Here is a 288,358-nt window from a genome sequence, read left to right on the forward strand (position 1 = left end):
GCCCCCCCCCAGCGCCCTGCACCCTCAGTGACCGGAGTATGAAGTGTGTGAGAGGAGCAATGGCGCACAGCTGCAGTGCTGTGCGCTACCTTGGTGAAGACTGAGTCTTCATGCCGCCGATTTTCCGGACCATCTTCTTGCTTCTGGCTCTGTAAGGGGGACGGCGGCGCGGCTCCGGGACCGAACATCAAGGCTGGGCCTGCGGTCGATCCCTCTGGAGCTAATTGTGTCCAGTAGCCTAAGAAGCCCAATCCGGCTGCAAGCAGGCGAGTTCGCTTCTTCTCCCCTTAGTCCCTCGCTGCAGTGAGCCTGTTGCCAGCAGGTCTCACTGAAAAGAACAAATTCTAAGACTATAACTTTCTAAGAGCTCAGGAGAGCCCCTAGTGTGCATCCAACCTCGGCCGGGCACGAAATCTAACTGAGGCTTGGAGGAGGGTCATGGTGGGAGGAGCCAGTGCACACCAGGTAGTCTAAGATCTTTCTAGAGTGCCCAGCCTCCTTCGGAGCCCGCTAATCCCCATGGTCCTTACGGAGTTCCCAGCATCCACTAGGACGTTAGAGAAATTAAATTAAGAAACAGTTAGGAGGGTATTGTCTTAATAAACATGTAAACACCTTCATTCACAAACAACACCTTTACAAAAAAACCAAAAAACATTTAAAACATCTATATTTAAAATTGAAACATTTAAATGTTGATGGCCAATTATGCCAACAAAGTGTTCTTCAGGTATTTTTTGTTGACTTAATTGGTTATGAACATTATCATTCATTACACTAATTGGATTCGTAATTGAGGTGGGCTTGTGGACTTTAAACTGAAAGGTGTAATTTAATTTAATAGCAAAAAAACACATTGTTGTGCGTTTGTCCGCAAAAGTGTGCACTTTTAAGGGAAAATGTGTAAATCTACTAAAACTTCGTATTTTTACGATGAAGTATGTGTTTTTGCAATGGTTTCGCATTGCTGCGATCTCATTTGGCGTACGCCCACTTTGTGTAATACTGCGTACGAAATAGTAAAAATACGTTGGGGGCGGATGTTCGCAATTTTACTACATTATCGCAACTTTGCGAATATGTTGTGCGAACGAAAAACTTAGCGACCAACTCGGAATGACCTCCAATAATCATGTTTAATATGTTAAGAACACAGCTAAGAATGAACTAAAACCAATACACAATACATTAGATCCTGCTTCCCTGATGTCAGCCTGCGTGTGGGGACTCTCAGATGCTGGTCAGTTTCATGCAATGTTTGCTGTGGACAGAGAATACCATCCTCCTACCGGAGACTCCTTCCAGACAGGACTTTAAGGGCATCTATGGTACTACTACCCGACTTTAAACATCCTGATGTTGCTCTGCACCTTGCTGGAATTGAGAATTCCTTGGTCTAAACTGGGCGACTGCTTGATGTGATGGAGCAGTGGTCTCTGGTTGGACTTTCTCCAGCTCCTCCTTGTCTCTCTCTGCTATGATATTGGGTGGCGACTGGCAGGCATGATCATCCTTCGGATACATTCTGTGAAGCTTCCACCTAGCTGGCACATTTGGCTCTAGGGTTGACTCCTGGGTTTTTTATGCCTTTGTATACTGTATGTAGCTTTTCTTTATGTATTCCCCCCCCCCACTTTTTTTTGGCTTGGCTGCATTATCCTGTTTTTACTTGACCTGTAGTACTACAGGTCGTTTGTCCCTTCACTTTTGGCCTGGATGAAGGCAAAACCATGATTTCTACATGATCACCAACGTCAGAGTACGGCCAGATCAGACTTTATTACATCTGGCGTAGGTTTTATTTGTTGTATGGGGATCTAGGTATGCCATAAGTTTGGGGTATGGTTATACAGGTTAGGGGGCGGTTTTTAGTATTTGGGGTTTGTTTCTTCTTTTAGAAACACGTTAGAAATGTAATTGATCTGATGATTTTCATTATTCTGTCTTGGCATATGCCTGTTATAGAGCGGCTCTGCAGCAGCGATATATATATATATATATACATACATACAGATGGAGCTACACTAGCCGTGGCTCCGTCTGTATCGCCGGGAGCGTCCCCGTCCGCCTGAGCGCGAGCACGCGCCCATGACGGAGACTCACCCCATTCACTTGAATGGAGAGCGTCTCCATCTGTGTGCCCGGACAGAGACGCTCTGATTGGAAGCGTCTCTCTACACTCCCGGCGTGACTAGACGGACAGATCGCCTAGTCACGCCTAGAGTGCCCGTTTGCGATGGAGCCGCCTCAGGTGAGCACGGCTCCATTTGTATATTTGTTAATTTGTTTAGGTTGCCTAATTGATCTCCAGTTTACATGTGACGTTGGTTCCAATACTATATTGGCTTTCTGTCACGTGCACCTGAATGGCGCCTTCAGCAGCTTGCGCGGTTATTCTTTTCATTTGTATATCTCCTGCTATGTACCATGTCTCTCCTTTATTGTCAAATCTTCCATAAAAATGACTCAACTAAAAACATATATAAACATCTTGTTAAATGGCTTTCCAAATAATACAACTGTATATCAGCCATATTTCACGGGCTAGCTTATTAGCAACGCCAGATCCTCTTCCTGGAAATAATCGGCATCATTCAAATATTCTTCAAGACAATCAACTTCCTGCAAAGAGGGAAAATAAGATGATATTAAACTGTAGCAATTAATTTATATAGGGGGCCACATGAAAAATCTGAACTGTGTTGCAGGGCCGAACCAATGATGCCGATGTTACTTGCGGTGGTTTAGACCGCCACTGTTAGAATGTGATTCCATACTTAGTGGTATGTGGTTGTACTAATAAATTTGTGGTTTTATGCACTGTGGTGCACACCCCTTCTTTTTAATTGAGTTGCACACATTACCTGACGGATACGGGAATAAGGGGAAGACGCCAACCTAATTAAGAAGGTCTTAAGTGCACCAGGTCCAGCGCTGGGTATTTATGGGAGAAAATTAAGAGACAATCGAACCTGGGACTTGTTGTTCCACAAGCAGTACTTGTGGTGCTGACTGAGCAGCGCGCTGTCAGGCAAGGAAGGATGACGGACATATCAGGAGGCGCCTTGGGAACATGCTGGCGGTGACTGACAGGGGAGGGGGGCGATGGGGAACGATTGTGTCCTGCAGGATGTGCTGTGAGTCACTTGTCCTGTGTGCGCCTCAGCCAATAGCATTTCAGTATTGGCTGAGGCACACATAGGACTGTGATTCACAGCGCGTCCTGCAGGACCCGAGCATACATGGTGCAGGGAGCCTGTGGCCGGAGAGGGGCCGGACAGGGATTGCCAAAGGGCCGTATGTGGCCCGCGGGCTGTACTTTGCCCAGGTCTGGCATACGTCATCGATATGACTTGAGATGGGGTCTGCAATCCATGGGCGTTTCGGGGTGGAGACTGGGAGGTGACCTAAAGTGATTTCAAAAAGAGGAGGTGTCATGAGCGTTTCATGAGCGTGTTTCGGCATACTGCTTAGATCTCTTTTGCAGCACCGCGCCACAGTGGTCATATTTTGGGATGGTTACGAGGGAGATGCTGCGCTAGGCAGGTGCTGCTCTAGGAGTCGATGTTGAGACTGATGGTGCATCAATGGTGGTGTGATCAGATCCACCAGTACCGGTAAGCATTGCTCCGACTGGAAAGTAGGCGGGTGCCAGAAATTGCCTCATGTGGTCTAGCCATGCGCCCCAAAGACATCACTGCACGGCCTGCACTAGGACATCAGAGTGTGATCCTCTGTCGTTAATTACTCAAAAGTTAAAAATAGTCCCTCAGAACTTGGGGGTTCCAAGAGAGGGTGCATGAAATATAAGTTATATAATACTGTATAATTAGTGTATGGTATCCGGATGACAGATAGACAATGTCTAAGTAGACAATCAATAGGTCGATACCATATGGCCGACACGCATGAGGTTTACAGGCGCAAAAAGGTCAAGATGAAAGCTCGACAATGCTTAAGGTCGACGGGTAGAAAAGGTCGACATGACAATGTTTGACAGACAAATGGTCGATGCATTTTTTTTTTGGGGGGGGGGGGCTGGGTACATGTTTTCCCAACATTTGCTTGCTTCATTATCCATGTGGACTATGAAAGGGAATAGTAACCTGTGGTAGCAGAGCGAGGCGAGCCTGCTGGGATATATGTTTTACGGATAGTGGTTACAGGTTTTTTTTTTTTTCGGGGGGGAAGGGGGGGGCGGGAGAACTTGTGTCGACCTTTTGTACCTGTCGACCTTACCCACTGTCCACTTTTTGTATACGTCGACCTAATGCATGTCAGGACGAGATTCAAATTGTATTCCGCCGGCAGCCACTAGATGGCGCCCAAACGGAGCTATTCAATTGTAGCTCCGTTCGGCCGTGATGGCTGCTGGCGTCTGCATTTCAGCTCGCACTACCCCAGGGGTGGCAAGCTGAAGTGCACGTAAAGTGACCCGTTTGGGCACCTAAATGGCACTGTCCAGGATTATGCTCAGCACTCTGGTCGGGTTTAGCCACTTTATGCAGCTAAAGCCGACCTCTATGGGCGTGATATCCGCACAATAAAAATAAACAACTGAATGGCGCCCCGCGATCTCCCGTCACTTTAGATAGGAGATCAAGAACGCAAAACATTTGAATTCCACCCAATGAGTATTGTCAGTAACTGTGTTATGCCAACAGCTGACTAACGCTATTATAGCTTCATATCTCATTGCCTATATACTATGTAAGTACTTTACCTTGTTAATAAAATCATCCTCGTCCATCTTAGATAAAGCTCGCATCACTAATTCTTTTCCAGAAACGTCCTTAGCTTTATCAAGGAATGGAGCACAGCGCAGGGACAGAAAGTATTTGTAGTGTCGAAGCTGGTGGTATACTTTGCTACGACTGGCACAAACAGCGCCGACAAACAATACCTAAATAAATATAAACATGTTGGAATGTGTGTGAGCTCTGTTATTTCTGCCCCAAATTAAGTATTAAAGACGGATTTATTAAAAGGTGATATTTAAAAGTTTTGCAAACATTCCTTCTATTATATCTTTTGATTAGGCCAGAGGTTTCCAAACGCGGTCCTGAAGGTAGCCTACCAGTCCAGGTTTTAATGATATCCATGCTAACTCACAGGTGACTTAGGGCCTAATTCAGACCTGATCGCAGCAGCAAAATTGTTCTCTAATGGGGAAACCATGGGGTAAATTTACTAAGATGGGAGTTCTATTTAAGATGGGATGTTGCCCATAGCAACCAATCAGATTCCAGGTATTATCTTCTAGAAGGTGCTAGATAAATGAGAAGTAGAAGCTGATTGGTTGCTATGGGCAACATCCCATCATAAATAGAACTCCCATCTTAGTAAATTTACCCCCATGTGCACTGCAGGGGGTGGGGGGCTTAGATATAACATGTGCAAAGAGAGTAAGATTTGGGTGGGGTGTGTTCAAACTGAAATCTAAATTGCAGTGTAAAAATAAAGCAGCCAGTACTTACCCTGCACAGAAACAAAATAACCCACCCAAATCTAACTCTCTCTGCACATGTTACATCTGTCCTGAAGGTAGCCTACCAGTCCAGGTTTTAATGATATCCATGCTAACTCACAGGTGACTTAGGGCCTAATTCAGACCTGATCGCAGCAGCAAAATTGTTCTCTAATGGGGAAACCATGGGGTAAATTTACTAAGATGGGAGTTCTATTTAAGATGGGATGTTGCCCATAGCAACCAATCAGATTCCAGGTATTATCTTCTAGAAGGTGCTAGATAAATGAGAAGTAGAAGCTGATTGGTTGCTATGGGCAACATCCCATCATAAATAGAACTCCCATCTTAGTAAATTTACCCCCATGTGCACTGCAGGGGGTGGGGGGCTTAGATATAACATGTGCAAAGAGAGTAAGATTTGGGTGGGGTGTGTTCAAACTGAAATCTAAATTGCAGTGTAAAAATAAAGCAGCCAGTACTTACCCTGCACAGAAACAAAATAACCCACCCAAATCTAACTCTCTCTGCACGTTACATCTGCCCCCCCCCCCCCCCCCTGCAGTGTACATGGTCCTGCCCATTAGAGAGCAATTTTTTGCTGCTGCGATCAGGTCTGTATAGGGCCCTTAATTAGTACCTCAGTCCGTCCATCTGTTAAGTGCTTGGGAACCACTGGATTAGGCTTTAAACTACAAGGTGTAACAGTGGTCACCAACTTTCTGATGGAAAAAAAAGAGGAATTTGGTACTTACAGATAAATCCATTTCTCTGAATCCTCTAGGGGACACTGGAGTCATATACAGTAGGGGTGTGAAGCTTGCAACCGGAGGTGTGGCACAATCTAAAAATTAGCATTGTCTGCACAGCCGGCTCCTCCCCCTTCACATCCCTCAGTTTGGAAAATTTGACAGAGAGAGCAGGACATGAAACTAGAGCACATGGCGAGGAACCGAACCGTACAACATATCAAACAGCTTCCAAGAAACTCTTAACAGAAAAAACCAACGCTGTTTGCACGAACTGTTTGAACAAGAACCTTGAACACAGCAGGTTGACAGCACCGAGGCGGGCGTCCAGTGTCCCCTAGAGGATTCAGAGAAATGGATTTATCGGTAAGTACCAAAATCCTCTTTTCTCTTTCATCCACTAGGGGACACTGGAGTCATATACAGTAGGGGACGTCCCAAAGTTATCCCCCAGGGAGGGAGTGCTGTCAGTGGTCTGCAGAACTAAACGTCCGAACTTAGAGTGTCCGGACGCAAAGGCATCAAACTTGTAAAATTTCGCGAACGTGTGGGCTGAGGACCACGTCGCCGCTCTGCAAAGTTGAGTAGTGAAAACACCTCTGATGGCCCTCCACGAGGCACCCACTGATCTGGTAGGAGCACCCGTCTGAACCGAAACCTGTTTGCCACAGGAACCCTAAGCTTGCCAAATGGCAAGTCGAATCCATCTAGACAAAAGCTGCTTAGATGCTGGTCAACCCCTCTTTGGCCCATCATAAAGAACAAACAATGGTCCGACATTTTGAAGGCCGACGTAACTTGTACGTATACCCGTAATGCTCGGACAACATCCATGGACACTTCCCCATCTGCGAGACTCTGAAAAGATGGGACCACAATTGGCTGGCTTACGTGAAACCCCGAAACCACCTTAGGAAGGAAACCTGTTCTTGTACGGAGTTCTGCTCTAACCCCATGAGACATTCAAAGGACTCTTACACGATAGGGCTCCCAACTTAGAAACCCGCCTGGCCAAAACCAAGGCAAGCAATAACGTGACCTTCCAAAAAATTTAGTTCAGCTCTGTTCTTGCTAACGACTCAAACGTTGGAGATCTGAAAAATTCCAACCCAAATTAAAGTCCCATGGCGCATTTGTAGGGCGAAAAAGGGGGTTGTATCCTCAGAACCCCCTGTAAAAAGGCTTGAACCTCTGGCAAGAATGCTAACCGCTTGTTGACATAGGATGGAGAGAGCCGAAATTTGAACGTTCAAAGAGCCCAGCCTTAGTCCTATATCTAGACCGGTCTGAAGGGATAGCAAAAGTCTGGATAAGTGGAAGTTCGTCGAATTCCACCCACGTTCTTGACACCAGTCCATGTACATCTTCCAAATCCTGTAGTAGTGCATGGCTGTGACCGGCTTCCTAGTGGTAATTATCGTAGGAACGGTCGTTCTTGGTATCCCTCTGTTTCTTACAATAGCCCCGCCGTTAAACGCAGCCTATGTAGGTCTGGTGTTGGAACAGTCCCTGAGATAGCAGGTCCTCCCTTTGAGGTAATTGCCAACGATCTTCCACCAGTAACCCTCGCAGGACTGAGTACCAACTCCTGTGGGGCCAATCTGGTGCAATTAGAAGTGCCCGTACTCATTCTCGGTTCAACCGTTTCAGAACCCTGGGTATGAGTGGGAAAGGTGGATAAATAAAAACCCTCCTGTAACACCAAGGAAGTGTTACTGCGTCCACTCCTTCTGCTGCTGGATATTTTGTCCTGGACACAGATCTGGGCAGCTGATGGTTTCGCCGAGACGCCATTAGATTGACTAGAGGTAGACCCCATCTCCTCACCACCCTGTCGAAAATCTGTGGATGTAGGCACCACTTTCCCGGATGCATGTCCTGGCAGCTGAGATCATCTGCTTCCCCGTTTTCCATGAACACTGCCGAGAGGATGATGTTTGGCCTTTCTGCCCACAACAAGATCTTTGTGGCTTCCATTAACGCCATCCTGCTCCTTGTTCCCCCTTGATGGTTTATGCAGTCGTCGTGACATTGTCCGACTGTATCTTTAAGTGTTGACCCATGACTAGGTCTGCGGCTAAGAGAAGCGCATTGTAAACTGCTCTCAGTTCGAGAATGTATTTGGGCAGGCTGCCCTTCATGTTCTAAGCCCGCAATAACTGACTGGATTTATTCCATCCTGAATCTGCAAACCGTTAGGACTTTGTACCACTAGGACGGCATCCCAACCGCTGAGACTGGCGTCCGTTGTCAGGATCCTCCAATCTCAAATGCCGAATCTCTTGCATGCTGTGAGATTCTTTTGCAACGACCACCAAATCAGTAGGTTCGTATGTGTGCTGGAAGTTGGATTCTTCGATGCAGAAGCCAGTGCGAATCCGCTCCCTGAGCAATGAGTTTCATCTGGAATGGTCGGGAATGAAGTCTGCCGTACCGGAGAGCTGTGAATGACGCCACCCTCTTCTCGAGAAGTAGCACACAGAGGTGTAGAGAAACCGTCTGTTTCCTTAGTACCTGAACCACTAACCTTTGTGGGTCCTGGATCTAGTGCTCTGGTAGGAATACTCTCAATTGTATAGTGTCCAAGATGAGACAGAGGAATTGAATCCGTTGAGTTAGCATGAGGTTGGATTTCTGGAAGTTCACAATCCACCCATGTTGAATGAGACTTTGATGAGATGCTGAGCATCCTTTATCAGCTGTTTCTGAGATGAGGTCTATATCAGTAGATCGTCTTGAGAAGGTATGATCGTGACCCTCAACTGTCTCAATCCTGTCACCACTATTGTTATGCTCTTTATAAAGATTCTTGGGGCTGATGATAGACCGAATGGCAGGAACCTGATTCGGTAGTGATCCCACACTGGCGCAAATCTTAAGTAAGCTTCAAATCCAAATCCAAATCGGAATATGAAGGTAGTTTGCATTACCCAAAGTTTTGAATAAAATCCCGTTCCTCATTGAGGGTCAGGGACTGACGACTTAAACCTTTGTATGTAGGAGTCTTGAATATGCCTTCTGTAACGCCCCTGCTCGCAACGGGCACCCTAGGCCCTCGCACTGCTAATAAACAGCCTGAGTGTACACTCTTGTAACTCTATACTGTAACCCTGGGAAATCTCTTGCTGACCCAGACATCTCGTGATGTTTTGGCCCAGACGTCCCCAAGGTGGACCCCAGGTGAGCAGGGAGACCGTCATGTCATGGGTTTGTCCTGCTTTTCTGGTGTCGACTGTCTTCTGGCTAGGTACAACAGCGATCGAATGAACTTAAACACTGGTCCGGAGCAACCTCCTCTAACGTGTGAAGTGGTGCTTGAGTATGAAATAGGTAGAACTGTAGATTTCACTGTAGTTGCCTGCAAAATCCACTTGTCGAACTCATAAAATAACATCTAACCCCCAAAATGGAATAGCCTCTACTCCCTGGAATCGTAGACCACTAGCCATTCTCTGAGCCATAAAATTCTTCTAGTGGAAATGGCCGAAATTGAGATGCGGGACGCTATTCTACTAGCGACCCTTGAAGTCTGGCACATATAAGTTGCTGATTTTCGAATATGCTCCGCTAACTGAGAAATTTCCTCCAGGCTACTTTCTTACGCCCAGCCCATGCGACAAATGTGCTGTTATAAAATAAGAATTTACTCACCGGTAATTCTATTTCTCGTAGTCCGTAGTGGATGCTGGGAACTCCGTAAGGACCATGGGGAATAGCGGGTTCCGAAGGAGGCTGGGCACTCTAGAAAGATTTCAGACTACCTGGTGTGCACTGGCTCCTCCCACTATGACCCTCCTCCAAGCCTCAGTTAGGATACTGTGCCCGGACGAGCGTACACAATAAGGAAGGATTTTGAATCCCGGGTAAGACTCATACCAGCCACACCAATCACACCGTACAACTCGTGATATGAAACCCAGTTAACAGTATGAAACAACTGAGCCTCTCAACAGATGGCTCAACAATAACCCGATTTAGTTAACAATAACTATGTACAAGTATTGCAGATAAACCGCACTTGGGATGGGCGCCCAGCATCCACTACGGACTACGAGAAATAGAATTACCGGTGAGTAAATTCTTATTTTCTCTGACGTCCTAGTGGATGCTGGGAACTCCGTAAGGACCATGGGGATTATACCAAAGCTCCCAAACGGGCGGGAGAGTGCGGATGACTCTGCAACACCGAATGAGAGAACTCCAGGTCCTCCTCAGCCAGGGTATCAAATTTATAGAATTTTGCAAACGTGTTTGCCCCTGACCAAGTAGCAGCTCGGCAAAGTTGTAAAGCCGAGACCCCTCGGGCAGCCGCCCAAGATGAGCCCACCTTCCTTGTGGAATGGGCATTGACAGATTTTGGCTGTGGCAGGCCTGCCACAGAATGTGCAAGTTGAATTGTACTACAAATCCAACGAGCAATAGTCTGCTTAGAAGCAGGAGCACCCAGCTTGTTGGGTGCATATAGGATAAACAGCGAGTCAGATTTTCTGACTCCAGCCGTCCTGGAAACATATATTTTCAGGGCCCTGACCACGTCTAACAACTTGGAGTCCTCCAAGTCCCTAGTGGCCGCAGGCACCACAATAGGCTGGTTCAAATGAAACGCTGACACCACCTTAGGGAGAAACTGGGGACGAGTCCTCAATTCTGCCCTATCCATATGGAAAATCAGATAAGGGCTTTTATAAGACAAAGCCGCCAATTCTGATACTCGCCTGGCAGAAGCCAAGGCCAATAACATGACCGCCTTCCACGTGAGATATTTCAGATCCACGGTTTTTAGTGGTTCAAACCAATGTGATTTTAAGAAACTCAACACCACGTTGAGATCCCAAGGTGCCACAGGAGGCACATATGGGGGCTGAATATGCAGCACTCCCTTTACAAATGTCTGAACTTCAGGTACTGAAGCTAGTTCTTTCTGAAAGAAAATCGATAGAGCCGAGATCTGTACCTTAATGGAACCCAGTTTTAGGCCCATATTCACTCCTGCTTGCAGGAAATGCAGAAATCGACCTAGTTGAAATTCCTCAGTTGGGGCCTTTTCGGCCTCACACCATGCAACATATTTCCGCCATATGCGGTGATAATGATTTGCTGTAACCTCTTTCCTGGCTTTAATAAGCGTAGGAATGACTTCCTCCGGAATGCCCTTTTCTTTCAGGATCCGGCGTTCAACTGCCATGCCGTCAAACGCAGCCGCGGTAAGTCTTGGAACAGACAGGGCCCCTGCTGCAGCAGGTCTTGTCTTAGCGACAGAGGCCACGGGTCCTCTGAGATCATCTCTTGAAGTTCCGGGTACCATGTTCTTCTTGGCCAATCCGGAACCACGAGAATTGTGTTTTACTCCTCGCTTTCTTATTATTCTCAATACCTTTGGTATGAGAGGCAGCGGAGGGAACACATAAACTGACTGGTACACCCACGGTGTCACCAGAGCGTCCACAGCTATCGCTTGAGGGTCTCTTGACCTGGCGCAATACCTCTCTAGTTTTTTGTTTAGGCGGGACGCCATCATGTCCACCTGTGGACGACCCCACTGATGTACAATCATTTGGAAGACTTCTGGATGAAGTCCCCACTCTCCCGGGTGGAGGTCGTGTCTGCTGAGGAAGTCTGCTTCCCAGTTGTCCACTCCCGGAATGAACACTGCTGACAGTGCTAGTACATGATTTTCCGCCCATCGGAGAATTCTTGTGGCTTCTGTCATTGCCATCCTGCTTCTTGTGCCGCCCTGTCGATTCACATGGGCGACTGCCGTGATGTTGTCTGACTGGATCAGCACCGGCTGGTGTAGGAGCAGGGATTTTGCTTGACTTAGGGCATTGTAGATGGCCCTTAGTTCCAGAATATTTATGTGAAGGGAAGTCTCCTGACTTGTCCATAGTCCTTGGAAGTTTCTTCCCTTTGTGACTGCCCCCCAGCCTCGCAGGCTGGCATCCGTGGTCACCAGGACCCAGTCCTGAATGCCGAATCTGCGACCCTCCAGAAGATGAGCACTCTGCAGCCACCACAGAAGAGACACCCTGGTTCTTGCAGACAGGGTTATCAAGCGATGCATCTGAAGATGCGATCCGGACCACTTGTCCAACAGGTCCCACTGAAAGATTCTGGCATGGAACCTGCCGAATGGAATTGCTTCGTAAGAAGCTACCATCTTTCCCCAGGACCCGCGTGCAGTGATGCACAGATACCTGTTTTGGTTTCAGGAGGTCTCTGACTAGAGAAGACAACTCCCTGGCTTTCTCCTCCGGGAGAAACACTTTTTTCTGGACTGTGTCCAGAATCATCCCCAGGAACAGTAGACGTGTCGTCGGGACCAGCTGTGACTTTGGGATATTCAGAATCCAGCCGTGCTGGCGCAGCACTTCCTGAGATAGTGCTACTCCCACCAACAACTGTTCTTTGGACCGTGCCTTTATTAGGAGATCGTCCAAGTACGGGATAATTAAAACTCCCTTTCTTCGAAGGAGTATCATCATTTCCGCCATAACCTTGGTAAATACCCTTGGTGCCGTGGAGAGTCCAAACGGCAGCGTCTGGAATTGGTAATGGCAATCCTGTACCACAAATCTGAGGTACTCCTGGTGAGGATGGTAAATGGGGACATGTAGGTAAGCATCCTTGATGTCCAGGGAAACCATGTAATCCCCCTCGTCCAGGCTTGCAATAACCGCCCTGAGCGATTCCATCTTGAACTTGAATTTTTTTATGTACATGTTCAAGGACTTCAAATTTAAAATGGGTCTCACCGAACCGTCCGGCTTCGGTACCACAAATAGTGTGGAATAGTAACCCCGGCCTTGTTGAAGTAGGGGTACCTTGATTATCACCTGCTGAGAATACAGCTTGTGAATTGCCGCTAGCACCGCCTCCCTGTCTGAGGGAGCAATCGGCAAGGCAGATTTTAGGAACCGGTGGGGTGGAGCCGCCTCGAATTCCAGCATGTATCCCTGAGATACTACTTGAAGGATCCAGGGATCCACCTGGGAGCGAGCCCACTGATCGCTGAAATTTCTGAGGCGGGCCCCCACCGTACCTGGCTCCACCTGTGGAGCCCCACCGTCATGCGGCGGACTTGGAAGAGGAAGCGGGGGAGGACTTTTGTTCCTGGGAACCTGCTGTCTGTTGCAGCCTTTTTCCCCTACCTCTGCCTCTAGACAGAAAAGACCCTCCTTTTCCACGCTTGCTTTTCTGGGTCCGAAAGGACTGAACCTGATAAAATGGCGCCTTCTTAGGCTGTGAGGGAACATGGGGTAAAAATGCTGACTTCCCAGACGTTGCTGTGGAAACTAGGTCGGAGAGACCATCCCCAAATAATTCCTCCCCTTTATAAGGCAAAACTTCCATGTGCCTCTTGGAATCTGCATCTCCCGTCCACTGACGAGTCCATAAGCATCTCCTAGCAGAGATAGACAATGCACTTACTTTAGATGCCAGCCGGCAAATTTCCCTCTGTGCATCTCTCATATATAAGACTGAATCTTTTATATGGTCAATCGTTAGCAGAATAGTGTCTCTGTCTAGTGTGTCAATATTTTCTGACAGTTTATCTGACCATGCAGCGGCAGCACTGCACATCCAAGCTGACGCAATAGCTGGTCTAAGTATAATGCCTGAGTGTGTGTATACAGACTTCAGGATTGCCTCCTGCTTTCTATCAGCAGGCTCCTTAAGGGCGGCCGTATCCTGAGAGGGTAGTGCCACCTTTTTTGACAAACGTGTGAGCGCTTTATCCACCCTAGGTGGTGTTTCCCAACGTGACCTATCCTCTGGCGGGAAAGGGAACGCCATTAGTACCTTCTTAGGAATTACAAATTTTTTATCAGGGAAAAGCCACGCTTCTTCACACACTTCATTTAGTTCATCTGATGGGGGAAAAACTACGGGTAGTTTTTTCTCCCCAAACATAATACCCTTTTTTGTGGTACCTGGATGTAAATCAGAAATGTTTAACACCTCTTTCATTGCCTCAATCATGCAGTGAATGGCCCTGACAGGCATTAGGTTTGACTCATCGTCGTCGACACTGTTATCAGTATCCGTGTCGACATCCGGGTCTGCAAACTGAGGTAGCGGGCGTTTTAGAGCCCCTGACGACCCCTGAGGCACCTGGACAGGCACGAGCTGAGATCCCGGCTGTCCCACATTTGGCATGTCGTCAAATTTCTTATGTAAAGAATCTATACGTGCACTCATTTCTTTCCATAAGTTCATCCACTCGGGTGTCTGCCCCGCAGGGGGTGACGTCCCATCAAAATGCATCTGCTCCGCCTCCACCTCATTATCCTCATCAAACATGTCGACACAGCCGTACCGACACACCCCACACACACAGGGAATGCTCAACAGAGGACAGGACCCACAAAAAGCCCTTTGGGGGGACAGAGTGAGAGTATGCCAGCACACACCAGAGCGCTATATATATACAGGGACTAACTGAGTTATGTCCCTAATAGCTGCTTTTCATATAATATATATGTATATATACTGCCAAATTTAATGCCCCCCCTCTCTTTTCCCTCTTACTGTTACTGTATATTGCAGGGAAGAGCCAGGGAGCTTCCTTCCAGCCGAGCTGTGAGGGAAAAATGGCGCCAGTGTGCTGAGGAGATAGGCTCCGCCCCTTTTTCGCGGCCTATTCTCCCGCTTTTTATGGAACTCTGGCAGGGGTATTTACCTCATATATAGCCTCTGGGGCTATATATTGAGGTATTTTAGCCAGCCAAGGTGTTATTATTGCTGCCTCAGGGCGCCCCCCCCCAGCGCCCTGCACCCTCAGTGACCGGAGTGTGAAGTGTGAGAGGAGCAATGGCGCACAGCTGCAGTGCTGTGCGCTACCTTGGTGAAGACAGAGTCTTCATGTCGCCAATTTTCCGGACCATCTTCTTGCTTCTGGCTCTGTAAGGGGGACGGCGGCGCGGCTCCGGGACCGAACACCAAGGACTGGGCCTGCGGTCGATCCCTCTGGAGCTAATGGTGTCCAGTAGACTAAGAAGCCCAATCCGGCTGCAAGCAGGCGAGTTCGCTTCTTCTCCCCTTAGTCCCTCGCTGCAGTGAGCCTGTTGCCAGCAGGTCTCACTGAAAATAAAAAACCTAAGTCTATTCTTTCTAAGAGCTCAGGAGAGCCCCTAGTGTGCATCCAACCTCGGCCGGGCACGAATTCTAACTGAGGCTTGGAGGAGGGTCATAGTGGGAGGAGCCAGTGCACACCAGGTAGTCTGAAATCTTTCTAGAGTGCCCAGCCTCCTTCGGAGCCCGCTATTCCCCATGGTCCTTACGGAGTTCCCAGCATCCACTAAGACGTCAGAGAAAATGTGATTTTAATGCAGTGTGCACCCTGCGACATGACATATCCTTTAAGGCGGTCCCGTTAGGCATAGGTGACATTTGTCAACGAGGAGAGGGATACGAATAAATCGAAAACTCTCTGGTTCCTGAACTCCTTACGTCAGGAAGCGTAGGACCTACATAACCGCTTTTATAAGGGAATCTAAGCTCCTGATCTAAGGCAGACTCAATTATCTCACCCTTTCATCTATAATAAGACCCTCATCCTCCTTCGTGTAAGATGGGGAGGGTTCTCCGAAACGCCTTGCTCACATTGCATAATGCTTGCGCAGGAGGGATTAAGTTAAATCAGAATACCTCCATGGTCTTTGATAATCCCTCAGCCCCTTTGACTGCTGTTTGCGGGATTTTGACATTTCTTTTGAAAGCTTTGTCAGAGCTTGACCTGGCGGAACCGTGCTCCCGTGTTGAGCGCCTTTAACTAAACAGGAAACGCATACCCGGGAGTCACCCAAACTAGCGCTGATTTTATTACAGTTTGTGCACGCATAATAAGCTCTTGGTAAGTGCTTTTAACATTTGAAGCCTCACCCTAGGGAGCGCTGCTTAGTGCTTTCCACCTTTATAATAGGAACAGAAAGACCGTAACGGGTGATGGATATTGAAGGTACACCGGATTCATCTAGCTGGATTTTTATTTTTTTTACATACTACAGATGGGTCCCCGGTTATCTAGACTAGTTTTCTGCGCATAGGCACAACATGACTTATTAGCATAAAACCCTTCGGCTATTGTTCTCGAACAATACAGCAGGGGATTAAATCATTACAGCAGGGAATTAAGTCCGACTGGCCAGTCTCCTAATCCTATTAAAGGTCAAGATAAATGTGGACCCATCCGTATATAAAAAAATTAAGTAATAATAATAATAATAATAATAAAAATAATAATAATAAAAATATCACCAGCCGTTGTCACCCTCGCACACCCAACTGTATTTCAGTTCTGGGGTCGGGTTTGTGATCCAGTCGTTCCCTTTATTTCGTCGGGATCCTTTGTTTAGAAGTCCCTTGAAAATATATATATCCAACTCTTTGTTAGAGTACATTGAAAATCCATTGCAGCAGAGTCCTAATATATAAAAATAAGAATTTACTTACCGATAATTCTATTTCTCGTAGTCCGTAGTGGATGCTGGGGACTCCGTCAGGACCATGGGGAATAGCGGCTCCGCAGGAGACAGGGCACAAAAGTAAAAGCTTTAGGATCAGGTGGTGTGCACTGGCTCCTCCCCCTATGACCCTCCTCCAAGCCTCAGTTAGGATACTGTGCCGGGACGAGCGTACACAATAAGGAAGGATTTTGAATCCCGGGTAAGACTCATACCAGCCACACCAATCACACTGTACAACCTGTGATCTGAACCCAGTTAACAGCATGATAACAGCGGAGCCTCTGAAAAGAAGGCTCACAACAATAATAACCCGATTTTTGTAACAATAACTATGTACAAGTATTGCAGACAATCCGCACTTGGGATGGGCGCCCAGCATCCACTACGGACTACGAGAAATAGAATTATCGGTAAGTAAATTCTTATTTTCTCTGACGTCCTAAGTGGATGCTGGGGACTTCGTCAGGACCATGGGGATTATACCAAAGCTCCCAAACGGGCGGGAGAGTGCGGATGACTCTGCAGCACCGAGTGAGAGAACTCCAGGTCCTCCTCAGCCAGGGTGTGCCCCTGACCAAGTAGCAGCTCGGCAAAGTTGTAAAGCCGAGACCCCTCGGGCAGCCGCCCAAGATGAGCCCACCTTCCTTGTGGAATGGGCATTTACATATTTTGGCTGTGGCAGGCCTGCCACAGAATGTGCAAGCTGAATTGTACTACACATCCAACTAGCAATCGTCTGCTTAGAAGCAAGAGCACCCCGTTTGTTGGGTGCATACAGGATAACAGCAAGTCAGTTTTCCTGACTCCAGCCGTCCTGGAAACATATATTTTCAGGGCCCTGACAACATCTAGCAACTTGGAGTCCTCCAAGTCCCTAGTATCCGCAGGTACCACAATAAGCTGGTTCAGGTGAAACGCTGACACCACCTTAGGGAGAAACTGGGGACGAGTCCGCAGCTCTGCCCTGTCCGAATGGACAATCAGATATGGGCTTTTGTGAGACAAAGCCGCCAATTCTGACACTCGCCTGGCCGAGGCCAGGGCCAACAGCATGGTCACTTTCCATGTGAGATATTTCAAATCCACAGATTTGAGCGGTTTAAACCAATGTGATTTGAGGAATCCCAGAACTACGTTGAGATCCCACAGTGCCACTGGAGGCACAAAAGGGGGTTGTATATGCAGTACTCCCTTGACAAACTTCTGGACTTCAGGAACTGAAGCCAAAATCGACAGGGCCGAAATTTGAACCTTAATGGACCCCAATTTGAGGCACATAGACACTCCTGTTTGCAGGAAATGTAGGAATCGACCGAGTTGAAATTCCTCCGTGGGGGCCTTCCTGGCCTCACACCATGCAACATATTTTCGCCAAATGCGGTGATAATGTTGTGTGGTCACCTCCTTCCTGGCTCTGACCAGGGTAGGGATGACCTCTTCCGGAATGCCTTTTTCCCTTAGGATCCGGCGTTCAACCGCCATGCCGTCAAACGCAGCCGCGGTAAGTCTTGGAACAGACATGATCCTTGCTAAAGCAAGTCCCTTCTTAGTATCTCTTGAAGTTCCGGGTACCAAGTCCTTCTTGGCCAATCCGGAGCCACGAGTATAGTTCTTACTCCTCTCCTTCTTATAATTCTCAGTACCATTGGGTATGAGAGGCAGAGGAGGGAACACATACACCGACTGGTACACCCACGGTGTTACCAGAGCGTCCCAGCTATTGCCTGAGGGTCTCTTGACCTGGCGCAATACCTGTCCAGTTTTTTGTTCAGACGGGACGCCATCATGTCCACCTTTGGTCTTTCCCAACGGTTCACAATCATGTGGAAGACTTCCAGATGAAGTCTCCACTCTCCCGGGTGGAGGTTGTGCCTGCTGAGGAAGTCTGCTTCCCAGTTGTCCACTCCCGGAATGAACACCGCTAACAGTGTTATCACATGATTTTTCGCCCAGCGAAGAATCCTTGCTGCCATTGCCCTCCTGCTTCTTGTGCCGCCCTGTCTGTTTACGTGGGCGACTGCCGTGATGTTGTCCGACTGGATCAGCACCGGTTGACTTTGAAGCAGAGGTCTTCCTAGGCTCAGAGCATTGTAAATTGCCCTTAGCTCCAGTATATTTATGTGGAGAGAAGTCTCCAGACTTGACCACACTCCTTGGAAATTTCTTCCCTGTGTGACTGCTCCCCAGCCTCTCAGGCTGGCATCCGTGGTCACCAGGACCCAGTCCTGAATGCCGAATCTGCTGCCCTCTAGTAGATGAGCACTCTGCAGCCACCACAGAAGAGACACCCTTGTCCTTGGAGACAGGATTATCCGCTGATGCATCTGAAGATGCGATCCGGACCATTCGTCCAGCAGATCCCACTGAAAAATTCTTTCGTGAAATCTGCCGAATGGAATCGCTTCGTAAGAAGCCACCATTTTTCCCAGGACTCTTGTGCATTGATGCACTGACACTTGGCCTGGTTCTAGGAGGTTCCTAACTAGCTCGGATAACTCCCAGGCTTTCTCCTCCGGGAGAAACACCTTTTTCTGGACTGTGTCCAGAATCATCCCTAGTAACAGCTGACGTGTCGTCGGAATCAGCTGCGATTTTGGAATATTTAGAATCCACCCGTGCTGTCGTAGAACTACTTGAGATAGTGCTACTCCGACCTCCAACTGTTCTCTGGACCTTGCCCTTATCAGGAGATCGTCCAAGAAAGGGATAATTAAGACGCCCTTTCTTTGAAGAAGAATCATAATTTCGGCCATTACCTTGGTAAAGACCCGGGGTGCCGTGGACAATCCAAACGGCAGCGTCTGAAACTGATAGTGACAGTTCTGTACCACGAACCTGAGGTACCCTTGGTGAGAAGGGCAATTTGGGACATGGAGGTAAGCATCCTTGATGTCCAGGGACACCATATAGTCCCCTTCTTCCTGTTCGCTATCACTGCTCTGAGTGACTCCATCTTGATTTGAACCTTTGCATGTAAGTGTTCAAAGATTTCAGATTTAGAATAGATCTCACCGAGCCGTCTGGCTTCAGTACCACAAATAGTGTGGAATAATACCCCTTTCCTTGTTGTAGGAGGGGTACTTTGATTATCACCTGCTGGGAATACAGCTTGTGAATTGTTTCCAATAATGCCTCCCTGTCGGAGGGAGACGTTGGTAAAGCAGATTTCAGGAACCTGCGAGGGGGAGACGTCTCGAATTTCCAATCTGTACCCCTGGGATACTACTTGTAGGATCCAGGGGTCCACTTGCGAGTGAGCCCACTGCGCGCTGAAACTCTTGAGACGACCCCCCCCACCGCACCTGAGTCCGCTTGTACGGCCCCAGCGTCATGCTGAGGACTTGGCAGAAGCGGTGGAGGGCTTCTGTTCCTGGGAAGGGGCTGCCTGCTGCAGTCTTCTTCCGTTCCTCTACCCCTGGGCAGATATGACTGGCCTTTTGCCCGCTTGCCCTTATGGGGACGAAAGGACTGAGGCTGAAAAGACGGTGTCTTTTTCTGCTGAGATGTGACTTGGGGTAAAAAAGTGGATTTTCCAACTGTTGCCGTGGCCACCAGGTCCGATGGACCGACCCCAAATAACTCCTCCCCTTTATACGGCAATACTTCCATGTGCCGTTTGGAATCTGCATCACCTGACCACTGTCGTGTCCATAAACATCTTCTGGCAGACATGGACATCGCACTTACTCTTGATGCCAGAGTGCAAATATCCCTCTGTGCATCTCGTATATATAGAAATGCATCCTTTAAATGCTCTATAGTCAATAAAATACTGTCCCTGTCAAGGGTATCAATATTTTCAGTCAGGGAATCCGACCAAGCCACCCCAGCGCTGCACATCCAGGCTGAGGCGATCGCTGGTCGCAGTATAACACCAGTATGTGTGTATATACTTTTTAGGATATTTTCCAGCCTCCTATTAGCTGGCTCCTTGAGGGCGGCCGTATCTGGAGACGGTAACGCCACTTGTTTTGATAAGCGTGTGAGCGTCTTTAATTTTCTATCGGGGGAAACCCACGCATCATCACACACTTCATTTAATTTATCTGATTCAGGAAAAACTACAGGCATTTTTTTTCACACCCCACATAATACCCTTTTTTGTGGTACTTGTAGTATCAGAAATATGTAACACCTCCTTCATTGCCCTTAACATGTGTGGCCCTAATGGAAAATACGTTTGTTTCTTCACCGTCGACACTGGAGTCAGTGTCCGTGTCTGTGTCGACCGACTGAGGTAATGGGCGTTTTAAAGCCCCTGACGGTGTTTGAGACGCCTGGACAGGTACTAATTGGTTTGCCGGCCGTCTCATGTCGTCAACCGACCTTGCAGCTTGTTGACATTATCACGTAATTCCCTAAATAAGCCATCCATTCCGGTGTCGACTCCCTAGAGAGTGACATCACCATTACAGGCAATTGCTCCGCCTCCTCACCAACATCGTCCTCATACATGTCGACACACACGTACCGACACACAGCACACACACAGGGAATGCTCTGATAGAGGACAGGACCCCACTAGCCCTTTGGGGAGACAGAGGGAGAGTTTGCCAGCACACACCAAAACGCTATAATTTTACAGGGACAACCTTATATAAGTGTTTTCCCTTATAGCATCTTAATATGTAATAATATCGCCACAAAAATGCCCCCCCTCTCTGTTTTAACCCTGTTTCTGTAGTGCAGTGCAGGGGAGAGCCTGGGAGCCTTCCCACCAGCAGTTCTGTGAGGGAAAATGGCGCTGTGTGCTGAGGAGAATAGGCCCCGCCCCCTTTTCGGCGGGCTTCTTCTCCCGTTTTTCTGACAACCTGGCAGGGGTTAAATACATCCATATAGCCCCAGGGGCTATATGTGATGTATTTTTAGCCAGCATAGGTACTTTCATTGCTGCCCAGGGCGCCCCCCCAAGCGCCCTGCACCCTCAGTGACCGTTGGTGTGAAGTGTGCTGAGAGCAATGGCGCACAGCTGCAGTGCTGTGCGCTACCTTAAGAAGACTGGGAAGTCTTCAGCCGCCGATTTCTGGACCTCTTCTCTCTTCAGCATCTGCAAGGGGGTCGGCGGCGCGGCTCCGGTGACCCATCCAGGCTGTACCTGTGATCGTCCCTCTGGAGCTAGTGTCCAGTAGCCTAAGAAGCCAATCCATCCTGCACGCAGGTGAGTTCACTTCTTCTCCCCTAAGTCCCTCGATGCAGTGAGCCTGTTGCCAGCAGGACTCACTGAAAATAAAAAACCTAACAAAACTTTTACTCTAAGCAGCTCTTTAGGAGAGCCACCTAGATTGCACCCTTCTCGGCCGGGCACAAAGATCTAACTGGGGCTTGGAGGAGGGTCATAGGGGGAGGAGCCAGTGCACACCACCTGATCCTAAAGCTTTAACTTTTGTGACCTGTCTCCTGCGGAGCCGCTATTCCCCATGGTCCTGACGGAGTCCCCAGCATCCACTTAGGACGTCAGAGAAATATCCACTAGAGGGAGCAGTGTTCTATCATAAAAAAACTCGTTCCTCTGCTATGACTGGTCTGGAAGCCTGACTATTCTAAAGGGGGCGTATACCTTCTGATAGAAACTTTTAGGCGCCTCTAATAGTTTTAAAATGGCCGCCACTATATATTTAATATATATATACATAATCACTAAAGTGGTCACTCTGCCCCCTTTTACGGCTGCCCCAGCCCGTTGTTACTGCCAAGAAGAAACTTCTATACATTCTGCCCCTTTGCTGTCCCCCAGTGCTGCCTGGCCGCGGGAGGTCTATAAAAGGGGAGCGGCGGAGGAGCTTGTTGCTAGCCTGCCAGGGATTAAGGTATAAGGCAGCCGCGTATGAGAAGCTGCTGCTGCTGTGTTTCCCCCGTCAGTTTTTCCAGCCCCCCGCGCCCTCGTACTAGCGCCGACGGCGGGAGGCGTGTGGGGAATACAGCCCGAGTCCCGGCGGGTGCAGGGGAAGCTGCGGCTGCTAGCCGCGAGAGATTTCAGCGGGAGGCGGGAGGGGACGCGCTTTTGTAACAGCCCGCCGTGTGTTTAAGCGGCGGCGTTATACGGTGCCGTTGACAGCTGCAGCGTGTCTCCCTCAGCCCTCCGTTTGTAGTGGCAGGAGGGGCGGACGGGGGAGCTGACATGAAACGGGATCTAAACACTGATCCCTTGTATAGCTGGCCAGGGAGTGTGTCACAGCGCCAGTGGAAGGAGGGGGGCGGTGGGGAAAGCTGCGCTGCTGAGTCCCAGGGCTTAGTTACTGTATGCCCTGTATCTAAAGTTTAACTATAACTAGGGCCCTTTACAACCAGTACTCACTGCTGACTCTGTGCTCCGGATTTTCTGAGGAGCACAGTAGGGATCATTGTCTCTCTATTCTTAAGACTTTCGTCCCACTTTACATTAGGTTAACTCAGTCTCAGTATTGAAATGGAGCAGGAGCTCCTTCTGTGCCTGATACCTCCTTGGCACAATTTTTCAAACTGAGGGATGAGGGATGTGAAGGGGGAGGAGCCGGCTGTGCAGACAATGCAAATTTTTAGATTGTGCCACACCTCCGGTTGCAAGCTTCACACCCCTACTGTATATGACTCCAGTGTCCCCTAGTGGATGAAAGAGAAAACCCTGAAATTAATGAGGGAGTGGGTCCTAGAATGGTGTTTTAATGTGATGCAGTCTGTCGGTCTCTTTTGTTAATTCCAGAAATAAGCTGGGGAGTTAAGAAGCCAATTAATAAAGGAAAGTCATATTCTGCATACTCTCTTCATACATTAAATAATAAGAATTTACTCACCGGTAATTCTATTTCTCGTAGTCCGTAGTGGATGCTGGGAACTCCGTAAGGACCATGGGGAATAGACGGGCTCCGCAGGAGACTGGGCACTCTAAAAGAAAGATTAGGTACTATCTGGTGTGCACTGGCTCCTCCCTCTATGCCCCTCCTCCAGACCTCAGTTAGGGAAACTGTGCCCGGAAGAGCTGACAATACAAGGAAAGGATTTGGAATCCAGGGTAAGACTCATACCAGCCACACCAATCACACCGTACAACTTGTGATAACCATACCCAGTTAACAGTATGAACAACAACTGAGCCTCATTCAACGGATGGCTCATAACAATAACCCTTTTGTTAAGCAATAACTATATACATGTATTGCAGAGAGTCCGCACTTGGGACGGGCGCCCAGCATCCACTACGGACTACGAGAAATAGAATTACCGGTGAGTAAATTCTTATTTTCTCTGACGTCCTAGTGGATGCTGGGAACTCCGTAAGGACCATGGGGATTATACCAAAGCTCCCAAACGGGCGGGAGAGTGCGGATGACTCTGCAGCACCGAATGAGCAAACTCAAGGTCCTCCTCAGCCAGGGTATCAAACTTGTAGAATTTTGCAAATGTGTTTAAACCCGACCAAGTAGCAGCTCGGCAAAGCTGTAAAGCCGAGACCCCTCGGGCAGCCGCCTAAGAAGAGCCCACCTTCCTAGTGGAATGGGCTTTTACTGATTTAGGATGCGGCAGTCCAGCCGCAGAATGTGCCAGCTCAATCGTGCTACAGATCCCGCGAGCAATAGTTTGCTTTGAAGCAGGAGCACCCAGCTTGTTGGGTGCATGCAGGATAAATAGCGAGTCAGTTTTCCTGACTCCAGCCGTCCTGGAAACATAAATTTTCAAAGCCCGGACTACGTCCAGCAACTTGGAATCCTCCAAGTCCAGAGTAGCCGCAGGCACCACAATAGGTTGGTTCAAATGAAACGCTGATACCACCTTTGGGAGAAATTGGGGACGAGTCCTCAATTCTGCCCTGTCCATATGGAAGATCAGATATGGGCTTTTACATGACAAAGCCGCCAATTCTGACACACGCCTAGCTGAAGCTAAGGCCAACAGCATGACCACCTTCCACGTGAGATACTTTAGCTCCACGGTCTTAAGTGGCTCAAACCAGTGTGATTTCAGGAAAGTCAACACAACGTTAAGATCCCAAGGTGCCACTGGAGGCACAAAAGGGGGCTGAATATGCAGCACTCCCTTAACAAACGTCTGAACTTCAGGCAGTGAAGCCAGTTCTTTTTGAAAGAAAATAGATAGGGCCGAAATCTGGACCTTTATGGACCCCAATTTTGGGCCCATAGTCACCCCTGACTGTAGGAAGTGCAGAAATCGACCCAGCTGGAATTCCTCTGTTGGGGCCTTCCTGGCCTCACACCACGCAACATATTTTCGCCAAATGCGGTGATAATGGTTTGCGGTTACTTCTTTCCTGGCTTTTATCAGCGTAGGAATGACTTCCTCCGGAATGCCCTTTTCCTTTAGGATCCGGAATTCAACCGCCATGCCGTCAAACGCAGCCGCGGTAAGTCTTGGAACAGACAGGGTCCTTGCTGGAGCAGGTCCCTTCTTAGAGGTAGAGGCCACGGATCCTCCGTGAGCATCTCTTGAAGTTCCGGTTACCAAGTCTTCTTGGCCAATCCGGAACGATGAGTATAGTTCTTACTCCTCTCTTTCTTACTATCCTCAGTACCTTGGGTATGAGAGGCAGAGGAGGGAACACATAAACCGACTGGTACACCCACGGTGTCACTAGTGCGTCCACAGCTATCGCCTGAGGGTCCCTTGACCTGGCGCAATATTTTTTTAGCTTTTTGTTGAGGCGGGACGCCATCATGTCCACCTGTGGCCGTTCCCAACGATTTACAATCTGTGTGAAGACTTCTTGATGAAGTCCCCACTCTCCCGGGTGGAGGTCGTGCCTGCTGAGGAAGTCTGCTTCCCAGTTGTCCACTCCTGGAATGAACACTGCTGACAGTGCTAGCACGTGATTCTCCGCCCATCGAAGAATCCTTGTGGCTTCTGCCATTGCCATCCTGCTTCTTGTGCCGCCCCGGCGGTTTACATGGGCGACCGCAGTGATGTTGTCTGACTGAATCAGTACTGGTTGGTTTTGAAGCAGGGGCTTTGCTTGACTCAGTTCCAGTATATTTATGTGTAGTGAAGTCTCCAGACTTGACCACTGTCCTTGGAAGTTTCTTCCCTGAGTGACTGCCCCCCATCCTCGGAGGCTTGCATCCGTGGTCACCAGGACCCAGTCCTGTATGCCGAACCTGCGGCCCTCGAGAAGATGAGCACTCTGCAGCCACCACAGCAGAGACACCCTGGCCCTCGGGGACAGGGTGATTAACCGATGCATCTGAAGATGCGATCCGGACCATTTGTCCAACAGATCCCACTAAAAGATCCTTGCATGGAACCTGCCGAAGGGAATTGCTTCGTAAGAAGCCACCATCTTTCCCAGGACTCGCGTGCAGTGATGCACCGACACCTGTTTTGGTTTCAGGAGATCCCTGACCAGAGATGACAATTCCTGGGCCTTCTCCACAGGGAGAAACACCTTCTTCTGTACTGTGTCCAGAATCATTCCCAGGAAAGGCAGACGCGTTGTAGGAATCAGCTGCGACTTTGGGACATTCAGAATCCAGCCGTGCTGTTGCAACACTTCCTGAGAGAGTGCTACGCTGACCAGCAACTGCTCTTTGGACCTCGCCTTTATGAGGAGATCGTCCAAGTACGGGATAATTATAACTCCCTTCCTTCGAAGGAGTATCATCATTTCGGCCATTACCTTGGTAAATATTCTCGGTGCCGTGGAGAGACCAAACGACAACGTCTGGAATTGGTAATTACAGTCCTGTACCACAAACCTGAGGTACTCCTGGTGAGGTGGGTAAATGGGGACATGCAAGTAAGCATCCTTGATGTCCAGCGACACCATAAAATCCCCCTCTTCCAGGCTTGCAATAACCGCCCTGAGCGATTCCATTTTGAACTTGAACTTCTTTATATAAGTGTTCAAGGATTTTAAATTCAGAATGGGTCTCACCGAACCGTCCGGTTTCGGTACCACAAACATTGTGGAATAGTAACCCCTTCCCTGTTGAAGGAGAGGGACCTTGATTATCACCTGCTGGAGGTACAGCTTGTGAATTGCCGCCAGTACTACCTCCCTTTCCCTGGGAGCAGCTGGCAAGGCTGATTTGAAACGGCGAGGGGGAGTCGCCTCGAATTCCAGCTTGTATCCCTGAGATACAATTTGTACAGCCCAGAGATCCACTTGTGAGCGAACCCACTGGTTGCTGAAGTTTCGGAGACGCGCCCCCACCGCACCTGGCTCCGCCAGTGGAGCCCCAACGTCATGCGGTGGACTTAGTGGAAGCAGGGGAGGATTTTTGTTACTGGGAACTGGCTGCCTGGTGCAGCTTCTTTCCTCTACCCCTGCCTCTGGCCAGAAAGGATGCGCCTCTGACCTGCTTGCCTTTCTGAGGCCGAAAGGACTGCATTTGATAACACGGTGCTTTCTTAGGCTGTGAGGGAACCTGAGGTAAAAAAGTCGACTTCCCAGCTGTTGCTGTGGATACGAGGTCTGTGAGACCATCTCCAAACAATTCCTCACCCTTATAAGGCAAAACCTCCATGTGTTTTTTAGAATCAGCATCATCTGTCCACTGCCGAGTCCATAATACTCTCCTGGCAGAAACGGACATTGCATTAATTCTAGATGCCAGCAGGCAAATGTCCCTCTGGGCATCGCGCATATATAAGACGACGTCTTTTATATGTTCTATGGTTAGCAAAATAGTATCCCTGTCGAGGGAATCAATGTTGTCTGACAGGGTATCAGTCCATGCTGCTGCAGCACTACACATCCAGGCTGAAGCAATAGCAGGTCTCAGTAGAGCACCAGAGTGTGTATACACAGACTTCAGGATAGCTTCCTGCTTTCTATCCGCAGGCTCCTTTAGGGCGGCCGTATCCTGAGACGGCAGTGCCACCCTTTTAGATAAGCGTGTGAGCGCCTTGTCCACCCTAGGGGATGTTTCCCAACGTAACCTATCCGTTGGCGGGAAAGGGTACGCCATCAGCAACCTCTTAGAAATCACTAGTTTCTTATCAGGGGAACTCCACGCTTCTTCACACAATTCATTTAATTCATCAGATGGGGGAAAAGTCACTGGCTGCTTTTTCTCCCCAAACATAATACCCCTCTTGGTGGTAACCGGGTTAACGTCAGAAATGTGCAATACATCTTTCATTGCAGTAATCATGCATCGGATGGCCTTTGTAGACTGTACATTTGTCTCATCCTCATCTACACTGGAGTCAGACTCCGTGTCGACATCTGTGTCTACCATCTGAGCCAGAGGGCGTTTATGAGCCCCTGACGGCCTCTGAGTCGCCTGGGCAGGCGCGGGCTGAGACCCCGGCTGTCCCAAGGCTGCTGCGTCATCGAACCTTTTATGTAAGGAGTTGACACTGTCGGTTAAGACCTTCCACATATCCATCCAATCAGGTGTCGGCCCCGTCGGGGGCGACACCACACTTATCTGCCCCTGCTCCGCCTCCACGTAACCCTCCTCATCAAACATGTCGACACAGCCGTACCGACACACCACACACACACAGGGAATGCTCAGACTGAGGACAGGACCCCACAAAGTCCTTTGGGGAGACAGAGAGAGAGTATGCCAGCACACACCACAGCGCTATATAACACAGGGATTTACACTATACAAAGTGATTTACCCAATAGCTGCATAAATATCTTATTTGCGCCTAAATTTATGTGCCCCCCCTCTCTTTTTTACCCTTTTTGTATCAGGATACTGCAGGGGAGAGCCTGGGAGCTGCTTCCAGCAGAGCTGTGCAGGGAAAATGGCGCTGGTGTGCTGAGGAAGAAGGCCCCGCCCCCTCAGCGGCGGGCTTCTGTCCCGCGTTTTATGTACTGTAATGGCGGGGGTTTCTACACATATACAGTGCTAGACTGTATATGTGTGTTTTTGTGCCAAAAGGTATTAAAATTGCTGCCCAGGGCGCCCCCCCCCAGCGCCCTGCACCCTACAGTGACCGGAGTGTGTGGTGTGCAGTGGGAGCAATGGCGCACAGCTGCGGTGCTGTGCGCTACCTTAATGAAGACAGGAGTCTTCAGCCGCCGATTTCATCGTTCTCTTCTGTCTTCTGGCTCTGCAAGGGGGACGGCGGCGCGGCTCCGGGAACGGACGATTGAGGTCAGGCCCTGTGTTCGAACCCTCTGGAGCTAATGGTGTCCAGTAGCCTAAGAAGCACAAGCTAGCTGCAAGCAGGTAGGTTTGCTTCTCTCCCCTCAGTCCCACGTAGCAGTGAGTCTGTTGCCAGCAGATCTCACTGAAAATAAAAAACCTAACAAATACTTTCTTTTCTAGCAAGCTCAGGAGAGCCCACTAGGAGCACCCAGCTCTGGCCGGGCACAGATTCTAACTGAGGTCTGGAGGAGGGGCATAGAGGGAGGAGCCAGTGCACACCAGATAGTACCTAATCTTTCTTTTAGAGTGCCCAATCTCCTGCGGAGCCCGTCTATTCCCCATGGTCCTTACGGAGTTCCCAGCATCCACTAGGACGTCAGAGAAATGAAGGTTATATATTTGAAGGTTTTCTAGTCATTGAAAGAGTCACAATACACTATCACAACAGTTTATGCCCGCCATCTATGTCACAGTTCTGCACCATACCCTTGTCACGGTCAGCGTTATAGGTTGTGCCACTTACTTTAGTATGTTTGCCTGTCAACATGGCTCTCAGGTGTTTGGAGATATTGCCCGCAAGCTGAGACAAAACTTCAGATCCTAGCACTGATTGAATTTACCTGAACATGATAAACCATGGATCTCTGCTCCTTCATACTTTCTAATGGGATCTCATCTAGCAGTCAGTGCTAAGTGATTGCTCTGAGTATCCACATCTGTGCACAGCCTGCAGACTTTAAATGAGATTCTGGCTTACTTAATTGACTTCCTCTTTGTTTGCTCTTCCACTAGAGTAATTGTGCACCGACTTTGCTTGTTTTTAGACTATGCTTCTCTGTCGAAACCTCTAACATTGTTTGTGGACTACGCTTTGCCTTAACCTTGACTGCTATTACCTCTCTTCATAACCTCTGAGCTTTAGATTGGACTACTCTTGCCTAAATCCGTGCCCGCCTCAGCTGTGTACCGATACTGGATTGGGTGACTATGAACAACCTTCTCCAGACACTTCTAGGCAGGTTGGCAACCTACCTTCATTACTTATTAGTGTGGTTGCTCACTTCCTGTTACCATATGTCTGTCTCTGTCATTTCAATATTAAAAAGGTAAACATGTGGCACGTTTTTATAATGACCTGCACTGAATAAATACAATAAGAGCACACTTTACACTAGCAGTACCAGGATCAACTTAATTTCCGCTTGTGATACCATTTGTACAAAAATGATAATGAAAAGTCTTTACCACACATCGGATGGTTACCTGTTTGTCATTTGGCAGAAAGTCGTCATTTTTTAAGGTGTTCTTGTCGTAGGCTTGCCCTGATAAGGTCACCATGAACCTGCAATGTCGGCGTAATTTACAGGCGTCACAGTACTGCCCCGCAGACCCTATGCCATTTACGTCAAGGTGAGGGTAGCAGCTTACCCGCTCCTGCAAGAACGATCAGAAAAATACAATTACGCCAAACCTGAGACTTTCACCATGTGGTCAGCAGAGACATACAATGAGAATTTACCAGCGAATCTGGCCCTGATTCAGAGACAGACGCATTACACACAACATGTGCGTTTTTGGATGCAACATCGGATCGCTCTGTGAAAACATTGATAATCTCCGTAATCCGCAGTTTACACAGGATGGCTGGTGATTTTATTCTGCTGGGGCCTGAAAATCCGCGTCGGAAGACAGAGACCACGGCCAAGGTGTGCCGACAGAACAATCGGGTCTGCATACTGCTATGAATCAGACCCTACTGTATGTCGGGGGTGATATATGAGTTTGACAGTCACTAGGGGCCTAATTCGGCATGGCTCGCTATTCAGAGAAATTGCAAATCGAGCGATTATCAAACGACTGCGCACGTGTAATGTTCACATTGTGCACGCACGAGGGGCAATAGCGACAGAAAATGCGCACAGATCATAAGCGCAATGTTTCCGCAGTGTGACTGACAGGAAGCCGGCGTTTATGGGTGGAAACCTGATGTTTTCTGGGTGTGTCAGAAAAAATGCAGGCGTGCCCAGGCGTATTTGGGGAGGGTCTCTGACATCAGAACAGACCACTTCCAGGCCGCCTCAGCCGTAGATTAGTGGAAGCCTCAGACCTACTTGCATTTGTTCAGACGGCAAAAAATCTTCGATGTTCCGGAAATTGCGTACGGATAGCGATTTGCGATGCATTAGCAAATTTGCACGCAGCGGTTTTTCTTCCTGTCGGGGCGGCGCCTTACTACTCGCAGACAACTGCAATTGAATAGCGATCCATGCTGAATTAGGCCCCATGTTTGATATTCACAATGTCAAAACAAGAATGTCGGCATGGTCTGTATTTTGACACTGTGAATGTTGACAGGGGGCCGGATTCCAACTTGTAAGGAAATGCACAGCTGAAAGGAAGCGGCTGTGCAGCTCAATACACTTAAAAAGCATCTGTATGAGATAAGACGTCTCCTGCATACATCTGCCAGATCCGAGTGCTGCGTCTGAGGACGTAGCCTCAGATCTTCATCGCAACCATTGGGACACAACTTGCAACGGTAGCAGTCCGCGGTCTCTCTGTGTAAACTGGAGATTACTCAGGCTGGCTGTAGGATCCTGACACCCGTGTCCAGGAAGTTTGCATCTGACGGCACAGACCCTGGTACCGTCACGCAAATAAAAATAAGAATTTACTCACCGGTAATTCTATTTCTCGTAGTCCGTAGTGGATGCTGGGAACTCCGTAAGGACCATGGGGAATAGCGGGCTCCGAAGGAGGCTGGGCACTCTAGAAAGATCTTAGACTACCTGGTGTGCACTGGCTCCTCCCACTATGACCCTCCTCCAAGCCTCAGTTAGGATACTGTGCCCGGACGAGCGTACACAATAAGGAAGGATTTTGAATCCCGGGTAAGACTCATACCAGCCACACCAATCACACCGTACAACTCGTGATATGAAACACAGTTAACAGTATGAAACAATAGAGCCTCTCAACAGATGGCTCAACAATAACCCGATTTAGTTAACCATAACTATGTACAAGTATTGCAGATAAACCGCACTTGGGATGGGCGCCCAGCATCCACTACGGACTACGAGAAATAGAATTACCGGTGAGTAAATTCTTATTTTCTCTGACGTCCTAGTGGATGCTGGGACTCCGTAAGGACCATGGGGATTATACCAAAGCCCCCAAACGGGCGGGAGAGTGCGGATGACTCTGCAGCACCGAATGAGAGAACTCCAGGTCCTCCTCAGCCAGGGTATCAAATTTATAGAATTTTGCAAACGTGTTTGCCCCTGACCAAGTAGCAGCTCGGCAAAGTTGTAAAGCCGAGACCCCTCGGGCAGCCGCCCAAGATGAGCCCACCTTCCTTGTGGAATGGGCATTGACAGATTTTGGCTGTGGCAGGCCTGCCACAGTATGTGCAAGCTGAATTGTACTACAAATCCAACGAGCAATAGTCTGCTTAGAAGCAGGAGCACCCAGCTTGTTGGGTGCATACAGGATAAACAGCGAGTCAGATTTTCTGACTCCAGCCGTTCTGGAAACATATATTTTCAGTGCCCTGACAACGTCTAGCAACTTGGAGTCCTCCAAGTCCCTAGTAGCCGCAGGCACCACAATAGGTTGGTTCAAATGAAACGCTGACACCGCCTTTGGGAGAAACTGGGGACGAGTCCTCAATTCTGCCCTATCCATATGGAAAATCAAATAAGGGCTTTTACAAGACAAAGCCGCCAATTCTGATACTCGCCTGGCAGTAGCCAAGGCCAATAACATAACCACCTTCCACGTGAGATATTTCAGATCCACGGTTTTTAGTGATTCAAACCAATGTGATTTTAAGAAACTCAACACCACGTTGAGATCCCAAGGTGCCACAGGGGGCACAAACGGGGGCTGAATATGCAGCACTCCTTTAACAAATGTCTGAACTTCAGGTACTGAAGCTAGTTCTTTTTGAAAGAAAATTGACAGAGCCGAGATCTGTACCTTAATGGAGCCCAGTTTTAGGCCCATATTCACTCCTGCTTGCAGGAAATGCAGAAATCGACCTAGTTGAAATTCCTCCGTTGGGGCCTTTTCGGCCTCACACCATGCAACATACCTCCGCCATATGCGGTGATAATGAGTTGCTGTGACCTCTTTCCTGGCTTTAATAAGCGTAGGAATGACTTTCTCCGGAATGCCCTTTTCCTTCAGAATCCGGCGTTCAACCGCCATGCCGTCAAACGCAGCCGCGGTAAGTCTTGGAACAGACAGGGGCCCTGCTGCAGCAGGTCTTGTCTGAGCGGCAGAGACCACGGGTCCTCTGAGATCATCTCTTGAAGTTCCGGGTACCACGCTCTTCTCGGCCAATCCGGAACGACGAGAATTGTGTTTACTCCTCGCTTTCTTATTATTCTCAATACCTTTGGTATGAGAGGTAGAGGAAGGAACACATAAACTGACCGGTACACCCACGGTGTCACCAGAGCGTCCACAGCTATCGCCTGAGGGTCTCTTGACCTGGCGCAATACTTCTCTAGTTTTTTGTTTAGGCGGGACGCCATCATGTCCACCTGTGGACAACCCCATTGATTTACAATCATTTGGAAGACTTCTGGATGAAGTCCCCACTCTCCCGGGTGGAGGTCGTGCCTGCTGAGAAAGTCTGCTTCCCAGTTGTCCACTCCCGGGATGAACACTGCTGACAGTGCTAGTACATGATTCTCCGCCCATCGGAGAATTTTTGTGGCTTCTGCCATCGCCGTCCTGCTTCTTGTGCCGCCCTGTCGATTCACATGGGCGACTGCCGTGATGTTGTCTGACTGGATCAGCACCGGCTGGTGTAGGAGCAGGGATTTTGCTTGACTTAGGGCATTGTAAATGGCCCTTAGTTCCAGAATATTTATGTGAAGGGCAGTCTCCTGACTTGACCATAGTCCTTCGAAATTTCTTCCCTTTGTGACTGCCCCCCAGCCTCGTAGGCTGGCATCCTTGGTCACCAGGACCCAGTCCTGTATGCCGAATCTGCGGCCCTCCAGAAGATGAGCACTGTGCAGCCACCACAGAAGAGACACCCTGGTTCGTGGAGACAGGGTTATTAAACGATGCATCTGAAGATGCGATCCGGACCACTTGTCCAACAGGTCCCACTGAAAAATTCTGGCATGGAACCTGCCGAATGGAATTGCTTCGTAAGAAGCTACCATCTTTCCCAGGACCCGCGTGCAGTGATGCACCGATACCTGTTTTGGTTTTAGGAGGTCTCTGACTAGAGAAGACAACTCCCTGGCTTTCTCCTCCGGGAGAAATACTTTTTTCTGTGCCGTGTCCAGAATCATTCCCAGGAACATTAGACGTGTCGTGGGGACCAGCTGCGACTTTGGGATATTCAGAATCCAGCCGTGCTGGCTCAGCACTTCCTGAGATAGTGCTACTCCCACTAACAACTGTTCCTTGGATCGTGCCTTTATTAGGAGATCGTCCAAGTATGGGATAATTAAAACTCCCTTTTTTCGAAGGAGTATCATCATTTCCGCCATAACCTTGGTAAATACCCTCGGTGCCGTGGAGAGTCCAAACGGCAGCGTCTGGAATTGGTAATGGCAATCCTGTACCACAAATCTGAGGTACTCCTGGTGAGAATTGTAAATGGGGACATGCAGGTAAGCATCCTTGATGTCCAGGGATACCATGTAATCCCCCTCGTCCAGGCTTGCAATAACCGCCCTGAGCGATTCCATCTTGAACTTGAATTTTTTTATGTATGTGTTCAAGGATTTCAAATTTAAAATGGGTCTCACCGAACCGTCCGGTTTCGGCACCACAAATAGTGTGGAATAGTAACCCCGGCCTTGTTGAAGTAGGGGTACCTTGATTATCACCTGCTGGGAATACAGCTTGTGAATCGCTGCTAGCACCGCCTCCCTGTCTGAGGGAGCAATCGGCAAGGCGGATTTTAGGAAACGGCGGGGTGGAGTCGCCTCGAATTCCAGCCTGTATCCCTGAGATACTATTTGAAGGATCCAGGGATCCACCTGTGAGCGAGCCCACTGATCGCTGAAATTCCTGAGGCGGGCCACCACCGTACCTGGCTCCGCCTGTGGAGCCCCACCGTCATGCGGCGGACTTGGAAGAGGAAGCGGGGGAAGACTTTTGTTCCTGGGAACCTGCTGTTTGCTGCAGCCTTTTTCCCCTGCCTCTGCCTCTTGACAGAAAAGACCCTCCTTTTCCCCGCTTGTTTTTCTGGGGACGAAAGGACTGAACCTGATAAAATGGCGCCTTCTTAGGCTGTGAGGGGACATGGGGTAAAAATGCTGACTTCCCAGACGTTGCTGTGGAAACTAGGTCGGAGAGACCATCCCCAAATAATTCCTCCCCCTTATAAGGCAAAACTTCCATGTGCCTTTTGGAATCTGCATCTCCAGTCCACTGGCGAGTCCATAAGCATCTCCTAGCAGAGATGGATAATGCACTTACTTTAGATGCCAGCCGGCAGATTTCCCTCTGTGCATCTCTCATGTATAAGACTAAGTCTTTGATATGGTCAATTGTTAGCAGGATCGTGTCTCTGTCTAACGTGTCAATATTTTCTGACAGTTTATCTGACCACGCAGCGGCAGCACTGCACATCCATGCTGACGCAATAGCTGGTCTGAGTATAATGCCTGAGTGTGTATATACAGACTTCAGGATCGCCTCCTGCTTTCTATCAGCAGGTTCCTTAAGGGCGGCCGTATCCTGGGACGGTAGTGCCACCTTTTTAGACAAACGTGTGAGCGCTTTATCCACCCTCGGGGGTGTTTCCCAACGTAACCTATCCTCTGGCAGGAAAGGGAACGCCATTAGTAGCTTCTTAGGAATTACCAATTTCTTATCAGGGGAAGCCCACGCTTCTTCACACACTTCATTTAATTCATCTGACGGGGGAAAAACTACAGGTAGTTTTTTCTCCCCAAACATAATACCCTTTTTTGTGGTACCTGGATGTAAATCAGAAATATTTAACACCTCTTTCATTGCCTCAATCATGCAGTGAATGGCCTTAACGGGCATTAAATTTGACTCATCGTCGTCGACACTGGTGTCAGTATCCGTGTCGACATCTACTTGTGCCACCTGAGATAGCGGGCGTTTCAGAGCCCCTGATGACTTTTGAGACACCTGGACAGGCACGAGCTGAAGACTCGGCTGTCCCACAGTCGGCATGTCGTCAAATTTTTTATGTAAGGAGTCTATACGTGCACTCATTTCCTGCCATAATACCATCCACTCAGGTGTCTGACCCCCAGGGGGTGACATCCCTGCTAAAGGCATCTGCTCCCCCTCCACATCATTATCCTCCTCAAACATGTCGACACAGCCGTACCGACACACTCCACACACACAGGGAATGCTCAAACAGAGGACAGGACCCACAAAAGCCCTTTGGGGGGACAGAGTAAGAGTATGCCAGCACACACCAGAGCGCTATATATATATATACAGGGACTAACTGAGTTATGTCCCTAATAGCTGCTTTTCAAATATAATATACTGTATACAGTGCCAATTTTAATGCCCCCCCTCTCTTTTCCCTCTTACTGTACTGTAGAATTGCAGGGAAGAGCCAGGGGAGCTTCCTTCCAGCGGAGCTGTGAGGGAAAAATGGCGCCAGTGTGCTGAGGAGATAGGCTCCGCCCCTTTTTCGCAGCGTATTCTCACGCTTTTTATGGGATTCTGGCAGGGGTATTTACCTCATATATAGCCCCAGGGGCTATATATTGAGGTATTTTAGCCAGCCAAGGTGTTTTTATTGCTGCCTCAGGGCGCCCCCCCCAGCGCCCTGCACCCTCAGTGACCGGAGTGTGAAGTGTGTATGAGGAGCAATGGCGCACAGCTGCAGTGCTGTGCGCTACCTTGGTGAAGACAGGATGTCTTCATGCCGCCGATTTTCCGGACCATCTTCTTGCTTCTGGCTCTGTAAGGGGGACGGCGGCGCGGCTCCGGGACCGAACATCAAGGCTGGGCCTGCGGTCGATCCCTCTGGAGCTAATGGTGTCCAGTAGCCTAAGAAGCCCAATCCGGCTGCAAGCAGGCGAGTTTGCTTCTTCTCCCCTTAGTCCCTCGCTGCAGCGAGCCTGTTGCCAGCAGGTCTCACTGAAAATAACAAATTCTAAGACTATAACTTTCTAAGAGCTCAGGAGAGCCCCTAGTGTGCATCCAACCTCGGCCGGGCACAAAATCTAACTGAGGCTTGGAGGAGGGTCATAGTGGGAGGAGCCAGTGCACACCAGGTAGTCTAAGATCTTTCTAGAGTGCCCAGCCTCCTTCGGAGCCCGCTATTCCCCATGGTCCTTACGGAGTTCCCAGCATCCACTAGGACGTCAGAGAAATGTGGGCAGTACACCTCCGTTGTGAAGAACGGTGCCGGTTACCATCCCTGGTCTGCCCTGTAAATACCGCAACATGACAATAATGCTGCGGATATCACAAGACTTGTTCTGCTCATGTGCCGATTGGGTCTTGTGCCTGGCAGACCCCTAAACATCGGATTTGCACGTCAACCATTGGGGTCTCAATGTAGACATTTGACAGTCCACACTGCCATTATGTCAACATTATAGTATCTTACCCTAACCATCGCCTAACCGCAGACTAACCCTTACCATGATATGTAGACATGTATAATGCTGACATTTGAAACATGTCGGCATTTTGCCAGCGTCGACATATTGCATCTCAACATTCTGAATGAATTACTTCTAACGCTGAGGGCTGGCAGTAGGTGACAAATGAATGACTGCATTCCTATCAGCCGTTCTACCTTCTATACTGCCGCAGTTTCAGGTAAGTAAAGAACATGTATAGTAACAGCGTAGTGTACAGCCAGCTTGGAGGAGAAGCAGACATTGTGACCGTGGAGAGACATTACCGGGGCGACATAGAACTGAACTATATGAATGCGGCTTTGCGTTTGAGAAAACGCCTTCTGGTATGGAGAATAAAGGCACCAAAATAACACCTTATGTAAAACCACCATTCATACACTTTCTCCGTTCAACCATAGTATATTTCATTGTCTAAACTAGCCAATGACAAGACCTTTCCATAGAGAGTAGAATTTTAAGCAGGTTTATTATCCTGAGAAAAAGCAAGGGTTAATATGAACAGTATAGCCTGATAAGTGATGCACACACCCTGCTGTTTCCCCACAAAACAAATGGGCAGTTCAAAGTCTTGTCAATGTCAGTAGGACACAACAAGAAATAGGAGTAAGTGTATAGAAAACCCAACATGCAAGGCAGTGTGCAAATACGTGCATGGTAGTAGCAGCTACTGGTGCAAGGCAGGATCCACAACTCCTAAAGCAAAGTGCAAGACAGAGGTGTCAAGGCAGGCGGCAAACTACAGGACACAACCTAGCTGGGATAGAACAAAAAAGATGAGGGAACAGGAGGGACTGTAAGGCTCAGCCAGGTCACAGAGAGAAGCTGTAACGCCAGACATGCTGGGGTGCAGTTCTGGGTAAATGCTGTGCAAAGCATGGTAACCAATCCGCTTCTGGCTAACTTTATCAAGTACATTCTACAAAAATAAGAATTTACTTACCGATAATTCTATTTCTCGGAGTCCGTAGTGGATGCTGGGGTTCCTGAAAGGACCATGGGGAATAGCGGCTCCGCAGGAGACAGGGCACAAAAAGTAAAGCTTTAGGATCAGGTGGTGTGCACTGGCTCCTCCCCCTATGACCCTCCTCCAAGCCAGTTAGGTACTGTGCCCGGACGAGCGTACACAATAAGGGAGGAATTTTGAATCCCGGGTAAGACTCATACCAGCCACACCAATCACGCCGTACAACTTGTGATCTAAACCCAGTTAACAGTATGATAACAGCGGAGCCTCTGAAAAGATGGCTCACAACAATAATAACCCGATTTTTGTAACTATGTACAAGTATTGCAGATAATCCGCACTTGGGATGGGCGCCCAGCATCCACTACGGACTCCGAGAAATAGAATTATCGGTAAGTAAATTCTTATTTTCTCTATCGTCCTAGTGGATGCTGGGGTTCCTGAAAGGACCATGGGGATTATACCAAAGCTCCCAAACGGGCGGGAGAGTGCGGATGACTCTGCAGCACCGAATGAGAGAACTCCAGGTCCTCTTTTGCCAGGATATCAAATTTGTAGAATTTTACAAACGTGTTCTCCCCTGACCACGCAGCTGCTCGGCAGAGTTGTAATGCCGAGACCTCTCGGGCAGCCGCCCAAGATGAGCCCACCTTCCTTGTGGAATGGGCCTTAACCGATTTAGACTGTGGCAGGCCTGCCTCAGAATGTGCAAGTTGAATTGTGTTACAAATCCAACGAGCAATCGACTGCTTAGAAGCAGGCGCACCCAACTTGTTGGGTGCATACAGTATAAACAGCGAGTCAGATTTTCTGACTCCAGCTGTCCTGGAATATATTTTCAGGGCCCTGACAACTTCTAGCAACTTGGAGTCCTCCAAGTCCCTAGTAGGTGCAAGGCACCACAATAAGCTGGTTCAGGTGAAACACTGACACCACCTTAGGGAGAGAACTGGGGACGAGTCCGCAGCTCTGCCCTGTCCGAATGGACAAACAGATATGGGCTTTTTTGAGAAAAAACCACCAATTTGACACTCGCCTGGTCCAGGCCAGGGCCAAGAGCATGGTCACTTTTTATGTGAGATGCTGCAAATCCACATATTTGACTGGTTTTAAACCAATGTGATTTGAGAAATCCCAGAACTACGTTGAGATCCCACAGTGCCACTGGAGGCACAAAAAAGGGGTTTGTATATGCAATACTCCCTTGACAAACTTCTGGACTTCAGGAACTGAAGCCAATTCTTTCTGGAAGAAAATTTACAGGGCCGAATTTGAACCTTAATGGACCCCAATTTGAGGCCCATAGACACTCCTGTTTGCAGGAAATGCAGGAAACGACCGAGTTGAAATTTCTTTGTGGGGCCTTCCTGGCCTCACACCACGCAACAAATTTTCGCCACACGTGGTGATAATGTTGTGCGGTCACCTCCTTTCTGGCTTTGACCAGGGTAGGAATGACCTCTTCCGGAATGCCTTTTTTCCCTTAGGATCCGGCTTTCCATCGCCATGCCGACAAACGCAGCTGCGGTAAGTCTTGGAACAGACATGGTACTTGCTGAAGCAAGTCCCTTCTTAGCGGCAGAGGCCATAAGACCTCTGTAAGCATCTCTTGAAGTTCCGGGTACCAAGTCCTTCTTGGCCAATCCGGAGCCATGAGTATAGTTCTTACTCCTCTACGTCTTATAATTCTCAGCACCTTAGGTATGAGAAGCAGAGGAGGGAACACATACACCGACTGGTACACCCACGGTGTTACCAGAACGTCCACATCTATTGCCTGAGGGTCCCTTGACCTGGCGCAATACCTGTCCCGTTTTTTGTTCAGACGGGACGCCATCATGTCCACCTTTGGTATTTCCCAACGGTTTACAATCATGTGGAAAAAACTTCTCAATGAAGTTTCCACTCTCCCGGGTGGAGGTCGTGCTGAGGAAGTCTGCTTCCCAGTTTCCATTCCCGGGATGAAAAACTGCTGACAGTGTTATCACATGATTTTCCGCCCAGCGAAAAGTCCTTGCAGTTTCTGCCATTGCCCTCCTGCTTCTTGTGTCGCCCTGTCTGTTTACGTGGGCGACTGCCGTGATGTTTTTCCCACTGGATCAATACCGGCTGACCTTGAAGCAGAGGTCTTGCTAAGCTTAGAGCATTATAAATTTACCCTTAGCTCCAGTATATTTATGTGGAGAAAAGTCTCCATACTTGATCACACTCCCTGGAAATTTTTCCCTTGTGTGACTGCTCCCCAGCCTCTCAGGCTGGGCTCCGTGGTTACCAGCATCCAATCCTGAATGCCGAATCTGCGGCCCTCTAGAAGATGAGCACTCTATAACCACCACAGGAGAGACACCCTTGTCCTTGGATATTGGGTTATCCGCTGATGCATCTGAAGATGCGATCCGGACCATTTGTCCAGCAGATCCCACTGAAAAGTTCTTACGTGAAATCTGCCGAATGGAATTGCTTCGTAGGAAGCCACCATTTTTACCAGGACCCTTGTGCAATGATGCACTGTTTTTAGGAGGTTCCTGACTTGCTCGGATAACTCCCTGGCTTTCTCTTCCGGGAGAAACACCTTTTTCTGGACTGTGTCCAGAATCATCCCTAGGCACAGCAGACGTGTCGTCGGGATCAGCTGCGATTTTGGAATATTTAGAATCCACCCGTGCTGATTGTAGCAGTATCCGAGATAGTGCTACTCCGACCTCCAACTGTTCCCTGGACTATGCCCCTATCAGGAGATCGTCCAAGTAAGGGATAATTAAGACGCCTTTTCTTCGAAGAAGAATCATCAATTCGGCCATTACCTTGGTAAAGACCCCGGGGTGCCGTGGACAATCCAAACGGCAGCGTCTGAAACTGATAGTGACAGTTCTGCACCACGAACCTGAGGTACCCTTAGTGAGAAGGGCAAATTTGGGACATAGAGGTAAGCATCCCTGATGTCCCGGGACACTATATAGTCCCCTTCTTCCTGGTTCGTTATCACTGCTCTGAGTGACTTCATCTTAATTTGAACCTTTGTAAGTGTTCAAAAAAAAATTTTTTTTTTTTTTTTTTTTTTTTTTTAGAATAAGTCTCACCTAGCCTTCTGGCTTCAGTACCACAATATAGTGTGGAATAATACCCCTTTTCTGTAGTAGGAGGGGTAATTTAATTGTCACCTGCTGGGAACACAGCTTGTGAATTTTTTCCCATACTACCTCCTTGTCGGAGGGAGACTTGGTAAAGCAGACTTCAGGAGCCTGCGAAGGGGAAACGTCTCGACATTCCCATCTGTACCCCCGGGATACTACATGTAGGATCCAGGGGTCCTGTACGGTCTCAGCGCCATGCTGAGAACTTGTCAGACGCGGTGGAACGCTTCTGTTCCTGGGAATAGGCTGCCTGTTGCAGTCTTCTTCCCTTTCCTCTATCCCTGGGCAGATATGATCTTATAGGGACGAGAGGACTGAGGCTGAAAAGACGGTGTCTTTTTCTGCAGAGATGTGACTTAGGGTAAAAAACGGTGGATTTTCCAGCAGTTGCCGTGACCACCAGGTCCGATGGACCGACCCCAAACAAGTCCTCTTCCTTTATACGGCCATACTGTGCCGTTTGGAATCTGCATCACCTGACCACTGTCGTGTCCATAACATCTTCTGGCAGTTATGGACATCGCGTTTATTCATGATGCCAGAGTGCAAATATCCCTCTGTGCATCTCGCATATATAGAAATGCTCTATAGTCAATAAAATACTGTCCCTGTCAAGGGTATCAATATTTTTAGTCAGGGAATCCGACCAAGCCACCCTAGCTCTGCACATCCAGGCTGAGGCGATCGCTGGCCGCAGTATAACACCAGTATGTGTGTATATACTTTTTATTATATTTTCCAGCCTTGTCAGCTGGTCCTTGAGGACGGCCCTATCTATAGACGGTACCGCCACTTGTTTTGATAAGCGTGTGAGCGCCTTATCCACCTTAAGGGGTGTTTCCCAACGCGCCCTAACTTCTGGCGGGAAAGGGTATACCGCCCATAATTTTCTATCGGGGGGAACCCACGCATCATCACACACTTTATTTAATTTATCTGATTCAGGAAAAACTATGGTAGTTTTTTCACATCCCACATAATACCCTCTTTTGTGGTACTTGTAGTATCAGAAATACGTAACACCTCCTTCATTGCCTTTAACGTGTGGCCCTAATAAGGAATACGTTTGTTTATTCACCGTCGACACTGGATTCAGTGTCCCTGTCTGTGTCTGTGTCGACCGACTAAAGTAAACGGGCGTTTTAAAAACCCTTGACGGTGTTTTTGAGACGTCTGGACCGTACTAATTGTTTGTCGGCCGTCTCATGTCGTCAACCGACCTTGCAGCGTGTTGACATTATCACGTAATTTCCTAAATAAGCCATCCATTCCGGTGTCGACTCCCTAGAGAGTGACATCACCATTACAGGCAATTGCTCCGCCTCCTCACCAACATCGTCCTCCTACCTGTCGACACACACGTACCGACACACAGCACACACACAGGGAATGCTCTGATAGAGGACAGGACCCACTAGCCCTTTGGAGAGACAGAGGGAGAGTTTGCCAGCACACACCAAAAACGCTATAATTATATAGGGACAACCTTATATAAGTGTTTTCCCTTATAGCATCTTAATATATATATAAGCATATCGCCAAATTAGTGCCCCCCCTCTCTGTTTTAACCCTGTTTCTGTAGTGCAGTGCAGGGGAGAGCCTGGGAGCCTTCCCTCCAGCCTTTCTGTGAGGGAAAATGGCGCTGTGTGCTGAGGAGATAGGCCCCGCCCCTTTTTCGGGCGGCCTCGTCTCCCGCTCTTAACGGATTCTGGCAGGGGTTAAATATCTCCATATAGCCTCCGGAGGATATATGTGAGGTATTTTTAGCCAAAATAGGTATTCATTTGCCTCCCAGGGCGCCCCCCTCCCAGCGCCCTGCACCCTCAGTGACTGCCGTGTGAAGTGTGCTGAGAGGAAAATGGCGCACAGCTGCAGTGCTGTGCGCTACCTTTAGAAGACTGAGGAGTCTTCTGCCGCCGATTCTGGACCTCTTCTTACTTCAGCATCTGCAAGGGGGCCGGCGGCAAGGCTCCGGTGACCATCCAGGCTGTACCTGTGATCGTCCCTCTGGAGCTGATGTCCAGTAGCCAAGAAGCCAATCCATCCTGCACGCAGGTGAGTTCACTTCTTCTCCCCTAAGTCCCTCGTTGCAGTGATCCTGTTGCCAGCAGGACTCACTGTAAAATAAAAAACCTAAGCTAAACTTTCCTAAGCAGCTCTTTAGGAGAGCCACCTAGATTGCACCCTTCTCGGCCGGGCACAAAATCTAACTGGCTTGGAGGAGGGTCATAGGGGGAGGAGCCAGTGCACACCACCTGATCCTAAAGCTTTACTTTTTGTGCCCTGTCTCCTGCGGAGCCGCTATTCCCCATGGTCCTTTCAGGAACCCCAGCATCCACTAGGACGATAGAGAAATGATAGTTAGAAGTGGATTGGTTTCTATAGGCATCTTCTCCACTTCTTCTCCCTGTAGGAGGTCAGATACATGTCCCCAGTTACTAGGGAGACCGGAAGCTACTGGGTATAAACGGCCCAGAGCTTTCTCTGATTGGTCAGTGATTAGGAACAGGTGAAGCTCAATTAGTAATTTTACAAAAATTGTATTTGAAATGAAACTGTTGTCAGACGCAATGGGCCAGCAACTTCCAGGGTCCAAGAGTACCGCTGGCCATCGCTTTATGTAAGGGGAAGGGGCTTACACTACTGACACCCTAATGTGATGTGGGCGGCTCATACGTGCCCCCTGTGTAGGTGACTCTACCCAATTCCACATTGTGCAGATAAATTCACTTGTTTCCCAGAATTCTCTGTCAGATCTCCTCAGGAGATGCCCCCTTAGGGTGGCTCTTTTCAGCTTAGATTTCAGTTTGACTACAAGGAATATTGGGGCAGATGTATTAACCTGGAGAAGGCATAAGGAAGTGCTAAACCAGTGATATGTGCAAGGTGATAAATGAACCAGCCAATCAGCTCCAATATGTAAATCAACAGTTAGGAGCTGATTGGCTGGTGCATTTATCACCTTGCACATATCACTGGTTTATCACTTCCTTATGCCTTCTCCAGGTTAATACATCTGCCTCATTGTGTACCTCTTTACAAGAATAGACAAAGCCATATCTCAGATTGTCTACAACACTATGGGGGTTATCCAATTAGCCCCGGTAATTTACCGGGGCTAATTGTCCCACCGGGGGCTATCCTATTACCCCCGATAAGCCAGCATGAGCGGTGGCTTATTTGGGGTTACCTGAAGCTGCACCGGGTGCCGTCTCCAGACAGCGCCCGGTGCAGCGCTGGTCCTCCGGTCACATGGTCGCTCCCCCATCATGTGCGAAAACGGGACTGTTTCTACCGAAAACACACAGGTTTCACTGAACCTGTGTGTTTTCGGGAGAAGGGGCTTTTTTTTTTTTTACAGGCGAAACATGGACTGCACTGCAGCCCCACCTCTGCAACGGTCATTGGTAATAATTATAACTTGTACTAAGCCTTGTACAGATAAAGTGGATGGAGATAAAAATAAGAATTTACTTACCGATAATTCTATTTCTCGTAGTCCGTAGTGGATGCTGGGAACTCCGTAAGGACCATGGGGAGTAGCGGCTCCGCAGGAGACAGGGCACATCTAAAGAAAGCTTTAGGATCACCTGGTGTGCACTGGCTCCTCCCCCTATGACCCTCCTCCAAGCCTCAGTTAGGATACTGTGCCCGGACGAGCGTACACAATAAGGAAGGATTTTGAATCCCGGGTAAGACTCATACCAGCCACACCAATCACACTGTACAACTTGTGATCTGAACCCAGTTAACAGCATGATAATAGAGAAGCCTCTATAAAAGATGGCTCACTACAACAATAATCCGAATTTTTTGGTAACAATAATTATGTACCAGTATTGCAGACAATCCGCACTTGGGATGGGCGCCCAGCATCCACTACGGACTACGAGAAATAGAATTATCGGTAAGTAAATTCTTATTTTCTCTGACGTCCTAGTGGATGCTGGGAACTCCGTAAGGACCATGGGGATTATACCAAAGCTCCCAAACGGGCGGGAGAGTGCGGATGACTCTGCAGCACCGAATGAGAGAACTCCAGGTCCTCCTCAGCCAGGGTATCAAATTTGTAGAATTTTACAAACGTATTTGCTCCTGACTAAGTAACTGCTCGGCAAAGTTGTAAAGCCGAGACCCCTCGGGCAGCTGCCCAAGATGAGCCCACCTTCCTTGTGGAGTGGGCATTTTAAGATTTTTGGCTGTGGCAGGCCTGCCACAGAATGTGCAAGCTGAATTGTACTACAAATCCAACGAGCAATCGTCTGCTTAGAAGCAGGAGCACCCAGTTTGTTGGGTGCATACAGGATAAACAGCGAGTCAGATTTTCTGACTCCAGCCGTCCTGGAAACATATATTTACAGGGCCCTGACCACGTCAAGCAACTTGGAATCCTCCAAGTCCTTAGTAGCCGCAGGTACCACAATAGGTTGCTTCATGTGAAATGCAGAAACCACCTTAGGTAGAAATTGAGTACAAGTCCTCAATTCTGCCCTGTCAGAATGAAATATTAAATAAGGGCTTTTATATGATAAAGCCGCCAATTCTGACACACGCCTGGCTGAAACCAGGGCTAACAGCATCGTCACCTTCCATGTGAGATATTTTAAGTCCACAGTGGTGAGTGGTTCAAACCAATGTGACTTTAGGAAACTCAACACAACATTGAGATCCCAAGGTGCCACTGAAGGCACAAAAGGAGGCTGTATATGCAGTACCCCTTTTACAAATGTCTGAACTTCAGGCACTGAAGCCAGTTCCTTTTGGAAGAAAATCGACAGGGCCGAAAATTGAACCTTAATGGACCCTAATTTTAGGCCCATAGACAGTCCTGTTTGCAGGAAATGGAGGAAACGACCCAGTTGAAATTCCTCTGTAGGGGCCTTCTTGGCCTCCCACCACGCAACATATTTTCGCCAAATGCGGTGATAATGTTTTGCGGTTACGTCCTTCCTGGCCTTGACCAGGGTAGGGATGACTTCATCTGGAATGCCTTTTTCCTTCAGGATCCGGCGTTCAACCACCAAGCCGTCAAACGCAGCCGCGGTAAGTCTTGGAACAAACAAGGCCCCTGCTGGAGCAGGTCCTTTCTTAGAGGTAGAGGCCACGGTTCGTCCGTGAGCATCTCTTGAAGTTCCGGATACCAAGTTCTTCTTGGCCAATCCGGAGCCACGAGTATCGTTCTTACTCCCCTTTGCCGTATAATTCTCAGTACTTTTGGTATGAGAGGCAGAGGAGGGAACACATACACTGACTGGAACACCCACGGTGTTACCAGAGCGTCCACAGCTATTGCCTGAGGGTCTCTTGACCTGGCGCAATACCTGTCCAGTTTTTTGTTGAGGCGGGACGCCATCATATCCACCTTTGGTTTTTCCCAACGGTTCACAATCATGTGGAAGACTTCTAGATGAAGTCCCCACTCTCCCAGGTGTAGATCGTGTCTGCTGAGGAAGTCTGCTTCCCAGTTGTCCACTCCCGGAATGAACACTGCTGACAGTGCTATCACATGATCTTCCGCCCAGCGAAGAATCCTTGCAGCTTCTGCCATTGCCCCCCTGCTTCCCGTGCCGCCCTGTCTGTTTACGTGGGCGACTGACGTGATGTTGTCCGATTGGATCAATACCGCCTGACCCTGAAGCAGGGGTTTCGCTTGACTTAGGGCATTGTAAATGGCCCTTAGTTCCAGAATGTTTATATGAAGAGATGTCTCCAGGCTTGACCATAAGCCCTGGAAATTCCTTCCCTGTGTGACTGCTCCCCAGCCTCGCAGGCTGGCATCCGTGGCCACCAGGACCCAGTCCCGAATGCCGAATCTGCGGCCCTCTAGAAGATGAGCACTCTGCAACCACCACAGGAGGGATACCCTTGTCCCCGGTGACAGGGTTATCCGCTGAAGCATCTGAAGATGCGACCCGGACCATTTGTCCAGTAGGTTCCACTGGAAAGTCTTGCGTGGAATCTGCCGAATGGGATTGCTTCGTAGGAAGCCACCATTTTTACCCAGAACCCTTGTGCATTGATGCACTGAGACTTGGTTCGGTTTTAGGAGGTTCCTGACTAGCTCGGATAACTCCCTGGCTTTCACCTCCGGGAGAAACACCTTCTTTCTGGACTGTGTCCAGGATCATCCCTAGGAACAGAAGACAAGTCGTCGGAACCAGCTGCGGTTTTGGAATATTGAGAATCCAATCGTGCTGCCGCAACACTACCTGAGATAGTGCTACACCGACTTCCAAGTGTTCCCTGGATCTTACCCTTATCAGGGAATCGTCCAAGTAAGGGATAACTAAAATTTCCTTCCTTCGAAGGGATATCATTTCGGCCATTACCTTGGTAAAGACCCGGGGTGCCGTGGACCATCCCTACGGCAGCGTCCGAACTGATAGTGACAGTTCTGTACCATAACCTGAAATACCCTTGGTGAGAAGGGTAAATTTTGACATGAAGGTAAGCATCCTTGATGTCCCGAGACATCATGTAGTCCCCTTCTTCCAGGTTTGCAATCACTGCTCTGAGTGACTCAATTTTGAATTTGAACCTCTGTATGCAAGTGTTCAAAGATTTTAGATTTTAGATTTTAAAATCGGTCTCACCGAGCCGTCTGGCTTCGGTACCACAATAGTGTGGAATAATACCCCGTTCCCTGTTGCAAGAGGGGTATCTTGATTATCACCTGCTGGGAATACAGCTTGTGAATGGTTTCCAAAACTGCCTCCCTGTCAGCGGGAGACGTCGGTAAAACAGACCTTTGGAAACGGCGAGGGGGATACGTCTCGAATTCCAATTTGTACCCCTGAAATATTACCTGAAGGATCCAGGGGTCTACTTGCGAGTGAGCCCACTGCGCACTGAAATTCATTGAGAACGGGACCCCACCGTGCCTGAACTTGTAAAGCCCTAGCGTCATACTGAGGGCTTGGCAGAGGCGGAAAAGAGTTTCTGTTCCTTGGAACTGGCTGATCTCTGCAGCCATTTTCCTCTCCCTCTGTCACGAGCAGAAAAGAGGAACCCTTTTGTCCGCTTGCCAACCAGGACTGCGCCTGATAATACGGCGTCTTATTTTGAGAGGCGACCTGGGGTACATCCCCTTTTTTGTTAAGGCAATACTTCCAAATGCCGTTTGGAATCCGCATCACCTGACCACTTTACTGGTATAATTGGACAACGCACTTATACTTGATGCCAGTCGGCAAATATTCCGCTGTGCATCATGCATATATAGAAATGCATCTTTTAATTGCTCTATAGGCAATAATATACTGTCCTTATCTAGGATATCAAATTTCCAGTCAGGGAATCCGACCACGCCAACCCAGCACTGCACATCCAGGCTGAGGCGATTGCTGGTCGCAGTATAACACCAGTATGTGTGTAAATACATTTTAGGATACCCTCCTGCTTTCTATCAGCAGGATCCCTAAGGGCGGCCATCTCCAGAGAGGGTAGAGCCCTTGTTCTTACAAGCGTGTGAGCGCCTTATCCCCCCTAGGGGGTGTTTCCCAACGCACCCTAACCTCTGGCGGGAAAAGGTATACAGCCAATAACTTTTTAGAAATTATCAATTGTTATCGGGGGGAAACCCACGCATCATCACACACCTCATTTTATTTCTCAGATTTAGGAAAACTACAGAAAGTTTTTCCTCACCAAACATAATACCCCTTTTTTTTGGTGGTATTTATATTATCAGAAGAGTGTAAACTTTTTCCATTGCCTCAATCATGCAATGTGTGGCCCTATTGGAAATCACGGTTGTCTCTTCACCGTCGACACAGGAGTCAGTATCCGTGTCGGCGTCTGTATCTGAGGTAACGGGCGCTTTAGAGCCCCTGTATGAGACGTCTGGACATGCACAAGCTGAGTAGCCGGCTGTCTCATGTCAACCACTGTCTTTTATACAAAGCTGACACTGTCACGCAATTTCAACAGTACATCCACTCAGGTGTCGACCCCCCAGGGGGTGACATCACTATTACAGACACTCTACTCCGTCTCCACCTCATTTTTCTCCTCATACATGTCGACACAAACGTACCGACACACAGCACACACACAGGGAATGCTCTGATAGAGGACAGGACCCCACTAGCCCTTTGGGGAGACAGAGGGAGAGTTTGCCAGCACACACCAGAGCGCTATATATATACAGGGATAACCTTATATAAGTGTTTTTCCCTTTATAGCTGCTGTATTGTTTATACTGCGCCTAATTTGTGCCCCCCTCTCTTTTTTAACCCCTTTCTGTAGTGTAGTGACTGCAGGGGAGAGCCAGGGAGCTTCCCTCCAACTGAGCTGTGAGGGAAAATGGCGCCAGTGTGCTGAGGAGATAGGCTCCGCCCCTTTCTCGGCGTCCTTATCATCCGTTTTCTTGTATGTTTTGGCAGGGGTTAAATGCATCCATATAGCCCAGGAGTTATATGTGATGCATTTATTTTAGCCATAAAAGGTTTTCTATCGATTTATTGCGTCTCAGGGCGCTGCCCCCCCAGCGCCCTGCACCCTCAGTGACCGGAGTGTGAAGTGTGCTGAGAGCAATGGCGCACAGCTGCGGTGCTGTGCGCCTACCTTTATCTGAAGACAGGAAAGTCTTCTGCCGCCGATTTTTCCGGACCTCTTCGCTCTTCTGGCTCTGTAAGGGGGCCGGCGGCGCGGCTCCGGTGACCCATCCAGGCTGAACCTGTGATCGTCCCTCTGGAGCTAATGTCCAGTAGCCTAAGAAGCCCAATCCACTCTGCACGCAGGTGAGTTCGCTTCTTCTCCCCTTAGTCCCTCGATGCAGTGAGCCTGTTGCCAGCAGGTCTCACTGAAAATAATAAACCTAAACTAAAACTTTCACAAAGAGCTCAGGAGAGCCCCTAGTGTGCACCCTTCTCGTCGGGCACAGAAAATCTAACTGGGGCTTGGAGGAGGGTCATAGGGGGAGGAGCCAGTGCACACCAGGTGATCCTAAAGCTTTCTTTAGATGTGCCCTGTCTCCTGCGGAGCCGCTACTCCCCATGGTCCTTACGGAGTTCCCAGCATCCACTAGGACGTCAGAGAAATACCAGCCAATGAGCTCCTAACTGCCATGTTACAGGCTGTGTTTTGGAAACTGACAGTTGGGAGCTGATTGGTTGGTACTTTATCTATAGGACAGTTGCACTTAGAAGTCCTCAACCAAATGTGGCTGGAGTTGCTATCACTTCCTCGGAAGCAGCAGTAATAGCGCTGTATGGCGCTGCAGCAGGAGGAGTCTATTACAAGCAGACGCCTCCTGCTGCAGAAGTGATCCGAGCTGCGTCCCAGGATGCAGCATCGGATCACTGCGACACCATCAGGCAACTAGCGGCTCCCGTGTGGACGTACAAGCCGCACGTCGCAGATCCTTGTAAAAGGCCAGGAATCTCAATCTAACCAAGGGGATCCTGGGCTCTTCCCTCCCCCTACACGGCGGCGACACGCCTCTGTTTTCACAAATCACTGACAGTCTGATGATGTCCTACATCCTGTATCGCAGGACCCGTTCGCGCATGCGCAGAAAGGGTTCCGCGCATGTACGGTACTTTGCTGCATGGGGGCGCAGGACCGACCACATCTGAATGAGGCCATTGTTGTGTTTGTAAAATGTATAAACTTATTTGAAAAAAAACAAGGAAGAGAGAGAGGCGGAGTTTAGAGCGTACCTTGTAAGATGTGCACCAGCGACAGCTGGTAGTGAGTTTCTCAAGGCGAGGCGCTATGATACGTTCCTCTAAGTAATTCAGTGATTTCAGCATGTCTTTAGCATATCTCTTTTCCCTTATTCCTTCTATAGAGAACATAAACAGAAATTATTAATATTATTGTTTATTTACTCGCTGCCACTAAATTCTGCAGAATCATACAGCGGGGAAATAGAGCATAGTACCAAGACATAGACAGTTCAGGGCGAGGTTTCATCAGTCTCACGGGTGACGTGTTGCTGCGCACAAAGTGGGCGGGAGACCTCACTTGTACCTCTATATGCCCAGACAACCCAGAACCTTGCGGCTAATTAAATCTCGCCCGCAGGAAATGAAAAGAAGGCATAAATACACACATAGAAAGACATGAAGCATGATGCTGCACGACATGTACTGTGATAGGTGGGAGATAGGAAAGTTCTGTGCAGGACATGCAATACAGCAGAACCGTAACTACGTGTGTGCCAGGTGTGCCTGGCACACAGCGCAGTCGCCCTGAGGGCGCAACGGCCAGCATTCTATGTCAGCGGCTTGTAATGAGTCAAACTGACTCATTACAAGCCGCCTGTGCTGTGTGCGCCACGCTGGAGGAGAGGAGCAGCTCTGGAGGCAGGGGAGGAGGGTGGGGGTCTAGAGCCGCAGCAGCGCTATGTAATTGGTAGCGGCGCCTCTGCAGCTGTCCCTCTCCTTCCGCATTGGCTGGCCGGTGCTGCTGTTAATGCTGAGATGTGCTTCCCTCATCCCAGCATTCACAGCGGCGGAGGCCAGCCAATGCGGAAAGAGAGGGACAGCTGCAGCGGCGCCACCACCAATTACACTGCGCTGCTGCAGCTCTCGATTCCCCCTCCCTCCTCCTCCCCTGCCCAGGATCTGCCTGACTGCATGCACCGAGGAGCCTGACTGCCAGAGCCAGCGGGGAGAGATGGTAAGTATCTGTCTGTCTGTCTATCTATCCATTTGTCTCTGTCTATCTATCTATCTATCTATCTATCTATCTATCTATCTATCTATCTATCTATCTATCTATCTATCTATCTCTCTATCTGCCGTAATGTGTAAAAGAGGGACGCTGTCTGCCGTACTGTGTAAAAAGGGGACGCTGTCTGCAGTAATGTGTAAAAAGGGGACGCTGTCTGCAGTAATGTGTAAAAAGGGGACGCTGTCTGCAGTAATGTGTAAAAAGGGGATGCTGTCTGCAGTAATGTGTAAAAAAGAGGACGCTGTCTGCTGTAATGTGTAAAAAGGGGGACGCTGTCTGCCGTAATGTGTAAAAAGGGGGACGCTGTCTGACGTAATATGTAAAAAGGAGACGCTGTCTGCCGTAATGTGTAAAAAGGGGGACGCTGTCTGCCGTAATGTGTAAAAAGGGGTACTGGCTGCCATAATGTGCAAAAAGGGGGACGCTGTCTGCCGTAATGTGTAAAAAGGGGGACTGGCTGCGGTAATGTGTAAAAAGGGGGACTGGCTGCCGTAATGTGTAAAAGGGGCTCTACCTGGTGTAGTGGCGCTACTGTGCGGCGTAATTTGAATAATGGATACTACTGTGCACCGTAGTATGAATTGGTATTATTTTGTAGCCACACCCCTTCCTCATGAAGCCACTCCCCTATATTTTTTGCGCGCAGCTACGTCGCGCACTGCCCCTATTTTACATAAGAGGGGAGGGGGGCACCAATGCCGTTTCTTGCACACAGTGCTACAATGCCTAGTTACGGCACTGCAATACAGTGCGTATGATACAAGCATCCACAGATGATGAAGTGGGAGCTGACAAGACAGGAGACGAGAGAGCCCTGATCATGTGATCTTGCAATCTGCATGATTTTGCCTTGTAAATGATAGCACTTTAAAAAGAAAAAACGTCCAAGATCGTCCGGAATCCCGCAAGTCCGGCGATCACGGACTCCATTACATCCCGCCCCTAGTGTTATGAATCTCGCAGAATGGTGGCAGTGCCTACTGCAGCCTGGGACCCTGCTGCTCGCCAGCATGGAACCCATAAACTTTGTGCTCTCCAGTAAACAGCATCACCGCCCCTCCTAAGAGAAACTAATAAAGAGTTATGGAAACTAGGCCACGTTTATTGGAAAATAGAGTTACTTACCATACAGTGTTCCCAGAAACTTACTATCAACTTTATTGATTAGTAATGCCTTAATCACTTTTTTAAGGTGAGAGTGCAGGTCACTGCAGGCAACTGAAATGCAGAATATAAAAGCATGCTTTTATTATTCAATGGAAATATAGCATTAGTTTATTTATGATTTACATAGAAATAGATGGCATGTTTGAGTAATAGCCCTGCACTTATTAAAGCGTTTATGGTGTGTGTATATTGATGTTTAGTTCTAGTTCTTTAGAGGCATCTTATATAACACTTTTGACCACCCATTCAGGATTACTCCGGACATTGCGGAAATCAGAGCATCTGTCCGGAGTGTCAGTAATCCCAAATGGAAAGTGCCGGAAGTTAAAAAAAATAAAAAATGTCCATACTGCTGGTGAAGTGACTGGATAGCCCACGTCCCACTTATAATCTCACGAGCGCCTCCCACCCATGGCCCATCTGTTAGTGACTCTTCCTTCTGTCTCTGCCCAAGACTACTCACAAACTGCAGTCACAGACAGAAAGCTCACTGCTCACTGCCTCTGCACAGAACCTGTGTAAATCAAAGGTGTCCTAGATTAAAAGGATATTATGGCAAGATTGCTTTTAAATCTACAGAGGAGTCTCAATACTACACTGGCGCCAAACAGCCCCTCTCAGCATGCCAGGTACCCTGAAACTCTGCTAGCGTAGGGCATCTGTGTGCCAGTGAGTCTGGATCTGTACATGAAGTGCTACAATGTAGCAGCCACAGCTTTTTACCAATACAAGTTCCACTGTGATCCGCATACTGACTCAGTCACACACAGATATATATAAGTGTCACATATCACATTAATCAGCACAGTCTCCCGGTGCGTCCTCGTCGCATCGCTTTGTGACTTAAGAAGGGTACACACTGGCCGATATATCGGCCATTCTCTTGAATGGGTGATATATCACGGGTCCGTCGGCCAGTGTGTACAGCCAATATAGGGGGTCCCGAGGCGCCGTGGGTGGGGGAGGGGCAGGTGCGGGTGGTGCGGTGGATGGGGAAGAGGGTCCGGAGGTGCTGCAGGTGGTGGACGGGTGGGTGCTAGGGTGCCGTGGGTGGGTGAGGGGGGTGACTGCAGATGGAGGAGGGTGTCTGTAGATGCTGCGGGTGGAGGGGGGGGGGGGGGGGGGTAGGTGTGGGGGGAGACATATATAGGGGGTGGACGGTGGAGGGGGCCCGGAGGTGCTGTGGGTGGTGGAGGGGCGGGGGAGTGGGTGCTGCGGGTGGTGTAGGGGGTCTGGAGGCACAGCGTGTGGGGGAGGGGTGGAGTGCCGCATGTGGTGGAGGGGAAGGTGCGGAGGTGTGGTGCATTGGGGAGGGGTCTGGAGGCGCTGCGGGTACTGTACCTGCCAAAAAGGTAGTTGGAGGGTATGCATAACAGGGCCAGGACAGGGGTGACAGGGTCAGAACAGGGGTGACGGGGCAAGGACAGGGGTGACGGGGCAAGGACAGGGGCGACGGGGCCAGGACAGAAATGACAGGGACAGGACAGGGGTGACATGGCCAGGACAGGGGTGACAGGGCCAGGATAGGGTTGACGGCTGCCGGGCACTGTGGTAAGGGAAGACTGGGAGTGACTGGTTAGCCCCCAGGAGACGCTGCGGCTGGAGGGAGGAGGGGGTCGGAGTCTGCAAGCAGCGCGGACTTCTGCAGCGCTGCCCACCGGCTAAAGTGTTAGAAAGAGCTGGCGCACCTCACCGCGGGCGGCAGCGCTGCAGCTAGCGGTGGGGTTGCCGGGGATGGAGATAACAGAGGCAGTACAGAAACTGCACAGCGGCAGGTGCCCCACAAAACTGCAGCTAAGAAGTGTGGAGTGTGCCAGAAAGTGACGCTCCTCCGCACCAGAGAGACCCTGCTGAGTATGCTGATGTGGGGGGGTCAAGCACACAGTGAGCCGGTGCCCGTCTGTCTGTACGGCATACCCCCTCACACACCCCCATACCTCCCAACTGTCCCGATCTTCGCGGGACAGTCCTATTTTTTGGGGTCTGTCTCGCTGTCCCACCTGCAGAGGGGGGTGGGTGGGAGGAGTTGCGAAGCTCCTGTACTCGCTGCGTCTATTTAGTGGACACAGAGGGAGAGGGGGCATCAGGGGGTACGGATTAAGGGGGGGTCCGGCAGCAGAGCCGGATTAAGGGGGGGGGGGGGTACGTACCGCAGGCCCCACAGTTTTACGGGCCCCTCGGCTGGAGTAGCTCTGTCCCAGCTCTGAAGCTCCCCCGTCCTGCCAGCAACAGCATTGTGCTACAGTCAGCACATGCTGCTGCGTGTTGGCAGTCTGTGGTGTTGCAGGGAGGCAGCAGCCTCCCTGCTTTCTTCTGCCTGTGCGGGTGTGTAGGGGAGAGCGACCACCCCCTCTGGATTTACCCCTTACTGAGGGTCCAAAATCCTATAAAAACAAAAAAAACAATTCCCGGAATTTGCATAAGGGGGCGTGGCCACAATTAGGCCACGCCCCCGACGCACAGCAGGCACAGCAATGAGATAGGGCCCCCCTGTCTCAAGTGCCCTGGGCCTCCCGGACTCATAATCCGCCCTGGGGGCATGCCAGCAGCTCACAGAGCGCTGGGCATGCCCCCTCACTGACGAAAACGGGACAATCGCGGGTCCTCCGCGAACCCACCCCCCCTTTTCGTTGGCCACGACCCTTTTTGCCGCGCGTGTGTCCCTCCTTCTGCCTGAAGAATGCTGGGAGGTATGCACCCGTTTCTGCCTGAAGAAAGCTGGGAGGTATGCACTCCTGCCTGTGCTATGCCCATACTATCTGCTTCTGCTCCTAGTCTTCTATAGATTTGCCCAGATCTGTGACTCATTTGACTAACTCCGCCCAGTGTTGTGACTCCGCCCAGCGTCAGCAAATGAGGCACAAAGTCACAGATCTGGGCTAATGTACAGGATATATATATATATATATATATATATATACTACAGTATATATATATATATAGTTACTATATGTCACATGTCAAAGACAAATTATTTCCAACTTTATCAATAGATTAACAATGAACGCTTACACTGAGAAAGGTTATGTTTCGCAAACAGATCCTGACACCCGACTTCCTCATCTGGATTCTCCTCGTCATCTCGTACTATGAAGTCTGACATATCGTCACTGTCCTCAGCTTCACTCTGCGCTTCGGAAATTGGATCCCTATCAATCAAGCTTAACTATAAGACATCAAATAAAAGATGTACAGTACAAGGGATTTAGAGTTTTGCAACAGATCACTTAGACTAAAACCATTAAGGATTACATAAAGCCACTACTGTAAGAAAGGTTCTAGAACTACAATCATACAATATAAAAAGTATTTTCTAGTTTACTTATTATCGCCACCATATTTCTTCTTAATCGTCTACAACATGTTAGGCGGGAGGTGCATCTCTCTCTGGGTCACTGACTCATCCACACAAACTCTACCTTGTGTCTTCCAGAAGGACTTTAAATGTAAAAAAAAAATACTATTAGTTGGTGTATGACTCCTCACATGGCAAATAAAAACAGGCAAGAAAGTGTTTTGATGTTTTCAATTGAACTTGTAGGAAAGGGAACTCAAAACAAATACAGGTTGAGTATCCCTTATCCAAAATGCTTGGGACCAGAGGTATTTTGGATATCGGATTTTTCCGTATTTTGGAATAATTGCATACCATAATGAGATATCATGGTGATGGGACCTAAATCTAAGCACAGAATGCATTTATGTTTCATATACGCCTTATACACACAGCCTGAGCGTCATTTAATACAATATTTTTAATAACTTTGTGTATTAAACAGTTTGTGTACATTGAGCCATCAAAAAACAAAGATTTCACTATCTCACTTTCACTCAAAAAAGTCCGTATTTCGGAATATTCCGTATTTCGGAATATTTGGATATGGGATACTCAACCTGTATGTGATTTTATTTGATAGATGTATACAATTTTTTGTGTGCAAATTATAATGAAACGCATAAAAATAGGATTTTAATTAACTACCGGTAAATCCTTTTCTCGTAGTCCATAAGGGATACTGGGCACACTTATTACAATGGGGTATAGACGAGGGGCAAGGTTGCCGGTGCAATTTCTTCAACAGGGTGTGCTGGCTCCTCCCCTCTATGCCCTCCTTCACAGCTCAGTCTATGGCAGGCAAACTGCGGCCCTCCAGCTGATGTGAAACTACATATCCCAGCATGCCCTGACACAGTTTTGCTGTCAGTGAATGCTAAAGCTGTGTCTGGGCATGCTGGGAAGCGTAGTTTCTCAACAGCTCGATGCCTGGTCTAGGGAAACTGTGCCCGAAGGAGATGGACATACTTGAGAGGTGGAAACATGACAATACACGAGGGGTGAGATTAACAAACCAGCACACAGAAAAACAACAAACTAGCAACTGCTAGTGAAAACAGAAACAGCTGACAAAAACAACTTCACACAAGAACAATAACTTGCAGGAAAAAGTTGAAGCATAGAGGGGGGCACTGAGTATCCCTTATGGACTAAGAGAAAAGGATTTACCAGTAGGTAATTAAAATCCTATTTTCTCTAACATCGATGGGGACGTCCCAAAGCTCCCAGAACGGGTGGGAACATGCTGAGACGCCTGCAACACCGTATGTCCAAATTGGACATCCTCCGTAGTCAGGGTATCAAACCTGTAGAACTTGACAAACGTGTTTGTCCCTGACCAGGTAGCGGGCCAACACAGTTGCAAGGCCGAGACACCACGGGCAGCCGCCCAGTAAGCATCCACAGACCTGGTAGAGTGGACCTTGACAGACCAAGGAACAGGTAAGGCAGCCAAAGCATATGCCTGTTGAATAGTAAGCCTAATCCAACGGGCAATGGACTGCTTGGAAGCAGGAAGACCTTTCTTGTGAGCATCATAGAGGACAAATAAGGAATCGGATTTCCGGACAGTAGAAGTTCTCTTGACGTAAATCCTCAGGGCTCGCACCACATTCAAGGACTCAGGGAGAGAGGAAGTGGCTGAAGCCGCCGGAAACACGATAGGCTGATTCAGGTGGAACGGAGAAACCACCTTTGGCAGGAATTGTTGACGAGTAGATAGGAACTCCTACAGGACAAAGCACCCAGTTCCGAAACACGCAGAAGTCAAGAGCATAACCGTCTTCCACGTAAGGTACTTGTCCTCAACCGACATCAGAGGCTCAAACTAAGAGGACTGTAGAAATTTTAGAACCACGTTGAGATCCCAAGGAGCCGTGGGAGGCACAAAGGGAGACTGAATGTGAAGGACACTCTGCAGAAACGTCTAAATTAGGCAAAGCAGCCAATTTATTCTGGAAAAAGATGGACAAGGTCAAGATCTGGACCTTTATGGAGCCCAACCTTAGGCCCATATACACACCAGCCAGTAGGAAGCGCAAAAAGCGCCCCAGGTTGAAAACTGCAGCCCGATACCCTCGGCCCTCACACTAGGAGACGTATCGTTTCCAGATATGGTGGTAATGCTTCGACGCGACAGCCTTCCTGGCTTGAACCATGGTGGAAATTACCTTATCCGGAACACCCTTCTTAGCTAGAAATGTTCCGCTCAACCACCATGCCATCAAGCGAAGCCGCCATAAGTCAGGGCAGACGAACGGCCCTTGCTGAAGAAGATCCTCCCATAGTGGAAAGGCCCAGGGGTCTTCTATGGCCAGAAGATCAACGTATCAAACCCTTCAAGGCCAGTCGGGGGCAATGAGAATTGACTGTACTCCCTCTCTTCTGTTTCTTTTTAGAATCCTAGGGAGCAACGGAATTGGAGGAAATAGGTACACCAGCCGGTAAGCCCACGGTGTTGTCAGCGCGTCCACTGCTGCTGTCTGAGGGTCCCTCATCCTGGAACAATATCACGAAAGCTTGTTGTTGAGTCGAGGCCATCAGATCGATCTGCGGACGTCCCCACAGATCCATTATCATCTGAAACACCTGCGGATGGAGACCCCACTCTCCTGGGTAGAGATCGTATCGACTGAGGAAGTCGGCTTCCCAGTTGTCCACTCCTGGAATGAAAATGTCCGACACCGCTTTCGCATTCCTTTCGGCCCAGAGAAGTATCGTGGATTCCTCCCGTATGCAGGCCATGCTCTTCGTTCCTCCGTGTCGATTGACGTATGCCACTGCGGTGGCATTGTCTGACTGAACCTGAATGGCTTGACCATGGAGTAGATGAGCCCCCTGCAGCAGAGCATTGTCGCTCTGAGTTCCAGTATGTTTATCAGAAGGCAGGCCTCGAGGCTTGATCATCTGCCCTGGAACTGTGCCCCTTGGGTAACAGCACCCCAGCCCCGAAGGCTGGCGTCTGTGGTCACGAGAATCCAATCCTGCCCCGAAGACTGGCGTCTGTGGTCACGAGAATCCAATCCTGGATCCTGAAGCTCCGCCCTGCCAATAGGTTGGAGGGTTGCAACCACCACAGAAGAAAATCCTGGCCTGTGGTGACAGACAAATGACCTGGTGCATCTGCAGATGTGAACCCGACCACTTCTTCAGGAGATCCAGTTGGAAAGTCCTTGCATGGACTCTGCCAAACTGAATGGCCTCGAAGGAGGCCACCATCTTTCCCAACAGACGGGTGCAAAGATGTACTCAAACCAACTCCTGAAGCGCCTTCGCCTTGTCCCCAGGTAGGAAAACTTTTTGAGCCACCATGGCCCTCATTCCAAGTTGTTCGTTCGCTAGCTGCTTTTAGCAGCATTGCACACGCTAAGCCGCCGCCTACTGGGAGTAAATCTTAGCTTAGCAGAATTGCGAACAAAAGATTCTATAAAATTGCGAATAGAAATTTCTTAGCAGTTTCTGAGTAGCTCGACACTTACTCTGCCACTGCAATCAGTTCAGTCAGTTTCGTTCCTGGTTTGACGTCACAAACACACCCAGCGTTCGCCCAGACACTCCCCCGTTTCTCCAGCCACTCCCGCGTTTTTCCCGGAAACGGCAGCGTTTTTTCACACACACCCATAAAACGGCCAGTTTCCGCCCAGAAACACCCACTTCCTGTCAATAACACTCCGATCACCAGAACGAAGAAAAATCCTCGCAATGCCATGAGTAAAATACCTAACTGTTGAGTAAAATAACTAAGCGCATGCGCTCTGCGAACATTGCGCATGCGCAGTAAGCGACTAATCGCAATATAGAGAAAATCGTCAACAAAGCGAACAACTCGGAATGAGGGCCCATGTCCAGTATCATCCCGAGGAACTGGATGCGTTGGGTTGGCTCCAGGTGGGATTTCAGAAATTTCAGAATCCAACCGTGGCGTGACAACAGGGATGTCGTGCAGCAGATGCTGTCCAGCAGTACTTCTTTTGACCTTGTTTTTATAAGCAGATAGTCCAGGTAGGGGACAATGTTCACCCCCTGAATCCTGAGTTGTAACATAATTTCCGCCATCACCTTGGTGAAAACCCTTGGGGCTGTGGCCAAAGGGTAGCACCTAGAACTGTTAATGTTCCTTCATCACAGCAAACCTGAGGTAGGCCTAATATTGGGACATGGAGGTAGGTGTACTTTATGTCCAGAGAGACCAAGAACTCCCTCTCCTCCAGACCTGAGATCACTGTTCTCAGAGACTCCATTTTGAACCGGAAAACCCACAGACATGGGTTTAAAATGGGCCTCACTGAACCGTCCGGTTTTGGTACCACAAAAAGGCTGCAATAGTATCCTTCATGCCGTTGCTGAAGTGGCACAGGAACAGTGACCTGGGTCTGGACTAACTTTTGAATGGCCTTCCGTAGGGTGAGGCACATGGTTTCTGAAGTCGGTAAACCCGATTTGAAAACCTTTGAGGCGGAGAACTGTCGAACTCCAGTTTGTAGCCCTGGGAGATCAGGTCTTTCACCCAGGCGTCCTGGCAGGAGCCGTTTCAAAAGGAGCTGAAGAATCTCAGACGAGCTCCCACCCTAAGATCCCTCTGGAGCAGAGGGACACCGTCATGCTGAGGGTTTTGAGGAGCCAGAGCTAACGCTCTGGTCCTGAGATCCTGTGGTAGCAGGCTTACGTGACTTACCTCTGGAACCTTGAGGCACCTCTGGCTTTACCATTAGAGCGCGCTGTCCAAAAGCAGAGAAGGTCCAGTGTAAGAGCGCCTTGCTGACGAAGCAGCAGAGGAGAGGTACGTGGACTTTCCAGCGGTCGCCTTTGAAATTCAATTGTCTAACTCACCTCTAAACAGCCAATCACCTGTGAAGGGTAAGGCTTCCACACTGTTTTTAGACTCAGTGTCCACCACCTACTGGCGTAACCACAACACTCTGCGTGCAGAGACCGCCATGGTAGAGGTACGGGCATTAATAACACCCTTTGATTGTATCACAGAGGAAGTGGGCAGATCCTGAATATGCTGAACCAGCAACACAGAGTCGGCCAGGGACTTATCCCCTGCGAGGCCCTCCTGAATGTTCCCAGCCCAAGTGTGTATAGCGTGCGTCACCCAACAACCCGCAATAACAGGCTTTTGGGATGCCCCACGCCGCAACATAAATAGATTTTAAAGTTGCTTCTATTTTCCTATCTGCAGGTTCCTTTAAGGCTGTGGCCACTGGAACTAGCAGAACTAACACTTTTTAGACAGGCGTGACACTGAGGCGTCCACTGCCGGGGGGGTTTCCGACACCTTACGCCCTTCCTGAGCAAATAGAAAAGCGGCCATCCATTTTTTTGACACCTGGAATTTCTTAGCAGGAGTAACCCATGGTTCCCTGAAAGGGTCATCCAGTTCCTTTGAGTCAGGAAATGCGACCTGTACCTTTTTCTGCAAAGAGAAAAAGGATTGCTGCACATCTGATTTAGCCTTAAACTAACAATTGAACTGCTAGGAGAGAGGCAATTTAGTGTACAGTGCGGAGCCTAATACAAGGGTCCCACAGTGGGCTCTCCCCCTTAACTACACCCCTGTACCAATGTCTGGCCGTGGAGGATCACTTGGAGGAGCTGGCAGTCCTGCAGCAGCGCTGTGAGTGCAGGAAAAGGCGTCAGGAAGCCGCTGGTCCAACTCTGAGGAAGCTCCGCCCCCTGCAATGGCGCTGGAGCTATACATATAGTTATACTGGCAAATGTCCCCAACAGTGTAAAATTAAGGTACTGACACCCAATTTCACTATCGCTGGCCAGTTTATGCGGGGTATGCCCACCTTGCGTTCGTGCAAGCGGGGTCCCCAGTTGTCACTCACCACTCTGTCGACCTTCAGGCTCTGTACCCCCAGTACAGTGTGGGCGTGCTGCGGGTGTGTGCGCGAGAGCGCAATGCCTGCGGTACACTGACCCTCAGGACCGTTGTCCTGTCAGTGGGATCCGACTCAGCACCTCCAGGAGACCGGTGTTGGTCTCCCCCCCAGTGTCCCAAGGTGCAGGTAAGCGGTTGCCCAACAGCTTTCCTGAAAATATCAAACTAGAAAAATAAGAATTTACTTACCGATAATTCTATTTCTCGTAGTCCGTAGTGGATGCTGGGAACTCCGTAAGGACCATGGGGAATAGCGGCTCCGCAGGAGACAGGGCACATCTAAAGAAAGCTTTAGGATCACCTGGTGTGCACTGGCTCCTCCCCCTATGACCCTCCTCCAAGCCTCAGTTAGGATACTGTGCCCGGACGAGCGTACACAATAAGGAAGGATTTTGAATCCCGGGTAAGACTCATACCAGCCACACCAATCACACTGTACAACTTGTGATCTGAACCCAGTTAACAGCATGATAATAGAGAAGCCTCTCGAAAAGATGGCTCACTACAACAATAACCCGAATTTTTTGGTAACAATAATTATGTACCAGTATTGCAGACAATCCGCACTTGGGATGGGCGCCCAGCATCCACTACGGACTACGAGAAATAGAATTATCGGTAAGTAAATTCTTATTTTCTCTGACGTCCTAGTGGATGCTGGGAACTCCGTAAGGACCATGGGGATTATACCAAAGCTCCCAAACGGGCGGGAGAGTGCGGATGACTCTGCAGCCCCCAATGAGAGAACTCCCGGTCCTCCTCAGCCAGGGTATCAAATTTGTAGAATTTAGCAAACGTGTTTGCCCCTGACCAAGTAGCTGCTCGGCAAAGTTGTAAAGCCGAGACCCCTCGGGCAGCCGCCCAAGATGAGCCCACCTTCCTTGTGGAATGGGCATTTACAGATTTTTGGCTGTGGCAGGCCTGCCACAGAATGTGCAAGCTGAATTGTACTACAAATCCAACGAGCAATAGTCTGCTTAGAAGCAGGAGCACCCAGCTAGTTGGGTGCATAGAGGATAAACAGCGAGTCAGATTTCCTGACTCCAGCCGTCCTGGAAACATATATTTTCCGGGTCCTGACAACGTCTAGCAACTTGGAGTCCTCCAAGTTCCTAGTAGCCGCAGGCACCACAATAGGTTTGGTTCAGGTGAACGCTGAAACCACCTTAGGGAGAAACTGAGGACGAGTCCTCAATTCCGCCCTGTCCGAATGGAAAATCAGATAAGGGCTTTTACAGGATAAAGCCACCAATTCTGACACGCGCCTGGCCCAGGCCAGAGCCAACAGCATGACCACTTTTTCTGTGAGATATTTTAACTCCACAGATTTAAGTGTGTCAAACCAATGTGACTTTTGGAACCCAAAAACCACCTGGAGATCCCAAAAGTGCCACTAAAGGCACAAAAGGAGGCTGTATATGCAGTACCCCTTTAACAAATGTCTGAACTTCAGGGACTGAAGCTAGTTCTTTTTTGGAAGAAAATTGACAGAGCCGAAATTTGAACCTTAATGGACCCCAATTTCAGGCCCATAGATACTCCTGTTTGCAGGAAATGTAGGAATCGACCCAGTTGAATTTCCTCCGTCGAGCCTTACTGGCCTCGCACCACGCAACATATTTTCGCCAAATGCGGTGATAATGTTTTGCGGTTACATCCTTCCTGGCTTTGATCAGGATAGGGATGACTTCATCCGGAATGCCTTTTTCCTTCAGGATCCGGCGTTCAACCGCCATGCCGTCAACGCAGCCGCGGTAAGTCTTGTAACAGACAAGGTCCTTGCTGGAGCAGGTCCCTTCTTAGAGGTAGAGGCTACGGATCCTCCGTGAGCATCTCTTGAAGTTCCGGTTACCAATTCCTTCTTGGCCAATCCGGAGCCACTAATATAGTGCTTACTCCTCTCCATCTTATCAATCTCAGTACCTTGGGTATGAGAGGCAGAGGAGGGAACCCATACACTGATTGGTACACCCACGGTGTTACCAGAGCATCTACAGCTATTGCCTGAGGGTCCCTTGACGTGGCGCAATACCTGTCGAGTTTTTCCCAACGGTTTATAATCATGTGGAAGACTTCTGGGTGAAGTCCTTACTCTCCCGGGTGGAGGTCGTGCTGAGGAAAACTGCTTCCCAGTTGTCCACTCCCGGAATGAAAACTGCTGACAGTGCTAACACATGGTTTTTCGCCCCGCGAAGAATCCTTGCAGCTTCTGCCATTGCCCTCCTGCTTCTTGTGGCACCCTGTCTGTTTACGTGGGTGACTGCCGTAATGTTGTCCGACTGGATCAACACCGGCTGACCTTGAAGCAGAGGTCTTGCTAAGCTTAGAGCATTGTAAATGGCCCTTAGCTTCAGGACATTTATGTGAAGTGATGTCTCCAGGCTTGACCATAAGCCCTGGATATTCCTTCCCTGTGTGACTGCTCCCCAGCCTCGCAGGCTGGCATCCGTGGCCACCAGGACCCAGTCCCGCATGTCGAATCTGCGGCCCTCTAGAAGATGAGCACTCTGCAACCACCACAGGAGGGATACCCTTGTCCCTGGTGACAGGGTTATCCGCTGAAGCATCTGAAGATGCGACCCGGACCATTTGTCCAGTAGGTTCCACTGGAAAGTCTTGCGTGGAATCTGCCGAATGGGATTGCTTCGTAGGAAGCCACCATTTTTACCCAGAACCCTTGTGCATTGATTCACTGAGACTTGGTTCGGTTTTAGGAGGTTCCTGACTAGCTCGGATAACTCCCTGGCTTTCTCCTCCGGGAGAAACACCTTCTTTCTGGACTGTGTCCAGGATCATCCCTAGGAACAGAAGACAAGTCGTCGGAACCAGCTGCGATTTTGGAATATTGAGAATCCAATCGTGCTGCCGCAACACTACCTGAGATAGTGCTACACCGATCTCCAACTGTTCCCTGGATCTCACCCTTATCAGGGAATCGTCCAAGTAAAGGATAACTAAAATTCCCTTCCTTCGAAGGAATATCATCATTACGGTCATTACTTCAGTAAAGACCCGGGGTGCCGTGGACCATCCCTACGGCAGCGTCTGAACTGATAGTGACAGTTCTGTACCATAACCTGAGATACCCTTGGTGAGAAGGGTAAATTTTGACATGAAGGTAAGCATCCTTGATGTCCCGAGACATCATGTAGTCCCCTTCTTCCAGGTTTGCAATCACTGCTCTGAGTGACTCAATTTTGAATTTGAACCTCTGTATGTAAGTGTTCAAAGATTTTAGATTTTAAAATCGGTCTCACCGAGCCGTCTGGCTTCGGTACCACAATAGTGTGGAATAATACCCCGTTCCCTGTTGCAGGAGGGGTATCTTGATTATCACCTGCTGGGAATACAGCTTGTGAATGGCTTCCAAAACTGCCTCCCTGTCAGCGGGAGACGTCGGTAAAACAGACTTTTGGAAACGGCGAGGGGAATACGTCTCAAATTCCAATTTGTACCCCTGAAATATTACCTGAAGGATCCAGGGGTCTACTTGCAAGTGAGCCCACTGCGCACTGAAATTCATTGAGAACGGGCCCCCACCGTGCCTGAACTTGTAAAGCCCTAGCGTCATACTGAGAGCTTGGCAGAGGCGGAAAAGGGTTTCTGTTCCTGGGAACTGGCTGATCTCTGCAGCCATTTTCCTCTCCCTCTGTCACGAGCAGAAAAGAGGAACCCTTTTGTCCGCTTGCCAACCAGGACTGCGCCTGATAATACGGCGTCTTATTTTGAGAGGCGACCTGGGGTACATCCCCTTTTTTTTTAAGGCAATACTTCCAAATGCCGTTTGGAATCCGCATCACCTGACCACTTTAATGGTATAATTGGACAACGCACTTATACTTGATGCCAGTCGGCAAATATTCCGCTGTGCATCATGCATATATAGAAATGCATCTTTTAATTGCTCTATAGGCAATAATATACTGTCCTTATCTAGGATATCAAATTTCCAGTCAGGGAATCCGACCACGCCAACCCAGCACTGCACATCCAGGCTGAGGCGATTGCTGGTCGCAGTATAACACCAGTATGTGTGTAAATACATTTTAGGATACCCTCCTGCTTTCTATCAGCAGGATCCCTAAGGGCGGCCATCTCCAGAGAGGGTAGAGCCCTTGTTCTTACAAGCGTGTGAGCGCCTTATCCCCCCTAGGGGGTGTTTCCCAACGCACCCTAACCTCTGGCGGGAAAAGGTATACAGCCAATAACTTTTTAGAATTTATCAATTGTTATCGGGGGGAAACCCACGCATCATCACACACCTCATTTTATTTCTCAGATTCAGGAAAACTACAGGAAGTTTTTCCTCACCAAACATAATACCCCTTTTTTTGGTGGTATTTATATTATCAGAAGAGTGTAAACTTTTTCCATTGCCTCAATCATGCAATGTGTGGCCCTATTGGAAATCACGGTTTTCTCTTCACCGTCGACACAGGAGTCAGTATCCGTGTCGGCGTCTGTATCTGAGGTAACGGGCGCTTTAGAGCCCCTGTATGAGACGTCTGGACATGCACAAGCTGAGTAGCCGGCTGTCTCATGTCAACCACTGTCTTTTATACAAAGCTGACACTGTCACGCAATTTCAACAGTACATCCACTCAGGTGTCGACCCCCCCAGGGGGTGACAACACTATTACAGACACTCTACTCCGTCTCCTCATCATTTTTCTCCTCATACATGTCGACACAAACGTACCGACACACAGCACACACACAGGGAATGCTCTGATAGAGGACAGGACCCCACTAGCCCTTTGGGGAGACAGAGGGAGAGTTTGCCAGCACACACCAGAGCGCTATATATATACAGGGATAACCTTATATAAGTGTTTTTCCCTTTATAGCTGCTGTATTGTTTATACTGCGCCTAATTTGTGCCCCCCTCTCTTTTTTAACCCCTTTCTGTAGTGTAGTGACTGCAGGGGAGAGCCAGGGAGCTTCCCTCCAACTGAGCTGTGAGGGAAAATGGCGCCAGTGTGCTGAGGAGATAGGCTCCGCCCCTTTCTCGGCGTCCTTATCATCCGTTTTCTTGTATGTTTTGGCAGGGGTTAAATGCATCCATATAGCCCAGGAGTTATATGTGATGCATTTATTTTAGCCATAAAAGGTTTTCTATCGATTTATTGCGTCTCAGGGCGCTGCCCCCCCAGCGCCCTGCACCCTCAGTGACCGGAGTGTGAAGTGTGCTGAGAGCAATGGCGCACAGCTGCGGTGCTGTGCGCCTACCTTTATCTGAAGACAGGAAAGTCTTCTGCCGCCGATTTTTCCGGACCTCTTCGCTCTTCTGGCTCTGTAAGGGGGCCGGCGGCGCGGCTCCGGTGACCCATCCAGGCTGAACCTGTGATCGTCCCTCTGGAGCTAATGTCCAGTAGCCTAAGAAGCCCAATCCACTCTGCACGCAGGTGAGTTCGCTTCTTCTCCCCTTAGTCCCTCGATGCAGTGAGCCTGTTGCCAGCAGGTCTCACTGAAAATAATAAACCTAAACTAAAACTTTCACAAAGAGCTCAGGAGAGCCCCTAGTGTGCACCCTTCTCGTCGGGCACAGAAAATCTAACTGAGGCTTGGAGGAGGGTCATAGGGGGAGGAGCCAGTGCACACCAGGTGATCCTAAAGCTTTCTTTAGATGTGCCCTGTCTCCTGCGGAGCCGCTATTCCCCATGGTCCTTACGGAGTTCCCAGCATCCACTAGGACGTCAGAGAAATAAACTGAAGAAAAAAAACTCAGGAGCTCCAGCGTGTGCATCCTCTCCTGAGGGAACATTTTTCTAAACTGAGCTGTGAGGGAGGGCATAGAGGGGAGGAGCCCGCACACCCTGTTGAAGAAATGTAAAGTGCACCGGCTCCTTTGGACCCCATCTATACCCCATCGTAATAAGTGTCCCCAGTATCCCTTACGGATGTTAGAGAAATCAGGATTTTGGTACTTACCGATAAATCCCTTTCTCCGATTCCACAGGGGCCACTGGAGTGTAGTTACAATGGGGAAATAGTAGGTAGTAATTGGGAGCTGGCACTTTAAAAATTCTCACACTGTGGCTAGCTCCTCCCCTACTATCTCCCCTCCAAGCCAGTCTACGTAAAACTGTGCCCGAGGAGAGCTGTAATAAACAAACCTTAAGGTAGAGGAGGTTAGCGACACCCTGTAAACCAGGCGATGTCACAACTGAGGGCCTGAGCTGACGGAAGGCAGCCTCAGTTGTAGGGGCTGAGATGTACCGGAACCTGGGAGGTTGTATCAGACCCCTGGACATGTAAGTAACATGAAGAGAAACCGCCCGAAGGCGTGACCACGACAACTTGAGTAAAAGTCAATGATATTTATTTATGACAAACTCCATGCATCACAGTAGCAGTAAAAAGTAACATAAAAATCAGCAGAGAAATAATAATACAGTTCCTGGGTACTACAGGGTGGCAGGGGCCACAGAGCTCTGGTGGTATGAGACAGTTCTTATTATCTGCAAGTTGGAAAGTCCTTACCAGGCTCAACTGTAGCAATGAGGAAAGCCCAGGGTCGTACCAGCTGGTGTTCCAGGGAAAGCTGGACTGCTGTAGATAAAATGCTGCTGTGGGTACTGGTTAGAACCAGACAGGTGTTGGCACGGAGTGGATACTGGCTGGAACCAGTTAAATAATAAATAAAGCTTGAGAGCGATGCAATGTAGATGAAATGTAGAATTTGAGAGCGGAGAAATAATAATACCGGTGGAGAGTGGTAAACTGCAGAAAGGACACCGGCCCTTTAAGAGAAGCTGTACACTGCTGGAAGCTGAGCTGGAAGCAGGTGATGTTGTAGCTAGAAACAGGTGAGTCCAGAACGGATCGGAGAGTCAGGCTACACCGCAGATGGAATGCTGGTGCGGGTCTCTATAGCAGAAGTCTGGAGACAGGAGCTGGAACCTGGAAGACATTCACAGAAGAGAGACAAACTGGAACTAGGTTTGACAACCAAAGCACTGACGCCTTCCTTGCTCAGGCACAACCTATTTATACCTGCAGCAAGGAAGGCATTGGCTAGGCAATTATGCAAATTAATAATACTGACAACGGATTGGTAGGAAAGATCAGCTGACAGAATCCAAGATGGCTGCGCCCATGCAGACACTTGGAGGGAAGTTTGGATTGTAATCCATGTGGTCTGGAAAACAGTAATGGCGGCGCCGGCCACCGGAGACAGGAGACGTCAGGCTGACAGATGCACATCCGACCACGCGGACACAGCGGAGGCCGCGGCTGACGTAATCGCCACTCTGAATGCAGAAGCTCAGGGACGGCGGCGGAGGCCGCGGGAGACGCCATGCCAGATGTATAAGGCGTTACTGTGACTGCGTCCAGAGAGACAGGAGAGGATGCGGGAATGTGCACATCAGGATAACAGATGGGATCCGGTCCTGGAGCGCTGAGCCAGCCTTAGGAGGCATCTGATAGGTAAGAAATGGCGTCCAGATACCCGGATCGTGACAGGCGAACACAAACTAAACCTGGAACAGAACCTGACAAAAACCAGGCTAGCCTGAACTCAACAAGCAGTCGTATGGTGATCTGCAAACCGTTAAGCAAAAAACCAGGAGGAACAGCGCTGGGCGGGCGTCCAGTGGCCCCTGTGGAATCGGAGAAAGGGATTTATCGGTAAGTACCAAAATCCTGATTTCTCCTTCATCCACTAGGGGCCACTGGAGTGTAGTTACAATGGGGACGTCCCAGAGCTCCCAAAAACGGGTGGGAAAGCGCTGAGAGTCCTGTAAAAACTGCTCGGCCAAACAGTGATGCAGAGGCCGTAAAAGTGTCAAACTTGTAGAATTTGACAAAACGAATGTCGGTTTGACCAAGTAGCCGCCCGACAAAATATTCATGGAGACCCCGCGGGCAGCTTCCCACGAAGGTCTTACAATGCGCGTAAAGTGCGCTGAAATGGAAAACGGAGGCTCCCTAGTAACCGCCAAGAAGACCGTCTGATGGTCAAATGTATCCAACTGCCCAGCGTATGCTGGGACCCCGGCTATTTAGTACGGGAGCATCGTACAGAACAAAGAAGAAAAACACTTCATCGAATAGCCTGAGACCTCTGTAGAGAGAGTTGGCGAGCCCTGACAACATTCAGAGAGGACTGAAAAACACTAGTGTCAGGTTTATATGAAAAATGGACATCCCCTCTGGAAGAAACGACCGCTGAGGCCGAAGCACAGCCAGGGGAGTTGCCAATAGAGTACTCCCTGAAAAAGAGGCCGAACTTACGGCCGCTAGGCTAATCTCATTTGGAAGAAAACCGAAAAAGGCAGAGACCTAAAATTCCGGTCAGTGTGGTTTGAAGCGCAGCAGAGCAAAACCTCCCAGAGAAACCAAAGATGAATGGTAACTGGGAGAAGGGGGAAAAACCCCTTTTATCCTTATTATGTCCCATAAAGTTTTCCAAAAGTGGCAAAAGCGAGAAGAGGTAACAGACTTCTGAAATCGGGGCCCAGTAGGCCTAACCGAACTAGGGAACTCCTCCCTTCGGAGGTCTCGTGAACAGTCACACGGGTAAACGAAACCAGTGTAAGATTGAACAAGGAGAAAAAAGGAGCCTGTTGAAGTAGACAGTCCAGTCGAGGTAGGAGCCAAGGCTCCTCTACTGACAACAGGCGTATCTGTATCTTCAAGTCATGCGTGGCCCAACCAGCGCCACCGAGAGGACTAGCACGCATAATCCCCTCCTGTGTTACTGAACATGAGGTAGAAATAGAAAAGGAGGCAGGATAGAATAACCAGAAAACTCCCCGGAGCCCTGAGGGCCTCCTCGCCTACTGCCGCCAGAGCTCACGTCCGAGAGTAATAAAGGGTTAAAGAGTCAGTCAGAACGCCCTGAGGTCGATCCGAAATTTCCGCCCACAGCGGACCAGCTGACAAAACTCCGGGGAATGTTCCCTCACCCAGGAGTCTGACCTGGTGGCTTGACCTGGAAAGAAGATTGTTGTCCTCCGCTCAGAGAGGAATGGAGGCGACCACTCATTGCGTCGCAACTTGACTGAAGGAATAGAGTACCTGGTGCCGAGGAATGAAAAATCCTCTGACGGACCGTGTTGAGAAACGTCTATGCGGAGCATAAAGTGGATCTGTGTCGAATCAGAAGCTCCTGGATCCTCCGGATATTCAGAAGCCACCTAATGTACAGAGTGGGATAGTAGCAGTAAATTGTCCCATTAGGGAACCAACGTCACCCACTGCCCTTGAAAAAGATATTCTGTGATCTTCCTAAACTCTGTGGGAGCGGAAGAGAGACCGAGAGGAAAGGACTGACAGTGAAAATGAGAATCCTGTAATGCGAATCTGAGAAAAACCTGTCCAACGGAAATCAGTAAACAGGCATCTCTGAAGACAAGGGACACGTAAAACTCCCTTTCTTGTTCAAACTAGCAATCACAGACTAAAAGGATTGTAAGGCTAGAATAGGCCTGTCCGAACCACTTGGCTTCGGAACCTGAAAAGAAAACAAAGGCCTGAGAACTGTCCTAATTCAAATGATATGTGAAAAACAGGGATCAATACCGTTTGCGGTTAGAAACTTATGGAGCGCAGCCTGCAGTATGACTCTCTTGTCATCGTAAATCGGCCGACCCATGCCGAGGGACTCCTGAGACGGTTGTAACCGCCCAAGCCTTCTCCCATCGACCTACGCCTACCCTGGGACCCTCCAGGTGGTAGGAAAGTCTGTGTAATGGGTGTATAGGATGACATAAAATCAGACTGGACCGAGGATGTTGAACCTCTGCTTCAGCCTTTTTACCCTGAAAACCCCTGGCGACGAAGATATCACCCGTGTGGAGTCGAAAGCCTGAAAAATCTAAAGGAAAGACCAGTAAAGGTCTGTCTTGGAGCTGGGGCAGTAGTAGGAGAAAGCAAAGTGGACTTACCTCCAATGGTTCAAGAAATCCTGCAGAAAGTTCCTTCCCCAGAACCATCTGCCCCGTAGGATTTCATGTTCACCTGTCACTGTCGCAGCCCCAGAGGTCGTCGGGTTAAGACAGCCAAGCGAAGATGCAGGGTCCGAGTCTGCAGACGTGGAGACCTCCAAAGAACATAAAGCAGAATCGTGATTCTGACCTGTACCAAAGTATCAATTGATCCTGATGCGAAGCATCCTGTAACCTAGAGGGCAATTGTACCCCAACCTACCTGCTCCGGACACGGTAGAACCGCGCTGCCGCATATGTCGATGAATCCCTGAGCAAGGTTGCCTCAGGAAAACGGCGGCTTGTTGGACTGGCGATACATCGAGGGGTATACCCTAGAGAGGTTCTGATACCATCTCCTGCCATCTGCGTGGAAAGGATAGGAAAACAAACATTGTTTGATACCTGATATTGTGTATTCGGGTGTCTGTCGGCCACCTACCGGAGTCTGCCCAGCTCATCCGAAACTGGACCAGTCGCTGTCATTTCGTCATTGGCGTGGAACCCTGATGGACTTGACGTGTCCGCCTCCTTTACCTGCAGTATCAGATGAACTGCTGTATAATGCACCTGGATATTCTGAGACACTGGTTCAGATCCACAGAAAACAGACATCATCAGTAATGCATGGAATGTTAGCAAGGTTCCCTTTGGAAAGGTGAAATGACGTACAAGGTCTCTGGTTAACAGTGACATTACCTGCATAATCTGAGCTGTTCAAACAGGAGTGTCCTGCAGGTGTGTGGAGGGCTAAGCAGATGGCTCCACCGCATACTTCACACCTAAGAGGGAATTCTTTGACTATCCCAGGTGAGACAAACGAAAGGAGAAAAGGTGGGTTAAATAAACACAGCCCTACGTAAGGTCTGCACTATAATGTGTGACCGACACGATTCAACTAAACTTTCTGGAGCAGCGGAGACCTGAACCAGTAGCGCTGCGCTGTGGGACAGGAGTCTTAGCCCTAGGCTATAGGAGCTCTCCTTAAAGTTTTGTTTGGATTCAAACCCCTGTTCAGATACCCGCTACTAGCATACTGAGCCACAGCGCTATTTGTCTGATGCCTTACACACATTCCCCAATTACAAATAGCATTAGTAACTAGTGACACCCAAGAATAATAAAGGGAAGGCAACACCCCGCCCTGTATGTAGTGTACCGCTAATTAAGGTGCACCAGATGATTCTCTGAGGTTCCGCTGGCTTTTCAAAATGGTGACCAGCCTGTGAGAAAAGATGGGGGAAAATGTTATGTGGCAAGGTGGGGTATTCTGTTTCTAGAAAACATTGCGGAAGTGTGCATAATCTGTTTTATCTGGTATTTTATGGATATATCTATATACATTCCCACACGCACTTAAATATATATATATATACACAAACATAGCTATATATGTATATATATACACACACACACACACACACACACACACACACACCACCGTGAAACCAACCGGGTAGATAAATACTGTCTATGTGAACCCAATAGGGTAGATAAATACTGTGTATTTGTAGGTAAATAAATACTGCACAGTAGATTTTTAAATTATTAATGAGCTGAGTCCCAGCTACTGTAATAGAGCAGGTTCCCTGATTTGCCTGTAGGAAAATGCCGGGTAGAGGACTCTACTGCAGGGAGGAATGTAGCTATATTTCAGCAGCATGAAGTATGGAAAAGCTAAAAACCCCAGAGACAGGGTTTGTTGCCTAGCGACAGTGAGACCTGGGAGCCCGCTGGGTAAAGCGGGTTATAAGCCTTTACTCACCCTTCCTTGCAAATAAATCCTCCCTGCACAGCCAGGAGAGGAATGAGCCTTCAGTGTGAGACCCCACACACACTGGAGCGGCGTGCTGCAGCGGCGCGGGGAGCGGAGAGAGCCCGCCGTACAGAGCGGGAGTTAGCTCCGCCCCCCCTGCCAATGTATCCCCCGGCCGCCTTGCTGCGGTCGGGGTGCGGGTACATGTAACCCCCGGGCGCCTGTTTGCTGCTGCCGGGGAGCGCCTGTATATTGTGAATGTAACTCCCCGGCCGCCTGTATGCTGCGGCCGGGGAGCGGTGTGTAACCCCCGGCCGCCTTGTATATGCTGCGGCTGGGGAGCGGTGTGTAACCCCCCCGGCCGCCTGTATGCTGCGGCCGGGGAGCTGAGAGTCTGAGCCCGCCGCCGGACGGAGCGGGAGTTAGCTCCGCCCCTCTGTTCCGGCGCCACTTTTAAATTTAAAAACCCGCTATGTATTACCCGGCTGCTTGTATGCCGCGGCCGGGTAGTGTAAATGTATCACCCGGCTGCCTGTCTGCTGCAGCCGGGGATTGAAGAGCGCTGAGCCCGCTTACAGAGCGGGCTGAAGCTCCGCCCCCCACATAATGGCGCCAAGTTCAAACTAGTAAGTGCGTCTCTTCTGCTGATGCACTGCAGCGTTATAATAAGAATTTACTTACCGATAATTCTATTTCTCGTAGTCCGTAGTGGATGCTGGGGACTCCGTCAGGACCATGGGGAATAGCGGCTCCGCAGGAGACAGGGCACAAAAATAAAGCTTTAGGATTAGGTGGTGTGTACTGGCTCCTCCCCCTATGACCCTCCTCCAAGCCTCAGTTAGGATACTGTGCCCGGACGAGCGTACACAATAAGGAAGGATATTGAATCCCGGGTAAGACTCATACCAGCCACACCAATCACACCGTATAACTTGTGATCTGAACCCAGTTAACAGTATGACAAACGTAGGAGCCTCTGAACAGACGGCTCACAACAATAACAACCCGAATTTGTTTGTAACAATAACTATGTACAAGTATTGCAGACAATCCGCACTTGGGATGGGCGCCCAGCATCCACTACGGACTACGAGAAATAGAATTATCGGTAAGTAAATTCTTATTTTCTCTAACGTCCTAAGTGGATGCTGGGGACTCCGTCAGGACCATGGGGATTATACCAAAGCTCCCAAACGGGCGGGAGAGTGCGGATGACTCTGCAGCACCGAATGAGAGAACTCAAGGTCCTCCTCAGCCAGGGTATCAAATTTGTAGAATTTTGCAAATGTGTTTGCCCCTGACCAAGTAGCAGCTCGGCAGAGTTGTAATGCCGAGACCCCCCGGGCAGCCGCCCAGGATGAGCCCACTTTCCTTGTGGAATGGGCCTTGACAGATTTAGGTTGTGGCAAGCCTGCCACAGAATGTGCAAGTTGAATTGTGCTACAAATCCAACGAGCAATCGTCTGCTTAGAAGCAGGAGCACCCATCTTGTTGGGTGCATACAATATAAACAGTGAGTCAGACTTTCTGACTCCCGCCGTTCTTGAAATATATATTTTCAATGCCCGGACCACGTCCAACAACTTGGAATCCTCCAAATCGTTAGTAGCCGCAGGCACCACAATAGGCTGGTTCAGGTGAAACGCTGACACCACCTTAGGCAGAAAATGAGGACGTGTCCGCAGTTCTGCCCTGTCCGTATGGAAAATCAGATATGGGCTCTTATATGATAAAGCCGCCAATTCTGATACTCTCCTGGCTGAAGCCAGGGCCAGTAGCATGGTTACTTTCCATGTAAGATACTTCAACTCCACCGATTTGAGCGGCTCAAACCAATGGGATTTGAGAAAATCCAAGACTACATTAAGATCCCACGGTGCCACTGGGGGCACAACCGGGGGCTGTATATGTAGTACTCCTTTTAAAAAAGTCTGGACTTCAGGAACTGAAGCCAATTCTTTCTGGAAGAAAATCGACAGGGCCGAAATTTGAACCTTAATGGACCCCAATTTGAGGCCCATAGACAATCCTGTTTGCAGGAAATGTAGGAATCGACCCAGTTGAAATTCCTCCGTGGGGGCCTTCCTGGCCTCACACCACGCAACATATTTTCTCCAAATGCGGTGATAATGTTGTGCAGTCACCTCCTTCCTGGCTTTTACCAGTGTAGGAATGACCTCTTCCGGAATGCCTTTTTCCCTTAGAATTCGGCGTTCAACCGCCATGCCGTCAAACGCAGCCGCGGTAAGTCTTGGAATAGACACGGTCCCTGCTGAAGCAGGTCCGGTCTTAGAGGTAGAGGCCACGGATCCTCCGTGAGCATCTCTTGAAGTTCCGGGTACCAAGTTCTTCTTGGCCAATCCGGAGCCACTAGTATCGTTCTTACTCCTTTTTGCCGTATAATTCTCAGTACCTTTGGTATGAGAGGCAGAGGAGGGAACACATACACTGACTGGAACACCCACGGTGTTACCAGAGCGTCCACAGCTATTGCCTGAGGGTCTCTTGACCTGGCGCAATACCTGTCCAGTTTTTTGTTGAGGCGGGACGCCATCATATCCACCATTGGTTTTTCCCAACGGTTCACAATCATGTGGAAGACTTCTGGATGAAGTCCCCACTCTCCCGGGTGTAGATCGTGTCTGCTGAGGAAGTCTGCTTCCCAGTTGTCCACTCCCGGAATGAATACTGCTGACAGTGCTATCACATGATCTTCCGCCCAGCGAAGAATCCTTGCAGCTTCTGCCATTGCTGTCCTGCTTCTTGTGCCGCCCTGTCTGTTTACGTGGGCGACTGCCGTGATGTTGTCCGACTGGATCAACACCGGCTGACCCTGAAGCAGGGGTTTTGCCAGACTTAGAGCATTGTAAATCGCTCTTAGCTCCAGTATATTTATGTGAAGAGACATCTCCAGGCTTGACCATACTCCCTGGAAGTTTCTTCCCTGTGTGACCGCTCCCCAGCCTCTCAGACTGGCATCCGTGGTCACCAGGACCCAGTCCTGTATGCCGAATCTGCGGCCCTCTAACAGATGAGCACTCTGCAACCACCACAGAAGAGACACCCTTGTCCGTGGCGATAAGGTTATCCGCTGATGCATCTGCAGATGCGTGTCCAGCAGATCCCACTGAAAAGTTCGTGCGTGGAATCTGCCGAATGGAATCGCTTCGTAAGAAGCCACCATCTTTCCCAGGACTCTTGTGCATTGATGCACAGACACTTTCCCTGGTTTTAGGAGGTTCCTGACAAGTTCGGATAACTCCCTGGCTTTCTCCTCCGGAAGAAACACCTTTTTCTGAACCGTGTCCAGAATCATTCCCAGGAACAGCAGACGTGTCGTCGGGGTCAACTGAGATTTTGGAAAATTCAGAATCCACCCGTGTTGTTGCAGCACTAGTTGGGTTAGTGCTACTCCGTCCTCCAGCTGTTCTCTGGACCTTGCCCTTATCAGGAGATCGTCCAAGTAAGGGATAATTAATACGCCTCTTCTTCGCAGAAGAATCATCATTTCGGCCATTACCTTGGTAAAGACCCGAGGTGCCGTGGACAATCCAAACGGCAGCGTCTGAAACTGATAATGACAGTTTTGCACCACGAACCTGAGGTACCCTTGATGTGAAGGGCAAATTGGGACATGTAGGTAAGCATCCTTTATGTCCAGGGACACCATAAAGTCCCCTTCTTCCAGATTCGCTATCACTGCTCTGAGTGACTCCATCTTGAACTTGAATTTTTGTATGTACAGGTTCAAAGATTTCAGATTTAGAATAGGTCTTACCGAGCCGTCCGGCTTCGGTACCACAAATAGCGTGGAGTAATACCCCTTTCCCTGTTGTAGGAGGGGTACCTTGACTATCACCTGCTGAGAAAACAGCTTGTGAATGGCTTCCAATACCGTCGCCCTGTCTGAGGGAGACGTTGGCAAAGCAGACTTTAGGAACCGGCGAGGGGGAGACTTCTCGAATTCCAACCTGTAACCCTGAGATACTACCTGCAGAATCCAGGGGTCCACCTGTGAGCAAGCCCACTGTGCGCTGAAATTCTTGAGTCGACCCCCCACCGCCCCTGAGTCCGCTTGTAAGGCCCCAGCGTCATGCTGAGGGCTTTGCAGAACCCTGGGAGGGCTTCTGTTCCTGGGCAGGGGCTGCTTGCTGCCCTCTCTTACCCCTTCCTCTGCCCCGAGGCAGATATGACTGTCCTTTTGTCCGCTTGTTCTTATAGGACCGAAAGGACTGCGGCTGAAAAGACGGTGTCTTTTTCTGTTGGGAGGGGGTCTGAGGTAAAAAGGTGGATTTTCCGGCAGTTGCCGTGGCCACCAGATCCGATAGACCGACGCCAAATAATTCCTCCCCTTTATACGGCAATACTTCCATATGTCTTTTGGAATCCGCATCACCTGACCACTGTCGCGTCCATAAACTCCTTCTGGCAGATATGGACATCGCATTTACTCTCGATGCCAGAGTGCAAATATCTCTCTGAGCATCTCGCATATAAAGGAAAGCATCCTTTAATTGCTCTATAGTCAATAAAATACTGTCCCTATCCAGGGTATCAATATTTTCAGTCAGGGAATCCAACCAGACGACCCCAGCACTGCACATCCAGGCTGAGGCGATGGCTGGTCGCAGTATAACACCAGTATGTGTGTATATACTTTTTAGGGTAGTTTCCATTCTCCTATCAGCTGGATCCCTGAGGGCGGCCGTATCAGGAGACGGTAACGCCACTTGTTTTGATAAGCGTGTGAGCGCCTTATCCACCCTAGGGGGTGTTTCCCAGCGCGCCCTAACCTCTGGCGGGAAAGGGTATAATGCTAATAACTTTTTTGAAATTAGCATTTTTCTATCTGGGTTAACCCACGCTTCATCACATACATCATTTAATTCCTCTGATTCAGGAAAAACTACAGGTAGTTTTTTTACCCCCCACATAATACCCCTTTTTGTGGTACTTGCAGTATCAGAGATATGCAAAGCCTCCTTCATTGCCGTGATCATATAACGTGTGGCCCTACTTGAAAATACGTTTGTTTCATCACCGTCGAAACTAGATTCAGTGTCTGTGTCGACCAACTGAGGTAAAGGGCGCTTTACAGCCCCTGACGGTGTCTGAGACGCCTGGGCAGGTACTAACTGGTTTGCCGGCCGTCTCATGTCGTCAACTGATTTTTGTAATGTGCTGACATTATCACGTAATTCCATAAACAAAGCCATCCATTCCGGTGTCGACTCCCTGGGGGGTGACATCACCATTATCGGCAATTGCTCTGCCTCCACACCAACATCGTCCTCATACATGTCGACACACACGTACCGACACACAGCAGACACACAGGGAATGCTCTTATCGAAGACAGGACCCCACTAGCCCTTTGGGGAGACAGAGGGAGAGTTTGCCAGCACACACCCAAGCGCTATAATATATATGGGAACAACCTTATATAAGTGTTGTTCTTTATAGCAGCTTAAATATATCAAAATATCGCCCAAAAAATGCCCCCCCTCTCTGTTTTACCCTGTTTCTGTAGTGCAGTGCAGGGGAGAGTCCTGGGAGCCTTCCTCACAGCGGAGCTGAGCAGGAAAATGGCGCTGTGTGCTGAGGAGAATAAGCTCCGCCCCCTATTTCGGCGGGTTTTTCTCCCGTAGTTTTAGATAACTGGCATGGGTTAAATACATACATATAGCCTCAATGGCTATATGTGATGTATTCTTTTGCCATAAAGGTATTAAATATTGCTGCCCAGGGCGCCCCCAGCAGCGCCCTGCACCCTCCGTGACCGCTTGGTGTGAAGTGTGTGACAACAATGGCGCACAGCTGCAGTGCTGTGCGCTACCTTCATGAAGACTGAAGAGCCTTCTGCCGCCTGTTTCCGGACCTTCAATCTTCAGCATCTGTAAGGGGGGTCGGCGGCGCGGCTCCGGGACGAACCCCAGGGTGAGACCTGTGTTCCGACTCCCTCTGGAGCTAATGGTGTCCAGTAGCCTAAGAATCCAATCCATCCTGCACGCAGGTGAGTTGAAATTCTCTCCCCTAAGTCCCTCGATGCAGTGAGCCTGTTGCCAGCAGGACTCACTGAAAATAAGAAACCTAAAAAACTTTTTCTAAGCAGCTCCTTAAGAGAGCCACCTAGATTGCACCCTGCTCGGACGGGCACAAAAACCTAACTGAGGCTTGGAGGAGGGTCATAGGGGGAGGAGCCAGTACACACCACCTAATCCTAAAGCTTTATTTTTGTGCCCTGTCTCCTGCGGAGCCGCTATTCCCCATGGTCCTGACGGAGTCCCCAGCATCCACTTAGGACGTTAGAGAAAAGGGGGTTAGATGCAGGACACAACACAGTAAAGACCATCACATCTAAGTGCACATATTATGTAAAATCACACATCAGTCTGGAGGGGGGGAGATTGTACTCACCACTGTCCTTCTTCTGATGGAGTGGCCCCGACACGCGCCGCACGCAGCGGTGTCCGGCCTGAATCTTCTGTGATGGAGTGGCCCCAACACGCGCCGCACGCAGCGGTGTCCGACCATTTTTGATACTCACCGCTGCCATGCTGCCGGAATCTTCTGCTGGATGGAGTGGCCCATACACGCGCCGCACGCAGCGGTGTCCGCCAACTCAGGAGAGCTCAGTGTCTCCCTCAGCCGGGGCCCATCCCGAGCCGCACGCAGCTGCGATGGGACCCCGCCGGCAGCTCCCGCGGTGCAGACTGGCAGTGGCAGAGCTGCCAGTCTGTGAGTGTGTGAAAGAAAAATAAAATAATAAAGAAAAAGAAAAAAATCTTCAGCTAAACCCAAGTGAACCAGCTCACCTCGGGCACTAAACTAATACTGGCTTGGAGGGGAGATAGTAGGGGAGGAGCTAGCCACAGTGTGAGAATTTTTAAAGTGCCAGCTCCCAATTACTACCTACTATTTCCCCATTGTAACTACACTCCAGTGGCCCCTAGTGGATGAAGGAGAAATTTATAGAAATAAAATGATAGCCCAATAAAGCATGCCATTTTAAAAACGAATCAACCTGCTGCACGGTAAGAGCCTCCTGAGGCTATGGATGCAAGGACAGGGCAGATCTTGGCATTAGACAGCACCCGTCTATGGACTCCTTAATGCTTTCTGTAGCATATGGTGAAATTGTCTGATGATCACTAGACAATAATTGCTAAGGGCATCATTGTTAGAAAAGGCAGAGTTCCATTTTTCCAAACAAGAGTACTCCCAAGTATGTATGCGCCAGGATGGGGGAGATCTGGCACGATTAGTTCCATCGGCCATACCATGGCAAGGTGATCATCAAGGGGATCAGGATTTCAGTGGACTACACTCTTACAAATCAGGGTGCCAGGACGGGGAGGACGTCCCCATCCATGGACTTCATTATGATGTCTGTAGTGCGGGGGTTATTTTTTCACACTAGGGTACCCCGAGTCTTTAGGTGCCAGGATGGAGAACTCAGGGATTAATGTTAACCCCTCTACCCCATTCCCAGCCCTCTTTTGTGAGCAGAGCACTTGCTGGATCAAGTGTGCGCTTAATGAAATCATCCCCTCTGTAAGTGGAGTCATTAAGCCCCAACCCAATGGCAGTAAAGGGAGCTTTAATTAGCCCCCCCCCCCCCCCCCCCCTTCCTCCCCTCTCATTTAAACCCCTGCTGTGGTTAGAAGCAGTGTGAATATTGCTATAGGAGAGGAAAAGTACAAACCTTAAACTACAGCACATGGGGGCAGAGTTATCAACAAGTGATATTCTCACTCGTTATGAATGATAAATGGTGCTTCAGTCAATCAGCTCCTGTCATTTTTCAAACACATAACAGTTAGGGGCTGATTGGCTGGAGCACCATTCATAACGAGTGATAACAAGAATATCACTCATTGATAAATATGCCCCACGGTATTTAGAGCCCATGACACTTCACATTTCTGCTTTGTGGGATAGAAGCTTTGGCACACACATCGAGGCTTATCCAATCCTGTTATCCTATTAATATTTATTTCCCATGTCCTACACCCTGCCCGTGCTTTACCGCGTAACTCGTGTGCAACATTTTAATTAACACATTTTTTTGGAGGGGGGTAGGGGATTATAATTTAATAATGCAACATTAGGTTCCACTTCTCGATTTACGGAGAAGTGGGATCGGTGGTGTGGCTCGCGGCTGAGTAGACCTCTATTAAGCACATACATTTTTTCTTTTTTTTGTATTCCATCATCTACCCTGGAACGGTATGAGTAATGATTCGACATGCACACAAAATTTATGTGTATTTAATCTGTCTAATCTGTCTGTTTATTGATGGCATTTGTTACAGTTAGTATTGTTGTTAGCGTTTTCTTTAGGTAATGTTTATTTTGTTTACTGTAAAACTCAATAAAATAATACTTGATTTAAAAAAATAAATAAATAATGCAACATTTTATCTTCCCTTGATTATAGCTGTAACGGCCCATTCTGTAAATACACCTACTGTACTGTAAGTCCCATTTAGGGGCCCATTTATCTGTTTTACTAGTATGAGGGGCCCATTTATCAACAAGTTCTTGTTAAAACTCGCTGCGTATGATAAATGGTGCTCCAGCCAATCATGTCATTTTTCAGACATGGAGCACCATTTATCATACGCAATGACTTTTAAATACCTAAAACTCATTGATAAATGGGCCCCTTAATTATGTCATTATGTCCATATTAAGAAAACAAGCTGACCTTTCCTATATATCCATCCAAAAACAGGATTTTGGTACTTACCGATAAATACCTTTCTATGAGTCCATAGGGGACGCTGGAGTTCTGTACCATGGGGTATAGATGGGGTGATCAGGCGAGCTGGCACTTTAAATTTTTTAATGTGTGTGTGACTGGCTCCTCCCCAGACCAGTTAAGAAACTGTGCCCGAGGAGAGACGGCAACCCGACCAATAGACAAGGAAGTAAGCAAGACAACCAGGTATTCTGCAAAACAGAAACCCCTCTGAAACACACAGATATACCCTGAAACCTGCGTGTGTGTGCAGAGAAAAATGTATATATATATATATATATATATATATATACACATACACATAGGATTGACATATATACAGACATATACACAGGAGAGCGATATACCGTAACACACCGGTTTTAGCAGTCACACCCATGAATAGAACCTATGACCAGTAACACTGAAGGCAGACACCGTATACGCTTGAAAAATAACCATACAAAGGAGAAAAAGAAAATTACAGTAATAACAACACCGCTGAAAAAGAGCAGCGCAGGGTGGGCGGCCAGCGTCCTCTATGGACTCAGAGAAAGGGAGTTATCGGTAAGTACCAAAATCCTGTTTTCTCTATAATCCATAGGGGATACAAGAGTTCTGTACCATGGGGACGTCCCAGAGCTTCCCAAAATGACAGGAGAGCGGTGAGAAATCCGGAAAACTGAACAGTCAAACCGAGACTCAAGGCCACAACCAAGAGTACTCTGGAACATGACAAAAGAATGGCAAGTAACCTAAGATGCTGGATGACCCAGAGGCAACTGATATAGTGACCCACCCAGACAACTGGGATACATACAGGTTGAGTATCCCTTATCCAAAACGCTTGGGACCAGAGGTATTTTGGATATGGGATTTTTCCGTATTTTGGAATAATTGCATACCATAATGAGATATCATGGTGATGGGACCCAAGTCTAAGCACAGAATGCATTTATGTTTTATATGCACCTTATACACACAGCCTGAAGGTCATTTTAGCCAATATTTTTTATAACTTTGTGCATTAAACAAAGTGTGTCTACATTCACTCAATTCATTTATGTTTCATATACACCTTATACACACAGCCTGAAGGTCATTTAATACAATATTTTTAATAACTTTGTGTATTAAACAAAGTGTGTGTACATTGAGCCATCAGAAAACAAAAGTTTCACTATCTCACTCTCACTCAAAAAAGTCCGTATTTCGGAATATTCCGTATTTCGGATATTTGGATATGGGATACTCAACATGTATATCGTACCAATATCCCTGCTAGCAAGCCAGACCTCATGGGAAGGTTAGCCAGGCGGGCATCGAAAGAAAAATGAAGTTGTCATGGTTTCACAAAAAACTAAAACCACAATAGTGTCCTGAAGGCATACATAAGGGTGGTCATTCCGAGTTGATCGCAGCCAGCAACTTTTTGCTACTGCTGCGATCAACTAGTCCACGCCTATGGGGGAGTGTATTTTAGCTTAGCAGGGCTGCGATTGCTTGTGCAGAACATGACTAGCCCTGGACATACTTACCCTGTGCGACAATCTCAGCGATGCTGGAGCCGGCTTTGACGTCACACCTCCGCCCTCCGTTGTCCTGGACACGCCTGCGTTTTCTTCATCACTCCCCGAAAACGGCAGGCAACGGTCTGGTGACGCCCAGGAACGCCTTCTTTCTGTCAATCTTCTTGCGGTCGTCTCTGTGACCGCTTCCTTCGTTGTCCGCGACGTAACCCGGCGACAGGCGATGCACATGCGCAGTGCGGCCGCCGCGCTTGCGCATTCCAGACCCGAAAAAGAACAAACGGCTGCGCTGAATATCAGGAACGAAACATAATGTACAGAGAGCCAACGTAAAAAATAACAATGTTTATTAATAAAACATATAAAAAGATTATTTATCAAATAACCGGTGAATAATATATATAAATATATATAAGAACAATCACTAGACGTGAACTAGTGGTATATTGTAATAACTCAGCTTATTGGGGTGAAAAGTTCCGTGATTCACTTGTTAGATAGTTGATAAATACCAGGTGTGTTGGTAGGACCCTAATGAATTAAAAGTCCCTCAGTTGAAATTGATATTCAATACCTTTCCAAAATGGGCTGGTAAGAGCCGAGCGTCCTCGGCTTCAATGTCCTGCAATGCCCATATACGCTGTGCAGCGGAAAGGAATGGACCGTCTCTCTCACAACCCGGTCGTGGCGGCGTGTGCGCTGAAGCCGCTGATGTCGGATGCTGTAGACGGAGGGTGCAGCGGGGACCAAGGAACACCTGGAAGATTTCACCTGAGCTGAGTGTGGATAGGGGCGGGTCCTGACGCGTTTCGTCACGTTCACGTGACTTTCTCAAAGGTAGATACCTGCCTCCTAGGTCATCCGGTATTTAAAGGCTGAGTTGATTAGTGTGGACAGGTGAATGTCATCAGCAATGTTAAAAGCAAAAAAAATGCATAAAACGAAGGCTCTCATGTACTAACACATAACATTATATATAGTTGGCAGAAATGACTAGAGAAAGATACATTTATAATAGACTTATTGGTGTCAGAGAAAGGTGTAAATTTAATGTGGTTATACTTTATATTGTAGTAAATAGTAAGCCATTGCAGATCATGGTTTCAGTTCAGGTGTCATGACAGGTGTATTGATTCACCACAAATTAGATCACCTAATAGCTTCACCTATAATGAGTAGCAGACATTTATCACAAGGTTCACTGGACAAATGTTATTATCCGTGTATATACTAGTGGTGCCGTTTTAGGTTAAGAGAAGTTTAATCAAAGGGAAAAAAAGTATATCTATTTATATAAATCACCTCTGCATAAAAAATCGGACCAAGAGGGAAAACTTTTTAAATGTTGGTATAGACATGATTCGAACTCTAGGATTCAAAACTAATGCTGGTCTGTCCTCTAACCTGATGCACCACTGAGTCTGATGATTATATAGAGGACAGACTGAGAGATAAACACAGTAATCAGCTTGTTTCAATATATTGTAACAAGGGTAAGAGTAGTCTAACAAATGGATATCTCATATAGAAGGACATATTCCTAATTCTATAGATGAATCTGATTAGTGATTAGAACATCCTTTGTATGCAACATCGTTATTAGACAAACTGCTGCGTGCAAACGGGTCAGAATGACCCCCATATACTTCAGAGGCTAGCCAAAACCAAGGCGGAACGTTGAACACCCACAACGCTCTGAACCAACAGTTGAATGACCGGTAAGGTGCGTCCTAGAGAAGACTGACACGGGAAAATCTTCCTTTAAGAACATGGCGAAACCTGTTGTGCTCCTCAGGCAACCTATGCCACCCAATAGGTGAGGGATACCTGGACTAAAGGAGGTCTGCGTCCACAGATGCAGCAGAGAAACACCACGGCATACCATATGCCCGCCCTAGGAAAGTACACTGTATGTTGTATAAAATGAGAGACCCCAACATGCTGAGCCACCAGAGTTTACACTGCATGAGTAAACAGGGAAGAAGCAGAAAATAAGATTTTACTCACCGGTAAATCTATTTCTCGTAGTCCGTAGTGGATGCTGGGAACTCCGAAAGGACTATGGGGAATAGCGGCTCCGCAGGAGACTGGGCACAACTAAAGAAAGCTTTAGGTCACCTGGTGTGCACTGGCTCCTCCCACTATGACCCTCCTACAAGCCTCAGTTAGGATACTGTGCCCGGAAGAGCTGACACAATAAGGAAGGATTTTGAATCCCGGGTAAGACTCATACCAGCCACACCAATCACACCGTATAACTCGTGATACTATACCCAGTTAACAGTATGAAAACACTGAGCCTCTCAACAGATGGCTCAACAATAACCCTTTTGTTAACAATAACTATGTACAAGTATTGCAGACAATCCGCACTTGGGACCGGTGAGTAAAATCTTATTTTCTCTAACGTCCTAGTGGATGCTGAAAACTCCGAAAGAACCATGGGGATTATACCAAAGCTCCCAAACGGGCGGGAGAGTGCGGATGACTCTGCAGCACCGAATGAGAGAACTCAAGGTCCTCCTCAGCCAGGGTATCAAATTTGTAGAATTTTGCAAACGTGTTTGCCCCTGACCAAGTAGCAGCTCGGCAAAGTTGTAAAGCCGAGACCCCTCGGGCAGCCGCCCAAGATGAGCCCACCTTCCTTGTGGAATGGGCTTTTACTGATTTAGGATGTGGCAGTCCAGCCGCAGAATGCGCCTGCTGAATTGTCCTACAAATCCAGCGAGCAATAGTCTGCTTAGAAGCAGGAGCACCCAGTTTGTTGTGTGCATACAGGATAAATAGCGAGTCAGTTTTTCTGACTCTAGCCGTCCTGGAAACATACATTTTCAAGGCCCTGACTACGTCCAGTAACTTGGAATCCTCCAAGTCCCTTGTAGCCGCAAGCACTACAATAGGTTGGTTCAAGTGAAAGGCTGATACCACCTTAGGGAGAAACTGGGGACGAGTCCTCAATTCTGCCCTATCCATATGGAAAATCAGATAAGGGCTTTTACATGACAAAGCCGCAAATTCTGATACACGCCTGGCCGAAGCCAAGGCCAATAACATGAATACTTTCCATGTAAGATATTTCAGATCCACGGTTCTTAGTGGCTCAAACCAATGTGATTTTAGGAAATTCAACACCACGTTGAGATCCCAAGGTGCCACTGGAGGCACAAAAGGGGGCTGAATATGCAGCACTCCTTTTACAAATGTCTGAACTTCAGGTAGTGAAACTAGTTCTTTTTGGAAGAAAATCGACAGAGCCGAGATCTGGACCAACATATTTTCGTCAAATGCGGTGATAATGGTTTGCGGTTACTTCTTTCCTAGCTTTAATCAGCGTAGGAATGACTTCCTCCGGAATGCCCTTTTCTTTTAGGATCCGGTGTTCAACCGCCATGCCGTCAAACGCAGCCGCGGTAAGTCTTGGAACAGACAGGGCCCCTGCTCTAGCAGATCCTGTCTGAGCGGCAGAGGCCATGGGTCCTCTGATATCATTTCTTGAAGTTCCGGATACCACGCTCGTCTTGGCCAATCCGGAACCACGAGTATTGTTCTTACTCCTCGTTTTCTTATTATTTTCAGTACCTTTGGTATGAGAGGCAGAGGAGGGAACACATAAACTGACTGGTACACCCACGGTGTCACTAGAGCGTCCACAGCTGTCGCCTGAGGGTCCCATGACCTGGCCCAATATCTCTCTATTTTTTTGTTTAGGCGGGACGCCATCATATCATGTCCACCTGTGGCCGTTCCCAACGATTTACAATCAGTGTGAAGACTTCTGATGAAGTCCCCACTCTCCCGGGTGGAGGTCGTGCCTGCTGAGAAAGTCTGCTTCCCAGTTGTCCACTCCCGGAATGAACACTGCTGACAGTGCTAGTACGTGATTTTCCGCCCATCGGAGAATCCTTGTGGCTTCGGCCATTGCCATCCTGCTTCTTGTGCCGCCCTGTCGGTTGAAATGGGCGACTGCCGTGATGTTGTCTGACTGGATCAGTACCGGTTGGTGTAGAAGCAGGGGTTTTGCCTGACTTAGGGCATTGTAAATGGCCCTTAGTTCCAGAATATTTATGTGTAGGGAAGTCTCCTGACTCGACCATAGTCCTTGGAAGTTTCTTCCCTGTGTGACTGCCCCCCAGCCTTGAAGGCTGGCATCCGTGGTCACCAGGACCCAGTCCTGTATGCCGAATCCTCGGCCCTCTAGAAGATGAGCACTCTGCAGCCACCACAGCAGAGACACCCTGGTTCTTGGAGACAGGGTTATTAGGCGATGCATCTGAAGATGCGATCCGGACCATTGGTCCAACAGGTCCCACTGAAAAATTCTGGCATGGAACCTGCCGAAAGGAATTGCTTCGTAAGAAGCCACCATCTTTCCCAGGACTTGCGTGCAGTGATGCACCGAGACCTGTTTTGGTTTCAGGAGGTCTCTGACTAGAGATGACAACTCCTTGGCTTTCTCCTCCGGGAGAAACACTTTTTTCTGGACTGTGTCCAGAATCATACCCAGGAACAGTAGACGTGTCGTCGGAACCAGCTGTGACTTTGGAATATTCAGAATCCAACCGTGCTGGTGTAGCACCTCCTGAGATAATGCTACTCCTACCAACAACTGCTCCCTGGATCTCGCCTTTATTAGGAGATCGTCCAAGTACGGGATTATTAAAAACTCCCCTTTTTCGAAGGAGTATCATCATTTCCGCCATTACCTTGGTAAACACCCTCGGTGCCGTGGACAGTCCAAACGGCAGTGTCTGGAATTGATAATGGCAATCCTGTACCACAAATCTGAGGTACTCCTGGTGAGGATGGTAAATGGGGACATGCAGGTAAGCATCCTTGATGTCCAGGGATACCATGTAATCCCCCTCGTCCAGGCTTGCAATAACCGCCCTGAGCGATTCCATCTTGAACTTGAATTTTTTTATGTATGTGTTCAAGGATTTCACATTTAAAATGGGTCTCACCGAACCGTCCGGTTTCGGTACCACAAACAGTGTGGAATAATAACCCCGTCCTTGTTGAAGTAGGGGCACCTTGATTATCACCTGCTGGGAATACAGCTTGTGGATTGCCGCTAGCACAGCCTCCCTGTCTGAGGGAGTAATCGGCAAGGCAGATTTTAGGAACCGGTGGGGTGGAGACGCCTCGAATTCCAGTTTGTACGCCTGAGATACTATTTGAAGGATCCAGGGATCCCCCTGTGAGCGAGCCCACTGATCGCTGAAATTTTTGAGGCGGCCCCCCACCGTACCTGGCTCCGCCTGTGGAGCCCCACCGTCATGCGGCGGACTTGGAAGAAGCGGGGGAGGACTTTTGCTCCTGGGAACCTGCTGTTTGTTGCAGCTTTTTTCCCTACCTCTGCCTCTGGACAGAAAGGACCCGCCTTTTCCTCGCCTGTTTTTCTGGGTCCGAAAGGACTGTACCTGATAAAACGGCGCCTTCTTAGGCTGTGAGGGAACATGGGGTAAAAATGCTGACTTCCCAGCTGTTGCTGTGGAAACTAGGTCCGAGAGACCATCCCCAAATAACTCCTCACCCTTATAAGGCAAAATTTCCATGTGCCTTTTAGAATCTGCATCCCCTGACCCCTGCCGAGTCCATAAGCCTCTCCTAGCAGAAATGGACAATGCACTTATTTTAGATGCCAGCCGGCAGATCTCCCTCTGTGCATCTCTCATGTATAAGACTGAGTCTTTTATATGCTCTATGGTTAGCAGAATAGTGTCCCTGTCTAGGGTGTCAATATTTTCTGACAGGGAATCTGACCACGCAGCGGCAGCACTGCACATCCATGCTGACGCAATAGCTGGTCTAAGTATAATGCCTGAGTGTGTGTATACAGACTTCAGGATCGCCTCCTGCTTTCTATCAGCAGGTTCCTTGAGGGCGGCCGTATCCGGAGACGGTAGTGCCACCTTTTTAGACAAACGTGTGAGCGCTTTATCCACTCTAGGAGGTGTTTCCCAACGTGCCCTATCCTCTGGCGGGAAAGGGAACGCCATTAGTAACTTTTTAGAGATTACCAATCTTTTATCGGGGAAAGCCCACGCTTCTTCACACACTTCATTTAATTCTTCCGATGGGGGAAAAACTACGGGTAGTTTTTTCTCCCCAAACAGAATACCCTTTTTAGTGGTACCTGGGTTTATATCAGAAATGTGTAACACCTCTTTCATTGCCGCAATCATGCAACGAATGGCCTTAGTGGACATTAGATTAGACTCATCGTCGTCGACACTGGTATCAGTATCCGTGTCGACATCTGCGTCTGCCATCTGAGGTAGCGGGCGTTTTAGAGCCCCTGATGGCCTTTGAGACGCCTGGGCAGGCACGAGCTGAGAAGCCGGCTGTCCCGCATTTGGCATGTCGTCAAATTTTTTGTGTAAGGAGTCGACACTTGCACGTAATTCCTTCCATAAGACCATCCACTCAGGTGTCTGCCCCGCAGGGGGTGACATCACTTCTATAGGCATCTGCTCCGCCTCCTCATAATTTTCCTCATCAAACATGTCGACACAGCCGTACCGACACACCGCACACACACAGGGAATGCTCTAAGAGAGGACAGGACCCCACAAAAGCCCTTTGGGGAGACAGAGTGAGAGTATGCCAGCACACACCAGAGCGTCTTTCTAGAAGCTCAGGAGAGCCCCTAGTGTGCATCCAGCTCGGCCGGGCACAAAAATCTAACTGAGGCTTGGAGGAGGGTCATAGTGGGAGGAGCCAGTGCACACCAGGTGACCTAAAGCTTTCTTTAGCTGTGCCCAGTCTCCTGCGGAGCCGCTATTCCCCATGGTCCTTTCGGAGTTCCCAGCATCCACTAGGACGTTAGCGAAAAGACAGTGAACACCCAGGCTGACAAAACTTTGGAGCAGACATGGTCACCGTGGCTATGGTCCCCTAATAAAGCAGATAAATAATATATGAGGAGGACCCCAACTCTAGAAAAACCCTTGCCACGTAAGGAAGGAGTTTGACTGTTGGAAGGACTATGGTCGCTAAGACGTCCTGTGGATAAAAACCTAAAGTGGTATAGTACAATAAGTCAACTTCTTACTGTTATAGGTATGCTCTAGCAGAAGAGTAGAGCCTAATCTGTGTATTCCTACTTCTAAAAGTATGGTACAATAGGGGTGTTGACTAGCCAGACTTAAACCACCCCTCTCAAAAAAGGGAAGCGAGATGACCCAACACCGTTCAAATATTCCCGGAAAACAGGGCATCGATGGCCAATACCGCATCCGAAGGTGATAACTGCACCGGATAGGAGAAAACGAACCAAAGCTCACAGAAGGAAGGAACACAAACTGATCCGAGGACTCAGCAACGCGAAACCCTTATACTCACGGAGAGTACCCATTGAGTCTAAATGTACCAAACTAAAATCTCCGTATGTACTGAGATTCGAGGAATACGTCCATCATTTATACTTGTGCGTAAAGAGAAACATTAATCAAAAATCTCTTCAGATCCTGAACATTGTGTTTGCATCTATTTATTTTGCCTGGAGTGCCAACTACGTTCTTTTTGTTTTTATATATATATATCTCCGATATAATAGCCCAGATCTGTGACTTTGTGACTCATTTGCTAACGCTGGGCGGAGTCACAACACTGGGCGGAGTTAGTCAAATGAGTCACAGATCTGGGCAAATCTATAGGAGACTAGGAGCAGAAGCAGATAGTATGGGCATGGCACAGGAAGGGGTGCACACCTCCCAGCTTTCTTCAGGCAGAAGGAGGGACACACGCGCGGCAAAAAAGGGGCGTGACCAACGAAAAGGGGCGTGGCTTCACGGGAGGGCCCCCGTTTTCATCAGTGAGGGGGCATGCCCAGCGCTCTGTGAGCTGCTGGCATGCCCCCGGGGGCGGATTATGAGTCCGGGGGGGGCCCAGGGCACTTGAAACAGGGGGGCCCTATCTCATTGCTGTGACTGCTGTGGGTTTGGGGGCGTGGCCTAATCGTGGTACGCGTGACCACGCCCCCTTATGCAAATTAGGGAGGTGTTGTTTTTTATGGGATTTTGGCCCCTCAGCTAGGGGTAAATCCAGAGGGGGTGGTCGCTCCCCCCTACACACCCGCACAGGCAGAAGAAAGCAGGGAGGCTGCTGCCTCCCTGCAACACCACAGACCTGCCAACACGCAGCAGCGTGTGCTGACTGTAGCACAATGCTGCCGCTGTCTCTGGCAGGACGGGGGAGCTACAGAGCTTGGACAGAGCTACTCCAGCCGGGGAGCCCCCTAAAACTGTGGGGTCCATGGTACGCACCCCCTGCCCCTCCCCCCTTAATCCGGCTCTGCTGCCGGAACCCCCCCCTTAATCTGTACCCCCTGATGCCCACTCTCCTCCTGTCTCCACTAAATAGACGCTGTGCACATCTATTCACCGCGAGTACAGGAGCTTCCCAACTGAGAGAGTCAGCCATGCCAAGTCTCCACCAGCAGCAGATCCCAACAGCAGCAGTGACTCCGGTAAGACACATATGTCTGTCACCACTGTTTTGTCCCTAATACCAATCTCTCCCGTGCCCTGTGTTCTGTCATGTCCCTGTCACCCCTGGCCTTGCCCTGTCACCCTTATCCTGGCCCTTTCACCCGTATCCTAGCCATTTCACCCTTATCCTGGCCCTGTCACCCTTATGCTGGCCCTGTTACCCCTATCCTGGCCCTGTCACCCCTATGCTTGCTCTGTCAACCCTATACTGGCCCTGTCACCCCTGTCCTGGTCCTGCCGCCCCTACCCTGGCCATGTCACCCCTATCCTGTCCCTGTCATTTCTGTCCTGGCCCCGTCGCCCCTGTCCTGGCCCCGTCACCCCTGTCCTTGCCCCGTCACCCCTGTCCTGGCCCCGTCACCCCTGTTCTGACCCTGTCACCCCTGTCCTGGACCTCTCACCCCTGTTCTGACCCTGTCACCCCTGTCCTGGCCCTGTTACTGCATACCCTCCAACTACCTTTTTGGCAGGTACAGTACCCGCAGCGCCTCCAGACCCCTCCCCAATGCACCACACCTCCGTACCTTCCCCTCCCCCACACGCTGTGCCTCCAGACCCCCCTACACCGCCCACGGCTCCCACTCCCCCGCCCCTCCACCACCCACAGCACCTCCAGGCCCCCTCTACCATCCACCCCCCATATATGTCTCCCCCCACACCTGCCCCCCCCTCCACCCACAGCATCTGCAGACACCCTCCTCAACCCGTGGCCCCCCCCTTACCCACCCACGGCACCCCCACACCTGCCCCTCCACCACCTGCAGTGCCTCGAGACCCCCATCCGCCGCACCACCTGTACCTGCTCCTCCCCCACCCATGGTACATCCGGACCCCATACCCCACCCCCGCCCCTTCCCATCCCACAGCACCTCCAAAACCCTTCACCCATCCGTAACATCCCCGCACCTGCCCCTCTCCCAACCATGGCACCCCTGCCCCTCCCCCACCTGCAGTGCCTCCGGACCCCTCCCCCATCTACAGCCCCCACTCTTCTGACCCTCCCCCATCCGCAGCACCTCCCGACCCTTCCGGGCCCCCTGCCCCCTCTCCACCCGCAGCATCTACAGACACCCTCCCCCATCCGCAGTCCACCCCGCACCCGCTACATTCTGTACATCATGCCCTGCAGGTGCTGTTCACACCGTCGCAAGGGGCTGCGCCTCCTTCACCATCGCACGCCCTTTCATTGTGCAATATTTAACCACTAACAAAGGAATGCAGGTAATACTCCATATAACACAAATATTGAACCAAGAAAGGCATACAAGGGTTAAGGGGGCGTAGCCCCTTGCGACGGTGTGAAGAGCGCCCGTAGGGCGCGGTGAAGCACCTAGTATATATATATTTATATATTCAGAATCCTAGGAAGGCATTCCCAATCTTACCAGCAAACCTGGAAATAAATATGTAGTACGCTTTACAGCCTCCGCGCTTCCGTTAGTGGGTAGCTCCGTCTTAAGGTAACATATGTGTTTAAGTGGAAATCTCCCACCCTACGCCTGTAAGCGAAAGGTCGAGCTACGGAAGCGGATCCAGAACTAGAACCACCTCTCAGACTTCTATTCGTGCTGAGAATCACAAATTTTCAAAAACTGGAACAGAAGGGAAGAGATGGAATGGATGTCTAATGAGGATCTAATGATCCCCAAATACTTCCCTGTTCATTGTAGCTAAATTCAGCTGGGTGGAGAAAACTGATTTGCCCGTAGTCACTTAGACACTCAGGGGTCTATTTACTAAGCCTTGGATGGAGATAAATCTGACGGAGATAAAGTACCAGCCAATCGGCTCCTAACTGCCATGTCACAGGCTGTGTTTGAAAAAATAGGATTTTGGTACTTACCAGGTAAATCCTTTTCTTTGAATCCATAGGGGGCACTGGAGTACTCTTGGGGATATGGACAGGGCGTAGCCGGAAATGGCACATATTTAAATATTTAAATTAGTAACTGGCCATCCCCTCCATATTCCCATAGAGCCTTCAGTATTTTTACTGGGCCGAACAGGAGCGATAGAGAGGATGAACCATAGAGAATTACATATAACATTATATGAACCTATAACATAATATAATGGTCAACACTAAAGTTGACACATAACGTAACTGATAACAATCAGTTGACACCATAAGATATCACCATAACATCGTATGCATTGGTGCAAAAGTGTTACCATAAGATCCACTGAACTTACCTCAAGACAGGTAAACTGCTCTGGGTGGGCGTCCAGTGCCCCCTATGGATTCAAAGAAAAGGATTTACCTGGTAAGTACCAAAATCCTATTTTCTTTTTCATCCACTAGGGGTCACTGGAGTACTCTTGGGATGTACCAAAGTTTCCCGTTGGGTGGGAGAGCTGTTTGGCACCTGTAACACTAGACGGCCAAAGCTAGATGCTGATGCCGTAAACGTAGCCAACCTGTAAAAGCGCACCAACATGCGCACTGATGGTCATGCACTGATGACCATGTAGCAGCTCGTCTAAGTAGTTTCGTAGAAACTCCACGACCTGCTGCTCCTGACGTTCCCAAAGAACGTATGGAATGGTCTGACACTGATGTAGGCGGTTGAAGCCTGCTTATGACATTCACTAGAACGTGTGGAATGGTCTGATCCTGATGTAGGCGTTGTAGCCTGACGTATGACATAAGGTCTGCTTGGAAGCTGGTAAAGCCATCTTAACTACATTATAGAGAACAACAATGTGTCTGTTCTACGTACAATTGATGGTTGGGTTACATAAACGCGTAGTGCGCGTACCACATTCAAAATAACTTAAGTTCTTGAACCTATTGATAACCCAGGAACTACATTAATTAATTGATGCATGACATTATACTATCTTTGACAGGAAAACGGAATTCGTGCGAAGTTCCGCCCTATGATCATAAAACACCTTGCATGACAAGGCCCCCAATGTTAAAACACGCCTTGCTGAGAGGCTAAGGCTAAGAGAAAACTGTTTACCAATTGAGAAACTTAACATCCACCTGTTGTAAGGCTTCAAAATATGAAGACTGTAAAAAAAAACTAAAACCAGATTCAAGTCCCATGGCGCTGTAGGTGGTATAAATGGAGGTCGTCTGAGGACACCTTGCAGGAAGGTGTGTACAATCGGCAAAGGAGCCAAACGCCTTTGCAGATAAATTGACACGGCAGAGACCTGCACCTTGAGTGTAGAATATAGTCCTCCACCAAACCCAGTCTGTAAAAATATTAAAAGACGGGATAACTTGAAAATGATGTCGGAAACTTTCGAGCGTCAAACCAACCTATAGAGGCACGCTAAATCCTGTGATAAGGAGCTGCCGTACTGGCTTCCCAGCCCTTAACATGGTTTGTATACCAGATTCTGGAATGCCCTCCGTTCTTAAGAGAGCGCTTTCAACAGCCACCCAGTCAAACGCTGCCGCGCTAAAACGGGGTAAAAGAACGGACCCTGGTGGAACAGGTCCGGACGTGGCGGGAGCGGTGAAGGATCGGCTGCGAGTAGTTCGCGGAGATCCGAGAACCATGCCCTCCGAGGCCAATGTGGCGCCACTAGTTGTTAGGCGCCGGGGTCCGCTTGTCTGCGCGGCCCGGCGCCTAGCAACTAGGGACGCCGTGCGCGTACAGCCGCCGGCTCCCTAGCAACGCTAGACGCCGGGCGCGCTGAGCCGCACGGACCCTAGCAACGGGGACGCCACTGGCGGACCGTGTTCCCCGTTGCTGGGTCCTTTGAATTAATAGGTGCACCTGTTGTCTGGCCGTGCAGCAAGGCAGCTGCACGGCATTGATTCTAATCAGCCCTGTCAGCAGCTGATTGGAGGACTCCTGATTAAATACACTCCCAGGGCTTCTCACAGACGCCGGTAATAGCTTCCTGCATGCTGTCTTGTTTGCTGAGAGTCTGTTTCCAGTCCTGCTGTATCCGGTCATTCCAGTCCTCTGAAGTCCTGTACTCGGGAGTTGTCATCTCGTCCCTGGAGTCCTGACTGATCACCGTTTAACATCCCGTGGTGTTCGTGAGTCGCGGCTCTGCCGTGTGTAGCGGCTCGGCCGCTTTACCTTTTATACTTTGTGTTTGGAGCATTGGCGGAGGGTTCCGCTTCCACAGGTCCACTCTGGTATTCGGCGGTGCCGGGTAGGAGTATTGGACAAGTGGATTTTGGTTGTCCTTTTCCCTGGCGGTTTCTCCGCACATACTTTAGGTTTTTGTTAGCTTGTAGCCCCTGGCCAGGTTGTCTAGTTAGAGGGCCTCTTGTTATCATCCTGTCTCGGATTTCCCTTTGTCTCTCACTAAGACCGGGGGGCATCGGAGTTGGGCAGACATAATCCGCCCTTCAAACGCGGCTGCCAAGGGCTCAAGAAACCATAGTCTCGCAAGGGATTTCTGACAGCACGGGTGAGACAACAGAGTTAGGGCGCCAGGGGCTATTATTCTTTCCTGCTCCCGTCCCCAGCATTCCGTTCCAGTGCTCCGGTCCTTGCCATAAGATCTCCTCTGACCAGGAGTGCTGGAATCATAACACTAGTATGACTGCCGTGGAGTCTTGTATGATCCATTTTAGTAACCGAGGAAGCAGCGTAAACGTTGTAACAGATGCACAACGCTGTACAGCCACGCGATCGTGAGAGCATCCACAGCCACTGCCTTCGGAGCTCTTGTACTGGACACATACTGGGATGTTTGATGATTTTTGTCGAGATGCCAATAGATACCCCTGTGGGTAACTCCACCGCTGGACCAACATATGGAACACTTGAGGATTCAATGCTCAGTGTCCTGGGATAAGCTGCCTTCCAGCTGTCCACTCCCAGAATGAACAATGCCGACAATAGCATCTGCTGACACACGAGCCAATTGAGGATTCAAGCAACTCGCGCATGTATGCGATCGTCGTCGTGTTGTCTGACCGCACCTGGACAGTCTGAGACCGGAGAATGTGCCCCGCTTGCCGCAGCGCGTTGTAAAGTGCCCTGAGTTCCAGGACATGCAATTGACCACAATCTTCTGTGATTTGTGAAGTTGATCATTTGGGACCCCAGGTCTCCAACCCCTGAGACTCGCGTCCATTTTTAGAATTATCCAATTCCTGACGCCGAACATTGTCCCTGCGGTAAAATTGTGTACTTGGAGCCACTAGAGTAGTGAAACTCTGGCCCTTGGAGACAACCGTACTATTTGATGAACTTGTAGGAGCGTGCAAGAACATCCAGGTGAAAATGACCCTAGTGACTCCTGCGAACTGGAGTGCGTCGAAAGACGCCACTCTCCTTCCCAATAATCGAAAGCCCAAACGGAGCAAGACTGTCCGTGGCTTGCGTACGAACTGTACGTGATGACGAACAGTTTGTGTGGTGTGTTCTGGCAGGTAAATCCGTTTATTCACGGAATTATCCCTATGCATGAGTCCGTTGTTACGGAATGAGGCTTGATTTCTCGAGGTTAAAAATCTAACCGTGCTGAACGACGCCATTGTACGTTAGTAAGGCCCGTTGCATGAAGAAGTGTTGAGACGGAGCTTTGATGAGCAGATCTGCAAAACACGGAACGGTTATCACTCCCAGGGATGAGCTATCATGACAGCCATTACTTGTGACAACCCGAGGCGCCATACGAAGCCAAACGGTAGCGCTTAAAAGCGAGAATGGTTTTTACTGCAAACTTAAGTAGGCCTGATGCGTCTAAGTACTTATTCTTGTTTAAATCCATATATATATATAAATTAATACATGTATATGTATATACCCAGACACACATATCTGTATACCATCAGTCTGGAAACACACAAATATATATATATATATATATATATATATATATATGCAAGAAGAAGGAGGTTGTGCAATCAATGTTAACGTCCTTAAAAGTCCATACAGTCCGTATGTAATTTCTGATGTCGGTGCTAGCTCTTCTAAACAGTGTAACCACACTGTTAATGTAAACTGAAAAAGAATGATAAAGGCGCACTCAGTGAATTAAGATATAAAGTAGATTTACTACAAGTAACAGGCTCACATACATCAAGGTTTAAAATCACCGGCTCATGGAAATCGAAAGCGCTGTATCCAGTGTCTCTCACAGCGGTCCGTCTCTCAGGTTGCCGGCATGCAACAATTATCAGGTCAGCGTCTCAGCTTACGGAACAAGTGTTCTTAGTTGGAAGGAACACGTCTTCGTTTAGGCCACGCCCAACGCGTTTCGTCACTGTATGACTTCGTCAGGGGGTGTGGTCAGTGTCTCCAGCGATGTCTTTTTATACGCACTGATTTTATCTTACTTTTCTTTAATACAGATATATATATTCTGAATGGACTTTATTTATAGAAAGAATATACTAATGTTAAAAAGATTATCATACAATGATTATCATAAAAAAGATCATAAAAAAGATCAGGAGAAAAAAACTATAAAACATATATAGCAAGCAATACTAAAATATCTGTAACTGAAGTTCAAATAAGTCAGTATATAATTTAGGCAGTAAAGAACAAATTAATTACAATATTGTAAAACACCAAACAGTTTTCTATTAGATGACTTATATTTTGTTCGGTATAAATTCTTTGATACTTAGTGAAACAACTGACGGGGATACGTACCCACTAAGGGAGGGGCGACCGCAGGGACAAGAACAAACTAAGCTACCACCGCAACTGCCGGAAGAAGCCGGGGCAAACATGGAAAGGTCACACCACCCGCCGTCCTTCCCCCCCATATGGCAACTCAACCAGTCTAAAACGCAACCCCAATCAGTTGCTAATAGCAATATCACCAGTCAGTGGCATACATTACAAATATATAATTAGTTAATTATATCAAAGGATCTTGCTTCTATCATACACTCTTTATCCGTAACAAACCGTCTAATATAGATTACTCAGTTAAAATACTATAATAATAACATAAAGGAATAGAAAGAATAAAAGGATGCATTATATCATTAAAAAGGAAAGATACCTATAGCAGCAGAATTAACCATATAGAAGAGAGATTAAATTATGCAGAGTGGACAATATGCTAATATATTCTATAGTTAATGTAAAAATGATGTAATATCATAGGTCTCATTTAAACCCGACGGTGCGAGAGTATTTAGTTTGTATATCCAAAAAGTCTCTCTTTTACTTAGTAGTTTTAGTATATCTCCACCTCTTGCATCCACAACCACATGTTCAAGGGCTTTGAAAGTAAATTGGGCCAAGGATGACTTACAGCAAACAGCCCAGTGTCTTGGGACACTATGCGTGGTAACTTTATTGACTATATTACGAGTATGTTCTAAAATCCTTAATTTTAAATGACGCTTGGTTTTCCCAATATATCTTGCTCCACAGCCACATTCTAACATATATATAACGTTGGTAGTTTGACAGTTAATAAAGCCTTTTATATCCCATGATTCCTCTTTATTACTACTGAAAATCTTCTTCCTTTCTCTGCTGGTATATTTACAAACCTTGCATTTATTACAAGGAAAAAATCCATTCACATTATCCAGCCAAGTTTTTTCTGTAATATTTTTCAGTCTGGATGGTGCTAGTCTATTTTTCAGAGTGGGTGCCCTTCTGAAAACTACCTGCGGAATTTCAGGAATTATTTTATTAAGTATGGGATCAAGCTTTAGAATATCCCAATGCTTTTGTAAAATATTTTTAATTTCTCTATTTTTCGAATTAAATCCTGTAGCAAAAGGGACCAGATTAGAATTATTATTTTTCTTGTCTTTATAACTCAGTAGACTAGATCTATCCATAGCTCTCACTCTTTCTTGACAGTCTTTAATGAGTTTCTCTGGATATTGTTTTTCACGGAATCTATTACTATAAATTAATGATTGCTCATCATATTTATCTATATAGGCACAGTTACGACGGATTCTGATAAACTGAGATAGTGGTATATTATTAACCCATTTTTTAAGGTGGCAACTACCATAATGAATATAATTGTTGCTATCTACTTTTTTGATGTGGGTATAAGTATCTATCTTAGACCCAGGCGTCCATTTACTGGTATCCAACACTAGGTCCAAAAACTCTATACAGGTTGCTTGGAAATTTGAAGTAAATCGCAAATTCCATTCATTACTATTTAGTCCCTGTAAAAATAAATCAAAACTTTCTTTTCCACCTTGCCAAACTATTAGCACGTCATCTATATAACGCTTATATAGTTTTATATTATTACGAAACGGGTTGTTATTATCAATGTTCTCGGTCTCCCATTTTCCTAAATATAAATTTGCAAAGCTTGGTGCATAAGGAGTTCCCATCGCCACACCACGCTGTTGTATATAAAACTGGTCGTTAAACAGAAAATAATTGTTTTTTAGTACAAAGTCTATGCAGTCCAGGAGAAAGTTTATTTGATCAGTACTTAGATTATCATCCATGTCCAAATAGTATTTAATGACTTCTAAACCTTTTTTGTGGGGGATACTGGTGTACAGTGATTCTACGTCCACCGTACACCAGTAATAATCCTCCTTCCAATCAAAACTATTTATAATCTGTAAAACGGCTGTGGAGTCCTTTATATATGAATCTAAATTGGCTACATATCCCTTTATATATATATCAACAAACTCAGACAATCTGGCTGTTATTGAGTCTGTCCCTGATATTATAGGGCGTCCCGGGGGCTTATTTAACCTCTTGTGGATTTTTGGTAGCTGGTAAAATAGAGCTATACGTGGATGTAAATTAAGAATATAAGAGTATTCATTTTGATCAATACATTTTTTCAACAAACCTTCATCTAGAAGTTTCTTAAGATCACTTATTATACTTTCACTGGGATCATTGCACAGAGTTTTGTACGTGGACACATCACTCAATATTCTTAGTGATTCCTCCATATAGTCTTTTTTATTAATAACCACTAAGCCTCCTCCTTTATCAGCCATCTTGATAATAACTTGATAATTGCTCTCTAACGATTTGATAGCGCTCCTTTCGCCTTTATCTAAATTATCCCTACTTTTACTTTTATTATTGCATACATTTTTGAAATCTTTTTGTATTAAATTAGCGAAAGTCTCTATATGGCTGCCACGTGATTCAATGGGGTAATAAGTTGATTTAGGCTTTAAACCAGTTTTATTAGATTCTTTTACACTATGAATGGCTTCTCCTTTTAATTCATTTTTCAGGAAATGTCGTTTTAAAGTTAACAACCGTATATATTTATTAGCGTCAACAAATAGTTCAAAACCCTTTGGTTCAACTACAGGTGCAAAAGTTAACCCTTTAGATAACAGCTTAATCTCATTAACCGTTAATTCATGATCAGATAGATTGAAAATACCAGAAGGGACTACTGTTCCTCTCTTCTCATTTTGCTTATTCTTAGATCCTCTCTGTCCTCTCTTCCCTCTTCTTGTTTTTTTCTTTTTGTACCAGGGCTGTTTTGTATATCTTTGTTCAGAGGTTTTATCCTGTCCCTCCAGTTTTGACCCCTCCGTAAAAAATTAGTATTACCTCTATATGGTGTTTCTAAAACCTCATATCTATTGGAGGTGTGTATGTCTGATTTTTCTGGTACATAGGAACGCTTTCTCCTTCTATTGTAAGGTACTTTCTGCCAATTATTGGTCCTAGTACCCTCATTGTTGAATTCTCTATCTCTATTAGTTCTCAAATTCCAATTTCTCACTCTATCATTCCTATAGTCTTCCAGATCTCGTTTAAACTTTTTTACTTTTACTTCTATCAGTTCTTTTTCTGCCTTATCTATTCTATTATCAATATCACATTTAAGATCTTTAAATTCCTTAAGTCCTTTGACTGGCTCCATTTTCGTTTCTAATTCTCCTAATTCATTATCTATACCATAGATTTCCCTTTTCCTCTCGTGGATAATAAGTTTAATCAATTCATTTGAACAATTGTCTAGAATTTTATACCAACAATCAATAAACTCTTTCCTTTCATTACCAAAAGTAGGCATTTTATTAATGCGTAAGCCTCTGGGTATTCTTTCTGATTCTATATAATTCTCAAGGGTGGTAATTTCCCAGCTGATCCTCATTTCTTTTATTAACAATTTTTCTGTTTGGTTGCAAAGAGAATCTAAATCACATTCAGTATTTAATTGCCTCTTACTGCCTAAACATTCATTAAACCTCTTATGGCAGTCCTCAAACCGCCTAATTCTTTTCTCCATGATTAAAACTGACCACAATAAAGTGGCCTAAACTTAGACTAGTATATTCTTTCTATAAATAAAGTCCATTCAGAATATATATATCTGTATTAAAGAAAAGTAAGATAAAAGATGTTTATAGAGTTACTGTTATAAGAGTATGTATAAGATTGATAGTAATGTGTTACACCTGAATATATGATGTGAACAATCAGTGCGTATAAAAAGACATCGCTGGAGACACTGACCACACCCCCTGACGAAGTCATACAGTGACGAAACGCGTTGGGCGTGGCCTAAACGAAGACGTGTTCCTTCCAACTAAGAACACTTGTTCCGTAAGCTGAGACGCTGACCTGATAATTGTTGCATGCCGGCAACCTGAGAGACGGACCGCTGTGAGAGACACTGGATACAGCGCTTTCGATTTCCATGAGCCGGTGATTTTAAACCTTGATGTATGTGAGCCTGTTACTTGTAGTAAATCTACTTTATATCTTAATTCACTGAGTGCGCCTTCATCATTCTTTTTCAGTTTACATTAACAGTGTGGTTACACTGTTTAGAAGAGCTAGCACCGACATCAGAAATTACATACGGACTGTATGGACTTTTAAGGACGTTAACATTGATTGCACAACCTCCTTCTTCTTGCAAATTACATTAACCCATTGGTTTGTTGCTATCTGTTGTGTCCTATTGTGTGAAATTGTATTAACTTGTCTAAGTTTAGGCCACTTTATTGTGGTCAGTTTTAATCATGGAGAAAAGAATTAGGCGGTTTGAGGACTGCCATAAGAGGTTTAATGAATGTTTAGGCAGTAAGAGGCAATTAAATACTGAATGTGATTTAGATTCTCTTTGCAACCAAACAGAAAAATTGTTAATAAAAGAAATGAGGATCAGCTGGGAAATTACCACCCTTGAGAATTATATAGAATCAGAAAGAATACCCAGAGGCTTACGCATTAATAAAATGCCTACTTTTGGTAATGAAAGGAAAGAGTTTATTGATTGTTGGTATAAAATTCTAGACAATTGTTCAAATGAATTGATTAAACTTATTATCCACGAGAGGAAAAGGGAAATCTATGGTATAGATAATGAATTAGGAGAATTAGAAACGAAAATGGAGCCAGTCAAAGGACTTAAGGAATTTAAAGATCTTAAATGTGATATTGATAATAGAATAGATAAGGCAGAAAAAGAACTGATAGAAGTAAAAGTAAAAAAGTTTAAACGAGATCTGGAAGACTATAGGAATGATAGAGTGAGAAATTGGAATTTGAGAACTAATAGAGATAGAGAATTCAACAATGAGGGTACTAGGACCAATAATTGGCAGAAAGTACCTTACAATAGAAGGAGAAAGCGTTCCTATGTACCAGAAAAATCAGACATACACACCTCCAAAAGATATGAGGTTTTAGAAACACCATATAGAGGTAATACTAATTTTTTACGGAGGGGTCAAAACTGGAGGGACAGGATAAAACCTCTGAACAAAGATATACAAAACAGCCCTGGTACAAAAAGAAAAAAACAAGAAGAGGGAAGAGAGGACAGAGAGGATCTAAGAATAAGCAAAATGAGAAGAGAGGAACAGTAGTCCCTTCTGGTATTTTCAATCTATCTGATCATGAATTAACGGTTAATGAGATTAAGCTGTTATCTAAAGGGTTAACTTTTGCACCTGTAGTTGAACCAAAGGGTTTTGAACTATTTGTTGACGCTAATAAATATATACGGTTGTTAACTTTAAAACGACATTTCCTGAAAAATGAATTAAAAGGAGAAGCCATTCATAGTGTAAAAGAATCTAATAAAACTGGTTTAAAGCCTAAATCAACTTATTACCCCATTGAATCACGTGGCAGCCATATAGAGACTTTCGCTAATTTAATACAAAAAGATTTCAAAAATGTATGCAATAATAAAAGTAAAAGTAGGGATAATTTAGATAAAGGCGAAAGGAGCGCTATCAAATCGTTAGAGAGCAATTATCAAGTTATTATCAAGATGGCTGATAAAGGAGGAGGCTTAGTGGTTATTAATAAAAAAGACTATATGGAGGAATCACTAAGAATATTGAGTGATGTGTCCACGTACAAAACTCTGTGCAATGATCCCAGTGAAAGTATAATAAGTGATCTTAAGAAACTTCTAGATGAAGGTTTGTTGAAAAAATGTATTGATCAAAATGAATACTCTTATATTCTTAATTTACATCCACGTATAGCTCTATTTTACCAGCTACCAAAAATCCACAAGAGGTTAAATAAGCCCCCGGGACGCCCTATAATATCAGGGACAGACTCAATAACAGCCAGATTGTCTGAGTTTGTTGATATATATATAAAGGGATATGTAGCCAATTTAGATTCATATATAAAGGACTCCACAGCCGTTTTACAGATTATAAATAGTTTTGATTGGAAGGAGGATTATTACTGGTGTACGGTGGACGTAGAATCACTGTACACCAGTATCCCCCACAAAAAAGGTTTAGAAGTCATTAAATACTATTTGGACATGGATGATAATCTAAGTACTGATCAAATAAACTTTCTCCTGGACTGCATAGACTTTGTACTAAAAAACAATTATTTTCTGTTTAACGACCAGTTTTATATACAACAGCGTGGTGTGGCGATGGGAACTCCTTATGCACCAAGCTTTGCAAATTTATATTTAGGAAAATGGGAGACCGAGAACATTGATAATAACAACCCGTTTCGTAATAATATAAAACTATATAAGCGTTATATAGATGACGTGCTAATAGTTTGGCAAGGTGGAAAAGAAAGTTTTGATTTATTTTTACAGGGACTAAATAGTAATGAATGGAATTTGCGATTTACTTCAAATTTCCAAGCAACCTGTATAGAGTTTTTGGACCTAGTGTTGGATACCAGTAAATGGACGCCTGGGTCTAAGATAGATACTTATACCCACATCAAAAAAGTAGATAGCAACAATTATATTCATTATGGTAGTTGCCACCTTAAAAAATGGGTTAATAATATACCACTATCTCAGTTTATCAGAATCCGTCGTAACTGTGCCTATATAGATAAATATGATGAGCAATCATTAATTTATAGTAATAGATTCCGTGAAAAACAATATCCAGAGAAACTCATTAAAGACTGTCAAGAAAGAGTGAGAGCTATGGATAGATCTAGTCTACTGAGTTATAAAGACAAGAAAAATAATAATTCTAATCTGGTCCCTTTTGCTACAGGATTTAATTCGAAAAATAGAGAAATTAAAAATATTTTACAAAAGCATTGGGATATTCTAAAGCTTGATCCCATACTTAATAAAATAATTCCTGAAATTCCGCAGGTAGTTTTCAGAAGGGCACCCACTCTGAAAAATAGACTAGCACCATCCAGACTGAAAAATATTACAGAAAAAACTTGGCTGGATAATGTGAATGGATTTTTTCCTTGTAATAAATGCAAGGTTTGTAAATATACCAGCAGAGAAAGGAAGAAGATTTTCAGTAGTAATAAAGAGGAATCATGGGATATAAAAGGCTTTATTAACTGTCAAACTACCAAAGTTATATATATGTTAGAATGTGGCTGTGGAGCAAGATATATTGGGAAAACCAAGCGTCATTTAAAATTAAGGATTTTAGAACATACTCGTAATATAGTCAATAAAGTTACCACGCATAGTGTCCCAAGACACTGGGCTGTTTGCTGTAAGTCATCCTTGGCCCAATTTACTTTCAAAGCCCTTGAACATGTGGTTGTGGATGCAAGAGGTGGAGATATACTAAAACTACTAAGTAAAAGAGAGACTTTTTGGATATACAAACTAAATACTCTCGCACCGTCGGGTTTAAATGAGACCTATGATATTACATCATTTTTACATTAACTATAGAATATATTAGCATATTGTCCACTCTGCATAATTTAATCTCTCTTCTATATGGTTAATTCTGCTGCTATAGGTATCTTTCCTTTTTAATGATATAATGCATCCTTTTATTCTTTCTATTCCTTTATGTTATTATTATAGTATTTTAACTGAGTAATCTATATTAGACGGTTTGTTACGGATAAAGAGTGTATGATAGAAGCAAGATCCTTTGATATAATTAACTAATTATATATTTGTAATGTATGCCACTGACTGGTGATATTGCTATTAGCAACTGATTGGGGTTGCGTTTTAGACTGGTTGAGTTGCCATATGGGGGGGAAGGACGGCGGGTGGTGTGACCTTTCCATGTTTGCCCCGGCTTCTTCCGGCAGTTGCGGTGGTAGCTTAGTTTGTTCTTGTCCCTGCGGTCGCCCCTCCCTTAGTGGGTACGTATCCCCGTCAGTTGTTTCACTAAGTATCAAAGAATTTATACCGAACAAAATATAAGTCATCTAATAGAAAACTGTTTGGTGTTTTACAATATTGTAATTAATTTGTTCTTTACTGCCTAAATTATATACTGACTTATTTGAACTTCAGTTACAGATATTTTAGTATTGCTTGCTATATATGTTTTATAGTTTTTTTCTCCTGATCTTTTTTATGATCTTTTTTATGATAATCATTGTATGATAATCTTTTTAACATTAGTATATTCTTTCTATAAATAAAGTCCATTCAGAATATATATATCTGTATTAAAGAAAAGTAAGATAAAATCAGTGCGTATAAAAAGACATCGCTGGAGACACTGACCACACCCCCTGACGAAGTCATACAGTGACGAAACGCGTTGGGCGTGGCCTAAACGAAGACGTGTTCCTTCCAACTAAGAACACTTGTTCCGTAAGCTGAGACGCTGACCTGATAATTGTTGCATGCCGGCAACCTGAGAGACGGACCGCTGTGAGAGACACTGGATACAGCGCTTTCGATTTCCATGAGCCGGTGATTTTAAACCTTGATGTATGTGAGCCTGTTACTTGTAGTAAATCTACTTTATATCTTAATTCACTGAGTGCGCCTTCATCATTCTTTTTCAATATATATATATATATATATATATCTATCCAATCTCCACAGTCAATTCAGTTCAACGTTTCGGTTTATCACCTTTTTCAAGAACTACATGAAAAGGTGATAAACCGAAACGTTGAACTGAATTGACTCAGACAGTCTGTTATTCTTGTACAACAAGTCCTGTGAGTGCTGCCCTGTGGAGATTGGATAGATTGGGGTGCAGCGGACCCGGGAGGGCACCTGGGCAAGTTATGGCTTTTGCAATGGAGTGCCGGCATTGGTGAATAATATATATATATATATATATATATACACACACACACACACACACACACACACACATATATATACATACACAGATACACACCCACAGTTATATATATAACCACATACATACATGTATATGTAACAGAGACTCTGATATTGGCCACAGGCTGAAAATCCTGATTATTTTGCTGCCTAAACGCAGCTTAGTTATTGGGACCTCCCTGCGGGCTCCCCCCCCCTCTCCTGGAGAAGAGTATTATTTGCAGGTGCAGCCTTTATTCTGGCTGTCGCCTTCCCACACACTGCTCACCCCCCCCCCCCCCCCCCCCGTTGTTCAGCAGACGGGAGATGGGGAGCACGGGTCTTACCGTGGCCCTGTGAAGGATCTGCACGCCGGAGATTGGTGAGCGGATGACAGAGAGGGCCGCTGCAACAGCTGTCCGCGGTCAGCTCGGCTGCTCACCCCACCAGAGCCGTACCGGGGTAAGGAGGAGGACGGATTGTGCGGGCGCCTGAGAGCGGCGAGCGTTCCGTCGGTAGTGAGAGAAAAAGGGGTGAGGGAATGTGATCAAAGGCGCCCAAAATTTAGGAGGAAAGTTTGGTAAAGATGTAAGTCATAAACAATAAACAATAAATGTTACATAAAATGGAAATGGTGGATGCAACAATACTTGTGAATTCTTCTAGATGTTCTCAATCAGCTGTCCGTCTATGATTTAAATCCTCAGACAATCCTCAGTTGATATGTGAAAACAAAAATATAGAACAAAAACCAATGTGTAGTATAATTGTTGAAATGTCTTAATAAAGGTGTCCAGAAAATGAAACTCTGGTGAATGAGGGGCTTGATAGTAGAAAGGATAGATTCTCGCCACCACCAATATTCTCAGGGTTCAAGACGTACCGAAACTCACATAATGTATAGTAGGAATAAACATATAACGGTATCTTTGTATGATTTTAGGTACAGCGTACCTCACTCACATGTCCAGCAGGTGTTCTCCACATATAAAGGTATCTTTAGCGGTCTTTAATAATGGTCCAAAGCGGTGAATTTTTGTAAAAGAAAAAGTTTTTATTTGACATAAGTCAAAAAGAGTAAAAAAGTACAGGTAATTACAATTTGACCTTATTCGTCGGGCAGAAGAATGGGGGTATCGGGAGATAAGATTGAAAGAAATCTCCAAATACTAGAAGGTGGTCCGGAATCCCCTCTGTATGCAAAGACCCCCAAAAAAATACCTTAAGATGGTCAAAAAACCTGTTTAAAAATGTGAATCCACGCTCAGCATGCACCAACGACGTTTCAACCGTGTCGGTCTTTTTCAAGGTGTGTGAGCTGAGTGTGGATGAATGCTATTTATCCTATTACACAGGAAATGAAGGTTTTGCAATGCATGATGGTAACAAAAAATTATTTGACTTTCTAATAATAACAGTGGGTATAGGAATAAGGACAAAGGCTTATAAGGTGACCGTGTGTATGAATGTTTCATATGAGGAAAAACTGGACATTGTGAGGGATAAATATTAGAGCAAAAGAAACGCCGGACCGGAAGTTACTGTGGTCCGCATTGCGTTCCAAATACCGGAAGTGCGTTCCACACAACCGGAAGTGCGTTCCACTGACTGTGCGCTAAACCGGAAGTGACCACGGGTAGGCACAGTACATGAAGGGAAGAATGACATGCGTTCCACCTAACATGAAATTGCGATCCACAAGCTTAGCTTAAGGAGGAGGACGGATTGTGCGGGCGCCTGAGAGCGGCGAGCGTTCCGTCGGTAGTGTCGGGAACTGCTCGCTAGCTCCCCCTGCAAGCGCCCGGGTGTCCTTCCACAAAGGATCTCCTGAGCCGGGGAGCGTTGAGCGGCCCTGCGCAGTGCCGGGGTTCGCTCGCTGGCTCCCTCTGCAAGCGTAAGTCCTGGGCTGCGCAGAGACTGCACAATATCTGTTTGCATTTGCACACTGGCCCAGCTAAAATACTCTCCCCCTGTAGGCGGCGACTATCTGATTGCAGCAGTGCAAAAATCGCCTGCTAGCAATTAGGCCTGAATTAGGGCCACAGTATGCTATGGTTTCAATAAGGACTACAGAATTTTATAGACATCAATCTGATACTATTTCCCATCTTTATAGACGTATTGGCCTCCAATTACATAGTTACCCTGGTGTAATTGCAATACTCGGTAAATGCGTACAGTGGACAGATCAACAGACCTCCACTTCACCTAATCCTATGCAGAAGGTGATAAACACCGGTTGTCACTGAACTACCAGGACCGTAGATGACACTGAAACATCAGGTCAAACAAGGATCTATGGAAAAGCGCATACAATGTGGGAATATTATACAAATCCACCCAGTTTGTCTATATATAAATATCTACATCCTTATATACATCTCAAATATATATCTGTGGCTGCCCACATATATAATGCAGCCCTCCCTTGAGGGAGCGAATGGCGACATGGACCAGTCTTCAGAAATGTATTACCGTTGTAAATTAACTGGTCTAGATCTGAGTAGGAACCCAGATCCTTGAGGCGGTCTATCTTCTGGGTAGGAGACTTGTTTTACCTTCCATAGAAAATGACACCATCTGGTGGATAGGGATGCGAACCCGGGATCCAGTATCCATGATACAGAGCACCATACCACTAAGCTACAGGAGAAGCTATTGGAAACATAAAACAAAGGTTTCCCATCCAAACTTGGACCAGATGCCTCTTGCATAACTTCATATCTGAGCTCTGTTTTGCGTATTGGTACCAGTATTATAATGTTTATATGGAGCTTTTGCTCCACCCCCACATACACGGCGCCTAAATTCAAACATGTGCTAAGGCGCACAGTGCTGTTTTTGCCTGAGATGGCTAGATTATTATAATGTGTTCACGAAGCTTAGCTCCACCCCCAAGCATGGCGCCTAAATGAAAAAATAAGAATTTACTTACCGATAATTCTATTTCTCGTAGTCCGTAGTGGATGCTGGGGACTCCGTCAGGACCATGGGGAATAGCGGCTCCGCAGGAGACAGGGCACAAAAGTAAAAGCTTTAGGATCAGGTGGTGTGCACTGGCTCCTCCCCCTATGACCCTCCTCCAAGCCTCAGTTAGGATACTGTGCCCGGACGAGCGTACACAATAAGGAAGGATTTTGAATCCCGGGTAAGACTCATACCAGCCACACCAATCACACTGTACAACCTGTGATCTGAACCCAGTTAACAGCATGATAACAGCGGAGCCTCTGAAAAGATGGCTCACAACAATAATAACCCGATTTTTGTAACAATAACTATGTACAAGTATTGCAGACAATCCGCACTTGGGATGGGCGCCCAGCATCCACTACGGACTACGAGAAATAGAATTATCGGTAAGTAAATTCTTATTTTCTCTGACGTCCTAAGTGGATGCTGGGGACTCCGTCAGGACCATGGGGATTATACCAAAGCTCCCAAACGGGCGGGAGAGTGCGGATGACTCTGCAGCACCGAGTGAGAGAACTCCAGGTCCTCCTCAGCCAGGGTGTGCCCCTGACCAAGTAGCAGCTCGGTAAAGTTGTAAAGCCGAGACCCCTCGGGCAGCCGCCCAAGATGAGCCCACCTTCCTTGTGGAATGGGCATTTACATATTTTGGCTGTGGCAGGCCTGCCACAGAATGTGCAAGCTGAATTGTACTACACATCCAACTAGCAATCGTCTGCTTAGAAGCAAGAGCACCCAGTTTGTTGGGTGCATACAGGATAACAGCAAGTCAGTTTTCCTGACTCCAGCCGTCCTGGAAACCTATATTTTCAGGGCCCTGACAACATCTAGCAACTTGGAGTCCTCCAAGTCCCTAGTATCCGCAGGTACCACAATAAGCTAGTCCAGGCGAAACGCTGACACCACCTTAGGGAGAAACTGGGGACGAGTCCGCAGCTCTGCCCTGTCCGAATGGACAATCAGATATGGGCTTTTGTGAGACAAAGCCGCCAATTCTGACACTCGCCTGGCCGAGGCCAGGGCCAACAGCATGGTCACTTTCCATGTGAGATATTTCAAATCCACAGATTTGAGCGGTTTAAACCAATGTGATTTGAGGAATCCCAGAACTACGTTGAGATCCCACAGTGCCACTGGAGGCACAAAAGGGGGTTGTATATGCAGTACTCCCTTGACAAACTTCTGGACTTCAGGAACTGAAGCCAATTCTTTCTGGAAGAAATTTGACAGGGCCGAAATTTGAACCTTAATGGACCCCAATTTGAGGCACATAGACACTCCTGTTTGCAGGAAATGTAGGAATCGACCGAGTTGAAATTCCTCCGTGGGGGCCTTCCTGGCCTCACACCATGCAACATATTTTCGCCAAATGCGGTGATAATGTTGTGTGGTCACCTCCTTCCTGGCTCTGACCAGGGTAGGGATGACCTCTTCCGGAATGCCTTTTTCCCTTAGGATCCGGCGTTCAACCGCCATGCCGTCAAACGCAGCCGCGGTAAGTCTTGGAACAGACATGATCCTTGCTGAAGCAAGTCCCTTCTTAGTATCTCTTGAAGTTCCGGGTACCAAGTCCTTCTTGGCCAATCCGGAGCCACGAGTATAGTTCTTACTCCTCTCCTTCTTATAATTCTCAGTACCTTGGGTATGAGAGGCAGAGGAGGGAACACATACACCGACTGGTACACCCACGGTGTTACCAGAGCGTCCCAGCTATTGCTTGAGGGTCTCTTGACCTGGCGCAATACCTGTCCAGTTTTTTTGTTCAGACGGGATGCCATCATGTCCACCTTTGGTCTTTCCCAACGGTTCACAATCATGTGGAAGACTTCCAGATGAAGTCTCCACTCTCCCGGGTGGAGGTCGTGCCTGCTGAGGAAGTCTGCTTCCCAGTTGTCCACTCCCGGAATGAACACCGCTAACAGTGTTATCACATGATTTTTCGCCCAGCGAAGAATCCTTGCTGCCATTGCCCTCCTGCTTCTTGTGCCGCCCTGTCTGTTTACGTGGGCGACTGCCGTGATGTTGTCTGACTGGATCAGCACCGGTTGACTTTGAAGCAGAGGTCTTCCTAGGCTCAGAGCATTGTAAATTGCCCTTAGCTCCAGTATATTTATGTGGAGAGAAGTCTCCAGACTTGACCACACTCCTTGGAAATTTCTTCCCTGTGTGACTGCTCCCCAGCCTCTCAGGCTGGCATCCGTGGTCACCAGGACCCAGTCCTGAATGCCGAATCTGCTGCCCTCTAGTAGATGAGCACTCTGCAGCCACCACAGAAGAGACACCCTTGTCCTTGGAGATAGGATTATCCGCTGATGCATCTGAAGATGCGATCCGGACCATTCGTCCAGCAGATCCCACTGAAAAATTCTTTCGTGAAATCTGCCGAATGGAATCGCTTCGTAAGAAGCCACCATTTTTCCCAGGACTCTTGTGCATTGATGCACTGACACTTGGCCTGGTTCTAGGAGGTTCCTAACTAGCTCGGATAACTCCCAGGCTTTCTCCTCCGGGAGAAACACCTTTTTCTGGACTGTGTCCAGAATCATCCCTAGTAACAGCAGACGTGTCGTCGGAATCAGCTGCAATTTTGGAATATTTAGAATCCACCCGTGCTGTCGTAGAACTACTTGAGATAGTGCTACTCCGACCTCCAACTGTTCTCTGGACCTTGCCCTTATCAGGAGATCGTCCAAGTAAGGGATAATTAAGACGCCTTTTCTTTGAAGAAGAATCATCATTTCGGCCATTACCTTGGTAAAGACCCGGGGTGCCGTGGACAATCCAAACGGCAGCGTCTGAAACTGATAGTGACAGTTCTGTACCACGAACCTGAGGTACCCTTGGTGAGAAGGGCAATTTGGGACATGGAGGTAAGCATCCTTGATGTCCAGGGACACCATATAGTCCCCTTCTTCCTGGTTCGCTATCACTGCTCTGAGTGACTCCATCTTGATTTGAACCTTTGTATGTAAGTGTTCAAAGATTTCAGATTTAGAATAGATCTCACCGAGCCGTCTGGCTACAGTACCACAAATAGTGTGGAATAATACCCTTTTCCTTGTTGTAGGAGGGGTACTTTGATTATCACCTGCTGGGAATACAGCTTGTGAATTGTTTCCAATAATGCCTCCCTGTCGGAGGGAGACGTTGGTAAAGCAGATTTCAGGAACCTGCGAGGGGGAGACGTCTCGAATTTCCAATCTGTACCCCTGGGATACTACTTGTAGGATCCAGGGGTCCACTTGCGAGTGAGCCCACTGCGCGCTGAAACTCTTGAGACGACCCCCCCCCCCCCACCGCACCTGAGTCCGCTTGTACGGCCCCAGCGTCATGCTGAGGACTTGGCAGAAGCGGTGGAGGGCTTCTGTTCCTGGGAAGGGGCTGCCTGCTGCAGTCTTCTTCCGTTCCTCTACCCCTGGGCAGATATGACTGGCCTTTTGCCCGCTTGCCCTTATGGGGACGAAAGGACTGAGGCTGAAGAGATGGTGTCTTTTTCTGCTGAGATGTGACTTGGGGTAAAAAGGTGGATTTTCCAGCTGTTGCCGTGGCCACCAGGTCCGATGGACCGACCCCAAATAACTCCTCCCCTTTATACGGCAATACTTCCATGTGCCGTTTGGAATCTGCATCACCTGACCACTGTCGTGTCCATAAACATCTTCTGGCAGACATGGACATCGCACTTATTCATGATGCCAGAGTGCAAATATCCCTCTGTGCATCTCGTATATATAGAAATGCTCTATAGTCAATAAAATACTGTCCCTGTCAAGGGTATCAATATTTTCAGTCAGGGAATCCGACCAAGCCACCCCAGCGCTGCACATCCAGGCTGAGGCGATCGCTGGTCGCAGTATAACACCAGTATGTGTGTATATACTTTTTAGGATATTTTCCAGCCTCCTATTAGCTGGCTCCTTGAGGGCGGCCGTATCTGGAGACGGTAACGCCACTTGTTTTGATAAGCGTGTGAGCGCCTTTTATTTTCTATCGGGGGAAACCCACGCATCATCACACACTTCAATTAATTTATCTGATTCAGGAAAAACTACAGGCAGTTTTTTCACACCCCACATAATACCCTTTTTTGTGGTACTTGTAGTATCAGAAATATGTAACACCTCCTTCATTGCCCTTAACATGTAACGTGTGGCCCTAATGGAAAATACGTTTGTTTCTTCACCGTCGACACTGGAGTTAGTGTCCGTGTCTGTGTCGACCGACTGAGGTAATGGGCGTTTTAAAGCCCCTGACGGTGTTTGAGACGCCTGGACAGGTACTAATTGGTTTGCCGGCCGTCTCATGTCGTCAACCGACCTTGCAGCTTGTTGACATTATCACGTAATTCCCTAAATAAGCCATCCATTCCGGTGTCGACTCCCTAGAGAGTGACATCACCATTACAGGCAATTGCTCCGTCTCCTCACCAACATCGTCCTCATACATGTCGACACACACGTACCGACACACAGCACACACACAGGGAATGCTCTGATAGAGGACAGGACCCCACTAGCCCTTTGGGGAGACAGAGGGAGAGTTTGCCAGCACACACCAAAACGCTATAATTTTACAGGGACAACCTTATATAAGTGTTTTCCCTTATAGCATCTTAATATGTAATAATATCGCCACAAAAATGCCCCCCCTCTCTGCTTTAACCCTGTTTCTGTAGTGCAGTGCAGGGGAGAGCCTGGGAGCCTTCCCACCAGCAGTTCTGTGAGGGAAAATGGCGCTGTGTGCTGAGGAGAATAGGCCCCGCCCCCTTTTCGGCGGGCTTCTTCTCCCGTTTTTCTGACAACCTGGCAGGGGTTAAATACATCCATATAGCCCCAGGGGCTATATGTGATGTATTTTTAGCCAGCATAGGTACTTTCATTGCTGCCCAGGGCGCCCCCCCAAGCGCCCTGCACCCTCAGTGACCGTTGGTGTGAAGTGTGCTGAGAGCAATGGCGCACAGCTGCAGTGCTGTGCGCTACCTTAAGAAGACTGGGAAGTCTTCAGCCGCCGATTTCTGGACCTCTTCTCTCTTCAGCATCTGCAAGGGGGTCGGCGGCGCGGCTCCGGTGACCCATCCAGGCTGTACCTGTGATCGTCCCTCTGGAGCTAGTGTCCAGTAGCCTAAGAAGCCAATCCATCCTGCACGCAGGTGAGTTCACTCCTTCTCCCCTAAGTCCCTCGATGCAGTGAGCCTGTTGCCAGCAGGACTCACTGAAAATAAAAAACCTAACAAAACTTTTACTCTAAGCAGCTCTTTAGGAGAGCCACCTAGATTGCACCCTTCTCGGCCGGGCACAAAGATCTAACTGAGGCTTGGAGGAGGGTCATAGGGGGAGGAGCCAGTGCACACCACCTGATCCTAAAGCTTTTACTTTTGTGCCCTGTCTCCTGCGGAGCCGCTATTCCCCATGGTCCTGACGGAGTCCCCAGCATCCACTTAGGACGTCAGAGAAAATGCCTTAGCAACGGTGCACAGCGACAATATAAGGCCTGCACAGCAGCCGCACGCGCCGTCATATCCAGAGAGGCTACTCACTAAGAGCCGCTCCCTGCACCCTATGTGCTGTCGCAGCGCGCTCTAAGGCAAGAAACGGCCATCAGCCATGCAAGGCGCCCCGCAGCAGTCAGGGAGTCCCGCGCTGGAAACAGCTGCTCCCTGCACCGGAGGTGGGGTCCCCGGGACGCGGCGAGTAACACGCTGATCCATCGTGGTAGGCGGGAGACACGACTCCCGTGCTTCAGCGCCCCGGAGACCCCCCTACCAGCCGCCCCTGCTGCTCATGGCACGCAGTGCACCCGAACACTAATTGAGCCACATACAGGGGCGTAGATTGCTAAGCTCAGTATCCCAGGTCCCTGACTGTGGTCACTGTAGCCTCCAGTAGCGATGACTAACGATCAGTCAGAACTACAAGACCCTCTAAAAGGAATATTACAGGATTATAATAGATGGAGAGCATATTTAAACAGAGCACTGGTAGTTAAACAGGATCTGAACCCAGGCTGTATCAATACGGAGCATAAGCCCATTAGACTTGCTCTCCTTTTATAGCTGCCATTTGATTCGGCGACCCCCCCCCACTTAACGGGGACCCGGGCTATACATTACCAATCAGTAGTCTTCAGCCATGCTGCCGGTGGCGGCGGGCTGCTGGGGCTCCATGTCAGCAGTTAATTGCTGGATGCAAGACACCCAGGGACTGAAGTCCCTGCAGCAGGATCTCGGGCTCCAAATCCCGCAGGGTGGTACCGAGTTCCTCCGACAGCTCCCACGTAGCAGCCTGACAGGGGCAAACTGTCAGGCTGTTGTAGAGTGAAAAAGTTAAAATTAAATTCAAAAACATGTCTGGCGCTCCAGAGAAAGTGACCGGCTCTCCCAGGCACATTTCTAAAACTGGTCTGGGGAGGGGTATAGAGGGAGAGGAGCCAGTCACACACATTCAAAAATTTTAAGTGCTGGCTCCCCTGATCACCCCATCTATACCCCATGGTACAGAACTCCAGCGTCCCCTATGGATGATAGAGAAATGTACATTTTCCTACATCTAGCTTACTTTATCTTGAGTAGAAATCAAGATATTTTTGACAGTAAGGGAGAAATAAAAAAAGGATGAGAGGAGATACCTTTTCCTCAAATGGCTCCCGGCTGCTTGTTCGGCTTCGGGAGCGTCTCTTTTCTGAAAGCTTCTGGAGGATCTCCAACCTCTTCTGTATCTTGCGGTGTCTCTCTGTCCCCTCCTCTTCTGATGTTCCTGGATAGTCTTTCAGGACTGTGAAATTATTCTCTTCTTTGTCCGCACATGTCTCCTGGTCGTCTTCCTCTATCACGTGGTGCCATGGTTTGATGTTGACCTTTCTCACAATTGTGCCGAAGTCAGAGCCGCTGTCACTGCTGTCGCTGCTGTCTATGGCACCAGATGTTCTCCTTTGTCTGGGTTTTTTAATGCAACCGTCATCTTCTCTGTTGTCTGTAGAAGGTGCACATTTTTCTGCCTCTTTCTCTTCGCTCTCCCCCGTGGAGCTGCTGTCAACATCATCTACCTCAGTTTCTTCCTCTGAAGAGTTGAACTCATCGTAGTCGAATATACGGGATAGGCTGTCTACTTTGGTTCGTTTCCAATCAATTCTAAGTGTTTCCATAAAATCCTGCGACTTTCTTTTCGGTCTCGTGTTATAACCCTCAGAAGTACCTTCCATGTTTTCAATGGGAGATCGTCGACAATACCAACTGCTGAAAAAGATTTCAAGGGGATTTATTTTATTGTTTGTTAATGCACATAGTGGGCGGGTTGTAATGAAGTCCGAGTATGGTTCCTAATAAATTGATAGGCTGCATTCCCAGTGAGGTCACCTGGTTCCTAATAAATTTACTAGGAACCGGTGACATCACTGAGAATGCAGCCTATCAATTTATTAGGAACCAGGTGACATCACTGAGAATGAAGCCTATCAATTTACTAGGAACCAGGTGACATCACTGAGAATGCAGCCTATCAATTTATTAAGAACCAGGTGACATCACTGAGAATGCAGCCTATCAACTAACTAGGAACCAGTGACCTCACTAAGAATGCAGGCTATCAATTGACTATGAACCAGGTGACATCACTTAGAATGGAGCCTATTAACTAACTAGGAACCAGTGACATCACTGAGAATGCAGCCTATCAATTTACTAGGAACCAGGTGACATCACTGAGAATGCAGCCTATCAAATTACTAGGAACCAGTTCACATAACTGAGAATGCAGCCTATCAATTTACTAGGAATCAGGTGACATCACTGAGAATGCAGCCTATCAATTTACTAGGAACCAGGTGACACTGAGAATGCAGTCTATCAATTTACTAGGAACCAGGTGACATCACTTAGAATGCAGCCTATCAACCAACTAAGAACCAGTGACATCACTGAGAATGCAGCCTATCAATATACTAGGAACCAGGTGACATCACTGAGAATGCAGCCTATCAATTTATTAGGAACCAGGTGACATCACTGAGAATACAGCCTGTCAATTTATTGGGAACCAGTAACATCACTGAGAATGCAGCATATCAATTTATTAGGAACCAAGTGACATCACTGAGAATGCAGCCTATGAATTTACTAGGAACCAGGTGATATCACTGAGAATGCAGCCTATGAATTTACTAGGAACCAGGTGACATCACTAAGAATACAGCCTATCAATTTATTGGGAACCAGTAACATCACTGAGAATGCAGCCTATCAATTTACTAGGAACCAGGTGACATCACTGAGAATGCAGCCTATCAATTTACTAGGAACCAGGTGACATCACTGAGAATGCAGCCTATCAATTTATTAGGAACCAGGTGACATCACTGAAAATGCAGCCTATCAATTTACTAGGAACCAGGTGACACTGAGAATGCAGCCTATCAATTTACCAGGAATCAGGTGACATCACTGAAAATGCAGCCTATCAATTTACTAGGAACCAGGTGACATCACTGAGAATACAGCCTATCAATTTACAAGGAACTAATGACAGCACTGCTTATTAAATGGACAGACAAAATTCTCTTTGAGGTCCTTAAATATCTAAAAATGTATTCTACGCTTTGTGATGGTGGCGTGTATTCTTGTGCTGTTTCTTTTTAATGGCATCTTTGGAATCAGAAAGCAAAATCGAAAGATGAGAAATCAACGTCCATCGACTAAGATCAGTTCTAGGCTATGCCCATTGATAAACCGCTACCTTTGCTATTGTTTGTTAAACCGCCACCGGCTGAATTTGGCGTTTTTTATAGTTGTAATGGGGAAAAATGGGATGGAGTTTCTGTCCTCTAAAATCACGCCAGTATGCAAATCCACGCATAGTAAATTACCCCATTGTCTGATCACTGAATATACATAAAAAAGCATGCATGATTCTCCTGTTATTGCACCATCTTCTGGGAAATATTGTGATCTACAGTCTTGGGTTATGAAGGCAGGTCATCCTTTATGTAAGGTGTTAAGATGTGTACTGTCTTAAATTCTGTGGGGTTTTTTACCTACCCATAGAGGGCCTTGTTGGAAGTATGTGTTGAGGACATTACACACCATCGCAGGCTTTACAGTTACGACACCAAGATCGCGCCCGACGAGAATGCCGACAGCTCCGCTAGGGCTATTCCCACTCGTGGGTGTCCACGACACCCATAGAGTCGGGAAAAAAACCTGTTGCGAGTGCAGCAAGCCACCGATCCTGCAGCATGGCAAGTGCAGCGAGCCCGCAATGGGCTTTCTAGCACTCGTTCCGCTGCCGGCATTCTGACAGCCGGGATCCCATCCCCAACCCCTACAAACAGCTCAGACACTTGAACAGTGTACTCACTGTTACATACAGTGAGTATTTGGCCAGGGTGCTGAACAAAAAGGATAACAGATTTATAACTTAAGGTGGGTACACACTAGGCAACATGCTCGGTGAGAAACATCGCCTAATGTTTCCCTTACCGGGACGGTCCGCCCCACGGCGGGGATACACACTGTGCAGTATCACTGATATTGCACAGTGACATCATGCTACGGTTGGCTGGAGAATGCAGCTTTGGACGGTGAGTCCAAATTGAGGTGCATGCACAGCAAAGACTGAGGGTTGTTTAAGACTCGCGGGGCTGCGCATCAGTCGGTGGCGGCATACACACTGGGCGGAGGAGGGGGAAAAAATAGGATTTTCATACCTACCGGTAAATCCTTTTCTCTTAGTCCGTAGAGGATGCTGGGGACACTTCGAGAACCATGGGGTATAGACGGGATCCGCAGGAGACATGGGCACTTTAAGACTTTCAAATGGTGTGACCTGGCTCCTCCCTCTATGCCCCTCCTCCAGACTCCAGTTTAAGGAACTGTGCCCAGGGAGACAGACATTTCGAGGAAGGAATTTATTGTTAAACCACGGTGAGCATCTTACCAGCTCACACCTCAAGCATGCGGCAGACCATGGCATTCAACAGAACACAAGCCAACGGCATGAATAATTTGCAGCAATATGCTGTCAAAATCGTAACACAATCTGTGTGTAACCACAACCAATAACTACAGATACAGTACGAACTGGGACGGGCGCCCAGCATCCTCTACGGACTAAGAGAAAAGGATTTACCGGTAGGTATTAAAATCCTATTTTCTCATACGTCCTAGAGGATGCTGGGGACACTTCAAGAACCATGGGGTTATACCAAAGCTATAGAACGGGCGGGAGAGTGCGGACGACTCTGCAGCACCAAATTGACCAAACATGAGATCCTCAAAAGCCAGGGTCTCAAACTTGTAAATTTTCTAAAAGTGTTTGAACCCGACCAAGTAGCTGCTCGACAGAGTTGCAATGCCGAGACTCCTCCGGGCAGCCGCCCCGGATGAGCCCACCTTTTTGGTAGAGTGGGCTTTCACTGATTTCGGTAACGGCAATCCAGCCGTAGAATGAGCCATCTAAATTGTATGACTGATCCAGCGCGCAATAGTCTGCTTGGAAGCAGGATTTCCAATCTTGTTGGAAGCATACAGGACAAACAAAGCTTCTGTTTTCCTAAGTGGAGCCGTTCTGGTGACATAAATCTTCAAACCCCTGACAACATATAGAGAATTTGACTCTGCAAAGGCGTCAGTAGCCACCGGCACCACAATAGGCTGGTTCATGTGGAACGATGAAACCACCTTCTGCAGAAACTGTTGACGAGTCCTCAACTCTGCTCTATCTTCATGGAAGATTACATAAGGACTCTTGTGAGACAATGCCGCTAACTCAGACACCCGCCTTGCGAATGCTAAAGCCAATAACATGACTACTTTCCAAGTGAGAAATTTCAACTCCACCTGTAAAGGATCAAACCAATGTGACTGAAGAAACTGCAACATCACATTAAGATCCCATGGTGCCACTGGGGCACAAATGGAGGTTGGATATGCAAAACTCCTTTCACAAAAGTCTGAACTTCTGGAAAGGAGGCCAATTGTTTTTGAAAGAAAACCGATAAGGCCGAAATTTGTACTTTAATCAAGCCTAACTTTTGATCTGCATCCACACCTGCTTGCAGAAAATGGAGAAAACGCCCTAAATGAAATTCTTCCGTAGAAGCCTTCTTGGATTCACACCAAGATACATATTTTCTTCAAATACGGTGATAATGTTTTGATGTTACTCCTTTCCTTAGCTTGTAGAAGTGTAGGAATGACTTCACTGGGAATACCCTTATGGGTTAGGATCCAGCATACAACCGCCAAGCCGTCAAACTTAGCCGCGGTAAGTCGTGATATACGCACGGCCCCTGCTGTAACAAATCCTCTCGTAGAGAAAGAATCCAGGGATCTCCTATGAGTAATTCCTGAAGATCTGGATACCAAGCTTTCCTTGGCCAGTCTGGGACCATGAGGTTCGCCCGAATTTCCTTTTTTATGAACCCAGAACTTTTGGAACGAGAGAAAACATAAGGAATACATATACCGACTGAAAACACCCACGGTGTCACCAGTGCATTCCCTGTTCCTGTTTGAGGGTCCCTTGACCTGGAACTCTGAAGCTTCTTGTTGAGACGAGATGCCATCAATCCTACTTGAGGAAATCCCAATGACATGTCTTCGAAGACTACTTGGAAGAGGTCTCCCCTCTCCTGGATGGAGATCGTCTGCTGAGGAAGTCTGCTTCCCAGTCGTCCACTCCTGGAACGAACATTACTGACAAAACGCTTGTATGTTTTTCCGCCCCGCGGGAAAATCCTTGTGGCTTCTGCTGTTCTGTTTTTCGTTGTAGAAAATCGTTGTAAACGGCCCTTAACCCTAGACCGTTAATGTGGTGATCAGTTTCCTAACTTGACTATCTTCCTTGGAAGTTTTCCTCTTGAGTGACTGCCCCCCAGCCTCGGAGGCTTGCATCCGTGGTCACTAGGATCCAGTCCTGGATCCCGACCTTGCGCCCCTCTAGGAGGTGAGAACTGCACAGCCACCCCAGGAGTGAGATTCTTGTCTTGGAAGACAGGATTATCCTCCGGTGTAAGTGTAGATGGGAACCGGACCCCTTGTCCAACAGGTCCCTCTGGAACCTGCCAAACTGAGTGGCCTCGTAGGCCGCAACCATCTTTTCCAGCAACCGAATGTATTGATGAAATGACACTCTTGCTGGTCTCGGACTTTGTTTGACCAGACTCTGGATCTCCAGAGCCTTTTCCACTGGAAGAACAAAACTCCTTGTAGTTCTGTGTCTAGTATTATTCCCAAAATAGACAACCGTGTCGTTGGGACCAACAGTGATTCTGGCAAGTTCAGGAGCTAACCCTGTTGTTGAAGAACTGTCAGGGAGAGTGCAACATTTTGCACCAACTGGTTCCTTGAACTCGCCCTTATCAGGGAACCGTCCCAGTACGGGATAACTGTGACTCCTTACTAGCGACGGAGAAGTATCACTACCACCATAACCCTGGTGAAAATCCTTGGAGCCGTGGACAGACCCACGGCAACGTCTGAAATTGGTAATGACACCCCTGAATTGCAAACCTCAGGCAAGCCTAATGCGGAGGTTCTTTATGGGGTATATGCAATTGCGGTTGAATTCCCGAAATTGTCGAATTTCGTGATTTTTTCGCCAAAAAAAAATAATTCGACAATGCAATTCAGTACTTTCCGACAAAAAAACGGACTTTCAAAATTCGACTTTTTGAAATTCGACTTTTGACAAATTCGACTTTTTTGCAATGATACACATGCTGCAATTTGACCAAAGTCTATTCAATGGAAGTTTGGAAATTCGACAACAGTGCTTTTAGACAGTAAATTCGTCATTTTCAATCCGCCACACTTTGGATGGTGAAACTAATAAAAAAAATTTAAAACATGTTTTTTTTGTGTTTTTTTTTCTTGGTAACATCATATCTATTTATATTAGAAGGGATTAGGTATTTGGTTTGTCTTTTTTGGAGGCACAAGTATTATTTATATATTTTTAAAAATAATATTTTAATTTTTTTTGGATGGAATGGTACAATCCCTGAAAAAAATGGCGTGGGGTCCCCCCTCCAAAGCATAACCAGCCTCGGGCTCTTCGAGCTGGTCCTGGTTCTAAAAATGCGGGGAAAAATTTGACAGGGGATCCCCCGTATTTTTAAAACCAGCACCGGGCTCTGCGCCTGATGCTGGTGCAAAAAATACGGGGGACAAAAAGAGTAGGGGTCCCCCGTATTTTTCACACCAGCATCGGGCTCCACTAGCTGGACAGATAATGCCACAGCCGGGGGTCACTTTTATACAGTGCCCTGCGGCCGTGGCATTAAATATCCAACTAGTCACCCCTGGCCGGGGTACCCTGGGGGAGTGGGGACCCCTTCAATCAAGGGGTCCCCCCCCCCAGCCACCCAAGGGCCAGGGGTGAAGCCCGAGGCTGTCCCCCCCATCCAATGGCTGCGGATGGGAGGCTGATAGCCTTGAGTAAAATGACAAGAATATTGTTTTTTCCAGTAGTACTACAAGTCCCAGCAAGCCTCCCCCGCAAGCTGGTACTTGGAGAACCACAAGTACCAGCATGCGGGAGAAAAACGGGCCCGCTGGTACCTGTAGTACTACTGGAAAAAAAATACCCAAATAAAAACAGGAGACAGACACCGTGAAAGTAAAACTTTATTTCATACGTCGACACACACATACTTACCTATGTTCACACGCCGACATCGGTCCTCTTCTCCAAGTAGAATCCAGGGGCACCTGAAAATAAAAGATAAATATACTCACCTCAGCCATGGTCCAGAGATAAATCCACGTACTTGGCAAAATAAAAAACCGGACACCCGACCAACGGACTGAAAGGGGTCCCATGTTGACACATGGGACCCCTATCCCCGAATGCAGACAGACCTCTCAGTGACAGCTGTCACAGAAAGTTCTCTAAAGCCAATCAGGAAGCGCAACTTCGTTGCGCTCAACTGATTGGCTGTGCGCTGTCTGAACTCAGACAGCGCATCGCACAGCGCCCTCCATTATATTCAATGGTGGGAACTTTGCGGCTAGCGGTGAGGTCACCCGCCGGTCAGCGGCTGACCGCGGGTAACCCCCCGCAGACGGCAAAGTTCCCACCATTGCAAGTAATGGAGAGGCTTTGCGATGCGCTGTCTGACAGCTCAGACAGCGCACAGCCAATCAGGTGAGCGCCACGGAACTAGCGCTTCCTGATTGGCTGAAGGGACCTCAGTGACAGGAGTCACGTGGTGTCCCAGCATTCGGGGAAAGGGGTCTGATGTGTAAGCATGGGACCCCTTTCAGTCCGGCATGGTACGGGTGTTCGTTTTTTTTTGTTAACAAGTACGTGGATTATCTCCCGGACACTGGATTGAGGTGAGTATAATTTTTTTCACAGGTACCCCGGATCGTCGGAGACTGTGGCAGTCGGCGTGTCAACATAGGTAAGTATGTGTGTGTCGGCAGGTGTGTAATAAAGTTTTACTCTCAAGGTGTGTGTGTCCTGTTTTTATTTGGGTATTTTTTTTCCAGTAGTACTACAGGTACCAGCGGCCCGTTTTTCTCCCGCATGCTGGTACTTGTGGTTCTCCAAGTACCAGCTTGCGGGGGAGGCTTGCTGGGACTTGTAGTACTACTGGAAAAAACAATATTCTTGTCATTTTACTCAAGGCTATCAGCCTCCCATCCGCAGCCATTGGATGGTGGGGGACAGCCTCGGGCTTCACCCCTGGCCCTTGGGTGGCTGGGGGGGGGGGACCCCTTGATTGAAGGGGTCCCCACTCCCCCAGGGTACCCCGGCCAGGGGTGACTAGTTGGATATTTAATGCCACGGCCGCAGGGCGCTGTATAAAAGTGACCCCCGGCTGTGGCATTATCTGTCCAGCTAGTGGAGCCCGATGCTGGTGTATAAAATACGGGGGACCCCTACTCTTTTTGTCCCCCGTATTTTTTGCACCAGCATCAGGTGCAGAGCCCGGTGCTGGTTTTAAAAATACGGGGGATCCCCTGTCAATTTTTACCCCGCATTTTTAGAACCAGGACCAGCTCGAAGAGCCCGAGGCTGGTTATGCTTTGGAGGGGGGACCCCACGCCGTTTTTTTCCGGGTTTTTCCCCGTTTTTTTAATTCGCTGCAAAATCCGGCAAATCGGCCGTTTTTCGCCCGCGGGACTGTCGAATCCGTTTTTCACTGAATATGGTGAATTCCGGCAGCCACCTGCCGGAATTCACCTGTCGAATTGTGTCGAATTAAAAAACGGCGATAATTTGCCGCGATTCGCCGTGAATTGCATATACCCCTATGTCTACTGAGACCATGAAAAAAAAAAATTCTTTTTTTTTTCAGATTGGAGATCACTGCCCTGAGAGATTCCATCTTGGATTTGAATTTCTTCAAGCAGAAAATGAGGGATTTCAGATTTAGGATTGGTCTGACCGAGCCGTCTGGTTTCGGGACCACAAAGAGGCTTGAATAAAAATCTTCTCCCTGTTGTGACAGGGGAAAACCAGGTCAATGACCTGATCCTAATACAACCTTAGTATTGTGTCGCATACTACCTCCCCGTCCGGAGGAGAATTTCTAATTTGAAAAATTGGTGAGGGGAGACGTCTGGAAACTCCAGTATGTACCCTTGGGACACTATTCGTAAAAACCCACTGGTCTAGGTCCGTTCCAGGACTGACTGAAGAGTTTTTAGACGTGGCCCCACCGGTGTGGACTCCCGCAAGAGAGTCCCAGCGTCATGCGGTGGATGTGGCAGAACAGAGGATGATGTCTGCTCCTGTGATCTTGAAGAGGTTGCGGACCTCTTCCCTTTTCTCCCTCCTCTATCTGCAAAGAAAAGGGAATCTGTATCTATTGGGCCGAAATGACTGCATCCGACAATGATGCGTCATCATCCGTTGTGAGGGAACAAAGGGCAAGAAGGTAGACTTACCCGCGGCCTCTGCCGAGATCAATTTAACTAGGGCTTCACCAAACCAGTCTTCACCTTCATAGGGAAGAGACTCAATTTCTTCTCGGAGTCAATATCAGCAATCCATAGGTGAATCCACAACGCTCTCTTAGCCGAGACCACCATAGAATTGGGCCGCTAACCCAAGAGTCTCATATCCTTTGCAGTCACACGAAAGTATGCTGCAGTGTCCTTGATATGACCCAACGTAAGGAGTATCCTATCTCCTCACCAGGGTATCTATAACGGATGACCAGGTAACCGAACATTTTTGAATCCTACTACTCCCCCATGCACATGCAATGGCAGGTCTAACTGACGTATGCGTGGACACATACCTAGAATATAACGCAGGGTCCTACATATGATTCACTGGCTTTGTGACAGTGCCCCGTGCAGAACAGGCGGTGACTCCCACTGTATTCTATCCGCTCTGGGAAAAGAACAAACATTCGGAATCCTCTTGAGGATTTGAAACCATCATGTCAGGGCTGACCCAGACCTTATCAAAAAGAGCGATTCACCACATGAGAATGAGGAATGTAACTTTATTATAATTTTATCTGTATGTGTATACATGTGTACAACATATACATACCTACACACACACATACAAAGACCTCTCTATTCAGAACAGCAGGGTCCTCAGTGACGTTAATACTTCCTTCTCATACACTAATCATGTAGTAAATGCTCTTCTCTTTTTCTTTTTGGATCATTATGGTTGATATAGGAAGCCGCATCTGTGTCGGTATTAGGGAGTAGTAACTGGGCAAAACAACATTTTTGCGACCCCGATCTGAGGAAAATATAGCTATGAATATGCAACCTTACTATATATGGTTCCGGTATGAATGGTCGACCATGTTATGGTCGACAGTCATTAGGTCTACCACTATTGGTCGACATTGACATGGTCGACACATGAAAATGGTCGACATGATTATTTTTTTTGCAGGGGAGGCAGATATAACATGTGCAGAGAGAGATAGATTTGGGTGTGGTGAGTTCAATCTGCAATCTAATTTGCAGTGTAAAAATAAAGCAGCCAGTATTCACCCTGCACAGAAACAAAATAACCCACCCAAATCTAACTCTCTCTGCACATGTTATATCTGCCTGCCCTGCAGTGCACATGGGCCCTCATTCCGAGTTGTTCGCTCGCAAGCTGCTTTTAGCAGCTATACACACGCTAAGCCGCCGCCTACTGGGAGTGAATCTTAGCTTCTTAAAATTGCGTACGAAAGATTCGCAATATTGCGAAAAGACATCTCTGTGCAGTTTCTGAGTAGCTCGAGACTTACTCTGCCAGTGCGATCAGTTCAGTGCTTGTCGTTCCTGGTTTGACGTCACAAACACACCCAGCGTTCGCCCAGACACTCCTCCGTTTCTCCAGCCACTCCCGCGTTTTTCCAAGAAACTGTAGCGTTTTTCCCCACACGCCCATAAAACGGCCTGTTTCCGCCCAGAAACACCCACTTCCTGTCAATCACATTACGATCACCAGAACGAAGAAAAAAACGTGAGTAAAATACCTAACTGCATAGCAAATTTACTTGGCGCAGTCGCAGTGCGGACATTGCGCATGCGCACTAAGCGGAAAATCGCTGCGATGCGAAAAAATTTACCGAGCGAACAACTCGGAATGACCCCCATGGTTTTGCCCAACTGCTAAAAAATTTCCTGTTGTGATCAACTTGGAATTACCCCCATGGTTTTGCCCAATTGCTAAAAAATGTCCTGCTGCGATCAACTTGGAATTACCCCCATGTGCACTGCAGGGGAGGCAGATATAACATGTGCAGAGAGAGTTAGATTTGGGTGGGGTGTGTTCAATCTGCAATCTAATTTGCAGTGTAAAAATAAAGCAGCCAGTATTTACCCTGCACAGAAATAAAATAACCCACCCAAATCTAACTCTTTCTGCACATGTTATATCTGCCTCCCCTGCAGTGCACTTGGTTTTGCCCAATTGCTATCAAAAATCCTGCTGCGATCAACTTGGAATTACCCCCATGGTTTTGCCCAACTGCTAACAAAATTGCTGCTGCGATCAACTCAGAATTAGGCCCTATATAATGCCCCAAACTTGCAGCACTTTTATAATAAGAATTTACTTACCGATAATTCTATTTCTCGTAGTCCGTAGTGGATGCTGGGGACTCCGTCAGGACCATGGGGAATAGCGGGCTCCGCAGGAGACAGGGCACATCTAAAAAGCTTTTTAGGTCACATGGTGTGTACTGGCTCCTCCCCCTATGACCCTCCTCCAAGCCTCAGTTAGGTACTGTGCCCGGACGAGCGTACACAATAAGGAAGGATCTTGAATCCCGGGTAAGACTCATACCAGCCACACCAATCACACCGTACAACTTGTGATCTGAACCCAGTTAACAGTATGATAACAAAACGAAGTAGCCTCCGAAAAGATGGCTCACAACAATAGTAATAACCCGATTTTTGTAACAATAACTATGTACAAGCATTGCAGACAATCCGCACTTGGGATGGGCGCCCAGCATCCACTACGGACTACGAGAAATAGAATTATCGGTAAGTAAATTCTTATTTTCTCTAACGTCCTAGTGGATGCTGGGGACTCCGTCAGGACCATGGGGATTATACCAAAGCTCCCAAACGGGCGGGAGAGTGCGGATGACTCTGCAGCACCGAATGAGAGAACTCCAGGTCCTCCTTAGCCAGAGTATCAAAATTTGTAAAATTTTACAAACGTGTTCTCCCCTGACCACGTAGCTGCTCGGCAAAGTTGTAATGCCGAGACTCCTCGGGCAGCCGCCCAGGATGAGCCCACCTTCCTTGTGGAATGGGCATCTACATATTTCGTCTGTGGCAGGCCTGCCACAGAATGTGCAAGCTGAATTGTACTACAAATCCAGCGTGCAATAGACTGCTTAGAAGCATGAGCACCCAGCTTGTTGGGTGTATACAGTATAAACAGCAAGTCAGACTTTCTGACTCCAGCCGTCCTAACTATATATATATATATATATATTTTTAGGGCCCTGACCACGTCTAGTAACTTGGAGTCCTCCAAGTCCCTAGTAGCCGCAGGCACCACAAGAGGTTGTTTCAGGTGAAAACGCTGACACCCCTTCATGAAGAAACTGGAGACGAGTCCCAGTTCTGTCCTGTTCAAATGGAAAATTTTAATATGGGCTTTTGTAAGACAAAGCCGCCCATTCTGACAATCGCCTGGCCGAGGCCAGGGCTAACAACATGGTCACTTCCCATGTGAGATATTTGTCAACAGCATGGTCACTTTCCATGTGAGATATTTCAAATCCACAGATTTGAGCGGTTCAAACCAATATGATTTTAAGAAATCCCAACACTATGTTGAGATCTCACGGTGCCCCTAGGGGCACAAAAAAGCTGTATATGCAATACATCCTTTACAATCTGGACTTCAGGAACTGAAGTCAATTCTTTCTGGAAGAAAATCTACAGGGCCGAAATTTAAATGTTAATGAACCCCAATTTGAGGTCCAAAACACTCCTGTTTTCAGGAAGTGTAGAAATCGACCTAGTTGAATTTCCGTCGTGGAGCCTTCCTGGCCTCACCCACGCAACATATTTTCACCACATGTGGTGATGACGTTGTGCGGTCACCTCCTTCCTGGCTTTGACCAGGGTAGGTATGACCTCTTATGGAATGCCTTTTCCCCTCAGGATCCGGCATTCAACCGCCATGCCGTCAAACGCAGCCGCGGTAAGTCTTGGAATAGACATGGTACTTGCTGAATCAAGTCCCTTCTTAGCTCCCCAGGCCCTTAGTCCTCTGTGAGCATTTCTTGAAGTTCCGGGTACCAAGTCCCTCTTGGCCAATCCGGAGCCACTAGTATAGTTCATACTCCTCTATGTCTTATAATTCTCAATACCCTGGTTATGAGAAACAGAGGAGGGAACACATACACAGACTGGTACACCCACGGTGTTACCAGAACATCCGCAGCTATCGCCTGAAGGTCTCATGACCTGGCGGAATACCTGTCCCGTTTTTGTTCGGGCGGGACGCCATCATGTCCACCTTTGGTCTTTGCCAACGGTCCACAATCATGTTGAAAAACTTCCCTATGAAGTTTCCACTCTCCCGGGTGGAGGTCATGCCTGCTGAGGAAGTCTGCTTCCCAGTCGTCCACTCCCGGAAAGAACACTGCTGACAGTGCTATCACATGATTTTCCGCCTAGCGAAAAATCCTTGCAGTTTTCACTGCCCTCCTGCTTCTTGTGCCGCCCTTCTGTTTACGTGGGCGACTGCCGTGATGTTATCCCACTGGATCAATACCGGCTGACCTTGAAGCAGAGGTCTAGCTAAGTTTAGAGCATTATAAATTTGCTCTAAGCTTATTTATGTGGAGAGAATTCTCCAGACTTAATCACACTTCCCTGGAAATTTTTTCCCTGTGTGACTGTTCCCCAGCCTCTCAGGCTGGCCTCCGTGGTCACCGGCATCCAATCCTGAATGCCGAATCTGCGGCCCTCTAGAAGATGAGCACTCTGTAATCACCACAGGAGAGACACCCTTTTCCTTGGATATAGGGTTATCCGCTGATGCATCTGAGGATGCGATCCGGACCATTTGTCCAGCAGATCCCACTGAAGAGTTCTTGCGGGAAATCTGCCGAATGGAATTGCTTCGTAATAAGCCACCATTTTTACCAGGACTCTTGTGCAATGATGCACTGACACTTTTCCTGGTTTTAGGAGGATCCCGATTAGCTCGGATAACTCCCTGGTTTTCTCCACTGGGAGAAACACGTTTTTCTGGACTGTGTCCAGAATCTTCCCTAGGAACAGTAGACGTGTCGTCGGAAAAAGCTGCGATTTTGGAATATTTAGAATCCACTCGTGCTGTCGTAGAACTACTTAAGATAGTGCTACTCCGACCTCCAACTGTTCTCTGGACCTTGCCCTTATCAGGAAAGCGTCCATGTTTCTTTTAAGAAAAATCATCATTCCGGCCATTATCTTGGTAAAGACCCGGGGCGCCGTGGACCATCCAAACGGCAGCGTCTGAACTGATAGTGACAGTTCTGTACCAGGAACCTGAAGTACCCTTGGTGAGAAGGGCAAATTTGGACCTGTAGGTAAACGTCCCTGATATCCAGTGACATCATATCGTCCCCTTCTTCCTGGTTCGCTATCACTGCTCCGAGTGACTCCATCTTGATTTGAACGCTTGTATGTAAGTGTTCAAATATTTCAGATCTCACCGAGCCGGTTGGCTTCAGTACCACAATATAGTGTGGAATACTACCCCCTTCCTTGTTGTAAGAAGGGTACTTTGATTATCACCTGCTGGGAATACAGCCTGTGAATTGTGTGAGGGGGAGACGTCTCGAATTTCCAATGTACACCTGGGATATTACATGTAGGATCCCGGAGTTCCCTTGCGAGTGTTGCTGAAACTCTTGAGATGACCCCCTACCGCACCTGAGTCCGCTTGTACGGCCCCAGCGTTATGCTGCGGACTTGGCAGAAGCCGTGAGGAGCTTCTGTTCCTGGGAATGAGCTGCTTGCTGCAGTCTTCTTCCCTTTCCTCTCCCCCTGGGCAGATATGACTGGCCTTCGCCCGCCTGCCCGTATGGGGACGAAAGGACTGAGACTGAAAAGACTGTGTCCTTTTCTGCCAATATGTGACTCGGGGTAACAAAAGGTGGATTTTTCAGCTGTTGCCATGGCCACCAGGTCCAATGGACCGCCCCTTTATACGGCAATACTTCCATATGCCGTCTGGAATCTGCCTCACCTGACCACTGTCGTGTCTTCGTCTGGCAGATATGTACATCACATTTACTCTTTGATGCCAGAATGCAAATATGCCTCTGCGCATCACACATATATAGAAATGCATCCCTAAAATGCTCTATAGACAATAAAATCCTGTCCCTGTCAAGGGTATCAAAATTTTCAGTCAGGAAATCCGACCAAGCCCCCTCAGCGCTGCACATCCAGGCTGAGGCGATTGCTGGTCGTAGTATAACACCAGTATGTGTGTATATACTGTTATGATATTTTTCAGCTTCCTATCAGCTGGCTCCTTGAGGGCGGCCGTATCTGGAAACGGTAACGCCATGTTTTTTATATGCGTGTGAGCGCCTTGTCCACCCTAAGGTGTGTTTTCCAACTCGCCCTTACTACTGGCGGGAAAAAGGGTATACCGCCCATAACTTTCTGTCGGAGGAACCCCACGTATCATCACACACTTCATTTAATTTATCTGATTCAGGCAAAACTACAAGTAGTTTATTCCCACCCTACAAAATACCCTTATTTGTGGTACTTGTGGTATCAGAAATACGTAACACCTCCTTCATTGCCCTTAACATGTAACTTGTGGCCCTAAAGGAAAAATACGTTTGTTTCTTCACCGTCGACACTGGGGTCAGTGTCCGTGTCAGTGTCTGTCGACCGACTGAGGTAAATGGGCGTTTTTACAAGCCCCTGACGGTGTCTGAGACGCCTGGACCGATACTAATTTGTCCGCCGGCTGTCTCATGTCGTCAACCGGCTTGCAGCGTGTTGACATTATCACGTAATTCCATAAGTAAGCCATCCATTCTGGTGTCGACTCCCTAGAGAGTGACATCACCATTACAGGCAATTTTCTCCGTCTCCTCACCAACATTTTCCTCATACATGTCGACACACACGTACCGACCTACAGCACACACATACAGGGAATGCTCTGATAGAGGACAGGACCCACTAGCCCTTTGGGGAGACAGAGGGAGAGTTTGCCAGCACACACCAAAAGCGCCATAATGTATATAACAACCCTAGAAGGTGTTGTTTCTATATATGGGCTCTTAATATATAATTATATCGCCAATTTATGCCCCCCTTCTCTTTAACCCTGTTTCTGTAGTGCAGGGGAGAGTGGGAGCCTTCCTCACCAGCGGAGCTGGTCAGGAAAATGGCGCTGAGTGCTGAGGAGAATAAGCTCCGCCCCTTTCACGGCGGGCTTTTCTCCCGGTTATTAGGAAAACTGGCCTGGGTTAAATACATACATATAGCCTTAATGGCTATATGTGATGTATTTATTTGCCAAATAGGTATTTATATTGCTGCCCAGGGCGCCCCCAGCAGCGCCCTGCACCCTCCGTGACCGTGTCAGTGAGCCGTGTAGCAACAATGGCGCACAGCTGCAGTGCTGTGCGCTACCTCTCTGAAGACTGTGAAGTCTTCTGCCGCCTGTTTCCGGACCTCCGTTCCGCCGTCTTTCTTCAGCGTCTGTAAGGGGGATCGGCGGCGCGGCTCCGGGACGAACCCCAGGCTGACCTGTGTTCCGACTCCCTCTGGAGCTCAGTGTCCAGTAGCCTAAAACTTCAATCCTCCTGCACGCAGGTGAGTTGCAAGTCTCTCCCCTAAGTCCCTCGTTGCAGTGATCCTGTCGCCAGCAGGAATCACTGATTAGAAACCTAAAAAAAAACTTTACTAAACAGCTCCTTAAGAGAGCCATCCAGTTTGCACCCTTCTCGGACGGGCACAAAAACCTAACTGAGGCTTGGAGGAGGGTCATAGGGGGAGGAGCCAGTACACACCATGTGACCTAAAAAGCTTTTTAGATGTGCCCTGTCTCCTGCGGAGCCCGCTATTCCCCATGGTCCTGACGGAGTCCCCAGCATCCACTAGGACGTTAGAGAAATTGAACATATATTTCACATTTACTGCGCCCCCCCCCCCCCCCCCTCCATTTTACACCCTGATACTGTCAGCAGTGTGAGGAAGGACCAGCGTTTCTACCAGAGAAAATGGCGCTGGCTGTGTGAGCTGTGAGGGCTAAGCCCCCCCCCCCGCAATGGCGCGCTTCAGACCCGCTATTTCTGTTAATATCTTTATACTGGCGGGGGCTAGGACAGTGCCCCTGGCACCTATGTCCCCTGTTGCCAGTCTATATTGAGGTATACCTGCTGCCCAGGCCCCCCTCCTCCTGCACCCTGTAGTGCCTCTGTGTGGGAGCATGGTGCGCAGCGCGCCCGCTGTGCGGTACCTCATAAGCTGTCACTGAAGTCTTCTGATCTTCTTCTACTCACCTGTCTTCTGACTTCTGGCTCTGCAAGGGGGGTGACGGCGGGCTCTGGGAATGAACCCCTAGGCGTACCTAGTGTTCCAAACCCTCAGGAGCTAATGGTGTCCTGTAGCCAAAGCAGCAGATCCTTTAAACTCCCTAGAAGTAGGTCTGACTTCTCTCCCCTAAGTCCCACGATGCAGGGAGCCTGTTGCCAGCAGGTCTCCCTGAAAATAAAAAACCTAACATAAAGTATTTTCCGAGAAACTCAGTAGAGCTCCTCAGTGTACATCCAGTCTGCCTGGGCACAGATCTAAACTGGAGTCTGGAGGAGGGGCATAGAGGGAGGAGCCAGGTCCCACCATTTGAAAGTCTTAAAGTGCCCATGTCTCCTGCGGATCCCGTCTATACCCCATGGTTCTTGAAGTGTCCCCAGCATACTCTAGGACATATGAGAAATGAGCGATATAGTTTACTATATCGATAAGTGTGTACCCACCTATACACATATCATCTTTGTTATATTCTAATCATTTTTATAGTTATAACTCACCAAATTTGCAGTGGCCAGCTGGAGATACAGGGACTGTCAGGGAGAGAGCAGAGCTGAGGGAGCTATAAGCTCAGCTTTCCCTCTGTGATAGTCAGACTAGGGATGGCCATCGACCACCGATGATTCCTAAACATCAATGGTTTATGGCCGATGTTGAATGCTTTTGCCATCAACGGGAGAGAACCAGATGGTTTCCCTCCATCGATGGCACAGCATAGACAGATAAACATATGCAGGTTGAGTATCCCTTATCCAAAATGCTTGGGACCAGAAGTATTTTGGATATCGGATTTTTCCGTATTTTGGAATAATTGCATAGCATAATGAGATATCATGGCGATGGGACCTAAGTCTAAGCACAGAATGCATTTATATTTCATATACACCTTATACACACAGCCTGAAGGTCATTTAATACAATATTTTTAATAACTTTGTGTATTAAACAAAGTGTGTGTACATTGAGCCATCAAAAAACAAAGGTTTCACTATCTCACTCTCACTCAAAAAATTCTGTATTTCGGAATATTTGGATATGGGATACTCAACCTGTATCATTTTTTTCGACAATTTCAACATGTATAGACAGTTACTGTCGCTACATCGACGATATCTTCTTAATCTGGACTGGCACCATGTTACAGTTTGAAGACACCATGAAATCCATTAACATGATAAATTTACTTACATGTGTAGTCGAGAGACGATACATTATTTGGATGTACAAGTTATCTGACCAGAACTACGATTTGGAACAACGGTTTACATTAAGGCCACTGTTAGGAATACCACATTACATGGAAACAGTCATCACCTCTACTCCTCAAAGTGTGGATTACCTTTCTCACAATTCCCGTGCATATATCGAATTTGCAGTGAGCCGACAGATGCAGTCATCCAAATAGATAAAATGCCGACTTTTATTTACACAGGGGCTATAATCTGGCTACTTTAAACAGTGCTAAGCAGCGGGTATTATCCCTAAAATCGACAGGATACCTTGACAAAGGCAATTATAAAGAATAATAAAGATCAAGTGGTTTGGACACAGTTCACCACTACAAGTACTGGCCGTTGGTGACCGATAACAAGAAACTATCAATGTTAAAGGATGCAAGCATACTACCATCGTATAAACGTGGAACTAACATCAAGGACTTAGTAGTGCACAATAATATATCTAAACATGTTGTGGCACCTACTCATTTTCTGACACGTAAGCCTGGCAATTTTAAATGCACAGCCTGTACGACCTGCAGTGGTCTAGAGACTGGCAGTACCTTTGTTCACCAGATGTCGGATAAGAAATGTAATACAGCATTTTGGATAAGGGATACTCAACCTGTATCAAGTATCCATTGACTTGTACTAGCAGATTCATGGTCTATAAACATAAGATGTCCCTGCGGTAAACTATACGTTGGTAAAACCATCTGGCAATTAAAGGAAAAATAAGAATTTACTCACCGGTAATTCTATTTCTCGTAGTCCGTAGTGGATGCTGGGAACTCCGTAAGGACCATGGGGAATAGCGGGCTCCGAAGGAGGCTGGGCACTCTAGAAAGATCTTAGACTACCTGGTGTGCACTGGCTCCTCCCACTATGACCCTCCTCCAAGCCTCAGTTAGGTACTGTGCCCGGACGAGCGTACACAATAAGGGAGGATTTTGAATCCCGGGTAAGACTCATACCAGCCACACCAATCACACCGTACAACTCGTGATATGAAACACAGTTAACAGTATGAAACAATAGAGCCTCTCAACAGATGGCTCAACAATAACCCGATTTAGTTAACCATAACTATGTACAAGTATTGCAGATAAACCGCACTTGGGATGGGCGCCCAGCATCCACTACGGACTACGAGAAATAGAATTACCGGTGAGTAAATTCTTATTTTCTCTAACGTCCTAGTGGATGCTGGGAACTCCGTAAGGACCATGGGGATTATACCAAAGCTCCCAAACGGGCGGGAGAGTGCGGATGACTCTGCAGCACTGAATGAGAGAACTCCAGGTCCTCCTCAGCCAGGGTATCAAATTTGTAGAATTTTTGCAAACGTGTTTGCCCCTGACCAAGTAGCTGCTCGGCAAAATTGTAAAGCCGAGACCTCTCGGGCAGCCGCCCAAGATGAGCCCACCTTCCTTGTGGAATGGGCATTGACAGATTTTGGCTGTGGCAGGCCTGCCACAGTATGTGCAAGCTGAATTGTACTACAAATCCAACGAGCAATAGTCTGCTTAGAAGCAGGAGCACCCAGCTTGTTAGGTGCATATAGGATAAACAGCGAGTCAGATTTTCTGACTCTAGCCGTTCTGGAAACATATATTTTCAGTGCCCTGACAACGTCTAGCAACTTGGAGTCCTCCAAGTCCCTAGTAGCCTAGGCACCACAATAGGCTGGTTCAGGTGAAACGCTGACACCACCTTTGGGAGAAAACTGGGGACGAGTCCTCAATTCTGCCCTATCCATATGGAAAATCAAATAAGGGCTTTTACAAGACAAAGCCGCCAACTTTGATACTCGCCTGGCAGAAGCCAAGGCCAATAACATAACCACCTTCCACGTGAGATATTTCAGATCCACGGTTTTTAGTAGTTCAAACCAATGTGATTTTAAGAAACTCAACACCACGTTGAGATCCCAAGGTGCCACAGGAGGCACAAACGGGGGCTGACTCTGCAGCACTCCTTTTATAAATGTCTGAACTTCAGGTACTGAAGCTAGTTCTTTTTGAAAGAAAATCGACAGAGCCGAGATCTGTACCTTAATGGAACCCAATTTAAGGCCCATAGTCACTCCTGCTTGCAGGAAATGCAGAAATCGACCTAGTTGAAATTCCTCTGTTGGGGCCCTTTCGGCCTCACACCATGCAACATATTTTCGCCATATGCGGTGATAATGAGTTGCTGTAACCTCTTTCCTGGCTTTAGTAAGCGTAGGAATGACTTCCTCCGGAATGCCCTTTTCCTTCAGGATCCGGCGTTCAACCGCCATGCCGACAAACGCAGCCGCGGTAAGTCTTGGAACAGACAGGGCCCCTGCTGCCGCAGGTCCTGTCTGAGTGGCAGAGGCCATGGGTCCTCTGATATAAATTCTTGAAGTTCTGGGTACCAAGCTCTTCTTGGCCATCCACGAGTATCGTTCTTACTCCTCGCCTTCTTATTATTCTCAGTACCTTTGGTATGAGAGGCAGAGGGGAGAACACATAAACCGACTGGTACACCCACGGTGTTACCAGAGCGTCCATAGCTATCGCCTGAGGGTCCCTTGACCCGGTGCAATATCTTTTATAGCTTTTTGTTGAGGCGGGACGCCATCATGTCCACCTGTGGCCTTTCCCAATGGTGTACAATCCTATTGGAAGACTTCTGGAGGAAGTCCCCATTCTCCCGGGTGGAGGTCGTGTCTGTTGAGAAGATCTGCTTCCCAGTTGTCCACTCCGGGAATGAACACTGCTGACAGTGCTAACACATGATTTTCCGCCTATCGGAGAATCCTTGTGGCTTCTGCCATCGCCATCCTGCTTCTTGTGCCGCCCTGTTGGTTTACATAGGCGACTGCCGTGATGTTGTCTGATTGGATCAGTACCGGCTGGTTTTGAAGCAGAGGCCTTGCCGGCCTCAGGGCATTGTAAATGGCCCTCAGGTCCAGAATATTTATGTGTAGGGAAATAACCTGACTTGACCAAAGTCCCTGGAAATTTCTTCCCTGTGTGACTGCCTCCCAGCCTCAAAGGCTGGAATCCATGGTCACTAGGACCTAGTCCTGTATGCCGAACCTGCGGCCCTCTTGAAGATGGGCACTCTGCAGCCACCACCGTAGAGATACCCTGGTCCTTGGAGACAGGGTTATCAGCCTATGCATCGGAAGATGCGATCCGGACCACTTGTCCAACAGGTCCCTCTGAAAAGTTCTTGTATGGAACCTGCCTAATGGGATTGCTTCGTAGGAAGCTACCATTTTTCCCAGGACTCGCGTGCAATGATGCACCGCTACCTATTTTGGCTTCAGGAGGTCTCTGACTAGAGATGACAACTCCTTGGCTTTCTCCTCCGGGAGAAACACTATTTCTGGTTTATGTCCAGAACCATCCCCAGGAACAGTAGACGTGTCATAGGAACCAGCTGTGACTTTGGACTGTTTAGAATCCAACCATGCTGTTGTAGCACTTTCCAAAATAGTGCTACCCCGACTACCAACTGCTCCTTGGACCTCGCCCTTATAACGAGATTGTCCAAATACGGGATAATTACAACTCCCTTTTTTTTTTGAAGGAGTATCAACATTTCGGCCATTACCTTGATAAAACACCCTCGGTGCCATGTACAGTCCAAACGGCAGTGTCTGGACTTGGTAATGGTAATCCTGTACCACAAATCTGAGGTACTCCTGGCGAGGATGGTAAATGGGGACATGCAGGTAAGCATCCTTGATGTCCCAGGATACCATGTAATCCCCCTCGTCCAGGCTTGGAATAACCGCCCTGAGCGATTCCATCTTGAACTTGAATTTTTGTGTTCAAGGATTTTAAATATAAAATGGGTCACACCGAACCATGCGGTTTCGGTACCCCAACCCGTGTGGAATAGTAACCCCGTCCTTGTTGAAGTAGGGGCACCTTGAGTATTACCTGCTGGGAATACCGCTTATTAATTGCCTCTAGCACAGCCTCCCTGCCTGAGGGAGTTGTCAGCAAGGCATATTTTAGGAAACGGCTGGGGGGAGACATCTCGAATTCCAGCTTGTACCCCTGAAATACTACTTGAAAGAAACAGGGATCCACCTGTGAGCGAGCCCACTAATTGCTGAAATTTTTGAGACGGCCCCCCACCGTACCTGGCTACACCTGTGGAGCACCCGCGTCATGGTGTGGCCTCACAGGAGGCGGGGGAAGAATCTTGATTCTGGGAACAGGCTGACTGGTGCAGCTTTTTTCCCTCTACCCTTGTCTCTGTACAGAAAGGAAGCGCCATTTGACCCGCTTGCTTTTCTGAAGCCGAAAGGACTGTACCTTTGTCTGTGAGGAAACCTGAGGTAAAATTATTTCTTCCCAGCAGTTGCTGTGGATACGAGGTCCCAGAGACCATCCCCAAATAATTCCTCACCCTTATAAGGCTCTCTATGCGCTTTTTAAGTCAGCATCACCTGTCCAGTGACAGGTCTCTAATACCCTCCTGACAGAATGGACATTACATTTATTTTGGATGCCAGCCGGCAAAATATCCCTCTGTGCATCCCCCATATATAAGACGACGTCTTTAATATGTTTTTATGTTTTCCAACTAGTATCCCTGTTTGACAGGGTCACCGACCACGCTGCAGCAGCACTATCTGCAGGTCTCAGTCTAGTACCTGAGTGTGTAAATACAGACTTCAGGATAGCCTCCTGTTTTTTATCAACAGGTACCTATTAAAGTGGCCGTATCCTAAGACGGCAGTGCCACCTTTTTTGACAAACGTGTGAGCGCCTTATCCACCCTAGGGGATATCTCCCAGCGTAACTTATCCACCTGGCGGGAAAGGGTACGCCATCAGTAACTTTTTATAAATTACCAGTTTCTTAACAGGGGAACCCACGCTTTCACACACTTCATTTATTCATCTGATGGGGGAACAAAACACTGCCTGTTTTTTCTCCCCAAACCTAAAACCCATTTTTAGAGGTGCTTGGGTTAAAGTCAGAAATGTATAACACATTTTTTATTGCCGGGATCACGTCACGGATGTTCCTAGTGGATTGTGTATATGTCTCCACCTTGTCGACACTGGAGTCAGACTCCGTGTCGACATCTGTGTCTGCCATCAGAGAGAGCGGGCGTTTTTGAGCCCCTGATGGCCTTTGAGACGCCTGGGCAGGCGCGGGCTGCGAAGCCGGCTGTCCCACAGCTGTTACGTCATCCACCCTTTTATGTAAGGAGTTGACACTGTCGGTTAATACCTTTCACCTATCCATCCACTCTGGTGTCGGCCCCACAGGGGGCGACATCACATATATCGGCCTCTGTTCTGTCACCATATAAGCCTCCTCATTCAACATGTCGACACAGCCGTACCGACACACCGCAGACACACAGGGAATGCTCTAAACGAGGACAGGACCCACAAAAGCCCTTTGGGGGGACAGAGTAAGAGTATGCCAGCACACACCAGAGCGCTATATATATACAGGGACTAACTGAGTTATGTCCCTAATAGCTTTTATATAATATACTGTATACAGTGCCAATTTTAATGCCCCCCCTCTCTTTTCCCTCTTACTGTACTGTAGAATTGCAGGGAAGAGCCAGGGAGTTTCCCTCCAGCCGAGCTGTGAGGGAAAAATGGCGCCAGTGTGCTGAGGAGATAGGCTCCGCCCCTTTTTCGCGGCCTATTCTCCCGTTTTTTATGGAATTCTGGCAGGGGTATTTACCTCATATATAGCCCCTGGGGCCATATATTGAGGTATTTTAGCCAGCCAAGGTGTTTTTATTGCTGCCTCAGGGCGCCCCCCCCAGCGCCCTGCACCCTCAGTGACCGGAGTGTGAAGTGTGTGAGAGGAGCAATGGCGCACAGCTGCAGTGCTGTGCGCTACCTTGGTGAAGACAGAGTCTTCATGCCGCCGATTTTCCGGACCATCTTCTTGCTTCTGGCTCTGTAAGGGGGACGGCGGCGCGGCTCCGGGACCGAACATCAAGGCTGGGCCTGCGGTCGATCCCTCTGGAGCTAATGGTGTCCAGTAGCCTAAGAAGCCCAATCCGGCTGCAAGCAGGCGAGTTCGCTTCTTCTCCCCTTAGTCCCTCGCTGCAGTGAGCCTGTTGCCAGCAGGTCTCACTGAAATAACAAATTCTAAGACTATAACTTTCTAAGAGCTCAGGAGAGCCCCTAGTGTGCATCCAACCTCGGCCGGGCACGAAATCTAACTGAGGCTTGGAGGAGGGTCATAGTGGGAGGAGCCAGTGCACACCAGGTAGTCTAAGATCTTTCTAGAGTGCCCAGCCTCCTTCGGAGCCCGCTATTCCCCATGGTCCTTACGGAGTTCCCAGCATCCACTAGGACGTTAGAGAAATATAGCCATGCACCGTTCCAGTATTCGTGTAGCTCTAGATGGTAAGGGATCAGAGCAACTGGTTGCGCGACACTTTAAAGAGTGTCATCATTCACTCTCTTCAATGGGTACCGGAAAACCGAAGAGGAGGCGAGAGGGAACGCATCCTTCAGCGTGAGACTAAATGGATTTCAATTCTACAAACAGTACAACATTTTGGACTTAATGAAAAGATCTCTTTTGCTCCATTTTTAGGATAGATTTTTATCTGATGTGTTACTTATACCCCTTTCACCCGAGTCAGCAATTAAAACACCACGGATGTCATTTTAAATGGACTTTTTTTTGGCTCAGAATGATGAGGTGTCAAAGGCGGACAAAAGGAGAGGTGGGGACAGCTCACAGCATTGCAGGAATCGTGGCTGACAGAGCTGTTTTTATACACAATTGCATCTTTAACATACCTCCCAACTGTCCCGATTTTCGTGGGACAGTCCCGTTTTTTGGGATTGTCCCGCTGTTCCACCTACGGGCCGCAGTGTCTTGCGGTGGAGGAGTTGGGAGGCTCCTCTCACTACTGCTCTGCTTAGCAGAATAGCGGTGAATAGACGCTGTGCGCATGGGTCTATTTACAGGTGACAGAGGGGGCATGCCAGCAGCTCAAAGAGCGCTGGGCATGCCCCTCAGTGATGGTACAAGGGGGCCGTGACTCACGATCAAGGCTCTGCCGCGAGGCCATGCCCCTTTCATATAGACCACGCCCCCTTTTCGGCAGCGCGTAAAGGTCCCTCATTGTACTTTTAATAAGTTGGGAGGTATGCAAAAAGCTGCCTAGCAATCTCTGCCTCGCCCCTAGTTCTTAATAGCTCTAATTGTGAATGCTCTCTGTTGCTCTGTCTTAATGCTCTCCTGTGTAGCAGGGCTAGGGCTGCTGACATCATCAAGGCACACAAAGAACAGCCAATCAGCACTTTTACATGAATGCAGGGTTAAATAACCCGGGTTGGCAGTTTAGACTGCACATTGACCCGGGTCCAACCCGTGTATAACACTGCTTTTATACCGGATTGAAATGCAGGGTTACTCCACCCGGGATATTCCAAAGTGGTGCTTTTAGACTGCACCTCGACCCGCAATATCCCGGGATATATTTGCGGTGTGAAAGGGGTATTAACTTTATACAATGCAGGCTTATTATGCAGGTTGAATTATAGTTGTTTTACATTAGCGCCACTGACCGTTGTCTATTAATGGCGTTTAAGTGCTATAACCCACCTATTTATCAAAGCGTACCCCTCCAATGCATAATCTAGTCCTTAGGCTGCTCCTCCATCCCCCTGCCCCATGCCTTGGACATCTCTGCTTTGCTCGCATACCACCATCAGGCTTCTACCTGCTTGCTTGCACCTCATGTCATCTGTCTGTTGCCCCTCCCCACTAGATTGTTAGCTCTTCAGAGCAGGGCCCTCTTTCCTCTTGTCTAAACCCTCTTCTTGACACATTTCACTCAGCGACCATCTTTACCTGCTTTCTCTCCTGCTGGTAAAGGCTCATCTCTATCTATGGCTGCCAGCCCCAAGTAGTACAATGATTACTCCTTCGCTACTTTCATCTAAGCTGTATTATGTTTTGAGAACTGTGTTGCTCTTTGTTACCTGCACTCCATTTTTGTTATTTATTTAGTGTTATGCTAAGTTTTGTCTCCCTGTACTGTCCTTTGTACGGCGCTGCAAAACACTTGTGGCGCCCTATAAATAAAATGTAATAATAATAATAATAACTCTGTTCTGCAGGCTTTTTCCAGCCCTAGTTGTCAGAGTTTGGAAATATTATTTGTTTGTATGATTATGGGAGTTTGGCTTTGTATACATCTATGACTTACCCGACAATTATTATAACATGAGCCTCTTATAGCCATCCGTAGTGCCCATGTTAATAATAGGGTTCAGTAGAGATTATTTAGCCAATAAGATACTATTTACCATTATGGTAAACTTGATTGTACAGGTCAGTATGGTGTTGGTGTTTTCACATTAATGTGCTGTCGGCGGTCCATCTACACGGAGGCAGTAGTTAGTACCTGTGAAGTGTTGGGATCCCGGACAACGTCTGAGGGTATGTCATGTAGCCGCGCCCCGAGGGAGGTCCCGGTCCGTGAGCATGGAGGTGTGTTTGTGACGTCACCGGATGTCCTGGCGGGTGCCGGCTGAGAGCGCGATTCACTGGAGGTGGTAAGCACGCTATAAATGTTTGTTTTGTTCATTGCACTGTTTGTCTTGAGAAAGGAGCAAGGCTCCGAAACATTGACTTAAGCAAAGTTTGCAGTGTCTTCTTTACATCTGATGTACAGTCTCCTAGAGTGCCATCCCTTACCTGGAGTATATAATTAATTATTTTTTTTGCAAAGTGCCAAGACTCGGAGCATAGCTTCACCCCCACCCCCCGGGTTGTGATTTGCCGTGGAAATAAATAAGAATTTACTTACCGATAATTCTATTTCTCGGAGTCCGTAGTGGATGCTGGGGTTCCTGAAAGGACCATGGGGAATAGCGGCTCCGCAGGAGACAGGGCACAAAAAAGTAAAGCTTTTACCAGATCAGGTGGTGTGCACTGGCTCCTCCCCCTATGACCCTCCTCCAGACTCCAGTTAGGTACTGTGCCCGGACGAGCGTACACAATAAGGGAGGCAATTTGAATCCCGGGTAAGACTCATACCAGCCACACCAATCACACCGTACAACTTGTGATCTAAACCCAGTTAACAGTATGATAACAGAAAGAGCCTCTTAAAGATGGCTCCTTAACAATATAACCCGAATTTGTTAACAATAACTATGTACAGTATTGCAGATAATCCGCACTTGGGATGGGCGCCCAGCATCCACTACGGACTCCGAGAAATAGAATTATCGGTAAGTAAATTCTTATTTTCTCTATCGTCCTAAGTGGATGCTGGGGTTCCTGAAAGGACCATGGGGATTATACCAAAGCTCCCAAACGGGCGGGAGAGTGCGGATGACTCTGCAGCACCGAATGAGAGAATTCCAAGTCCTCTTTTGCCAGGGTATCAAATTTGTAGAATTTTACAAACGTGTTTTCCCCCGACCACGTAGCTGCTCGGCAGAATTGTAATGCCGAGACCCCTCGGGCAGCCGCCCAAGATGAGCCCACCTTCCTTGTGGAATGGGCCTTAACAGATTTAGGCTGTGGCAGGCCTGCCACAGAATGAGCAAGTTGAATTGTGTTACAAATCCAACGAGCAATCGTCTGCTTAGAAGCAGGGGCACCCAACTTGTTGGGTGCATATAGTATCAACAGCGAGTCAGATTTTCTGACTTCAGCCGTCCTTGAAATGTATATTTTTAAGGCTCTGACAACGTCCAACAACTTGGAGTCCTCCAAGTCGCCAGTGGCCGCAGGCACCACAATAGGTTGGTTCAGGTGAAACGCTGATACCACCTTAGGGAGAAAATGCGGACGAGTCCTCAGTTCTGCCCTATCCGAATGGAAGATTAGATAAGGGCTTTTATAAGATAAAGCCGCCAATTCAGATACTCTCCTGGCGGAAGCCAGGGCCAGTAACATAGTCACTTTCCATGTGAGATATTTAAAATCCACCTTTTTCAATGGTTCAAACCAATGGGATTTGAGGAAATCTAAAACTACATTTAGATCCCACGGTGCCACCGGAGGCACCACAGGAGGCTGTATATGCAGTACTCCTTTAACAAAAGTCTGTACCTCAGGAACTGAGGCCAATTCTTTTTGGAAGAATATTGACAGGGCCGAAATTTGAACCTTAATAGATCTCAATTTGAGACCCATAGACAATCCTGATTGTAGGAAATGTAGGAAACGACCCAGTTGAAATTCCTCCGTCGGAACACTCCGATCCTCGCACCACGCGACATATTTTCGCCAAATGCGGTGATAATGTTTCGCGGTGACTTCCTTCCTTGCCTTAATCAAGGTAGGAATGACTTCTTCTGGAATGCCTTTCCCTTTTAGGATCTGGCGTTCAACCGCCATGCCGTCAAACGCAGCCGCGGTAAGTCTTGAAAGAGACAGGGACCCTGTTGTAGCAGGTCCCTTCTCAGAAGTAGAGGGCACGGGTCGTCCGTGACCAACTCTTGAAGTTCCGGGTACCAAGTCCTTCTTGGCCAATCCGGAGCCACTAGTATTGTTCTTACTCCTCCTCACCGTATAATCTTCAATACCTTTGGTATGAGAGGCAGAGGAGGAAACACATATACTGATTTGTACACCCAAGGTGTTACCAGTGCGTCCACAGCTATTGCCTGTGGATCTCTTGACCTGGCGCAATACTTGTCCAGTTTCTTGTTGAGGCGAGAGGCCATCATGTCTACCATTGGTCTTTCCCAACAGTTTATTAGCATGTGGAAGACTTCTGGATGAAGACCCCCCTCTCCCGGGTGAATATCGTGTCTGCTGAGGAAGTCTGCTTCCCAGTTGTCCACGCCCGGGAAGAACACTGCTGACAGTGCTATTACGTGATTCTCCGCCCAGCGAAGAATCTTGGCAGCTTCTGCCATTGCACTCCTGCTTCTTGTGCCGCCCTGTCTGTTTACATGGGCGACCGCCGTGATGTTGTCCGACTGAATCAACACCGGTTTTCCTTGCAGGAGTGGTTCCGCCTGGCTTAGAGCATTTTAGATTGCTCTTAGTACCAGAATGTTTATGTGAAGAGACTTTTCCAGGTTCGTCCATACCCCCTGGAAGTTTCTTCCTTGTGTGACTGCTCCCCAACCTCTCAGGCTGGCGTCCGTGGTCACCAGGATCAAATCCTGTATGCCGAATCTGCGGCCCTCCAATAGATGAGCCTTTTGCAACCACCACAGAAGATATACCCTTGTCCTTGGCGACAGGGTTATTCGCAGGTGCATCTGAGGATGCGACCCTGACCATTTGTCCAACAGATCCCTTTGGAAAATTCTTGCATGGAATCTGCCGAATGGAATTGCTTCGTAAAAAGCCACCATTTTTCCCAGGACTCTTGTGCATTGATGTACAGACACCTTTCCTGGTTTTAGGAGGTTCCTGACAGGTCGGATAACTCCTTGGCTTTTTCCTCGGGAAGAAAAACCTTTTTCTGAACCGTGTCCAGAATCATCCCTAGGAACAGCAGACGTATCGTCGGAAAACAGCTGCGATTCTTGGAATATTTAGAATCCAGTCGTGCCGTCGAAGAACTACTTTAGATAGTGCTCTTCCGACCTCCAACTGTTCTCTGGAACTTGCCCTTTTTAGGTCGTGCAAGTAAGGGATAATTTAGATGCCTTTTTTCTTTGAAGAAACATCTTTTCGGCCATTACCTTGGTAAAAAGGCCCGGGGTGCCGTGGATAATTCAAACGGCATCGTCTGAAACTGATATTGACAGTTCTGTACCACGAACCAGAGGTACCCTTGATGAGAAGGACAAAATTTGGACATGGAGGTAATCCTTGATGTCCAGGGACACCATATAGTCCCCTTTTTTCCGGTTCGCTATCACTGCTCTGAGTGACTTTATCTCGATTTGAACCTTTTATGTAAGTGTTCAAAACATTTTAGATTTAGACTATGTGTCACCAAGCCGTCTGGCTTCAGTACCACAATATAGTGTGGAAAAATAATACCCTTTTCCTTGTCGTAGGAGGGGTACTTTGATTATCACCTGCTGGATATACAGCTTGTGAATTGTTTCCAATGCTGCCTCCCTGTCGGAGGGAGCCGTTGGTAAAGCAGACTTCAGGAACCTGCGAGGAGAAGATGTCTCGACTCTCCAATCTTTACCCCTGGGATAATACTCGTACGATCTAGGGGTCAACTTGCGAGTGATCCCACTGCGCCCTGAGACTCTTGAGACTACCCCCCCACCTTGAGTCCGCTTGCACGGCCCCAGCGTCATGCTGAGGACTTGGCAGACGCGGTGGAGGGCTTCTTTTCCTGGGAAAGGGCTGCCTGCTGCAGTCTACTTCCCTTACCTCTATGTCTGGGCAGATATGACTGGCCTTTTGCCTGCATGCCCTCATGGGAAAGGAAAGATTGAGGCTGAAAAGACGGTGTCTTTTTTAGCTGAGATGTAACTTGGGGTAAAAAAGGTTGGATTTCCCAGCTGTTGCTGTGGTCCCCAGGTCCGATGGACCGACCCCCAAATAACTCCTTCCCTTTATACAGCAATACTTCCATCTGCCGTATGGGATCTGTATCACCTGACCACTGTCGTGTCCCTGACATCTTCTGGGAGATATGGACAACGCACTTATCTTGATGCCAGAGAGCAAATATCCCTCTGTGCATCTCACATACATATATATAGAATGCATCCTATTAAATGCTCTACATGAATAAAATATTTTCAGTCAGGGAATCCGACCAAGCCAACCCAGCACTGCATCTCCAGGCTGATGGCGATCGCTGGTCGCAGTATAACCACCGTATGTGTGTATATACTTTGTAGGATATTTTTCCAGCTTCCTATCAGCTGGCTCCTTGAGGGCGGCCGTATCTGGAGACGGTAACGCCACTTGATAAGCGTGTGAGCGCCTTATCACCCTAAGGGGTGTTTCCCAACGTACCCTAATTTCTGGCGGGAAAGGGTATAACGCCAATATTTGCTATCGGGATAACCCTACGCATCATCACACACTTCATTTTATTTTATCTGATTCAGGAAAAACTACAGGTAGTTTTTTCACTCCCACATAATACCCTTTCTTGTGGTACTTGTAGTATCAGAAACACGTAACACCTCCTTCATTGCCCTTAACGTGTGGCCCTAATGAGAAATACGTTTGTTTATTCACCGTCGACACTGTATTCAGTGTCCGTGTCTGTGTCGACCGACTGAGGTAAATGGGCGTTTTTAAAAACCCCTGACGGTGTTTCTGAGACGCCTGGACCGGTCCTAATAGATTGTCGGCCGTCTCATGTCGTCAACCGACCTTGCAGCGTGTTGACATTCTCACGTAATTCTCTAAATAAGCCATCCATTCCGGTGTCGACTCCCTAGAGAGTGACATCACCATTACAGGCAATTTCTCCGCCTCCTCACCAACATCGTCCTCATACATGTCGACACACACGTACCGACACACAGCACACACACCGGGAATGCTCTGACAGAGGACAGGACCCACTAGCCCTTTGGGGAGACAGAGGGAGAGTCTGCCAGCACACACCAAAACGCTATAATTATATAGGGACAACCTTATATAAGTGTTTCTCCCTTATAGCATCTTTTATATATATACAATATCGCCAAAATCAGTGCCCCCCCTCTCTGTTTTAACCCTGTTTCTGTAGTGCAGTGCAGGGGAGAGCCTGGGAGCCTTCTCTCCAGCTTTTCTGTGAGAGAAAATGGCGCTGTGTGCTGAGGAGATAGGCCCCGCCCCTTTTTCGGCGGGCTCGTCTCCCGCTATTTTTGAAGTTAGGCAGGGGTTAAATATCTCCATATAGCCTCTGTGGGCTATATGTGAGGTATTTTTTGCCTCTAATAAGGTTTTTATTTGCCTCTCAGAGCGCCCCCCCCAGCGCTCTGCACCCTCAGTGACTGTTGTGTGAAGTGTGCTGAGAGGAAAATGGCGCACAGCTGCAGTGCTGTGCGCTACCTTTATGAAGACTCAGGAGTCTTCAGCCGCCGATTTTGGACCTCTTCTCTCTTCAGCGTCTGCAAGGGGGCCGGCGGCGCGGCTCCGGTGACCATCCAGGCTGTACCTGTGATCGTCCCTCTGGAGCTAGTGTCCAGTAGCCAAGCAGCAAATCCACTCTGCACGCAGGTGAGTTCACTACTTCTCCCCTAAGTCCCTCGTTGCAGTGATCCTGTTGCCAGCAGGACTCACTGTAAAGTAAAAAACCTAAGCTAAACTTTCTCTAAGCAGCTCTTTAGGAGAGCCACCTAGATTGCACCCTTCTCGTTCGGGCACAAAATCTAACTGGAGTCTGGAGGAGGGTCATAGGGGGAGGAGCCAGTGCACACCACCTGATCTGGTAAAAGCTTTACTTTTTTGTGCCCTGTCTCCTGCGGAGCCGCTATTCCCCATGGTCCTTTCAGGAACCCCAGCATCCACTTAGGACGATAGAGAAATAGGGATGACCATCGATGAGTGAAACCATCAATGCTCTTCCATAGCATAGTTGGTGACCATCGATGGCCACTCACCGTTTTACCGTCAGACACACCGATGGCCATTCCTTAGTCAGACACTGCCTGAAGCTGGGGGCAGGGACGCACTGTGGCCAATATTACTGCAAAACACACCACAAGGGGAGGAGCTATCAGATCTACCTCACTGAGGGGGCGTGGCTTCATGCAGTGTCAGGTGACCTAGCCAGGAAGTTCCCCAGCACTTAACCAGGGTTGAGGCTAAATTCTACAAGGCAAAAGGACCTGTGGCATCACAACCACCACATGACCCACGACAAGACGGGGAGGAGCAAGGTCAGAACATGGGACCTGAAATGTATCCTCACGGCTTGGTGGCTCGCTCTGCTCCACTAGCTACCAAGTTAATAAAGGGAATCGATGTTGACATGGATAGTGAAAGTGCTAGACCACTGACCTTGGTCCTCCCGGCGGCGTCAGAGGTCCTTGCCCCACTTGTATCTAGCATCTACCACTTAACAAGGAGCAACCAACATGAAGGAGAAGAGGCTAAAATGCAGGGAAACCTGCTGGTAGTGCCCAACAAGTTGAAGGCTGCTTCTGCAGAGGTTCTGCAACATGTTAAAGGATTAGTGCAGCGTAGTTGATTTTAAAAACTTGTAACAGTGTAACTGGACAGACCACGTCTGTAGGCCTACAGCAAAGAAAAATACTGGCCAACCAACAGGAGACATGCAGCTGCAGGGACAGAGAAGCAGTGGTAGGATCAGTAGAGTTATGCAGAGGCCCCTCCGCAGCAGTCACAAATGTTTCCAGAGCACCTGCTCACACCAGACAGGGTCTCTCTGCCAAATCTGCTGTGCAGCATGTTGTTATTGGTTTGGGATTTGATAATGTATGGAGAAGGTGGGTTGATGGGCATCCTTAGAATTGGGGGGAGTGACCACATTGGTGCTGATTGTCCAATCAGCGTGGCACTCCCTAAAATGGCAGGGTGCATGTTTCCATCTCCGAAACGTGCATGGTACTGCTAAATCACCTTAGTGGTGACCCGTTCGCTCGCTGCTTTTTATCACAGCCGAGCGAACGTGTTCCCACTGCGCATTGGCCGGCGCACTAGCATGCCAGACGGCCGAAGGCCGTAGCGGGGCTGCGATCGCCTCTGCCTGTCAATCAGTCGCTGGGCGGGAGGGGGCGGAACAGCTGCACCGTGCGGGGAATGGCTCCCGGCCAGCACTGACATGCGGGGCGGACTAGCAATGTGCTGGGCGTCCCCCCGCATGTCAATGTAAATGATCGTAGCTGTGCTAAATTTAGCACAGCTACGAGCATCTCGGAATGAGGGCCACTATCCACAACCTGTACAAAAAACTACATCTGAAGACCTCCTCCAGCCAACTCAGCACACCCTGCCTGAGACCACAATGCAAACTGCAAAGAAATGTTGGAATGTGACCAGACTTCAACTACAAAATGGGCTCTGCACCGGGGCAAAACCTCAGCAGAGAATGGGTTAAAGAAACGTAGTTTTCATGGAAAGCGTTAATGCTCCGCAAACGACACCTGCCAGGAGCACTCACTGCTGAGCAGGACAAGTACCATTTATTGTTTGGCTAATTAACTGAACATCATTCGTTATGAAATTAAATATCGTAAGATGCACCTGGAAGAAATCATTTCTGCTTTGGAATTAAGTGATGGGGGTTTTTGTTTTTTTACAGCAGAGATTGGAGAAATGAGGACAATTTGTTCTGCCTAGTTAGTAGCAATCCACTGCTGGGAAAAATAAGATTTTAAACCTACCGGTAAATCTTTTTCTCCTAGTCCGTAGAGGACATTGTTAATCTAAGGGAAAGATTCATACCAGCCCACACCAATCATACCATATAACCTGGAATACACCTAACCAGTTAACAGTATGAAAAAACAACAGTATCGGTCCAAGACCGATTCTAACTGTAACATAACCCTTATGTAAGCAATAACTATATACAAGTCTTGCAGATTTTCTGCACTGGGACGGGCGCCCAGCATCCTCTACGGACTAGGAGAAAAAGAGTTACCGGTAGGTTTAAAATCTTATTTTCTCTTACGTCCTAGAGGATGCTGGGGACTCCGTAAGGACCATGGGGTTTATACCAAAGCTCCCAATCGGGCGGGAGAGTGCAGATGACTCTGCAGTACCGACTGAGCAAATGCTAGGTCCTTATCAGCCAGGTTATCAAACTTGTAGAATTTAGCTAAAGTGTTTGACCCCAACCAAATTGCTGCTCGGCAAAGCTGTAATGCTGAGACGCCCCGGGAAGCCGCCCAAGAAGAGCCCACCTTCCTACTGGAATGGGCCTTTACTGAATGCGGTAACGGCAATCCAGCCGTAACATAAGCCTGCTGAATCGTGTTACAGATCCAGCGAGCAATAGTCTGCTTCGAAGCAGGCGCGCCAATCTTGTTGGCAGCATACAGGACAAACAATGCATCTGTTTTCCTAATTCTAGCCGTCCTGGCTACATACATTTTTAAGGCCATGACTACATCCAGGGACATGGAATCCTCCAAGTCACTCGTAGCCACAGGCACCACTATTGGTTGGTTCATATGAAATGAAGACACCACCTTGGGTAAAAATTGAGGGAGTCCTCAATTCCGCTATATCCACATGAAAAATCAAGTAAGGGCTCTTGTAAGACAAGGCCGCCAATTCTGACACACGCCTCGCAGATGCCAAGGCTAACAACATGACCACCTTCCAGGTGAGAAATTTTAACTCCACCGTTTTAAGGGGTTCAAACCAGTGTGATTTAAGGAACTGCAACACCACGTTCAGGTCCCATGGTGCCACTGGGGGCACAAAAGGAGGCTGGATGTGCAGTACTCCTTTTACAAAAGTCTGGACTTCTGGATGAAAAGCCAATTCCTTCTGAAAGAATATTGACAAAGCCGAAATCTGTACTTTAACAGAGAATAACTTTAGGCCCATATCCACTCCTGTCTGTAGGAAGTGGAGAAAACGACCCAGATGGAAATCTTCCGTAGGAGCATTCTTGGTTTCACACCAAGAGACATATTTCCGCCAGATACGGTGATAATGTTTTGACGTCACCTCCTTCCTAGCCTTTATTAGAGTAGGTATGACCTCCTCCGGAATACCCTTCTCCGCTAGGATCCGGCGTTCAACCGCCATGCTGTCAAACGTAACCGCGGTAAGTCTTGGAACAGACAGGGCCCCTGCTGTAACAGGTCCTCTCTTAGAGGAAGAGGCCAAGGATCTTCTGTGAGCATCTCCTGAAGATCAGAGTACCAGGCCCTTCGAGGCCAGTCTGGAACAATGAGTATTGTCTGTACTCTTTTCCGTCTTATGATCCTCAACACTTTTGTGATGAGAGGAAGCGGAGGAAACACATAGACCGACTGGAACACCCATGGCGTTACCAGAGCGTCTACTGCTATTGCCTGAGAGTCCCGGGACCTGGCACAATACCTCCAAAGCTTCTTGTTGAGGCGTGACGCCATCATGTCTATTTGAGGAACTCCCCAGAGACCCGTTATCTCTACAAAGACTTCTTGATGAAGTCCCCACTCTCCTGGATGGAGATCGTGTCTGCTGAGGAAGTCTGCTTCCCAGTTGTCCACTCCCGGAATGAAGACAGCTGACAGAGCGCTTACGTGATTTTCCGCCCAGCGAAGAATCCTGGTGGCTTCCCGCCATCGCGACTCTGCTTCTTGTCCCGCCTTGGCGGTTCACATGAGCTACTGCTGTGACCTTGTCTGATTGAATCAGAACCGGTAGGTTGCGAAGAAGATTCTCCGCTTGTCGAAGGCCGTTGTATATGGCCCTTAGCTCCAACACGTTGATGTGTAGACAGGACTCCTGGTCTGACCATAGTCCCTGAAAATTTCTTCCTTGGGTGACTGCTCCCCATCCTCGGAGGCTCGCGTCCGTGGTTACCAGTATCCAGTCCTGAATGCCGAACCTGCGACCCTCTAGAAGGTGAGCACTTTGTAGCCACCATAGAAGAGACACCCTGGCCCTGGGGGACAGTGTTATTTTTTTTATGTAATTGTAGATGGGACCCGGACCATTTGTCCAGAAGATCCCATTGAAACGTCCTTGCATGGAACCTGCCAAAGGGAATGGCCTCGTAAGTTGCCACCATTTTCCCCAGAACCCAAGTGCATTGATGAGCTGACACTCTTTTCGGCTTTAGTAGTTCTCGGACCATGTTCTGGAGGTCCTGGACTTTTTCCAACGGGAGGAAAACTTTCTTTTGTTCCGTGTCCAGTATCATGCCTAGGAACGGTAGTCGAGTTGTCGGAACCAACTGTGACTTTGGTAGATTGAGAATCCACCCATGTTGTTGAAGCACTCTCTGAGAGAGTGACACGTTCTCCAGTAATTGCTCTCTTGATCTCGCTTTTATCAGGAGATCGTCCAAGTATGGGATAATTGTGACTCCTCGCTTGCGCAGGATCACCCTCATTTCCGCCATTATCTTGGTGAAAATCCTCGGGGCCGTGGACAGCCCAAATGGCAACGAAACTGATAATGACAATCCTGTACCGCGAATCTCAGGTACTCCTGATGAGAGGGATATATGGGGACATGAAGGTAAGCATCCTTTATGTCCAGTGACACCATAAAATCCCCCCTTCCAGGCAGGCTATCACCACTCGGAGCGATTCCATCTTGAATTTGAATCTTTTCAGGTACAGGTTCAGGGATTTTAGGTTTAAAATGGGCCTTACCGAACAATCCGGCTTCGGAACCACAAATAGGGTTGAATAATACCCTTTTCCCTGTTGGCTCAGGGGAACCCTGATAATCACTCGCTGTTGACACAGCATTTGAATTGCAGCTAGCACTACTTCCCGCTCTGGGGTAGAAGCTGGTAAGGCCGACTTGAAAAATCGGCGTGGGGGCACCTCTTCGAATTCCAGCTTGTAGCCCTGGGAGACTATTTCTATCACCCAAGGGTCCACGTCTGACTGAACCCAGACTTGGCTGAATAGTCGAAGGCGTGCCCCCAACTGTGCGGACTCCCGCAGGGGAGCCCCAGCATCATGCGGTAGACTTAGCGGAAGCCGGGGAGGACTTCTGCTCTTGGGAACCAGCGCAGCAGGTGTCCTCTTGCCTCTACCCTTACCTCTGGCGAGGAAAGAGGAGCCCCGACCTCTTCTGGATCTATGCGACCGAAAGGACTGCATCTGATATTGTGGGGTTTCCTTTTGCTGTTGGGGAACAAAAGGTAAAAAGGTCGACTTATCCGCGGTAGCTGTAGAGATCAGGTCCGCGAGGCCGTCCCCAAACAATACATCACCTTTGTAAGGTAAAACCTCCATATGCCTTTTTGAGACTGCATCCCCCGTCCATTGGCGGATCCATAAGGCTCTTCTTGCCGAAATAGCCATAGCTTTGGCTCTTGAACCCAGTAAACCAATGTCTCTTTGAGCGTCCCTCATATATAAGACTGCGTCCTTAATATGAGCTAATGTTAACAAAATTGTATCCCTATCTAGGGTATCAAGGTCAGCTGACAGTGTATCTGTCCAAGCTGCTACTGCACTACATACCCATGCCGACGCAATTGCCGGTCTAAGCAAAGTACCAGTATGAGTGCCTTCTTGGAAAGGCGTGTTAAGGCTTTGTCCACTGTGGGAGAGGATTCCCAACGTACCCTGTCCTGTGTAGGGAAAGAGTACGCCATAAGAACCCTTTTGGGAATCTGCAGTTTCTAATCTGGAGTTTCCCATGCTTTTTCACATAACTCATTAATTTCATGGGAAGGAGGAAAGTTTATAACTTGTTTCTTTCCCTTAAACATGTGTATCCTCGTGTCGGGCACCGAGGGCTCATCAGTGATATGTAACACATCTTTCTCTTACGTCCTAGAGGATGCTGGGGACTCCGTAAGGACCATGGGGTATAGACGGGCTCCGCAGGAGACATGGGCACCTAAAAGAACTTTCTAGTATGGTGTGCACTGGCTCCTCCCTCTATGCCCCTCCTCCAGACCTCTGTTAGATCTTGTGCCCAGAGGAGATAGGGTGCATTACAGGGAGCTCTCCTGAGTTTTCTGTAAAAATAATTTTGTTAGGTTTTTTATTTTCAGGGAGCTCTGCTGGCAACAGACTCCCTGCATCGTGGGACTGAGGGGAGAGAAGCAGACCCGCTTCTTAAGAGTTAAGGGCTCTGCTTCTTAGGCTACTGGACACCATTAGGTCCAGAGGGAGTCGGAACACAGGTCTCACCCTGGGGTTCGTCCCGGAGCCGCGCCGCCATCCTCCTCACAGATGCCGGAAAAAAGAAGCCGGGTGAGTGTGTCAGACATAAGAAGACATCAGGCGGCAGAAGACTTCAGATCTTCATGAGCCATTGCTCCCACACTTACACACACACATGGCACTGATGGGTGCAGGGCGCAGGGGGGGCGCCCTGGGCAGCAATAAACCTCCTTTTAGGCAAAAAAGTATGTAGTTAGGCTGCGGAGGCAGTAAACTACGGATCCCCGCCATTTTTTTCAAATTCACGAGCGGGACCGAAGCCCGCCACGCGAGGGGGCGGAGCTTGATCCCTCAGCACTAACCAGCGCCATTTTCTCCACAGAGGCTGCAGAGAACGTTGGCTCCCCGGACTCTCCCCTGCTGAGCATCAGAGGGCTGAAAAAAAGAGAGGGGGGCCCATAATTAATATATAATTTATAGATATATAAAAGCGCTATCTGGGGGTTTTTTTTCTGGGTCAGTTGGCGCTGGTGTGTGCTGGCATATTCTCTCTCTGTCTCTCCAAAGGGCCTTCTTTAGGGAATTGTCCTCTTATAGTTATGTCCCAGTGTGTGTGGGGTGTCGGTACGTGTGTCGGCATGTCTGAAACTAAAGGCTTATCGAAAGAGGAGGTGGAACAGATGAGTGGTGTGTCTCAGTCGGCGCTGCCGACTCAGGATTGGATGGATATGGGGCATATGTTAAATGCTAGTGTAGCTTCACTGCATAAAAAACTGGACAAAGCAGAGTCCAGTGCGTCGGCAGGTAATCAATCTACGGATTATACCGACTCACAGGACCCGTCGGGGTCTCAGAAACGTCCCTTCTCACAAATAAGGAACACAGATACCGACACGGACTCTGATTCCAGTGTCGACTTTGATGAAGCAAGATTGCACCCCAGGGTGACAAAAAGTATTCAGTGCATGATTATTGCAATAAAATAGGTTTATTTACTGCAATGTGAAAATGTAGAATGTTTTGGTCTTTTAGCTCATTATTCAAGTTAGAGCATAATCGTTCCATATCTGGGGTCTGACGGCTGTCCTGTGGGCTCCTGTGACATCAGTGCGCATAGGTGACAGGGGTGGAGCATTTGCTGCAATCGCTTTTCTGATAGGCAGTATGCGGTGCATCTATGACACGCCGCCTGTGGGACAAGCAGGTTTGAGGAGGTTTATGACCTGTCAACAGTTATCATGTGGACAGTAATCTTGTCTACACAGATGATATGTTGACATAACAAATTGTCGACAAACATTCTCTGGTGGTCAGTGGCTTCTTCTTCCGGGTCTCGGCGGTGATGTGACAGTTCTGACACAGACCTGTGATGCTCCTCCCCCTATCCCTAACCCTCCCCCTAATGTCTAGCCCTAACACCAGCTCCCCGGACCCCCCCCCCCTTCCCCAGCCAAACCCGCCCCGTCGGCATCCTCACAATGTCGACATTTTCAATGGCAGTACTGTGAACCTGTCAACAGTTTGAGGATGACGACCTGGTGCCTGTCGACAGTTTGAACCATGTTGACATTCTGATGTCGACATTGTGATGACCCGTTAACCTTCTGACTGGATACTGTGAGAATAGAGTCAGGAACACACATACAGATATATGTCCCCCCTGACCTATCCTGTAAACGCGGCACACGTGCCCCCGCATCGCGATTGTGGCTATCCGCGGCAGCCTGCAACCTGTTTGTGTGAGTGTGCATGCGCAGAGCACCCTGCACTTCAGGGGGTGCGCTCGCCGCGGCAATTGACTCGTGATTGCCATGGCTAGCAGCAAAGATGAGGTGTGCCCTGTACGTCAGACAATTTACTGAGCTCAGTTACTCAAAGCTGAAAAATGTGTTACCCAACATGTATTTGAGAGGCCAGTCTTTGGGGGAGATGTATCAAACCTTCAGAAGAGGACAAGTGAAGAAGTTGCCCAAACCAACCAGCATCTAGCTCTCACTTATGGGGCCTAACGGAGACCTAATCGTAGCCGTGCAAATTTTTTTATGGCTACGATCAGTTACTCAGACATTCGGGCTAGTCAGCCCCGCATGTCTGGCCCTAACCCCCTCCCCCACACACACACACAAGTACAAAAGCATTGCCGCTTTTGTGCTTGACGAGTAGCTCCCTACCAGCGCAGCTCCTCTCTGGGTTGCAGCGGCTGCGTGCTCCCCGCACGGTCCGGGAACGCCTGCGTTGCCCGGACCGCGACCCCAAAACGGCGGCCAAACGATTGACAGGCAGAGGCGATCGCTGGGCTGAGGTGGCACTGCGGCGCCGGCGCAGTTCAGACCTGATCGGCTGCTGTGCGAAAACGCACAGCAGCGATTAGGTCTGAATTAGGCCCATGGAGTACAGTCTATAAAACGGATAGCTAGAATCTGATTGGTTGCTACGGGCAATTTTTTCACCTGTCCTCTTACCCTGTGGTGTACACGCCTCTTGAAATGTGTAAGGCTGTGCAGAGAGGCAGAAATACGCCAGGTTTCCTTTTGCTTTTAGTAAGTTATTTCCATTTTGTCAACAACGCTACACCAGCTCCTGAGTCTCTAAGAAATTGTAGGAGTCATTCCGAGTTGATAGCTCGCTAGCAACTTTTTGCAGTGCTGCGATCACGTTAAATCTCGCCAAAACTGTGCATGTGTTTGCACCGCAATGCGCAGGCGCGTCGTATGGGTACAAAGAGGATCGGTGCTGGGCGATGGATTTAACGAAGAATCCACTCACACAGCCGATCGCAAGGTGATTGACAGGAAGAGGGCGTTTGTGGGTGTCAACTGACCGTTTTCTGGGAGTGTTTGGAAAAACATAGGCGTGTCCAGATGTTTGCAGGGCAGGTGTCGGACGTCAATTCCGGGACCAAAAAGACTGAAGTGATCGCAGCGGCTGAGTAAGTCCAGACCTACTCAGAAACTGCAAAAGCGTTTGCACACTTGCAAAGCAAAAATACACTCCCCCATTGCTGGTGACTATCTGATCGCAGCGCTGCAAAAAGTTGCTAGCGAGCGATCAACTCGGAATGAGGGCCTGTGTCATTAAATTGTGCAGATCCAGCAAGCCTAGGGTTAATATAAGTCACTTACAAGGATTTAAATATTCAATGATCACTGGCCACTTCCCCTCGCTACCATGTGAAAGTGAAACCAGCTGCAGTGCACTCTGCCCTTCTCCTCCTCAGGCCCACACCCGTCTCTACTTTAGCTGCTGTGTGCATGGTGTCACGGCTTTCGCCATTTTGCTATTCAATTTGCCATACAATTGTGGGAGTGAAAATGGGATCACACCCATCCAGATCAAATCAGATTTTTCCTAAAATCGTCATTTTAGGAGAAATCACCTGGACTTGTTCAGGCACCATGGCGGCAAAACCCACCGAGGACTAATTAAGCAATTGGAAGTTTCCAATTAGCTTAGTCAGTAATTACTCACCTTCCGGGGAGCGGCGTCTTCTTCATCCAGCGTTGGGAGCCGGGTCTTCTGTAGTGTGTGTGGAGCGTATGAGAGTGTTTGCAAGTGTGTATGAGTGACCCCACCACATGTAGTGTTTTCACGCCCCTGGAGCCAGCCGCTGGGAGAACTACATCTCCCAGCAGCCCATGTGCCTCCCAGCGTCCCCGTAGCTTCCCAACAGCCCCTTCACCAGTGGCAAGATGGAAGGAGACCACCGGGCAGGTAAGTATTATTATTTACTATCTGTACACGCACCGCAGGGTTTGTTTTCAGCACTGCAAACCCCGCAACAATTGTCTTATATTGGATAACCTGAGTAACGGGAGCACGAATAACAGCGCCAATCCAGAATTGGGTACGAGGTACGCAAGGTTTTTTTTAGTTCACGAAACCTCGCTCCCAACTGAATTTCCCCCTAAACCTCATAAAGTAAATTCAGTAATTTTAACCCATTGCCAGGCAGTGGTTTACACAGTGTGATAGTGGTAACCACTTATTTGCCAAGAATCTGGGCGTCGGGTACCAGATGAGCTACCCATCTGATATGTAAATATTGTATACTGGGTAGAGTCTTGTACAGCACAGATACCAATATAACATGGCTAAACACCAGAAAGATATTGGCCCTCATTCCGAGTTGATCGCTAGCGGCCGTTGTTCGCTGCGTATCGATTATTTTTTTTAAAAACGGCAAAACTGCGCATGGGTACAAAGAGCATCGTTGTTTTGCACTGCTTCTAGCGACGATTCCATTCGCAAGGAGATTGACAGGATGAGGGCGTTTCTGGGTGTCAACTGACCATTTTCTGGGAGTGTTTGGAAAAACACAGGCGTGTCCAGGGCGGATATCTGACGTCATTTCCGGGACCCTCGTCGCAGCAATCATCGCACAGAATAAGTAACTACAGGGCTGGTCTTGTTTTGCACAAAATGTTTTTGTACCGCTCGGCTGCACAGGCGTTCGCACTCTTGCAAAGCGAAAATACACTCCCGTGGGCGGCGACTATGCGTTTGCACGGCTGCTAAAAGTAGCTAGTGAGCAATCAACTCGGAATGAGGGCCATTGAGCCTAATTCAGAGTTGATTGCAGCAGCAAATTTGTTAGCAGTTGTGTAAAACCATGGGGGTCATTCCGAGTTGTTCGCTCGTTATATTTTTCTCGCAGCGGAGCGATTAGTCGTTAATGCGCATGCGCAATGTCCGCAGTGCGACTGCGCCAAGTAAATTTGCTATGCAGTTAGGTATTTTACTCACGGCATTACAAGGTTTTTTCTTCGTTCTGGAGATCGGAGTGTGATTGACAGGAAGTGGGTGTTTCTGGGCGGAAACTGTCCGTTTTATGGGAGTGTTTGGAAAAACACTACCGTTTCTGTGAAAAACGCTGGAGTGGCTGGAGAAACGGAGGAGTGTCTGGCCGAACGCTGGGTGTGTTTGTGACGTCAAACCAGGAACGAAACTGACTGAACTGATCGCAGTGGCAGAGTAAGTCCCGAGCTACTCAGAAACTGCTAAGAAGTGTCTATTCGCAATTTTGCTAATCTTTCGTTCGCAATTTTGATAAGTTAAGATTCACTCCCAGTAGGCGGCGGCTTAGCGTGTGCAAAGCTGCTAAAAGCAGCTTGCGAGCGAACAACTCGGAATGAGGGCCCATGTGCACTGCAGGTGTGTGTGTGGAGGGGGGGGGGTCAGATATAACATGTGCAGAGAGAGTAATAGGCCCTACACACTGGCCGATAATCTTCAAAGATATTAACGATCTTGTTCATTATTGAACGAGATAACGTTCATATCTTTCAGTGTGGAGGCTCCAGCGATGAACGATGCGCGGCCCCGCGCTTGTTCATTGCTGGTCCCCCGTCGGCTGTGCATGCAGGCCAATATGGACGATCTCGTCCATATTTGCCTGCACTTCTATGGAGCCGGGTGACGGGGGGAGTGAAGAAACTTCACTCCCCCGTCACTGCCCCCCTGCCGCCAGGTCGCCCGTCTGCCGTATCGGCGGTCGGGCAGCTCGGCGGCGGATCGCCGTGTCTGTAGGGCCCTTTAGATTTGGGTGGGGTGTGTTCAAACTTAAATCTAAATTGCAGTGTAGAAATAAAGCAGCTGGTATTTACCCTGCACAGAAACAAAATAACCCACCCAAATCTAACTCTCTCTGCACATGTTACATCTGCCACACCTGCAGTGCACATGGTTTTGCTCAACTGCTAACATATTTGTTGCTGCAATCAACTCTGAATCACCCCCATTGTTCCAATTAGCCAACCCATAGACAATCCCAGATTGTAATGGCAGCCCCAGGAATTGTCCCTATTTAAAAAAAAAAAAAAAAAAAAAGTAATAAAAAATAAGAATTTACTTACCGATAATTCTATTTCTCATAGTCCGTAGTGGATGCTGGGGACTCCGAAAGGACCATGGGGAATAGCGGCTCCGCAGGAGACTGGGCACAAAGTAAAAGCTTTAGGACTAGCTGGTGTGCACTGGCTCCTCCCCCTATGACCCTCCTCCAAGCCTCAGTTAGGATACTGTGCCCGGACGAGCGTACACAATAAGGAAGGATTTTGAATCCCGGGTAAGACTCATACCAGCCACACCAATCACACCATACAACTTGTGATCTGAACCCAGTTAACAGCATGATAACAGAAGGAGCCTCTGAAAAGATGGCTCACAACAACAATAACCCGATTTTTGTAACAATAACTATGTACAAGTAATGCAGACAATCCGCACTTGGGATGGGCGCCCAGCATCCACTACGGACTATGAGAAATAGAATTATCGGTAAGTAAATTCTTATTTTCTCTAACGTCCTAGTGGATGCTGGGGACTCCGAAAGGACCATGGGGATTATACCAAAGCTCCCAAACGGGCGGGAGAGTGCGGATGACTCTGCAGCACCGAATGAGAGAACTCCAGGTCCTCCTCAGCCAGGGTATCAAATTTGTAGAATTTAGCAAACGTGTTTGCCCCTGACCAAGTAGCTGCTCTGCAAAGTTGTAAAGCCGAGACCCCTCGGGCAGCCGCCCAAGATGAGCCCACTTTCCGTGTGGAATGGGCTTTTACAGATTTTGGTTTTGGCAGGCCTGCCACAGAATGTGCAAGCTGAATTGTACTACAAATCCAACGAGCAATCGTCTGCTTAGAAGCAGGAGCACCCAGCTTGTTGGGTGCATACAGGATAAACAGCGAGTCAGATTTTCTGACTCCAGCCGTCCTGGAAACATATATTTTCAGGGCCCTGACTACGTCCAGCAACTTGGAATCCTCCAAGTCCCTAGTAGCCGCAGGCACCACAATAGGTTGGTTTAAGTGAAATGCTGAAACCACCTTAGGGAGAAATTGAGGACGAGTCCTCAATTCTGCCCTGTCCGTATCTGAACTTCAGGAACAGAAGCTAGTTCTTTTTGGAAGAATATCGACAGGGCCGAAATTTGAACCTTAATGGACCCTAATTTGAGGCCCATAGACAGTCCTGTTTGCAGGAAATGCAGGAATCGACCCAGTTGAAATTCCTCCGTAGGGGCCTTCCTGGCCTCGCACCACGCAACATATTTACGCCAAATACGGTGATAATGTTGTACGGTTACATCCTTCCTGGCTTTGATCAGGGTAGGGATGACTTCATCCGGAATGCCTTTTTCCTTCAGGATCCGGCGTTCAACCGCCATGCCGTCAAACGCAGCCGCGGTAAGTCTTGGAACAGACATGGTCCCTGCTGGAGCAGGTCCTGTCTTAGAGGTAGAGGCCACGGGTCTTCCGTGAGCATCTCTTGAATTTCCGGGTACCAAGTCCTTCTTGGCCAATCCAGAGCCACGAGTATAGTCTTTACTCCTCTCCTTCTTATGATTCTCAGTACTTTTGGTATGAGAGGAAGAGGAGGGAACACATACACTGACCGGTACACCCACGGTGTTACCAGAGCGTCCACAGCTATTGCCTGAGGGTCCCTTGACCTGGAGCAATATCTGTCCAGTTTTTTGTTGAGGCGAGACGCCATCATGTCCACCTTTGGTTTTTCCCAACGGTTTACAATCATGTGGAAGACTTCTGGGTGAAGTCCCCACTCCCCCGGGTGAAGATCGTGTCTGCTGAGGAAGTCTGCTTCCCAGTTGTCCACTCCCGGAATGAACACTGCTGACAGTGCTATCACATGATTTTCCGCCCAGCGAAGAATCCTTGCCACTTCCGTCATTGCCCTCCTGCTTCTTGTGCCGCCCTGTCTGTTTACGTGGGCGACTGCCGTGATGTTGTCCGACTGGATCAATACTGGCTGACCCTGAAGCAGAGGCCTTGCCTGACTTAGGGCATTGTAAATGGCCCTTAGTTCCAGGATATTTATGTGAAGTGACGTTTCCATGCTTGACCACAAGCCCTGGAAATTTTTTCCCTGTGTGACTGCTCCCCAGCCTCTCAGGCTGGCATCCGTGGTCACCAGGACCCAATCCTGAATGCCGAATCTGCGGCCCTCTAGGAGATGAGCACTCTGTAACCACCACAGGAGAGACACCCTTGTCCTTGGAGACAGGGTTATCCGCTGATGCATTTGAAGATGCGATCCGGACCATTTGTCTAGCAGATCCAACTGAAAAGTTCTTGCGTGGAATCTGCCGAATGGAATCGCTTCGTAAGAAGCCACCATCTTTCCCAGGACCCTTGTGCACTGATGCACTGACACCTGGCCTGGTCTTAGGAGTTTCCTGACTAGGTCGGATAACTCCCTGGCTTTCTCTTCCGGGAGAAACACATTTTTCTGTACTGTGTCCAGAATCATTCCTAGGAACAGCAGACGTGTCGTTGGAATCAGCTGCGATTTTGGAATATTTAGAATCCATCCGTGCTGTCGTAGTACTATTGGAGATAGTGCTACTCCGACCTCTAACTGTTCTCTGGTCCGTGCCCTTATCAGGAGATCGTCCAAGTAAGGGATAATTAAGACGCCTTTTCTTCGAAGAAGAATCATCATTTCGGCCATTACCTTGGTAAAGATCCGGGGTGCCGTGGACAATCCAAACGGCAGCGTCTGAAACTGATAGTGACAGTTCTGTACCACAAACCTGAGGTACCCTTGGTGAGAAGGGCAAATTGGGACATGGAGATAAGCATCCTTGATGTCCAGAGACACCATGTAGTCCCCTTCTTCCAGGTTCGCTATCACTGCTCTGAGTGACTCCATCTTGAACTTGAACCTTTTTATGTAAGTGTTCAAGGCTTTCAGATTTAAAATAGGTCTCACGAGCCGTCCGGCTTCGGTACCACAAACAGCGTGGAATAATACCCCTTTCCCTGTTGTAGGAGGGGTACCTTGATTATCACCTGCTGGGAATACAGCTTGTGAATGGCTTCCAATACCGCCTCCCTGTCGGGGGTAGACGTTGGTAAAGCAGACTTCAGGAACCGGCGAGGGGGAGACGTCTCGAATTCCAATTTGTACCCCTGAGATACCAGTGTTCGCAAAAACGCGCTATAGCGCGTTTTTTACCCGGTATTGATGTTCAGGGACTCACATTTCCAACATGCGTGAGTCCTCTGGGACGCGCTCCGCTGCAGCCAATCCCTAGCCTGGCAGATTGATTGGCGTGGCGGCCCGGCGCCAGGCTTTAAAAAGAGGAGGTGGAGCCTTGCCAGTCAGGAGTCAGGACATGACAGCGCAGCTCCGTGGCAGCGATCTTCTGTGACAGTGGGTAACCCGCGGCTGGGGAGGGGGTTTGGCTTCTGAGTGCTGCCAGTGGTCCGTGGCCGGGGAGAAGGGAGTCGGGTGCTCCGCGATCTCACGGTAGATATTTGCTTTAAGCTGTTTAAGTGGCGTGGGGAGAGGGGGGCTGTCTGTTCCCGCGGTGGGGGCTGGTTCAGGGACGGCACTACAACGAGTCTCTTTGACTCATTAAATGCCGCGAACAGCGCTGCGCCTGTTCGCCCGCCCACCACCAGTGCCCCAGAGCCCGTGTGTTAAGGCCAGCACTGCACAGCCAGTCACTCGTGTCCTGTCTCCCGGCCAGTAAAAGGTCCGCTCTCCTTCTCCTCCGTACCTATTTTACTAATCTAAACTCCACTCTATTGCTGCTGAGACAGACACCGGGCTGGAAGGGGAGGACAGGGGCCGCTCTCTCAGCCCTTGCCTACTTCTATTACAGCCCTGCATACCTCCCAACTTTCAAAATTGTCAAAAGGGACTTCCGCGCCGAAAAGGGGCGTGTCTACATAAAAAAATGGGCGTGGCTTTGTATAAAGGGGCGTGGCCTCACGGCAATTCCGCGATCGCGAGCCACGGCCCCATTCTTGTTACTTAGGGGGGCATGGCCAGCGCTCAGTGAGCTGCTGGCATGCCCCCAGTACCTCCATGAATAGACGCTGTGTGCGCATGCGCACAGCGTCTATTCACTCGGCTCTGCTGTGAGTGCAAAAGCCTCCCAAATGTCCCCCCCACCACCGCGGGACACTGCTGGCCACGGGTGGGACAGCGGGACTGTCCCGCAAAAATTGGGACAGTTGGGAGGTATGCCCCTGTCCTGACCGTCCCCGGCTCCAAAAGTCCATCGGAGGAATTTGCAGAGGCACTGGCAGTCGTGTCCATACACCACTGACTTCAAGCAATGTGACAGTAGTACAAGCCCCTCTCTCAAACACTCCCTTTCCCCTGCCTCCATCTATCCCCTCTCTCGATCTCCACCCTTTCTCTCTCGCTCTGTCCGTCTCGTTCCCTCTATCTCTCCATCATGTTCTCTCTCTCTCTCATTCCCTCTCTCTCTCCGTCTCGTTCTCTCTCTCTCCGTCTCGTTCTCTCTCCCTCTCCGTCTCGTTCTCTCTCTCTCTCCGTCTCGTTCTCTCTCTCTCCGTCTCGTTCTCTCTCTCTCTCCGTCTCGTTCTCTCTCTCTCCGTCTCGTTCTCTCTCTCTCTCTCCGTCTCGTTCTCTCTCTCTCTCCGTCTCGTTCTCTCTCTCTCTCTCCGTCTCGTTCTCTCTCTCTGTCCGTCTCGATCCCTCTCTCTCTCTCTGTCCGTCTCGTTCCCTCTCCCTCCCGCTCTCTCTCTCGTTCCCTCTCTCTCTGGCCGTCTCGTTCTCTCTCTCTCTCTCTCTCTCTCTGTCAGTCTCATTCCCTCTCTCTCTGTCAGTCTCATTCCCTCCCTCTCTCTCTCTGTCCGTCTCCTCGTTCCCTCTCTCTCTGTCCGTCTCCTCGCTCTCTCTCTCTCTCTGTCCGTCTCTCTCTCTCTCTGTCCGTCTCTCTCTCTCTGTCCGTCTCTCTCTCTCTCTCTGTCCGTCTCTCTCTCTCTCTCCGTCTCTCTCTCTCTCTGTCCGTCTCTCTCTCTCTCTGTCCGTCTCTCTCTCTCTCTCTCTGTCCGTCTCCTCGCTCTCTCTCTCTCTCCGTCTCCTCTCTCTCTCTGTCCGTCTCCTCTCTCTCTCTGTCCGTCTCCTCTCTCTCTCTGTCCGTCTCCTCTCTCTCTCTGTCCGTCTCCTCGCTCTCTCTCTCTGTCCGTCCGTCTCTCTCTCTGTCCGTCTCTCTCTCTCTCTGTCCGTCTCTCTCTCTCTCTGTCCGTCTCTCTCTCTCTCTCTCTGTCCGTCTCTCTCTCTCTCTGTCCGTCTCTCTCTCTCTCTGTCCGTCTCTCTCTCTCTCTCTCTCTCTGTCCGTCTCTCTCTCTCTCTCTCTGTCCGTCTCCTCACTCTCTCTCTCTCTCTGTCCGTCTCCTCTCTCTCTCTGTCCGTCTCCTCTCTCTCTCTGTCCATCTCCTCTCTCTCTCTCTCTCTGTCCGTCTCCTCGCTCTCTCTCTCTGTCCGTCCGTCTCCTCGCTCTCTCTCTCTGTCCGTCCGTCTCCTCGCTCCCTCTCTCTGTCCGTCCGTCTCCTCGTTCCCTCTCTCTCTCTGTCCGTCTCCTCGTTCCCTCTCTCTCTCTGTCCGTCTCCTCGTTCCCTCTCTCTCTCTGTCCGTCTCCTCGTTCCCCCTCTCTCTCTGTCCGTCTCCTCGTTCCCTCTTTCTCTCTGCCTGTCTCCTCGTTCCCTCTCTCTCTCTGTCCGTCTCCTCGTTCCCTCCCTCTCTTTCATTCCCTCTCTCTGTCCGTCTCGTTCCCCCCCTCTCTCTCTGTCCGTCTCGTTCCCCCTCTCTCTCTCCGTCTCGTTCCCCCTCTCTCTCTCTGTCCGTCTCGTTCCCTCTCTGTCTCCCCACCTCTCTCTCTCTGTCCGTCCCGCCCCCTCTCTCTGTCCGTCTCTCTTCTTCTCTGTCTCCCCCCTCAGTCAGTTTCTCTATTCCCCCTACAGCCCCCCTCTCTCTTCCCCCTACACCCACCTCACTCTCTTCCCACTATAGTCACTGATTGCAAAATATGCGCTATATCGCGTTTTACGCACTACAAGCAGAGAGGTCTCTGAGTGACCAGTGTGTCTCTGCTAATAATACTGTTTCAGTGCCTCTCTTGCCATCAAATCACCACTGGTAGCTTCTCCCCATTCAATCGCGCTGCCCGCAGCTTCTCCCCGTTTAAAATGTATAACGTGATCTGCCTGGCTCAGTGGTTGTATAGGTGGTTCTACCTGGTGCAATGTATATAACGTACTCTGACTGGCGCAATGTATATAACGTGCTCTGCCTGGCACAATGTATATAACGTGCTCTGCCTGGCGCAAAGTGTATAACGTGCTCTGTCTGTCGCAAAGTGTATAACGTGCTCTGTCTGTCGCAAAGTGTATAACGTGCTCTGTCTGTCGCAAAGTGTATAACGTGCTCTGTCTGTCGCAAAGTGTATAACGTGCTCTGTCTGGCGCAATGTATATAATGTACTCTGCCTGGCGCAATGTATATAATGTACTCTGCCTGGCGCAATGTATATAACGTGCTCTGCCAGGCGCAATGTGTATAACGTGCTCTGCCAGGCGCAATGTGTATAGCTGGTTATACCTGGCGCAAAGTGTATAGCGTGCTCTGCCTGGAGCAAAGTGTATAGCGTGCTCTGCCTGGCGCAAAGTGTATAGCGTGCTCTGCCTGGCACAATGTGTATAGGTGGTTCTGCTTGGTGCAATGTCTATAATGTGCTCTACCTGGTGCAATGCGTATAATGTGCTCTGCCTGGCGCAGTGTGTATAGGAGGTTCTACCTGGTGCAATGTGTATAAGCGGCACTACTGTGTGGTGTAATGTGAATTGCCACTATTATGTGGCCAAGCCCCTTCCCCACAAAGCCAGACGCCTAAGTTTTTGTTTTGTTGTTGTGTTTTTATATTTGAATAATTAATAAGAACCTTCATTCCGATGGGACCCACAAAAGGACAGTTAGGACCCCAATTTTTAAAAGTGAGGGGTCCCTGGGACCCACTTTTTTTTCGTCTCAGCGCAATCACTGGATACTACCTGCAGGATCCAGGGGTCCACTTGCGAGTGAGCCCACTGCGCGCTGAAATTCTTGAGACGGGCCCCCACCGTGCCTGAGTCCGCTTGTAAGGCCCCAGCGTCATGCTGAGGACTTGGCAGAAGCGGGGGAGGGCTTCTGGTCGTGGGAAGAAGCTGTCTGTTGCAGTCTTTTTCCCCTTCCTCTGCCCCGGGGCAGATATGAGTGGCCTTTTGCCCGCTTGCCCTTATGGGGACGACAGGACTGAGCCTGAAAAGACGGTATCTTTTTCTGCTGCGAGGTGACTTGGGGTAAAAAGGTGGATTTCCCAGCCGTTGCCGTGGCCACCAGGTCCGATAGACCGCCCCCAAATAACTCCTCCCCTTTATACGGCAATACTTCCATATGCCGTTTGGAATCCGCATCCCCTGACCACTGTCGCGTCCATAATCCTCTTCTGGCAGAAATGGACATCGCACTTACTCTTGATGCCAGAGTGCAAATGTCTCTCTGTGCATCTCGCATATATAGGAATGCATCCTTTAAATGCTCTATAGTCAATAATATATTGTCCCTGTCCAGGGTATCAATATTTTCAGTCAGGGAATCCGACCAAGCCACCCCAGCACTGCACATCCAGGCTGAGGCGATTGCTGGTCGCAGTATAACACCAGTATGTGTGTATATACTTTTAAGGATATTTTCCAGCCTCCTATCTGCTGGCTCCTTAAGGGCGGCCGTTTCTGGAGACGGTAACGCCACTTGTTTTGATAAGCGTGTGAGCGCCTTATCCACCCTAGGGGGTGTTTCCCAACGAGCCCTAACCTCTGGTGGGAAGGGATATAGTGCCAATAATTTTTTAGAAATTAGCAGTTTTTTGTCGGGGGTAACCCACGCTTCATCACACACTTCATTCAATTCATCTGATTCAGGAAAAACTACGGGTAGTTTTTTCACACCCCACATAATACCCCTTTTTGTGGTACTTGCAGTATCAGAGATGTGCAAAACCTCCTTCATTGCCGTGATCATGTAACGTGTGGCCCTACTGGAAAATACGTTTGTTTCTTCACCGTCGACACTGGAGTCAGTGTCTGTGTCCGTGTCGACCCACTGAGGTAACGGGCGTTTAATAGCCCCTGACGGTGTTTGAGACGCCTGGACAGGCACTAACTGAGCTGCCGGCTGTCTCATGTCGTCAACAGTTTTCTGTAACGTGCCGACACTGTCACGTAATTCCTTAATTACGGCCATCCATTCAGGTGTCGACTCCCTAGGGGGTGACATCACCATTATAGGCAATTGCTCCGCCTCCACATCATTTTCCTCCTCATACATGTCGACACACACGTACCGACACCCAGCACACACACAGGGAATGCTCTGATAGAGGACAGGACCCACTTAGCCCCTTGGGGAGACAGAGGGAGAGTTTGCCAGCACACACCAGAGCGCTATATATGTATAGGGACAACCTTACAATAAGTGTCTATCCCTTATAGCTGCTTATATCTGTTATTTTGCCAAATAAGTGCCCCCCTCTCTTTTTTACCCTGTTTCTGTAGTTGCAGGATGCAGGGGAGATTCTGGGAGCCTTCCTACCAGCGGAGCTGTGTGGGAAAAATGGCGCTGTGTGCTGAGGAGATAGGCCCCGCCCCCTTCACGGCGGGCTCTTCTCCCGCTTTTTTCTGGAAAACTGGCAGGGGTTAAATACATCCATATAGCCCAGGAGCTATATGTGATGTATTTTTTTGCCAAATAAGGTAAATTCATTGCTTCCCAGGGCGCCCCCCCCCAGCGCCCTGCACCCTCAGTGACCGAAGTGTGAAGTGTGCTGAGAGCAATGGCGCACAGCTGCAGTGCTGTGCGCTACCTTATGAAGACAGGAAAGTCTTCTGCCGACGATTTATGGACCTCTTCTTGCTTCAGCATCTGTAAGGGGGCCGGCGACGCGGCTCGGGGACCCATCCATGGCTGGGCCTGTGATCGTCCCTCTGGAGCTAATGTCCAGTAGCCTAAGAAGCCCAATCCACTCTGCACGCAGGTGAGTTCGCTTCTTCTCCCCTTAGTCCCTCGATGCAGTGAGCCTGTTGCCAGCAGGTCTCACTGAAAATAAAAAACCTATTTAAACTTTTACTCTAAGCAGCTCAGGAGAGCCACCTAGATTGCACCCTTCTCGTTCGGGCACAAAATCTTAACTGAGGCTTGGAGGAGGGTCATAGGGGGAGGAGCCAGTGCACACCAGCTAGTCCTAAAGCTTTTACTTTGTGCCCAGTCTCCTGCGGAGCCGCTATTCCCCATGGTCCTTTCGGAGTCCCCAGCATCCACTAGGACGTTAGAGAAAATAAGAATTTACTTACCGATAATTCTATTTCTCATAGTCCGTAGTGGATGCTGGGGACTCCGTCAGGACCATGGGGAATAGCGGGCTCCGCAGGAGACAGGGCACATCTAAAAAAGCTTTTAGGTCACATGGTGCGTACTGGCTCCTCCCCCTATGACCCTCCTCCAAGCCTCAGTTAGGTACTGTGCCCGGACGAGCGTACACAATAAGGAAGGATCTTGAATCCCGGGTAAGACTCATACCAGCCACACCAATCACACCATACAACTTGTGATCTGAACCCAGTTAACAGTATGATAACAAAACGAAGTAGCCTCTAAAAAGATGGCTCACAACAATAATAACCCGATTTTTGTAACAATAACTATGTACAAGTATTGCAGACAATCCGCACTTGGGATGGGCGCCCAGCATCCACTACGGACTATGAGAAATAGAATTATCGGTAAGTAAATTCTTATTTTCTCTAACGTCCTAGTGGATGCTGGGGACTCCGTCAGGACCATGGGGATTATACCAAAGCTCCCAAACGGGCGGGAGAGTGCGGATGACTCTGCAGCACCGAATGAGAAAACTCCAGGTCCTCTGTAGCCAGAGTATCAAATTTGTAAAATTTTACAAACGTGTTCTCCCCTGACCACGTAGCTGCTCGGCAAAGTTGTAATGCCGAGACTCCTCGGGCAGCCGCCCAAGATGAGCCCACCTTCCTTGTGGAGTGGGCCTTTACAGATTTAGGCTGTGGCACGCCTGCCACAGAATGTGCAAGTTGGATTGTGCTACAGATCCAACGTGCAATCGTCTGTTTAGACGCAGGAGCACCCATCTTGTTGGGTGCATACAATGTAAACAACGAGTCAGTTTTTCTGACTCCAGCTGTCCTTGAAATATATATTTTTAATGCTCTGACAACGTCCAGTAACTTGGAGTCCTCCAAGTCGCTAGTAGCCGCAGGCACCACAATAGGCTGGTTTAAGTGAAATGCCGAAACCACCTTAGGGAGAAATTGAGGACGCGTCCTCAATTCTGCCCTGTCCGAATGGAATATCAGATATGGGCTCTTGTATGACAAAGCTGCCAACTCTGAAACTCTCCTGGCAGAAGCCAGGGCCAACAGCATGGTTACCTTCCATGTAAGGTATTTTAATTCTACCGATTTTAACGGCTCAAACCAATGAGATTTGAGAAAATTTAGAACCACGTTCAAATCCCACGGTGCCACTGGAGGCACTATTGGGGGTTGTATATGTAGTACACCTTTGACAAAAGTTTGTACTTCAGGCACTGACGCCAATTCCTTCTGGAAGAAAATTGATAAGGCCGAAATTTGAACTTTAATAGACCCCAATTTTAGGCCCATAGACAATCCTGCTTGCAGGAAATGTAAGAATCGACCCAATTGAAATTCTTCCGTTGGAGCCTTCTTGGCCTCACACCACGCAACATATTTTCGCCAAATGCGGTGATAATGTTGTACAGTCACTTCCTTCCTAGCCTTAATCAAGGTAGGAATAACTTCCTCTGGAATGCCCTTTTCTTTTAGAATCCGGCGTTCAACCGCCATGCCGTCAAACGCAGACGCGGTAAGTCTTGGAACATACAAGGTCCCTGCTGAAGCAGATCCCTTCTCAGAGGTAGAGGCCACGGATCCTCCGTGAGCATCTCTTGAAGTTCCGGATACCAAGTTCTCCTTGGCCAGTCCGGAGCCACCAATATCGTTCTTACTCCTCTTTTCCGTATAATTCTCAGCACCTTTGGTATGAGAGGCAGAGGAGGGAACACATACACTGATTGGTACACCCACGGTGTTACCAGAGCGTCCACAGCTATTGCCTGAGGGTCTCTTGACCTGGCGCAATACCTGTCCAATTTTTTGTTGAGGCGAGACGCCATCATGTCTACCTTTGGTTTTTCCCAACGGTTCACAATCATGTGGAAAACTTCTGGATGAAGTCCCCACTCTCCCGGGTGAAGGTCGTGTCTGCTGAGGAAATCTGCTTCCCAGTTGTCCACTCCCGGGATGAACACTGCTGACAGTGCTATGACATGATTCTCCGCCCAGCGCAGAATCCTTGCCGCTTCTGCCATTGCACTCCTGCTTCTCGTGCCGCCTTGTCGGTTTACGTGGGCGACTGCCGTGATGTTGTCGGACTGGATCAACACCGGCTGACCCTGAAGCAGCGGTTTTGCCAGACTTAGAGCATTGTAGATCGCTCTTAGCTCCAGTATATTTATGTGAAGAGACGTCTCCAGGCTTGACCACACGCCCTGGAAATTTCTTCCCTTTGTGACTGCTCCCCAACCTCGTAGGCTGGCATCCGTAGTCACCAGGACCCAGTCCTGTATGCCGAATCTGCGGCCCACTAACAGATGGGCAGTCTGCAGCCACCACAGGAGAGACAACCTTGTTCTTGGTGACAGTGCTATCCGCTGATGCATGTGCAGATGCGATCCGGACCATTTGTCCAGCAGATCCCACTGAAATGTCCGTGCATGGAATCTGCCGAATGGAATCGCTTCGTACGAAGCCACCATCTTTCCCAGGACTCTTGTGCATTGATGTACTGACACCGTTCCTGGTTTTAGGAGGTTCCTGACAAGTTCGGATAACTCCCTTGCTTTTTCCTCCGGGAGAAACACCTTTTTCTGAACCGTGTCCAGAATCATTCCCAGGAACAGCAGACGAGTTGTCGGGGTCAATTGAGATTTTGGAAGATTCAGAATCCACCCGTGTTGCTGGAGCACTACCTGGGTTAGTGCTACACCGACTTCCAGCTGTTCTCTGGACTTTGCCCTTATCAGGAGATCGTCCAAGTAAGGGATAATTAATACGCCTTTTCTTCGTAGAAGAACCATCATTTCGGTCATTACCTTGGTAAAGACCCGAGGGGCCGTAGACAAACCAAACGGCATCGTTTGAAACTGATAATGACAGTCTTGTATCACGAACCTGAGATACCCTTGGTGTGAGGGGTAAATTGGGACATGCAGATAAGCATCCTTTATGTCCAGGGACACCATGAAGTCCCCGTCTTCCAGATTCGCTATCACTGCTCTGAGTGACTCCATTTTGAACTTGAATTTCTGTATGTACAGGTTCAAGGATTTCAGATTTAGAATAGGTCTTACCGAACCGTCCGGCTTCGGTACCACAAATAGTGTGGAATAATACCCCTTTCCCTGTTGTAGGAGGGGTACCTTGACTATCACCTGCTGAGAATACAGCTTGTGAATGGCTTCCAAAACCGACGTCCTTTCTGAGGGAGACGTTGGTAAAGCAGACTTTAGGAACCGGCGATGGGGAAACCTTTCGAACTCCAGCATGTAACCCTGAGATATTATCTGCAGGACCCACGGGTCCACTTGTGAGTGAGCCCATTGATTGCTGAAAATCTTGAGTCGACCCCCCACCGTTCCTGGGTCCGCTTGTAAAGCCCCAGCGTCATGCTGATGGCTTTGTAGAAGCCGGGGCGGGCTTCTGTTCCTGGGCAGGGGCTGCGTGCTGCCCTTTCTTACCCTTTCCTCTGCCTCTCGGCAGATAAGACTGTCCTTTTGGTCGCTTTTTATAGGAGCGAAAGGACTGCGGCTGAAAAGACGGTGTCTTTTTCTGTTGTGAAGGGGTCTGAGGTAAAAAGGTGGATTTGCCGGCAGTTGCCGTGGTCACCAGGTCCGAAAGACCGACCCCAAACAATTCCTCTCCTTTATATGGCAATACTTCCATATGCCTCTTGGAATCCGCATCACCTGACCACTGTCGCGTCCATAAACTTCTTCTAGCAGATATGGACATCGCGCTTACTCTTGATGCTAGAGTACAAACATCCCTCTGAGCATCTCGCATATAAAGAAAAGCATCCTTTAATTGCTCTAGAGTCAATAAAATACTGTCCCTATCCAGGGTCTCAATATTTTCAGTCAGAGAATCCAACCACACTACCCCAGCACTGCACATCCAGGCTGAGGCTATTGCCGGTCGCAGTATAACACCCGTATGTGTGTATATACTCTTCAGTGTAGTTTCCAGCCTCCTATCTGCTGGATCCTTGAGGGCGGCCGTATCAGGAGACGGCAACGCCACTTGCTTTGATAAACGTGTGAGCGCCTTATCCACCTTAGGGGGTGATTCCCAGCGCGCCCTAACCTCTGGTGGGAAAGGGTATAATGCCAACAACTTCTTTGAAATTAGCATTTTTCTATCGGGGGTAACCCACGCTTCATCACACACATCATTCAATTCCTCTGATTCTGGGAAAAATACAGGTAGTTTTTTCACCCCCCACATAATACCCCTTTTTGAGGTACCAGTAGTATCAGAGAGCTGCAAAGCCTCCTTCATTGCCGTGATCATATAACGTGTGGCCCTATTGGAAAATACGTTTACTTCCTCACCGTCGACACTAGATTCATCTGTGTCGGTACCCGTGTCGACTGACTGAGGTAAGGGACGTTTTACAGCCCCTGACGGTGTCTGAGATGCCTGAACCGGTACTAACTGGTTTGCCGGGCGTCTCATTTCGTCAACTGACTTTTGTAATGTGCTGACATTATCACGTAATTCCATAACCAAAGCCATCCATTCCGGTGTCGACTCCCTAGGGGGTGACATTACCATCATCGGCAATTGCTCTGCCTCCACACCAACTTCGTCCTCATACATGTCGACACACACGTACCGACACACACAGCAGCCACACAGTGAGACCAAAAGCGCTATACAGTATATAACAACCCTAGAAGGTGTTGTTTTTATATATGCGCTCTCAATATATATTTATATCGCCAATTTATGCCCCCCCTCTCTTTGTTACCCTGTTTCTGTAGTGCAGTGCAGGGGAGAGTCGTGGGAGCCTTCCTCACCAGCGGAGCCGTGCAGGAAAATGGCGCCGAGTGCTGAGGAGAATAAGCTCCGCCCCTTTTCCGGCGGGCTTTTCTCCCGGTTTTTCTAATAAACTGGCCTGGGTTAAATACATACATATAGCCTTAATGGCTATATGTGATGTATTTATTTGCCTCTAAGGTACTCTATATTGCTGCCCAGGGCGCCCCCAGCAGCGCCCTGCACCCTCCGTGACCGAGATCCGTGAGCCGTGTAGCAACAATGGCGCACAGCTGCAGTGCTGTGCGCTACCTCTATGAAGACTGAAGTCTTCTGCCGCCTGTTTCCGGACCTCCGTTCTGCCGTTCTTCAGCGTCTGTAAGGGGGATCGGCGGCGCGGCTCCGGGACGAACCCCAGGCTGACCTGTGTTCCGACTCCCTCTGGAGCTCAGTGTCCAGTAGCCTAAGACTTCAATCCTCCTGCAGGCAGGTGAGTTGCAAGTCTCTCCCCTAAGTCCCTCGTTGCAGTGCTCCTGTCGCCAGCAGGAGACACTGATTAGAAACCTAAAAAAAAACTTTTCTAACTAGCTCTTTAAGAGAGCCACCTAGATTGCACCCTCTCGGACGGGCACAAAAACCTAACTGAGGCTTGGAGGAGGGTCATAGGGGGAGGAGCCAGTACGCACCATGTGACCTAAAAGCTTTTTTAGATGTGCCCTGTCTCCTGCGGAGCCCGCTATTCCCCATGGTCCTGACGGAGTCCCCAGCATCCACTAGGACGTTAGAGAAATGTGGAATACATTCCGCCACAATTTGCAATGGTACTTATGGCATATGTATTAATATGCGATTAGTATCGCTATGCGATAAGAGCTGCTCCCCGGGAGGTGACGTCTGCAGCCAGTCCCAGGCTCCTCCTGCTCCTCTCCACAGCCTGAAGAACAGCTGCTTGTGTTGCTGGGGGAGGAGGAGGTTGGGTGATCCGGGAGTGCGCCGGGAGGCTGCCAGCACACAGGTGAGGGGGGCCGAAGTGAGTGGCGCTGGGCCGCGGAGGCGTCTGGATGCGGTAAAAGCCCATAGGCTTCTATAGGGTAATGCCCAAAAAAGCTGGCGTTACCCACCGCAACAGTAAGCGGGCGGCCAGGGGTTAGTACATTTGAAAATGCGGTAAACACCCCGAAAACTGGGGTTTTACTGCATGTTTCCTTTAGTATATCCCAGCCACTATGATTACTGGATGCAATTTTCCAATCCTCTCTGAGCTGTTTGTACTAACCTTTATCAACACAAAAAAATGAGCTCTGTAGTGTGATGATACACTACCCTTCTCTCTGTGAGCAGGGCAGATGTTAGGGTGTTTGCACGCAGGCAGCTTTGCAAATGCAACCACTAAAAATGCAAATACAGTAGTAGGGGGTGGTATTCATGTGACCGCCGGTCAGCTGACCGACAGTCAAATGACCTCCTCCACCAGCCCGACGGGTCACTATACCGACCAACAGGGACTATTTCCACTCGTGGGTGTCCACGACACCCATAGAGTGTTAATAGAACCCGTGTGACCGCAGGTCGCCACCGAGCCCGCAACGGGCTTGCTGCACTCGCCCCTCCCCGCCGGGATCCCGGCGTCGGTAAGCTGACCGGCAATCAGGAGTCCGCCGGTTAGCAGTACTACACCCGTAGTAGGGGTTACCTCCTTGCAGCATTTGCGGTCCAAGCCTGGGATTAACATAGTGACTGAAACGGCCACCTGAGCAAGCCTCAGCTTACGCAGCAGGCAAGAAATCTGCATCTCTAGACGCAGACCTTGGCCTTGCCACTCCCGGTAACACTGGCCATCCCTGCCCCCGAACGGCCAGCCAGAGGCTTACAGGGAGCTGCCTGCGAACACGCAGGAACCACTCTGCACATGCGCAGAATGGGTCCTGCGTGGTTTCACAACATTTTGGAAACTGCGCAGGGGATCACAATAGCAATCAGTACTGAATTAGCCCCTAAATTCCTTACTACACGCACACACACACATTTTTTTAGTCAGAAGCCAATTTGTCTACTGATACGTTTTTGGAGTGTTGGAGGAAACCAGAGCACTTAGGAAGAACAGACAAACCCCACACAGTTACTGCCATAAGTGCTGTGAGGCAGTAATGCTAACCACTACACCAACCCATGTGATTTATTAGAACCTGAAACAAACAATTAGCAATATTACAACACCTCAAAAGTAACCCCAGGATGCGGTGCCAGCATCAGAGGGTATGTTACCCAGGGTGTGGTGCCAGCATCAGAGGGTATGTTACCCAGGGTGTGGTGCCAACATCTCAGGGTATCTAACGCTAGGGTACGGGGCCAGAATTACAGGGTATGTAACCCCAGGGTGCACTGCCACCATCACAGGATTCGTAACCCCAAGGTGCGGTGCCAACATCAGAGGGTACCTAAGGTGCAGTGCCAGCATCACAGGGTGAATAACCCCAGAGCGCAGTGCCAGCATCACAGGGTATGTAACAGCCGGGTGCAGCGAGGCAGGAGATGCTACTTACGGGTCGGGTGAGGGTACAGATGCTCCTGGCCTCCAGGTGACGGTCCTGTCGCAGTTTAAATGAAACTGAAACAGTTAACGCAGCCGCCGCCCCCCTGTGCTGCTCCTCCCCGCCCCCTGTGCTGCGCCCGCCCCCCTGTGCTGCTCCTCCCCGCCCCCTGTTCTGCGCCCGCCCCCTGTGCCGCTTCTCCCCGCCCCCCTGAGCCGCTTCTCCCTGCCCCCCTGTGCCGCTCCTCCCCGCCCCCTGTGCTGCGCACGCCCCCCTGTGCCGCTCCTCCCCGCACCCTGTGCAGCCCCCCCCCTTGTCCCTCAGCGTTACACGGGTCACCGCCCCCCGTGCTGCTCCTCCCCGCCCCCTGTGCAGCGCCCACCCCCGTGTCACTCACAGATAGGAGGAGGAGCAGAGAGCGCGGGTTCCCGCCACCCTGTAGCTGGTTACATTGTATCTCCGTGTCTCTCACGTGTAGAGCAGCCGCCTTCCATTAACCCCCTCCCGCCCGCTATGCTGTCTGATGCTCTGTGTGTGTGCTGCCTTCGTGTTGCTGGCGGTCCTGCGTCCTCAGTGTACCTGCAATGTGTGACAGGCACCGCCGGCACACACCTACTTACGGCCCTGCCTTCATGTCTCACCTCTACCTACCTGCTTGCTGTGTCCCCTGACTGCTGTAACTGCACATGATTCTGGCTGGGGTGTGAGTGGGGCACGCTGTGACCGGGCACTCAGCATAGCCAGAAGCTGATCACAGTGTACAGTACATTTGCAGATGCAACAAGAGGAACTAAGGGCCTGATTAAGAGATGGACGCAGTAGCAGAGACGCAGAGGCTGTACCATGATATGCTAATGGGGCAGGAAGCGTATTCTGTTTTCTCTGACGTCCTAGTGGATGCTGGGAACTCCGTAAGGACCATGGGGAATAGCGGCTCCGCAGGAGACTGGGCACAAAAGTAAAGCTTTAGGACTACCTGGTGTGCACTGGCTCCTCCCCCTATGACCCTCCTCCAAGCCTCAGTTAGATTTTTGTGCCCGGCCGAGAAGGGTGCACACTAGGGGCTCTCCTGAGCTTCTTAGTGAAAGTTTAGTTTTAGGTTTTTTATTTTCAGTGAGACCTGCTGGCAACAGGCTCACTGCATCAAGGGACTAAGGGGAGAAGAAGCGAACCTATCTAAGTGGTGGTAGCTTGGGCTTCTTAGGCTACTGGACACCATTAGCTCCAGAGGGACCGAACACAGGCCCAGCCTCGGAGCTCGGTCCCAGAGCCGCGCCGCCGGCCCCCTTACAGAGCCAGAAGCAAGAAAAGGTCCGGAAAAATCGACGGCAGAAGACATCAGTCTTCAACAAGGTAGCGCACAGCACTGCAGCTGTGCGCCATTGTTACTCAGGCACACTTCGGTCACTGAGGGTGCAGGGCGCTAGGGGGGGGGGGCGCCCTGAGCAGCAATGTAAACACCTTGGCTGGCATAAATACACCACATATAACCCCCAGGGCTATATGGATGTATTTTAACCCCTGCCAGAACTCACCAAAAAGCGGGAGAAAAGGCCGCCGAGAAGGGGGCGGAGCCTATCTCCTCAGCACACGGGCGCCATTTTCCATCACAGCTCCGCTGGAAGGACGTCTCCCTGACTCTCCCCTGCAGTCCTGCACTACAGAAAAGGGTAAAAAAGAGAGGGGGGCACTAATTTGGCGCAGTTTTGATACTAACAGCAGCTATAAAGGGAAAAGCACATTTTATAGTGGTATTCCTGTCTATATATAGCGCTCTGGTGTGTGCTGGCATACTCTCCCTCTGTCTCCCCAAAGGGCTAGTGGGGTCCTGTCCTCTATCAGAGCATTCCCTGTGTGTGTGCGGTGTGTCGGTACGATTGTGTCGACATGTTTGAGGAGGAAAATGAGATGGAGGCGGAGCAATTGCCTATTATAGAGTTGTCACCCCCTAGGGAGTCGACACCTGAGTGGATGAGCTTATGGAAGGAATTGCGTGACAGTGTCAGCTCTTTACGACAGACAGTTGACGACATGAGACAGCCGGCTACTCAGCTTGTGCCTGTCCAGGGGTCTCAAACGCCATCAGGGGCTTTAAAACGCCCGTTACCTCAAATGGCAGACACGGATACTGACTCCAGTGTCGATGATGAGGAGACAAACGTGACTTCCACTAGGGCCACACGTTACATGATTGAAGCAATGAAAAATGTATTGCATATCTCTGATAATACAAGTACCACTAAAAAGGGTATTATGTTTGGTGAGAAAAAACTGCCTGTAGTTTTTCCTGTATCCGAGGAATTAAATGAAGTGTGTGATGAGGCGTGGGTTTCCCCCGATAAAAAACTGATAATTCCTAAAAGGTTATTGGCATCGTACCCTTTCCCGCCAGAGGATAGGGCACATTGGGAAACACCCCCTAGGGTGGATAAAGCGCTCACACGCTTGTCTAAACAGGTAGCACTACCCTCTCCTGATACGGCCGCCTTAAAGGAACCGGCCGATAGAAAGCTGGAGAATATCCTAAAATGTATATACACTCACACGGGTGTTATACTGCGACCAGCAATCGCCTCAGCCTGGATGTGCAGTGCGGGCCTGGCGTGGTCGGATTCCCTGACTGAAAATATTGATACCCTAGATAGGGACAGTATATTACTGACTATAGAGCATTTGAAGGATGCATTTCTATATATGCGTGATGCACAGAGGGATATTTGACATCAAGAGTTAGCGCGCTGTCCATTTCTGCAAGAAGAGGTTTATGGACGCGGCAGTGGTCAGGTGATGCGGATTCTAAAAGGCACATGGAAGTATTGCCTTATAAGGGGGAGGAGTTATTTGGGGGTAGGTCTATCAGACCTAGTAGCCACGGCAACTGCTGGAAAATCCACATTTTTACCCCAGGTAGCTTCTCAACCTAAGAAGACGCCGTATTATCAGGCGCAGTCCTTTCGGCCCCATAAGGGCAAGCGGGCAAAAGGCGCCTCATTTCTGCCCCGTGGCAGAGGGAGAGGAAAAAGGCTGCAACAGACAGCCAGTTCCCAGGAACAAAAGCCCTCGCCTGCCTCCGCAAAGTCCTCAGCATGACGCTGGGGCTTTACAAGCGGACTCAGGCACGGTGGGGGCCCGTCTCAAGAAGTTCAGTGCGCAGTGGGCCCACTCGCAAGTGGACCCCTGGATCCTTCAGGTGGTATCTCAGGGGTACAAATTGGAATTCGAGACGTCTCCCCCTCGCCGTTTTCTAAAGTCTGCTTTACCGACGTCTCCCTCAGACAGGGAGGCAGTATTGGAAGCCATTCACAAGCTATATTCCCAGCAGGTGATAATCAAGGTACCCCTCCTACAACAGGGAAAGGGGTACTATTCCACACTATTTGTGGTACCGAAGCCGGACGGCTCGGTGAGACCAATTTTAAACCTAAAATCCTTGAACACTTGCATACAAAGGTTCAAATTCAAGATGGAGTCACTCAGAGCAGTGATTGCAAACCTGGAAGAAGGGGACTATATGGTGTCTCTGGACATCAAGGATGCTTACCTACATGTCCCAATTTACCCTTCTCACCAAGGGTACCTCAGGTTTGTGGTACAGAACTGTCACTATCAGTTTCAGACGCTGCCGTTTGGATTGTTCACGGCACCCCGGGTCTTTACCAAGGTAATAGCTGAAATGATGATACTCCTTCGAAGGAAGGGAGTTTTAGTTATCCCTTACTTGGACGATCTCCTGATAAGGGCAAGATCCAGGGAACAGTTGGAAGTCGGAGTAGCACTATCTCAGATAGTGCTGCGCCAGCACGGTTGGATTCTCAATATTCCAAAATCGCAGCTGATCCCGACGACACGACTTCTATTCCTAGGGATGATCCTGGACACAGTCCAGAAAAAGGTGTTTCTCCCGGAGGAGAAAGCCAGGGAGTTATCCGAACAGATGCATCAGCGGATAATCTTGTCACCAAGGACAAGGGTGTCTCTCCTGTGGTGGTTACAGAGTGCTCATCTTCTAGAGGGCCGCAGATTCGGCATTCAGTACTGGGTCCTGGTGACCACGGATGCCAGCCTGAGAGGCTGGGGAGCAGTCACACAGGGAAGAAATTTCCAGGGCTTGTGGTCAAGCCTGGAGACATCACTTCACATAAATATCCTGGAGCTAAGGGCCATCTACAATGCTCTAAGCCTAGCAAGACCTCTGCTTCAAGGTCAGCCGGTGCTGATCCAGTCAGACAACATCACGGCAGTCGCCCACGTAAACAGACAGGGCGGCACAAGAAGCAGGAGGGCAATGGCGGAAGTTGCAAGTATTCTTCGCTGGGCGGAAAATCATGTGATAGCAGTGTCAGCAGTGTTCATTCCGGGAGTGGACAACTGGGAAGCAGACTTCCTCAGCAGACACGACCTCCACCCGGGAGAGTGGGGACTTCACCCAGAAGTCTTCCACATGATTGTGAACCGTTGGGAAAAACCAAAGGTGGACATGATGGCGTCCCGCCTCAACAAAAAATCAGACAGGTATTGCGCCAGGTCAAGGGACCCTCAGGCAATAGCTGTGGACGCTCTGGTAACACCGTGAGTGTACCAGTCAGTGTATGTGTTCCCTCCTCTGCCTCTCATACCCAAGGTACTGTGAATCATAAGAAGGAGAGGAGTAAGGACTATACTCGTGGCTCCGGATTGGCCAAGAAGGACTTGGTACCCGGAACTTCAAGAGATGCTCACAGAGGACCCGTGGCCTCTACCTCTAAGAAGGGACCTGCTCCAGCAGGGACCCTGTCTGTTCCAAGACTTACCGCGGCTGCGTTTGACGGCATGGCGGTTGAACGCCGGATCCTGAAGGAAAAAGGCATTCCGGATGAAGTCATCCCTACCCTGATCAAAGCCAGGAAGGATGTAACCGTACAGCATTATCACCGTATTTGGCGTAAATATGTTGCGTGGTGCGAGGCCAGGAAGGCCCCTACAGAGGAATTTCAACTGGGTCGTTTCCTGCATTTCCTGCAAACAGGACTGTCTATGGGCCTAAAATTAGGGTCCATTAAGGTTCAAATTTCGGCCCTGTCGATTTTCTTCCAGACAGAACTGGCTTCAATTCCTGAAGTTCAGACGTTTGTCAAGGGGGTACTGCATATACAGCCTCCTTTTGTGCCTCCAGTGGCACCTTGGGATCTCAATGTAGTTTTGGGGTTCCTAAAGTCACATTGGTTTGAACCACTCACCACTGTGGACTTAAAATATCTCACATGGAAAGTGGTAATGCTGTTGGCCCTGGCTTCAGCCAGGCGTGTCTCAGAATTGGCGGCTTTATCCTATAAAAGCCCTTACCTAATTTTTCATACGGACAGGGCAGAATTGAGGACTCGTCCTCAATTTCTCCCTAAGGTGGTTTCAGCGTTTCACTTGAACCAGCCTATTGTGGTACCTGTGGCTACTAGGGACTTGGAGGACTCCAAGTTGCTGGACGTAGTCAGGGCCCTGAAAATATATGTTTCCTGGACGGCTGGAGTCAGAAAATCTGACTCGCTGTTTATCCTGTATGCACCCAACAAGCTGGGTGCTCCTGCTTCTAAGCAGACTATTGCTCGTTGGATTTGTAGTACAATTCAGCTTGCACATTCTGTGGCAGGCCTGCCACAGCCAAAATCTGTAAAAGCCCATTCCACAAGGAAGGTGGGCTCATCTTGGGCGGCTGCCCGAGGGGTCTCGGCTTTACAACTTTGCCGAGCAGCTACTGGGTCAGGGGCAAACACGTTTGCTAAATTCTACAAATTTGATACCCTGGCTGAGGAGGACCTGGAGTTCTCTCATTCGGTGCTGCAGAGTCATCCGCACTCTCCCGCCCGTTTGGGAGCTTTGGTATAATCCCCATGGTCCTTACGGAGTTCCCAGCATCCACTAGGACGTCAGAGAAAATAAGAATTTACTTACCGATAATTCTATTTCTCGTAGTCCGTAGTGGATGCTGGGCGCCCACCCCAAGTGCGGATTGTCTGCAATACTTGTACATAGTTATTGTTACAAAAATCGGGTTATTATTGTTGTGAGCCATCTTTTCAGAGGCTCCTCTGTTATCATGCTGTTAACTGGGTTCAGATCACAGGTTATACGGTGTGATTGGTGTGGCTGGTATGAGTCTTACCCGGGATTCAAAATCCTTCCTTATTGTGTACGCTCGTCCGGGCACAGTATCCTAACTGAGGCTTGGAGGAGGGTCATAGGGGGAGGAGCCAGTGCACACCAGGTAGTCCTAAAGCTTTACTTTTGTGCCCAGTCTCCTGCGGAGCCGCTATTCCCCATGGTCCTTACGGAGTTCCCAGCATCCACTACGGACTACGAGAAATAGAATTATCGGTAAGTAAATTCTTATTATTAGACATCCCCATTTTGTAAAATAGTCTCAGTCACTGCGCACACACATTCCTTCCATGGTGTGTACGCACAGGTGCGCAGTTGCGACTGAGACGCACAGTATCTTAAGGCCCGTACACACTGGCCGATATATTGTCCGTTCTCTTGAACGGCCGATATATTGCGGGTCGGCCGGCCAGTGTGTACGGCCGATACGTCTGTGAACTCCGTCGTTCACAGACGTATCACGTCGGCCCCGCAGCACAGCCGACGGCCAATATATCTACCGATATATTGGCGCGTCGCTGTGTGTGTACGGACCGCCCGTACACATGCTGCGGCGGCCGGCGGTGATTGACAGCTGAACTGGGCGGGCGTGTGTGTGTACACGCCCGCCCAGTTCATGACGTCAGTCCCCGACAGATCGGGCAGTGTGTATGCACAGCACACTGCCCGATCCGTCTATAGATATATCTGCCAATCAATTGATCTGCAGATATATCTATCATGTGCTTATCCTTCTCTTAAGGCCCGTACACACTAATAGATATATCTGCAGATCAATTGATCTGCAGATATATCTATGGACGGATCGAGCAGTGTGTTCAGCATACACACTGCTCGATCCGTCGGGGACTGACATCATGAACTGGGCGGGCGTGTACACACGCCCGCCCAGTTCAGCTGTCAATCACCGCCGGCCGCCGCAGCATGTGTACGGGTGGTCGGCCGACCGCCCCGTACACACACAGCGACGCGCCAATATATCGGTAGATATATTGGCCGTCGGCTGTGCTGCACGGCCGACGCGATACGTCTGTGAACGACGGAGTTCACAGACGTATCGGCCGTACACACTGGCCGGCGGTCCCGAGATATATCGGCCGTTCAAAAGAACGGCCGATATATCGACCAGTGTGTACGGGCCTTTAGGTACACACTGAGAGATATATTGGCCAATCAGTTGGTTGTCCAATATATCTTTTGCTGATCTGCAGGTGTGTACAAGCAATATGTCTGTGAAAGACGTCTTTCACAGATATATTGCATCTGCTGTGCAACACAGCAGATGACCAATATATCTGCAGATATATTAGTGCATCTTTCAGTGTGTATGAACAATCCACATCTGCATATATAGCTGCAGATAGATTGAACAGCAGGTATATCTTTAAGAAATATTGGTGCATCTTTCTGTGTGTATGAACAACCACCATCTGCAGATATATCTGCAGATCGATTGAACTGTAGATATAACTGCCAGTGTGTACCCACTAAGCATCCTCGACGGCACCTAATATAAATAAAGGATAATAACAAATAATAATAATGAGAGAGACAGAGTATGAATGTATATACAGTATGAGAGAGGCAGTGTACGGATATGTATGTATGTATACCTCCCAACGTCTGAAATATATGAATAGGGACTTCTGCGCGCGTGTAGCGCCTGCCTGAAAAAGGGATGTGGCATGTGGAAAAGGGACGTGGCTTTGTGGCAGTGTCGCGATCGATAGTCACGCCCCCTTTGTTGTCAGTGAGGGGGCATGCCCAGCGCTCTCTGAGCTGCTGGCATGCCCTCTCTCCCTCTGTCTCCACTGAATAGACGCTGTGCGCATGTGCACAATGTCTATTCTCCGGTGCAGTGACACTGCGGCCTGCGGGTGGGACTGTCCCACGAAAATCGGGACAGTTGGGAGGTATGATGTATGTATGAGAGACAGAATAAAACAGAAAGAGATAGGCAGCTGGGTAGGATGCCAGGATCTGTGAAGGGTGTGCACCAAGGGGGTCATTCCGAGTTGTTCGCTCGCAAGCTGCTTTTAGCAGCTTTGCACACGCTAAGCCGCCGACTACTGGGAGTGAATCTTAGCTTATCAAAATTGCGAACGAAAAATTAGCAGAATTGCGAATAGACACTTCTTAGCAGTTTCTGAGTAGCTCCACACTTACTCGGCATCTGCGATCAGTTCAGTGCTTGTCGTTCCTGGTTTGACGTCACAAACACACCCAGCGTTCGCCCAGACACTCCTCCGTTTCTCCAGCCACTCCCGCGTTTTTCCCAGAAACGGTAGCGTTTTTTCACACACTCCCATAAAACGGCCAGTTTCCGCCTATAAACACCCACTTCCTGTCAATCACACTACGATCACCAGAACGAAGAAAAAACCTCGTAATGCTGTGAGTAAAATTCCTAACTGCATAGCAAATTTACTTGGCGCAGTCGCAGTGCGGACATTGCGCATGCGCAGTAGCGACTAATCGCTCCGTTGCGAGAAAAAAATAACGAGCGAACAACTCGGAATGACCCCCCAAGTGTACACATTAAATAATTAGGATGTCTTTGAGAGATACATCCTTGTTGTACTCAATGCAGTCAGACGGCTGGGCAACATATAAGACACCTCCTATGCACTTTCACCTTAGTGACTGGGAAAGTGAGTTATTGATGGTGTTGGTGGGTAGTAGGCAGAAATTTTGCCTAGGGTGCCAAGAAACCTTGCATCGGCCCTGGTTGTACTACTGCTGCTTTCTCTGTTCACATTTTGAGAGTCACTGCATTGAATAAGGAGTGTGACACTGAGGGGGTTTTATTCAGAGTTGATCGCAGCAGCAAATACTTTAGCAGATGGGCAAAACCATGTGCACTGCAGGTGGGGCAGATATAACATGTGCAGAGAGAGTTCGATTTGGGTGGGGTGTATTGTTTCTGTGCAGGGTAAATACTGGCTGCTTTATTTTTACACTGCAATTTAGATTTCAGTTTGAACACACCCCACCCAAATCTAACTCTCTCTGCACATGTTACATCTGTCCCCCCTGCAGTGCAGCATGGTTTTGCCCAACTGCTAACAAAATTCCTGCTGCGATCAACTCTGAATTACCCCTTGAGATAAAAAAGAAATGTAACTGCCTCTAATGTTAGAAAAGGAATGAGGAGGAAGAGCTCCTACCAATTCCCTTTCCAGGATTGGATCTTACACTTGTGTGGTCACAGACTTCTTTTTTATGGTGGTCATTCCGAGTTGATCGCTCGTTATTTTTTTTTCGCAATGGAGCGATTAGTCGCTAATGCGCATGCGCAATGTCCGCAGTGCGACTGCGCCAAGTAAATTTGCTATGCAGTTAGGTATTTTACTCACGGCATTACAAGGTTTTTTCTTCGTTGTGGTGATCGTAATGTGATTGACAGGAAGTGGGTGTTTCTGGGCGGAAACTGGCCGTTTTATGGGTGTGTGCGAAAAAACGCTACCGTTTCTGGGAAAAACGCGGGAGTGTCTGAAGAAACGGGGGAGTGTCTGGGCGAACGCTGGGTGTGTTTGTGACGTCAAACCAGGAACGAAACTGACTGAACTGATCGCAGTGGCAGAGAAAGTCTCGAGCTACTCAGAAACTGCTAAGAACTGTCTATTCGTTTTATTACTGGTACAATTCAACACATACCTCTTTCACCAGGGGCGTTTCTACAGAGGAGGGGGCCCGTGTGCACCTCTGGGTGGGCCCCCTCCTCTGCACGGCACTGTAAACGGCGTAGTAGACTCCGGCACTGTGCCGGAGTCTACTGCGCATGTGCAGATCTCCGGAAACATGGCGCCCGCGATGATCCGGAGACCAATTTGGCTACTGCGCATGCGCAGCGGCCATTTTGGCGGCGATTTTCACCGCAATTGCAGCTCCCGGCGCTGAACTCCGGAAAGGTAAGTATTAAAATGGGTGCAATGGGTGCGGTGTGGGCCCCCCTGGACCCAGGGGCCCGTGTGCACCACACACACTGCACCCATTATAGAAACGCCAGTGCCTTTCACACATGCATCTATATCACTGGTTTTTGCAGGTGAACGCGCAACAACCGCGGGATTTCTGCATGTGTGAAAGGAAGCACCCTGGAACTAAGAGGGTCATTCAGACCGGCAGCATCAGCGGGCCGCAGAGCAGTTTGCCGCTGGTGGCAAACTGCGCATGCACAGCCGCTGCGTGGCCACACACATTGCGGTCGCATCTCCGACTCTGTGGAATGCCCTCCCACGCACAATTAGACTCGCCTCTAGTCTCCAAACCTTTAAACGTTTCCTGAAAACTCACCTCTTCAGACAAGCCCAGTGTCGGACTGGGGTATGAAGGGCCCACCAGGGGAATGCAGTTATAGGGGCCCATATTTAGGGATGTGACCAGTCTACAAAGGGGGTGTGGCCAGCCTCCACAGAGGCTTGAAATGCACAATAGTCTTGTGCAGTGTAATGCAACCTATCTACCATGTATAATACAAGTGCACAGTCTGGAAACTGATCCCTAGAGGAAGGGGGGCCCACGGTGGTTTCCCCTGTACCCCTGTTGGCCAGTCCAACCCTGGACAAGCCTATCAAATTCCAGACCCACCCACATAACCTTCAGTGCCTCCCTATCTAATTACATCCTCTGTACAGTACACATAACATCACATATTTTGTCTTTCTTTACTCTCACACCCTCCTGACACTTGGCCAACATTGCGGGGTGATTATATCATACAACCCATTAGGAGAACCTAGCAATCTGGTGGACCATTATGCAATAGGTAGCATCTATCCTTGTGTACCAATGCCTATTTCCCTATAGATTGTAAGCCTGTGAGCTGGGCCTTCCTACCTCTATGTCTGTCTGTTTTTACCCAGTTTTGTTCTATTACTGTTGTTCTAATTGTAAAGCGCAACGGAATATGCTGCGCTATATACGAAACTGTTAATAAATAAATAATAATGTTCTTGACAGCGGTGGGCGTTTGCGGGGCGGTGTTGGCGGGGTGAACGGGGTCGGCCGGGACATCACACGCAGCTGCTCCAAACAAAACATGGCAGCTGATCGCCTGACAGTGCAGCCAGGCTGCGTTGCCAGGGGTCAACCTTAGTTCCGATGCGTCCACAATTAGATTGCGGACGCATCGGGAGGCGGCCTCACACATGCTGGGCAGCCTAGTTGCTAGACCCATCAAATTCCCGGGACACATGTCTGAAAGCAGCAACTGTGGTGTCAACATAATGACTGTCTATTACGTCATTTTCATACTCCATCACGGAACCCTCACAGTGCAGGTTTTCCAGGTGTCCTCACAGAATCGCCAGTGAAATAATCAGTAGCAGCTGTGGATCTTTTAAAATGTGTCCATCAGTAATGAGTACACCTGTGCTCCAGCAAGGAGATATGGACAACAGGGGTGGCCTGTTTGCCCAATTACCCACTTCTATGTGCTGCCCCTCTCAATCTGCCACCGTCACTAGCAGCGGATGCTAGAACTTTGAATATCAGAACTCTGAAAAGCCAGCAACTCTATCCATACGCACCACAGCTTTTCTATAGGGATGTTAATGCAAGTGTCCGCATGTCTGCATGTGGATGGCCGGGTGTTCACTTTCGTCCATCCGCAGCTGACATCATTAGCAATGGGACTTGCACCTGCTCCACACTGGCTGCAAAAGATCTGCCAGAGACAGATGTCCCGTATCAGTCCGCGCGCTACTAATGAGTGCGGAAGTCGGCCTACTGTACACTGCCTTGCCACTCCCATGAAATGGATCAGTTCCGTCAGATCACATGGTCACCGCCCAGTTGCCACCCAGAAGCACCCATTTCACGAAAAGAGCGTCCAACAAACAAATCAGTCCATTCATATTTTACAGATATCTGCAAGATCCGTCAGACTCAGGGCCTAGGGGATCATTCCGAGTTGATCGCATGCTGCAACTTTTTGCAGCCCGTGCGATCAACTAGATGCCGCCTATGGGGGAGTGTATTTTTTCATAGCAAGGCTGCGATCGCTTGTGCAGCCCTGCTATGCAAAAAAAGTTTTGTGTAGAACAAGACCAGGGTAAGAGTTGATTACCCTGTGCGATGAATCCAGCGTTGCAGGTCCTGGAATTGACATCAGACATCCGCCCTCCAAACGCCTCGACACGCCTGCGTTCACCGCACCACTCCCAGAAAACGGTCAGTTGCCACCCACAAACACTCTCTTCCTGTCAATCTCCTTGTGATCGGCTGTGTGAATGGATTCTTCGTTAAATCCATCGCCCAGCAACGATCCGCTTTGTAGCCGTATGATGCGCCTGCGCATTGCGGTGCATATGCATGCGCAGTAGTAACCTGTTCCCTGCGCTGTGAAAAATGGCAGCGAGCGATCAACTCGGAATGACCCCCTATATTCAGACCTGATTGCTCCTCTGCAAATTTGCAGACTTTTGCGGTCGGTTAGTCGCCGCCCAGCCAGAGTGAAAAACCGCTCCGCACAAGTCTGCGTATGTCGTGCGAAAAGCTTTGCAAACGCCGGTCAGCTGCAAATCCGTTCGCAACTCACTCACCATCGAATGACTTTTCCAGTCTTTGCAGTCTGTGCTTAGCCCAGGACTTACTCCTACAGTACGATACAAATAGGCTGATCGGACTGGAGCTGACGTCACACACCGACGCCTGCGTTTTTCCTGACACTCCCAGAAAACGGGCAGTTGCCACCCCCAAATGTCCACTTCCTGTTAATTAACCTGCGTTCGCCTAGTGATTAAAAAAAAAAAGCAGTTTGGCCTCGCGCCCATAGGCGTGCGCACGGGGGGTGCCTGCCGCTGCCTGCCCTGATACACAGTCCAGCAGGCAGCGGGCTCCGTATTGGCTCCCCCCCTGCCTGCGTTACAGCAGCGTGTGAGGAAGAGCTGCGAGGCGGCAGGGAGTCCTTACACAGTTCAGCAGGCGGTGGGCTCCGGTTTGGCTCTCCCCCTGCCTGCTGAACAGCAGCATGGTCACGGGAGAGCTGCCTGGGAGGCGGCAGGGAGTCCCTATGATGTCGGGATAGATATGTCCCACTGTGTCAGAGCTGTCATGCGATGCTGCTGTTCCCAAGCTCCCTCTAATCCTAATGTGCTACACCACCTCAAAGGTATTGTTTTCAGTTTTAACACACTACTAAACATTTATTCCTTACTCTACTATTGTGCACCTGTCCCCGTGCATCCAGCAATTGTTCCCCTGCACCCTCAAACTGACCCCTGCACCTTCAAACTGCATTCCTTTCTTCCCCTGTACCATGTATCTGCCCACCAACAATGTGCACCTTCCACGCCTGCATCCTACACCTTCCCTCCCTACACCCCGTAACTGCCCACCTCTGCACCCTACACCCTGTAACTGCCCACCTCTGCACCCTACACTTTCCCTCCCTACACCCTGTAACTGCCCACCTCTGCACCCTACACTTTCCCTCCCTACACCCTGTAACTGCCCACCTCTGCACCCTACACTTTCCCTCCCTACACCCTGTAACTGCCCACCTCTGCACCCTACACTTTCCCTCCCTACACCCTGTAACTGCCCACCTCTGCACCCTACACTTTCCCTCCCTACACCCTGTAACTGCCCACCTCTGCACCCTACACTTTCCCTCCCTACACCCTGTAACTGCCCACCTCTGCACCCTACACCCTCAAACTGACCACCTCTGCACCCTACACTTTCCCTCCCTACACCCTGTAACTGCCCACCTCTGCACCCTATACTTTCGCTGACGTCCTAGTGGATGCTGGGAACTCCGTAAGGACCATGGGGAATAGCGGGCTCCGAAGGAGACTGGGCACTCTAAAAGAAAGATTAGGTACTATCTGGTGTGCACTGGCTCCTCCCTCTATGCCCCTCATCCAGACCTCAGTTAGAATCTGTGCCCGGCCCGAGCTGGTTGCACACTAGGGGCTCTCCTGAGCTCCTAGAAAAGAAAGTATTTGTTAGGTTTTTTATTTTCAGTGAGATCTGCTGGCAACAGACTCACTGCTACGAGGGACTAAGGGGAGAAGAAGCGAACCTACCTGCTTGCAGCTAGCTTGGGCTTCTTAGGCTACTGGACACCATTAGCTCCAGAGGGATCGAACACAGGCCCAGCCTCGGTCGTCTGGTCCCGGAGCCGCGCCGCCGTCCCCCTTACAGAGCCAGAAGCAAGAACGTCCTGGAAATCGGCGGCTGAAGACTTCGGTCTTCATTAAGGTAGCGCACAGCACTGCAGCTGTGCGCCATTGCTCCCTATGCACACCACATACTCCGGTCACTGATGGGTGCAAGGCGCTGGGGGGGGGGGGCGCCCTGGGCTGCAATAAGAGTACCTTAACTTTGGCAAACAACACATAATATAGCCTAATAAGCTATATATGTGTAAAAATCCCCTGCCATAATACAATTATAAGAGCGGGAGAAGTCCGCCGAAAAAGGGGAGGGGCTATCTCCCTCAGCACACTGGCGCCATTTTCTCTTCACAGTGCAGCTGGAAGACAGCTCCCCAGGCTCTCCCCTGCAGTTTCCAGGCTCAAAGGGTTAAAAAGAGAGGGGGGGCACTAAATTTAGGCGAAAACTGTATATAAAAAAGCAGCTATAGGGATAAATCACTTTCTATTAGTGTAAATCCCTGATTAAATAGCGCTGTGGTGTGTGCTGGCATACTCTCTCTCTGTCTCCCCAAAGTACTTTGTGGGGTCCTGTCCTCAGTCAGAGCATTCCCTGTGTGTGTGCGGTGTGTCGGTACGGCTGTGTCGACTTGTTTGATCAGGAGGCTTATGTGGAGGCGGAGCAGGTGCCGATAAATGTGATGTCACCCCCTGCGGGGCCGACACCAGAGTGGGTGGATATGTGGAAGGTATTAACCGACAGTGTCAACTCCTTACATAAAAGGCTGGATGACGTAACAGCCATGGGACAGCCGGCTTCTCAGCCCGCGCCTGCCCAGGCGTCTCAAAGACCATCAGGGGCTCAAAAACACCCGCTACCTCAGATGGCAGACATAGATGTCGACACGGAGTCTGACTCCAGTGTCGACGAGGTTGAGACATATACAAAATCCACTAGGGGCATCTGTTGCATGATTTCGGCAATAAAAAAAATGTGTTCCACATTTCTGACATTAACCCAAGTACCACTAAAAAGGGGTTTTATGTTTGGGGAGAAAAAGCAGCCTGTGTTTTGTTCCCCCATCAGATGAATTGAATGAAGTGTGTGAAGAAGCGTGGGTTTCCCCCGATAAGAAACTGGCAATTTCTAAAAAGTTACTGATGGCGTACCCTTTCCCGCCAGCGGATAGGTCACGTTGGGAGATATCCCTTAGGGTGGATAAGGCGCTCACACGTTTGTCAAAAAAGGTGGCACTGCCGTCTCAGGATACGGCCACCTTGAAGGAGCCTGCTGATAGAAAGCAGGAGGAAATCCTGAAGTCTGTATATACACACTCAGGTACTATACTGTGACCTGCAATTGCCTCAGCATGGAGGTGTAGTGCTGCTGCAGCGTGGTCTGATACCCTGTCAGATAATAGGGTTACCCTCGACAGGGATACTATTTTGCTAACTATAAAGCATATTAAAGACATCGTCTTATATATGAGGGATGCACAGAGGGATATTTGCCGGCTGGCATCCAGAATTAATGCAATGTCCGTTTCTGCCAGGAGGGTATTATGGACCCGGCAGTGGACAGGTGATGCTGATTCTAAAAGGCACATGGAGATTCTGCCTTATAAGGGTGAGGAATTGTTTGGGGATGGTCTCTCGGACCTCGTATCCACAGCAACAGCTGGGAAGTCAAAATTTTTACCTCAGGTTCCCTCACAGCCTAAGAAAGCACCGTATTATCAGGTACAGTCCTTTCGGCCTCAGAAAAGCAAGCGGGTCAAAGGTGCTTCCTTTCTGCCAGAGGCAAGGGAAGAAGGAAAAAGGCTGCACCAGACAGCCAGTTCCCAGGATCAAAAATCTTCCCCCGCTTCCTCTAAGTCCACCGCATGACGCGGGGGCTCCACAGGCTGAGACAGGTGCGGTGGGGGCGCGTCTCCGGACCTTCAGCGACCAGTGGGCTCGCTCACAGATGGATCCCTGGGTTCTGCAAGTAGTATCACAGGGATACAAGCTGGAGTTCGAGGCGACTCCCCCTCGCCGTTACCTCAAATCAGCCTTGCCTGCTGACCTCAGAGAAACGGAGGTAGTACTGGCGGCAATTCACAAGCTGTATCTTCAGCAGGTGATAATCAAGGTACCCCTCCTTCAACAGGGACGGGGTTACTATTCCACAATGTTGTGGTACCGAAACCAGACGGTTCGGTGAGACCCATTCTAAATTTAGAATCCTTGAACATTTATATAAAAAAGTTCAAGTTCAAAGTACCTCAAGGTTGTGGTACAGGACTGTCATTACCAATTCCAGACGTTGCTGTCTGGTCTGTCCACGGCACCGTGGGTATTTACCAAGGTAATGGCCGAAATGATGATGCTCCTCCGAAAGAAGGGAGTCATGATTATTCCGTACTTGGACGATCTCCTTATAAAGGCGAGGTCCAAGGAGCAGTTGCTAGTCGGCGTGGCACTATCTCAGGAAGTGCTGCATTAGCACGGCTGGATTCTGAATATCCCAAAGTCGCAGCTGATTCCTGCGACGCGTCTGCTGTTCTTGGGCATGATTCTGGACACAGAACAGAAGAATTTCTCCCGGAGGAGAAGGCCCAGGAATTATCATCTCTGGTCAGGGACCTCCTGAAACCAAAGCAGGTGTTGGTGCATCACTGCACGCGAGTCCTGGGAAAGATGGTAGCTTCTTACGAAGCAAGTCCCTTCGGCAGATTCCATGCAGGAATCTTCCAGTGGGATCTGTTGGACAAGTGGTCCGGATAGCATCTCCAGATGCATCGTTTAATTACCCTGTCCCGGAGGGCCAGGGTGTCTCTGCTGTGGTGGCTGCAGAGTGCTCATCTGCTCGAAGGCCGCAGATTCGGCATACAGGACTGGGTCCTGGTGACCACGGATGCAAGCCTCCGAGGTTGGGGGGCAGTCACCCAGGGAAGAAACTTCCAAGGACAATGGTCAAGTCAGGAAACTTCCCTACACATAAATATTCTGGAACTAAGGGACATTTACAACGCCCTGAGTCAAACAGAACCCCTGCTTCAAAAACAACCGGTTCTGATTCAGTCAGACAACATCACAGCGGTCGCCCATGTAAACCGCCAGGGCGGCACAAGAAGCAGGGTAGCAATGGCAGAAGCCACAAGGATTCTTTGATGGCGGAGAATCACGTGATAGCACTGTCAGCAGTGTTCATTCCGGGAGTGGACAACGGGGAAGCAGACTTCCTCAGCAGGCACGACCTCCACCCGGGAGAGTGGGGACTTCATCCAGAAGTCTTCCAGCTGATTGTGAACCGTTGGGAACGGCCACAGGTGAACATGATGGTGTCCCGCCTCACCAAAAAGCTAAAAAGATATTGCGCCAGGTCAAGGGACCCTCAGGCGATAGCTGTGGACGCTCTAGTGACACCGTGGGTGTACCAGTCGGTTTATATGTTTCCCTCCTCTTCCTCTCGTACCCAAGGTACTGAGAATAATAAGAAGGAGAGGAGTAAGAACTATACTCATTGTTCCGGATTGGCCAAGAAGAGCTTGGTACCCAGAACTTCAAGAAATGATCTCAGAGGACCCTTGGCCTCTGCCGCTTAGACAGGACCTGCTACTGCAGGGGCCCTGTCTGTTCCAAGACTTACCGCGGCTGCGTTTGACGGCATGGCGGTTGAACACCGGATCCTAAAGGAAAAGGGCATTCCGGAGGAAGTCATTCCTATGCTGATTAAAGCTAGGAAGGATGTGACCGCAAAACATTATCACCGCATATGGCGGAAATATGTTGCTTGGTGTGAGGCCTGGAAGGCCCCAACGGAGGAATTTCAGCTGGGTCGATTTCTGCACTTCCTACAGTCAGGGGTGACTATGGGCCTAAAATTGGGTTCCATTAAGGTCCAGATTTTGGCTCTGTCGATTTTCTTCCAAAAAGAACTGGCTTCACTGCCTGAAGTTCGGACTTTTGTTAAAAGGAGTGCTGCATATTCAGCCCCCTTTTGTGCCTCCAGTGGCACCTTGGGATCTCAACGTGGTGTTGGATTTCCTAAAGTCGCATTGGTTGAGCCACTTAAAACCGTGGAGCAAAAATATCTCACGCGGAAAGTGGTCATGCTGTTGGCCTTGGCTTCGGCCAGGCGTGTATCAGAATTGGCGGCTTTCTCATGTAAAAGCCCTTATCTGATTTTTCATATGGATAGGGCGGAATTGAGGACTCGTCCCCAATTTCTTTCTAGGTGGTATCAGCGTTTCATTTGAACCACCCTATTGTGGTGCCTGCGGCTACTTGGGACTTGGAGGATTCCAAGTTGCTGGACGTAGTCAGGGCCCTGAAAATCTATGTTTCCAGGATGGCTAGAGTCAGGAAAACTGACTCGCTATTTATCCTGTATGCACCCAACAAGCTGGGTGCTCCTGCTTCAAAGCAGACTATTGCTCGCTGGATCTATAGCACGATTCAACTTGCACATTCTGCGGCTGGACTGCCGCATCCTAAATCAGTAAAAGCCCATTCCACGAGGAAGGTGGGCTCTTCTTGGGCGGCTGCCCGAGGGGTCTCGGCTTTACAGCTTTGCCGAGCTGCTACTTGGTCGGGTTCAAACACATTTGCAAAATTCTACAAGTTTGATACCCTGGCTGAGGAGGACCTTGAGTTTGCTCATTCGGTGCTGCAGAGTCATCCGCACTCTCCCGCCCATTTGGGAGCTTTGGTATAATCCCCATGGTCCTTACGGAGTTCCCAGCATCCACTAGGACGTCAGAGAAAATAAGAATTTACTCACCGGTAATTCTATTTCTCGTAGTCCGTAGTGGATGCTGGGCGCCCATCCCAAGTGCGGATTGTCTGCAATACTTGTATATAGTTATTGCCTAACTAAAGGGTTATTGTTATGAGCCATCTTTTCGTGAGGCTCAGTTGTTATTCATACTGTTAACTGGGTATAGTATCACGAGTTGTACGGTGTGATTGGTGTGGCTGGTATGAGTCTTACCCGGGATTCCAAATCCTTTCCTTATTGTGTCAGCTCTTCCGGGCACAGTTTCCCTAACTGAGGTCTGGAGGAGGGGCATAGAGGGAGGAGCCAGTGCACACCAGATAGTACCTAATCTTTCTTTTAGAGTGCCCAGTCTCCTGCGGAGCCCGCTATTCCCCATGGTCCTTACGGAGTTCCCAGCATCCACTACGGACTACGAGAAATAGAATTACCGGTGAGTAAATTCTTATTTTCCCTCCCTACACCTTGTAACTGCTCAACTCCGCACCCTACACCCTGCAACTGCCCACCTCCACACCCTACACCCTGTAACTGCCCACCTCTGCACCCTATACATTCCCTCCCTACACCCTGTAACAGCCCACCTCTGCACCCTACACTTTCCATCCCTACACCCTGTAACTGCCCACCTCCACACCCTACACCCTGTAACTGCCCACCTCTGCACCCTACACTTTCCCTCCCTACACCCTGTAACTGCCCACCTCCGCACCCTACACCCTGTAACTGCCCACCTCTGCACCCTACACATTCCCTCCCTACACCCTGTAACTGCCCACCTCTGCACCCTACACATTCCCTCCCTACACCCTGTAACTGCCCACCTCTGCACCCTGCACTTTCCCTCCCTACACCCTGTAACTGCCCACCTCCACACCCTACACCCTGTAACTGCCCACCTCTGCACCCTACACTTTCCCTCCCTACACCCTGTAACTGCCCACCTCTGCACCCTACACCCAGTAAATGCCCACCTCTGCACCCTACACCCTCAAACTGACCACCTCTGCACCCTACTCTTTCCCTCCCTATACCCTGTCACTGCCCACCTCTGCACCCTACACTTTCCCTCCTTACACCTTGTAACTGCCCACCTCCGCACCCTACACCCTGTAACTGACCACCTCTGCACCCTACACATTCCCTCCCTACACCCTGTAACAGCCCACCTCTGCACCCTACACTTTTCCTCCCTACACCCTGTAAATGCCCACCTCCACACCCTACACCCTGTAACTGCCCACCTCTGCACCCTACACTTTCCCTCCCTACACCCTGTAACTGCCCACCTCTGCACCCTACACCCTGTAACTGCCCACCTCTGCACCCTACACATTCCCTCCCTACACCCTGTAACAGCCCACCTCTGCACCCTACACTTTCCCTCCCTACACCCTGTAACTGCCCACCTCCACACCCTACACCCTGTAACTGCCCACCTCTGCACCCTACACTTTCCCTCCCTACACCCTGTAACTGCCCACCTCTGCATCCTACACCCAGTAAATGCCCACCTCTACACCCTACACCCTCAAACTGACCACCTCTGCACCCTACACTTTCCCTCCCTATACCCTGTCACTGCCCACCTCTGCACCCTACACTTTCCCTCCTTACACCTTGTAACTGCCCACCTCCGCACCCTACACACTGTAACTGACCACCTCTGCACCCTACACTTTCCCTCCCTACACCCTGTAACTGCCCACCTCTGCACCCTACACTTTCCCTCCCTACACCCTGTAACTGCCCACCTCCGCACCCTACACCCTGTAACTGCCCACCTCTGCACCCTACACTTTCCCTCCCTACACCCTGTAACTGCCCACCTCTGCACTCTACACCCTGTAACTGCCGACCTCCGCACCCTACATCCTGTAACTGCCCACCTCTGTACCCTACACTTTCCCTCCCTATGCCCTGTAACTGCCCACCTCTGCATTCTACACCCTGTCACTGCCCACCTCCGCACCCTACACCCTGTAACTGCCCACCTCTGCACCCTACACTTTCCCTCCCTACACCCTGTAACTGCCCACCTCCGCACCCTACACCCTGTAACTGCCCACCTCCGCACCCTTCACCCAGTAAATGCCCACCTCTGCACCCTACACCCTCAAACTGACCACCTCTGCACACTTTCCCTCCCTACACCCTGTAACAGCCCACCTCTGCACCCTACACTTTCCCTCCCTACACCCTGTAACTGCCCACCTCTGCACCCTACACCCTGTAACTGCCCACCTCTGCACCCTACACTTTCCCTCCCTACACCCTGTAACTGCCCACCTCTGCACCCTACACTTTCCTTCCCTACACCCTGTAACTGCCCACCTCTGCACCCTACACTTTCCCTCCCTACACCCTGTAACTGCCTACCTCTGCACCCTACACTTTCCCTCCCTACACCCTGTAACTGCCCACCTCTGCACCCTACACTTTCCCTCCCTACACCCTGTAACTGCCCACCTCCGCACCCTACACCCTGTAACTGCCCATCTCCACACCCTACACCCTGTAACTGCCCACCTCTGCACCCTACACATTCCCTCCCTACACCCTATAACAGCCCACCTCTGCACCCTACACTTTCCCTCCCTACACCCTGTAACTGCCCACCTCCACACCCTACACCCTGTAACTGCCCACCTCTGCACCCTACACTTTCCCTCCCTACACCCTGTAACTGCCCACCTCTGCACCCTACACCCTGTAACTGACCACCTCTGCACCCTACACATTCCCTCCCTACACCCTGTAACAGCCCACCTCTGCACCCTACACTTTTCCTCCCTACACCCTGTAAATGCCCACCTCCACACCCTACACCCTGTAACTGCCCACCTCTGCACCCTACACGTTCCCTCCCTACACCCTGTAACTGCCCACCTCCGCACCCTACACCCTGTAACTGCCCACCTCCACACCCTACACCCTGTAACTGGCCACCTCTGCACCCTACACATTCCCTCCCTATACACCCTGTAACAGCCCACCTCTGCACCCTACACTTTCCCTCCCTACACCCTGTAACTGCCCACCTCCACACCCTACACCCTGTAACTGCCCACCTCTGCACCCTACACTTTCCCTCCCTACACCCTGTAACTGCCCACCTCTGCACCCTACACCCAGTAAATGCCCACCTCTGCACCCTACACCCTCAAACTGACCACCTCTGCACCCTACACTTTCCCTCCCTATACCCTGTCACTGCCCACCTCTGCACCCTACACTTTCCCTCCTCACACCTTGTAACTGCCCACCTCCGCACCCTACACCCTGTAACTGACCACCTCTGCACCCTACACTTTCCCTCCCTACACCCTGTAACTGCCCACCTCTGCACCCTACACTTTCCCTCCCTACACACTGTAACTGCCCACCTCAGCACCCTACACCCTGTAACTGCCCACCTCTGCACCCTATACTTTCCCTCCCTACACCCTGTAACTGCCCACCTCTGCCCTCTACACCCTGTAACTGCCGACCTCCGCACCCTACACCCTGTAACTGCCCACCTCTGCACCCTACACTTTCCCTCCCTATGCCCTGTAACTGCCCACCTCTGCACTCTACACCCTGTCACTGCCCACCTCCACACCCTACACACTATAACTGCCCACCTCTGCACCCTACACTTTCCCTCCCTACACCCGGTAACTGCCCACCTCCACTCCCTACAACCTGTAAGTGGCCACCTCTGCACCCTACACTTTCCCTCCCTACACCCTGTAACTGCCCATCTCCGCACCCTTCACCCAGTAAATGCCCACCTCTGCACCCTACACCCTCAAACTGACCACCTCTGCACACTTTCCCTCCCTACACCCTGTAACTGCCCACCTCCACACCCTACACTTTCCCTCCCTACACCCTGTAACAGCCCACCTCTGCACCCTACACTTTCCCTCCCTACACCCTGTAACTGCCCACCTCCGCACCCTACACCCTGTAACTGCCCACCTCTGCACCCTACACTTTCCCTCCCTACACCCTGTAACTGCCCACCTCTGCACCCTAAACTTTCCTTCCCTACACCCTGTAACGGCTCACCTCCGCACCCTACACTTTCCTTCCCTACACCCTGTAACTGCCCACCTCTGCACCCTACACTTTCCTTCCCTACACCCTGTAGCTGCCCACCTCCACACCCTACACCCTGTAACTGCCCACCTCTGCACCCTACACTTTCCCTCCCTACACCCTGTAACTGGCCACCTCTGCACCCTACACCCTGTAACTGCCCACCTCTGCACCCTACACTTTCCCTCCCTACACCCTGTAACTGCCCACCTCTGCACTCTACACACTGTAACTGCCGACCTCCGCACCCTACATCCTGTAACTGCCCACCTCTGTACCCTACATTTTCCCTCCCTATGCCCTGTAACTGCCCACCTCTGCACTCTACACCCTGTCACTGCCCACCTCCGCACCCTACACCCTGTAACTGCCCACCTCTGCACCCTACACTTTCCCTCCCTACACCCTGTAACTGCCCACCTCCGCACCCTACACCCTGTAACTGCCCACCTCCGCACCCTTCACCCAGTAAATGCCCACCTCTGCACCCTACACCCTCAAACTGACCACCTCTGCACCCTACACTTTCCCTCCCTACACCCTGTAACTGCCCACCTCTGCATCCTACACTTTCCTTCCCTACACCCTGTAACTGCCCACCTCTGCACCCTACACTTTCCCTCCCTACACCCTGTAACTGCCCACCTCTGCATCCTACACTTTCCTTCCCTACACCCTGTAACTGCCCACCTCTGCACCCTACACTTTCCCTCCCTACACCCTGTAACTGCCTACCTCTGCACCCTACACTTTCCCTCCCTACACCCTGTAACTGCCCACCTCTGCACCCTACACTTTCCCTCCCTACACCCTGTAACTGCCCACCTCCGCACCCTACACCCTGTAACTGTCCACCTCCACACCCTACACCCTGTAACTGCCCACCTCTGCACCCTACACATTCCCTCCCTACACCCTGTAACTGCCCACCTCCACACCCTACACCCTGTAACTGCCCACCTCTGCACCCTACAGTTTCCCTCCCTACACCCTGTAACTGCCCACCTCTGCACCCTACACCCTGTAACTGACCACCTCTGCACCCTACACATTCCCTCCCTACACCCTGTAACAACCCACCTCTGCACCCTACACTTTTCCTCCCTACTCCTTGTAAATGCCCACCTCCACACCCTACACCCTGTAACTGCCCACCTCTGCACCCTACACGTTCCCTCCCTACACCCTGTAACTGCCCACCTCCGCACCCTACACCCTGTAACTGCCCACCTCCACACCCTACACCCTGTAACTGGCCACCTCTGCACCCTACACATTCCCTCCCTATACACCCTGTAACAGCCCACCTCTGCACCCTACACATTCCCTCCCTACACCCTGTAACAGCCCACCTCTGCACCCTACACTTTCCCTCCCTACACCCTGTAACTGCCCACCTCCACACCCTACACCCTGTAACTGCCCACCTCTGCACCCTACACTTTCCCTCCCTACACCCTGTAACTGCCCACCTCTGCATCCTACACCCAGTAAATGCCCACCTCTACACCCTACACCCTCAAACTGACCACCTCTGCACCCTACACTTTCCCTCCCTATACCCTGTCACTGCCCACCTCTGCACCCTACACTTTCCCTCCTTACACCTTGTAACTGCCCACCTCCGCACCCTACACACTGTAACTGACCACCTCTGCACCCTACACTTTCCCTCCCTACACCCTGTAACTGCCCACCTCTGCACCCTACACTTTCCCTCCCTACACCCTGTAACTGCCCACCTCCGCACCCTACACCCTGTAACTGCCCACCTCTGCACCCTACACTTTCCCTCCCTACACCCTGTAACTGCCCACCTCTGCACTCTACACCCTGTAACTGCCGACCTCCGCACCCTACATCCTGTAACTGCCCACCTCTGTACCCTACACTTTCCCTCCCTATGCCCTGTAACTGCCCACCTCTGCATTCTACACCCTGTCACTGCCCACCTCCGCACCCTACACCCTGTAACTGCCCACCTCTGCACCCTACACTTTCCCTCCCTACACCCTGTAACTGCCCACCTCCGCACCCTACACCCTGTAACTGCCCACCTCCGCACCCTTCACCCAGTAAATGCCCACCTCTGCACCCTACACCCTCAAACTGACCACCTCTGCACACTTTCCCTCCCTACACCCTGTAACAGCCCACCTCTGCACCCTACACTTTCCCTCCCTACACCCTGTAACTGCCCACCTCTGCACCCTACACCCTGTAACTGCCCACCTCTGCACCCTACACTTTCCCTCCCTACACCCTGTAACTGCCCACCTCTGCACCCTACACTTTCCTTCCCTACACCCTGTAACTGCCCACCTCTGCACCCTACACTTTCCCTCCCTACACCCTGTAACTGCCTACCTCTGCACCCTACACTTTCCCTCCCTACACCCTGTAACTGCCCACCTCTGCACCCTACACTTTCCCTCCCTACACCCTGTAACTGCCCACCTCCGCACCCTACACCCTGTAACTGCCCATCTCCACACCCTACACCCTGTAACTGCCCACCTCTGCACCCTACACATTCCCTCCCTACACCCTATAACTGTCCACCTCTGCACCCTACACTTTCCCTCCCTACACCCTGTAACTGCCCACCTCTGCACCCTACACTTTCCTTCCCTACACCCTGTAACTGCCCACCTCTGCACCCTACACTTTCCCTCCCTACACCCTGTAACTGCCTACCTCTGCACCCTACACTTTCCCTCCCTACACCCTGTAACTGCCCACCTCTGCACCCTACACTTTCCCTCCCTACACCCTGTAACTGCCCACCTCCGCACCCTACACCCTGTAACTGCCCATCTCCACACCCTACACCCTGTAACTGCCCACCTCTGCACCCTACACTTTCCCTCCCTACACCCTGTAACTGCCCACCTCTGCACCCTACACCCTGTAACTGACCACCTCTGCACCCTACACATTCCCTCCCTACACCCTGTAACAGCCCACCTCTGCACCCTACACTTTTCCTCCCTACACCCTGTAAATGCCCACCTCCACACCCTACACCCTGTAACTGCCCACCTCTGCACCCTACACGTTCCCTCCCTACACCCTGTAACTGCCCACCTCCGCACCCTACACCCTGTAACTGCCCACCTCCACACCCTACACCCTGTAACTGGCCACCTCTGCACCCTACACATTCCCTCCCTATACACCCTGTAACAGCCCACCTCTGCACCCTACACTTTCCCTCCCTACACCCTGTAACTACCCACCTCCACACCCTACACCCTGTAACAGCCCACCTCTGCACCCTACACTTTCCCTCCCTACACCCTGTAACTACCCACCTCCACACCCTACACCCTGTAACTGCCCACCTCTGCACCCTACACTTTCCCTCCCTACACCCTGTAACTGCCCACCTCTGCACCCTACACCCAGTAAATGCCCACCTCTGCACCCTACACCCTCAAACTGACCACCTCTGCACCCTACACTTTCCCTCCCTATACCCTGTCACTGCCCACCTCTGCACCCTACACTTTCCCTCCTTACACCTTGTAACTGCCCACCTCCGCACCCTACACCCTGTAACTGACCACCTCTGCACCCTACACTTTCCCTCCCTACACCCTGTAACTGCCCACCTCTGCACCCTACACTTTCCCTCCCTACACCCTGTAACTGCCCACCTCAGCACCCTACACCCTGTAACTGCCCACCTCTGCACCCTATACTTTCCCTCCCTACACCCTGTAACTGCCCACCTCTGCCCTCTACACCCTGTAACTGCCGACCTCCGCACCCTACACCCTGTAACTGCCCACCTCTGCACCCTACACTTTCCCTCCCTATGCCCTGTAACTGCCCACCTCTGCACTCTACACCCTGTCACTGCCCACCTCCACACCCTACACACTGTAACTGCCCACCTCTGCACCCTACACTTTCCCTCCCTACACCCGGTAACTGCCCACCTCCACACCCTACAACCTGTAAGTGGCCACCTCTGCACCCTACACTTTCCCTCCCTACACCCTGTAACTGCCCATCTCCGCACCCTTCACCCAGTAAATGCCCACCTCTGCACCCTACACCCTCAAACTGACCACCTCTGCACACTTTCCCTCCCTACACCCTGTAACTGCCCACCTCCACACCCTACACTTTCCCTCCCTACACCCTGTAACAGCCCACCTCTGCACCCTACACTTTCCCTCCCTACACCCTGTAACTGCCCACCTCCGCACCCTACACCCTGTAACTGCCCACCTCTGCACCCTACACTTTCCCTCACTACACCCTGTAACTGCCCACCTCTGCACCCTAAACTTTCCTTCCCTACACCCTGTAACGGCTCACCTCCGCACCCTACACTTTCCTTCCCTACACCCTGTAACTGCCCACCTCTGCACCCTACACTTTCCTTCCCTACACCCTGTAGCTGCCCACCTCCACACCCTACACCCTGTAACTGCCCACCTCTGCACCCTACACTTTCCCTCCCTACACCCTGTAACTGGCCACCTCTGCACCCTACACCCTGTAACTGCCCACCTCTGCACCCTACACTTTCCCTCCCTACACCCTGTAACTGCCCACCTCTGCACTCTACACACTGTAACTGCCGACCTCCGCACCCTACATCCTGTAACTGCCCACCTCTGTACCCTACATTTTCCCTCCCTATGCCCTGTAACTGCCCACCTCTGCACTCTACACCCTGTCACTGCCCACCTCCGCACCCTACACCCTGTAACTGCCCACCTCTGCACCCTACACTTTCCCTCCCTACACCCTGTAACTGCCCACCTCCGCACCCTACACCCTGTAACTGCCCACCTCCGCACCCTTCACCCAGTAAATGCCCACCTCTGCACCCTACACCCTCAAACTGACCACCTCTGCACCCTACACTTTCCCTCCCTACACCCTGTAACTGCCCACCTCTGCATCCTACACTTTCCTTCCCTACACCCTGTAACTGCCCACCTCTGCACCCTACACTTTCCCTCCCTACACCCTGTAACTGCCCACCTCTGCATCCTACACTTTCCTTCCCTACACCCTGTAACTGCCCACCTCTGCACCCTACACTTTCCCTGCCTACACCCTGTAACTGCCTACCTCTGCACCCTACACTTTCCCTCCCTACACCCTGTAACTGCCCACCTCTGCACCCTACACTTTCCCTCCCTACACCCTGTAACTGCCCACCTCCGCACCCTACACCCTGTAACTGTCCACCTCCACACCCTACACCCTGTAACTGCCCACCTCTGCACCCTACACATTCCCTCCCTACACCCTGTAACTGCCCACCTCCACACCCTACACCCTGTAACTGCCCACCTCTGCACCCTACACTTTCCCTCCCTACACCCTGTAACTGCCCACCTCTGCACCCTACACCCTGTAACTGACCACCTCTGCACCCTACACATTCCCTCCCTACACCCTGTAACAACCCACCTCTGCACCCTACACTTTTCCTCCCTACTCCTTGTAAATGCCCACCTCCACACCCTACACCCTGTAACTGCCCACCTCTGCACCCTACACGTTCCCTCCCTACACCCTGTAACTGCCCACCTCCGCACCCTACACCCTGTAACTGCCCACCTCCACACCCTACACCCTGTAACTGGCCACCTCTGCACCCTACACATTCCCGCCCTATACACCCTGTAACAGCCCACCTCTGCACCCTACACTTTCCCTCCCTACACCCTGTAACTGCCCACCTCCACACCCTACACCCTGTAACTGCCCACCTCTGCACCCTACACTTTCCCTCCCTACACCCTGTAACTGCCCACCTCTGCACCCTACACCCAGTAAATGCCCACCTCTGCACCCTACACCCTCAAACTGACCACCTCTGCACCCTACACTTTCCCTCCCTATACCCTGTCACTGCCCACCTCTGCACCCTACACTTTCCCTCCTTACACCTTGTAACTGCCCACCTCCGCACCCTACACCCTGTAACTGACCACCTCTGCACCCTACACTTTCCCTCCCTACACCCTGTAACTGCCCACCTCTGCACCCTACACTTTCCCTCCCTACACCCTGTAACTGCCCACCTCAGCACCCTACACCCTGTAACTGCCCACCTCTGCACCCTATACTTTCCCTCCCTACACCCTGTAACTGCCCACCTCTGCACTCTACACCCTGTAACTGCCGACCTCCGCACCCTACACCCTGTAACTGCCCACCTCTGCACCCTACACTTTCCCTCCCTATGCCCTGTAACTGCCCACCTCTGCACTCTACACCCTGTCACTGCCCACCTCCACACCCTACACACTGTAACTGCCCACCTCTGCACCCTACACTTTCCCTCCCTACACCCTGTAACTGCCCACCTCCACACCCTACAACCTGTAAGTGGCCACCTCTGCACCCTACACTTTCCCTCCCTACACCCTGTAACTGCCCATCTCCGCACCCTTCACCCAGTAAATGCCCACCTCTGCACCCTACACCCTCAAACTGACCACCTCTGCACACTTTCCCTCCCTACACCCTGTAACTGCCCACCTCCACACCCTACACTTTCCCTCCCTACACCCTGTCACAGCCCACCTCTGCACCCTACACTTTCCCTCCTTACACCCTGTAACTGCCCACCTCCGCACCCTACACCCTGTAACTGCCCACCTCTGCACCCTACACTTTCCCTCCCTACACCCTGTAACTGCCCACCTCTGCACCCTAAACTTTCCTTCCCTACACCCTGTAACGGCTCACCTCCGCACCCTACACTTTCCTTCCCTACACCCTGTAACTGCCCACCTCTGCACCCTACACTTTCCTTCCCTACACCCTGTAGCTGCCCACCTCCACACCCTACACCCTGTAACTGCCCACCTCTGCACCCTACACTTTCCCTCCCTACACCCTGTAACTGGCCACCTCTGCACCCTACACCCTGTAACTGCCCACCTCTGCACCCTACACTTTCCCTCCCTACACCCTGTAACTGCCCACCTCTGCTCCCTACACTTTCCCTCCCTACATCCTGTAACTGCCCACCTCTGCACCCTACACTTTCCCTCCCTGCACCACGTAACTGCCCACCTCTGCACCCTACACTTTCCCTCCCTACACCCCGTAACTGCCCACCTCTGCACCCTACACCCTCAAACTGACCACCTCTGCACCCTACACCCTCAAACTGACCACCTCTGCACCCTACACTTTCCCTCCCTACACCCTGTAACTGCCCACCTCCGCACCATGCGCCCTGTAACATTCCTTTCTTCCCCTGTACCATGTATCTGCCCACCAACAATGTGCACCTTCCACGCCTGCATCCTACACCTTCCCTCCCTACACCCCGTAACTGCCCACCTCTGCACCCTACACCCTGTAACTGCCCACCTCTGCACCCTACACTTTCCTTCCCTACACCCTGTAACTGCCCACCTCTGCACCCTACACTTTCCCTCCCTACACCCTGTAACTGCCCACCTCTGCACCCTACAGTTTCCCACCCTACACCGTGTAACTGCCCACCTCCACACCCTACACCCTGTAACTGCCTACCTCTGCACCCTACACTTTCCCTCCCTACACCCTGTAACTGGACACCTCTGCACCCTACACCCTCAATCTGACCACCTCTGCACCCTACACTTACCCTCCCTACACCCTGTAACAGCCCATCTCTGCACCCTACACTTTCCCTCCCTACACCCTGTAACTGGCCACCTCCACACCCTACACCCAGTAAATGCCCACCTCTGCACCCTACACTTTCCCTCCCTACACCCTGTAACAGCCCACCTCTGCACCCTACACTTTGCCTCCCTGCACCCTGTAACTGGCCACCTCCACACCCTACACCCTGTAACTGTCCACCTCTGCACTCTACACTTTCCCTCCCTACACCCTGTAACTGCCCACTTCCGCACCATATACCCTGTAATCTGGCCACCTCCACACCCTACACCCTGTAACTGCCCACCTCTGCACCCTACACTTTCCCTCCCTACACCCTGTAACTGCCCACCTCTGCATCATACACCCTGTAACTGCCCACTTCCGCACCCTACACCCTGTAACTGACCACCTCTGCACCCTACACTTTCCCTCCCCTACACCCTGTAAATGCCCACCTCTGCATCATACAGCCTGTAACTGCCCACCTCTGCACCCTACACTCTGTAACTGCCCACCTCTGCACTCTACACCCTGTAACTGCCCACTTCCGCACCCTACACCCTGTAACTGCCCACCTCTGCACCCTACACTTTCCCTCCCCTACACCCTGTAACTGCCTACCTCTGCACCCTACATCCTGTAACTGACCACCTCTGCACCCTACATCCTGTAACTGACCACCTCTGCACCTTACACCCTGTAACTGCCCACCTTTGCACCCTACACTTTCCCTCCCTACACCCTGTAACTGCCCACCTCTGCACCCTACACCCTGTAACTGCCCACCTCTGCACCCTACATCCTGTAACTGACCACTTCTGCACCCTACACCCTGTAACTGCCCACCTCTGCACCCTACATCCTGTAACTGACCACCTCTGCACCCTACATCCTGTAACTGACCACCTCTGCACCTTACACCTTGTAACTGCCCACCTCTGCACCCTGCACCAAGGGTTGTAAGCTGATGTATAATCTATTCTCTGCAAAGTTTCAGAAGAGGAGTTTTGTGGGGATTGGATGAAAGATGAGCAGATGGAAGAATGACAAGGAGGAGGAATGATGATGAGGCATGTGGAGTAGGGGCTTTACTGTGGAGTAATGTGTATAAGGGGCACTGCTGTCTGGTATAATAACGGACACAACTGTGTGGTCAGGTGTAACGTGTATAACGGACGCTACTGTGCGGTGTATTGTTAATATCGGATACTACTGTGCGTTGTAATGTGAACAATGGACACTATTGTGCGGTGTAATATGTGAAGTGTAGGGGGACGGTGAAAGAAGCAGACAGGAGATAATGGTGTGGCTGAGAGACACGGAGGAGAAGGTGTGGCTGAGAGACACAGGGAGGAGAGGGTGTGGCTGACAGATGCAGGGAGGAGATGATGGTGTGGCTGAGAGACGCAGAAGGCATGTGATATCCTACATGAATAGTAAATACCGACTGAAGACGCCATCTGCCCAGGAAGGATACCGCGATGGGCATTTTGCCTCTTTTCAACCTCGAATACTATGTTACTATGATACGTTCCTTCAGAGGTTCCCTGTTGTAACAAACCATCATATAGGTAAGGTGCATATGGAATGAAAAGGAATGTCAACAGGCAGCGCTAGACACGTCCAGTAAGTGGTGCTAGACATGCCCCTCCGACGGTGCACCCCCTAATAAAATGTGCTGCGCACGCCTATGTTCGCGCCTGCACATTACGATCCGTACCTATGCGCAGTCTTTTGATAATCAGCCGCTGTGCGTTTTCGCACAACAGTGATCAGGTCTGAATAGGGAGGCCAATCCCGGGATTCCTGGGATACCTGGGATTGGGTTGAAGACCTGCCCACCCCAGCCAAGCCCACACAAATACTGACCATTGTGGATGGGAGCCAGACTGTGGGGTGCGGTCGGGGCGGCTGGCATCACACTTACCATCGTGGGTGGGAGGGCTCGCGGAAGGTGAGATGTGGGCGGTGAGGTGTGGTCTGGGCAGAGTGGGCGGCTGGCATCGGACTGCGCAGCGTGACCTCTGACATCATGTCACGCTGCGCAGTACACACAGGGGGAGAGGGGAGGATGAATCCGGCAGCATCTGAGCCTCCCGCAATCCCCGGGATTGGAGTTTCCAATCCCAGGATTAAATCCCAGACATTTTTTTCCAATCCCAGGATTGAATCCCAGCCATTGATGTGGAATTGGCCTCCCTAGGTCTGAACTAGACCCTCAGGCTTGATACCTCCCCTCCACCTCCCCTCCCAGTATTGGAGAAGGGTAACTGTGTGTCCTGCGCCATCCCTAACCCCAAACACGTAATGTCATGCCCATATGGCGGAGCCAGCACCAGGAAGTACAGCATCCTTAGGATGCTCCGGGTGGCTGCAGCTCTGCAGCAGCGCTATAGGCTGCAGTTCCAGGAACCCTGCACGCCAAATGCAGGAGCCATGGGGCATTGACACTTGCACATTACAGCTTACAGCCGTGTATGCCTCCCATGGCAAATCAAAATGAAATTGGGCGTCCCCAATCTTCCCAAACTCCACACACTTGTGTGCACATTTGTGACCCTTTTGCATCCTACGAATCTGGACTTTTCCACCAAAATCAGGACGATTGGGAGCAGTGGCGGATCCAGAGGTGGGGCTGCAGGTCAGTTTAAATTTCAAAAAGAGGAGTCACAACAATTGTCACCAACTGCCATTTCAAACTGACTCACTAGCAGTTGGTGTGTCTCCCCTATTTGGATTCTGAACTGAGCTGCAGCCCTCCCTCTGGAGCCGCCCCTGATTGGGAGGCATAATCTCATATATAAAATTAATTGTTCTGTTTGTTTGTCTGTCTGTCAGGTTATGCATTTGGAACACCCCTGCACCTATTGGGATGAAACCAACGTGAGATGGTCCAGTTGGATCCTGGACAGGTTTTAGGGGGTGTCAGGGTCCAGGCCAGACGTCCCATTGGTGTACACTGGACAGAACTTTGACACATGGAGCCTGTTCTGGGCCTTCCACTGGATGGATCTAGATGAAAACTTCACAGAGCGGTAACATTGGATCCCAGAAGACATACTAGGGGGTTGAGATCCCAGTCAGACCTCCCGTTGGTGTACGCTTGGCAGAATTTTAACCCAAGGAGCCTGTTCTGGGCCTTCCACTGGATGGATTTGGACGAAAACGTTTATGAACTGTAATTACCGACAGCATTATCCATAATTCAATTAACTAAAATAACTGGCAGAAATGGAGGTGGGAAGATAAAAAAATATTGTGTACCCAAAAGCCTTGGAGCAGCAACATTGATAACAGAAGGAAAACTTTACACCCATCTTACAATGTAAAAGTGATTATAAAACTGAACAGAAAGGAAAGCTGGGGATCAGGGCTACTGGCGACATCCCAAAAAATAAAACGACATCGGTAGCCACCTCATGGGTGTTTTGGAAGAGCTGCTAAGCTACTAATTATTTCTAAAATGTTGACATTACATCCAATTCATTCATAACTTAATAAATGGAAAATGTAAACCCAGGCAACGCAGAGTACTTCAGCAAGTTACTAATATGTCAGTGTAACCTCTGTACATGGGGGTAATTCAGAGTTGATCGCAGTAGCAAATTTGTTAGCAGTTGGGCAAAACCATGGTGGTCATTCCGAGTTTTCGTTCGCACAAGGTATGAGCAAAATTGCGAACATGTTGCAAAATTGCGAATATCCGCCCCAAACGTATTTTTGCCAATTCGTTCGCAGTATTACACAATGTGGGCGTATGCCAAATGACATTGCAGCAATGCGAAAGCATCGCATTAACACAAACCTCGACGTAAAAATAATACGTTTTCGTAGATCTACACATTCTTCTTAAAAGTGCTCACTTTTGCGGAAAAACGCACAACAATGGGTTTTTTTTCTATTAAGTGAAATGACACCTTTCAGTTTATAGTCCACAAGCCCTCCTCAATTACGAAACCAATTAATGTAATGAATGACAATGGTCCTGACCAATTAAGTCTTCAAAGAATACCAGAAGAACACTTTGTAGCCATAATTGGCCATAAACATTGATCTGGAAAAATTACAAATATAGATATGGGAAATGTGCCTGGTCTAATGCAAATGTTTGAAGTATTGTGTAGATGTGTAGTGTGTGAATAAATGTGTTTACATGTATTTATAATGGGATCCGGTCTGAAGATCGACAGTGTCTAGGTCGACAATGTTTAGGTCGACCACTATAGGTCGACAGTCACTAGGTCGACATGGATGGAAGGTCGACAGGGTTTCTAGGTCGACATGTGCTAGGTCGACAGGTCTAAAGGTCGACATGAGTTTTTCACATTTTTTTTGGGGGGGGGGGATTTTTTTATACTTAACGATCCACGTGGACTACGATTGGAACGGTAAAGTGTGCCGAGCGAAGCGGTAGCGGAGCGAAGGCACCATGCGAGGGGACGCGGTGCACTAATTTGGGATCCCGGTCACTCTACGAAGAAAACGACACAAAAGAAAAAAAAATCCTCATGTCGACCTTTAGACCTGTCGACCTAGCACATGTCGACCTAGAAACCCTGTCGACCTTCCATCCATGTCAACCTAGTGACTGTCGACCTATAGTGGTCGACCTAAACATTGTCGACCTAGATACTGTCGATAAAACGAACCACACCCATTTATAATCCATAACCTACTAATGAATTTTTTTTTTAAAAAATTTGTTGGTGTATTTTTATGCAATTATTCTTAAGATGTGTGAACTGTTTAAGGTCACCAATTTCTGCACGCCAATGTGCTGTTCCTTTATAGCATAAATAAACACAACATCCGCTTAACTTCAACAATTTTTTTTTTTATTATTATTTTTTTTTTAAAGAAATTAAAATGTGAAACAAAATAAAATTATAATATTATAAAAATTTTTCAATGGCCTCGATGTCTGCAATGATGGCTCGTAAATTGCCTTTTAGGCGTAACAAAATTGCCGGCAAACTGGTGGGATCTCCAACTGCAGCATCTGAAAAGAAGAGTCAAAGAAAACATTACTAACTTACTCACATTACCTATTATACTAGCAAGGCACAAAGCACACTTTAATGCAGGCATGTCCAAACTGAGGCCCTCCAGCTGTTGTGAAACTACATATACCAGCATGCCAAGACACAGTTTTGGGGTCAGAGAATGCAAAACTGTGTCAGGGCATGCTGGGATGTGTAGTTTCTCAGCAGCTGGAGGGCCGCAGTTTGGACAGGCCTGCTTTAATGCCTAAGTGACTACATCATGTCTGTTTTAAGGATAAATCAGTAGCAGAACAACACACAAGCCTGCTCAGCAATGTTTGTTTTTAACTATTATTTTTTTATAAAGTGTACCACACCATGGGGTACATTTACTAATATGGGAGTTCTATTTAAGATGGGACGTTGACCATAGCAACCAATCAAATTCAACATATTATCTTGAAGAAGGGGCCACAAAAATGACAAGTATAATCTTATTGGTTGCTATGGGCAACATCCCATCTTAAAGAGAACTACCATCTTAGTAAATGTAACACCATGTTGGCATTCATTCACATCTGGAGTGAAGCCGACTTATCTTTTTTGTGGTTGGGCCTGCATCATCACAATGCATAGCAACATCTTCAGAAGGACAACATATCCTAGCATACCCACACTCCCTGAAAGCCTGCCTTACTTACTACATAAGGTCAAGCATGTTTTTAAATTAAATGTTATTTATTTTTGAGTGTAAATTTCACAACACATATCACTGTGTCCTTAGCCAGCCTAACAAAGTGAAGCATGCAAATTCAATGTGCAAATATTGGAATACCCAACCACAAGTGTAAAAGTCCTACAACATACTACACTCCACTCACGTCTAACTGTTTAGCAGATAATGTTGCACATACAAACCCTGTTGTCCTGGGCAACCCTGTCGACATAATGAGTGTCGACCTAGAGTGGGCATCCTCAACATTGCAGACGTAGACACTGTACATCTAATGTTCCTCACACAAATGTAAATGCAACATCCATACCATGATGACAAACATCCATACCATGATGACAAACATTTTACCTTGGCAAAAGATTTACCCCAGTACAACACTGCATTTATTAGAATGTGAAGTTAAATTCGGAAACAAATTAAATGTCAATGAGTGTCAACTTACTGTCCTGTGCCACTTGAGCACCTCCCAGAAGTGCCTCCGGGGCCTCTGCTGCCCATTCCGAAGGTGGGGATGGCGGCTGGATGGGGGAAGGAGGCTGGATGGGGGAAGGAGGCTGGACGGGGGAAGGAGGCTGGCTGGGGGAAAGAGGCTGGAAGGGGGAGCTTGGTACAGAGGGTGGGTCAGATTGAGAGGGGGAGGGTGGCGGAGAGGTGGGTTGGGTCACAGAGGGGGAGGGGACCAGAGAGGGGGAATGTGAAAGAGAGGGTGAGGTGGGCGGAGTGGTGGTTTGTCCTACAGAGGTGGAGGGGGACAGAGAGGGGGATTGTGCGACAGAAGGGGAGGGGGGCTGAGAAGGGGACTGGGAAGGAGAGGGGGATTGTGCGACAGAAGGGGAGGGGGGCTAAGAAGGGGACTGGGAAGGAGAGGGGGATTGTGCGACAGAAGGGGAGGGGGACTGGGAAGGAGAGGGGGATTGTGCGACAGACGGGGAGGGGGGCTGAGAAGGGGACTGGGAAGGAGAGGGGGATTGGGCGACAGAAGGGGAGGGGGGCTGAGAAGGGGACTGGGAAGGAGAGGAGGAATGGGTGAGAGAAGGGGAGGGGGGCTCAGAAGGGGACTGGTCGGGTCTCCCAGCAGCAGCTTGCTGTTGTGCTCGTCCTAGAATGACATATGTAATATTTTGGTTGTAGCATGAAAATTTATAACACCAGCATTTTTCTATTACTCTGTTCTGTCCCATGTTAAAGACACAGGGGTAACATTAATAGGTTTATCTAATTTTGAAACTGGTGATGTTGCCCATAGCAACCAAACAGATTATATGTAACATTTATTAAGCTGCTTCTATAATATAATAGATTGAATCTGATTGGTTGCTATAGGCAACATCACCAGTTCTAAAAAACTCCCACCTTATTAAAATTACCCCACTGAGCAAGTTATTGGGTTCAGTTGACAGCCTGTGTAGCAACTCTGTACAACATGCACTTTTTCAGAAGCACCTTGCTACACAGTCAGTACTGCATGCCCTACCCACACACACTCATGTTTATTCAACAAGTTTATTGTACGTGTGCTAATTTTCACACTCTCACTTAGTGAAAGTATGCAAAGTTTATGCTAAAATATGCTTTGTACTGTAATGTTTTACTTACTGCGCCTACGTAGGGTACGTATTTGTTGGCGGAGCTCCGCCAACAGGTCCGGCGTACGCCTGCGGAGGTCGCTCCAGCGCCTCTCCAGCTGGATTACGGTCCTCCGGCTGCGGACGCTGGTCCGCAATAAGCGGCGGACCTCCGCGTAGGCCTCGCGCTTCACCCTATTTGGGACAAAGGGCCCTGCGCGGCCTACGCGGTGATCCATCACTGCCACTAGGACGCGCAGCTCGCGGCGCGTGAATGCTGCTGCGCGCATCATGGCAATTGCGTTTTCCATATATGGGCTTATATTTATAGTTTGTGGTTGCATGTGATTGGTTGGAAATGTATGGTGTCATCTGTAATAGACTTTATTGATATGTGTACATTGATGTGCAGGACAGTTTGTATAGTTCTCATGGGCGGTGATTCGCACACGCGGACACACACACACACACACACACACACATATCATATATCATATCATAAATGTCCACCGTGCTTCAGTAATTTTCCGCATACACCCACACACAGGCTGCATGCAAGGCGTTCATATAGCCAGTGCAGCAATTACTGGACCAATTAGCATAATATACACCTGCGCGGAATTCCGCACCAGAAAACGCAAGCAGCTATAAATACCTGAACACTCGTGCATACACACATGCTACCAGCAACATGGCTACTCGTGAGCAGACGGCAGCAGAGATGGACGAGGTGCAGAAGCAGATGGCAGCACTAACACAGAGAAGATTAGCACTGCGGAGGCAGATGCTTGATTTTGCAAATGCTGACTCTGAAATACCAGGACCCAGTACTATACAAACTCCTTCTGCTACCCAGGAGTTAGGAGTGAATCCCCTGCCAGACATAGCTAGTGGGGAAACAGGGTGATTCTGGACTAGCAGCTCAAACACAAACTACACAAGCAGCTAGTGAAGAGGAAGATTGTGATGAAGGTCAGGATGATAGCTCACAGGCTACTTCCAAAAAAAAAAAAAGACAGCCCGCCTTCACTAAGAGGGAGTTACGGATTTTGGTCACACAGGCCATGCAAAAAATACATTGAGGACCCAAAAACATGGGTGCTCAACCAAAGACAGAATTTGGAGGGACATCACTAATTCTATTAATGAAGTTGGCTCAATAGTCCGCACCTCGCAGGAAGTTCGAAGACGGTAAGTGTATATTGTCAGTCCATTTTCTGTGCCAAGTATTATTAAAAAGTAACTTAGATGTGATGTTGCCTATAGCAACCAAATGCATAGCATGTGTACTATATATTAAAGCAGGTTTCCAAAATTAAACACTACCTTGCCCCTGTTTTTCCCCACATATGTAGTTGGGCCGACTTCAAATCCCGCCTGAAGGGCAAGAGGTCTGCGGAGTGGAATGCCTCGAGGGCAACAGGGGGAGGACCAGCTGCCACTGTGGAATAAACAGATCTGGAGGAGATAGCGATGGACTGTGTGAGCTAAGAGGAGGGGGTTGGGGTGTCTTATATGGACACGGACCTGCCTGAAATACTCCATGCACATGACTTGCCAGGTAAGTTTAAACACATATGTTTTTTTTGTTTTTTTTTTAATTTTAAAACAAAAGTCTCATATTGTTTTTATCTACTCTTTTTCCACTCATTCTTCTATTTGCTTTGCACATAACACAGCACAGGGGGGTGAGCAGGTAGAGTCACAGGAGGGTTATGTGGCTGAGGCTGAGGTGGAGGGACCTAGTGTGTCTGGCAGTGTGGGACCACAAATCCCACCCATCCAGATTCCAACTGGCCGCCCCACCCAACCCTCTGCTATCCCGGAAATCCTGACTGAAATAGCCAGGTATGGTGAGAGCCTGAATGCTTTTCAGGACAGGATGCTCCGGGAGGTAAGCCAGATACCTGTCCGGCTCACTGAGCACAGAAGCAGTGTGGAGCAAGGTGTAGCTCAACTCTGCCAAGGTCTGGCAGAGATCAGGCAGGGCCAAGATCAACTCGCCTCCTCCTTCCATGAACTTGCCAATTCCATTCGGCAAGGGCTCCAGGACATCGCTGTCTCCCTTGCCCACAGTGGCAGAGAGCCAGCCACATCGGCTCCCTCCCCTCCCCCTGCCCAGGAAGAACATCCCACTGGGCAGGGCCCTCGAAGGTCGCTCCGCAGACCAAGCCAAGAAGAACATCATCAGGCGGGGAAAAAAAAGAGAAAGTGATGTCTCTCCAGATGGGCAGCACCCATGTTTTACATGTTGCCTCGTTGTATTTTTTGATTTTGGCTTGTGTGGCCAGAATGTAGAACTCCCTCAAAGTGAAAGGTTTTCTTTAAATTGTAGCCTGTGAGTTATTTGTGCCTACACCTGAGCCATCTTCCTCTTCCTAGCGTGCTGTGTATGTTTGTGTTTGTGTGTTTGTTCTGGAATCTACCTCAGTTCCCCTAAAAGTTTAGTCTGGCTGGGGGTTCACTTACTTAATTGAAAATATCAAATTCTGGCAGAATAAGGGGTTACCATAGTACTGGGTTCTGCTATGTGCATTTGCCCAATGCCATCTGCTTGCTGCTGTGTCCATCTCTGTATGTGATGCTCATTTGTAGCCATGTTGTGTTGTTGATTTTGAACTTTATTTGAAGTAAAAAAAAAATACTTTACAATTGTTTGTGTGTTTTATTAAAGGTTATGCACTCATGAAAATTGTGCCCTGTAAACTTGAACATGGCATATTGACATTTGTGAAACAAGGGAACAATCAGAATATTTAGACAAACATTGCATAGTGTAATTTTAAATCGGTATGCCTTGCAGAACACTTAATTTAACATATACCAAAAAATTAAACAAAAAAAAACTTGGGTTACTAGGGGCAACATGCCATAGTATTAGATCTGGACACATATTCATAAAAAAAAAAAAAAATATTAAGTCACATTAAATGTAGGTTGCACTATGGTGCTCATGTTATTTGGTATGTACAAAGGAATATGTCTATGTTGAGAAGATTTAGCTGATGTAGTTTATAAGTTAGTTTAGTCACATTTGAGATTATTAAACAAATAATTAAAACATGCATTTTACATCAGTTTATTTTTATTGGTAACAAAAATACAGTGCATTATTTGTGAGTGTGTCAGATTTGTTTGTGCTAACAATACAAATATGAAGTGGCCATATAATTGCTGCTTGTATTATTTTGTAAGAGCAGTGTTTTGCAAGTAAATGCTCAACAGGTGAATTCAGTTGCTAATCAGTTGCTAATTAGAGCAGACACACACTTGTAACAGTACTTCGCAAGTGCTGAGTAGCTGCAGACTCACTCTTCTGCTGCGTGAAGATAGCGAACATTTGTTATGTACTTTTAACATAGGATACGCATTTTTGCCAAAAACACGCCTACTGCTGGATGCATACTCCCACACTAGCCGCCCACTTTCACGCCCATTTCGTAGGATTGCGAAGCCGTGCCTCTGCCACGCCTCCGTCACTCCCCGTTTTCGTTTGTGTATTACGAGCAGTTTTCTTTGTAGTAATTCTGCACAAGTGTCGTATCGCTATGCTTGCGCATGCGTATTTCCGCTTTTGCGCATGCGCAGTTTGTGGTTTTCCTGCCGTTTGCGATGCGATGATCCGCTGCGAACAACTCGGAATGAGGGCCCATGTGCACTGCAGGGGGGGCAGATGTAAAATGTGCAGAGAGAGTTAGATTTGGGTGGGTTATTTTGTTTCTGTGCAGGGTAAATACTGGCTGCTTTATTTTTACACTGCAAATTAGATTTCAGTTTGAACCTACCCCACCTAAATCTAACTCTCTCTGCACATGTTACATCTGCCCCCCCCCCCTGCAGTGCACATGGCTTTGCCCAACTGCTAACAAATTTGATGCTGCGATCAACTCTGAATTACCCCCATAGGCGTTTCTATAATGGGTGCAAGGTGTGCAGTGCACACTGGCCCCTGGGTACAGGGGGCCCACATCACACACACTGCACTCATGATTTTTACTTACCTTTCCAGAGTCCTGCATTGGAGCTGCAGTTGTTGTAAAAAAATTGCTAGCAAAATGGCCACGCGCATGCGCAGTAGTGTTGTAGGGGGACATTTACTAAGCAGAGATAAGAACGGAGAAGTGAGCAAGTGGAGAAGTGCCCATGGCAACCAATCAGCACTGAAGTAACATCTATAATTTGCATACTATAAAATTATACAGAGCTGCTGATTGGTTGATGGGGCAACTTCTCCACTGGCTCACTTCTTAGTAAATGTCCCCCTTAGTCTCCGAAACAGGGTATGGGTCATTAGGTCGACAAGATTTAGGTCAACAGACATTAGGTCGACCACTATTGGTCGACACGCACTAGGTCAACATGGAAAAAAGGTTGACATGAGGTTTTTTTACTTTTTTTTGGTGTTGTTTTCTTCATAAAGTGACGGGGAACCCCAATTAGTGCACCGTGTCCCCTCGCATGGCTCGCTTACCGTTCCCAGTTGTAGTCCATGTGGATCCTAAAATATGAAAAAGTCAAAAAATTATGTCAACCTTTTTCCATGTTGACCTAATGACCATGTTGACCTAGTGCATGTCGACCAATAGTGGTCGACCTAATGACTGTAGACCTAATGGGGGTCATTCCGAGTTGATCGCACCAAGCAACTTTTTGCTGCTGGTGCGATCAACTAACCCCCACCTATGGGGGAGTGTATTTTAGCATAGCAGGGCTGCGATCGCTTGTGCAGCCCTGCTAAGCTAAAAAACGTTTCCAGCAACCTAGGAGTAAGGCTGGATCTACTTACCCTGTGCGACGGATCCAGCGACGTTCCTCCCGGCTTTGACGTCAGACATCCGCCCTCCGTTTGCCATGATATGCCTGCGTTTTTCTTACCACTCCCCAAAAACGGCCGCCAACGGACAGGTGACGCCCCGGAACGCCTTCCTTCTGTCAATCTTCTTGCAGTCGCCACTGCGACCGCTTTCTTCGTATCCAGCGTGGTTGCCGCCGGGCAATGACGCGCGTGCGCAAAGTGCACGCCCCGCATGTGCATTCCAGATGAACCGCTGCGTGCGAATGGGTCGGAATGACACCCCATGACTATAAGCCCCGGAACATGGTGGGCGCCATCAGGGGCGGATTGGGAACAAAAAGCGGACCTGGAAAAATTTGTACTAGTGGCCCCACATGGGCAGCACCAGAGGTGTAAGGTCTAGCCATGGCAGCAGCACCCTCCCCCCAAGCCCCAAGACTTTCCAGATAGTGGGCATGTCCAGCATCAAGGGGGAAGTTAAAAGGAAATAAATATTATGAGCACATTATATGATACACCTTTAGAATTTAGGAAACTATATAATTCTTTAGAAAGATATATTTCCTTGCTTATTACACCAACCAAATCCCAATCACTATTCACTCAATCTTATATGTCTGCCAAGCAGGCAGACAGAGCATACACTAGATCATCTGCAATCACAGGCTAAGTGGCAAAGTCATTTTCATATATGCAAATTATTTTGCATCTTATTCATTATGTCTATAAATAGGACCACATGTCCTCAAACAAAACAGGCCCCGCGGGTGCGTCGGCCCATCGGGAATCTTCGCTGTAAGCCCTATGGCCAATCCGCCTCTGGGCGCCATGTTTATGGAGACCTGCACATGCGGAGTAGACTCTGGCACAATGCCAGAGTCTACTGTTCTTTAAAGAGGAGGGGGCCAACCCGGAGTCTGCACATGGGCCCCCTCCTCTGTAAAATCTCTCTGCCTCTGTAGCTTTGAGTCACAGAATAATTATAACAAGTGACTCTTAAACATACTTGCCTACCCTCCCAGAATGGGCAGGAGGCTCCCGAAATTCGGGTGACCCTCCCGGCCCCCCCGGAAGAGCAGGCAAGTCTCCCGATTTCAAGGGTCACCCCCTGCCCGGCCGCCCACTTAGCGAGTAAAGTGGGCGGTCCGGGCAGGCGATGACGCGATTCTTGTTGAATCGCATCATCATAGCCACGCCCCCTGCTGTATAACGCCGGTAATAGCGGCAATACACAGCGGGGGGCGTGACTTACATGACGCGTCCAGCAGCCACGCCCCCGTTCCGCCTCTTGCCCGCCCCCGTTCCGCCTCTGGCCCGCTCCCCTCAGCACGTCACCACACTACCCGCCTGCCCTGCTGAGCCGACCGGCTGCTCTCTCCCGGAGAGAGCAGCCCAAAAGTCGGTAAGTATGCTCTTAAACTTAGTCTGGGGTACTCATGACTCTGTGGTTTGAAGGAGAGGGAGGAGTCAAGGATTACTCCAAGACAGCGTACTTGGAGGGCATCATTTTCCGGAGTTGCACCTGTCATGAATAACGAGTTTTATGGTAAGAACTTACCTTTGTTAAAACTCTTTCTGCAAGGTACACTGGGCTCCACAAGGAAAGACATAGGGGTGTAGAGTAGGATCTTGATCCAAGGCACCAACAGGCTCAAAAGCTTTGACTGTTCCCAGAATGCATAGCGCCGCCTCCCTGCACAGGAGCTCAGTTTTTAGTTAACCAGCCCAATGCAGTAGCAGGAAAAGAGACGACAACGGTTAGTAGCCACATACACCACACTCTCACGACAGGAGAAGTGTCAGCGGCTAATGCCATACCAACCCAAAGAAGCTAAGTGCGTCAGGGTGAGCGCCTTGTGGAGCCCAGTGTACCTCGCAGAAAGAGTTTTAACAAAGGTAAGTTCTTACCATTAAACTCGTTTTCTGCTGCGGGGTACACTAGGCTCCACAAGGAAAGACATAGGGGATGTCCTAAAGCAGTTCCTTACGGGAGGGGATGCACTGTAGCGGGCACAAGAACCCGGCGTCCAAAGGAAGCATCCTGGGAAGTGACAGTATCGAAGGCATAGAACCTTATGAACGTGTTCACAGAGGACCACGTAGCCGCCTTGCACAACTGTTCAAGGGTCGCACCACAGCGGGCCGCCCAAGAAGGTCCAACAATGTGAGCAGGAACTGATAGACCAGCCCTCACATAAGCATGTGCAATCACCATTCTGATCCATCTGGCCAAAATTTGATTGTGAGCAGGCCAGCCCCGTTTGTGAAATCCAAACAGCACAAAGAGAGAATCAGATTTCCTAATAGAAGCAGTTATCTTCATATAGATAAGGAGAGCCCTACCACATCCAAAGACCGCTCTTTGGGAGACAGATCAGGAGAAAGAAGTGCCGAAACCTTAGGTAAATATCCAGGACGAGTCCTAAGAACCGCCCGGTCATGGTGAAATATCAGATATGGGGAACTACAAGACAAGGCACCCAAATCCGACACTCTTCTAGCTGAAGCAATAGCCAGCAGAAACACCACCTTAAGGCAAAGCCACTTAAGATCAGCTGAACCAAGAGGTTCAAACGGAGACTCTTGTAACGCCTCCAAAACCACCAACAAGTCCCAAGGAGCCACAGGCGGGACATAGGGAGGTTGGATACGCAACACGCCTTGAGTAAAGGTATGCACATCAGGTAAGGGAGGAAAGGGATCTAGGAGTCACTATTTCAGATGACTTAAAGGCAGGTAAGCAATGTAACAAGGCAATGAGGAAGGCTAGTCAGATGCTTGGCTGCATTGGGAGAGGAATCAGCAGCAGAAAGAAAGAAGTAATAATGCCACTGTATAGGTCATTGGTACGGCCTCATCTAGAATACTGTATTCAGTTCTGGAGACCATATCTTCAAATGGATATTAATACATTAGAAACTATACAAAGGAGGGCAACTAAAATGGTGCATGGCCTACATCACAAAACATACCCAGAAAGACTAAGAAATCTCAATATGTGTAGTTTGGAGCAGAGAAGGGAAAGGGGGGACATGATAGAAACTTTCAAATATATCAAGGGTTTTAACAAAGTCCAGGAGGGAAACATTCTCCAAATGAAGAGAAGCAATAGGACACGAGGACATGCACTGAGGCTGGAGGGGGGGAGGTTCAGGGGAAATTTGCGGAAAAATTATTTCACAGAAAGGGTAGTGGACAAGTGGAATAGCCTCCCATCAGAGGTGGTAGAGGCTAAGACAGTAGAGCAATTTAAACATGCATGGGATAGACATAAGGATATCCTTACAAAGAAATAAGGATCAAATAAGGTTAGAGATAAAAATAATGTAAAAAAAAAAAAAAAGGGGCAGACTAGATGGGCCAAGTGGTTCTTATCTGCCGACAAATTCTATGTTTCTATGTTTCTATGTAAGGTCGCAATCTTTCTCTGAAACCACACCGACAAGGCAGATATTTGAACTTGGAAGCGTCATAATGGTTAGATGCGCACCAAACAAAGTAAGAATGCCAGACCCTATAGTAAATCCGAGCAGAAGCCGGTTTCCGGGCCCGCAACATAGTTTGAATGACCGCCTCAGAAAACCCTTTAGCCCTCAAGACGGAAGCTTCAAGACCCACGCCATCAAAGACAGCCGGGCTAGGTCCTGGTAGACACAGGGGCCCTGAACGAGGAGGTCTGGGCGTTGTGGAAGTAGAATTGGACGCTCTGACGATAGGCCCTGCAGGTCTGAGAACCACTGCCGTCTGGGCCACGCTGGAGCTATGAGAAGCAGAATTCCTCTTACTTGCTTGAACTTCCGAATTACCCTGGGCAGGAGTGACACCGGAGGGAACACGTACGGCAGCCGAAACCTCCACGGCACCACCAGCGCATCCACGAATCCCTTGTCCTTGCTCCGAAGACCGGAACCTTGTGATTGTGTCGAGACGCCATCAGATCTATGTCTGGAAGGCCGCACTTTTCCGCTAGGAGTTGAAATACTTCTGGATGGAGGCCCCACTCTCCGGCGTGCATGTCCTGACGACTGAGAAAGTCCGCTTCCCAATTCAGGACTCTCGGATTGAATATTGCCGATATGGCCGGTAGATGGCGTTCCCCCCAATGTAGAATCCGTGAGACTTCCTGCATTGCCAAACGGCTTCGAGTGCCGCCTTGATGATTTATGTAAGCCACTGTGGTGGCGTTGTCCGACTGTACTTGAACAGGACGGTTCTGAATTAAATGCTGGGCCAGGTTCAACGCATTGAAGACCGCCCGCAATTCCAGAATGTTGATCGAGAGGAGAGATCCCTCCTTGGTCCACCGACCCTGAAGGGAGTGATGCTCCAGCACCACGCCCCAACCTCTTAGACTGGCATCTGTCGTCAACAGGACCCAGTCTGATATCCATAAGGGACGGCCCCTGCACAATCGTTGGTCCTGGAGCCTCCAGTGCAGCGACAGACGGACCTTCGGAGTCAATGAGATCATGTGAGACCTGATCCGGTGAGGCAGGCCGTCCCACTTGGCTAGAATCAGCCTCTGGAGGGGTCGAGTATACTCCACCATGTCGAATGCTGATACCATGAGGCCCAGCATCTGCATTGCCGAATGTATCGACACTTGCGGACGAGAAAGGAAGCAACGAATCCTGTCCTGAAGCTTCAGGACTTTCTCCTGAGACAAGAACAACCGCTGGTTGTGAGTGTCCAATAGCGCTCCCAGGTGCACCATGCTCTGAGCAGGGACCAGGGAGGATTCCTTCCAGTTGATGAGCCACCCGTGGGCTTGTAGAAACCGGACAGTCATATCCAGATGACGTAGGAGAAGTTCTGGGGAATTTGCCAGGATTAACAAGTCGTCCAGATACGGCAGTATCCCGACCCCTTGACGGCAGAGTGCCACCGTCATCACCGCCATAACTTTGGTGAAGACTCGTGGAGCCGTAGTTAAACCAAAAGGTAACGCCCCAAACTGGTAATAGAGGTTGCCAATCGCAAACCTCAGGTATTGCTGATGTGACACTGCTGTAGGAATATGCAGGTAAGCATCCTGTATGTCCTGGGAGACCATGTAATCCCCAGGTTCCAAGGCCAGAACTAAGGAGCGAAGGGTTTCCATACGGAACTTGGAAACTTTCACTAACCTGTTCAATGCCTTGAGGTTGAGAATGGGCCGGGAGGACCCATTCGGTTTCGGGACCAGAAACAGCGGATAATAGTACCCCCGGCCCCTCTGAGCAAGAGGCACCTGTACTACGACTCCTGTATCCAGGAGGGTCTGTACCACCGAATGTAGAGTGTTTGCCTTTGTCTGGTCCAACGGGACGTCTGTCCGGCAAAATCGATGAGGGGGTCGGTTTTTGAAGGCTATGGCGTAACCTCGAGTGACGACTTCCCGTACCCAGGCATCTGAAGTGGTCTTCAACCATTCCTGGGTATACCCTAGAAGCCGGCCCCCCACCCTGGGATCCCCCAGGGGGAAGCCCGCCGCGTCATGTGGCAGGCTTATCGGTCTTGGAAGCTGACTGACGGGCAGCCCAGGCTCTTTTGGGCTTCGGCTTACCAGGTTTGGAAGTGCGGGCCTGCTTGTTGTACGCCTGACCTTTTGCTTTACCTGAAGGACGAAAGGGGCGAAAGGAAGTACCTTTAGCCTTCGACACAGAAGGAGCGGTACTTGGCAGACAGGCAGTTCTGGCAGTAGCCAAGTCAGCCACTATCTTATTTAAGTTCTCCCAAACAGAATATCTCCCTTGAAAGGGAGTACCTCCAGGGTTTTTCTAGAGTCCAGATCCACAGACCAGGATCTCAGCCACAATATCCGGCGAGCCAGGACTGATGTAGTAGAGGCCTTGGCTGCTAGAATACCGGCATCAGAAGCCGCCTCTTTAATATAGTGAGAAGCTGTGACAATATATGACAAGCATTGTCTAGCATGATCAAAAGAGATTTCAGCTTCAAACTCTAGGGCCCATGCTTCAATAGCCTCTGCAGCCCATGTTGCTGCAATAGTGGGCCTTTGTGCAGCACCCGTGAGGGTGTAAATCGCTTTCAGACAACCCTCCACACGTTTATCCGTAGGCTCTTTTAGAGACGTGACGGTAGTGACAGGTAGAGCTGAGGAAACCACCATCATCATCACCACATGTGAGTCTACTGGAGGAGGCGTTTCCCAATTTTTAGACAGCTCAGGCGCGAGGGGATAGCGAGCCAACATCTTCTTTTGAGGCACAAACTTCTTACCCGGGTTTCCCCAGGGTTCCTGACGTATATCCACTAGGTGGTCAGAGTGAGGTAAAACATGTTTAACCACCTTCTGACGCTTGAACCTATCTGGTTTCTGAGGAGGGGTGGATGGCTCGGGATCATCCGTAATCTGTAAAATTAACTTAATAGCCTCCAAAAGATCAGGAACATCCACATGTGAACTACCCTCTCCATCAGCAGTATCTGTGTCAGAATCTGTGGGGTCAGTGTAAGCGCCATCTTCATCAGACGAGGTGTCAGTGACAGCAGTGGATTGTGAGGAGATAAGAGCTCGCTTATAGGACCCCTTGGTCTTAGGCGAGCGAGGGTCAGACTTTTAGTAGTCAAGGACTGGTTCAACTTCTTCAATTGAGCAGACAAATTATCCGCCCACGGCGGGTTAGCTGCAGGGACCACATACGGTTGCACCGGCAGAGGAGGTCCCATAGTGGGTGTTAGTTTAGTAACTTGCGTATGTAGAAGCGTGGAGAAAGTAGCCCACGGTGGGTCATTATGCACCCGCGTTGCCACAGTCCCACTGGGGGGCAAGGAGCCCCCAGAACCAGAGCCCACAGCTGCTATAGTCTCCTCATAGGGATCTGTGGCTTCAGCAACTCCGGCAGTGTGTTCAGCCCCAGAACCATTACCTTCAGAAGCAGACATGACATAACTTGCAGTATCAGGTAACACAGTACAATTGTCAGCAGCACAATACCTCTTACCCAAACCCTTACGCAGTGTAGTCAGCTCAAGCAGAGATACAGGAGAGATATAGTGACTAAAATCACAGAGAAAAATACGTATTAAAGTATATCTTGTGAAAATCCTATATAATTATAAAACCTGACACACCAAGCCTCCTCAGGTTATAGAATATAGGGATAACAAGTTGAGTGAGAGACACGAAATGGAAACCACTCAGCAAGCTAATGCACACACATATAGTCACAGTTAAACAATGCAGAGGTTATTACTAACAATAATACTGCACTGGACCAGCTTATATATATATAGCTATGTAGTCAATAGATATAACACTGCACAGTAAGAACTGGATGTATATCACAGGGTACTTGTACCAGAGAACCCTGACTAAATGCACTCTTTCTTAACTTACACTGTCTAATTGACATGTAGAATACTTAAGTGTCATGTAAAGTCACAGCGCTGACAACCAGGCGGCTTTACACAGGAGGATTTGCCCAAGCAGTCCCCGGAACAGTGTAGCTGAGAGAAATGGCGCCCAAACACTGACAGGGAGTGAGGGAGAGACAGATATGCAGCTCCAGGGTGGGAATATTTGCTGGAAATGGCGCCCTGGGGCTGGGGGAGGGGCTCCAGGTCTAAGCCTTATCCCCTCTGCTGGCAAAACCACCAGGTACTGCGGGCTACACATAAAAAGGTTTTAAGGGAAAACCTGACCTGTACCCATGCCCTGGTGATCTAGTGGGATCGCCTATACTGCCACAGTGTCCACCGCCAGCGCGCGCGGCGTGCCTCCCACCGACCGCGCCGGAACGCAGTAAAGTACGGGTCCCACGAGCGGGACCCACTCACCACCTCCCGAAGCGCGGCCACACGATCCCGGAGAGCCCCCGTCGTGTGTGCCCTCCTGCTGTAGTTACCCGGCAACCAGGACTCGGGAGTGTACAGCGCCGCTGGGGAGAGATGCAGCTGCAGCAGTGGATGTCACTAGACATGTACACACTGCTACAGCCCTTGAAGTCTTCACTTTTCTTCTCAAAAAAGCTCTTCTTAGGGCTGCCCAGAGCAGCCCCTCTGTTATGTGCCTGCTATCTGCGGCACCAACTACAAAACTGAGCTCCTGTGCAGGGAGGCGGGGTTATAGAGGAGGCGGCGCTGTGCATTCTGGGAACAGTCAAAGTTTTGAGCCTGTTGGTGCCTCGGATCAAGATCCTACTCTACACCCCTATGTCTTTCCTTGTGGAGCCCAGTGTACCCCGCAGCAGAAATAGCCTAGTCAGGATAATTATGAGGATAGGCTAATGTTTCCCAAACAGATACATTTCGTGACATACAGTATATCAAAGGGTTAGGGGCATATGTACTAAGCCTTGGAAAGAGATACAGGGGGAGATGTACTAACCCTTGGTGAGTGATGAAGCGGAGATAGATAAAGTACCAACCAATCAGCTCCTTAAGCCGGGTACACACTGGGCGATTTCATCCTAAAAAATAAACGATAACGACATAAATGTTGTTATTGTTTATTTTTCAGGCTTATATCGTCCAGTGAGTATGGAGGTAATATTGGTTACCGATGAACGATGCGCGCCCCCAGACGTCATTCAGCGATCACCAATATTGAGGTGAGATGCAGCTCAAACCGTCAATGTCGGGCTGAGCTGCATTAGTGGGAATGCCGGCGGTGACATCACTGATTGCTATCGTTGGACGATAACGGTCAGTGTGTACGCGCTACATTGTTCAACGATACAGACGTTCATCGCCGGAATTTAAGCATCACCAAGTGTGTACCCGGCAGGGGCGCTTTAAGAGAGGAGGAGGCCCGGGTGCAGCCTCCTCCGCTCGTGTCCCCATCCTATTTGCCGGCAGTGCTGAGAGCCTGAGCACTAGAGCGCTCAGACTCTACTGCGCATGCGCAGATCTCCGGGAAAATGGCACGGCGGCCATTTTCCTTGAGATTTCTCTACTGCGCATGCGCAGAACTACGTGAAAATGGCCGCTGGGCCAGAGCTTTAACACTGCCGTGGACGTCGCCGCGGGACTCCGGAGGGGTGAGTATTCAGAAAATGGGTGCAGTGTGTGCGGTGGGGGCCCCCTCCGGACTCAGGGGCCCCCACCGCACACACTGCACCCATTATGGAAACGCCAGTGGTATCCGGCCTAACTGTTATTTTTCAGACACAGCCTGCGACATGGCAGTTAGTACATGATTGATGATATTTTATCTTTCTCCACTTTATCACTCTCTGAAGCTTAGTACATATCCCCCCCCCCATGGTGTGTTTAGGTCCAGAATGCTGTTGCTTGTCACTGACATGCTGCTGAGCTCTCTGAGCCCTTGTTATCAGATGGCAGAGGAACCCAGAGTGGTTTATGAGGGCTCTGGCACAGGCTGAAGATTTATTAGAGAAACAACAACAAGAAAGAAAAAACTTTGGGTCAATTAAAGTTTAGTTTAGTGCATACTGCTTATCAGACACAGAAATCTTATTTCATGTGTTTTATTAGTATTTGCTTTAAAAACTGTTTTGCGTTATATTTTTCTATGCATTTTTCGACTATATTTGGTAACAAGCATTGGGGGTCATTCTGATTTGATCGCTGGGCTGCTAATTTTACTGTCCTGCGTTCAGATAGTCGCCGCAGGGGGAGTGTATATTTGCCGTGCAAGTGTGCGATGCTATGTGTACGCCGAGCTGCTAAAATTCAGTGTGTGCAGTCTCTGTGCAGCCCAGGACTTACTCCTACAGTGCGATGAGAACAGGCTGATCGGGGCCGGAGCTGCCGTCAGACACCCTCCTTGAAAACGCTTGGGCACGCCTGCATTTTTCTGGACACTCCCAGTAAACGGTCAGTTACCACCCACAAATGGCTTCCTTCTGTCAATCACCTTGTAAACGGACGGATTTTTCGCACCATCCTGTCGCTGACCGGTGATATCCTATGTTGCTCTCAAACGCACGTGCGCATTGCGGTGCATACGCATGCGCAGTTAGTACCTGATTGCCCGCTGTGCAAAAATGCACAGCAGCGATCAGATGTAACTCACCCTCGTTGTTACTACTTTCATATTATGGGGTAGATTTACTAAGGTCTCTAAAACAGAAAAGTTGGGTTTTTGCCCGTAGCAACCAGTCAGATTCTGTCCTTGATTTTCTAGAATGCAACAGAGCAGGAATTCCCAACCTCGCTCTAACAGAGGTTAGGAATGCCTATGGATGGCCATCGACTATCGATGATTCGTAATCAAATGGTTTATGGCTGATGTAGAATACTTTGGCCGTTGATTTATTATTATTTATTAGCAGTTTCTTATATAGCGCAGCATATTCCATTGCGCTTTACAATTAGAACAACAGTTATAGAACAAAACTGGGCAAAGACAGACAGACAGAGGTAGGAAGGCCTTGCTCGCAAGCTTACAATCTATAGGGAAATAGGCATTGATACACAAGGATAGATGCTACCTGTTACATAATGGTTTCCCAGATTTCTAGGTTTTAATGGGTTGTATGATATGATCACCCAGCAATGTTGGAGGACAAAATGTGAGTTTATGTGGACTGTACAGAGGGGATGTAACTTGATAGGGAAACATTGAAGGTTATGTGTGTGGGTCTGAAATTTGGTAGGCTTGTCTGAAGAGATGAGTTTTCAGGGAACGTTTAAAGGATTGGAGACTAGAGCAGAGTCTTATTGTGCGTGGGAGTGCATTCCACAGAGTGGGTGAAGCCCGGGTAAAGTCCTGTAATTTTGAGTGGGAACAGGTAATACATGTGGATGAGAGACGCAGATCTTGTGCAGAGCGGAGAGGTCTGGTGGGGAGATATTTTGAGATGAGTGAGGAGATGTATGATGGTGCAGTTTGGTTAATAGCCTTGTATGTAAGTAAAAGTATTTTATATTTGACACGGTAGAATACCGGTAACCAATGGAGGGACTGACAGAGCGGATCAGCAGATGAAGAACGTCTGGCGAGGAAGATTAGCCTCACAGCTGCATTTAAAATGGATTGAAGTGGTGAGAGCCTATGTTTGGGAAGACCAGTAAGGAGACTATTACAATAATCAATGCGGGAGATGATGAGTGCATGGATTAGAGTTTTTGCAGTGTCTTGTGTAAGATAAGGGCGTATTTTGGATATGTTTTTAAGGTGCATGTAACATGATTTAGAGACAGATTGAATGTGTGGAACAAAGGACAGTTCAGAGTCAAGGGTGACACCTAGGCAACGAGCTTGTGGGGTAGGGTGGATAGTTGCATTGTCAACAGTTATGGAGATATCAGGTTGGTAACTACTCTTAGCTGGTGGGAAAATAATTAATTCTGTTTTGGAAATGTTGAGTTTGAGGTGGCGCGATGACATCCAAGATGAAATGGCAGACAGGCATCCAGGGACACGAGCCAATACAGATGGTGACAAATCTGGGGAGGATAGGTAGATTTGAGTATCATCAGCGTACAAATGATACTAAAATCCAAAGGAGCTGATTAGTTTACCAAGAGAGGAGGTATAGATTGAGAAAAGCAGAGGACCTAAGACTGAGCCTTGCGGTACTCCAACTGATAGAGGTAGAGAAGAGGAGGTAGAATCAGAGAAGTGAACACTGAAAGAGCGATTAGATAGGTAGGATGAGAACCAAGAGAGGGCTGTGTCCTGAAGACCTAGGGATTGTAGTGTTTGTATGAGAAGAGAGTGGTCAACAGTGTCAAAAGCAGCAGAGAGATCTAGAAGAACAAGTAGCGTGTAATGGCCTTTTGATCTAGCAGTGACTAGACCATTCACTACTTTGGTCAGTGCCGTCTCTGTGGAGTGTTGGATGGGGGAGAACCAAATGGTTTCCCTTCATCGATGGCATGGCATAACCAAATGTTTTATTTTTTATTTTTAAAAGGTGGCGGAACATGGAGTATAACTCCACCCCGACACAAGCGAAGCCCCACCCCCGTGTTCTCATTGACCCACAGGCTAGTTAGTGAAAGAAATGTATTGACCATCGATTGTGAACACCATTGATAGTCACCCATTACATAGTTGGCAGCCATCGATTGTCACTTACCATTTCACCAGCGACGGTTACCACACCGCTGGCCATCCCTAGGAATGCTTGCAATAGAGAAATGAATAGATGCAGATGTCTGTGTAGGAGAGATCCTGTGTGCGAATATTGTAACTAACTGGCTTATATGAGTCGACTGATCTGGGTAATTTAGATTATCACATTGGGGGGCAGATGGAGAGAGATAAGTACCAGCCAATCAGCTCCTAACTGCCATGTTACCGTCGGCGTTCGAAAAATTACAGTTAATAGCTGATTGGTTGGTACTTTATCTCTCTCCGCTTCATCACTCTCTAAGGCTTAGTACATATCCCCTATCTTATTCAGCGTTAGATGTAAACACAATTTGTGGCACTGTGGGCCTAATTCAGATCTGATGGCTAGGCTGCGTTTTTGTACAGCGGGCGATCAGGTCTAAACTGCGCATGCGTATGCACAGCAATGCGCAGGTGCGTCGCATGGGTACAAAGGGCATCGCCGCTCAGCGATGGGTTTGTGCGAAGGATCCATTCGCATGAGCGTTCGCAAGGTTGACAGGAAGAAGGCGTGTGTGGGTGTCAACTGACCATTTTATGGGAGTGTTTGGAAAAACGCAGGTGTGTCCAAGTGTTTGCAGGGCGGGTTCCTGACGTCAGTTCTGGTCCCGGACAGGCTGAAGTGTTCGCAGCGGCTGAGTAAGTCCTGGGCTACTCAGACTGCACAAAATCTGTTTGTATAGATCTGCTACACATGCGTTCACACACTTGCACAGCTAAAATACACTCCCCTATGGGCAGCGACTATGCGAACGCAGGACTCCAAAAACAATCTAGCGAGCGAACAGGTCTGAAATAGCCCCCATGTGTTCTGCAGGGGGGGCAGATATAACAGTTGCAGAGAGAGATAGATTTGGGTGGGTTATTTTGTTTCTGTGCAGGGTAAATACTGGCTGCTTTATTTTTACACTGCAATTTAGATTTCAGTTTGAACACACCCCACCCAAATCTAAAGGGGGGTACACACGGAGAGATCAGTGCTTAAATTCGAAGCAATCGGACTAGATTTCTCAGAAGTTAAGCACTGATCTCTCCGTGTGTACCCCCCACAGCGATAGCAATGCACGGCCCCACGCATCGCTATCACTGGTGCTAGACTGCCCTGCATGCAGGCTCAATCTAGCACTTCGCTCATTTTTCTCGCTAGGTGAAATGAGCGGCCCCCCTGTCCGTCCCCCTCGCTCAGCACACATCGGGGGGAGATATGTGTGGTGAGCGGTCACTGATAGATCGCTCAGCACACATCTTTCCCGTCTGTACTGGCCTTTACTCTCTCATGTTATATCTGCCCCCCCTGCAGTGCACATGGTTTTGCCCATTAGCTAACAAATATGCTGTGATCAGGTCTGAATTAGGCCCTGTGTAACCTGCATTTATTTTGCATGTGTGCATAATCTCACACTGCACAGGGTAGATTTGCTATAGCTTGTAAAACTGACAAGTGGAGGCGTTGCCAATAGCAACCAATCAGATTTATGTCTATCATTTTGTAGAATGCAATAGAGAAATGATAGGTAAAATCTGATTGGTTGCTGTGGGGAACACCTCCACTTTTCATTTTGTCAAAGTCAGAAAAATGTCTCAATGCACGTTGCCATATTTGCACCGCACACTGGTCCGTGCTGCGCATGCGTACGCTCTCCCGTGGAAGCGCATACCCGCAATAGCGTGCACTCGCACGCGCAGTATGCGCATTTACGGTAGAGTTTATGTGATCGTAGCGTGCGACTCATTCGTTACAAAAGTTCACAATTAATGTAGTTTATAGATCATGTTCCCCTCAATAGTTTCTGTAAGTTTGGTTTAGATAGAATGTCCCTGAGCGGAGGAATCCCTCTTTGTATTGCACGAAGGGTCTAACAGGAGTCATACAGCAGTGTTTGGTACCCATCGGAAGAGTATTTAATTAGCAATATTCCGGTGTTGGTTTGGAGCGTATTAATCGCTCGTGCGAATAGTTATGGACATAAGAAGTTTATGTCCATTTCTATGATTTGCACATACTCAGGTATGCGGCGGGAAACCCAGTTCCCCACCCACCTGAGCTGTTGGAAATCAGCACAGCCCACCTGTATGAATCAACCTATGACCTTTGGTTACAGTACAGGGCCGAATTCCTGTGTCCAATAAACTGTAGGATTGTAGGGACTAGGAGATTGCATTGTGTGTGGGGCATAAATAGGCAGACCGACCACATCCAGCTCACTCTCTCATCAACGGTTATCTGCTGATAATCGGGAGCTGGATATCGAGGCGCTGGCGATCATACCCTTGTGCGTAAGTTCTCTCCGTAATCATTGTCTTTCTGTGAGCCAATCTCTCTCTCTCCCTCTGTGTCTATTTCTCTCTCTCTATTTTCTCTTTTCTCTCATATCTCCCCTAGACTAAACTTTATTGTATTGTATTGTATTGTATTAGATCAGGATAGTATTGTAGTTTATCCCTTAGTTAGGTGTTTGGTTAGGAAGTCTTTGTTATATTGTAGTGTATCATTTGTACTGTGTTACTCTTTTACAAGTATACTAGATATAATACAGATAATAGGCTTTGGAACCCTAAACAAGTATCTGTGTATTTTCTATAGTGTTAAGTGTTCACTTGAGCGTCGGTGACGTTCAATCAGCTTTGTAGTTAGTCAGGTTACACAAGGTTGCACTTACACCCTGTATTCACATTAAGATATATAGCGCATTACATTGTTAAAAGGTTTAAATATAAAGGTATTGTGCTGTGAGCGCCTGCACCGCTGGTGACCTCCTCGTGGTCTCGAGCGTACGCTACGCTACAGCGAATCATTCCCCTAGACATAACCAATAACGTGTCCTGTGATCACTGGGCCGTGAGCGAACGTGACGCTTGAGCGTCTCGCCTACGGCTGAGCGATCGTTACGCAAATAGCGTATCATTACGGTACTTCTTGAGCAAACAGCGTACAGTGTTCTTAGCTTCATAAAGGGTTGTTTATACGACAAGGAATTTAGCATTGTCAATTGCGGGCTCGTCCGGTCCTTTTCACATCTGCACTAGGTAGATCAGCAGACATTATCCCCCAGCAAAAGGGTGGGAGGTTATCTCGCAGTTGCTGACGGGATAAGCGTCTGCTTCGCTTAGACAAAGAGTGCTGAAGGAACCCGGTAACCGGAAGTAAGAACAAAACGCTTGTGTCTTTTTAAAACTGTTTATTTTTCTTTTGTCTTGCGTACGCACGCATATATCTGCATTTCTATTTCATTTTTTCGTATATCACTATTCCTGTTTGCCAAATTTTATAGTTGATAGAAAGGGCTAAAAGGAGATTTGCTGTTATTTCATAGTAGAGGTAATAGTTAAAGTATAGAACAACACACGGGTTGTCTGGAAAACAAGGCAGTCAGTGTGGATTGCGGTAGATGATCAGGGATCATCTACATTGATAAATAAATATATTGTGTTACGGTGGATCCTTTGCATTGCGTACACGTGTCGCTAACAAAGACTAGCGTACGCAATCCAAAAGGCAGACGCACGCAGCGTACACTACGCAACGTAGCGTCTGGTTACGCCCACGTAGCCCAAGTCACGAAAAGTTGAATTAGCGCAAAGCGATAATTAGCGCAAAAGCGATAAGTAACGCACAGCGGTAGATAACGCGAAGCGGTAAATAACGCAAATCTATTTTTGGAAAATCTAAAATTTAGTTTAACAGATCCTGCTCCTAATTGGTAACACTCTTGGCCTGAAGACAATTTCTGCGCAGAAATAGATATAGAAACAAAAGTGTACATGTGTTGAGTGAGTGTGTTTTGTATACAAAAGTTTATATAACTTTAAGGTGGAACCAAAAGGAAAGTCGGGTACTCGTTAAGGAACATACGTGTAAGTGACATATACGGTGGCTAGGGAGGCATCCCTGGTTAAAATAATATTTGAGCATTAGAGTATAGCGGACCATAAGGTAACAAGACCAGGAGGTCATAAGGAACAAGACCAGGAGGTCATAAGGAACAAGACCAGGAGGTCATAAGGAACAAGACCAGGAGGTCGTAAGGTAAAAGGTCCGCTATAAAAGTCCAGTGGCACAACGCCTGGGGTGTTGGTGCAGAACCCATATAGGCCATACAAGCTCTGGTTGAAGGAATCGCAGCCGAAAACATCGATTCCATTGATCTTTCAGTACATGACAAGTAGTGCTCGTATACTGAACGATTGGACCGCACGTTATTGTGTGCAGTAGTTAGTAATCTGACCTAATACCATTAGAGTAAAGTGGTCACAAACGCTATCTGTACATTCTGACGTGATTTGTGTAATTTTTTATTTTTGGAAGGGAAGTTCGCTGGTCACTCAGGAACTATCTAACAACCCCAACTTTACTGGAAAGAGTAAGTGTCCTGCGGGTAACCCTCATATGTTCCAGTAAACTAAAGGTTCACAGGGGCCCTGGGTTGGGTACCACAGCTCTGGTTTACAGTGATTGCGGCACAGGCCAACGTGGGCGAGAAGTAAGTGGGGTACTTGATAAACCACCACCGCCGGCCTGCCCAAGGACATCTTGGTTTGTTTGTAAGGGTTCGCTGAAAACCTTGAGATAAAAGATCCAAGGAGGAATAAGCAACGCCTACAGATTATGGGGGCCATTTGTTCCGGTAGGGGGCGATCAACCCAGGTTCAGGTTGATTCGGAGGACCGACCAGTTGGGTCGGCAAGATACATTATGTGTGAAAAATACGGTAGTCACACAGAGGTTTTATGTGATGAATGGCAAAGAATGACTGTACAAGACAGGGACAAGTTCCCAAGAATAGGTAGCTTCAGTCCAGAGGTGTTACAAAATTTAAGGAGGAGGATAAGTCTCGTTGAACTAACGAAGAGACAAAATAAACATTATGAATATTTACAGTTATGGCAACAGGAAAGTGAATTACAAAGAGAGTCTATTGACTTTTCTGACTCTTATCTTGAGAGGAGAGACATGGCATCGGGAGAGGAGTTGATTGCGGAGAGAAAAGCACAAGGGTGGAACAATAAAAACGCTCTTAGCAACTGTAATATAGATTATAAGAATAAGTGTAATAAATGTAACAATGATTATTGTAATACTGTTGAATGTACAACTATTAACCTGTGCCAGTTGCACCCCATGTCAAACCTCCCTCAGGAATACAAACAAGACAGTGAGCCCAGAACGATGTCAGCACCTCTTCCAACAACCATCACAGAAGCCATCCAGGTGGACACGACCAAATGGGTAAAGGCAATAATCGAACCCCCTAACGGAGGGTCAGGTGAGGTCGTGTCCACAGGTACGTACAATGTTTCATATCACGCACAAACAGATGTACCCCATATTGTAAGGCCAACACAAGATGATGGAACTGAGCTCAATCTGGCCAGGGTGATCTCAGTCCCCAATGGGAAGACTGACGATCAGGGAATCATTCCCGTCAAGGACAGTGTAATGCGCTGTCTCTTGTCCCGGACCGAATTGAGATCAATTGTGTCTGAATTTCCTGATCCTAGGAAAAATCTAGCCAAATGTCAAAGGTTTATAAAAGAACTAGGAAACGCCACAGAACCCACCAACAAAGAGTGGCGGACAGTGCTGAGGGCATGTTTGCCCTCCAGGGTTGACCCTGAAAAGTTCATTGCTGATTGTAAATTAAACACAGAGGTACCTTGTACGGAGGAACACAATCAGGAATGTATTAGGCAGATTAACCGACAGTTAGGAATATATTTCCCAGCTGCTGTCAAGTGGAATGAAATTTTCTCCATAAGACAAAACGAAAGGGAAAATGTTTCTAATTATTTCAATCGAGCACTGCAAATAATGGCTGGCAACACTGGGATCACGGACATCAAGACAAATGCACAACATAGAAGAATAGCGGTTAAGGTATTAATGAATGGTTTAAAAGATGAATTAAAAACAAGGGTACAGACCACCAACCCAAACTGGAGAGATATCTCGGTGACTGCACTAAGAGAGGCCGTCATCAATCAGGATCAGAATATCACCAGATACAGAGAGTCACAAAGAGATAAGTTAATGGCAGCAAAAATACAGGCCCAAACCACAAGACCACCCCAACAAAAGCCCCACACCCCTGCGAGAAATCCAGATATGGTAGTCTGTTACCATTGTCATAGAAAGGGACACATTGCAAGAGATTGTAGATCACGAGAAAGACCACACCATAATCATGGTATCCAAGGAATCAGGTAGGTACAGGGAAAGCGGTTGATGGTGATGAGCATCCAAACGTTTGAGGAGGCATCAAATCAGCCAAGACCCCATTTCACTGACACTTGGAGGAAGCCCAGGGTTTGTTATCATTGTAGAAGAGAAGGGCATTATGCCAGTAACTGTAATAACCCACATAAAGTTAGACCCCCTAGACATGAAAATGAGCATGAATATGACACACCAAATTACAAGCAGGGATCATATAGGAAGAATTTTGGGCCACACCTATAATATATAGTCAGGAAAGGTGATTATTAGGAATGGAGGCAAGCCTGAGGTAACGGTTAATAAATTGGGAGGTCATTCACTGAAGACACAGGAATGACCAGGTTAAACGTTGCAAATGTATTTGTGAAAAATGTTTTTTTTCTTTCTCTCTCTATCCCCATCTCTGACGATTATTGGTAAGAATTCAAACATTGCATATTCGCTTGGTCCTTGCAGAAGTCTACCAAACCCCAGCATGACCTATCCACCACAATGTATTCTGGCCAGATACAGACAGTGGAATAATGCAAGTGCTGGTGGGGAGGGACTGCTCAAGGAAACCATTAGACACGTAGATACGACAGCCAAATAGTCTGACAATGTTTTCTTAATGTTGACAATGTTTAAAAATGTTTTGTTTCTCTTTTCTCATTGGTGGTTATTGTCGAGTTATGTAATGTATATATGCACATGAATTGTTCTCTATCTCTTTTGTTTTTTTGTTGTCTCTCTCTTCCCACTCATGTTTCCATGGTTTAAAGATGGTATGTCATCCCTCAGTTGGACCAATGGTAATGCCAGATTTTTTCTCCTTACAGAAAGATCGCCGGTTAGGAAGGAATATTGCATCACCAGAATGATCGTTTTTGAAGACTGAGAGACAGCACCTTTTGAGAGGACAGCAGAACAAGAAGAACAACAAAACGAGAGAACTTATTATCGTAACGAGTTCTCTCCCCCTCAAACTGATTTTCTTATACCCCATTTACAAATTTCTTCTTTTCTCCTCCTGTAAGATGGACTTGCCCCAAGAGACTGTGATATGGATTTTTCCCGTTAACCATGATGTTGACCAGAGCAGTCTGTTTCGGTGAGAGTACCAGTGAGGTCGAGAAAGGATCCAGAAAGGTCCTGATGACTGAGACGGAGGTGTAAATTTCCAATAGCAACCCAATCACCAAGCAAAGGCGAGTACCGGGCACGATCTAACAACCATGTTATTTGTAAACAACTGTGAAGGAATGTTAGTTCAAAAAGAAAGTTGTATCTGTAGGCTCTGTAACAAAGTAATGCCAATCCAGTTTTAATATCCATATGGACCGGCATCCATTGAGTGACTATCACTCTCTAGTGGGTAACGTGTTGAACCAAACAGATTGTTGGGTATGCTCTCAAGTACCTCAGGGTCACAGCAAATCAGGGCTAGTACCATTTCCTTTAACGTTAGGGGAGGTACTTGAGCTAAGTGGTGGGAGACCGGTGGACCGGAGGTTTAATATCTCCAGCCCTCCTAGTTTGAAGCTCCACCAATGCCATGTGGATAGGTCCCTCATATGTTTTAACATCTCCAATCCCAGAAAACCGGGAAATTGGGAAGTGTCATGGAGCAACCTTACCATGACCTTTTCACACAGAGCAGATAGAATGCCTACAGATACAGAACTCGTACGCCACATAGCCAGTAGAGGAAAATCATTCCGGTATCGATATACCTTAGGAAATAGGATTACTAAAGTTGGAGAGGTATCACCAGGATACTGTGCACATATCGTACAAACCGATACGTGCATTAGGCAGATGGAAGAATTAGGGTCAGGAGATTTCACCTGGAAGGTTTGTAACATGGTCATGTCCTTCTCCGTCCCTTATGTTCTCCCCGATGATGCATATTTCATATGCGGGAGAAAGGCGTACAAGTGGCTTGCCCCAAACTCTGAAGGATTGTGTTATATTGGAAAAGTATTGCCTGAAGTAATGACTGTTACACATGACAAAATGAAGGACATACACCGTGGTGCCCAAACTCCTTATACTCACACTCACTACGAGCACCTTGTTAAAAGACAACTGTCAGAAAGGTTAGAGCATCCGGCCTCTGATCTTATCCATGAATCCACCGGGATTCAGGTTCTGGTAGCGTTAGATTTCACTCGCACCGCTCGAGGTGTGATGAATTATAGATACATTTCCGCACTCGCCAATTTGTTAGATAATATCACTGAAATGTATGATGACACGTTTAGATACACTGGAAGAGAACTTCAAGCTTACAAAACAGAACTGGTTCAGCATAGGATGGTTCTTAATTATCTTACAGCAGTAACAGGCGGATATTGTGTTACATTGGCAACACAGTACGGCATAAAGTGTTGCACGTATATCACAAATAGCACCGAGGATCCGGTAGAGGTCATAGACCAAAGGATGGACGATATTCTGCAATTAAAGTGGGAATTTCGTCGAAAACACAATCTCACCCTTGCTGCTGTAGGTAATGAGCTGACTGGTTGGGTGTCATGGTTGAACCCGCGAAATTGGTTCTCCGGTTTGGGAGAGTGGGCTCAAGGAGTCATAATGGATGTTGGAAAGTTTCTCCTATGTATTTTGGGTGTCGTTATATCTATTGGATTGATATTTAGATGCGGGCAGGCTTTAATAAGGTGCAAACAAAGTACAAAAGTGATGAGCTTGAGGAGTGAGGAAACTGTAATTAACCTGGATTTGATTTATGACCCAATGCTAGAAACCATGATGTAATGAGTATACGGTCCGTCTTTCACCCATTTCTATGTTTTCCTCCGAGGTACAAAGACCCACGTAGACGAAGGATTTGATGAGCCAAGGGGCCGACAACGGAAAGATGGAAAGAAGAAGAGCAGACGACCTGATATACAAGATTTTGATGGACAATGCCATGGGTACCCCAGTTTCCCTAGGAACTTTAAAATCACGATAGCCCAACATTTTTTGTAAATCCATGGACGTTGTTTGCTTTACTCACGATTTATGAGCAAAAGCACAAAGAAAAAGACTCCAATCAACCGACACCAATCAAGACCCCAATCGACGAACGTACATTAACCTGACATAGAATATCATTGCATTTTTCGTAAGTGTTCTTTATCTTCATCTCTGCAACCCTCAGGTAATAACACACATAGTCGATAGGGAATACAGGCACAGATAGCAGCAACCACATACCCCCCCCAATTCATGTATCATCAACTAAAATGTGCATCCCCATTGTGTTACAACCACAGCCGAAATGAGCTCGGTAGAGTTTGACAGCCCATCCACAGACCTGTACCACAGGATAAGAAGGAATTCAAATGTATACTTCGCAATACCTCGAAGCTTGATTTACCACACGTACGGCACGATGATACATGACCCTCCAAACATGGACTCATACACACATGCTTCTACTTTCTCACTAGGTCATACCCTCTTCACACCTACTCCATTCTTCTTCCTTTCCCCACCATGGAAATCAATTAACCCCTGACTTACATTTTTCTCCTTAAATATTTTGTGGCAGTTATTATTGACTGCCAAAGGGTGGACTGTCAAAGTCAGAAAAATGTCTCAATGCACGTTGCCATATTTGCACCGCACACTGGTCCGTGCTGCGCATGCGTACGCTCTCCCGTGGAAGCGCATACCCGCAATAGCGTGCACTCGCACGCGCAGTATGCGCATTTACGGTAGAGTTTATGTGATCGTAGCGTGCGACTCATTCGTTACAAAAGTTCACAATTAATGTAGTTTATAGATCATGTTCCCCTCAATAGTTTCTGTAAGTTTGGTTTAGATAGAATGTCCCTGAGCGGAGGAATCCCTCTTTGTATTGCACGAAGGGTCTAACAGGAGTCATACAGCAGTGTTTGGTACCCATCGGAAGAGTATTTAATTAGCAATATTCCGGTGTTGGTTTGGAGCGTATTAATCGCTCGTGCGAATAGTTATGGACATAAGAAGTTTATGTCCATTTCTATGATTTGCACATACTCAGGTATGCGGCGGGAAACCCAGTTCCCCACCCACCTGAGCTGTTGGAAATCAGCACAGCCCACCTGTATGAATCAACCTATGACCTTTGGTTACAGTACAGGGCCGAATTCCTGTGTCCAATAAACTGTAGGATTGTAGGGACTAGGAGATTGCATTGTGTGTGGGGCATAAATAGGCAGACCGACCACATCCAGCTCACTCTCTCATCAACGGTTATCTGCTGATAATCGGGAGCTGGATATCGAGGCGCTGGCGATCATACCCTTGTGCGTAAGTTCTCTCCGTAATCATTGTCTTTCTGTGAGCCAATCTCTCTCTCTCCCTCTGTGTCTATTTCTCTCTCTCTATTTTCTCTTTTCTCTCATATCTCCCCTAGACTAAACTTTATTGTATTGTATTGTATTGTATTAGATCAGGATAGTATTGTAGTTTATCCCTTAGTTAGGTGTTTGGTTAGGAAGTCTTTGTTATATTGTAGTGTATCATTTGTACTGTGTTACTCTTTTACAAGTATACTAGATATAATACAGATAATAGGCTTTGGAACCCTAAACAAGTATCTGTGTATTTTCTATAGTGTTAAGTGTTCACTTGAGCGTCGGTGACGTTCAATCAGCTTTGTAGTTAGTCAGGTTACACAAGGTTGCACTTACACCCTGTATTCACATTAAGATATATAGCGCATTACATTGTTAAAAGGTTTAAATATAAAGGTATTGTGCTGTGAGCGCCTGCACCGCTGGTGACCTCCTCGTGGTCTCGAGCGTACGCTACGCTACAGCGAATCATTCCCCTAGACATAACCAATAACGTGTCCTGTGATCACTGGGCCGTGAGCGAACGTGACGCTTGAGCGTCTCGCCTACGGCTGAGCGATCGTTACGCAAATAGCGTATCATTACGGTACTTCTTGAGCAAACAGCGTACAGTGTTCTTAGCTTCATAAAGGGTTGTTTATACGACAAGGAATTTAGCATTGTCAATTTTTAGAAGCTTTTGTGAACCTACCTCAATTTCTCTTTTTCACGGGTAAATGCTGATTTACGACTGCCTGCAAGCAGGTAGCTGGGACAGGGCTGTGGGCATTCAGATGTGCCTAGGGCTGCCACCTGTCCGGGATTCCACTGGACAGTCACGAAATCACATTTTCTCTAACGCCCTAAGTGGATGCTGGGGACTCCGTAAGGACCATGGGGAATAGCGGCTCCGCAGGAGACTGGGCACATCTAAAGAAAGCTTTAGGACTATCTGGTGTGCACTGGCTCCTCCCCCTATGACCCTCCTCCAAGCCTCAGTTAGATTTCTGTGCCCGAACGAGAAGGGTGCACACTAGGTGGCTCTCCTGAGCTGCTTAGTGAAAAGTTTAGTTTTAGGTTTTTATTTTCAGTGAGACCTGCTGGCAACAGGCTCACTGCATCGAGGGACTAAGGGGAGAAGAAGCGAACTCACCTGCGTGCAGAGTGGATTGGGCTTCTTAGGCTACTGGACATTAGCTCCAGAGGGACGATCACAGGCCAGCCTGGATGGGTCCCAGAGCCGCGCCGCCGGCCCCCTTACAGAGCCAGAAGACAGAAGAGGTCCGGAAAATCGGCGGCAGAAGACGTCCTGTCTTCAACAAGGTAGCGCACAGCACTGCAGCTGTGCGCCATTGCTCTCAGCACACTTCACACTCCGGTCACTGAGGGTGCAGGGCGCTGGGGGGGGCGCCCTGAGACGCAATAAAAACACCTTGGATGGCAAAAAAATGCATCACATATAGCTCCTGGGCTATATGGATGCATTTAACCCCAACTAGAATACATAGAAAAACGGGAGATAAGGCCGCCGATAAGGGGGCGGAGCCTATCTCCTCAGCACACTGGCGCCATTTTCCCTCACAGCTCCGTTGGAGGGAAGCTCCCTGTCTCTCCCCTGCAGTCACTACACTACAGAAAGGGTTAAAAAAGAGAGGGGGGGCACTAATTACGCGCAGTATTAAATAAAACAGCAGCTATAAGGGGAAAAACACTTATATAAGGTTATCCCTGTATATATATAGCGCTCTGGTGTGTGCTGGCAAACTCTCCCTCTGTCTCCCCAAAGGGCTAGTGGGGTCCTGTCCTCTATCAGAGCATTCCCTGTCTGTGTGCTGTATGTCGGTACATTTGTGTCGACATGTATGAGGAGAAAAATGATGTGGAGACGGAGCAGATTGCCTGTAATAGTGATGTCACCCCCTAGGGGGTCGACACCTGAGTGGATGAACTGTTGGAAGGAATTACATGACAGTGTCAGCTCTGTATAAAAGACAGTGGTTGACATGAGACAGCCGGCTACTCAGCTTGTGCCTGTCCAGACGTCTCATAGGCCGTCAGGGGCTCTAAAGCGCCCGTTACCTCAGATGGCAGATATAGACGCCGACACGGATACTGACTCCAGTGTCGACGGTGAAGAGACAAATGTGACTTCCAGTAGGGCCACACGTTACATGATTGAGGCAATGAAAAATGTTTTTACACATTTCTGATAATACGAGTACCACCAAAAAAGGGGTATTATGTTCGGTGAAGAAAAACTACCTGTGGTTTTCCTGAATCTGAGAAATTAAATGAGGTGTGTGATGATGCGTGGTTTTCCCCCGATAACAACTGATAATTTCTAAAATGTTATTGGCATTATATCCTTTCCCGCCAGAGGTTAGGGTGCGTTGGGAAACACCCCCTAGGGTGGATAAAGCGCTCACACGCTTGTAAGGGCTCTACCCTCTCCTGAGATGGCCGCCCTTAAGGATCCTGCTGATAGAAAGCAGGAGGGTATCCTAAAATGTATTTACACACATACTGGTGTTATACTGCGACCAGCAATCGCCTCAGCCTGGATGTGCAGTGCTGGGTTGGCATGGTCGGATTCCCTGACTGAAAATATTGATACCCTAGATAGGGACAGTATATTTTTGCCTATAGAGCATTTAAAAGATGCATTTCTATATATGCGTGATGCACAGCGAAATATTTGCCGACTGGCATCAAGTCTAAGTGTGTTGTCCATTTCTACCAGTAGAGGGTTATGGACACGTCAGTGGTCAGGTGATGTGTATTCCAAACGGCATTTGGAAGTATTGCCTTATTAAAGGGAGGAGTTATTTGGGGTCGGTCTTTCAGACCTGGTGGCCACGGCAACAGCTGGGAAATCCACGTTTGTACCCCAGGTCGCCTCTCAACATGAGAAGACGCCGTATTATCAGGCGCAGTCTTTTCGTGGACAAGCGGGCAAAAGATTCCTCATTTCTGCCCTGTGTCAGAGGGAGAGGAAAAAGGCTGCAGAAATCAGCCAGCTCCCAGGAACAGAAACCCTCTCCCGCCTCTGCCAAGCCCTCAGTATGACGCTGGGGCTTTACAAGCAGAATCAGGCACGGTGGGGGGCCCGTCTCAATGAATTTCAGCGCGCAGTGGGCTCACTCGCAAGTAGACCCCTGGATCCTTCAGGTGATATCTCAGGGGTACAAATTAGAATTCGAGACGTCTCCCCCTCGCCGTTTCCTAAAGTCGGCTTTACCGATGTCTCCTTCTGACAGGGAGACTGTTTTGGAAGCCATTCACAAGCTGTATTCCCAGCAGGTGATAACAAGGTACCCCTCCTGCAACAGGGAACGGGGTATTATTCCACACTGTTGTGGTACCGAAGCCGGACGGCTCGGTGAGACCGATTCTAAATCTAAAATCTTTGAACACTTACATACAGAGGTTCAAATTCAAGATTGAGTCACTCAGAGCAGTGATTGCGAACCTGGAAGAAGGGGACTACATGATGTCTCGGGACATCAAGGATGCTTACCTTCATGTCAAAATTTACCCTTCTCGTCAAGGGTACCTCAGGTTTATGGTACAGAACTGTCACTATCAGTTCAGACGCTGCCGTATGGATGGTCCACGGCACCCCGGGTCTTTACCAAGGTAATGGCCGAAATGATGATATTCCTTCGAAGGAAGGGAATTTTAGTTATCCTTTACTTGGACGATTCCCTGATAAGGGTAAGATCCAGGGAACAGTTGGAGGTCGGTGTAGCACTATCTCAGGTAGTGTTGCGGCAGCACGATTGGATTCTCAATATTCCAAAATCGCAGCTGGTTCCGACGACTTGTCTTCTGTTCCTAGGGATGATCCTGGACACAGTCCAGAAAAAGGTTTTTCTCCCGGAGGAGAAAGCCCGGGAGTTATCCGAGCTAGTCAGGAACCTCCTAAAACCGAGCCAAGTCTCAGTGCATCAATGCACAAGGGTTCTGGGTAAAATGGTGGCTTCCTACGAAGCAATCCCATTCGGCAGATTCCACGCAAGAACTTTCCAGTGGGACCTGCTGGACAAATGGTCCGGGTCGCATCTTCAGATGCATCAGCGGATAACCCTGTCACCAAGGACAAGGGTGTCCCTCCTGTGGTGGTTGCAGAGTGCTCATCTTCTAGAGGGCCGCAGATTCGGCATTCAGGACTGGGTCCTGGTGACCACAGATGCCAGCCTGCGAGGCTGGGGAGCAGTCACACAGGGAAGGAATATCCAGGGCTTATGGTCAAGTCTGGAGACATCACTTCACATAAATATCCTGAAGCTAAGGGCCATTTACAATGCTCTAAGCTTAGCAAGACCTCTGCTTCAAGGTCAGCCGGTGTTGATCCAGTCGGACAACATCACGGCAGTCACCCACGTAAACAGACAGGGTGGCACAAGAAGCAGGAGGGCAATGGCAGAAGCTGCAAGGATTCTTCGCTGGGCGGAAAATCATGTGATAGCACTGTCAGCAGTATTCATTCCGGGAGTGGACAACTGGGAAGCAGACTTCCTCAGCACGACCTCCACCCGGGAGAGTGGGGACTTCACCCAGAAGTCTTCCACATGATTATAAACCGTGGGAAAAACTCGACAGGTATTGCGCCAGGTCAAGGGACCCTCAGGCAATAGCTGTGGACGCTCTGGTAACACCGTGGGTGTACCAGTCAGTGTATGTGTTCCCTCCTCTGTCTCTCATACCCAAGGTACTGAGATTGATAAGATGGAGAGGAGTAAGCACTATATTCGTGGCTCTGGATTGGCCAAGAAGGACTTGGTAACCGGAACTTCAAGAGATGCTCACGGAGGATCCGTGGCCTCTACCTCTAAGAAGGGACCTGCTCCAGCAGGGGCCCTGTCTGTTCCAAGACTTACCGCGGCTGCGTTTGACGGCATGTCGGTTGAACGCCGGATCCTGAAAAGGCATTCCGGATGAAGTCATCCCTATCCTGATCAAAGCCAGGAAGGATGTAACCGCAAAACATTATCACCGCATTTGGCGAAAATATGTTGCGTGGTGCGAGGCCAGTAAGGCCCGACGTAGGAAATTCAACTGGGTCGATTCCTACATTTCCTGCAAACAGGAGTGTCTATGGGCCTGAAATTGGGGTCCATTAAGGTTCAAATTTCGGCCCTGTCAATTTTCTTCCAAAAAGAACTATCTTCAGTCCCTGAAGTTCAGACGTTTGTAAAAGGGGTACTGCATATACAGCCTCCTTTTGTGCCTTCAGTGGCACTTTGGGATCTCAATGTAGTTTTTGGGTTCCAAAAGTCACATTGGTTTGAACCACTTAAATCTGTGGAGTTAAAATATCTCACATGGAAAGTGGTCATGCTGTTGGCCCTGGCCTGGGCCAGGTGCGTGTCAGAATTGGCGGCTTTATCCTGTAAAAGCCTTCATCTGATTTTCCATTCGGACAGGGCGGAATTGAGGACTCGTCCTCAGTTTCTCCCTAAGGTGGTTTCAGCGTTTCACCTGAGCCAACCTATTGTGGTGCCTGCGGCTACTAGGGACTTGGAGGACTCCAAGTTGCTAGACGTTGTCAGGGCCCTGAAAATATATGTTTCCAGGACGGCTGGAGTCAAGAAAACTGACTCGCTGTTTATCCTGTTTGCACCCAACAAGCTGGGTGCTCCTGCTTCTAAGCAGACTATTGCTCGTTGGATTTGTAGTACAATTCAGCTTGCACATTCGGTGGCAGGCCTGCCACAGCCAAAAATCTGTAAATGCCCACTCCACAAGGAAGGTGGGCTCATCTTGGGCGGCTGCCCGAGGGGTCTCGGCTTTACAACTTTGCCGAGCAGCTACTTGGTCAGGAGCAAATACGTTTGTAAAATTCTACAAAATTGATACCCTGGCTGAGGAGGACCTGGAGTTCTCTCATTTGGTGCTGCAGAGTCATCCACACTCTCCCGCCCGTTTGGGAGCTTTGGTATAATCCCCATGGTCCTTACGGAGTCCCCAGCATCCACTTAGGACGTTAGAGAAAATAAGAATTTACTTACCGATAATTCTATTTCTCGTAGTCCGTAGTGGATGCTGGGCGCCCATCCCAAGTGCGGATTGTCTGCAATACTGGTACATAGTTATTGTTACCAAAAAATCGGGTTATTGCTGTAGTGAGCCATCTTTTCTAGAGGCTCCTCTGTTATCATGCTGTTAACTGGGTTCAGATCACAAGTTGTACGGTGTGATTGGTGTGGCTGGTATGAGTCTTACCCGGGATTCAAGATCCTTCCTTATTGTGTACGCTCGTCCGGGCACAGTATCCTAACTGAGGCTTGGAGGAGGGTCATAGGGGGAGGAGCCAGTGCACACCAGATAGTCCTAAAGCTTTCTTTAGATGTGCCCAGTCTCCTGCGGAGCCGCTATTCCCCATGGTCCTTACGGAGTCCCCAGCATCCACTACGGACTACGAGAAATAGAATTATCGGTAAGTAAATTCTTATTATCTATCTGGAGTTCAGAGGTATCTTAATCCCAGACGGCAGTGTCCGGAAATCTCATGGGTTTCCTTGGTAACGCTACTTATCCTGTCATTGTCTATACTTACTTGCCTACTATACCGGAATGCAGGGGCGGATTGGCCCACATTCCCCTCAGCCAGGCCGATTCACACTGAGGCTGGGCTGGCTCACACTGCTTCCAGTACTTGTGGTTCATTGGAACGCAATCCGGAAGTTAGGCTAGAAAGGACTTCTGGGTGCCGCTAGCCATGAAAAGTGGTGAAGCTGTTCTACCAACGGGGGACCTGGAAAAGTTAACCAGCCCAGTAGCATCTTCTCCATTGCCCCGGCCAAAGGTCTATTCAATGAGCCCGGCCCGGGACCAGCAGCATAGCGATGGTCGGAGCCGGGTTCAGTATACCCACTGAGAGGTTATTTTTAATTACATTATTTGCATTATCATGATGGTGTAAGGGTTAGGGCATCCCTGGTCACAGTGTATGGTTTAGGGACTGGACAGGAGCAGGACGTACTTTGTTCTCAGGATGCCAGCTGATCAGGCAGCACTCACCACCAGCCCTGGGACAATCTATTATGCAAAGTCCTTCAGCCCTATAGCTGCCCAATGTCTGTCCATGATGATGGGACTATTTATGTAATGCGGTGGCTATGTGTGTAATGCGGTGCTATTTGTATAATGAGGTGCTATTTGTATAATGCGATGCTATACGTGTAGTGCTGTGCTATACGTGTAATATGGTGCTATTTGTGTAATGCGGTGCTATACATGTAATGCAGTGCTATTCGTGTGATGTGGTGCTATTTGTGTAATGCAGTGCTATTTGTATAATGTGGTGCTATTCAAGTAATAAAGAGGTGGCTAGGTATGTAATATGGTGGCAATGTATGTAATTAGGGGCGGATTGGCCACTGGGACAGATTCTGCTGCGCTGGTCCCCCATGTCTGTGTTTCACTACATGTGTGTGCTCCCTCCCTGTACTGTGCTGTATATAGTGTGTGCTCCCTCCCTGTACTGTGCTGTATGTAGTGCGTGCTCCCTCCCTGTACTGTGCTGTATATAGTGTGTGCTTCCTCCCTGTACTGTGCTGTATGTAGTGCGTGCTCCCTCCCTGTACTGTGCTGTATGTAGTGTGTGCCCCCCTCCCTGTACTGTTCTGTATGTAGTGCGTGCTCCCTCCCTGTACTGTGCTGTATGTAGTGTGTGCCCCCCTCCCTGTACTGTTCTGTATGTAGTGCGTGCTCCCTCCCTGTACTGTGCTGTATGTAGTGCGTGCTCCCTCCCTGTAGTGTGCTGTATATAGTGTGTGCTCCCTCCCTGTACTGTGCTGTATGTAGTGCGTGCTCCCTCCCTGTACTGTGCTGTATGTAGTGCGTGCTCCCTCCCTGTACTGTGCTGTATGTAGTGCATGCTCCCTCCCTGTACTGTGCTGTATGTAGTGTGTGCCCCCCTCCCTGTACTGTTCTGTATGTAGTGCGTGCTCCCTCCCTGTACTGTGCTGTATGTAGTGTGTGTTCCCTCCCTGTACTGTGCTGTATGTAGTGTGTGCTCCATCCATGTACTGTGCTGTATGTAGTGTGTGCCCCCCTCCCTGTACTGTTCTGTATGTAGTGTGTGCTCCCTCCCTGTACTGTGCTGTATGTAGTGTGTGCTCCCTTCCTGTACTGTGCTGTATGTAGTGTGTGCTCCCTCCCTGTACTGTGCTGTATGTAGTGTGTGCTCCCTCCTCCCTGTACTGTGTTGTATGTAGTGTATGCTCCCTCCCTGTACTGTTCTGTATATAGTGTGTGCTCCCTCCCTGTACTGTGCTGTATGTAGTGTGTGCTCCCTTCCTGTACTGTGCTGTATGTAGTGTGTGTTCCCTCCATGTACTGTGCTGTATGTAGTGTGTGCTCCCTTCCTGTACTGTGCTGTATGTAGTGTGTGCTCCCCCTCCCTGTACTGTGCTGTATGTAGTGTGTGCTCCCCCTCCCTGTACTGTTCTGTATGTAGTGTGTGCTCCCTTCCTGTACTGTGCTGTATGTAGTGTGTGCTCTCTCCCTGTACTGTGCTGTATGTAGTGTGCACTCCCTCCCTGTACTGTGCTGTATGTAGTGTGCGCTCCCTCCCTGTACTGTGCTGTATGTAGTGTGCGCTCCCCCCCTGTACTGTGCTGTATGTAGTGTGTGCTCACCCCCTGTACTGTGCTGTATGTAGTGTGTGCTCCCTCCCTGTACTGTGCTGTATGTAGTGTGTGCTCCCTCCCTGTACTGTGCTGTATGTAGTGTGTGCTCCCTTCCTGTACTGTGCTGTATGTAGTGTGTGCTCCCCCTCCCTGTACTGTGCTGTATGTAGTGTGTGCTCCCCCTCCCTGTACTGTGCTGTATGTAGTGTGTGCTCCCCCTCCCTGTACTGTTCTGTATGTAGTGTGTGCTCCCTTCCTGTACTATGCTGTATGTAGTGTGTGCTCCCTCCCTGTACTGTGCTGTATGTAGTATGTGCTCCCCCTCCCTGTACTGTGCTGTATGTAGTGTGTGCTCCCCCCCTGTACTGTGCTGTTTGTAGTGTGTGCTCCCCCCCTGTACTGTGCTGTATGTAGTGTGTGCCCCCCTCCCTGTACTGTGCTGTATGTAGTGTGTGCTCCCCCCTGTACTGTGCTGTATGTAGTGTGTGCTCCCTCCCTGTACTGTGCTGTATGTAGTGTGTGCTTCCTCCCTGTACTGTACTGTATGTAGTGTATGCTCCCCCTCCCTGTACTGTGCTGTATGTAGTGTGTGCTCTCCCTCCCTGTACTGTGCTGTATGTAGTGTGTGCTCCCTCCCTGTACTGTGCTGTATGTAGTGTGTGCTCCCTCCCTGTACTGTGCTGTATGTAGTGTGTGCTCCCTCCCTGTACTGTGATGTATGTAGTGTGTGCTCCCTCCCTGTACTGTGCTGTATGTAGTGTGTGCTCCCTCCATGTACTGTGCTGTATGTAGTGTGTGCTCCCTTCCTGTACTGTGCTGTATGTAGTGTGTGCTCCCCCTCCCTGCACTGTGCTGTATGTAGTGTGTGCTCCCTCCCTGTACTGTGCTATATGTAGTGTGTGCTCCCTCTCTGTACTGTGCTGTATGTAGTGTGTGCTCCCCCTCCCTGTACTGTGCTGTATGCAGTGTTGGACTGGGGCATGTAGGGCCCACCGGGGGAATGCAGTGGTAGGGGCCCATGTTTAGGGGTGTGGCCAGTCTGAAGAGGGGGTGTGGCCTGACACATCATTGGTTTGGCTAACCATTAGAGAGTGCAACATCTGGGCCCTTCATAAATATATACAGTAAATTCAGCTGCTGCATGCATGATAATGTACCAGATTAATAACAGATTAATAACAGCAATGCACTGTAGAAAATACACCATAGTCCAGTATAAGGTAACATATGTATAATGTATAATTCAAGTGCACAGTCTGGAACCTGATCCTTAGAGCATGAGGTAGGCCCCCAGGCAGTGGGGCCCACCGGTGGTTTCCCCTGTACCCCTGTGGGCCAGTCCAAGCCTGGCTGTATGTAGTGTGCGCTCCCCCTCCTTGTACTTTGAAACATATAAGGTTAAAAAAAAAGGGGTTTTTAGAATGAAAAATCATAAAATCAGAAGCAGATTAAAGGCATGACTGCAGTGTCAGTAGATACTGAAAGTGGGCATATCAGTCCTTGTATACTCAGACGTATGGATGTACATCAGGGAAGGGCATTGTAGCAGCATATGCATAAAATCGTAAAGCAAAGGAGGCCCCAACTGTGTCTAACTCAGAATCAGGACCTCTGAGGAGTGACCCCATCCTCTTGACATACCCCTCCCCCTCGACAGACTCCGCCCCCATTAGGGCCGCTTCCATAAATTTCCTGGGCTGGTGTTCGATCCCAATCCGCCCATGCCAGAATGGCAGGGAGGCTCCCGAAAATCGGGCAGAAAAATGGACAAGTCTCCAAGCCGGACGCCACCTGCCCACAGCCACCCGCATCTGCCAAACTCCCCCCCCACCCCCCCACACACACAGTTGCCCACGAGTGGGCAGTCCAATGATGCTATTCACCCTGAATCGTGTCATCGTGGCCCTGCCCCCTTCTTCACAGTGCCGGTAATCTCTGCAGTGTGTAGCAGAGGCAGGGCCAAGATAACGTGGTCACGCATTCACTCCCCTGTTCTGCACCCTGTTCAGTATCACTTCTTCGCTAGTCCACTTCTCCACCCTTTTCACTGCTTGATACATCAACCCTCAAGTTACAGTACTTATATCTCCATGAGGATGAACACGCAGATCCGAACGAGTTCATTTTGATTAGGTTAAGGTTATAAATGTAAAATAGCTTTCACCCAGTGTTTTCCAAATACTGAGGAAGAATATTGGGGAGAAGCGGTATCAGTGCACATAACGGCGCTGATGCCGCTTCTCACCCATAACGATGCTTCTTCCATCTACCCCAGGATGCTCTGTTCCTGGACTTCTTTGCGGGTGGCAGCTGCAGAGGTGGGGCTGCAGCACAGTCTGGGATTTAGGTAGGGGAGCCACACCAACTGCCAGTGAGTCCCGGCCTGCAATGTTGGGCAATGTTTGGGTTGCTCTTTGGTGTGGCTCCCCTTTTCTCTTACGTCCTAGAGGTTCCATTTAGTATCATGGGTATAGACGGGTCCTTTGGGAGCCACTGGCACTTTAAGAGTTTAAAAGTGTGTGCTGGCTCCTCCCTCTATGCCCCTCCTACCAGACTCAATTTAGAAAATGTGCCCGGAGGAGCTGGTCACAGCTAGGGTAGCTCCTAGGAGTTTTCTTAGTTTTATTGTTTTCTAGAGTTTGTTATTTTACAGGCAGGCTGCTGGCAACAGCCTCCCTGCTTCTTAGGGGTGAGTAGGATCCAACCCTTGAGGTTAATGGCCCCTATCTCCGCTAACAGGACACTGAAATCCTGAGGGTGATGATCGTTAGCCGCCCGAGGCGACCGCTCACTCCCGCAGCATGCCGCCATCCCCTAACAGAGCCAGAATAAAGAAGAGTGGTGAATCTAACGCCGGAGTCCCGGTAAGCGGGTCCCCGGCGGGAATGGCGGCAAAAGGGTGGTAGCGCAGCTCTGACAGGCTGCGCTCCGGATGGCTCAGCGGCACACTGTGTACAGCACTGTGAGGGGCGTCCTGGGCCAGCGCGATACCCTACACTGGTCAAACATAGTTTTCAAGGTCTAACCCACTGTTTGCTGCAAAAATTACCTCAGGCCAGTATAATCTCTAAGTGCGGGAAGACGCGCCATTACAGGGGGCGGAGCTTTTCCTCAGAGCGGATCCAGCACTAACCAGCACCATTTTCTCCCTGCCGACACACGCTGACAGGGAACGCTGTCTTCCACAGAACTACACTGAGGTAAAAGGTGTTATAAAAGGGGGGAGTGATATTATGTACTAGCTACCCTGTTAAGGTTACGCTAGTCAGGGGGATTTTTATTTTTAGAAAAGCCTTTAAGGGTGCGCTGTGGCTGGCTTCTTGTGCTCTGTGACTCTCTGAAGATATTCTGTGTGTGGGGGGGGGGGGGTGTTTTGTTCATATGTTAGTAAATCCAGTCATCAGGACACAGAGACGTGAGTTCACTGCTGTGCTGCTTTATACCCTCACCAACTCCAGACACCTGCACACTGGACCACCCACTTCCCAGCATCCCCCTGGTCCCAGGGACCATCACTGAAAATTCAGGCTTACACAGATTAGTAAGGGAGTGTCTATAAATATTAAGCATTCTAATACACTAACATCACATCCTCTTTTCTTTAAAGATAAGCCCTGTACGCTGCAATGCAACAATTAACAACGTCATATTAAGATAGAACATCATCTGCGTATTTCTGGGTCTTTCAAACACAGTCTGTGTTTCATCGACCATGTTGGACCTTTCTAGAATCGTGGTTTGTTCACCATTATCAGGATCATCATACATGTCAGATGAAGGGTATTCTTCAGTCATGTTGTCTTCATTATGGTTAGGTTGAGATCTTAAATCCACCCGATTTCTTCTTACTTCCGTTCCACGCTCTGTACGTATAGAATAAGATCTTGGTGCTACTTGTGCTTGCACAATACCTTTCTGCCCCCAAATACCTTTCTCGTGATCTCTGAGACGGACTTGGTCACACGATTTTAGATCAGATAAGCTTTTTGCTCGCCTGTCATGGAACTGTTTCTGTTTCGCCTGTTGACGTTCCTTACTCAGTCTGACCAACGCTGAGTTATGTGTATTAAGCAGTTCATCATGTATCGGGAGATTTGCTCTAATCCTCCTTCCCATCAGCATTTGTGCAGGAGAAAGTCCATTCTGTAAAGGTGTACTGCGGCAGATTAAAAGACTTTTGTAGAAATCTTCTTTACCTTCATGAGCTTTTTTCATGAGACTCTTTACAGTTTTTACTGAACTTTCCACCAACCCATTTGAGCATGGATAGTGGGGACTTGACGTAGTATGGACAAATTCCCACGCATCAGCAAATTGTCTAAATTCAGCACTGGAAAACTGGGAACCATTGTCAGTGAACACTTCTACAGGAACACCATGCCTTGCAAAGATTGACTTCATGCAATTGATTACGGCTATACTAGTAGTTGTATGTAGTGTCTTCACCTCAGGGTAGTTAGAGTAATAATCAGTCACGACAATGTATGTTTTCCCATTACAATCAAACAAATCTGCGCCAACTTTCTGGTACGGTCTCTCTGGCACTGCGTGAGGACTCAGTGGCTCGACTTGTTGTTTCGGTCTATACGTAAGACATAATTCACATGTAGCTGTAGTCTGTGCTATGTCTTGGTTCATTCTTGGCCAATACATAACTTCATGCGCTCTCCGCTTACATTTTTCTTCTCCTAAGTTGCCTTCATGTATCTTGCACAGCATAGTTTTTCTTAGTCGTGCAGGTATGACAAACCTATTGCCTTTGTAAATAATACCATCGACAACTGTAAGGCCACTGCGGTACATACAATAATCATGGATAGACAGCGGGCACGCATGTTTTTCTGCTGGCGAACCTTTCAGAATGATATCTTTCAACACTTTCATTGTGTCATCTATCTCAGTTTCTTTCCTAATCTGTTCTTGTCTTGCAAGAGACACTGGTAGAGAAGCTACTATCAAATTAACATAGGCTTCTATCTCTTCATCCATCAGACTTTTGGAACCTTCACTTCACAGCACGAGAAAGTGTATCAGCAATGTACATGTATTTGCCGAGACAGTACAGCAAGTGTACATCATATTTCTGTAGTCTGATAAGCATTCGTTGAATTCTCATGGGACAGTCATGCAATGATTTAGTCATGATAGCTACCAATGGCTTGTGGTCAGTTTCCACTGTAAATGTTTGACCATACACAAACTGATGAAATCGCTCACATGCATATGTGATCGCTAGAAGTTCTTTTTCTATCTGAGCATACCTTGTTTCAGCACTTGTCAGTGCTCTTGATGCATAGATTACTGGTTGCCATGTATCCTCATGTTCTTGTAACAGCACTGAGCCTAGGCCAAATTGCGTAGCATCTGCTGAAATTCTTATTCTTTTCGCAGGATCTAAGAATTTTAGCACTGGTTGCTCTGTAATAATCTGCTTCAAGTTTTGCCAACTTTCTTCTTGTTCATGTGACCACATACAGTCGTTATCTTTGTCCAACAACCATCTAAGATAAGCTGTTCGTTCAGAGAGTTGAGAAATAAACTTTCCTAAGTAAGTAATCATTCCTAGGAATCTTCTGACGTCGTCTTTGTTGTTAGGATGTTCCATGTTCACTATGGCTGATATTTTCCTTGGGTCTGGTTTACACCTTCATCCGAGATCACGTCGCCCATAAAGGTAAGTGTATTTTCGCCAAATTCACATTTGTCCTTGTTTAGCTTTAGATTCACTTTCTTGACAAGTTCCATTACTTGTCTCAATCTAGAATCATGTTCTTCCTTTGTAGATCCCCAGACAATAATGACATACATCATTGTTTCAACACCTGGGCCAGTATTTACTAAGAATTAGAGTTTGTCCGTTTTGTGTTTTTTTTTCTAAGTCCTAATCCGGGAATTCACTAAGCACCAATCTCGGCAGTGTTTGGACTATTCGTAATGGTTTGATTTGCAAAGTTCCGAAATACGAATGAATAGACCATCGGTCAAACGCGGCTGATATTTCATACAATACTGCGTATTTGGGTGTTAGTTTCTGAGTGCTCAAGTGCGGGTCTGTTTTTTTTCTCGAATCGTTATAAAAAGCAGCAAAAAAATAGACCTGCTTTTTCCAGTCGAGTTTGGATAACCATGCTCGGATCAGTGAGATCTGTGCATGGTTATCTATGGGAAAGGGTCTGTTTAGTGCAAAAACTGAGAAAAAAATTGCGTGGGGTCCCCCGTCGTGGCACTCTCCTGATTGGCTGTGTGCTCCTGTAGTGTCTGTCAGGCAGCACACGGCACAGATACAATGTAGCGCCTATGCGCTCCATTGTAGCCAATGGTGGGAACTTTGCGGTCAGAGGTTGACCGAAAGTAACCTCACCGCTGACCGCAAAGTTCCCACCATTGGCTACAATGGAGCGCATAGGCGCTACATTGTATCTGTGCTGTGTGCTGCCTGACAGACACTACAGGAGCACACAGCCAATCAGGAGAGTGCCACGACGTGGCACTCCCTAATTGGCTGAAGGGACCCTCTTTGACAGGAGTCAGGGGGGTTCTGGCAGTCGGGGAAAGGGGTCCCATGTGTAAACATGGGACCCCTTTCAGTGCGTGGTCGGGTTTCCGTTTTTTTTTTTTTTTTTTTGCCAAGTACGTGGATTATTCAAAGGTCGGATTCTACCCTGGATTATGTGAGTATAATTTTTATCACAGGTACCCCAAGGATTCTACATGGAGAAGAGGACCGAGCCTCATGTGAATATAGGTAAGTATATATGTATGTATGGAGGTGTGCATGTATGTAATAAACTTATACTTTCACGGTGTGTGTGTGTGTCCTGTTTTTTGGGGGGTATTTTTTTAGTAGTAGTACTACAGGTACCAGCGGGCCTGGTTTTCCACCGCATGCTGGTACTTGTGGTTCTCCAAGTACCAGCTTGCGGGGGAGGCTTGCTGGGACTTGTAGTACTGCTACTAAAAACAATATTCACATTTTTTCACAAGGCTATCAGCCCCCCATCCGCCGCCCTTGGATGGGGGGGACAGCCTCGGGCTTCACCCCTGGCCCTTGGGTGGCTGGAGGGGGGGGACCCCTTGATTTAAGGGGTTCCCACTCCTCCAGGGTACCCCAGCCAGGGGTGACTAGTTGGGTATGTAATGCCAGGGCCGCAGGGACCAGTATAAAAGTGTCCCCCGGCTGTGGCATTATGTACCTGGCTAGTGGAGCCCGGTGCTGGTTTCAAAAATATGGGGGAACCCCTACGCTTTTTGTCCCCCGTATTTTTGGAACCAGGACCAGGCGCAGAGCCCGGTGCTGGTTGAAGAAATATGGGGGAACCCCTGTCATTTTTTCGCCCACATTTTTTCTACCAGGACCGGCTCAAAGAGCCTGAGGCTGGTTGTGCTTAGGAGGGGGGACCCCACGCAATTTTTTTCAGATTTTTTAAGACTTTAAACAACTTTTTAAGGTACACAATGAAGCCCTGCACGGATCTCACAGATCCGGACGGGATTCCATGTGTTTTGTCAGGCAGTGTTTTACTCATCACTCCCGTAAAACACTGCCTGATATTACGAATCACATAGACATCGGAAAAAACGATTGTGCAAAACTCGGCAGCTTAGTGAATAACCGTATCAGGATTCAAAAAGTTGCAGTAAAATGCACCCGATACCATTCGAGTTCAAACACCCTTAAAAACGGCAAAAACACGAATATTAGTAAATAAACCCCCTGGAATATGTTCAAAAATCATGTGTATCTTTTTGTGATATACTTCTGGAACAGACAAAATTCCATATGGTAGTCTAAGAAATCTGTATCGACCTTCTGGTGTATTAAATGTACAAAGCTTTGAACTGGCCTCATCTAGCTTCATTTGCCAGAATCCTGAAGATGCGTCCAATTTACTGAACCATTTTGCACCCGCAAATTGCGACATGATTTCATCTCTGGTTGGTAGTTTGAAATGTTCTCATTTAATAGCTTTGTTTAAATCTCTGGGGTCTAGACATATTCTGAGTTGTCCATTTTTCTTTTCAACAATTACTAAGGAGCTTACCCATTCAGTAGGCTCATCAACTTTCTGTATCACACCCAAATCTTCCATGTGATTTAACTCTTGTTTCAGTTGTTTTTTTTAATTGTTTAATTTTCAAGTTATACAGGGTTACAGTAGCCCCCCACAACAGGTGGGGAGGGTATATCCGTAAAACAACATTATACTTAGAGCAGAGATATAATCTAAAAACAGAGATCAAGGGGTTCCCATATTGAAAAAACATCATGTTGATAATAAAGGAAATAGAGATAAAGTATACACCGAGAGCGACCAAAGCACTTCGATTAATTAGGAACCAAAAGAAAAAGAAAAACAATCTTGTGGCTGTAACAGTAGAGAGAAGAAAGATAAAGAGAAAGCAAGAAAAGAGAAAGGAAGAGAGGGGAAAGACGAGGAAAGTATAGAGTGGAGAGAAAAGAGACAGAGTCGGAGCGTCCGCCGGAGAGCCTCATTATACAGCAAATACCGCTCGGAGCGCTAGTGTAAAATAGGAGGTTGTTTCAGTTTTTCTCTCAGCGCAAACGGCACTTTTCTACAGGGGTGTATCACTGAAGAAACTTGCGTGTCTATATTTATTTTATGATCTCCAGGCAAACAACCTAGATCTTCAAACAAGTCTCTGTATTCTGTAAACATCGATTTGCAGTCATCTTCTACTTGTGATGTCACCATAAAAACTTTCTTTAGCAAGCTTAGTTTCTCACAGGAACTTAATCCTAGAATCGGTTGCACATTTTTATCCACAATCAGTAGAGATGTTTTAAACTGTTGTCCCTTATATTTCAGTGTCACTAAGCATGTACCTTTCACAGGAATTTCCTCCCCAGTGTACCCTGTGTCACTGACCTGGGTTGGGGATGTTGTGGACTCGGGGGTTCTTCCGATGGTCGGGAAAAGGAACCACAGGTGGGTCGGAGCAGGGATGGTCGGATATAGGATTTCCTCATACAAGACTCTGATAGTTAGGTTTGGTGAAAGAATGCTGAGGAACTTTATTAAGGGAAGGGAGCAGGGAAGGGAGCAATACAGCGGCACATGAAAGAAAGTGAACTTGTGGGCAATGTCAAAAAGTTACTGGAGAATTCGTGAACAATGTTCAACTGATGAATGAAGAATTTGTGAGCGATGTTTAAAGACACTGATGAATGAAGAACTTGTGAGCTTTGGTAAATGACACTGAAGAATTTGTGAGCGATGTTTTAAAGACACTGATGAATGAAGAACTTGTGAGTGACGATGAAAGACACTGAAGAATTTGTGAGTGATGTTTTAAAGACACAGATGAATGAAGAACTTGTGAGCGATGATGAAAGACACTGAAGAATTTGTGAGCGATGTTTAAAGACACTGATGAATGAAGAACTTGTGAGCGATGATGAAAGACACTGAAGAATTTGTGAGCGATGTTCAACTGATGAATGAAGAATTTGTGAGCGATGTTTAAAGACACTGATGAATGAAGAACTTGTGAGCGATGGTAAATGACACTGAAGAATTTGTGAGCGATGTTTTAAAGACACTGATGAATGAAGAACTTGTGAGCGATGATGAAAGACACTGAAGAATTTGTGAGTGATGTTTTAAAGACACAGATGAATGAATAACTTGTGAGCGATGATGAAAGACACTGAATCATTTGTGAGCGATGTTTAAGACACTGATGAATGAAGAACTTGTGAGCGATGATGAAAGACACTGAAGAATTTGTGAGCGATGTTAAAAGACACAGATGAATGAAGAACTTGTGAGCGATGGTGAATGACATTGAAGAATTGGTGAGCGATGTTTAAGGACACTGATGAATGAGGAACTTGTGAGCGATGGTGAATGACACTGAAGAATTGGTGAGCGATGTTTAAGGACACTGATGAATGAGGAACTTGTGAGCGATGGTGAATGACACTGAAGAATTGGTGAGCGATGTTTAAGGACACTGATGAATGAGGAACTTGTGAGCGATGGTGAATGACACTGAAGAATTGGTGAGCAATGTTTAAGGACACTGATGAATGAGGAACTTGTGAGCGATGGTAAATGACACTGCAGAATTGGTGAGCGATGTTTAAGGACACTGATGAATGAGGAACTTGTGAGCGATGGTGAATGACACTGAACGCTGGAAACACTAAAGTTGGTTCGGCCCGCAGGCCTTGCTGAATCCAGGGAGCGCTGGCAACTGCACTGCAGAGGAACACACTAGTTGCTCGGATCACTGGAGACTGTGCTGCAGGAAGGCACCCTGAATGCTAGATGCACTGGAGTATAGCTGCTGGGAAACACACTGCGTACGGGAGCTCTGGCATCCACTTCAGAAAAGAGACGATACTCAGGCGCCGAGGCCCTGACCGGCGTCCGGTTTTTAATCTCCCGCCTCTATTGGATTGGTGAAGCGGGTTCGTGACATCACCTGCTCCCCGCCCACGAGACGCCGGCTGTCATGGCGGCGCCCGTGCTCCGGGGAACCGCCGGGAGCCGCGCCAGCCAGACGCCAGGACCCGAGGACCGCCGGAGACGAGGACCACCAAACGGACCAGCAGCCACGCAGGAGTAAGCGCGGCGGCCGCTGCCCCTGGCGTTTGACAGTACCCCCTCCTCCAGGAGTGGCCCCTGGACACTTCCCGGGTTTTGTTGGATGTCTGGAATGGAAGATCCGCACCAGTCGGGGACCGTAACATCAGTAGCTTTGACCCAGCTCCTCTCCTCAGGGCCATAACCCTTCCACTCCACCAAGTACTGCAGATTCTTGCGAAGATAACGAGAGTCAAGAATAGCTTTATTTTCAAATTCCGTTCCGGCTTCAGTCTCTACAGAGGTTGGCCTAGGTGACTCTGAATGGAACCGATTTAAAATAAGGGGACGAAGAAGAGAAACATGGAAGGAATTTGATACCTGAAAGTGGGAAGGCAAACCCAATTTGCAGACAACCGGGTTCAGAACTTGCAACACGGGATAAGGACCAATGAACCTCGGGGCAAACTTCATAGCGGGCACTCTTAAACGGAGATTGCGGGTAGAGAGCCATACTCTATCACCAACTTTGTATTGGGGAGCTGCGCGTCGCTTCCTATCTGCAAAGAATTTGTAGCGGCTGGAGATTTTCTTGAGGTTAACGTGAACCCTACTCCAGATTTGACTGAAGTGCCGAAGAGTAGAAGCTGCAGCAGGAACATTTTCTGGAGGACAGACGGGTAATTTTGGAACTTGATGATGGAATCCATAATTAATGAAGAAGGGGACTCACCAGTGGAAGAGTGGTACAAATGATTATGGGCAAACTCGGCCCAGGGCAACAGTTCCACCCATTCATCTTGCGAAGGAGAGAGATAAACGCGGAGAAAAGTCTCTAAATCTTGATTGACGCATTCAGTTTGCCCATTGGTCTGAGGATGGTAGGCAGATGAAAACTTAAGTTTTATTTGTAAGGCTGAACAGAGAGCCCTCCAGAATCTTGCAGTGAACTGCACCCCCGATCAGAGACTATTTCCTGAGGTAACCCATGCAGGCGGAAGTGTTCACGGATAAATAATAAAGCCAATTTGGGAGCTGACGGTAACCCGGTCAAAGGAACAAAATGTGCCATTTTAGAAAAGCGGTCAATAATCACCCAGACGGTATTGTGACCCTTGGAGAGGGGCAGTTCGGTGACAAAGTCCATAGAGATATGGGTCCAAGGCCTCTTAGGAATGGACAGTGGATGAAGCAACCCTCCAGGAGGCAGACGAAGAATTTTGTGCTGAGCACATTGAGGACATGAGTTGACATAATCTTGTATCTCCTTCTTCATAGTGTCCCAACAGTATGACCTTCGTAGAAACTCCCACATTTTTTGAACTCCAGGATGACCGGAAAACTTGGAGGTATGAGCCCACTGCAACAACTTTGGTCGAAATTCAGCTGGTACAGACATTCTCCCAGGAGGAGGACCCAAAGCGGTGGGAGCTGCCGAAATAGAAACTGGACTGAGAATCAAAGCCTTTCCAACGGAGTTCTCCTCATCTGAAGCCGTCAAGGAACGAGATAAAGCATCAGCTTTGGTGTTAAGCGTCCCGGACCGGTACTTAATGACAAACGAGAATCGAGTGAAGAAGAGCGCCCATCTAGCTTGACGGGGATTCAAGCACTGGGCTGTCTTGAGATACAGCAAGTTCTTGTGATTGGTATAAATCGTAATTAGGTGTTTGGCACCTTCCAATAGATATCTCCATTCTTCCAGGGCAGATTTTATTGCCAAGAGTTCCTGGTCTCCGATGGTGTAGTTTCGTTCAGCAGGAGAGAACTTGCGAGAATGGAAACCACATGAATGTAACTTCCCGTCAGAGGAGTACTGTGAAAGCACGGCACCGATGCCGACCGAGGAAGCATCGACCTCCAAGAAGAATGGTTTTGAAAAATTCGATTGCTGGAGTACCGGAGCGGACATAAAGGCTGCTTTCAACTGGGCGAACGCTGCTACAGCTTCAGAAGACCAGTGACTTGGGTCAGACCCCTTTTTGGTTAGAGCAGTAATAGGTGCCACAATGGTAGAAAATCCCTTTATGAATTTCCGGTAGTAATTCGCAAAACCCAGAAATCTTTGTACCGCTTTCAAAGAAAGAGGCTGAGTCCAGTCCCGAATAGCAGTGAGTTTTTCCGGATCCATGCGAAGCTCCATACCTGAGATGACATAACCAAGAAATGGAATTGAAGGAACCTCAAAGGTACATTTGGAGATCTTACCGTAGAGATGATTCCTTTGTAGACGAAGAAGTACCTCCTTGACCTGAATTCTATGCTCTGTGAGATTCTTAGAAAATATCAGAATGTCATACAAGTATACCACTACACTTAGGTATAACATATCTCGGAAGATTTCATTCACAAAACCTTGGAAGACGGCAGGGGCATTACTGAGCCCAAACGGCATTACCAGATATTCGTAATGCTCGTCCCTGGTATTGAAGGCCGTCTTCCATTCGTCCCCCTCTCGAATACGAATCAAATTATAAGCTCCCCTTAAGTCGAGCTTCGTGAAGACATGGGCTCCGCGAACCCTATCAAATAGTTCCGTGATGAGCGGCAAAGGATATTTGTTCTTAATGGTGATCTCATTTAAGCCGCGGTAGTCAATGCATGGTCTCAACCCTCTGTCCTTTTTCTTCACAAAAAAGAAGCCTGCTCCCGCCGAGGAAGTAGAGGGGCGAATGAATCCCTTCTGCAGATTAGACTTGATATAGTCCGACATGGCTTGGGTCTCGGGCAATGACAAAGGATAAATGCACCCCCGGGTTGGCATCTTCCCTGGGATGAGCTCAATGGGACAGTCCCAGGGTCTATGGGGTGGTAACTGATCGGCCGCCTGTTCCGAAAACACGTCTGCAAACTCCCGATAGGCCTCCAGAATGAGCTCCTCATCCGACTTGGAAGATACACGGAGCAGGTAGACAGGAGTGAGACAATTAGAATGACAGAATGAACTCCAAGATACTATTTGTGACGACTTCCAGTCGACGTGAGGGTTGTGTACTTTAAGCCAAGGAAGACCAAGAACCAGATCGTGAGGCATCTCCGAATCACTAGGAACTCCAGATGTTCTTGATGTAGAGCTTTAACCTGCAGTTTGATTGGCACTGTGCGACTTGAAATAAGACCATTAGAAATTTGGGTACCATTGATGGCAGTCAGCGTAATAGGTCGTTCGACGGATTGTAACTGTAAACCCAGTTTTTGGACGCAAGAAAGAGAAACAAAATTCCCTGCAGCCCCGGAGTCTAGCAGGGCCTAACAGGTTTGGCTATAGACCCAGAAAACAGAGACCCGGAGAGTAAACAGTCCACTGTCGGAGAAGGTTTAGACGTAACCACTAACTCGACTCCTCCGGAACAAACTAGGACTGCCCGTTTCCCGGACGGGACTTACAAAACTTGAGAAAGTGATCCGCAGCTCCACAGTAGAGGCAGAGTCTACCCTCACGACGGCGCTGTCGTTCTTCCGGGGACAGCCGAGATCGATTAATTTGCATAGGTTCGTCTGGACATGAGGTGATCGTTTGCTTAGTCGGGAGAGACCGGAATCTGGATCGTTCTGTCCGACTACGTTCACCACCTCGTTCCTGCATACGAAGATCCACCTTTACACAGAGTGAGATCAACTCTTCTAAGGAATCTGGCAAGTCCCTAGTGATCAATTCGTCCTTTAGACGGTCAGAGAGCCCATTCCAGAAAGCGGCCCGGACAGCATCATTATTCCAGCGCAGTTCCGAGGCTATGGTTTGGAAATTAATCACATACTGTCCCACTGAACGGGAGCCTTGTCGGACTCGGAGCAAATCCGAAGAAGCAGCGGTCGTTCTGCCGGGCCCATCGAAGATCCTACGGAATGACGTGATGAAATTGGTGTAACTGGAAACCAACGGGTCAGAACGCTCCCATAACGGAGACACCCAATCCAACGCTGAACCTTCAAGCAAGGAAATAATGTACGCCACCTTGGACCGATCTGTGGGGAAGTTGTGAGAGAGAAGTTCAAAATGTACCTCGCATTGGTTGAGAAAACCACGGCAATTCTTTGGACTCCCATTATAGCGAGAAGGAGTGGGAAGCTGAAGGTGTGACCTGGTTCCAGACAGGGATTGAACATTACTAGGGACAACCACAGGCGCGGGTACCGGAGCTGGAGCCGGAACTACTGAAGCCAGAGAAGCCTGAATTTGATCCAGCCGACCAGATAACTCCTGGAGATACTGCATCACTTGGCTTTGTGCCGTCTCCTGACTTTGAACTCGGGAAACCAGATCCTGGATGGCGCTTGCCTCTGGGTTCCGATCCCCCGAGTCCATGGGGCCTGAGTATACTGTCACTGACCTGGGTTGGGAATGTTGTGGACTCTGGGGTTCTTCCGATGGTCGGAAAAAGGAACCACAGGTGGGTCGGAGCAGGGATGGTCGGATATAGGATTTCCTCATACAAGACTCTGATAGTTAGGTTTGGTGAAAGAATGCTGAGGAACTTTATTAAGGGAAGGGAGCAATACAGCGGCACATGAAAGAAAGTGAACTTGTGGGCAATGTCAAAAAGTTACTGGAGAATTCGTGAGCAATGTTCAACTGATGAATGAAGAATTTGTGAGCGATGTTTAAAGACACTGATGAATGAAGAACTTGTGAGCGATGGTAAATGACACTGAAGAATTTGTGAGTGATGTTTTAAAGACACAGATGAATGAAGAACTTGTGAGCGATGATGAAAGACACTGAAGAATTTGTGAGCGATGTTTAAAGACACTAATGAATGAAGAACTTGTGAGCGATGATGAAAGACACTGAAGAATTTGTGAGCGATGTTAAAAGACACTGATGAATGAAGAACTTGTGAGCGATGGTGAATGACAATGAAGAATTGGTGAGCAATGTTTAAGGACACTGATGAATGAGGAACTTGTGGGCGATGGTGAATGACACTGAAGAATTGGTGAGCGATGTTTAAGGACACTGATGAATGAGGAACTTGTGAGCGATGGTAAATGACTGCAGAATTGGTGAGCGATGTTTAAGGACACTGATGAATGAGGAACTTGTGAGCGATGGTGAATGACACTGAACGCTGGAAACACTAAAGTTGGTTCGGGCCGCAGGCCTTGCTGAATCCAGGGAGCGCTGGCAACTGCACTGCAGAGGAACACACTAGTTGCTCGGATCACTGGAGACTGTGCTGCAGGAAGGCACCCTGAATGCTAGATGTACTGGAGTATAGCTGCTGGGAAACACACTGCGTACGGGAGCTCTGGCATCCACTTCAGAAAAGAGACGATACTCAGGCGCCGAGGCTCTGCCCGGCATCCGGTTTTGAATCTCCCGCCTCTATTGGATTGGTGAAGTGGGTTCGTGACATCACCTGCTCCCCGCCCATGTGACGCCGGCTGTCATGGCGGCGCCCACGCTCCGGGGAACTGCTGGGAGCCGCGCCAGCCAGACGCCAGGACCCGAGGACCGCCGTAGACGAGCAAACGGACCAGCAGCCACGCTGGGGTAAGCGCGGCGGCCGCTGCCCCTGGGGTGTGACACCCTGTAACTTTCACTTTGGCTGGATGAATTTTAGGTTTTACTCTAAAAGTCTTATAGTCTTGAAATGATATTAAATTCACCTGCGCGCCAGTATCAAGCTTAAAGGAAATGACAATCTCATTCACAGTTAAAGGGACAATCCATTCTTTCTTATCTGCACTGCAAAGTTCAATGCAATCCACAAAGAATTCATCTGTTTGTTTAATAGCATGCACTTTGGTTTCACTTTCCATTTTACAGCATTTGGCAAAGTGATTAAGTCTACCACATTTCATGCAGGTTTTACCATAAGCAGGGCACATTTTAGGATTGTGAGCATTTCCACATCTACTACACATTTCCTTATTAGACTGTGGCTTAGACTGCTTCATTCTTAAGAATGGAAGTTTGCTTGGCTCTGTTGTCTGCACTACATGTACATCAGCATCAGCTTCCTTGTGTAACATTTTGGCTTAAAATCTAGTTATTTCTGCAGATCTACACATAGTCACTGCCTTTTCTAGTGTTAGGTCTTGCTCTCTCAGCAATCTCTCTCTGAGTCCATTATCAGGTATTCCACAGACAATACGATCTCTAATCAGTGAATCCTTTAAATCACCAAACTCACAGGTTTTACTGAGTGATTGCAGCTCTGTAACATACTGATCAAATCCAACTACATACTTCTGATCACATGTGAAAAACTTATATCTTTCATATGTCACATTTTTCCTTGGCACAAAGTAATCTTCAAACTTTTGCATTATAGAAGATAGCACCATATTCTGCCCCTCAGCAAACTGAAAATTATTATAAATGTCCAGCACATCCTCTCCTATCACATGGAGGAAAATGGATGCCTTCGTTTTGTCAGCCTCTGAATCAGCTCCACATGCAGCAAGATAAATATTAGACCTTTGCTTAAATCTTTTCCAGTTTTCAGACAATTTACCAGACATCAGCATGCCGGTTGGAGGAGCTAGTTTATCTATGGTTACTCACTGTTTGAAGAGAGGAGCACACGGCAGGCTTTCCAGACACTGAGTATCACAGCCTGACAGACTGCTGCAGGATTCTTTCACACTCTGAGAGCACTAGCAGTCCAAGTTAAACTTCTTCTGACACCATGTTTTGTTCATATGTTTGTAAATCCAGTCATCAGGACACAGAGACGCGAGTTCACTGCTGTGCTGCTTTATTCCATCACCAACTACAGGCACGCTGCACACTGGACCACCTACTTCCCAGCATTCCCCTCCCAGGGACCATCACTGAAAATTCAGGATTACACAGATTAGTAAGGTAGTGTCTACAAATATTAAGCATTCTAATATACTAACATCACAGGGGGGGAAACTGTGTTGACATTTTCCTGTGTATGTGTAATCCACTTTACCATGTTTAAGGGACTTTGGGGGTCATTCCGACTCGTTCGCACACAGCAGTTTGTCGCTGCGGTGCGAACGGGTCCCGGAATGCGCATGCGCGGCAGCCGCAGTGCGCATGTGCGACGTTGCCCGGCGACAGTGGTTGCCGGGTAACGTCGCGTCCTACGAAGGAAGCAGTCGCAGAGCCGACCGCAAAGAGTGACAGAAAGAAGGCGTACCTGGGCGGATCCGGACCGTTGGCGGCCGTTTTCGGGGCGTGGAGCAGAAAACGCAGGCGTGTCCAGCAGAATGGAGGACGGATGTCTGACGTCAAAGCCGGCCCTAGCATCGCTTAGATCGTCGCACAGGGTAAGTATGTCCAGGCCTAGTCTACTTTTGCTTGAAATTTTTTTAGCTTAGCAGGGCTGCACAAGCGATCGCAGCCCTGCTAAGCTAAAATACACTCCCCCATAGGTGTGTGCTAGTTGATCGCAGCAGCAGCAGCAGCAGCAGCAAAAAGTTGCTGGCTGCGATCAACTCGGAATAACCACCTTTGTCCTGTACTGCAGAATGTATATCTTCTCCTGGGGAGTCTATACCATGCTCAAAACTGTACACATCTCAGGCTTCGGTGACAGTTCCCCCTGGGGTGGCCTCCTTCAGGTGTACTTTAAGAATATATCGCTTCCAATATATCCAATAATGGGTAGAAGCCGCAGTTTTGAGAAAAGGGGGGTTGCAAATCCCACTGCTGTGCCTCTCCCCCCATCTCCGTACCCTAGAAGCGTACACTTGTCCATATAATGCATATATATGAGGGGTCCAACATATATTTGAGGCTATTAGGGATGAAGAATATTATTATATGTATATAATGAATGCCTTCCCACTGTGTAGGGCATTGAACTCCTTATTTGGGAAAACCTGAGTATACCCAGAGTTATTATCCACATCCCTATAGAGTGTCTAAATTGTCAGATATGGTTGTCTTACCTGTCCCTGGTACAACCTCCATAAAGGCTGATCACCTATTGAGACTAATCTCTAATACTGTACACTGTTGCAGGTGTGATTCGGAGACCCACTTTTGCGTATATCTCTGGGACTATTGTAATGTGGTCAGGCTCCTTACTTGATGATTTAGATTCTATGTGTAGAAGTGACTTGTACTTGTTTCTATGTCACATGCAGGATTCTACAGGCTTCATGGCGAGACGCCATGAAGGAGATTGACCTGCATAACGCAGGGACCACTGCTCTGGCAGCTTCAACATGCAGGGGACAGTGGCTACACCAATGGACTGCGGATACAAAGTCCAAGTAAGGTATGACAGGTCCGCCCTTCACAGGTAAGACCCTGTTGGGACGCACGGGATACGTGATTATCCATGTCAACTGCGGGTAAGTCGGTATGTCTTCCTTCCGCAGCTTCACAGACCAGGAAATGATATCCTACACCTACACTGTAATTCCTTTGAACATGATTTCACATATTCTTCCACTTCCTTTAGAGGACGTTGGGGGAATCCAAAAAACCTGCGCCGCAAGGTTCCCAGGGACGGATTTCAAATTTGTCCTTTTTCAAACCCTTTGGTTTGTCGGTGGACATCACTGCCTGGGGATCAGGCAGGTGGGAGCGGGACTTAAGAGATTCAGTAACACATCTGGGCGATATCCTGCCTAGACCCCTGGAAACAGTTGGGTTGCCCAGGGGTGCAGACTAGAATTTCTAGTAATCCCACCTCACTGATTATTCGAATCAGGCTTACTAGCTTCTCAGGCAGAAAGTGCACTACTACTGGAAGCTATCATATCATTTGTCAAACTAATGTCATTATTCCAGTTCCACCTCATTTACGTAACAGGGGTTACTATTCAAACCTGGGGTCTACTGGTGGGTGTTCAATTCAGGATGGAGTCTGGGAGTGGTGACATCTGCTCGAGATATTGAGGAATTCCTGGTATCCCGGGATTTCAGGCGTGCGCACTTACCATTCCAATCTGGCCGCCTCTCTAGGCCTATCTAGGGTTGCAATACAACTATGTCACTTCCAGTTCCAAACACTGAGCTTGGCTTCTACGCAACACCGGGGGTGTTCATCAGGGCCATGGCAGCCTTTATACTCCCGCTCCACAAACCAGGAGTGGACATAATACCATATCTGGGCGACCTTAACATCCTCCAGGGAGATGTTGTTACGGAGTGTTGCTCTCTCAAATAAACTGTCCCGGGATCTCGGGTGGATCCTGAAGCTTCCAATTTCGCATTAGAAGCCGATAAGGAGGCGTTCCTTCCTGTGGATGATTCTAAGAATGCCAAATTGATTTCTCACAAATATTTAAAATGCCCGCTCTAATATATATTGTAAATGCCTGCATCTCTTATTACCATATACGATAAAAGTGCGCAGTACATCGCAAAACACTGTATCCCATAAGAGAAAACAATACACCCACACATTATCTGAGTTCCAAAGCTCATTGATGTATATATTTGTTATTAAAAAGGATATGGATTCAATATATATTACAAAGTACAGTATACCTATAGTTACATGGTTACACTCACACAGTAAGCAGTTAGAACAAACAATTACATACAGTTATATGCCATTACATACAGACTGTCACAACTGAGGGCCTGAGCTGACGGGAGGCAGCCTCAGTTGTAGGGACTGTCACAACTGAGGGCCTGAGCTGACGGGAGGCAGCCTCAGTTGTAGGGGCTGAGGTGTAATGGAACCTGGCAGGTTGTATCAGACCCCTAGACATGTAGAAGAATTGCCCGAAGGCGTGACCACGACAACCAGGAATAAAAGTCAATGATGTTTATGACAAACTCCATGCATCACAGTAGCAGTAAAAGAAACATAAAATCAGCAGAGAAATAATACAGTTCCTGGGTACTACAGGGTGGCAGGGGCCACAGAGCTCTGGCAGTATGAGACAGTTCTTATTATCTGCGAGTTGGAAAGTCCTTACCAGGCCCGACTGTAGCAATGAAGAAAGCCCAGGATCGTACCAGCTGGTGTTCCAGGGAAAGCTGGACTGCTGCAAATAAAATAGCTGCTGTGGGTTCTGGTTGTAACCAGACAGATGTTGGCACGGAGTGGATACTGGCTGGAACCAGTTAAATAATAAATGAAGCTTGAGAGCGATGCAATATGAATGAAATGTAGAGCTTGAGAGCGGAGAAATAATAATACCGGTGGAGAGTGGTAAACTGTAGAAAGGACACCGGCCCTTTAAGAGAAGCTGTACTCTGCTGGAAGCTGGGCTGGAAGCAGGTAGAGTTGTAGCTGGAAACAGATGAATCCAAACTGGATCGGAGAGTCAGGCTACACCGCAGGTGGAATGCTGGTGCGGGTCTCTATGGTGGAAGTCTTGAGACAGGAGCTGGAACCTGGAAGACAATCACAGGAGAGAGACAAACAGGAACTAGGTTTGACAACCAAAGCACTGACGCCTTCCTTGCTCAGGCACAGTGTATTTATACCTGCAGCAAGGAAGGGATTGGCTAGGCAATTATGCAGATTAACAATACTGACAACAGATTGGAGGAAATGATCAGCTGACAGAATCCAAGATGGCTGCGCCCATGCAGACACTTGGAGGGAAGTATGGTTTGTAATCCATGTGGTAATGAAAACAGTAATGGCGGCGCCGGCCACTGGACACAGGAGACGCCAGGCTGACAAGTGCACATCCAACCACGCGGACACAGCGGAGGCCGCGGCTGACGTAATCGCCACTCTGACACTCTGCATGCAGAAGCTCAGGGACGGCGGCGGAGGCCGCGGGAGACGCCATGCCAGATGTAATAAGGCGTTACTGTGACAGCGTCTCAGAGAGACAGGAGAGGATGCAGGAATGTGAACATTAGGATAACAGATGGGATCCGGTCCTGGAGCGCTGAGCCAGCCTTAGGAGACATCTGATGGGTAAGAAATGGCGTCCAGATACCCGGATCGTGACAGCACCCCCCCCTTTAGGAGTGGCCCCAGGACACTTCTTTGGCTTTTGAGGAAACTTGGAATGGAATCTCCGGACCAAGGCAGGAGCATGGACATCAGAAGCCTTGGTCCATGAACGTTCCTCATGGCCGTAACCCTTCCAGTCAATAAGATACTGTAGTTGACCGTAATGGTGACGTGAGTCCAGGATCTTGGCCACTTCATACTCAACGCCTCGTTGAGTTTGGACTTTCGGAGTTGGAGGAAGTGAGGAATGAAACCGATTCAAGATCAGCGGTTTCAACAGGGAAACATGGAATGTCCTGGGTATTTTTAAGAAGGGAGGCAACTGAAGTCTGTAAGCAACAGGATTGATGACTTGTTCAATCTTGAAAGGACCGATATAGCGAGGTGCAAACTTCATACTGGGAACTCTTAACCTCAAATTCTTCGTGGATAACCATACCCGATCACCCACCTTGAGAGCAGGAACTGCTCGACGCTTCTTATCCGCAAACTTCTTGTACCTGAACGATGCCTTGAGCAGAGCTGATCGTACGCTCTTCCAGATATTGGCAAACTGATGCAAGGTGATATCCACTGCGGGAACAGAAGTTGCTGGAAGCGGTTGGAACTCAGGGACTTTAGGGTGGAATCCAAAGTTAGTGAAGAATGGTGTTGAAGCAGATGAAGAATGATACTGGTTGTTATGACAGAACTCGGCCCAGGGAAGTAATTGAACCCAGTCATCTTGAGAGGAGGACACATAGATGCGGAGGAAGGCCTCCAAGTCCTGATTCACCCTCTCGGTTTGACCGTTGGTCTGAGGATGGTAAGCCGTGGAAAACTTTAGCTTGACTTGAAGGACTTGACATAAACTTCGCCAGAATTTGGCTGTGAATTGAACTCCTCGATCTGAGATAATTTCTTCAGGAAGACCGTGGAGTCGGAAGATCTCTTGTATGAATACTTGAGCCAACTTGGAAGCTGACGGAAGACCGGTGAGAGGAATGAAGTGTGCCATCTTGGTGAACCGGTCAACTACCACCCAGATGGTATTGAACTTGTTGCACATGGGTAAATCTGTAATAAAATCCATCGACAAATGGGTCCAAGGTCGACGGGGAACAGATAGTGGAACCAGTTGCCCCGCAGGCGACTGGCGGGATACCTTATGTTGAGCACACTTTGGGCAAGATGCAATAAACTCCAAGACGTTCTTTTTCAGAGTTGGCCACCAATAGGACCTAGAGATAAACTCCAGGGTTTTTTGGATACCTGTATGTCCGGCAAAACGGGAAGCATGGGCCCAATGCATGAGCTTCTTCCTTAGCATCGGTTTCACAAAACTTTTCCCTGATGGGGGCGTAGAGTCCATCCCTACCGTGGAGAATGCCAACGGATTTATAATAGGATGCTCGTCTGAAGACTCTGACTCATTTTCTTGCTCCCATGAGCGGGAAAGGGCATCGGCCTTGCGATTCTGAGAGCCCGGACAGAACTGGAGTTTAAAGTCGAACCTGGAAAAGAAAAGTGCCCATCTGGCCTGACGAGGGTTGAGACATTGTGCGCCTTTCAGATATAAAAGGTTCTTGTGGTCTGTAAGTATGGTGATTGAATGAGAAGCTCCCTCCAACAGATACCTCCACTCTTCTAGAGCGAGCTTGATGGCTAGCAACTCCTGGTCGCCAATGGCATAGTTGCGCTCAGCTGGGGAGAACTTCCGGGAGAAGAAACTGCAAGGGTGTAAATGGCCATCTTTAGCCCTCTGAGATAACACCGCTCCTACTCCAACGGAGGAGGCATCCACCTCTAAGATGAAAGGAGAGTCGATGTCAGGCTGTTTCAGAACAGGCGCAGAGATGAACCTTTGTTTTAAAAGATGAAATGCTTGCATGGCTTCTTCAGACCACTTGGACGGGTTAGCACCCTTCTTAGTGAAAGCAGTAATAGGCGCCACAATGGTGGAAAAGTCTCGTATAAACTTTCGGTAATAGTTGGCGAACCCTAAGAACCTCTGGACCCCTTTGAGGGTTAAGGATACCGGCCACTTTTGGATTGCTTGTAGTTTCTCAGGATCCATCTCTAGTCCGGAACCGGACACAATGTACCCTAGAAACGGAATGGACTTGACTTCAAAGACGCATTTCTCTAATTTGCAATAGAGATGATTGACACGGAGACGGGACAGAACCTCCTTTACCCAAAAACGATGTTCCTCTAAATTGTTGGCAAAAATGAGGATATCATCTAGATAGACCACGACATGACGGTATAGAATGTCTCTGAAAATCTCATTGACGAAATGCTGGAAGACAGCTGGAGCATTGCTCAATCCGAAGGGCATGACGAGGTACTCATAATGTCCGTCACGGGTGTTAAATGCGGTCTTCCACTCGTCACCCTCACGGATCCGGATGAGATTGTATGCACCTCTCAAGTCCAGCTTTGTAAAGATGGTAGCTCCGCTAACTCTGTCAAAGAGCTCAGTAATCAGGGGTAAAGGATAGCAGTTCTTGATGGTAATGTCGTTCAAACCTCAGTAGTCGATGCACGGCCGCAGACCACCATCTTTCTTCTTTACAAAAAAGAAGCCTGCGCCGGCTGGAGAAGAAGAAGGTCGAATGAACCCCTTTGCTAGGTTCTCTTTAATGTATTCCTCCATAGAATGCGTCTCAGGCAGAGACAACGGATAAGTTCGGCCTCGAGGTGGAACCTTCCCTGGAACGAGATCAATCGGGCAGTCCCATTCTCTATGAGGAGGAAGGATATCAGCAGAAGCTTTACTGAACACATCCGTGAAATCTTGATATGGAGGAGGTGGAACATCAGACGACCTGGGGGAGGAAGAACAGACAGGCAATACTTTGAACAAACATGTCTCAGCACAGGAGGAACCCCATGCCAGGATTTGCGTAGTCGTCCAATCAATTGTAGGATTGTGAAGACGGAGCCATGGAAGGCCCAGGACCACAGGATGTGTGGCACTTGGAATCACTAAAAAAGAAATAAGTTCGGAGTGAAGAACTCCCACTCTCAGACGAACTGGTAGAGTCCTTAAAGAAATAACTGCCTCAAAGATCTTGCTGCCATCCACGGCAGTTAAGGAGATGGACGCAGGAAGTCTCTCGGTGGGTAGGGACCACCGTTTAACATAGGCTTCGGTAATAAAGTTCCCAGCTGCTCCGGAATCAAGGAGGGCAATGACGTTCCGATAACGTTGAGCAACTTGAAGCGAGACTGGGAGATTACAATCTTGAGGAGATGGAGAGGAGATCATTACTCCTAGCCGGCCCTCTCCTTGGCGAGCTAGGGTCTGGAGTCCTGGACGTTTGGGACAGGCATTAATGGTGTGAGACGGAGCTGCACAATAAAGACAGAGAGACTTGGAGAGACGTCTTCGGCGCTCAGCAGGAGTTAAACGGGAACGACCAATTTGGCTGGGCTCATCTTTAGATGGTGACAGTTGGCGAGGAGGAGGAGCAGAAGATTTTGGAGCAGATGATCTTACACGCTCAGTTGCTCTCTCTCTGAAACGTAAATCAACTTTCGTGCAGAGTGAGATTAGCTCATCTAACTTGGAAGGTAAGTCTCTGGTAGCTAACTCATCTTTAATACTCTCAGATAAGCCATGCCAGAATGCAGCATACAGGGCCTCGTCGTTCCATGCCAGTTCGGATGCCAGGATCTGGAACTGTATAAGATATTGTCCTACAGTACGTGATCCCTGGCGCAAACGGAGAATCTCAGATGAAGCTAAAGTTACCCGGCCTGGCTCGTCGAAGATGCGCCTGAATGTTGACACGAATGTAGTGTAGGAGGATAGCAGGGTGTCGGACCTCTCCCATAATGGTGATGCCCAATCAAGGGCTGAGCCACTGAGAAGAGAGATAATGTAGGCAATTTTTGTACGGTCACTGGGAAAATTGCCAGGTTGTAGCTCAAACTGAATCTCACACTGGTTGAGAAATCCCCTGCAGAATCTTGGAGATCCGTCAAATTTTGCTGGCGTTGGAAGATGAAGACGTGGAGCAGAAATGGGTAAGGTGGGTGGGGTTATAGCAGGAGTCACTGTGGTTGACGCACCGGACGCGTCTGATCCACGGAGAGTTGTCTGAATCCCATCCAGCCGAGTAGAGAGATCCTGGAGACAGCGGATGATGTGGCCCTGTGCAGCCTCCTGATGTTCTAGTCGGGCTGCCAGTTCTTGCATCGGCCTGGCCGCTTGATCCTGGTCTCCGGCTGGATTCATTAGGTCAGTGCTTACTGTCACAACTGAGGGCCTGAGCTGACGGGAGGCAGCCTCAGTTGTAGGGACTGTCACAACTGAGGGCCTGAGCTGACTGGAGGCAGCCTCAGTTGTAGGGGCTGAGGTGTAATGGAACCTGGCAGGTTGTATCAGACCCCTAGACATGTAGAAGAATTGCCCGAAGGCGTGACCACGACAACCAGGAATAAAAGTCAATGATGTTTATTTATGACAAACTCCATGCATCACAGTAGCAGTAAAAGAAACATAAAATCAGCAGAGAAATAATACAGTTCCTGGGTACTACAGGGTGGCAGGGGCCACAGAGCTCTGGCAGTATGAGACAGTTCTTATTATCTGCGAGTTGGAAAGTCCTTACCAGGCCCGACTGTAGCAATGAAGAAAGCCCAGGATCGTACCAGCTGGTGTTCCAGGGAAAGCTGGACTGCTGCAAATAAAATAGCTGCTGTGGGTTCTGGTTGTAACCAGACAGATGTTGGCACGGAGCGGATACTGGCTGGAACCAGTTAAATAATAAATGAAGCTTGAGAGCGATGCAATATGAATGAAATGTAGAGCTTGAGAGCGGAGAAATAATAATACCGGTGGAGAGTGGTAAACTGTAGAAAGGACACCGGCCCTTTAAGAGAAGCTGTACTCTGCTGGAAGCTGGGCTGGAAGCAGGTAGAGTTGTAGCTGGAAACAGATGAATCCAAACTGGATCGGAGAGTCAGGCTACACCGCAGGTGGAATGCTGGTGCGGGTCTCTATGTGGAAGTCTTGAGACAGGAGCTGGAACCTGGAAGACAATCACAGGAGAGAGACAAACAGGAACTAGGTTTGACAACCAAAGCACTGACGCCTTCCTTGCTCAGGCACAGTGTATTTATACCTGCAGCAAGGAAGGGATTGGCTAGGCAATTATGCAGATTAACAATACTGACAACAGATTGGAGGAAATGATCAGCTGACAGAATCCAAGATGGCTGCGCCCATGCAGACACTTGGAGGGAAGTTTGGTTTGTAATCCATGTGGTAATGAAAACAGTAATGGCGGCGCCGGCCACTGGAGACAGGAGACGCCAGGCTGACAAGTGCACATCCAACCACGTGGACACAGCGGAGGCCGCGGCTGACGTAATCGCCACTCTGACACTCTGCATGCAGAAGCTCAGGGACGGCGGCGGAGGCCGCGGGAGACGCCATGCCAGATGTAATAAGGCGTTACTGTGACAGCGTCTCAGAGAGACAGGAGAGGATGCAGGAATGTGAACATTAGGATAACAGATGGGATCCGGTCCTGGAGCGCTGAGCCAGCCTTAGGAGACATCTGATGGGTAAGAAATGGCGTCCAGATACCCGGATCGTGACACAGTTTCAGTTACATGCCAGCGATACAATTACCATTCCCTCCAATGTATCTTATGTCTCCCTCTCTCTGTAAATAAATACAGGAACTGAACTGGCAGCAAGTCCATCATCCTCTGAGACCAAAAAGCAAGTAACTGACCTCCTGTGTGGTCAGCTTATGTCTCATCTAGTTTCTGGGGGAGGGGACTCATGATGAGTCACCAGTTCCTTTGTATATGGTAATCAGATTCAGCCTTGAAGACATCCAAAGGGCTGGCCTGAGCTTCCTGTCCACTGTAACATCCATTGTTCTAACAAAAGTGATTTTAGCTTTTATACATGTAATCATAACTATTCGCTGCAATGTCCCACAACTTCACTACAAGCATCAAATGAATCTACACATCAATCTGGTTGCTTACATAGTAAACATGACCGGTCTATTTGGTTCCGTTCAAATAATACACATTCATGACATTAATTCAATATATATAATTTTAAATCATCATGATGTCTGGTGCTTGATATCACTATAATCATGTACTGTATGAAATAGGTGTCGAATCCATCTCTCTGGCATGTCCGTGTAAATGCGTGTGTTACCATATATGGCTGTGCTCGCTGCGCGTATTTGCAAGTATAGCGACTCATATGTATGTAGTTTGTATGTTCTCTTGATGTAATATTTTTTACTTCGACAGTCCACCCTTTGGCAGTAAACAATAACTGCCATCAATTATTAACATAAGAAAAAAATATTTCATACCATAATCGGTGACCTAGACACAAGTATGTATGCATTTCGCAAATCAGACACTTGACTATATTTGGGGAAGACAGGGAGGATGACGAGACATCCTCTGTATGCACTCGGCGGTCACGGGACCACTGGTTGGGTGTGGGACAACATTCAACCTATAGAGTATGCTGGGACAGTGCTTTGGCCTATAATGTCTGATTTGCGATGAACATTTCACACATACATGTACCTACGTCTTTGTACACTGATGTTTGGATTCGATTGAGGTTCTGCTGGGTAGATGAAGAAGACACAAACAAATCGTGACAGTGACATATAAAATTTTCATGATCTACATATTCCTATCATTTTCTGAACATTGTTTACATTTCTGGAACGTATGCTAGGTCTGTTTAATAATTGAACAAGGGTTATAAGTAGTGTCCTTCCTAAATAACATAAACCTTCGGAGTTCGGGGAGAGCCACTCATAAACCTTTCTTCCACATATATTAATGAGCTCTTTATCTGCAATGTGTGAATAGCCATCGTCTGACTGTTCCTGAATACCTCTGAACTCCATAACTACTAGACCTTTGATTTTTCTCTGATTTTAACAAACTGATCGGCTAATCCTGGGATCCTATAAGAAAATCACTCCTTCCTACAGAACCAGTTCCAGTCCCACACTCGACTCCTAAAAAAGCCTCGCAAAAATAGAATATCCTGAAAGAAAATGTTTGTCAGCGGGAAAGAGAGAAAAGAGAAATAGAACAAAACAACTCTTGTTCATAACAATTCAATTACAATGACTGGTCTTTCTGTAATCCTTTAGTACGCTCAGGTAGTGTTCAATAGTGCCGCCTCTCAGTCTTCACTGAACAGTCTCTGGTGATACGAGGTTCTCTTTGCCTTGCTCTTTGGACACACAGTTCACTTGGAACACACAGTTCACTTTGCTCTCCACCTTGCTCTTTGAACACACAGTTCACTTGTAACACAGTTCACTTTGCTCTCCACCTTGCTCTTTGAACACACAAACTCGATGAATGTGAGCAATAAACTACTTTGTCACGAGTTCTCTCCGGGTCAGCGACCTTCTTGCAGTGGGACGAGTGGACCCAAGTCTCTCTTTCGGCGACCTTTAGTGCTGTCAACAAATCTTGGTATGGTCCTTCCCACCTGTCTATTAGGCAACCTGAGCGTAAGAACAATCACACAGTCTCTTGGTTCACAATCAAGACAGTTAGTATTTGGCATACCAGCAATCAACAGTTTCAAGTTCTTTTGTCAAGTTCTCAAATGCTGGCTCATCTCAACAAGGTACTGTACTGTCACCTTATTGGTGCATCTCTGATCATTGTGCAGATCAATCATGACATGAGGTTGTCTTCCAAAAACAACCAAAAAGACACAAATACCAAAACAAAACCAAATTTCGAAGAGGGTGATTCGTCGAGTGAAGATCTGGGAGTGGTTCCGAAGCTACATAATACTAGTGGCAGTATCTATGATCACAATAGTACAATTTCAAGCTTTGCTAAACCTTTAGGGGTACCATTATCTACACACAAATTTCTGCGCAATTTTTCTTTGCGGTAAACACAGCAGCATCCGTGGCGGCAGGAAATGCCTCTACCCAGTTTGAGAAAACATCAGTGCACACCAATACATAACAATATTTCCTAAAGGGTGTTAACTGTACGAAGTCGATTTGTATTTCCTGCAAAGATCCGTCTGCAGGAGGGATATGGGATGGCTCTGTTGGTATTGCTTTACCAATATTCTTACTCAAGCAGGTAAGGCAGGTCATTGCCCTCTTACCTGCATGAGAATAGAATCCTGGCGCACACCAGTAGGCTCTCATCAGCCTGCACCTACCCTCTTTGCCTAGATGAGTCAGACCGTGTGCCACCTCAGCTAGACTTGGAAGGTATGCTCTGGGGGCTACTGGCTTACCGTGTCCACCTGCCCACAGTCCTGAGGACTCCTGGCCATACCCCTTTGTCCTCCAGACTGCCTCTTCCTGCAGGGAACACAAATTTTTGTATCTTAATTTAACTATCGTGTGTTTGCAATGTAGAGTACCATGAGCATAACTCAAAAAAAAAGAAAAGAAAAAAGAAACATCTCTAGAGGAGAGAAAGAAGAAGAAAATGAAAAAGAAAAATGTCAGGTTTGCCATTCACCAACAGGCATATCAGTGTCTATACAAAATTTCCCTTCACCAGTATTCCCATTCTCCACCCTTTGTGCATGACAAGGCACACTGCAGTAATACTGGTGTCATCGTGTTGTTGAGATATACTGGGTTCGGGCAGAACTCTGAAGAACCTAGGCATGTGGAGTTTGAACTGTACTTGGGTACATGTATTGTACCACCCTGTGTGAATGCAAAAGATGAAGAGGAAACTGTAGAGAAACAGAATAGAGGTTGGTGACAGATGAGTTTGTAGAGGTGAAGAAGATTTTATAAAAAAAATTTTTTTTGACAACTGGATTGGGCACTACGGGGAAGTGATTCTCTACTTGGTCTACTCCTTAAAAAATTTTTTTCTGTGTGTCTTATCTCTACTGGGACTATCCCAGCCATCAATCCAGTGCTCTGTCCATCCTAAGTACATAGGGAACCCGGTATCTGTGAGTTAATTTCCTCTACCTGTGATGGACATGCATCTAGAACAGTGAAATGTAACATTAGTAAGTTGCATTTATTCTGTTCTTCCCATTAACCGAATCTGTGTTTTCTATATGGCTCGTGATTCCTTACTATATGTCCCTTGGTCCCGTCTATGTGTTTAATAATGTGGCTTGTGTTTTCTGTCTAGGGGATCTATATTGACTATGTGTCCTACACTCTCTGGCAAAATGCTCTTCCTTCCTACAAGTGTAACATATTATTGACCATTTGGGATCTGGGGTTTGGACTGATGGGTCTTTCCTGTATGTGCCAGTATACTTACCATCCTCAACCTCTCCACCTGTTGTTCTCTGCGCATAGCACTATTCTGGTGATGTTCAATAGCACACTATCTAAGATTAGCTACTGTGACCTTTCCAATTTTGCAAAGAAGTCTGCACCCTGACACTCAATGCCTTATTGAGTCTGTCCATTTGCACAGAGACAGCCACCTCCCATTTGCCAAATTAGTGTTTGCCAGTGATCTTATCCAGATGGAGAGTTTTTCTATTTCTGCAAGAGACAAAAACAAAAAAACGTTTAACAAGCTTCTAGGTCATGCGAAGTATTTCATTCAATCCTTCTCATCCCGTACTAAGGGTCTGTACGTGGTCCAACAAACATTTCCAAGCTCATCTTTACTAGGGGCATTACTAGGAATGCATACTTCTTATATGGTAACTGAAAGAAATACCCTGGGCTTACCTTGTCTCTGTCCGCTTTCCCACTGGCAAATACTAATGTGCGGACAGGTTGTTTTTTTTCTCCATTTCTAACGTTACTTTATTGTTTTTTTTTAGTTTTATTTATTTATTTATTTTTTACTATATATGTACACGAATGATACCATACTTACCTGTTCCACTGGTCTCAGCCACTTCCCCCACAGGCTACTGCTCTTCTTTTACCGGTTGAATACTCCTCTGGGTACATAAGAAATGGCTGAAAGACTTCCGGTTCCGGCGCCCATGTGAGGAGAAGCTGATTGCTGCAGCTCTCCTGCACCCTCGGTAACCGGAGCACACAGCGCCTCCCGCTCGAGGCTTTTCTCCGCACCTGGCGCACACTACCTGTGGGAAAGTGCTGGGGACTGGATGGAAAGGTTTCTGTCCTCCCCCATGCCCCCTAAAGCCCAGAGATCGAGGTCTGAAAAAACGGCCGGGGGAATCCAAGATGACCGCCGCACCTAGCTCACAAACGAGTCTGCAGGCTGCTGGCAGTATTAAACAGGCTTCTGCAAAACACATTTCTCCCTCAGGTGAGCCTGACTGTTCCCCTGCCTCTCCAGTGACTTATGCTAATGTAGTGAGAGCTGTTAGGGATGCCATGGAGCCTATCATGGATGCACATGCTGCTAAAATGCAGCAGGCAGTAAAAGACCTAAAATCCCAAATCAAGCAGTTATCTAAGACTGTTCTTACAAATGAACAAAGGCTGGGGGAGACTTTTCAGGATGTTGGGGATCTTAAGCACAGATATGATGAGCTCCAGAAATCTCACTTCCAGCTGCTGAACAAGGTTGACGATCTTGAAAATAGATCGAGGAGATCAAATCTTCGGGTGCTGGGGCTCCCTGAGTCACTGAAAGGTCCTGATTTGACTCTTTTTTTACAAACGTATCTCCTTGATTTGTTGCATGTCCAAGATGAATGCACTAGCTTAGTTATCGAGAGAGCCCACAGACTGGGTCCCCCACGTTCTTCACCTAATAGCAGACCACGTGTGGTTATATTTAAATGTCTGAACTTTCTCCATAAGGAGGCAATATGGACGGCATGCAGGAGGCATAGGAATTTACAATGGCAGTGAGCTCGTTTGGCCATTTTCCAGGACTACTCCGCGGAGGTATCCCGGGCACGTCGAGAATTTACCCCCCTTTGCTCCCGTTTGGTAAAGGCGAATAAAAAATTTGCTCTGCTCTTCCCTGCAAGACTACGCCTGTTTGATGTAAATTCTTTCCGGGACTTTACAAATCTTGCAGATGCAGAGGCTTATGTTTCTGAGGCATCCAAGGCAGATGACGACTCCTCTCAGGCGGATGACACCCTGGATCGAGATGGCTGAGTATTGCTCCTGGACTTCTCTGTTTCCGGTTATGTCTGCCAATTTAATTATTGCTGTAGAATCTGCTGCAGGTGTTTTTTTCCCCCAAAAGAGACTTTGGTCTTATACAGCGGGCTGAACCTTTTTGCCTTGTTTTCTGTTTTAGATTTTTCTTATTCATCTGTTGTCTTTTTGTGGCTATGTAATCTTTCTAGAATGGTTATATATGCTTAGCGGAGATATCTCCCCATACTTCTTATGTGACAGGCTGCGTTTTTCTTTTTCTGTAACATGCTCTGTGTGCTCTGATATTTTCTTGTTATTTTTCCTATGTATATTTTCATATATTATGTTGCCGAGGGTGGGTAAGGGCGCCCCCTCCCTCATTTTTTCCTCAGGTTTTCATAATTCTGGCTGGCTCATTGGCGGTCTATGACGGCCTCTGTGCTTGCTTGAACCGGTTGTTCTCGTTTTCTGAAGTTATGATTGACCTTAGCAGGACTTTCTTTCATAATGTTAATGTTATATTTTGTGTGTTTTCTATGTTTCTGTCCCTCTTTTCTTCTCCCCCTCCCCTTCTCCTCCTAATGTGTCCACCCCGGTATGATTTGTATCTGTTTTCAGCGGCTGTAGATATCATGATTACTGCGCAGGTTTTCAGGTTTTCCCAGTTAATTTGATGCATGGCTAGTTTGAGTGTCGGCACGTGGAATGTGGGAGGGATCAACTCCCCAGCTAAACGCAGAAAGATTTTACTCTAACTTCGGAAGGTGGGGATGGATGTTGTCTTCATTCAGGAATCTCACCTTATGCCAAATGAGGTGGTAAAACTGAACACTATGGGTTGGTCTGTGGTAGTCTCTTCCTCCTTCTCTTCTAAGACTAGGGGAGTGATTATTTTAGCACGGCACACGGTCCCTATCTCTGTCCATGCGATTTTAGATGACGCTCAGGGTCGGTATGTACTGGCAGATGTCACATTGTATGCATCCAGGTTCCTACTTTGTAATATCTATGCTCCCAATCAGTACTCTAAGCAATTTTATACGAACATGGTCACTAAGCTACTAAGCTACTCTGAAATTCCTATAATCTTGGGTGGAGATTTTAATTTATATTCTTCTCCAACCTTGGATAAATCCCTCCCCCCCCCCCTCGCGCTCCCCCTCGTTACCACGTATTGGTATCCCCTATATTTGCTTGCAGTTGTCCTTAGTGGATGTGTGGCGCGCATGCTACCCATTAGAAAGGGAATTTACATGCCTCTCAGCTGCGCACCACATGTTCTCGAGGATTAACTATCTGCTGTTATCTGACTCCTTTTTCTCAAAAGTGGCTGACTCTAAAATTGAGGATATCTGTATTTCGGACCATGCTTTATGCTGGATGAAATTGATGCTTCTCTCAGAAAAATCCCCTTTTCGCTCCTGGCACTTCCCCTCTCATTTAAGTGGCTCACTGAAATTCCGCTCCTCATTAGATGCAGCGTGGCAGGATTATCATACGCATAATGGAGAAACTCTGAGTGAGGATCCTGCTCTTTTCTTATCCAGAGTGGCACACGTCAGGGCTGCCCCTTGTCACCTTTATTATTTGCCTTAGCTTTAGAACCCCTAGCTGTTTCCCTGAGAAATTCTCCCAGATTTACAGGCATAAAAATAATGGACACCATGGTAAAATTATCACTGTATGCTGACGACATGCTTCTATTTATTTCTCAGCCTGATACGTCCATCCCTGCGATTGTCTCCCTAATTGAACAATTTGGTTCCTTTGCGGGATACAAAATTAATATATCTAAATCCGAGCTTCTCCTCCTTTCAGGAGACTCTTCCCTCTTTCCATTATACCCGGTCCTGTCCCGATTCCCAGTGGCTCGAGATAGTCTTAGATATTTAGGAGTTCAGATCCCTACTTCCCTCCCAGATCTACATGCGGTTAATTTTGGTCCTATTTTGTCCAAGGTGTCTAAAATCCTTACAGACTGGGCGTCTCTGCCCTTGTCTCTTATGGGTCGCGCAGAAGTTATTAAATCTGTTGTTTTTCCCAAGATTGCTTATTTTCTTCTTATGCTCCCTATTGCCCTTGTTGAGAAAGATGTCCTTTTTCTTAAACAGTGTTTCACTAGATTTCTATGGGCAGGTAAACGACCAAGAGTCCCCTACGCTAGGTTACAGCTATTACGTGAAGAGGGAGGTATGGGAATCCCGGATCCTGTTCTATTTAGTAGAGCAGCGATGTACCGGTATATCACAGACTGGCTTTGGGGCAGATCAGTATTTACGAACTTGC

At 48.4% G+C, this 288,358-nt stretch overlaps 1 protein-coding gene across 2 annotated transcripts; it reads right to left on the minus strand.

Moving 5' to 3' along the window:
• Nucleotides 1-1,117: 1,117 nt before the first annotated feature.
• CCDC82 (coiled-coil domain containing 82) lies at nt 1,118-179,761 on the minus strand. Of its 2 annotated transcripts, none has more exons than XM_063951491.1 (8): nt 179,657-179,761; nt 117,932-118,538; nt 56,299-56,452; nt 53,245-53,337; nt 51,102-51,226; nt 29,981-30,151; nt 4,724-4,903; nt 1,118-2,622 (listed from the first exon to the last, which is right to left on the minus strand). In XM_063951491.1, the coding sequence occupies exons 2-8, from the start codon at nt 118,502-118,504 to the stop codon at nt 2,545-2,547; spliced, it is 1,374 nt and encodes a 457-aa protein (XP_063807561.1). In that variant the 5' UTR covers nt 118,505-118,538; nt 179,657-179,761; the 3' UTR covers nt 1,118-2,544. The 2 variants fall into 2 exon arrangements, with proteins under 2 accessions (XP_063807561.1, XP_063807562.1); XM_063951492.1 differs by having other exon boundaries at nt 117,932-118,535; nt 179,657-179,756.
• Between the last annotated feature and the right edge of the window lie 108,597 nt (nt 179,762-288,358).

The sequence above is a fragment of the Pseudophryne corroboree genome, chromosome 2 (assembly GCF_028390025.1).
Source record: "Pseudophryne corroboree isolate aPseCor3 chromosome 2, aPseCor3.hap2, whole genome shotgun sequence".
NCBI lineage: Eukaryota > Metazoa > Chordata > Amphibia > Anura > Myobatrachidae > Pseudophryne > Pseudophryne corroboree.

What these genes read in the sequence shown, in the direction of transcription:
- CCDC82 (XM_063951491.1), bottom strand. Translation starts at nt 118,504, where the DNA reads ATGGAAGGTACTTCTGAGGGTTATAACACGAGACCGAAAAGAAAGTCG. An exon ending in GAAACATAACCTTTCTCAGT is followed by an intron (nt 53,338 to 56,298) that starts GTAAGCGTTCAT and finishes TCTGCATTTCAG; the next exon opens with TTGCCTGCAGTGACCTGCAC. An exon ending in GCTGGTGCACATCTTACAAG is followed by an intron (nt 30,152 to 51,101) that starts GTACGCTCTAAA and finishes TCGTTCTTGCAG; the next exon opens with GAGCGGGTAAGCTGCTACCC.